Raw genomic sequence first — 288,358 nt, 5'->3', positions numbered from 1 at the left:
AAGGACAGTAGCAGGAAGAAGAAGATGTACTAAAGGAGTGTGAAAAACAAGTTAAAGAGCAGTAGTCCAGTAGGAAAACTGCACCCTCAGGCAGCATCAAAGTCCAAGAGGGAAGACAGACACAACGTGCCATCCAAAGGGAACAGAGTTTAGTAGTAGTATAGGCGGACATCTCAGGTGAGGACTGGTCCCTGACTTGTGCCTCTTGGGTCACATTCCTAATGCATCCTCCTTTGCCACAATCCCCAGGGGCTGAACTCAACATGCACCAACTTGACATTGGCAACATCCGGCCCCCTCCCACCATCAGTGTGACTCTGACAGACAAAGGGTGCAGGCTACTGTCTACAGCATGAAGGGCATCAAGCACATCTACTGGCAAGAAAATAACATACATCACAATCAACATCAATAAATGGACATTTCAATAATGTACTCACAAAAATTGATTGCAGACATGCTGTGGAGAAAAAATCCATAATCCCCACTAGGGGGGTTAGCACAAGTAGTACAGCAGCAGACAGGCCACAGATATGACGAAAGTCTAATGCCTTGTGTAAATGGTTGTAACACCAAACCATCCTTGCGAGCCCATGGACAGGGGAAGCAGGAGTGGCATATGTGAGTCAGGACCCCAAGCTGCAAACACATACAAGAGACAAGCTTGAAGAGCCCAGATGGAACAGACAGTGGATGCTTTCAAAAGCCACAAAGCACCACACCGTCACATGAATGCACAATAGACAAGCAATTTTAAACTATATTAACTAATTAAACTAACTATAAAAGTCAACACATACGACCTGGGTGGGGGGAGGCACCCAGGAGGGGGGAGGTACAGGGTGCACCTCAACACCCACATGCGATGATGTTGAGATTAAAAAATGCCTGCACGGCCTGACATGTGTGCGAGATAAGTCATCGTCCTCCTCAACCTCTGACTCAAAAGGGTGATGTGGCACAGTACCCTGATCACGCCTATGCGCAGCTTTGCCCCTCGTCAGCAGCAAGTGTGCGGGACCAGTGAGCCTAGTTCTGTGCAGAGATGACACATAGGTCAGCATGCAGAACCTTGCGTGATACGCGTGCTTCCTCTTGCAAGGTAACATGTGTAACACAGAGTTCTTCCTGCATGGCCTGGCATGACATCTGGAACACCTCCCGGCAAGCACGTAGCTCAGCTGAGATGGTATTCTCAAGCTGTTCCAACCTCTCCTCTGTCCGCTGCCTCTGGGACATCAAGAGCACACCCAGAGTAGATCGGAGGGAATCATGGTCTACCCTCAGGGCCTCCATGTGTGCCTCTGCGTGAGCAGCAATTGCTTGATGCAGAGACACCATTTCAGCCTGGCGTGCCCTGTCTGAGGCCGCCATGCCCAGCCTGAGCGAGCAGGCCGTGGACTGTGCCGCCCACTGCTGGAGATCCACCTGCCTAGCAGGGGGGAGCACAGATTGGGCCACACGTTCCATGCACTGAGCGATATTATCATTTGCTGCTCCCTGTTGTTCGGAATTGGCAACCATGGCTTTCTCCCACTCAGTATAGCCCGGTGGCGCACGGCCACTACGTTGCTGGGCTTGAAACCCGTGGGGTCCAAGGAGCTGCGGTCCATGTTTGTTTGGCTCCGCCTGCGGCTGCAGGACCACATTCCTCCGTTGACGTGATGCCCCAGGCACATCAGCAACTGGTGTGGAGTTTGACCGTGCATCCCGATCTACCACAGGCGGAGGTCCCACCACCGTCTGGGCCCTCAGTGCAGGTGTCGTGGACAGAGGATTGTCCACATCAGAATCACTCACCATTGACGAATGGACATGACGCGGATCTAACTCAACATTGTTGTCAGAGTGATCATCCGGGCTAGACTCATTGCCAGCCCTAGACACAATGGTCTTGAGCACAAGTGGATTCTCGTGGCCTACCACCCCACGATCCCCACTTGTGTTGGGTTGCTGGTATGATAGCAACCGTGTGTCCGGAATGACATCACCATCCTCTTCCTTCATTGCATCCTCATCTGAAAAGTTGAAAAAACAAACATGAGTACACATGTCAGAAGCACATAACCCACACACACATAGACATCACATGGACAGCCAAAACATAAAGCAGACAGGTCACACACAAATGAGAATCTGGTATGCATCCAGTGGCACTGATATTCAAACACATCACAAAAGCAGAAATAGATATGTCTAAATAGCAAAGCCTACAGAAGTACAACATGTAGTATATCACCTCCATCACACTCCACCTCTGTCAGGCACATGTCACAGGCAGAAATGACAGATGGCAACAAAGAGATGGCACATACTATAAGCCTGTCTGAACTGCTAAATGCCCACACCTGCAAGTGAATCCAAACACAGAATGACACACATAATATGCATGTGCACATGCATCACTAAAACATCATCACCAATATAGCTTCATGCATCTGCAGATCAGCCCGTACCGGGCGTCATGGGCCATGTAGACATAGTGAATGTCCCGAGCAAAGCGAGGGCCTGCAACCAGGCATGAGGGACCATAACGCCCAGTACGGTCTGAGCTGCTGGCCATGAAGCCTCCAGAACACCCCTCAGGGCCTGATTGAGCACATTGTTCTATGAATGTGCCCTATTCCATTATTCCGTGTGTAAATTCATCACGGCCAGGCACCACCATATTAGCTAAGTGGGCCTGGGCGTACACATACTGCACAACAGTTAATCTTCAGGATTATGCCAGTTGAACATAATGGGCGCAATGCTATAATTAACCAGCATTAACATCAATCAACTACATATTAGTCAACCAAAAAGCTGTGGAAGACACATGAGCAAATGAACACTTTCACATACACATAGTGAGTAGCCGCAATTTTGCACTACACAACCTAGAAGCTGCTTGCATATGTACATGTGAAAGTGTGCAAAAACACCCCTTTCCCTATACACCTGTATTGTGAACCTGAACAGCATCCACTACAGCAAAGCAAGCAGCTACAACGCTGCTTGCTTTGATGTATCTGAAAGTGTACACATACACAGGTGAAGGCAGCTCCACAGTCATTACAACCCGATTGGCAGGCTACAATCAATCTGTGCCCTAAACCCGTTGGTATAGGCTGCAGATTGACCAATCAACTTTACTAAACACCCGCTAGGGTGTTCCAATACGGAGTACATGTGTCACAGGATGCACCTGTGCCCGTGGCATTCCTGACAGTGAAGGTATGAAAATCTGACCATACATGCCAGGTCACATGACATTGCAGCAGTGATTAGGAATGTAGAACGGTGTAACACGGCTCAGAAGTGGGTTGATGCAGTGCAGAACATGTGTACGTTACCCACTATCTACATGAACAAGTACATTATGATGCCAATCAATAAACATGAAGGTAATGTAAGGGCAAGTTCAGGCATCACTTGCAATGTGCATGTAATGGGTTGCATGGCAACAGGAAACTCCCCACCCCCTTTGTGAAAATGCATGAAGGCATTGCATGGCAGTGAAAGGGTGATCAGAGAACTTTGTTTTGGCAGACAGTGTTGACTAGCGTCAATTGCATCATCTGAGTCAACTGACAACACAGCAGATGAGAATGGGACAGTAAGCAGGACACCCATGTAGTACACCCATGTGTGCAGAAGCCACTACATCAGATGAACAGAGTCAGGGGGGTCTGAAACAGAGGGAGACCTGTGCCCACACAGACTGTGACACCCTAAACATGTGTGTGATGCAGGACTGAGCCAGAGTGGGCATGGAATGGATGAGCAAATGCCATTAAATATATGTCATCCTGTACACGTACTACAATGATCATCCGGGCAAGGACACATAGGGGCATGCATGGAATGCACATGAAGCATGAATGGGCACTCATGTTCCTGCAGAGCATCTGCCATTTGCACAGTCCAAGTGAGACACCCTGCATCAAGGACAAAGGATGCACCCCACTGTATGTGGCTGGCAGGTTGGCAGGGGAAGTGTGCATGTACACAGGAGCGTTGAACAGGGCATTGCAGTACTCCAACATGATACCCACCAGTGCCATGGTGAAATTGGGGTGCACAGGGGTGGAGGGGCAAGGAAGCATGCCTACGTGGAGTACCCGTATGCAGGCTGAACCCACATGCACATCAGTCATGCGATGACATAGTCCCAGTGCTGAGTGGAAAGACACCCAGGCTACATGCAGAAGGGCCAGTGAGCTGGTACATGGACCGGAGGTGCTGCTGGGTGACTAGCATGTGAGCAGGATGCAGGTGTGGTGATGAGGACAGTCCCCGTCTGCTCAACATGTCCAGCATGCTGCACAGCAGGCAGGCATCAGTGAAGCAATGCATGACTCGCACATGAGAACTATGTACACATAGCATGTAGTGGCAGTCAAGCACAACACATCACTCAAGCAAACCACACATGGTCTGTACAAACACGCAACAACACTGGGGCATCAAAGTCCAGCATCTCTCCCACTCCTTCGTACAATTCTGGTGGTATGAACTCTGCATCGACTGACTCGTGCGGAGTGAGATCTTCCTCTTCAGGTGGTTACCCACTGCCTGTCACTGCCTGTTACCAGAGTCATGTTGTAATTAGAGGCACCCTTTTGCTTAGCAGAGCGTCAGAGGTCATCTCAATGCTTTTTGCACTCCTGAGCTGCGCGCACCTCATGGCCAATTGCACTCACACCCTCCGCAACATGCTTCCAGTGGGACAAATGCTGGACAGCCGTAGCGTGACAATTCGGGCCCACTAGTATATCACGATCGTGTCCCAACACGTAGTCCACAAGGAAGTCCAGTTCCTGCTTGCAGAAAGACTTCTTCCTCGACATGCTGGAGGCCGGATCCGTGTCTGAGGTCCCAGCCTCTGCTGCAGATGCAACCTTCCTCCTCTTGGACAGTGGCCCGCACCATGACTGGCAAATGCCGCCCTGATCAGTATGGGCAGTGGCGCTGGTGGATTGAACATAGGGAGTGACAGGTGGAACAAGGACGGAAGCCCTGACTTCCGTCAGTGGCTGCTGGGTGCCCTTGACTTGACCCTGCGCAGCAACATGTGCTGTGCCAAGGTCATTGACCAGGACTGTCCTGGATGGTAGACTCAAAGCCGGGGTGGTGTCGGCTGCATCTGCCCATGCACTTGCCAGCTGTATGCCTACTGACCTCCTGGAAATCATCCTGGGACTCTTCAGGTGCTAACGCAACATGTGCTCGCCAACCCTGAGCCTGGGTGGTGGTTTCCACAGCTGCACCTGCAGCTACCACTACCCTTGGGCCCATGGCAGTCGATGAAATGGACTGCTGGGTCACATGGGTGCCAGTGCCAGATGCAAGAGCTGCATCTCCCGGAACCACAGGGGGTGGTGGAATGACTGCACCAACACGTGGCACAACATCGTGCCGAAGTGGCGCACCCCTGGCTGTTCCCACTCTGCAGCCACCCTCGACACCCTGGAGTCCCCCTACTCGCTGGTCACCCCAGCCATGTCCCTAACCACACCTGCCATGTGGAGTACGCCCAGCTGAGGCGCACCTCATCTTTCGTGGTCCCCCAACCATGGCACAGATGTAGTAGTGCTGGCACAGATGTAGTAGTGCCAATGGGAGGTGTACACAACAATTGACCTGGGCATTTGGGGTGAAGGGGGTGGGATACAAGATGTTAACAGCTCCCCTGTGCACCTGTAGTATTTAGTATTTAGTATTTATTTTATTTCTAAAGCGCACCAGGCCCAGGGGCAACCGGGCGCATAACTTAGATACGGTTTATAGTGATAATGTCGGAAAAAAAATGTCGAAGTACAAAAATGTCGGAAAAAAATGTCGAAAATAGAAATGTCAAAAACATATAGATATCATTAAAAGAGTCAATTTTTCGGAAAAAAAATGTCAAAAAAAAATGTCAAATAATATGACCAATAACCCGAAATAAATAAACAGGATGAGTATCGTTTACTAGGGGGACGGTTCCCGCCCCCAACCCCCCCTCACCTGACGCCCTGAGCCACCCCCCCACCTCTGATCACCCACCTATCCCTCATACTCGAAAGAAGAGGGTAAGAAATGGTTAAACTCTTAGGTGACAACCACGAGTAAAGAACCTTGTTTTGGTACCAAGAAACCAGTAACGGCTGTGGAAAACCGTCATTACCTGACAGAACATCATCTGAGGATGTACTGCAGGAAATCGATTGGATCTGATTGAGACCCAAAACAGGTAAGACAAACAAACATGTAACTAAACATATCATATAACACACAGTAGAATAAAAACACAAATAATAAAGTTAATTTTCTCGTTTATTTTAGGATAGAAAATGGAAAACAAAGTGGAATTCATAACCATGCAAAAGGGAGGAAAGCAGTTAGTTTTGAATGGATACGTATTCTATAAAGAACGCCAAAATAAAGAACGCGTTTACTGGCGATGCACAGAATATACGATAACGAAATGCAACGCACGAGCGATAACAGTGGGCTCAGATGTACAAGGTAAACATGAACACAATCATATGCCAGATCAAACTAATATCATCATCAGAAAAACATTAACCGAACTGAAAAGAAAAGCCATTGAAAGTCAAGGGGAAGCTAGTGGATCTGTGCTTAAAGTGATTTGTGGCAAATTACCAACCCATATAACGGCCCAATTACGGATGAGAAATTAATGCAGCGCACAATAAACCGCACTACACAGCTAAAAGAAAACCTGCCACCGGCACCAATGTTTTATAAGGATATAACAATCCCAGATATTTTCAAACTAACTGACAAAGGCGAACATTTTTACCACGCCACAATGCAGTTAAACAGTGAAAAAATCTTAGTATTATCTACTGCAGCGAACTTTGAACATCTGGCTCGTAGTAAAAAATGGCAAAGTGACGCTACATTTAAGGTGTGCCCGCAACCTTCTTATCAATTTTACACAGTACATGGAACAATAAACGGAAAAATAATACCACTTGTATATATTATAATGCCTAAGAAAAATGAGGAAACATACAGAATCGTGTACAGTAAAATTAAAGACACTGCACCAGAATCAAATCCAGAAACAATAATCATGGACTATGAATCATCACAAATTAAGGGATTTTCTTCGATTTACAAAGAGACAAGGGTTCAGGGATGTTTTTTTCATTTCACGCAGAGTGTTTGGCGAAAGATACAGAAATTGGGATTAGGTACTAAGTATACGGAGGACAGTTGCTATCAATTTAACATAAAAAACTGTTTGCATTGGCATTTGTAGAGGAAAATAATGTTGTTGATTTTTATGAACATTTAATATAGACAGAATACTATAAAAATCATGAAGAAGACAATACTGATTTACTGGACTACTTAGAAAACACATGGATAGGGCAGTTAACTCGCAGTGGAACTAGGCGCAGGCCAAAATACCCAATACAATTATGGAATTGTTACCAGGCAACGTTGGAAAATACACCATGAACCAACACCACACTAGAAGGCTGGCATAGCCACTTAAATAAAAATGTTAACATACACAATCCAAATTTATGGCACTTTTTGTGAGATTTAAAAAAGGAAGAACAGCATCAAGAATTTCGGTTGTCACAAACACTTTCATTGGCTAACCAAGCACCGAAACGCAAAAAATACAGGGATTACAACAGTAAACTGGTAAAACTAGTACAAGATTTTAACGTGGACAATAAGGAAAATTACTTAAATTCTGTGGCTTTTAACTTAAAATGTTAATAATACTTACGATTCGTAGTCATCTGGAATCCAATGTAGGATAGGTGAGGAAAATCCAGAAAAACCAACCAGGAAATCCATAAAACCACATCTGCATCGGCAACCAAACAAAATTCTAAATCCAGTGAGGAACAAAAAAACGAGCAATCCAAGACAAAATTCCCAATAAATCCGAGTTTGAAGCTGCAATCCTTGTGAATGTTCCAAGAAAAAATGCAAGAAAAAAAACATAATCCGGGAAGAAAAATGATGTTGATCCAAGCGAAAACCCGAAACCAAAAAAAAAGGAAATCCAATACATCCAAATGACCCGGTTAATCCAGTGGGGAAAAAACGCTTCATCCAAAAAGAAAACCAAGAAAAATCCCCAAAAATTCATGAACGGAGCAAAGGAAAGGTGACCGCGGGAGAACCGTTTGCTAAATGAACTTTAAAAATGGCGGTCGCGTATACGTAGCAGGACGTAACAAGCGTTAATAACAATAACAAACTTTATATTTTGTTTAATACATATTTAAATAGCAATAGCACCATCTGATGGACGTTAAATATATTGCAAGTTGGAATGTATTTTAAAGTTATCTAAACATATATGAGGCTGAGACAACTCGAAACCAGATTCATCTTGGATCTTGACACTAAATTTCCCAGAGGTCACAATGTAGACGAGGAATTGTATACCTTTCTGGGAACCTAATTTTGTTCCCATGTGTAATTTTCATTTTCATTATTGCTTTTTCCTTGTCATTTATGCTGTGTTTTCCATGGTTGGGGTTATTTTGTCTCTCTGGTTTATCACTTTTGTATTTTTGTATTCCTGCTCTATTTCTGATGGTTTATTCGCAGGTATTGACTGATCTTTTTCTGTTTTTGCACTTATGCTTATCATTTTGTCTTACCTGTCTGTTTTAGCTGATTATTTTGTAATAGGGGGAGCGTTGTCTCAACTATGTTTTGCTTATTTTGGGGACTTATATGTAGTCCTTTGTTTTAGTTATTTGTGTCATTCCATTCATTTCCTGACATTGCTTCTTATTATCTTTCAATGTTTTGAAATTTCTGTTCTAGTCTACTGTATGTTCTGGATCTGTCATATTACGTTTGTGCCTTCAGCTTTAGATATTTTGACATCATGGTTTGCACTTGCACTTTGATGACTTAGCTGCTAATTTTTGCAATTTTGCACAGTTTATCAGATTGATGCACTAGCACCTTATTACATCCTCCATTTCGGAGGTTGGATAGGCATACTGTTGCCTTGCTGCTTTATTTTGCTCATTTGCACTATATAATTGACATTTGATGTTTTAGCTGCTATCTTTGCTGTTTGCACCAAAAAATATTTTGCTGGCTGTATCATCCTGCTGCCAATTTTTAACATTTAGGTCCAGTTCTACTGTTTTTAACCTGATTTTACATCTAATCGTGGTTGACTAGTTTTATTGTCATTGTATTGCATTGTCTATTTTTAGTGTTGGGAATGACTTTTTTCACTGTACTGACTATGCATTTATATGGGGTGTTTCTTCAATGTTGGTTTATTTATTTTCAGTGTGGCTCATTATATCTTTTATGCTATGCGATCATCACACTGTTATTTCATACACTGTGTATTGATGTGTTGTCAAGTCCCCTTATATGTATTTATACATGTTTGAGGCCCTTTCTGCGTAATTCAGAGACTGTGGTGTTGTATTCTTTAATTTGAAACCCGGGTCAGCCTGAGATTTTCTCTACTGATCATTGATAAAAGCATCTGCAAAGCACTGTGCTCTAATCTTTCAAGTTTTAGCATAATTGCACACTCCCTTCCAACATGGCCGCCCCTGTTCCCTTGCAATTGGTAACAGTCATTGCCATCGACATAGTTGAGGGACTATTATTGATGATGTATTTACACTGTCCAACCTTCTCCCCCTTACGTGATCAAGTGCTCAGTATAGCGCGAAACGCGTTGTTTGCAGGCTGCTGCCCCTAGGCGTCCTGTTGTTGTTCTGTCTTCTATGTGCTGCTATGTATCGTGCATTTGTTTTTTGCACGATGCGTTTGTTTTTTAACTTATCAAAACATTAAAGACATCAGTAATTCCTATACTGTGTCTGTTTGTTTTTTCCGAACCTTTTTGAACCTGGCATTCATGCTTGTGCCTGCGGGAGTGCGATTCGTTCTTTCCTCCCTTTTTTCTATATATATTTATATATTTACATGTTAAATGAAAAAATGACATTTACTGTTACAAAAACATACATGTTAAATGAAATACAAAAATATATATATATAGGTTAATTTCGAATAAATATAGAAAAAATTCGACATTATTGTTTTTCTACATTATTGTTTTCTAAAAAAAAATGTCGACATTTTTACTTTCTCATTATTGCATTCTACATTATGACTGACCACCCTTAGATACAACATGATGAAAGCAGACCATGGCATTACTTACAATGTTTACAGGTGAATTACATAATTTACAATCAGAAAAATATCAATAAGAAGACAAGCAGAATGTATATACAAAGGTACTTCATAAGTACAAGTTAGGCAGTGAGCCGGTGTTAGATGTCTTGGGAGGACAGCCAGACTTTGGTAAGGTGTTTGAATCTCAGAAAGGAGGCTTCTGCTCTCAGCTCATTAGGGAGTGAGTTCCATAATTTAGCTGCTAAGATGGGGAAGCTGGTTCGACCTGATCTTTGGAGATTGAATCGTGGGATGACGAGGCAGTTGGCTTGGGCCAATCTGCGAGGTCTAGTGGAGTTATGGAGGGCAAATCTGTTCGCCAGATAACAAGGAGCTTGGTTGTGAAGGCATTTATGGGTAAGAGCCAGAGACTTCAAGGAGATTCGGTGAGGGATTGAGAGCCAGTGAAGGTTACGTCTTGTGTCAGCTATGTGTTGGCACCTGGGAATGTTGAGGGCCGCTCTGATCGCATTGTTTTGGACAATTTGTAACTTGTTTAAGTTACAGCGATTAGTGCCTAGGCAGAGGGCATTGCAGTAATCGACCTTGGAGAGTACGAGTGTCCTAGCCAAGGTCACACAATTAGCTGTAGAGAGGAACGGGCGACATGCAGTAATAAGCTTACAAGTATAAGCCGCTGCTGATGAGACTGACTTGGTTTGTCTAGTCAGGGATAAGGTCGAGTCAATGTAAATCCCTAGAGTTTTTGGGTCCTTAGCAGTAGGAATAGTATTCCCATCAATGGTGAAGGACTTAAAAGCAGGGTCAAGTTTGGTGAGTTTTTGTGGTGAGCCAAGAATGAGGAGCTCTGTCGTTTCATCATTAAGGCAGAGTCCGTGTTGGGCCATCCATGCTTGGATGACCTGGTAGATGGCATTGATGGCGAGGGAGTCAGTAGTGTAGTCACCTGTGATAGGGATTAGTATCTGGGTGTCGTCAGCGTAATTAGTATACGTGGCGCCCAGATGGTCCAGAATATCAAAAAGAGGTTTGGTAAACACGTTATACAACGTGGGCGAGACACAGGAACCTTGAGGCACGCCACAAGAGACAGGAGCAGGTGGGGCGGCTGCTAGTGGAGAGAACACGCGCATTGATCTATTATCTAGGAAGGAACTGATCCAGGTTGAAGCTTTGTCAGAGAAGTGTGCAGCTGATTTGAGGTGGTGACAGAGAATTTTGTGATTGACAAGATCAAAGGCCGCCAAGAGGTCCAGGAGAAGTAATAGCGCAAGTTTGCCTTTGTCTTTTAGATCTTCGATCTGCGTTTTTAAATCGATAAGGGCAGTTTCAGTGCCATGGCGTGGCCGAAACCCCGATTGCCTAAGTCCCAGAAGTTTGTTTGATTCAAGGTATTCTTGAATTTGTAAATACGCAGCTCGGTCGAGGATTTTTAGTAGAAATGGGACAGTAGTGATTGGCCTGTAATTTGTAGGTATGCTGGGATCCAAGGTAGGTTTTTTCAGGAGAGGGATGACCCACGCATCCTTTAGATTGTCAGATACAATCCCAGAGCTAAAGGAGGAGTTGATAAGCGTAGTGATGAATGGTGCTAGGTCGTGAGCTGCTTCCTTAATAATGGGCGCAGGGCAAAGGTCACCATGACAGTTGGAAGGTTTAAGGCTAGCGATGATCTTTTCCACTTCAGAAATGGAGAGTGGAGAGAAGCTAAAAGGAGTCAGAGAATCTGGGATGGAGTGGTTTATGGCAGGTATAAGGTTCGGTTGAGGGTTGGATTGAAGGCTAGTTTGTTTGTTGTTGATTTTAATTTGGAGAGTGGCCATCTTGCCTAGGAGAGCCTCTTGGATTTTGGAACACCAGGTGCTATCTTTGGCGCAGGTGTCAGGTGCAGTAACAGGAGTTTCAAGTTCTTTTAGGATTTTGAACAATTCTTTGGTATTGGATTTAGCTTGTTCGATACGTTTATTGTATGTGTCTTTTTTTACCTGGAGTATGGCTTCCTTGTAATTGTTAGCTGGAGAGTGGTTGTTTTTCCAGTGAGATTCCGTGATTCGGTTTTTTTTGCGCAAAGTTCTAAACTGGGGTGTGAACCAAGAATTCAGGTGGGCTCGAGGTTTGGATTTTCTCAGTTTAGAGGGTGCGATGGTGTCTAAGGCTTTAAGCATAGCCCAATTAAAAGTGTCAACCAAGGCTGTGGGGTCAGAGCATGAGAGAACCTGGTCATTGAGAACAGGGAGGAGGAGAGGGAGGAGTCTGTCGCAGGTGATGTCACGTTTATTGCGAGTGGCCGTAGCAGGTGAAATGCTAGGAGAAGGGCTGACAGGTTTGGACTGGATATTGAACGTAATTAAGTTGTGGTCAGTCCATGAGCACTGTTGGTTGGAGGTGATGTTGATGGGACAATTGTGGGCGGCTATCCAGTCAAGGGTTCTGCCCTTGTTGTGGGTAGGTTGGTTTATGAACTGTGTGAATCCTGCATTAGAAAGGATATTATCAATAGTCGTGGCAGCAGTGTCCTTGGGGTCAGAAAGACCTAGGTTGAAATCCCCCAATATCGTGACTTGGGAATTAGTTTTGGTGTTGTGAGTGATGATGTTAGAGAGGTCCTCAGCGAAGGTGGATAGTGGGTCGGGTGGCCGGTAAAGTAGATGGAAGGTGATAGAGTGGTTAGGGGTAACAGCTAGTTTAGCTGTCAGTGCTTCCAGAGCGGAAAAGTGGTGTGTGGCAGAGAGGTGGAAGTTTAGAGCATTTTTGTAAATAATGGCAATGCCACCACCTTTGGACTGATTAGAATTACCGTCATGTCTGATGATGTTATAGCCGGGAAGGATGGCGAGGGAGAGTAGAGGGCCTGAGGCTGCGTGAAGCCAAGTTTCGGTAATTGCTATGAAGTCTAGGTCAAGGTTGAGGATAAGGTCGGCTATTTCAAGGGCGTGAGCCGAGAGTGATCTGGCATTGATTAACGCACCTTTGATATCGCTCTAGTTAGGGAAATTAGAAAGGGATGGTGAAAGTTTTGGCGTAGGTGTGGCCGGAATGGGGGTCCGTGGCAGTTTGTTACAATGCGCTGAGTGATGGGAAGCGTGGGCGAGTCGTGAGCCGAGTCTGGCATTTCTCAAGGTGATGGAGCATGGTATGTTTGGTAAAGGTCTAGAGGCAAAATGTTGGATCCATAAGGGTGGGTTGTTGAGGTAAGGGTTGGTGTGGAGAGCAAAGGAGGGCATAGTTGTGGTGTGGTGCTGGTGTAGGTGGCAGACGGGGACGGTGGTGTGGTTGAGTATGGTCCAACCAGAGTGCAGTATAAGGAGGAGAAGGGTGGGCAGTAATCTAGTGAGTAGGACATTGAGAGTGTACATAGGTGAATCTATAGCTATTAGACTGTAGGTGAAGGGCATGTTGACCTGGTATAGTCTAAGAGCAAGTGGTCAGATAGAGACCAAGAGGGCTGTTGGCAACCGTAAAGGACAGAACATGCAGGGTGGACTGTGGGTGACTGTGAGTCATAACACAATCAGTGTAGTTTGTTAGCGACCTTACGGCGCAATTCAATCTGGGTGGTCCGTTAGTGATCAAAAGGCACAGCACAATCACAATGGTCCGTTGGCGACCAAAAGGCACAAGACAGTTACAGTGGTTCGTTAGCGACCAGAAGGCACAACACAGTTACAATGGTCTGATGGCGACCAAAAGGCACAGTACAATCACAATTGTCCGTTAGCGACCATAAGGCACAACGCAGTTACAATGGTCCGTTGACGACCAAAAGGCACAAGACAGTTACAGTGGTTCATTAGCGACCATAAGGCACAACGCAGTTACAATGGTCCGATAAGGCTGTAAGTGACCCCGGTGATAATGTGATGGGTCATGCAAAGCTCAGGCACCCCAAAACTGCGGTAAAACCGTGCAGACAACCCCCGGTAGCCCACGTGTGTGGAATTAACCTCCCGCAGTATGTGGTGGCACCCAGGGACATGAAAAACACGTATGTGTGGGACACGCAGGCTACTATGACCTCGAAAATGGGTACGCGATACACAGGGGGACCCACAGTGGGAAAAATAGCATGCGCGACTCACCGTCTGACTAGTGTGATAATGAAAAACATGCATAGCCAATACCCCCGCCAAAAGAAGAGATACCCCCTTGATCCGCTGTGAAGTTGTGATGGCACGTGAATCAACCAGAAGTAGCAACACACGTCAGTCTCCACGAAAGGCACGTACAGCGAACTGCTGGCCCCGCTCACCTTTAAACCGTGCTGAGGGAAATGCCTGCGCGTGTCACATCACTTACCCGCTTAGTCTCTTTCCTCGAATTACACGCATTAACACGCGGACGTGCTGATTTTTCACGTGCAGAATCACCATGCACCTGTGACGAGGGAAACGCCCGTGTGTATCACGTCACATATGTGCGTACGCGCTAAGGGCCTTTCCTCGAATTACACGCTGATGTGCTGTTTTTTCACGTGCCAAATCACTACGTATCAAGCTGGCCATGTGACAACACATGGAAGACCACGCTCCTGCCCAGAAGGCCATTTTCCTGCCCCCCAGAGCCCTGAGTAGACTCCCACCTGCCATCTTCTGCTGCCTGCCTGCCTGCTGGCCACGTGCCCTGCCTTTGGTGCCTGTATGTCAGCCATCTGCAGGGGTCCAGTTGCTGTAACCGCCCCTGCTGGAACAAAAGACTCCCGACTGAAGTTCTATCGCTCCACAGCCCATCCCCAGGACCCAGTTGCCCACCCACACCTGCCTCAGGGGTTGCCATGTCGGGGGAAACACCATCAGGCACTACTGGCAACCCACAGCCAGAGAGGCAGAGGGCTACCAGCTTCAGTGCCGCAGAAATTGGTATCCTGGTTGAGCAAGTTTCTGGGGCATTATGATTCCCTCTATGGAAGAAGACGCGCCGACAAGCATGGACGTGAGGGGATCTAGAAGGACATTGTGGCTGCCATCAACGTGGAGGGGGTGGCAGTCCGCAACATACAACACATTCGGAAGGACTGGGAGGACTTCAGGTCGAGGACCCTCAGGAAGGCCCAGCGCCTCTTGGCAGCAGCAGGTGCAGTGAGGCGCCGGGTCCAGCTTACCACTGACAACATGAGGGTCCTGGAATGCATTAACCCAGCACTTCACCGCCAGATGCTCGAGAGGCAGAGCAGTCCGGCGTCGAGCGGTAAGTGTCCATGCGTACTTATTGGACGCAGTGCATGTTGAGGTGTGCCATGAGTGTGCAGCTTGGACATATGTCTGAAAAGGCCCATGTATGGATGTGTATCTGCAGTGACATGACCGTGCTGCATGTGAGTCCTGTCATGTGTGATGCACATCAATGGTCTATGTGTTTGAAAGCATGATGCACAACTGCATGTGAAGATGCACACATGTTTGCATTTCTGTGTATGTACTATGGCATGGTTGGGGTGTGACACATTGTCATTATGCCCCCGGAAGACCAGACCAGGCCCAGCTGCCCCAGAAGCAGGCATCATGCCACTTGGAGCATGCCCAAAAGCCCCAGTTAGGGGCTGTTTGGGTGCAGTCCTGGCGCCTATGGCGCCAGGCTCATAAAGATAAAGTCAGTCCTGGCGCCATGGGCGCCAGGCTCATTATTGATAACTTACCTGAAGCAGACCATGCTGCATACTCACCTGAGGCAGACCATGCTGCATGAAGACTCAAGCCAAATGAGGCTTAGGAGGGACTATTTTACTGAAGGGACTATTTTGTTACTTGGGTGGGGCTGTGGAAGAATACTTACCTGGATCTTCTTCCAAGGCTATTTAAACCACGCCCGGACAGCCACACGTGCTTCGCGTTATTCTGCTTGCTGCAGCGTAACGCTCACCGTGTTTTCAGGAGCTCCAGTCTTCAGCCACGCCCGCTTCAGTCCTGGGACTCCTGAAACAAGAAGAAAAGAAGGATAAAGGTTAGAACAGGAGTTTTAACTTTAATCCTTACCTAAATCCTGATCCATTTTGCCACGGAGCTGAAAGACAGAAGTCTTTGAAGCATCGCTTCCCATTCCTACGGCGCCGCGCTGAACTCACCAGCTTGGCGGTACTTCAGCATTCCATCACGCTCTCTCCATCTCGCGGCCGCCCTCCGACACCTAAGGAGACAAAGACAGCAAGGTGAGCAAGGGGACTCTCTAAGGCTTTACAAGCTACCCCCAAGGACTTACCTGATTTACCACGGAGGGTACTCACCTCATCTCGGGTCGGCGCAGTCAACTCTGCTTCATCACCGTACCCCGGCCCCTAAGGGGAAAACCACAATAGACTTACCTGAATCTTACCAATTGCCATTTGGAAATCTTCGAGTGGATTTATCGGCAACCTGCAAGGAATCGGACAGAGTGAAGATCAGACATTTGAACTCTTATGAACAATTGGATTTTAGAGTCAATACTGGAACTCACCAATTCCTCTACGCCAGTGAAGTAACTGGTCATCAACGCGCCCCTGCGGTCGACGCAGGATGGAGAGCTCATCCTTCCAAACCATCAGGTGAGACTAAGGAGGGGACATCAAGAGTGATCTGTGGGAAGACAACGGGAGTGGGGAAGGTGGGTTGACACTCAATTCCACGGGTGGTTAATTCCTCTTCTCCTTTGCAAAAGAATATTCCTGCGAGCCAGACAAACTAGGCTGAGCGGGCCAGTCCAGTCAGTCATCTCAGCGCTACACGTCACGCTGGTGGAAACAACAGCGGCCCAGTTCCGGTCGACACCCCCGTGGGAACCAGGTGAGCGTAACACACATGGATGTTGGTTCTACCTTCATGTACGTGCACGGCATACTTGTGCGTGTGTGTGTTCGACATGTGTGTGACTGTGAAATGCCATGGATGCATGTGACACAGACATGTAGGAACACAATTGGCAGATGTGATATAGTTGCCGATGTTTGCACTAAGACAGGTGGTGGATATGTACAGATGCATGTCTGTCTGTTGGCATGTTGGCACATATGCATGAGTTTGGCACTCCCCATGTTGCTTCTGATGTTATGCCAACCTTCAGATGTTCATACTGTTGTGTGTGTATGGATGCTGCTGCCTGCTGCACGATTCCTGTCAAATTCTGCATGTGTGTGGGTTCAATTGATATGAGTGTTAGGGAGTGTGATGGCACCTGTGAAGTTTGACACTGCCACTCATGTGCAACTTTGACATGTGTATCCAACCATTGTACAGTGCCCTGATGCCTGTGGTCTGTCTCTCCCTGTCTGCAGCGTCAACCGATGAAGAGGGCAGAGATGGTGCTGTGGAGCACAGAGGCAGGGATCCCACTGCCAGCCACAGACACAAGACCCAGCTCTCCTCCCACGTTGTCATCTCTTCTGGGAGTGAGGAGTCTGGTGCCACGTCCCTGGCCGCTGGTGCCGAGGGAAGGTCCAAGAGGCGGAGGTTGGAGGTGGACTCCTCGGCAGCAGTAGGGGCAGCTGAGCCCCCACAGGGGCCTATGGAGGAAGATGGCACAGAGTCATCCAGGTTGGTGGGGAGTTTGGTTGAGGAGGGGGCCATGGAAGGCCCACGCACAGGGCCTGGAGGGGGGCATTCCACTGGTGCTAGTGGTGCAGTCGAGGGGCAGGGACAGAAGGCAGCACAGGTGCATGGGTGTAATATTGTACCCAATCCTGTGACTGCATCATCCTGCACCAGCGGGGATGCCTTCTCCAGACCCGTTTTCAGGGAGGGGATGCGCGAACAACAACTGGCCTTCCTCTCCCTGCAGACGTGGCAATCCGGGACCGTCCTAGCTGGGGTGGTGTTGCATCATCATGGTATTCGGGATGAAATGCAGGGTTCTCGTGAGGACAATGCACGTTATTTTGAATACCTCATTGACCACGTCAGCCTACTAGGACGGGTCACCCAGGCTGGGTTCCTCCGTGTGCTGGATCTTCTAGTGACCCCCTCCTCAACTGAACCCCCTATACGCCAGTCGTCCTCTGTGCCATCATCCTGCCCAAGTATCACCTGGGCACCCTGTGGAGCTGCCCCTGAACCAGCGGCCAGGCTGGTGGAGGACACATCCCTGCCACAGCCGTAAGTTGGAGGTCCAGCAGGGGTCGCCACCCCAACAACTGGACCCCAGCAAGAGGAGGACATGCAGGCATCGACCAGCAGGGCACATGCATGGCAGCATCAGGCTCAGGGTGGGAGCCATGATTGGCTCAAGGCCTTCAACATCACAGGGGCAGGCATCGGCCAGAGGGCAGGAGGTCCCTAGATTGGGAGTATCTTCCGTGTGGCAGCGGTTGGGCCAGCGGATAGATGTGAAGCGGCGGCGGGCGGAGGAGACACGGCTCACTATGGTCATGGCGGAGAACTCCATAGGGCATTGAGGCGGGCTGAGAGCCTCGAGGCAACTCGCAGGAAGTTGGAATAGGCCATGACTGCATCCCTGCGAGACCTTGAGTCCAGGGAAGAGGCCAGCCTCCGGGACATCGACATGGAGTTCGATGATGCCCTTGCCCGGAACATCAACAAGTGAGCCGCTGAACTTGCCCGCCGCCATTGTACATAGTTCATTAGTGTTAGGTTCCATTTGTTATTTTCTTTTATTTTGGAGTTCATGGACGTTGCTTCACTTCGTGTATATAGTTTTTTATTCATAGGACTTTTTTGTAGGTTTCCTTTTGTTTGTGGATCATGGACCATTTGGACTTCCATTGTATATAGTTGCAAACTTGTACATACATTCTTTTTCAATTTTCCCATGGATCAATGGTTTTCTTTTATTTGGATTATTTATTTCCTATTGACATTGGCAATGGACCACTTTTTTACTCAACATGACGTTTATGACTTCATGACTTCATGATTGGTGTTGTGTTCTATCATTGGTTTTGCGCATGTCACAATGAACATTGCCTCAGTCATGTGTTGCCACTGTGTGGCTCTGTTGTGCATTTATGCATGGGCATGGTGGTACTTTTAAGACTGTCATGGCATGGGTAATTTGGTAGTGGGTGCTGTGGATGGTTGCATGCTTCTACTGGGGAGCAAAGGGGATTTTGGTTGGCATTAGGGCCATGGGTCTGTTTTGTTAGGACATGTTGTTTGGTGGGCCATGTGTCGGGCCTGCTGGCAGGTGCCCGTCACTGTTGGGTGGGTGGGGATGTGGGCAGACATATGTCGGGGCCTGCTGGCAGGTGCCTGTCACTGGTGAGTGGTGGGGGTGTGGGGGGACATAAGTCAGGGCATGCTGGCAGGTGCCCGTCACTGGTGGGTGGAAATAAGTCCGGCCTGCTGGCAGGTTCCCGTCACTGGTGGGTGGGTGGGTGGGGGACATGTGTCAGTGCTCCCTAGAGCATGGTGCCATGTGGGCTGCCTGTGGGGCATGGTGTGGGGTGATGGGCTGCCTGCGGGGCATGGGGAGGGGGGGCACACCCAGGAGGGCACACACTGCCAAATCATGTGTGAAAGTCCACGTGCACTTCTGGAATACACGTATCCCGCCCGCGCTATCGAAAACTTGTGTGAAAGTCCACGCGCACCCCCAGAATACACATACCCTGCTTGCATCAGGTAAAATGCGTGGAATAAAGTCCCCCCTGTGGTGTGGGCTGCCTGTGGGGCATAGGGAGTGTGGATGGGCTGCCTATGCATATTTTGTGGGTGCGCGTGGACTTTTACACATGTTTTCGCTAGCGCAAGCGGGGTACGCGTATTCCGAGGGGTGCACGTGGACTTTTACACGCGGTTTCGATAGCGCTAGCGGGGTATGCGTATTCTGAGGGGTGCGCATGGACTTTTACACACGTTTTCGATAGCGCGAGCGGGGTACATGTAATCCGGTGCTGCGCATGGACTTTACACGCGTTTTCGCTAGCGCGAGCGGGTACATGTATTCCGAGGGGTGCGTGTGGACTTTTACATGCGTTTTTGCTAACGCGAGCGGGGTACGTGTATTCCGAGGGGTGCGTGTGGACTTTTACACGCGTTTTCGATAGCGCAAGCGTGGTATGCGTATTCCGAGGGGTGCGCATGGACTTTTACACACGCTTTCGATAGCGCAAGCGTGGTACGCGTATTCCGAGGGGTGTGTGTGGACTTTTACACATGTTTTTGCTAGCGCGAGCAGGGTACACATATTCCGAGGGGTGCGGGGGGAGTTTTCCACGCATTTTCTTGGTTGGGGGCTGTATGCTGGTCCACTGGCATTTGCGCCATGTAGGGTTTTTGTGCAATGGTTTTGGCACACGGGCGGGGTTGGGGGCGTTACTGGCACTGCTGCAGGGTCGCTGCGTCACTCTTCGGCACACGGCTGGTTATGGATGTTGAAACCCTGAATACGCTGTGCGCTGAAATGGGTTTTGGCACATGCGGCTGGTGCAAACTGCCGCACGCGCACTCCGTGCACCAGCTGCGTGCGCCTCTTGTGCGCTGAATTCTATGAATTACCCCCTATGCCGGATACTCCATGCAGGTTGTTATTTAAGATTGGCCCCGAAATCTGGCATAGCCTGGAAGTTTGGTCTGTATGTCCTTGCAGGTGTCATAGATCCAGACCTTCGGAGAGACATAAAGGTTCTCCTATAGAACCATGGTGAAACTCCATTTGAAACACTGTGGGGATACATTTGCACAGTGAATTCTTGGGAAGGCTCTATTTCCCCATTTTAAGGAAGAAGGTGAACCAGATGAAGGACTGAGAGAGGTAGATTAGGCTACTGGAGAGGCTGATGAAACACCTATAGCTAAGGAAAAAGGGAAGAAGAACTTAGCATCTTTCCCGATCTAGCCTTCACCCAGCAAAAGGACCCAGCACTCACAGAGGCATTCTTATAAGTGATTCTGGAGGGAGTAGGACCAGAAAAAAGGGGGCCCCTTTTTCTTGCCGAAACAAGGATTGCTATATAGAAAGGAAACCACCAGACACAGGGGGACATTTAGGGCAGTCTATAACCCAAGCTCACATCAGTGGGAAATTCTATTAGCCAGGTATCCATGCTGACATAAAAAACTTCATTCAGGCATGTGCAATATGCCTGCAAACCAGGGCACATATTCCATTACCTGCCCCTCTAAACCCCTTACTGATAATAGAAGTCCCTTTCTCCTGAATTGGGATGGATATTATTGGACTGTTGGAAACATCTCGACTAGGTTGTAAATATGTTCTCATAATTGTTGATTACACTACCCGATATCAAGGGGTATTCCCTATGTGCAACAACACAAGCAGCAAATTCTAAAACACCTTCTGCCATTCTTTTCTAGCGTCTGCGCGCTTCGAGCAAGTTGCTTTTCAAGTCGCTGTAACGCTGCGACCACATTGCCCGATTCCAACTGAACTGTTGAAGTAAAGAAGAACTTTGGATTCTTTGAATTCTGCTACGCGGTATAAAGATACTTTTATTTCCCCACTTTTATATTTTGCAAAAAGGAAGAACACAAGCGTTAAATACATATTTTTGTTACTCTTGTAGGTTACTCTGCCCTAATTATCCACAAGTCCTATAAAAGAGACGCTTCGAGCTAGTCACTTTTCAAGTCGCTGTTACGCTGTTAAGCTGGTCAGCTGATAGCATAACGCGGCTTTCAGAAATATAGATATCTGTTTTCTTTATTATTTTTCCTTTTCATTACGTTTCTTATAACCCCAAAAGTGTCCTCAATTTTTTTTTTCTTCGCCTGTGTAGTGTCTCGCCATTCAGTCTAATCCCTGTCATTCTAAATGTCACGAAATAATCTGGTTACACACTGAAATCTGGAATGCCATTTGGTCTCATGACATCGAGTGCCTCCCTCCAACTGAAAGCCTCACCCATGAGGCCTTCACCAACCATCGCAACAAAAAGGAAAATTTGTGGTCAACCTCCAAGCACTCTGGAAAAAAAAGACTGTTACAACGGACATTTGTGAGTTCTATCTCCATGTATTTCTATTAATTCCACCTCTGAAGAAAACTGTGTCACTAATGTACCTGTAAATGCAATAGTAACAAATAATATCTCTGTTCAAGAACCTCCGGCTCAAACAATTGAGTTAACCATTTCAGATACACAAATCGTGGCTGCTATCTCAAATGCAAATGTACTTCCTATTATTGTTGATTTAACTACCCAAAATAACATACATAATGTTGAAAAAAGTTCTGATACAGATTCTACATCTGTATGTAACACAAAAAAAGATAATAACTGAAAGTAACATTTCAGTGACTAGTGCACATATGAGTAACAGTCGTACTGATGAGATACCATCGTGTGCTATTACCAATTCACCCATGCTAACCTCCTCAAAAAATGCTGACTCCCACGCTGATGAAATAAGCTTATATCAGTCCCCAAGCTTATTTAATAATTCTAATGAGTCTATGCCTGAGAGCCCAATTTCATTTGTTCAGCCTACCCCGAGGAAAAAACATGCAAGTAGTAGTATTCACTCACCTGTCAAGCAGACCGACATATCTGAAAAGCAAAATCCGTTGTTAGAAATTACTTTCAACGCCATGAGCACCACCATTATGTCCTTAGTAAAACTATTTGAATCTTTAGACATTAAGATTATGCAACAATCTAGAAAAATAGACACAATTGTCAAAGGGATGAATGAATGGGAGAAAAAACTCAATGAAAGAAACAAAGTAGAAGCTGCTGACAATATTGAATGCAACTCCTTGACTGATAGAAATGTTGAGAGAATGGTGACCCAATGTGTAAAACTCGCTAATAAACATCTGAGTCTACCACAGCACCACATGATTGCCCACTTCCAGCCTTTGACAAAATCATAGACCATAATGATTGTGAACAATCCACTCAGGAAGATTCCATTAAGAGATATCTTCCCCCTTTTGCCCTTCCCTCAACGATAAAATCTGCTGTGAAGTCAGGCTTAGTCTACAATTTGTTTGACGCGATGAAAAACGATAAGGAATTGGCTCAAAAGATTATCATTGATAATCCTTTAAAAAAATCTAAAAACCTAAAGATTCAGCGCTTCTTTGGCACTTCAAATGTCAAACAATTTGTTCAACGCCTGGCTTCGGTCAAAAGTTCAAAACTTATTGTAAGAAAAGCATTACAAAATAAATACAAAATACTAAAAAATAAAGAATCATTTGACAAAAACCAACCCTCTACCAAGGATTATACCCCCTTGAATGATTTAGTATCAATGATTACGCCCTCTACTACCTTGCAAGATCCCAAATTGAAAAAAGATAATGTCAATAGCAATCATATAACAGCCTTTAATGCTACTGCTGAAAATTGCATTGCTGTATACATAATTCCGCCTACCCTAGTCACAAGTGATAGTACTCCCTTGCAACCTTCTGAGGAAGCTAATAAAAACAAGGGAATTACCAACAATAGACAATCACCTCAACTGAGTACTGCGAACGAGTCTCAACTGTGTACTAACAAATCTCTTTTTTCTAATGAAATCCTGAAAGACATCCAAGCTGAAATTCGTAGAACGTTAGAAGAATTTAAACAATTTAAACAAGCCAACTCTATACCCAGTCAACCTAATTCTGCATTGCCTCCCAAACAAAACATGCAACCTAATGCAGTCTTATTGGGAACAGAAGGATGTACTAAAGGTGTAGATGATGTCTCACAACCATGTCCCTCCACTAACTCTGATTTATTAACAACCGAGTCGATCCGTCACTCAGCTATGCTGGATGAGAGGACATACAATGATAATGGTAACCCATGCCTCAATATTAGGACAGAAATTTGTGACGCAATGAACGAATATTTAAAAAAAAAGAGATCTCACCTAATATTACTGAATTTAGATCTGATTCGATCAGCACACAAATAATGAAAAATTCAAATAATCATCTACCAGAGTACTCCTCGGAACGTAAAAAGTTATCACATCCAAATATTCCTATTCCGTTGAACAAACTGTCAAAACACAAGCTCGACCAAAGTGATAACCGCTGCTTTATATTAAAATGTCGAGATGCCCCATTTAGAGTATACGATTTGTGCTGTGCAAGCGTATTGGCAATTTTTGAAGATATTTCAGCCTTGAGTGACATTACCGCAAAAGATATCGTTGAAGTCGAATTTATAAGTGATGTAACTTTAACCATAGCTAGACTCTGGTTGAGCTTGAATGTGGTACGTAATGTGTTATGGCAGGCACGCATGGATTTGTTTGTGAGTGCCTTTATTTTAGCAATTGACCCAACTCCTAATTTTATGGACAAACCTCAAGATGCCCAAAACATTCCTTTTATACCTACCTGAGAGTTCAACCTCTATAATGCAAATGAAAAACTCACTCATAATGAATTGGTTCAAAGAAACACACAATTAAGTCACCTGAGTTCAAACATTCGTGACTACCATTCATAACTATTTATAGGAAAAAATGATACTAATTTATCGATTGTAAACTGGAATACTTGTGGTCACACACACCTGCTGGAAGATAGTTTACATCTCCTATCATTTAAAATAATAGCCCTCCAGGAAACGTGGTTTACATCTGCCCCAGTCTGGAATGTGGGTGACTTGAACCTGCCGTGAAATACTACTCCTGTATCAAATGGGAAGAGATAATGCAAAGCCATAAAGTTGTGATGTTAAATGGTTCAATGGTAAATGACATTCCAGCACATTTCACTTGGCAGCGGGGTCTAAATACTACAATCATTGACTATATCTACGTTGATAGTGTTACATTCAGTTTGGTTTCTAAATTTGAAGTGATCCTTTCCATTCACAGTGATCATGAAATGCTGACCGCAGTTTGTTATCTCAATAGAACTGCCCCTGAATCATGTAGCATGCGTTATAGTCCTCAACTTTCTGTAAATAACAGCAGAATTAGATTTTGCTGGAACAGAAAAATATTAGAAAATCTACACAAGGACCTTGTGAAAATAAAAGCGAGTTCAACTTGGGAAGACCAAACGTACATCTTAGCACTTCACTACTATAAGTTAAATTCCAGTTATGCTGTTCACGGACACTGCTATGACAGAGAGATGCAACAGCAAAAGACTCAATTTCGTAAAGAAAAAAGACTAGCTCTACAACTTCCTATCTCTGAAAGACATGAGGTCCTCAAAGCTTTCAAGAACAAATATAGAAATTGGACTAGAAGTTATAAAACCTGGTTATACCAACACAATGGAGAAACCATGTTAGCTGCAATAAGTTCTAAAAATTCAGCTCAAATTTGGGGCCTCTTGAATGTGACAAACAACACAACACAGTATCCAATCCAAATCAATGGAGTGCTTGAAACAGATTGGATATTTTATACTTTATTAATCTATCAAGTAACTCTAGGGCCCCAGGGCCTGATGGCCTTAGCAACGATACTCTTAAACAACATTTGTTGTTATGGGCAAAGATCTTATATAACATCTTCTCCCAGGTACTTACCACTAACATCATCCCTGACTCCTGGCGCAGATCGGTAATTGTGCCGATCTTCAAAAAGGGCGAACGGTCCAATCCAGCTAATTACAGACCGATCGCCCTTTTGGACGTACCGGGAAAAGTATTTGCTTGTTTTATTTTACGTGATCTCAATGATTGGTTTAACGCAAGTTCCCTGCGGGATTCATGCCAAACAGGGTTTATTGCAGGGTTAGGAACATCGATTAATCTAACTACTCTGACGGCTTTTATAAATCACCATCAGGAGATGAAACAACCATTATACCTTGTATTTGTTGATTTACAAGCCGCCTTGACTCTGTATCGCGAAAACTTCTCATAAACAAAATTAACTGATGTAAACTGCCCAAACCATATTATTACACTCATTTATGCTCCCCATACCAAAACAAATATTAGCATGAGACTAAATCTGGAAGGCCTTCTGTCTAGATCAATTAAAACCTACAGAGGGTTAGGTCAAGGCTGCTTTTTAGCCGGAGCTTTATTTAGTTCCTTCATAGCAGACATATGCAAAGCCTTCAACGGGATCGAAACAGATGCTCCTAAACTTGGATACCAAAAAATTCCAGCTCTACTTTATCCAGATGATCTGGTTCTGATCTCAAAAACCCCATGTGGGCTGCAAAAACTTCTTAATGCCTTGTCTGCATACGTTGACAAAAAACATCTAACAATCAGCCTTGAAAAAATTAAAGTATTGTTGTGTAATTTACCCATGATTTCCAAATGTAGAAACTACAAATGGTCCCTACAGGGAAAACATCTAGAAAGTGTTAATGAATATATTTATCTGGGTGTAGTTGTTTCCAGCGTTGCGGTCGGGGCACAGATGTGCAGATGGAAGACAAAGCTGGATACAATGATCTCACAATCTATTATAATTCATGCCAAATTTGGGAAATTTTCAATTACACCAGTCCTGACATATTACAGACAAAAAGTTACACCAATCTTGTTATACGGTTCCGAAACCCTACCTATTATATTACAATCCACCTGGGAAAAATTTGAAGCTAAATTCTGGAGACGTATTCTAAACCTTCCATGTTGCACTCCAATTGCGCTCATTCGCAATGAACTGGGATTAACATCATTGTACAGTCGCTATTTATGGGAAATAATACGTTTGTTTTGCAAGTGTATCCTAGCGTACGATTCAAACATGTTATTAGGGAACCTGGGCCGTTACCTTCTGCAATCTAAAGACACGTTTGCAAAAAACTGGCGCGAGGAAGTTGTTAACGCTATTTCTTACGCTGATGCCTCGATCGAACTGTTATTACAAAATCCTATTCGAGTAAAGACTAAGTTATTCCAATGGGGCCAACTCAAGAGGAGCAAAAGCGTAAAATCATTCTACTCAAGAAAAATTCTGCCGATTATGCAAAAGCGATAGACAAGTTGAAACTTTAAAAAACATATTGGTAGAATGCAATGCTGCATGTGACAGAAGATGACTTCACTTAAAACCTCTGCTAAAAGAACATAGCGATGTAAATTAGCATACCTTGCGGCTTATGATCATGTTGGGTCTGTCTGTATCTTTGAGAATTGGTACTATTCGATTTTTGAGAAGTATACCAGAGTTAAAAAGATATATGGAAGAATGAAAATGAAAGGACCTTTGCTGTTTTACTTTCTTTAATTGTATATGGTGACTAAGGTTTATTAATTTGTATTGTTTTATTATGATGTAATTAATCTAGTTCATTTTAAGCTTTCTCTTAAGGTTCATCAATTTTATGTATTTCGCTTTTTCTATTTTGTAACCATTGTATAAAAAAATTGTAAAGTTGACTTGTTTCAGCTAATACAATAAAAAAAAAAGAAGTTCTAATGGACCAGGGATCCAATTTCATAAGCAAACTTATGGGTGAAGTCAAGGAACGACTGCACATTATCACCTTAAGAACCTCAGTTTACCACCCCCAAATGGACGGTTGGTAGAGAGATTTAACAAACCCCTTAAAATCATTTTGAGGAAATTGGTAGATGAAGATGGGAAGGACTGAGATTGAATGATCCTATGGGACCTATTTGTAGTAAGATAGACCCCTCAGGCATTCACTGGATTCTCTGCTTTTGAATTGCTTTACGGTACAGAACCAAGAGATGTCTTAGACATGCTCGGGAGACCTGGGAAGAGAGAGAAGAGGCACCTATTCTCCTCTCACAGACAGCTACCCAATTGTGAGAGCACATGAAACTCGTCCGAATTCTAGTCACACTCACATGGAGAAAGCACAAGCCCAACAGAAGTCCACCTATGACAAGAGGGTGAATTTGAGATTGTTTTCAGTGGGTCAGAAGTTATTAGTTCTTTAATTACCTCAGAAAATAAACTTGTATCAAAGTGTATCAAAGTGGCATGGGCCATATGGAGTATTAGAGCAAACTGGAACCTGTACCTATAAAATAGCAGAATTTGATAGAAAACAAAAGACCCACCTTTACCACGTAAATCTCCTAAAGGAGTGAAAAGAAAATGCTTCGCCACCACCTCCGGGGTAAGGAAGTAGCTCATTCATAGGTCTATGTGAAAGGTACATTGTTTGAAGCTAAAAAGTGAACAAACAGCAAAAGTGAATTAAGCGAGAGTAAACGTGAACATTGAGTCAAAGTGGTCCTGCAGTGATCTGTAAAAAGAACCATGCACATTCGAAAGTCTTTGACATCTGGAAGGGATCTGAGCATTTTTGAGGGAGACCTGAAGAACAAGACACTTCAGGAAAGGAGCCCCCTTGCAAGTTTGTGTTGAACTGTGATGTGAGAATTCTGAGGCCGACAGAGGGGGACCTTTGTGAACAGTGTGCTGTAAGGTCTGAGCCCGGCAGAGCGGTTGCTTTTGTAAACTTAACATTGGAAAACAATTTTGAAATTAAGTGATAATACATATTTACATATTTGAAGGTTTATTTCAAACCTTTTGCAGTTTTGTGTGTGTTAGTTATATTAACCACTGCTATCACATGGTGTGCATTGTCATTGTTGTCATCTGCTCTGATTGTGTGGCAATTTTTTTAATGTATTTATTAACTTTCATTTAAATGAACCTACACAATTAGATTTGTCAGTCAATGGCATTTGTATGCAGGTATTGATTTTTAGTATCCATGTTGGTGAGGTTATTTGATTGTATTTGTTGTAATTTTAATGCACTTTCACTAAGCAGTACTTTTAGTTGTTTTCAGATTACTGTGAGGTAGTACAATTAATGGTGTTATGCAAGTTCATTCTAGTCATTTTTTAGTTGTGTATTTTCTTGTGGCTGCATCGTTCTCATCATCTCAGTGGACGTGCACCAGATTTTGTACAGTTAACTCCTGTGAAAGGCCAACCCAAATTCAAAACATAAGAGTGGATGGAGGTGGTGGTGGAGGAGGTATTGCTTTTCTACATTCATTGTCGTAGTGCACCTGTAATAGATGGTTGATCACTACTGATATTCCTAAGTTTTGGGATGGAACATTGTTCACTAAAAAGGATTGTTTGTTTGTTTGTTTGTTCTATTTATTTATAGTGCGCGCCAGATCCTAGGGCTTCTGGGCGCAAGACATAAGACTACGTTAAGCTTAGTTACATGGGTATATGATATACATCAAGGATCATATAAGACAGCACAATTTACATGAAGGTTTAAATACAAAGTAATAGGCATAATATACAGACTATACCGAATAAGCATCCGGTGAGGAGTAATTACACAGTAATAGAATCAATATACAAGGAGAGGAGAAAAAGTACAGAGAGAAAGAAGAATATGAGCAGTTGGGTTCACAGAGTAGCAAAATACTTAGGCTGGTATCTGCATAGTAGAGGCAGCTGTGGTAAGGCTATGGCATGTCAATTTACTTGTCATTTTCTTTCAGCCAGTCAGTCATGTTCTGTCTAAATTTGGCGAAGGTTTGGTGTTCTCTTAGGCAAGGAGGCAGGGAGTTCCACAGTTGAGCTGCCTTAACTGGGAAGCTAGATCCCCCAATGGTGGATAGTTTAAAGCGTGGTACACGGAGGGAGTTAGAATTGGCTGACCTGGTCGGTCTGTGGGATGTTTTTCTGATAATCCTATCAGTTAAATATGGTGGTGCTTTATTGTTTAAGCATTTGTGAGTAAGGGTAGTAATTTTGAGTCGAATTTTGTTGAAAGTAGATAGCCATTTGTATTTTCTCCTAGTGGAGGAAATGTGTTCCTTTCTATTTATATTGAGTGCTTCTCTCAGAGCTTTATTCTGGAGTACCTGTATTTTTTGGATGATGTGTTTGCTCGCACCAATGTACAGGGCATTACAATAATCCAATTTGGAAAGTATGAGGGTTCTGGAGAGAATTAGACAGCTGTTTGTGGAGAGAAATTGTTTACCTGCTCTGATTAGTTTACAAGTATATGCAGTAGCAGATGCCAGGGAGTTAACTTGTTTTGTAAAGTTAAGGGTGGCATCTAAGTAGAAGCCTAGGGTCTTCACCTCCTTGGCTACTTTGATGTCATTGCCATCAATGGTAAAGTATGCATAGTCCGGACCTAATTTAGATAAGTGGGCCGTAGTACCTAGGATGGTAAGCTCTGTTTTATCATTGTTCAGGCATAGTCCATGGGTGGCCATCCATGCCTGAACGATGCCATAAAATATATTCACCAAAGCCAGGTCCAAGGAGTAATCTCCGGTAAGAGGTGGGTATCATCTGCATAGTTTGTGTATGCGATACCCAAATGGTCCATTTTGTCAAAGAGGGGCTTGGTGAATACATTATAGAGAGTCAGCGACATGCAGGATCCCTGGGGTACACCACAGGTTATAGGTATAGGTTCTGCTGATACCGAGGGTGAGAAAACTCATAGTCCTACTGCTCAGGAATGACTCAATTCATATCATAGCTTCCTTAGACAAGTGTGCTGCAGAGTCTAGGTGGCTGCATAGGACTTTATGGTGAACCAGGTCGAATGCAGCCGATAGGCCGAGGAGGAGGGCTGATTGGCCCTTGTATCTGGATTCATCTATTTGGGCCTCAAGATCAATTAGAGATGTTTCTGTGCCATGTTGTGTGCGGAAACCAGATTGGCAAGATCCTAGTAAGAGGTTAGATTCCAGGAAGTTCTGGATTTGAATGTATGCCACTTTATCTAACATTTTTAAGAGAAATGGCACAGTCATTATGTGGGTATGGTTTAGTCAAGGGTTTGCTTTTTAAGGAGAGGTAGTACCCAAGATTATTTCAGATTATTAGGGACAGTACCAGATGTGAATGAGGAATTAATAAATTTAGAGATAAAGGGCGCAAGTTCTCTAGCAGCGTCCTTAATAGACAGTGTCAGTAAATATTTGGAGCTTTATTTGCAGTGGAAACAGTGACACAGCTAGAAACCGTACCCATGACCAATCAGAACACACCAGACTCCATATCCATAAGTTATCACCATACACAAAGCAAATAACAGTATATTGATTATTGTTATCAGTCCTAATAGTAAACCAACTGTTATGGATTCAAAGGAACAATGTACATGATGACAACCGAAAAATAATGTTTTGTGGCATTGGCCCTCACTACAACTCTGGCGGTAGCTGTGCCCTTACTAAGGGCACGGCTGATGCCAGAGTTGTTTTTTTTCTGGCACCCGCGAATGGGCAATAACCAGGTCATGCCGAGTTCGGCAGACCCAGTAATTGCCCATTTGCGGGTGCCGTTATTGTCAAAAGAGAAATCATATCATGCCTCCTATTGCAATAAATATATGAATATTGGCCTATGCCAAGCTGCTCGAAAGTCGCTTGCGAAAGAATCCGTGTTGCAAGGTCCTGACCTTAAATCAATGTCAGCTGCCATTTTAGGTCAAACCGCCATTTTAGGATTCGCTTTGTAAAAGTCACCCTGTGAGTTAAAATGGTGGACGATGTCATTCCAGAATACAACATGGCCGTCTTGATCTCTGTACATAGCTAATATGTAACTTGCCTGCAGGCCACTTGTTGAGGTCGTGAACTGAGACCTTGTCCTTCGTTGACCTGTGTGTAAAAGGATTACTCGTGCAATGAAACTAATCCACGAGCATATGTTGAAACAATGTATTCAAATACTGAACGTAGAACATCTGTTTAACTACATTGTATTAATGTTTGAGAAGGCCTGCATGGAAAATCTTAGAATACACAGTTATTGCATAGGCTTGTTGATACCTGTATTAAAGGCAAACCAGTTATATGCGGTTGTTCGAGACTTGGCACGAACCCTAGATCGGTGATGTATTAAATGGAATATTAACCCGAAGTGGGGCTTGACATCGTGCTCACCAAGTGTATAAAAAGCGAATGTATTCTAATGTACAAAGTCTCTCACTGAACACACTGAACCACGCTGGAGTTCGTTGTGTTGTACTGAGGGCCGATAGCTATCTGATTTTGCTCTGTTTTTGTAACTGGATTCAGTATAAAATAAAGTACTTTGTATGTTCCTTTGTAACCCGTGTTCGGTGTATTTCCTTTTGGGGTACTCAGCCTCGATTTTGTTTACACATTATGGCTGACCTCCCGATCCCCATTCTGCCCTTTAGGGCAGAATGCATTTTGGGAGCATGGTTGCACCGGCACCATTAATAACGGTGTTGGTGCAATCATGAGTTCTGCTCGCGGGTGCCGGTCAGACCAGGCGTGCAGTCTGGCAACCGCAAGCAGAACTCGTAGTGTGGTGGAGTGGTAACAACGGCGCCGGTAGCACTACCGGCGCCGTTGTTGCCATTCCGCCACACTCATAATGAGGCCCATTGTCTTTTTAGTCTTGCAATTTTTTTTGTTTAATATTTTCCTCCCATGTTAGACATTTAAACATGTCTGACAATCATAGCAGCAGTGATGATGATGTTGTGTCAATCCATCCCCACCCAGTAGGCAGCCAGGCTCTCAATCTACTTACCCCTGTTATGAGGATCTGCATGAAGCCTAAAGTCAAGTGCAACTCCTGGTATGATTCAGACCTTATCACCCTTAAACGCAAGCGTAGGGTGGCCGAGAGGAAATGGCTGGCATTCTGTACATCCTCTGACAAACTGGCTTGCCACCTGCTCTAAAGGCAATACTGACCCTCCATCCTCACTAAGAAGAGAGCTTTTTGATTGATTGATTGATTGATATTTTATTTCTATCGCGCTCGTACACAAGTGTTTCAGAGCTCACATCCAAGCCCCCGTTTCTGCAGCATCTAACAAGTCATCTGAACTCTTTCAAATCTGCAAGGAGCTGGCCAATCATGCTGCAGTCTCTACCTCTCCTGTCCCCTCCCAGGCCCTCTGTACGGCCCTTGCCTCTCACTTCATCTCTAAAACTCCGGATCCTGTCCACCCTCTCGGCCTCTCCTGCTTCTCCCCCATGCTCTCACCCCCAGTACAGCCCTCCGGCCCCCCTGCGGCCACCCCTCCTCCCTTCTCTGATTTTCCTCTCTTCTCCCCTGTTAAGGTTTCATTACAAGTCTGATCTATGAAAATCTCATCTAAACAGGTTCTCCACTGCTCTTCCAAAACCATCATTGACACCCTCGTCCCAGCCTTGGCGGACTTCTGCAATCACTCCTTCACCCCAGCACCTTCCCCTCCCCCTGAAGCAATCTCTTGTGCACCCCCTTCTTAAGAAGCCCTAAGCCGACCCCTCCATTCTGGCTAATTATCACCCTATCTCTATCATACTTTTCTGGGCAAACTCCTAGAAAAGATGGCCATCTCCCAGCTTAATCTTTACACTGAATATGTTTGCTGTCTCCATTACAATCAGTCTGGTTTCAGAGCAGCCAGAAGCACATAACTGCTCTCCTGAACATCCATGAAGATCTAGTCTCTAACCTTGATGCTAATCACCCCTCTGTCCTCATCCTACTTGATCTGTCCTCTGCATTTGACATGGTTAACCATGCCATCCTGCTGAATCGTCTCAGTGATAATCTGGTATCCGTGATCAGGCTCTGCCTGGTTAACTTCTTTTTTCTTGGACCGACTCTCCCAGGTCCAACTTGGATCCTTTCTCTACGATATCTCTCTCTCCACCTGTGGTGTTCCCCAGGGGTCTAACCTTTCTCCCTGGTTGTTAACCAATACCTGGCACATTTCACCTACTGGTTTGCTGCTTTCTGCTCCAACTTCCAGTGCTATACGGATGACACCCGCTTGATTTGCGGCTTCCCACACCCACCTCCTCTCCATATCTCTTCCCTGACTGTCTCTCTGTAATCCAATAGTGGTGTGCCGACAACGATCTCTGCCTGAATGCCAGTAAGCCTCCGTATTAGCACCCACTATATTCCTCTTTCCACCATCTCTCTGGCTGCCTCCCTTGGGCCTCCTCCTGCACCCACTTGAGAGGCTATGAAACTTGGGGTTATTTTCGACTCCACCCTCTCCTTCTCTCCTCAAATCTCCAATGTCTGTAAGAAGTAAAACTACCAACTGCACCTCCTCAGAGTTACTCTCCCTTTCCTCTACTTCCCCCAGAAGCTCACTGACTCTAGAGCTCTGGTTTTCTCTAGGCTTTACTACTGCAACAGCCTCTTCTTAAAATGGCCTGCCTCTACTCTGTGTCCTTTGCAACTGATTCAGAACAAGACTGCACGATTTGTCCTTGGCCTCAGCCTCGGGATCGTATCTCTCCAGCACTGAAATCCCTCCATTGGCTCCCAGTGGCTGCAAGGATCAAATTCAAGACCCTCTGCATTGTCCACAAGGCCTTCTGGGGTCTGGGACCAAAATATCTCCAGCTTTCCCTCTTGAAGTATCTGCCTACTCAAGCCCTTCGCTCCCTCACCTCCAACTCCTTGAAAGTCAGCCATTTTTCCAAGAAATGAGCTGGGGCAGATCTCTCTTCTTGGTAGGCACCTCCCTCTGGAACAGCCTCCCTGCCTCTCTGAAACTTGAGCAGAACCACCTAAGGTTCCAGAAACAGCTCAAGAGTTTCCTCTTTGCTTCAGCCTTCTCTCTTCCTGTTCCCTGCTGATCTCCTTCCCAATACTGAACTGGTTACCTGGCCACCCTCTGTACCATAGGCCCAGTTATCTGCCCTCCCAGTTGCACAATTGCACTACCTCCAGGCAACTCCACACTTGGGACTGTATCTGTAACACTACAGCCTCCCTACCTGCACTTTTCCCCATTCCTCTGTCCTGCACTTGCGCAATCTCAATGCCACTGGGCCTAGTAAGATTGTTGTCTCGTCCCGCCTTGTTTCCCTACCCTGCCTCGTAGCGCTTTGAAACACTTGTGTACGGGCATGCTATGAATAAAATATTATTTCATATCCCAGAAGAACGCAACTGCAATGAAGTCCATCACATACAGTTGGAGCTACTTCAAAGTAACAGAACGCTCTTTAAAAAAGAAGCAGAGTATATTTAATGCACATTGTGCAAAAAAACACTGAGACGTGTGCCTTCAAACATTCTCTTTGAAAGCCTGAGAACGTCAGTCCAAATAAACCATCTGGTGCGGATCCACTGGGATGATGTGGATGAGGAGAACTATAAATAAAGAGAGCACATATTAAAAATGCACAGGACTCATGCATTACGTTGCAGAGAATAAGCACCACTTCCAAAATCTTCATCCTACAGTGGGACACCACCAGCAGACAGTCAACCCCCCATTTCTGCAGCTGCTGCTTCCACCTGTTGTTATATTACCCGCCCCCAATATATCTGTTATGAAGGTAATGTGCTGAATAAGCAACAATTGGGTTGCCATTAAAAAGATACAAACAAGTAAATGGCTGCGATAGAAAGGAAGAAAAGTCCCTTCTCCCTTGATATGGCAGCCGCTTGCTGAAGGAACACTGAGGGACTTGGCTGCTAGCTTGTCAGGCTGCTAAGGACCCGTTGAGGCCCAATCAGATCATTTGTAACAATTTGATTGTCCCATGTCAGGTTCTAAATGTACTGTAAAATTTAAACTTAAAATTAGGAAAATTAACACACTCAAGATATAGTGGAAAAGAAAAACTGTTACATACAATGTAATTACTATTGTCACCAGTGACGGCATGAGTGATGCGATCCGTGATGTGAACTGTGTGTTAGGCAGAATCACCTGCAGCACCCTTTGGGAACACTACAGGTAATTATGACTACAAGTGTAAGCACAATTTCACCTTTGGTACAAGCCCGTATTACACAGTAAAGTGATAGCGATGGCTGAGCAGCCAGACTTATCTCAAGAGTTTAAGTGAGCAGTAGACCAAGTTACACAAAGGACCAACTAATACAGTGATTCAAGTAAACACTTACTCAAGGTTTCTTGGTTAAATAATATACATTTATTTTCTCAGTCATTTAGAAAACATCACTCTAGCAGAAGCAGCTCAATATCACACACTAATACACCACAAAAATACAACCGGTAAGTAAATGAACAAGTTTAGCTTCAAAATGAAGTGGGAGCAAAATGGTACTTTAGAAACTTAATAAAGTAGGAAAAAGACAAGGTTATAAGAATAGACAGCCCAAATAGATTCATAGGCAGGGCAAAGGGTTTCAGTTAAATACAACCATCAATTCTTCTCAACAGGCCTGTGCCAAGGTCTATGGTTCAGAGTCTTTTGTATAGGATAGCACAGTTCTGGTAAATAACGGTTACATCTTTGCCACAGATTTTTTAAAGAATTTGGCTAGGCGAAAAGCTTGACGAATGTTTAGGGAAGGACAAGCCTTCGTAGTTCAGGAAAGTTTCATGCACTTTTTCGATGGTCGAAAAGATTTCCGAACCGCGTTTACACAGTACCTTGTCAATGAAGAAAGCTGTAGCTGAGGCAGTGGTTCCTGGCAGTTCGAGCAGATCTCGCTGTTCCTGAGCTTCAGTCGTGGGGACAAGAAGGAGTATGTCGGGAGGTTCCTGCACTGCCCAGGGGAAGAGGCCAAAAGCTGTAGCAAGATGTCGGCTTAAGGTGTGAGTGCCTTAACATCCGCAAGCTGGTTTCCTTCCCTTTGGCTATCCGGTTTTCAACAGCACTCTGATGAAAATTCGACCAGAATAGAATGGTGTCCAGGTGGCTTGGAGTTGGTTGTTCCCACCAAACTCAATGGAAGAAGTTAACCTTGAAGGGCTTCTCTGTCGTCGGAGTTTCAGGCAATTCAGACCTGCAGCAGGGCTTCACCGGTCCTCCAGGAGTTGCAGCAGTCCTCTTCCTTCCTCTCCTCTTCGGCTCTTCGGTTCAATCGTTCCAGTGGTCAAGTCTGCTTTCCAAGTCCCAGAGACCTGTTTTTAAACAGTTTTCCCCCATTCATTGCAGCCTGGCTGTCAATCACACAGTAGGGTGGCTGTCCATGCTGGACAGCCAGCCAGCCAATCACGCCAAAATGCATTCAGGTCTCCTAGGAGAATAAACACAAAAGGTTTTGGGCATCTCCCTCACATCCTGTCCACCCCAGACACCCTGGCACCAGAGGAGGGCTTCAGCACTGAAGCCCGCCAAAGGCTAACAGTCAAAGGGACCAAACCTGGTTTGACGCGCAGAGACAAACACAAGAAGGACCTTTCCTAAAAGAAATGGCGAAAAAAAATGACCGGAGTGTGTTTTTACAGATAGGTCTTGGGCGCCATATTGAAAAAAATGGCTGATCCGATTTTTAGCTACCGTTGTTAGCGGTCGGGAAAAATCACGTTAGTTGATCTAAACCACTGACGCAAGCCATTTAAAGTAGGGAAGGGTAACAGTTTAGTGACACACAGAAAAAGATGATGCCACTGGAGTTGTTTTAAAACTCCATAACCAAAGAACACAAAAGTAAAGCCCCAAAATATAGCAAAAGAGCTGGAGGGCTCTAAGCTTAAGGGAATTAAGCACTTGTGTGAGAAATCTCCCTAACACTGTGATCTGATAGAACATGTCATTAGTGATGCCATCTGTTATGTCATTGTGGTCATAGGCTGCACAATAGGGGGTGCAAAGTTAAGGTGGCGTCAGTTGAATATGTGGTACGAATGACACATGGTTGGACCATTCATTGACGTGGATAGAAGTCATGTGTAGGCATGCAGCTGGATTGCATCATATGCTGGCTGGCATATCAGGTACAAAGATGTGTAACTGCGTTGAAGAAGCTGGATATCCTATTGGGTCATTTCGCACACATGGATTTTGTCACGTGGCATGGGTGTAACCACGTCAATGCATCACAATGTGTGAGTGGTCAGTTTGGTGACGCAGCCAGGAGTTATGTGTAGGCGTGCAACCACAGCACGTGATATGATTGGCTGGCACAACAGGCGCAAAGATTCCTAGCAGCATCGAAGAAGCCCGACGACCTAGTCGGTCATTTCTCATGCACGCATTTCATTGAACGGCATGGGCATAGCTGCATCAATAAACTGCATTGTGTGATTGGGTCATTCGTCGAGGCAGGTAGGCAGGTGACCGCAGCTGTTAAATTATTGGCTGTTAAAAACAGGCACGAAGCCATGTAGCCATGTCAATGCAGCTTTCAAAGTGATTGGACCTTTCCTCGACTTGACTACGGCCACGTGTAGACACACCTTCTCATTCTTTCAGGAAATTGGTCAATAATTTAGGTGCAAACACGTCATTGTGCTTGGGCATAAATGTACGTACCGAAAACACATACCGGTTTGCATAACCGTGGTTATAACCCACTCCCAAGCACCTCTTTTCCTTTTCTGTCATTGCTTTTTGTCTCTTGGTGGTTCAACGTCTTTGTAAACCTTCAGGGAATTTTAAAAAGCATTACCTTGATTCATCCATTGCTTTTTTACATTTCTTCTCCCTACAGCTTTGTTGTTTGTGTTGTGATTTGTAGTTTGTAATTTTTTATTTTAGCTTGTTATTTTTAAAAAGAATGTTTTGATATTAAGTGGCAGAGTCCTTTTTGTGTTGTGTATTTTTACCATTTTCATTACTCCCCACGGTCCTGCATTTTAAAATTACTATGACCAGCAGTGAGGATGAGATGGTGTAGGTTGCCTTGGCTTAACCTCCACGGAAGAAGCAATGTGCACAAAAAACATTTGTTGACAGTTGGCAATATTTCCAGGTAAAGGACCAACACAGCAAGAAAGAGATTAAGTAAGTCATGTGCAGTTTCTGTGCTAAGGTTTTGCGGAAGGGACCTTCGTACAAGCCGTTGCAAAGTTTGGGAATATCAACGTTAATTCAACATCTTTTCCGCATACATTGGGATGAAGGGGACAAATCGTATAGGAAGGCTCAGGTATAACATATAGTGAAAGTGCATGGAGCAAGATCTGCACACCGGTATTTATCATCTGCACCACATAGTTCCAATACGATCACTAGTTATTTTCCACCAACTAACACCCAACCTCAGTTCATCCTGCCAGTACCCGATCTTTCAAAATTTGCGTAGCTGTGCAAAACCTGTCATAGCTTGATCGAGGTGGGAGGTGGCACACTAGACACTTTGAGCAAGGCTCTTTCAGAACATACAGCCAATTGACAATGCTAGGAATATTTTTAAGTGTAAATTGTTTTACCCCTTTCTTTAGGAGATAAAAAAACACACAAAATGTGCAAAATATAAAAATGCCGAATTTTTTCCCCTTATTTTAATCCTTTGTTATATGTATGAATCCTAATGTTTTTCTCTTTGCAATTCCTACCTCTTTTTTCCTTATCCCCCAAAATGCTCCTTTTCAGGGACAAGTTTTCAGTTATAAAAATAGACAATAAAACAAATACTGTATATATCGATCAAAGACACATGTGTGTTAAAAAAATGACATACCCTTATGAATTTTATTATAGCCACGGTTATACCCTGTGGAAGCCGTGGGTAAGCCCCCACCTCCCCAGTCGTTGCCGCATTTAGCCACGCATACATTTCTGGTAGCAGCGGCTATAAAACGGTTTAAAAAAAAGAAAAAACACATGTGTATGATATGATATGGCATTTATAATGCGCTCACACACAAGTGTTTGAAGGTGCAACGAGGCAAGGCAGGGGGAACAGAGGGAAGACATAGGAAACAATCTTACTAGGCCAAGAGGTTGCACAACTGCAGGGGAGGGGAGAAAGGTAAAAGTGCGAGGGGGAGGGGCATTGCAATACATAGGAACAACAGTAAAATAAATAAAATAAATAAGAACAATAGGTAAAAAGTGCAGCCAGCAAGTGGCAAGTGAAGGGGTAAGTGCAGACATCCAGTGTCAACAGCTGATAGGGGACTGTAGGGATACAGAAACAGTGCAGAAGTGCAGGTGTTGCCTGGGAGGCAGTGCAGGTGTGCAACTGGCAGGGAGGGACCTGGTCTCAAGATCAGAGGGTGGCCAGGTGATCAGTGCAGTTACAATCAGGAATTCAGCAGGGGAGAGGAGGAGCAAAAGGGAAGCAAAGAGGAAAGACTTGAGGTGCTTCTGGAACCAGAGATGGTTCTCCTCAGGCAGGTAGGGAGGCTGGTATATGTACATATATATATGTGAGCAGTTGTCTTGTAAAGATTTATTTTAATATATATTGAGTGTAGTCTTTGTACACAGTTACTGTAACACTTTAATAACTTTCTATTCATCAATAGTACATATATATGTTAACACTTAAAAAAGTTAAGTTAATAAGTTAAGAAAATATGCAAACAATTTTTTTAAGACAAGTTTATTTGGGGGGAATGTGGTTGCGCAATTTCTTTTTATTGTACTTTCTACACATGATACATCATCTGCACTAGCTGAATTATCCATGTTATTACTGTTAATTATCAATGGAATAACAGAACCTCTGAAATTCTAGGAAAAATAGTCAGTTGCAGGGACGTTAAGGTGAGTAATATATTCTATAAAAAAAACTTGAAATTCAAGGAAAAAACTCTGTGGTTGGTGGCCTGTTAATATTTTTCAAAATAAGCAGTGCACATGGCTTAAGACCGTGGCTGGTGTCCATGACTGAAGGCCATGATTAGTGCGCATTAATGTGTTAAAATGTATTTGGTCATGCACACTGACCACGGCTGAAGGGCATTCTTAATGCCAGTTACGGTTGTAATGTAATTAGTGATGTCATCAGTGAAGTCATCTGTGATGTCATGATTGTGTTCAAAGGCTGTGCAAAAGGGGACGCAAAGTTAAGGGGGCTTTAGCTGAATTTCCAGGGTTTAGTTGAATTAAGTTCTCACCCTAAAGATTTTTCCTTGAATTTCACAATTGTTTTTTAGAATATATTACTCCCTTCAACTAAAGTTTGTTCCTTGAATATTTATACCACAGCCTGCGTCATCAGCTGTGTAGTTAAGGTTAAGTTGTTCAACCCATAGGAAGAGCACTTTTTAGGCGTCTTATAATGTTGCCCCCACCCACCCTGGACGAATCCTCACTAAACCTTTCAAAAAAGGTATGTGCCCTCTTGGATTTATTCTGCAAGGTTTGGTGAGGTTTCGGCCAGAGGGGACACAGTTACAGGGGGTTCCTAAAATGTGTGGTTTTCCTCATAGACACGATGGGAAAAAAAAGTTGCTCATGCCTAGAGCTCAAACTGGACATATTTTCACCAAATGTGCGGCAGTAGTGGCGACTTGATCACAAAAGCATGCTTTTGTAAATTTGGTGTAAATCCGTCCAGTAATTTTGTAAAAAAAGGCAAAAAGTAGGTCCAAATAATCTCGCCATTTCTGGGTTCAGTCCGTGAACTCACTTCCATATTCGGTTTGCGGACACCCTCCTGGACCAATCAGGCTCTGTGTGATGTCCGTGAACATCATATGCACCAATTGTTTGGTCAATTAAAAACAAGAGATGCATCATATTTTTTTAAATGGTCACCAATTCACGACATGCTGCCGTTGTCCGTGAACATCACAGTTAAAACATATTGAAAAACACAACATTGCACTTGTCAAACTAATGAAATAATCTCTGGGGAGGTGAGGCATGAGGAGGATGGGATGGGATATGACCATAAAAAGTAAAAACAAAGCGGGTATTTTTACGTATTTGAAGTCCGCAAACAGCTCGGGGGCAGCCCTCTGAAGTTCGCAAACATCACAGATGCTCGGGGGCATCCATACATATTTTTGCATTACAGGGTTGGTGAAAAGCAGTTTTTGGGTGGCTTATAACTTTGGCTCCACTCAATAAAACTGCATGACAATTTTGTCATATCATTCTAGATCGGACCTTGAATGGTTCTACAGAGTTTGGTGCTGTATTGCCAAGAGGGAACAAAATTAGAGGGGGAGTCCCACATTATTTGAAAGGCTAATACATTTGGTGCCGTTTTATGAATCTGCACAAAAGTTTGCAAAATGTTTTAAGACCCAGATTTGAAAGTTTCTGCAAGGTTTGGTGGGATTTTGTGAAGAGGGGTCAAAATTAGAGGGGGGGTGAACATTTTTAGATGGTTTATAACTTAGTTGCCATTTGACAAATGTGCACAAAAGATGTTAGAACAATTATAGACCCAACCTTGAATGTTTATGGAAAGTCTGAATGGAATTTGTACAGTGTAAGCTAAGTTATTGGACTATTTTATGTACGTACATGTTGACACTTTTCAAAAAATATAACATGGACAAATTTGCAGCAAAGTCATGGAAGGAGCATTGCCAAGGAACTGAAAGCATGGTTTTGCAAATGTGTCTGTGCTTCATTTTTTTTAAATAGAGCCATAATGTAGGTACAAAAAATAGTCATATATTTTTGATGACTGAGGTGAAGCCTGTCGCCATGGGCAGTGGCCAGATTGACTGAGTAATGGCATTTGGCCATAGGCAGTGGTCAGATTGTCCGATTCATGGTCAGAGGAAATCTGGCAACTGGCCATGACCACAAGAGACTGGCAGTGGACATAGCCACCAGGGACTGACTATCTGGTAAAGGCTTTGAACATTGGGATAGGCTTGCACAGGATAGATAATTCTGCCTGTGTCTAAAATTCAGCCTGTGGCCTCAGCCCAAAGTGTATCATTGTATCAACAGATTGCCATGAATACAGCTGCATATACTCAGAAACAATGCTAAGCAGCAGATGTTTACTGAGCACACCGAACAAGGTGCCCATGTGGTCACCAGGCCATCCCTTTGAATCATTAGCCACCCTTATTTGCGACAATACCGGGACAAGATATTAGGATAGCATGCTAGACTCATTTCCACAACTTTGCTGCAATGACAGGTCCACAAACCATACACCTTGAGAAAGACCCTAGAGGGTCAAAACATGTCTTGGCTTACTTCTAACAATAAATATAGCACCAACAAATGTTTTGAATTCTGTTTTATTGTGACAGCAGTTACTTATTGAATAACCCAGCACTCAGGTGAACAGGGCTCACTCTCCTATTTGAAACCAAACATTTAAAGAAGGAAGGGCACCTTCACAAAAGAACTGCATCACTAGCAGCAGGGTAATCCATTTAAAGTAATAGATGAAGCACAGCGATCTACCAATCCCTCCGCCCTGTACTCTGATTTGATTATTGGGGCATGCAGCATGGCTGAGGCACTATGTTTGAATGGGAACACATATTTTGCTTGCGGCTACAGCCTGAAGTACTGTACTGAATTACATAAGACCTGTGCGAGGAGCATCAGCAAGGACCCAAAAGCAAACTATTTCAAATCTGTTTTGTGTTTTATTTTTCCAAAGTGTCAAAACGTAAGTACAAAAAATAGTGCTATAACTTTTCCACCGTGGGCAGTGGGCCTGGCCCTCGGCATGGAGAAATGTCTACTCTATTGGGGTATGAGGCATGCCCCATGAATTGTGGAGACTGGCCAACCAAGCCATGAACATTGGCCATTGGTTACATTATGAAGGTATAGTGGACAGTGAACTAGGATGTTGGGTAGGTGCAGTGGATAACATTTGTGATGTCATCTTTGATGTCATGGATGTTAGTCTTAGCAGTGCACGGTGGTGGCGTGAGTTATGGTTGCTTAGCTTACTGTAACTGGTGAATTTCTGGGGGTTTCTGATTTTACTTGTGACCATAATATCCTTTTACTACACTTCTTCCACTAGTTTTGATTGGGTTTTGATTAGTGCAAAGTAACCATGATATCCCTTTAACAACATTTTGTTCACTTAATTTGATAGGTTATTATTAGCGCAACTTAACCATAACGTCCGTTTAACAAAGTTTTTTCACTGAATTTCATAGGTTTCTCTTAGCGCAACCTAACCATAACATCCCTTTAGCAAAGTTTATTCACTGACTGATAGGTTTTTACTGGGATAGCATTAATTAGAGTACATGTACCATACAACGTACTGACCCCCCTTGCCAATGCTGATAGCTACAGAGTCCGCAGAGTATGAGACTGTCCCTTGACATCGGGCAGCATCCACACTGCTAAAAAGCTCAGGGGTTGTTTTACAGTGTTGTAGCGTGCAGCAAAGAAAAAAAACTGAAGATGTTTAAAGAGCAACACATAAGTGTATTATAAGGAAAGATTAAGTAGATGTACAAACACTGTACTTATAAAGGCAGCAGTGCAATTACATAGGGTGTGCAGCATAATGGAATGCACCAAGCAAAGAAATAACCTATGCATCCGACAGTATTACCTCAGTGCTGCTTTGGATACACACTGAGAAGCAACTGTCACAGAGAAGTGCAAAGTAGTAACAGAAGAACCATACAAGAAAAAGGTAAGTACACTATATTTCTTCCTGTAAACTTGCAGTTTGTTCTGTGTTCATGACTAATAAGAAGCATTTTCTTGTTTTGTTTTTACACAGAAATGGCAAGCACCCTGGAGTGGCTTGATGAAATTAGTGGCAATAGCAACTCTAATGGTACACAGTGCAAGTTGAAAAGTAGGAAAATGAATTCACATTGCTTCACATGTAATTGAAACATGTTTTTTTTTTTCAACAGTACATACTGCAAATGAAGGGAATGGCCCAGAATCACCAGCTGCTCTATAGTGGATGGGCACATACAGACCCAAACTGACAGTGTGGGAAATGAACTAATGAGCATGGGGGAAAAAAATGGACCAATTGAACAACAGTTTTGCCGACTTAAAGGTATTTGTAGAAAGGCATATGTTAGGAAATATTATGTACCCCTGCCGAACTTGTACCGGTACACTTTCCCCCAGTCCCAGCCAATCATCCCCACAAATTCCCTGTAAACAGAGATGCTATGATGAAATATTCATCCCTTTCTACCCTGATAACCAGCCTCTGCAATACCCCAATTCCCCTGTGTATGTTTCCCATTCTGCCACCCCTTCCCTTTCCAAAATTAACGTTTTTGATCTGTCTTGATACATGTTTATGTGTTTACTGTTGCTGTGTGTGTTTTTATTTTTTTAAAAGCCCAGCTATGAGGCCGTTGAGCGGGCAACTGTCCGGGCTGTACATAATCAAAATGGAGGCTTCCTCCGGACACCACATCTGTCCGGGATGTCCGCAACCAAGATGGAGGTGTCGTGCAGACACTGCACCTGTCCAGATATGTCTGCAAATTCTTGGCCTACCTTTATCTGATTCGGGGACCCACACTCTGTCCTGCGGACACCTGGGTGCAAAGTGCATCTAACCCCATGTGCCCACTGAACACCGTGATTGTCCGCAAGGTCTGTAGAATTGTGTTGCAATTTTAATTAGTTTGGGGGTCCCACCCCTATCCTACAAACACCTGGGCGCATGCGCATCTGATCCTGTGTGCCCTCTGAACAGTGTGCCTGCCCACAAGGTCTGTAAAGTTGTGGCATACTTTTAATTAGTTTGGGGATGCTGCCCCTGTCCTACGGAAACCTAGGCGCAATCGCATTTGATCTCATGTGCCCTGTCCGCAAGGTCCGCTGCATGTGTTGCACTTTTAATTAGTTCGGCTATCGATAGCCACCCCATTCGCGAACATTCGCAACATCACCATGTGACCCCACGCTCAGTGTCAGTCCTTATTTGCAAACACTGTCCGGGCCCCGGACACCTATAAAATGCTTTTCTAAGCAGTCCAGGGTGTTTTACGGTGAAACTTCACCCTAGCAGAGGTCCTAGACCATGCTCCTGGTGATCTAGAGACTTTTTGCAACTTCTTGAGCTCACTTTGGGGTTCCAAGTGTCCGCAGAGCACGCAACTGTTTGCGGAGTGCTACCCTGCACCCCTATTAAAGTTCTGTTTTTGGATACCCAGGACCGAGCACTGAGCCAGATTGCTGCTTGCTGGTTTCCTGGTTTGTTGAATTGCCAAATGTACTCAATAATGGCATCCATTGCTGCTTCTGCTGCTGCTGGCTCCTCAGCACCACCCCACAACCACCACCACCATCTTCTGGAAGGGCCTGTGCAGGGGAACAAGCATGGTGATGTAGAGCGGGAACAAGAAGAGTAAGAGCATGAGGTAGTGGAAGTCCCCACTAACAGCTGCCAACGTGACTCTTGGGTGTGGAGACTGGTTACCACCATTGGGGGGGTACCCAAGGCGCGTGCGGCCAAGGTTCACTGCACTCAGTACAGCAAGCCTGGGCTGTACAGCTACAGGACCACCTCCATGTGGCGACACCTGAGGTCGAGACACAAGGAAGCAGTTCGGAGGGTCATCCCCTTCGAACAGGGTAGCAGGTTGAGTTCCTATACAGCATTCTCTGCATCTGCTCCTGTCACCACAAGGGACACTCCTGTGGGGCAGAAGATTCCTGAACTGGCCTCGCAGGCCATATGCTCTGCAGAAGACCCTTACCTTTCAAAGGTCACTGTACTGTGTATGTCCTGCGATGCGGAAGTTGGCGGGGGTAAGCAATTCTGGAGTGCATTCGAAGCTACAGTCCGGAAGTAAGAGGGAAAGTGCCCCCTACCTCCATTAGGCAGACCCAACATCTTCCTCTGTCCACCTGCCCCTTTGTCCCTGTGGTTGGTGCCCCTTCCCTACCCCCATTCCCTCCCCTTCCTTGTATGTCATGTTACAAAACACCCAGAAAAATATAAAACAACAAGAACCTAAAACACAGCTCTTTTCAGAGCCCCCTTTCACAGTTCAAAAACAGAAATACCAAAAAAAGATGCAGGCCCTGCGCAGTCCATGAAGTCTGCAGACAGCGTGGTAGTCTGGGGACTTCTAACAAATGTAGGTGGTGGCACCATCAAAAACATTACACTCTTTTCCGGGAGAAAGTGGTGTCTCTGAAAACAGGCTTTTTGTGTTTTTTGTTTGGTTTTTGGAAGGTTTGAAGTGGCCAAAACTTACTGCACAAATGCTTGCTATACTTGCAAAAAGGGCTGCAGCACATTTTTGATATTTCGCAAAAAAAGCTGTTTGCCCGCATCAGTGAGATGGACTCGATCTCGGTGAAAAATGTTGGTGCTACTAAATGTAATGTTTTCTCTTCGTGGAAGGAGGACATGCCAACATCTTGCAACAATGTGCAAACACCCTTGTTGACATTGTGCCTCACTTTCTCCATTTGCAGACCAAATGAAGAAGAGCGCAGCCACATCTGTCCTGGGCAATGCGAGAAAGAATTACTCAGGAATTTGGAAACATGTCCATAACTTTCCCAAGTGCCTCCTTCATTGCAAACTGCAGTGAGATTCCGGTAACGTGTCCTAAACTGCTCCCTCCACAATGAACAATAATATTGGCTGTATGATGCTGCATCACCAAAGTAGCACAAAGGGAAACCAAATCTAGCCACTTCATTCCATGCACTCCATACCAGTGCATATCCACATGATCGAATCCAAGATGTGCAGCCACTCCACAGTGCAACCAATGTATCCAAGAGTCCCCCAAAATCCAGACACTCTGCCTCCTAAAAGACACAGCCATAGCCATAGCCATCTGCTCTCCTCTCAGCAAATAGACGCCTCTGCCACACTCTCTACTTGCACATCACACCCAAAAAACCTTATTGGCCAATCCCCTGACCTCCACAGTCCCATTTCCATGTCTGCCATCCTCAAAAGTCCCGGGTTTGTAGCACGTGCGATCTGAGGACTACTGTGGTGTCTGCGGATAAATCGGCCAATGCAAGGGGGTGGGCAGAGGAATTTAACCCATGGTAGGAGATTTCCTCTTTAGTGGTGGCTCTGAAAAGAGCCTTCTTTGTTTTTGTTTTAGGTGCTAGTAAACAAACACCTTTGTTTTGTATTTTTGGAAGTTTTTCTCTTCTTTTCCTGATTATTTCCTTACATCAACCTCTGCAAAGCATCCCTTAGATTACGAAAGAGCATAGTATTTCCACGGGTGGACAACAAAATGCCATCTGTAGAGAAATAGTGCAGGCTAAGGGAATCAATGTTATGATTCAGGAAATGGAACATCTCAGCACGTCGCATATATACACCCATGCCTCTGTTAACGAGGCTCCTTCCAGCATTTTGCTGCAGACACAGAACATTGGGGTTGTTCCATAGTGCTCTATGTGGTATTTCTGAAGGAAAAAACACCTTTGCACTAGGAAAAAGCAGCATGAGTTCTTGCACCAGTACACTAGGCAAGGTTGGAGCACTAATGTAACCCAAAGGCCTTCCTCCCCAGTGCACCACCAGAACGTCAGGAGTACAAAAAGTAGCCATGGCTTTGCAAAGTGCAAACACTCCCTGCAAATTTCAGCCAGGTACACTGTACTACAAAGCCTGCTGGCCTTGAAAAAAAAGATCAGCATAAACTCCTCTTCGCTCTGCATACCTCTCCAGCTCACATACAAAGGAATCTCCCACTATCCATACAGTATCTATATGCATCTCTTGACCACCAGCCATCCTCACTACACAACCAACACAGCAATGAAAACAAGTATTACCTTCTATTCCTGTAAAGCACAAAATGAACACCTGATTGGCTAATCCCCACAATCTCCTTTCCATGCCAGGCATGCTGAGAAGCCCCAGATGTTGGCTTCCCTATCCGTGGACTACTACAGTGTCTGTGGACCCTGTAGCACAGGGTCAGCCCTTCTCCCCTTTCCACTTTGCTCTTTCTAGCACTCCGTCATTGGCTACTGTTAAGCAGTCACACACCCATCCACCAATCACAGCCAAGAACATCTAACTCAGTCATCACAGCGCAACACTTTAGATGTACTGTTGAGCACTCAGAATATAGCTCTCCAGTAATTCCAAAACACCTCCATCAAAAAGTACTGTGAAACTCTCCAAGATTTCTGCCTCAAGATTGATCCACCTCTGCATCCATCAACACAAACTACAGGTATGCATATATTGTGTAGAGTACATTTGCAACTCTTTTACAAATGCAGCTGAACAGGGGGCCTGCCACTTACCCTGCATATCCTACTCAATAAGCATATTGTAATTTGTCACATCTCCTGTCATCAAGTGGCAGTTAGTTACAATGCTGTGTGCTTTCAAAGTTTCCTTAACATAACATAATAGTTGCAAACCACATATTTCACTTTTAGCAGCACTCTCTGTGATTCTTTTGTTAAAAAAAGCACATTGAGAACATTTGCACATCAACTGTAAGTGCCAGATCCTATGTGAAACTTCAATACATTACCACAACATGCAGGCTTGCCCATGTCACCCATTCTAATGTGCAAAATGTTATTTTCTTCTAACATGCTGTTTCTTTTACAATCACTTCTCCCACTAACACACCTGCTGTAAAATGCCCAGAATGCACACAGAAAACGAAATCGGCATGTATGTTACAAAAGCATGGCAAGTACATAGACAACCTTTTTCTCACCCTACTAGGACTTGCACTACTCCATTTCCAATGCAAGTAGTGCAACAACAACTCACACACTTGAAAAAGTGCAGCCCCATAGGGCATACTTATCACTGCACCACTGGCCCCCATACCAACAATGCTAATGCTCACAAGTCCCCATTTCTATGCAGTGAAGTTCAATTGCACACACCTACTGACTAACATTTGCCAAAACCTGACTTTCCTGGCAACATGGCCTGTAATATCCTAGTGACGCTGTGAAGATTTCTGCCAAACAAGTTTTAGGAATATAGTGCCAACCTATCTGGACCAACAGCACTGTTACAACCGTATTCGTGATCACGTGCAATATTACTAACTCTTCCTCACAACCAATCCTCCTACAATGTGTAATAATATGTTCTCCTACTGCAATTATTGTGCCATTAACACACATACCCACTAACTTCCTTCTTTCACAATTGTAGAACAGCCTCCTGAAACACAGAAACATATCTACTTGAAGATGAAACCCAAAAGAAACATACTCTTCACATTGAGCAAAGTAACTGCATTGCTGTAGTAGTATTCTTCCTGTTACTCAGACAGTGCAGTGTTGCTGTATTGTAGCCTACCAAAGTCTATGCAACCCAACATCATGTGCTTCACTCTTACTCATTGCACCTCAGCAGGTCCTCTCTTTATATGCTCATGTGAACAGCAGTCTCGTAACACCCACTAGTTTTGTGAAAACATCATAATGGCCTTACTTAATCATGCACAGTACACTGTCATACACGCTGAACCAAATCTTTCACACATCAACACACAAACAACCAGAGTTATAACCAATCACATAATCACGCATCCATCTACGTATGCCTATGCTGATATTCATACTCTCATACACAGTGCAGGCAAATACATTGCACAACTTTGAAACCCACACTTTCCTTTTTTTCACACAGACACAAGAGAATGCCTACCAAAAAGCAACTCCATAGAAAACAATGGAAAAATAGAGCAGATAAAACTAGAAGCATGCAAAATAGTAATTCGCCTCTACCACAGTTTGTATGAAATGTTCAAAACGGAACAGCTAATACAGTCACTGAGCAAAACTGAAACCGCTTTCAGGAAAAAATGTGGGGTCCCTCTTCCAAAATGTAAAACTACAAAGACATGTGTTAAGAAGAATACAACTATCAGTAGGCCTAGCACTGCAATTACCAATGTAAACGTAACCATAGCTAAGCATTCCAAAAAATACATTTAACAAAAAAAATGCCACCATAGAGTCCATCACAACCTTATAAAAACAGCAGAGAAAACACGCTCAACCCTTAAAACCTACTGCAGAAAACTGAGCCTGGAAGCTCTCATAGAAATTGCAATGCTCCTCAAAAGGGATTTATTTATATTAATTTTAAACAGAATGAAACCACTAACATAAAGAATTAGTAAACTACAAGAAGTACTTCGCAACATGAGCAATATCAACATAGATACCTTAGTCAACTTCTGTGCAGGTGAGTGGATTTACACAACCAGCACAGAACCATAATTCAATGAAGAGGCATACAAACAAGAGCAGGGAAACCCAATTGCCATAGATAGCAGTGGTCGTGTGTATGAAATGGTAGACAACACCATTATATCAAAAGAAATGCTCATTGAAAGAATATCCCCAACCAACTTACAATCAACTCTCCATTCACTGAACAAATCTTTCCTGTCTACAAATAGCCCTGAACCTCAATGTGTAACGTACAAACACAATCCTTTAAATCTTTATGGCAATTCCTCAATCACTATGTGAAAGCGAAAGAGAAAATTAAAATGAAAATGTTGCCAACCATGCAAACTTGTCCAGAGCGCAAATACACAGGACTGCAAGGACATTCAATAGCTTGCATTTCTGGGCCTGCTTGCAGCAGCACCTTCCACCACATCAAAATGTTAGCAACACACCATTCCACTATACAGAATCTCGTTCAGAGACTGTACTATGCAGAAAATCCTGCTTTAGAACAGGAACATTTAAATCACATTCTCTTACATGGCACAGCCAAATAACTCCTGCAAGAAATAGACCACATCCAAAGCAAATATTTTGGATGCACACATACACATTTTTTTTTTAAATTTAAGTTTAAAAGCACATCTGCTGGAGTACGTGTGTGTTGTCGCAGAATTTTTTATTCAAAAAGCACCAAAACTGTAGATATAGTGTGCAAAATAGAAGATAATGAGGAATCACAAGGGTTCCAATTAGCTCTCTACCTTATAGCAGAAAAGGTGTGCAGTCATAATGTCGACAGTCAAAATGTCGACAGTCAAAATTTCGAAAAATAAATGTCGAAAAAAATAATGTCGACAAACAATAATGTCGAAATCTTTCGATATTTTTTCGAAATTTTGAATTTATTGTATGAATAAATAAATAAATATATATATATAAGATGTGTTGAGTATGAGGGGTGGTTGGAGGGGTGTGGGGGGGTGGCAGGGGGGTGTTGGGTGAGGGGGGGTTGGGGGGATCCCCCCATAGTAAATGATACTATTTTTATTTATTTAATTATTGACTAAATAAATAAATAAATATATAATTGTTATGTGTTGAGTATGAGGGGTGAAAGGGTGGTTGGGGGGGTGTGGGGGGGTGGCAGGGGGGTGTTGGGTGAGGGGGGGGGTTGGGGGGGACCCCCCATAGTAAATGATCCTTTTTTTGGTTATTTATTTATTGAATAAATAAATAAATAAATAAATATATAATTGGTATGTGTTGAGTATGAGGGGTGAAAGGGTGGGTGGGGGGGTGTGGGGGGGTGGCAGGGGGGTGTTGGGTGAGGGGGGTTTGGGGGGACCCCCTCCATAGTAAATGATCCTTTTTTTGGTTATTTATTTATTGAATAAATAAATAAATAAATAAATATATAAATAGAATGTGTTGCATATGAGGGGTGGGAGGGTGGTGGTGGGGGGTGTGGGGGGGTTGCAGGAGGGTGTTGGGTGAGGTGTTGATAGTTTTAAGGGTTTATAGTCATAATGTCAAAAAAAAAATGTCGACTTTTTTTTCGAAAAAATGACTTTTTACATTATAAGTATAGGATGTGGACATTATTATTTTCGACATTTTTTTTTCGACATTTTTGTCTGTCGACATTTTTTTTCGACATTATGACTATAAACCGCAGAAAACAAATACGAAATTACTAACCCCTCAATACTTTGCACATACTGCACTGCAAAGCTTGATAATAACCAAATGCCTTCACGTGCTATTACTAATAACTTTTAAATATTCCCACTTCCAAAACCACTGCAACAGCTCAATTCGTATGAAAGCATTATAATCCAAACAGTACACCCATTTCAAGCGATAACACACCTTCAACCGAAAACAGCCAAGTTGCCTCCTTCTTAATTACTGAAAGTCATTTGTGGCAAAGTAGTTTATTTGTCATTAGGTCTTAAAGAAAATGTAGACGCTCTAGGAGTGCAGCGGCCAATAGATCAATCTTTGATTATCCTAGTGAATCGTGCACTTACAATAAATTTGCAGCAACTGGTAGACATAAACAAAGTTAGAGAAGCCCTACAATACCTTAAAGAGAACAATGAGTACTACAAAGAAATACACATTGAAGAAAACATGAGAGAAACCACTGAAATAATTCAGGATTCCTCATCAGCTGGCCAATTTGAACTTGTAGATCCTATTACAGCATTCAATATTTTGGACCAGTATACTATTCACCCACTGCAATCCAAAGACAGCATACACGATGCACTAGAAACATAACAAATTTGGCAAGCCAAAGGATTTCCAATCAGCATATGGGAAAAAAGTGTAGAAGCATAAGCCTTTCCTCGACTCTTTCCTACTGGAAAAAGGGGAAGGTAGGATGAAATATGCACACAAATAACAGCATCAGAATACCGCTCTTTACTAATGTATTCTGAAAACCCCAGATCCAGTTAATACATATTCCACCTCCTGTTTGATAGTGAACTAGAAACTCTATGTTACGGAGTTGCCCACACATTGAAAACAGGTTCAATTTTTTTTAAACATGTCTGCTACCCAACTACTTCAAAAGGTGCAAGACAAAGATGAGGTTTTGCAGTCAAGTATCACAAATCCCTTGGCAAACATGTGTGGTACAAAACAATACTGGTTCCGACATCACACAGATGTACGGTGTGTGCTACACAACCTTGGCCCACCCACATGATTTGTCACTTTGAGTTGTGCAGTATCCATGGGAATACTTACACAATTTCCTATGCAGCACAAACGAAAACAAAACAGGGACAGACATGAAAACACCAGGAGAACTCTGCTCTCTTGACCCTGTGAATGTGTCAAGGTACTTACATCACTGCTTTATTGCACTGCTGCACTTCATCTGCAATGAAACAATTCCTCCCCTCAGAGAAGTGCAACACTCTTTTGGAGAAAAGAATATCAATCCAGAGGAGCACCACACATCCATGGATAAACGATGTTCCTAAATTTCGTCTGAACAGTGATGCCACTTTTTTGCAGTTCACTCACAAATATGCCACTTGTGAAATCCCTTCAGAAGGCGCACATAATGAGTTACATGCACACATTTTGCGGTTTCAAAGACATGAATGTGGCAAGTATGCACAATAATGCACAAGAACTGGTAAGCTGGTAAGCTGGCCGCTCCCCTAGTGCCACATTTTGTGGCTGAATGGCACACTGCAGATCAATTCAAGTGGACTATCATCGAAAAAGATATACCACCCAAGGGAGATGGAAACCTCCACAAACTCCTGTTCAGGCATGAACAGATGTGGATTTTCAGACTTAAAACATGCTTACAGGGACTGAATGAGAACATCCAATGGCAGGAGCTAGCCGTTATGACATAGTAACGTTGCCTTCCCCCTGTGCCGTGCCCCCTGTAGCGCATGGCTCACCAAGCATCAGACATTTTCATGTCATTTACCCTGAATCATGCACTAACGCAGAATTCTGCTTGCCTCCGACACCATAGACAGTGTTTGACCGTATGTGCCCTGGCATTAGCAAACAGACTTCCCTTTGTTGCCTCCAGTGCCAGGACAGTAGATTGTATGCAGCTCCTATATACCTCCTGCAGCCAGCCCAACACTCCATTAGTAGGCTCTTTATTTGTAGGTTTTTCAGTGTTTTCCAGTCTTAGTACGATTTCCAGGCTCACCAGTGCAGCAGGCACTACATCCAGACAGCCTGCTTCCTCTTTCTTCCATGTTTTTTGGCTTTTGTATCCTTTTGAGTCTTGAGTTTTGGAGGATCCAAACACACAGATTGGTATCTCCTGCCGGGTACACCCATTTATCCATGACATAGGCGGTAATGCACTATGCAGATCTCATCCGGAGGCACCCCGGAGGTAGCCCTGCACTTGATGCTCTCTGTAGATTGTGAGTTCTGGCACCTACTTTGCACGTAGTTCGCCATTTGCCAGCAACTCCTCCAAGCACTCTTCTTCTTTTTTCCTGGCTGATTTTAGCATGTTCAAAGAGACGCCGCCTGACAGCTTCATTTGCATTTGTAATTTTACACATAACAGCTCCTGTAGCTGCCCTCCCGCGGCGTTACACTATCCTTCGTCCCGCCTACCCCAACCCACGCCTCCACATCTTTCCCATTATTGGTTTACCCATCTCCATGCCAATGGGATATGTTACGCAGCCGGCAGCGCGGCCACGTTCTCTTTTCTTTTTATGGGCTATTGAGCTTTTCCACCCTCTATCAGTCTCTGCCCGGCATTGCAGCACACAACACTCCGACGTTTGAGGTAAGCTTAACAATCCTGGCCTCATGCTCCCATCTTGACACACCCAGGTCTCCCTGACCCTTCACTTCCTGTGCCCCCATTTTGCCTTTGCAGTGACTACTGTATGATGCCTTGTTCTGCGCGAGCAAGTCCACGAGTTTCCCTGGATTCCTCCTGGAGGTGAGGCCAGAGGGGTTGAGTGAGGTTACATTGTTGTACCAGCTTACCCCATACCCACTCACACCATCACCACTCCCACCCCCACCCATTTCCACCAGTGGGATTTTGTTGGGAGTAGATGCACATGGATTACACCATTGGGATCTAAGGTTTAGGATAGCACGCTGCTGCTAGAGCCTCACCCATTTAACCCATGTGATTTTGTTGTGAGTAGATGCACATGGAGCTCGCCATTGGATCTAAGGTTTAAGATATCATTCTGCTGCTTTAGCCTCACCCATTCCACCACCACCCACTTTTCCCCTACACACAAGACCATGAGTGTCATATTCCACTTTTAAGGTGACCAGGCACCGAAGTAGCCTGCAATCAGTTAGGAATCACTCCAACTGTTTTCTACTTGAAAGGATGCAACTCGCTCAACTGCCCATAACCTAGGGAGACTCAGGTTGCGGTTTTGTTTCTAAGCCCCCTGTTTCTCGCTCTCTTTTTTGACTCCTCACAGGGGACGCATGTACCCACCATTGGTACCTCCAGTACAGATATGCTGGATAAGTAAAATTATTTTTTCTCTTAAACCATGGTCCTGATGAAGATGGCTTATTTCTCCAACACCATCGAAACTGGTCGACCCTTCAGTTCATGAGGGCTCTCATGACCTCCCTGATATCCCCTACAAGAATTGCGAGATACTAGTTGGACACGTTAGATTGTACACTCACATAGATGGAGTGAGAGTTTTTATAAGAGCCGTTTTATCTAGTTCTCCTTTAGCGGACATTACAACTGTACTTGTTGAACTCCAGCACCTAATACCCACGGGCAGAATTAAAGATTGTACTTGGTTTGGAATCCAATTAGTTAACCTGTTTACAGGTTGCCAACACTCAGAGCTGGTTTCGACAGAATCTAATGCACAGTTCTGTCGTCTTTTGCATCAGCCAGTAGGAAATGTTCTTAATGTATGTCAATGTGTTCTCTTAGGTATATGCCACTATTGTAGAAGTTTAGGGACATCTTCCTTCTCTATATCTTTTAGATAGGCGTTATGCAACATGCAACCTAGGGTGAGGCACCCCCGTTAGGGTTAGGGTGTCCTTCTCCAGGGCCGGCTTGTAGCTGGGTTGTCTCCTCTTTCTTCAGACTGTGTGTCCATGTAAGATTATTAGGTTCACTGTATTTGTGAATAACTTCTCTCCTGCTGAACCATTTTTTTGTGTTACCATATCATCTGTCACAAAAATGATACAGCTTTGGCATACAAATGCTCTCCCATAGAGAATGTAGTTGCTACGCAGCTGCAGACCGTTTAACAGGCACAGCATTATATGGGAAATCTGAAAACATAGTCTGGCTAGGGATTAGTCCTGATGCATCCAGAAAAAGAGTGCTCAAATGATACCAAGACATAGAAAGAATATCCAAAAACGATCCCAACAACCAGGACATTTTGAAAAACAAGTTATTGGGCACATACTACCCAAACAGGGGTACTGCTTTGGAAACCATGTGTCTATACCATATAGCCCAAAATGTCTCATACAAGAATAATATTAAACCAGATGAGAAATAAGGTTAATAAATAGTCAAAAGTTGTGAAGGCAGCCTGGTTAAACTTACCAAACCCAGCCTGAATAATCATATGACGCTATCATTTAAAACTCCTCAACATAAAGAACTTTACTACATGTCCCTGCTGCAACTTTTTAAAACATGCAGAAAACAAGAAGATTTATTGAACACCCATGACTCATATGAAGATGCTTTCAATGCAAGTGAAATCAGTATAACAGATATACATTTTAAGCAGTACACAACTATGTTGAACAATGAAAGCCAACAAGAGGAAGAACTTCAAGCACAACTATGTTTATGCTACTGAGGACAGTCAACCTTCTGTTACAGGAAGCCAAGAACCACTTGGAGAGCCAATCATAGTATGGTGAAGCAGAATTAGCCATGACTGAAGTAGAAAACACCATGGGCCTCATTACAATTTTGGCAGTAGCCATTGGCGGCATGGCTGCCGCCAAAATCGGGTCAGGGTTTCCAGAAAGGGAAATTACCGGGCCATTCCGAGTTCAGAGGGCCCAGTAATTCCTCCCTCCAGGAACCCAGGCCTGGATCTTGCCCATTGCCATTTCAGCCCTCATGGAGCTGAATGGGAAAAGGGGAGGGAGCAAACAAGGGGCCGATTACGAGCGGCCCGTTGTTTGCTGCCTCTTTCCCTCGCAGGACCCAGTAAGCATGCCTGGTTTGACCAGGCGTTACTTACCGGGTAACGCGAGGGGAGCTTGTAATGCGGCAGAACGGGTTTAACGGGTCCGCCTCCTTTAGCGAATCTCCTTTAGCGAATCCCGTTAACCCGTTCCCCCCATGTGTCAGTATGAAGAATCTAAAGGAAACCTTGCTCTATGTTAAGCTCACCTGGCTCCCACAGGGGCGTCGGTTGGACCCGGATAGCTGCGGTCTCCACCCACGTGATGCGTAATGCAGCGATGACTGACTGGATCTGCCCTCCTAATCTTGTCTGCTTAACCCGTAGAAATATTCTCCTGCAAGTGGAGAGATGGATTTAGCCACTTGTGGATTCAAGTGATGGCACCCCCACAGTCCTCCCCAACTAATCACCTCCGAAATGCCCTCACAGCAATCTCACCTTATATTCTTGAAAGATGAGCTCTCCATCCTGCGTGGATTTGCAGGGGCGCGTCTATTCCAGTTACTTCACTGGTTTGAAGGCTCAGGAGAGTTCCGGAGAGTATTGACTCTGAGGTTCCTGGTGAGGACCAGTAAGTATTAAGTTCATAGAGTTTAATATGTCTGATGTTCACTCTTGTTCCCCCCTTCCTTTCTTGTCTTGCAGCTGGCTCGTGAAAAGATGCTCTTGTGGCAGCTGGTGGCGCTCAGGTAAGAGTCTGTATTACCCGGCGCTGTCCGGTAAATTTTGCACATGGAAAACGTGTTGTTTTGTCTCTCTTTACAGATGCGGCACGTGAAAATATGGAGAGTCACAAAAGGATGCCTCCGGTGGTAAATCAGGTAAGTCTATGGTGGTAAGAATTATATTTTTTGGTTCCCTCGGCTCACCTTGTGGTTTTCTTTTGTCTCCTAGGTGCCGAAGTTCGGCGAAGAAATGATAAATGCAGCGCCGACCCGAAGGATGCTGTGAAGACTGGTGAGTATGGCGCGGCGCTGCAGCTGGAGGTGCGGCGCGTGCCAAAATGATGTTCTTTACAGGTCCGGAGACGAGATGGATCCAGAATCAGGCGTGGTATAGAAATAAGTTTGTTTTCTAACCTTGTCCCTTTCTTTCCTCTTTGTTTTAGGAGCTCCGGATTCGAGGCGGGCGTGGCAGAAGACTGGATGCAGGCTGCAGGCACGGTGAGCGTTACGCTGCTGGATGCAGAATAACGCGAAGCGTGTGTTGCTGGTCGGGCGTGGTTTAAATAGCCTCAAAAGTAGTCCCAGGTAAGAAGTCCCTAGAACCACACCCGAGTAAAAAATAGTCCCTGTAGAAAAATAGTCCCTTTCAGGCTTCAGGTTGGATTGGAGTCATTTGCAGCATGGTCTGCCTGAGGTAAGTAATGACTATGAGCCTGGCGCCTTAGGCGCCAGGACTGATTTCTACTATGAGCCTGGCGCCTAAGGCACCAGGACTGAACCCAGATAGCCCCTAGCCGGGGCTGCTGAGGTTTTACTAAATGTCTAGATGCCTGCTCCCGGGGCTGATGGGCTTGGTCCGGATGCCTGGGGGTAGGCATCATGACACGCTACTGAAATCACAACTGAATGATGAACAACAAAGCATTTTCCTGGAAGTAAAAAAAAGAAAATGATCATGGTGTGCAGCATGAAAACTAAAACTTGTAGCTGTCAACATTATAAACCTGTACTCCTTTATGTAAGTGGTGAAGCTGGTTCAAGCAAAACATTCTTAACAGAAAATCATCAGTAAATTCCTCCATAAATTGAGAATAACAAGCTTTGAGCTTTTGTAACAGCCCCCACAGGTTTAGCTGCCGACAACATAGGTGGTGTTACTTTGCACCGATTGCTGCTCATTCCAGTAGAACACCAAAACAAATTAGAGTACTACAAACCTTCAGTAGAAGCTGCTATGGAGCTATGCCGAATTCTGAAACAAATGAAAATGCTCCTAATAGATGAGGTGAGCATGATCTCCAACCTAATGTTGATTCACCTCAGATTGCAAGTGTCCTTAAAATGAACAATGAAGAACTCTTTGGAGGAAAACACATTATTGTTTTCAGAGATCTTCAATTAACGCCAGTCAAAGTTGAACCTATTTTTAAAACCTTAGGACACAAACTGTGCCGTAAAACACTTGGCAGCATAGGAAATTTAAATATCTGGCAACATTTCCAACACAGAGAACTAACTCAAAACATGTGTCAGTCTGCAGATCTCACCTATGATAACATTTTGAAAAACATTCAGATAGTAGGGCTGATCCATGAGCTATACGGGCATAACACATCTGCTACTGCTGTCATGGAACAATTAGCCCACAAAAATGTAAAATGTATGGCATTAATGCCAACCCTAGCAAGATGTGCACAATTCAAATGAAACAATGTTGAAAAAGAAATGCAAGCAATAGTGTAAACTAACTCCACAGACAAACTGGAAGGGCACGGTATGAGTCAACAAGCCACAGCACGATTAAATAGCTTATCCCCTAACACAACTGGTTTGGAAAAAATGTTAACATTGTGTTTAAACTGTAGAGTAATACTAAAGCGTAACCTTGACATGGAGCAGGATGTAGTTAATGAAGCACTTGGTACAGTTGTTGGCTTCCAGACATATCCACGTGACAACAACATTCCGTTTGTCAACATGTAGAAGTTAAAAGGATGGATCGCTCAACAGCCTGATTCCTTCTTTTCAAAGACATGTATGTATGCAGAGAACAGTTTAATCTGTCTCTTGAATATGCAGTCACTATTCATAAATTGCAAGGTCTAACCATAGATCAGGCATTGATTGACATTGGCATCACAGTTTTTAAAGAAGGTATGAGTTACATAGCACTGTCACAGCTACGGACACTTAAATCTTCCTGGATTTATTCACGGGGCTTTGGGACCAGCCTTCCGGGTTGATACAACGGTAATTACCATTTCTCCCCATCAATGCCTCATGACTTATTTGAACTTAGAGTTTGAGAGAAGTTCCCCCAGTTTTTACCTGCAGATCGGTAATTTTTAACTTGTCATTGATTGTGTTTGTGTTTTTGTTTTTTTTTTGTTTTTTCTTTGTTGTATTTGTTGTAGCTGCAAATATTGCTTTTATAATATACAAATTGGTACTGCTAGTTTTATTATTCTCGCAACAAAGACACAGATGAAATCTCAAGGGACTATGATCGTTAAGGGAATGCTTTGTCCTGAAGAAGGTGGGCATCAACTACAATAAAGTTAGATGCACACGGCCATCAAAACTACTATTAGCTATTTGTGTCAGGCTTATTGTATGTATTGTATTGCCTTGATACCTTAGTAGATGACGCACGGCATCCCATGGTTAGCTTTTGTGTGTTTTTGATTTGTGTTTGTTTCGTTTAATTTTTGTTTTCACTAAATATTTTGCAGGTAACTGCTGGCTTTCCCCTTTTAAGTGATCCCCTTCACTCACTCGGGGCTTCTGCCATTGTACCCGCGAATTAGCAATTTGGATTAATTAGATGACTTTACATTTTTGCTTCTTTTTCAAATTAGCATTTTATGATTAATGCACTTTATTTATTTTTGCTCCATTAAGTTTATATTTAATATGAGCTCATGACAGTTTAATATATATTTTAACATTGATCAAAAATTTTAAAAATGCAGTTTTTTACAAATGAATTTTTGCCTTATGTAGGGTTGATCTGCAATGTGGACTTGGGGGTCCTTCTCATCATCTTTTGTCGGTAATGTTCTGATTGATTGAGCATAGTTGTATTCCACTGACACAATTCGTATTTTATATATTGTTTGTTGTTTCCCCCCTGTCAGCGAGGAAGGGGTAACCCATCCGTTGTGTTATTGATTGACATTGGCAGCACAGTTTGTAAAGAAGGTGTGAGTTACGTAGCACTGTCATGGCTACAGACTCTTAAAGGACTATTTCTAGTCAATTTTGATGCAAAAAATGTCAAGGCTGACATTCCTTGCATCATAGAGTACAACAGAATACGTGCACTCTACACACCCCATCGCAATATGTACCCTGTTCCTCAAAAAGGAAAGCTTGGTAAAAGAAAATGAGTGCAAACACAATTTATAAGAGATCTCCCAACAGTACCACCAGAGAAATTGAAAGCGGCTGTTATTCCATAAATTAGCACAACCACAGAAGGATGTAGTGAAAAGGCAAATGCACATCCAACTGCACAAATAGAAGTTTGCCTTCAAAAAAAGCAAGTGGAGTTCCATCAAATGACTCAGACACAGAACTGTCTGGTCCATTCAAATTTCCCAACACAAATGGTGTAAATTGCTATGCAAATGTAGCAATCAATGTTCTATTCCAATTGCCACCAATTGTTGAAAACATTTACTTGAACGGCGCAGACCAGTTGTGTTTGCAAATGCTACTGCTTCATAGAAATGCAACAAACAAACCTGACAACACTTACAGTGTCTCAGGAATATGGCAGGAATTGGACTACTGTGTGGGAATGTTCAGATTTACCATAAACACACAAGGAGATTGTTAATAGGTAAATGACCACGCTTCACGCTGATGCTTGTCTTTATAGAGAGGCTTTATTTCTTTAGTTCATCCAAGAGAAAGGCCCCCAGCTGTGGCTGTCCTCCTGCTTTCAATCCTCTCTCTCTCTGCTGCTAGAATGTGGAACCTTTGCTTAATCATAACAACAAAGGTTCCTTGGTAACTAGGATACATGGCAGCAGCTGAATTGATGTGATTGTAAACTCAATGAAGTAAATGTAAACACCTCCTAACACCTCCCTTCCTTTTACCAAAATATAAGAATTTGCCTAAACTAGATAATAGATTTCATTGAACATAAGTAGTTCATTATTTACATAGTATCTGATACACCTCTATATGAAGAAATAATTAAATTGCTTTAAATACCTTGCAGTGCAGTTACAAGTTGTTGTTTACCTTTTTGCAAATTGCTATCCTCTCCTTGTTCCAGACCCCACTCCCTTTAACAAGCACCGAAGATCCCAAATCTTTAACAACTTGTTTGGGCTGTGAAAATATGGATGCACCTTTGCGCACCTTGGTGGGAAGTTTGATCTTGATCCAATCACCTTCCTCAAGACTGAATTCTCTACAAGCATTCTTCCTGTCATATTGCTCCTTGGATCTGACCCCAGATTCAAATATCTTCTCTCTCACTCCCTCCAGATCTATTCCTACGAATTTTGACCTTCCCATCCAGCCTGGACACATGTGTGAGTTAGGTTTCCTCCCTCTTAATAGTTCAAATGGGGATACACCCGTAACACTGTGTGCTGCTAGTCTATATTGGAATGTTCTCTCCATTATGGTCCTGTTCCAGTCACCTCCTGTTGCTACCGCAATTCTAATTGCATCCATGAGAGTGCGGTTGAAGCGTTCTACACACCCATTGGTCTGGGGATGATATAATGAAGTGGTTACTTGTTCTATTCCATGGTTACTCAAGAACTATCTAAATTCCTTGGAAACCAATTGGGTCCCATTATCTGATAAACACTTTCTGGGGAATCCCTCTCTCCAAAATAATTGCTCCAAACATTTAATGATGCTACTGCTGGATATGTCTCTTAGTGTAAATATTTCGGGCCACTTGGATAATAAATCTATGACAACCAGTACATAGGTGTCTCTCCCACCCTTGATATTGAAAGGCCCTAGTAAGTCTAAAGCAACCTCATCCCATGGAACTGTGGATGGCTTTCTAACAGTCATGGGTACTTTTTGAATCCTGAGACCCTTATTACCTTCAATGCAATCACAACAATTGTTGACCACTTCTTCAGTGTCTTTGTCAAGATTAGGCCACCAAAATTCTGCTCTAACCAAGCCTTTGGTTCTAGGCAGTCCCAAATGCCCAACATGAGCTAGCTCAATTATTAATTTTCTCATTTTAATAGGTACAACCATCTGATGTCCTCTATGTAAGTATCCTTTATCAATCCAGAGTTCTTCCTTAACTTTGGCAAACCCGCCTAAATCACCAATATAGTTTCTTATTCTGTTCTGCGTCACCAATGTTAAAACTCTCTGGTACAATTCATCCTCTGAACATGCATTGTCCCACTCCTCTTTCTTTACTGACTCATGAACCTGAAATATTTCAACACCTTTCTCACGAGTCAGAGGAGACTCCTCAGACACTGTTTCTCTCACTACTGATCTGGATAAGGCATCAGCAACTACGTTGGTTTCACCACTAATGTGAAGCATATCATATTGCAGGCCTTGTAGGGATGTCACCCACTTCATGATGCGTCTGGAGACTCCCTCCAGACCACCTTTGGTAAATATTCCTATTAGGGGTTTATGGTCTGTACATACTGTGAATTCTCTGCCCCACAAATATCTTTTGAACTTTTCCACTCCCCAGACACAAGCCAATGCTTCCTTTTCTACCACTGAATATCTGTTCTCAGGTCCTTTGAGAGATCTAGAGGCAAATGCTATGGTGTGTAAGCCCTCCTGATCTTCCTGCATTAGGACTGCCCCAATACCATAGTCACTTGCATCCACAAATAGTAATGAATGTCTACTTTCTTCAAACGTTTTCAAGATGGGTGCATTGACTATAGCATCTTTAATCTTACCAAACTCTTCCTCACAAGATTCATTCCACTTGAACGTAACACCTTTACGAGTCAACATCCTCATGTTCCTTGACAAATTTGCCAACCCTCTAACAAACTTGCCATAAAATTCAACCAGACCTAGAAAAGATAGTATATCTGCTTTGGATTTTGGTGCTTCCATCTTGCGAATAGCTTCTATGGCCTTTTCTTTGGGTTTGATCCCTTCACCTGTAATTTCATGACCTAGATATTCAACTTTGTCAGTTTTGAATATGCATTTCTCTAACGATACTGTAAGGCCAGCCTCTTTGAATATGTTCAACACTCTCTCTAACCTTTTATCATGTTCTGCTTCATTTTTCCCACATACTAGCACATCATCCTGGTAACACATGACACCTCTCTCTCCTCCCAGTAATCTGTACATGACGTTCTGAAATACACTAGCTGCTGAAATCAATCCAAATGGCATTCATATACATCTGAAAAGGCCAATAGGGGTAATGAAAGCTGTGAGATCTCTCGAATCAGGGTGTAATTCTACTTGGTGATACGCAGATTTGAGGTCAATAAGAGAAAATACTTTGGAATCAGACACCCCTGCCAATAAATCATCTATTCTGGGTAAAGGAAATTTGTCAGCCACTACATTTTTATTCAGGTGTCTAAGGTCTATGCATATCCGCAGAGATCCACTGCTCTTTCTCACTATTACAATAGGACTAACCCACTCTGAGGAATCAATTCTCTCTATCACCCCTTCACTTTCCATTTTATTCAATTCACTCTCTACATCTTTTCTCAGGGCCAAGGGAATGGTCCGTAATTTGGCAACTTTGGGAATGGCATCCCTTTCCAAACGAATTTTGTGCACAAATCCCTTCAAGCACCCTAACTTAGTGCCACTCATATGCCCTCTGGCCCCTTCCATAACAATGCTCGAGACCGATTTTCCACCGGATTTTCCACCTTCAACAGTCAAAACCTGTTCTGGGTGGCTTGCTTCAAGTCTTATCTTGAGCTCTGCCTGATCGCTCCAGGACAACAGCTCTCCACCTCTGTTGGCTACATGGATAGTCCCTAACGCCTTCCTGTCTTTGAATTGGAGCTCAGCTTCAAAGCACCCTAAAATTTCTATGGGCACATCTCCATAAGCATTTGCTCTGACTACATTCTCCCACAATGTACAACATCCAAATTTCTCCTTCCACACTTGCACACTTATCAAAGTATAATCTGCTCCACTGTCCATGAGCATTGATACTGGCACCCCTCCAACTAACACAGTTGCATATGGTTTCTTTTTCTTGACCTTCCCATCAATGGCATTGACTGAAAATATAACTTCTCTACCAGCATCATCAATTGATATAAATTCTTGATCTGCATTGACTTCATGTATTTGACTTGGGGCGGTATAAAAATTCCTACAGCATCTAGCCATGTGTCCTCTGACCCCACATTCATTACATATAATGTTTGATGCATAACATTCTTTGTCAGATGCTTTGTGATATAGACTCCCACATCTGAAACACCTCCTAGTTGATGCACCTCTAGGATAACCAGAGTCCCTGCCACCCCTGAATGTAACATTCTCACTGGGCGACCCTCTGGTAGATGATCCTTGTCCCCATGCTCTGGTAAAGGGACCTTGGCGACCCTCAGGTCTCCTACCCATTTGCCAAGTGCGACGCGCAGTTGCCGCACCTCTCTGCATCACTCTCGAAACCTTATGTATGGCAGCTTCATTGTCATCAGTTTTGGGCTTATCTTGAGATGTATTATCCACTTGAAGCATTTGTATACATTTGTCTGTGTGTTCTATCATTTTCGCTATCTCAATTGCTCTATCAAGAGAAGGATTTCTTTCCTTCCATAACTCCTTCCTGATGTTATCATTAGAACACTTAATCATGAGTTGGTCCCTGACATGCTCATCTCGACAATGGTCAAATCTACATTTGATGGCTAAACCTCTAAGAGCAGTTACAAATTCCTCAATACTCTCTCCAGTTTTTTGAGTTCTCGTGGCAAATTTATACCTTTCAAGAATTATATTTTCTTCAACACAGTAGTGTTTGTCTAATTTTGCTAATGTTTTCTCATATAGACCCCCATCAGGAATGTCTGGAGGTTCTGGTAGTTTTTTGACCACTTCCTGTCCTGCGGCACCTAAACAGTGAAATAGGAGCGCCTCTTTGCGCTCATTGGAGAAATTGGGTCCAAATGCTGCCAGTGCATATTTTTGAAAACCCTCTTTCCAGTCTATCCAACGCACTCTGGGCTCACCTGGTGTAGGCAGGAAGAAAATTGGGGCTGGGACGTTTGCCATGTTGTGAATTAATTAATGTCACCCCCAGGTAGGAAACCTTACACAGCCACACTGTCACTTACTTGTACATAAATTTTATAAGGTGTGATTTCAGGTGGAACCTGTGCTGATATTGTCAGCGCTGTCTGTGGTAGTTGCAATTTGTGATCCACAGGTCAGCCTCCTCCGTAATCCACAGGTGATCCAATTTGTGATCCACAGGTCATCCATCCTCCTCAATATTCGTGCTCAGCTCCAGTATGCTTTTATGGTTCTCTCCACTGCCAGGCACTGACTTCTTTCTTGGTGCTCCGCTCCAAAATGCGCTTTGCTGGTTTACTCCGCTCCAGGAGGATGGCCGTGTTTCTCGCCTGCTATTACACAACACATCTAGTGTAACACTCCGTCCATTTGCATCCAAACTGTAATCAATATTGCTGCAGTGTTGCTGCTGCTGGGGGCCTTTTCTCCTTGGCCCAATCCTCGTCGCCAATGTTAATAGGTAAATGACCACGCTTCACGCTGATGCTTGTCTTTATAGAGAGGCTTTATTTCTTTAGTTCATCCAAGAGAAAGGCCCCCAGCTGTGGCTGTCCTCCTGCTCTCAATCCTCTCTCTCTCTGCTGCTAGAATGTGGAACCTTTGCTTAATCATAACAACAAAGGTTCCTTGGTAACTAGGTTACATGGCAGCAGCTGAATTGATGTGATTGTAAACTCAATGAAGTAAATGTAACCACCTCCTAACAGAGATCCACAAGAATGCCAATTGTACTTACTGTAAGTGCTTGAAAGCAAAAGAAAACCTATAAATGAAATCGTCCAGATTTCATACATGTGGAAACATACATGCACTCTCTGCAGTCATGTGTCGCAGGAGCAAGTCCATAATGAGAACTTTGTGTATGTATCTATACCTAAATGTGGATCCATTCCATTTCAGCAGCTGGTGCAAAATGCAAATTATATTATGCACCACTTGCAATTCAGACAATCATTCCACCTTACACATAAACTCACATAGCCAATACATAATAGTAATGCTTTTATGATACAACACAGATGGTACCAAAAAGAACTGCAAGCTTACTTGCTTCACACATGGGCAAGTATTGCTTGGCAAGAAAAGCTTCACAACAGTAGACATAATCTACCACATGTTGCCACAACCAGTGCAGGTCTCTATACAGCATACATTAAAAAGAAATGTGGGAGGTTTGAATGCAATGATACTTCCATTACTCTGAAGCAGAGATTACCAGCAAATCTTGAAAATGCCTACTTAACATTCCTAAAACCAAAATGCACTCTCTGACCTACAAAAGTAGCATAGCCTACCGCCCTATAGCCACCAACAGGTATGTAACCACAAACGAAAAATAACCTTCTGCCCTGTGAAATTGTACAAACTTAGCATACACCAACTGGCCTGTGAGTACATCAGTTGTGCTGCTATATAGTTTCCCCCCCAGTGACTCAATGATTATAAGCACAGAAACAACAACTGTGGAAAACACACACTAATATTGTTTCACCCATAGTACTTAAAAGAAAAGTACTGCGTATGAGGGTCTACAAACTGTCCTCACTAACATGTAGAAGTACCACCTTTTAGAATAAGCCAACAGCTGTCTAACTATGCCCATACCACTGCAATGAGTACAGCAAATGGAATCTAACTGCACCCATAATACTACATTGGCACTTGGCAATAGTGGAAAATGGAAATACACCAACAACAATGAAGGGACTTGAAAACATACCCTGTGAAACTGTGAACAGTTAGAATACGCCAACTGGTTTCTAACTGCAACCATAATACTGCAATATTACTTCCCATTATTGAAAAAGTTAAAATACATCAGCAAAAATGAAAGTTCTTCTGAAGAAGCCCTTCAAGACCTATTAAGTATCAACAGCCAGAATATGCCAACTGGTATCTCAGTACACCCACAGTACTACAATGTTACTTCCAGCGGTCAAACTGCTAAAATCCACCTTCAACAATGAAACTGCTACAAAACATACGGTCCAGAACTGGCCATGCACCCAAGAGTATATGGGCTGTACAGAACTACCAAAGCATTATACAGCCTATACAAACATTGTAAAATCATCTACATTCCACTCCCCTACCCTATGAAGCCTTCCTGCAGTCACCAGATAAGCCGCCCAGACTGCCCGGTGTCCTTGGACTGCTGCGGACACCACATGTCTTTTTCCACCTAAACAAATACATCATATCAACCATCTTTCACTCCCCCACCCTTTCCAGCTCGTCTTCCCAACACCACATGCCCCAAAACATGTTTCCCAGCCCTGTTTGCCACCGCTTCTGCAGATATCCGCGGATACAACATGGAGGGCGTTTCGGGAGAATATGATGCACACCGCACTTTTCACCAACCAATCAGCAGGCACATCGTATGTCTCCGGACATCAAGCAGCCCTCTGGACTAATCGGAGTCCTGTTTGCTTCGCGAACAGGGAAATGGGTCCGCAAAGCAGACGCATATATCACACATTTTTTGGGACATACATTTTGCCTGTTTTAAACAAACTACTGGATGGATTTCCACCAAATGTACAAAAGCACACTTTAGGAACCACGCCACTGCTCCTGCCGCAAATTTGGTGAAAATCCGTCCAGTAGTTTTTTTTTTAAATGGCCCAAAAGTAGGTCAAAACAAATTAGTGATATCTGGGTTTGGTCCGCGCACCCACTTCCCTGTTCACTCAGCGGATATGCCCTCGATTGCTCCAGGGAGCAACGTGATGTCCGCGGACATCTCATGTGCCTGCTGATAGGATGGTAAAAAGCATGTTATTTTCTGAAACGCCCACCATGTCGGATCCGAGGACGGATCGGTGGGGGATAAGTCTGGAAAACACATTTTAGGTCATTTGGTGTTGGAAAGAGGGGCTAGAAAGGGTTGGGGAGTGGAAAAATGATGATTGGGGACACTTTGTTTAGGTGGAAGAAGAGCTTACGGGTGGCGCGGTAGTCCACAGACACCGCAGTAGTCTGCGGACACCGCAGTAGTGCACGGACAACACAGTAGCACATGGGCAAAGTCTTGGCTGGGACAGCTCGAGACACACATTTGGGTCATTTGGTGACTGAAATAGGGTTTAGGCGGACACCTTGGGTTATTTGGTGACTGAAACAAGGCGTGTGCGGACAGCATGGATTTTTTGGGGGCTGAACGAGGGCTTGGGTGGAAAGCTTGAGACACACAATTGGGGTTATTCTGTGACTGCAAGAGGGCTTGGTCAGGGTAGGGGAGTGGAATCTAGATGATATGGGGATATTTTCATAGGTGAAAAATAGGGTTGGCTGTCCATTTAGATGTCTGCAGGCGTCATTTGAATTGGGAGGTTCAGGGCAAGTTGTGGTGTGGTGGTTGTGGCCAGTGGCCAGATTCTTGGGTGCATGGCCGTATTATGCTGTGGTGGTTGGCCATGCACCCAAGAATCTAGGCACTGGTCACAACCATTATAATAATATGTCTATAAAAATTGAATCCTCACATTGGATACAGCCATTATAATAACGTGTATAGTCATTATAGATAGTGTGTGGCCAGTATATTGTATTTATAACATTGTGACAAAATACATTTGAAGTGAAAATAATACTTAGGTTTGCTATACCATTGGGGTCCAGGTTGAGTTTGTTGTACATGGTAATGAAAGAGAACTCTTTGCTTCTTTTTCTGTGAAAGAAACGCAGCATAATATGTTAGGTAGGATAGTTTACAATGGCCCTCATTACGACCCTGGCGGAATACGAAAAACGATGGCGGAAATGTAATACCGCCATCGAATACCGCCCGTTGCGATCATGACCCGTCACCGTAAAGTACGATGCGATTAGCGACACCGTAGTGAACGCCAACGCTAACTGCACCAAGTACGCGCACGCGCGCCGTGCAAAACCGCAATATCCGCCATGGCGCAACGGTACGCGAATGCTGACCCCAGCGGACATTCACTTAACGCCATCAAGCATGGCGGAAAGTACCATTCCGCCATGGCAAGAATTACGGCATCGCGAACCAACCGTAATGGCCCTACTGAGTGCCTGCACTCCACTCCCTGGCCACATTGCACAACTCCTCGTAGGCGCAATGCAGTCACACCATGCAACCAGTGAAATGTACAAGTCACCCATGCATGCCAACGAACAAATGCATGCAGGGGCCCCAAGTGCCCTGTGAGTGGCCATCCACAATTGGCAACACACCATTGCCGTACTGATGCAGCACAGGCATCTGAAGGTGCAAGTACACCAAAATGAACTGAAAATTCCATGACACAATACAACAACAGTCCCCCATCGCTTGCCACCAGTGTAAATCAACATTCAAAGCAGTAACCTGAGGGAGACTGCACCAGCCCTGTACACATGCCAGTAGTCAAACCAACCATCAGCATAAGCACGTACCACACAACTGTACCCAGAAGCCGGAACCCAATGCAGAACACCTCACAATACATCGCGCCACAAATCGGAATATGCCACAATACTAGCAAAGAATAACGCTACACGGTTAATATATGAATATAAATTTAATGCACATCAAAATCACCAAGCCCATACAGCCATTTGAACATAAACTCACAAATGATCAGCATTACTGTGGGCTGCATCCGCAATAAATGACCAGCTTCCCCATGTGTGACGCCCTGTACCTTCATGGCACACAGGGGCTACATCAATGTCCAAAAAGGCAACATGGAAGCGCCTAGGACCGCAGGGCCGTCCCATGAAGTAGGCACTAGTCCAGCTGGAAGCTAGGTATGCTGCACCTAGCCACTAGTACTGCGTAAGGGCATGTGGGCCATTGGCGATCGTCCCATAAGATCGTAATGGTGCTCCACTGATTAACTCGAAGCTGCAGGTGTCGACTGTAGAAGCCATCTGCAGGAGTGGCGTACAGATGGCAGCGGCAGAAGGGGAGGAGATACCTGTCACCCAAATGAAAAAAATGATAGTATGGGCATCCGAACTTCATATGTATTACTCACTTCATTCAACACACCAAACCCACAACCATATGCATGCTAGCCCACTCATAAGGATCAATTGCACCCAAAAATCACTTGCGAATTATTACGACACAAATCTATTTCAAACGAGTGTCTGTGTGCATGCGCCTGTCAGAACAGGATCCATCAGATGGGATCATCAACGTGCATAGACACAAGTGATTGAAGGCGCGTCGAGACAGGGAGGGTTCAACAAGGGCAGACAGACGATGGTCCCACTATGGCAGCCTTGCATCACATAGCGCAGGGGAAGGGGATAGATTCCAAATAGCCATGTACATGGCAGACTCCCAATTAAATCATCTTTCCATGCATCCATTCATCATTCCCTCATCCCGTTATGAAAACGCCTGAATATTCACTCACATAACATTCAAAATTTCCATTGAGTCTGTGCGTAATGCAGCCTTCAAAATCCACTGTGCTCCTGCCCGGATTCCTTGTGTAGTGAAGTCACATGTATTTGGGAACGTCCTGCCTTATCGTCCACTACGCTATAGCGCATCCCATTCAAATCATATCAATCATTGCATTCCCGTCATGGGCCCTGTCCCAAGGACATTCAACAATAGAACGTTACATTTCCAGTCAGACCTGTGGGCGTCTCCACGCCGCTAGTTGAAAACCGAAAGCGCTGTCCTTCGAATTCCTAATTTGCAACATCACGTCGAAAAGGCATCTGTGAACGCTTGTATTCACAAATACATCTATGCAGTGCGGCTGTGTGTGAAAATGGTAACTGGCCTCAATCACTGATGGGACTCCCCGCCGTCGGTGAACGTCGGTAGAGTGCTGCATGAGGGTCCACCGTTGATCGAGTACTACATTCCACTGACCCTTCACAAGTCTGCTCGCGAATGCAAATATAGTATGTGAAACAATGGGACCATAGCAGAATTAACATATAAACCAATATTTCACTGCCATCGGGATTAAAAACATGAATGTAAATGCAAGATGCCATGCATCGAATTGCAGCGTTGTGTGCGGGACGTGCTCGCACGAAAGGCATTGCAGCTGACACAGGTGGAATGAATCACCACAGGTGAAGGCTATACAGCCTGAAAACACATAATTTGCACACCCAACCCCCTCCCCCAACCACACCCACTCCAGAATGCTACCGGCAGGACTAGCGATGTTGGGCCTGGGGGACCTGATTGCACTGCAAGTACTCCAACTTCAAGAAGAAGACGAACGCCAACTACTACAACAACCGGCCGCACAGAAGAGACGCAGGAGGAGGAGGAGGAGGAGGAGGGCAAGGCATGGCCAGCAAGCCCCACCAGCACAGCCACTACCACCACGCAGGCAGCCCGCAATCCCACGCCTCCGAGCTAATCCGTTCAACCTCACAGCTGAGCAGATCCACACCCTCTACCGTTTGGACCGGGACACCATAACCGCCATTGTCGACATGACACACGCTGACCTTGTCAGCATGATAGATAGCCCAACCGCCATCCCACCCCTACTGAAGGTGGTGTCTGTACTCCACTTCCTGGCCACAGGCACCTACCAGCACACAGTCGGACAGTTGCATGGCATTTCACAGCCACTATTCTCACGGACACTATTCCAAGTGCTTGATGCACTCCTGAAGCACTCAGACGACTACATCACTTTACCACGCTCGGAGCAGGAGCTTACAAACACAAAAGTGGGATTCCATGCACTTGGCGGCATACCGGGTTGCATTGGTGCCATCGACTGCACCCATGTGGAATTGGTTGTCCCACATGCCATGGAGGCCCAGTACCGCAACCGGAAACAATATCATTCTATCAATGTACAAATGGTGTGTGACTCCAACAGGATCTTTACACATTGTTCTGCCCGATTTCCAGGATCAACACATGATTCTATGGTCATGCGGAACTCTAGAATACCACGCTACATGGAGCGACACGCAGGGCGCCGATCCTGGCTACTCGGTGAGTCTCATTTAATGCATGTGAATGTGGGGTAGGTGATGCGTCAATGACGTGTCAGGAAGGGGGGGGTGCGTACGTAGCAATGACATTCCACAAACATCCTTTCTTGTCCACATACAGGTGATGCCGGGTATCCACTGAAGAGATGGCTCCTTACACCAATCCGGAACCCACAGGACCAGCATGAGGAGGACTACAACCATGCCCACTCACGTACCCGTGTGGTCATAGAACAGGCATTCGGCCTACTGAAGGCTCATTTCCGCTGCCTCAGCAGGTCTGGCGGGGCACTCCTGTACCGCCATGAGAAGGTGGCAAAGATGGTCATGGCATGTGTCATGCTACACAACATGTGCGTACGTAGGAATGTGGCCATGCCCCCCGACGCAGAACTGCTAGCACCTGAAGATGGTCATGATGAGGGTGGGGATGTGGCAGCACCTCAAGGGGTCCGCGAGGCACAGGAGGCCCGTGAATTACGTCAGAATCTCATAGATGCATGCTTCTAGCACTCACGCCTGGTGGCTGTTACATGGACACGGGACTTGTGGCACTGTGTGTGTCTGGAACATGCACAATGTGGACTGTACGCCAAGATAGGCCTCGTACACAGAGATCAATGTCCACACATCTCATTGGATGAATATGAAGAATTGTATTGCAGATGTGAAATGACATTACACACCCAATCGACCCGCCACCCAAAGAAGCACAACACACCCCCTCCACCCTCCTACCCCCCCCGAACACCAGTGTCCAATGACGCTCATTGTCAGTGGGCAGACGCTATTTCAAGCCCCCTCTCCGGGTATCAGGGGCACCCCTTCCTGTGGAGCGCCGGGTCCTCCCATATCTACGTTGGGGGCTGCCCTGGACGGAACTTGCAACGGATGATGTCTCTGCCTGCTCACGTCCATGCATGTCCCTAAGGGTTTGTGAGAGCTCAGTGAGCACACGGCGCACAGCGGCAAGTTCACCACATACGTCTTTGGACGTCGCATGAGTTCCCCCCTCAGGCTCTCGGTGCTTCTCTCCATTTGTCCCCTCAGGCTCTCGGTGCTTCTCTCCATTTGTCCCCTCAGGCTCTCGGTACTTCTCTCCATTTCTGCCCTAAGTGTCTCAGTAGATGTTTCAATGGCTGCCTTAGAACCCCCACATTCATCAGCATGCTCCTTGAGGAGCGTGGCCAGTTGCTGCTGTTGCACTATCATCTGCTCGAGGGACTGTTGCCTCTGCTGGGCCATGCCCATTTGTGGTGGTGTCACAGAGGGGCTGGACGCCTCATGTTGCCTTGCAACAGGCCTTGTGGGGGTTGGCCAGTCGTCGTCTTGTGGGTGCCCCTGCGTGGTTTCCTCATGGTGTACGGGATGATACAAACAGGGGGATTGAGACAGGTCATGGATGTGTTCTGCTTCGGCAGCACCGTTTTCTGTGTCGGAGCATGCTGGCATGAATGCAGTGTCACCTAGGGTGCTGCTGCCACCAGAAGCAGTGCCTTCTGTGGCATCCATTGGGGGGACCTGTGGTGCTGCTGTTGTGGACAAGCTGGCTGCTGGGGTGCCTGTTGGAGTCCCCTCCAGTGTGCTGCCACTCGATTTGTGCAGCTGCCGTGCAGCTGAGGTGGAGGGTCTTTGGCCGTTGGTCTTGGCCCTCTTTTCAGGTGTGCTGGTAGGGGTGTCCTGAAGCTCGTCGTTGGAATCGGACCCTGTGGTGGAGTAAAGGAGGGCGAGCGTTATTCATGGGTCTGTGGTAATTGTAATGGCAATTGTATCACATGCATTGGGGTGGTACCTGGGGGTGATTTGGGTCAGGGCCTTGGAGGTGGTCTCATTTTTGTGTGCATTGGGGATGCAGTTATTTTGCAGTCTGCAGTTAGGGTGTGCATGCTGCACATGTAGAGTGTGTTTTTGGGATTTTTAAATATTTATTTATTTAATCTGACTTTTAAGGGGCGCTGTCATGGCAATGTATGTGGTCGTTCTCCTGGACATGTGTTTCTATTGCACTATGGGGACACATGGTACTTCACATGGTTGGTAATTGTGGATTTGGCATAGTTTTATTTGGGCCACCTACCTGATTCTTCTGATGTCTGCACTCCTTTCTCCATCCCTCCGACTCCCTCTATGCTCTCCATTCCAATGGTGGAGGCACAGATTTCTTCCCAGGGGGTCAACTTGATGGGTGATTCCGATCCTCCCCCGGTAGCTGTGGCAATGTTCCGGTTGGCAGAGAGTATGCTCCGGACGCGTATCCGTAGGTCGTCCCATCGCTTTCAGCATTGCTGTGGGTTGCGGGGTGCGGTCCCCACCGCACTTACCCGCTGTGCCACCAGCGCCCATATGGCCTTCTTGTTCGCAAGTGCCGTCCTGGTCATTTGCGTAGAGAAGACGACGGCAGCATTCTCCTGGAGGGTTTCTGTGAGCACGGTGAGTTCCTCGTGGGAGAAGTGGACCTGCCGCTTGCGGTCGCACGCTTTTTTAGCAACTTTTCCCATATTTATTTTTTTAAATGGGGTGGCTAACGGGTTGGGATGTGTCTCAGGCTCGGATTTTTTATGGTTGTGTTGGGATTCTGATTTTATAGGTGTACGGCGTGCTGTTTCCCGTTCCGGCCCCATGTTTTTACTTCCGTTTCCGTATATTTACGGTGACCGTATTTTGCGCTGACCGCTCATTACGGTGACCGCTAAGATGGGTGGCGGAATTGCACCTAGGGCGACGTACGACGGCGGTAAGGGGCGTTTTGGGGTCTTTTCCGCCATCGCGGACTTTGCACTTCCGCCATGGCGTAATGCTCGTGCCCGATGGGTCAGAATTAGCCGCACTTTCCTCCATCGTGCAGTGGCGGAAACGCTATTTACGCTATGGCGGTCATGTCAGTTACTTTCCGCCAGGGTCGTAATGAGGGCCAATGTCTCATTGCATACAATCACACGTATTTATGTACTTTTTAGATCCTAATAATCAGTACATTCTCAGTAATATGTTTGAAACAACATTTCCGTGTTTTCTGCACAGTTGCTGTTTCTGTTTGCATAATCATTGGGTCATTGGGAAAAGAATCCATACAGGATTTAAAAAAACCTACAACATTTATTTGACTTTAAGCGTCACGGTATGTTTCTTTGAAGTGTGCATTACTTAAGGAAATGTTTAAGGCGCACAAATAAGTGTATTTGTTGTTACAAGCAATGTTGCAGTAGGAAGAATTGTAATGGTGTATTTGCAATGAAGTGCAATGAAGGGTGCTTTTGAAGTAGTTAGATACCTGTTATTGCATTCTAACTGTTTTGCATTTCACAAGAAGAATTGTAGTACTATAGATGCAGTTAGATACCAGTTGGCATATTCTAACTGTTGATAGTTTTAGAGTTTTGAAGGGTATTTTTTTAAGCAGTTGCATACCTCTGGGTGTATTCTAACTATTTTGCTATTTAAAAGTAACATTGCAGTATTATGGATGCAGTTAGATACTAGTTGACATATTCTAACTGTTGATAGTTTTATAGTTCTGATGGGTATTTTTTTAAAGCAGTTTGATACCTGTTGGTGTATTCGAACTATTTTGCTATTCAAAAGTAGCATTGCAATACTATGGATGCAGTTAGATACCAGTTGGCATATTCTTACTGTTGATAGTTTCTCAGGACATTCTTGTGGATCATCCTGTGTGTTTATGGTGATTTTTTCCAATTCCTGCACAGTAGTCCAATTCTTACCTTATACCTGAGACACTGTAAGTTTTGTCCAGATCATTTGAGGCATTTTTATGAAGTACAATCATTTGTAAACACAACTAGTCTGAGCCGTTCAAGTAAATGTTTTGAACAATTGGTGGCAATTGACACAGAAAATTGTGTGCTACATTTGCATAGCAGTTTACACTGGTTGTGTTGGAAAATGTAAATGGACCAGAGGGCCAATTGTGGGTCCTCCACTTGTTTTTTAGAATAAATATTTATCTATATAACTGCTGATGGATGTGCAGTTGTGTTTGCACTAGATAGTTTTGAGGTTGTACTACTTCATGGAGTAGCAGTTGTTTTTAGTTTCTTTGGTGGTGTTGTTGGGAGATCTCTTAGAAGTTTTGTTTGCATTCATTTTCTTTTCAAAACATTACCTTTTACAGGAACACGGTACATATTTAGATGGGATGTGTAGAGTGCACGCAGTCTATTGTACTCTAGGATGCAAGGAATGTCAGCCTTGACTTTGTTTGCATCAAAATTGACTAGAAATCGTCCTTCAAGTGTAGGTAGATGTGAAAGTGCTACATAACACATACCTTCTGTAAAGACTGTGCTGCCAATGTCAATCAATGCCTGATCTAGGGTTAGACCTTGCGATTTGTGAATAGCAACGGCATATGCAAGAGACAGAGAGAATTGATCTGTGTGTACATACATGTCTTTATAAAGAAGGAATGCTAAATGCAATTAAACACAAAGTAAATAAATAAAATAACAAAAAATAAATAAAGAAGGAATCGTGCTGTTGAGCATCCTATCCTTTTACCTTCTGAAAGTTTGTCAAAGTGGATGTTGACAAACTAAATGTTGTCATGTGGATATGTTTGGAAGCCAACAACTGTACCAATTGCTGCATTGACTAAAAATTGCTCCATATCAAGGTTATGTTTTAGAATTACTGTGCAGTTTAAACACATTACATTTTCTCCAAACCAGATTTGTTGGACATACATTTTTCTAAGCTATTTAGTCATGCTGTTGCTTGTTGACACATAGGGAGTGTCATGCTGTGCACTTCCAGTTTGTTTGTGGAGCTAATATGCACTATTGGTTGCATTTCTTTTTTTAACATTGGCTCATTGAATTGAGTACAGCTTGCTAGAGTTGGCATTACGGACCTACAATTTACAATTCTTTTGTGCTAATTGTTCCATGACATCAGGAGCAGATGTATCTTGCCCATATAGTCTACTATTTAAGATGGATTGTGCATCTTTAGAAAGAAGACCAGATGTAATGCTTTTTAAAATGTTAGCATAGGCGAGGTCTGCAGACTGACGCATGTTTTGAGTTAGTTCTCTGTATTGGACATGTTTCCATAGATTTACATTTCCTATTCTGCCAAGTGTGTTGTAGCACTGTTTGTGTCATAAGGTTTTATAAATAGGTTCACCTTTCACTGGTGTTAATTGTAGGAGATTTCAAAAACAAATTCGTGTTTTCCTCCAATGAGTTCTTCCTAGTCTGTTTTAAGGACTTCTTGTCTTGCACTATGAGGTGAATTAAAGCCAATATTAGGTTGGAAACCATGCTTACCTCATCTACTAGGAGCATTTTCATTTGTTTCAGAATTCTGCCTACTTCAGTAGCAGCTTATGTTGATAGTGTGTGGTACTCTAATTTTTTTTGGTGTTCTTCTGGAAGGAGTAGTAGGCGGTGTAAAGTAACACCACCTATGTTGTAAGCAGCTAAACCTGTGGGGGATGTTACAACAGCTGAAAGGTTGTTATTTGTTAACTTTTGTAGGAATATGCTGATGATTTTTATTAAGAATGTTTTTCTAGAACCAGCTTCATCACTTACATAGAGGAGTAGAGGTTTATAATTTTGACAACTGCACGTTTTACTTTCATGCTTCAAACCCCATGTTCAATTTCTTTAGCCACTTCTAGGTAAATGCTAAGTTGCTCATCATTTAGCTGTGATTTCAGCACTGACAAGTTTTCTTCTGATTGTTCATATTGATACACACTGTTCGCTACTGCTTCATTTGCAATTAGTGGCTCTCCAAGCAGTTCTTGGCTTCCTGTAACAGAAGGGTGACTGCCTCAGGAGTGTCTTCATTTAGTTGTTCTTGAACTTCTTCCTCTTGTTGGTGTTCATTGTCCAACTTGTTTTTGTACTGCTTGAAATGTACATTTATTATATTACTTTCATTTGCATTGAATGCAGCTTCCAATTGGTCATGGTTGCCTAATAAATCCTCTTCTTTTCTCCATGGTTTAAAAGGTTGCAGTAGTGCCATGTAGTAATGTTCTTTATATTGACCAGTTTTAAATGATAATTTTATATGATTAATTAGGCTGGGTTTGGTAAGTTTGACAAGGCTTCTTTCACAAGCTGAGACCATGTATTTTCCACATTTTCATCTGGTTTCACACTATTTTTGTAGGAGAAATTTTGCGCTATGTGGTACAGGCACATATTTTCCAAAGTAGTACTTCTGTTTTCAGCACTCTTTTTCTGGATGTAGCTGGACCAAGGCTTAGCCAGACTATGGGCCTGATTATTGGTAATTCCCATTTGCGGGACCCGGACCCGGTACGTCCCCATTCCCATTTGAGTCCCTATAGGGCTCAATGGGAATGGGGAGGATGCTAACAACGGCCCCGTTAATGACAGCACCCTTGTTAGCATCCTGTTCTGCTAGCGGGTGTCGCTCTGCACATCTGGTCTGACCAGGCGTACAGGACGGCCCCATGAGCAGAACTCGTAATGAGGAGGTGAGGCAACAACAACGCCGGCAGCACTAACGGCGCTGTTGTTGCCTTACCAACAGGGTCGTAATGAGGCCCTATGTGTTCAGATCTTCCATAAAAGGCTATGCCTATTAAACGGTCTGAAGCTTCATTAAATCTACATTCTCTAGGGGACAGCAATGTTATGCCAAAGCTGTACAATTTTTGTGACAGTGTTTTGTCAGATAATATGTCATCCCAGAGGTTAATTTAGCTCTGTTTTCTCAGCTTTGGTTAGGTAGGCTGTGACATATCTTTGCAACAGCAGTGGAATTATCTGCAATATATTGTATATCTATGTTTGCATTCCCCAAGAGGGCAAATACTGCATTGTAATCATTGATGTACTTTGAAGCTTTGTTTTTTTAATGCTGTATGTGTTTTAAGTGATTTGCCTTTCACACTGTGTCTGATAGAAGACATGAAGCTGTTTACTTGTCCTTTTGCTGAAACTGGTCTAGGAAAACCAAAGTGGCATTCGGTGTAGTATTTACTTTTGTTTTTATATCTGGGTTGGCAGTATTTGCCACACTTATGTTTATGGAAGCGTAACATTTGTTTATGTAGCTCAGTATTTATGGTTTCTGAAGGGATGTTGCAGGGTATGTATTTGTGAATAAACTACAAAACAGTGGCATCACTGTCATGACCAATTTTAAGAGCATCTTTTATCCACAAAAGCATGTGGATGTCTGGTGCTCCTCTGGTGGTGCTCCTCTGGATTCATATACTTTTCTCCAAAAAGAAGTGTCCACTTCTCCGATGGGGGGGAGGGGATTTTTATTACAGATGAAGTGCAGCATGGCAATAAAGCGGTGTGGAAAGTATCTTGATACATTTACAGGGTCAAGAGAACAGGGGTCTCCTTGTGTTTTTATGTCTGTAACTTCTTTGTTTTGGTTTGCTATGCTTAAGAAGTCATGTAAGTGATCCCATGCATATTCTGCACAACTTAAAGTAACAAACCATGTGGGTGGGCTGAGGTTCCTTAGCATACACCGTACATCAGCGTGACGTCGGAACCAGTATTCGTTTGTACCACGCATGTTTGCCAAGAGACTTGTGATTCTTGTCTGCAAAACTTCATCTTTGTCTTTTATCTTTTTAAGTAGTTGTGTAGCAGACATGTTTAAACAATTGGAGCCTGTTTTTAATGTATGTGCACCTCCGTAACAAAGAGTTGCTATTTCACTTTCGAACAGGAGGTCGAATATGTATTCCATTTTTTTTCTGAATCTCGGGTCTTCAGAATACATTCGTAAAGAGCGATATTCTGATGCTGTTATTTGTCTGGATCTTTCATCATATCTTGCCCCTTTTCCTGTAGGAAGGAGTAGAAGAAAGGCCCGTGCTGCAACACTTTTCTCCCATATGCTGATTGGAGATCCTTTGGCTTGACGCACATGATTTGTTTCTAATACATTCTGTAAGGTGTATTTGAGTGTAGTGGGTGAATTGTATACGGGTGTAACATATTGGATCCAGTAATCTACAAAGTTCAAATTGGCCAGTGGTTGATTAATCCTGAATTATTTGGGTGGTTTCTCTTACGTTCTGTTCAATTTTTATATCCTTGAAGTACTCATTGTTTTCTTTTAGATACTGTAGGGCTTTTCTAACTTTGTTTAAGTATGTTAGTTGTTGCCAGATTTGTTTGTCTTTTGTTGCTACACCATTGACTAGGTTAATCAAAGATTGGTCTATTGGCCGTTGCAATCCTATAGTTTCTACATTTTTGTCAAGATCTAATGGCAAATAAACTGCTTTGCCACAAATGCCTTTTAATCATTCAGAGGGATGCAATTTGTCTGTTTTGGGTTGAAGGCATATTCTAGCTTGAAATGGGTGTATTGTTTGGATTGTAATGGTCTCATATAAATGAAGCAGTTGGAGAGGTTTTGGAAGTGAATAGTTCCAAGTTATTAGTGACAGCATGTGATGGCATTTGGTTATTATCAATGTTTGTATTGTAGTATGTGCAAAATATTAAGGGGTCACTTATTTTGTATTTATTTTTTATTATAAGACATACAGCTAAATGAAACCATTGGGATTCCTCATTGTCCTCTATTTTGTAAGTCATATCAACAATTTGTGTGCTCTGCGACAACACACACACATACATGGTTTGGTACTTCAGCAGATGCGCTTTTAAACTTTGCTATTTCTTTTTTGCATGTGTTTATTAGAAGATTGGTGTTTGTAAGGATTTCGCTAATGTTGCTTTAAGCTTCAGAATGTTCCAAGTGATCTTCACTTCCAAAATATTTACTTTCGATGTATTCTATTTGTTGAAGGAGTTCTTTGGTTGTTGCATGTAGGAGAATGTTAATAAAATGTTGCAGTTGTAAAGCAGGACTTTTTGCATAGTACAGTCCCTGCAGAAGATTCCTTATAGTGGAATGGTGTTCCTAACATTTTGATGTGGTGGAAGGTGCTTTTGCAGGCAGTTCCCGAAATGCAGGCTAATTAATGTCCTTGCAGTCGAGTGTAGTTGCGCACTGGACAGGAGTCCATGGTTTGTAAAGTTTTTGATTCAAATTTTGTATTTTACTTTCACATAGTGATTGAGGAATTGTCGTAAAGATTTGAAGGATTGTTGCCTTACGTTACACATTGAGCTGCATAGCCATTTTTATACTGGACATATTGGTTGGGTGACAGGAACAGTTGATTGAAAGTTTGTTGGGGATGTTTTTTCGATAAGAGTTTCTTGTGCCATAATGGAATTTTCTAGCATTTCATACCTTCGGCCATTATGATGTATGGCAATTGTGTTTTTCTGTTCTTGTTTATAAGCCTCTTCATTGAAATATGGTTCTGTGCTGCTTGTGTGAATCCATTCACCTTCACAGAAGTTTGAAAAGGTATCTATGTTGACATTGCGCATGTCTAGTAGTACTTTTTGTAATTTACTGATTCATTTTTTTAGTGGTTTCATTCTGTTTAAAATTAATATGAACAATTTTCTTTTGAGCAGAATTGAGCTGTGAATTACAGCTTCCAGGATTAGTCTTCTGCAGTAATTTTTAAGGATAGAGTGTGACTTTTCAGGTGTTTTCATAAGATTGTGAGGTACTCTACGGTGGAACATTGTTTGTAAAATCATTTTTTGGGAATGCTTAACTGTGGCTATGTTAACATTGTTAGATATAGTGGTAGGGTCATTAGCAGTTTTCTTCTCCTTAATACATTTAAAAAAAAAAAGATTTGCAAGAGGGTCCCTAGTTTTTTGAGTGGTTGCTGTTTTAGTTTTGTTGACTGACTGTATTAGCACTTTTGTTTGAACATTTGCTATACATTCTGCTAGAGGTGCATAAGTATTTGGCATGCTTTTATTTTTGTCTGCTCTATTTTTTCTTTGTTTTGTACAGAGTTGCTTTTTAGTAGGCATTCTGTTCTGTCTGTTGGAGAAAACAGGACACTGTGGGTTTGAAAGTTGCGTTTGTTGTGAATGAGTATGTGAACATGATGACAGACATAAATAGAGGACTGTGTGATTGTGCAATGGGATGCTAGTTGTGGTTGGGAAGGTTGCAAGAGTATCTGTGAGTGTAGATATGTGAAGGGCTCGGGTAAGTGCGTAAGAGAGTGGTAGTGTCAATGAATAAGTAAGGACATTAGGATGTTTTCAGGATAATAGTGGGTGTTATAATAATAGTGTTTAGATGAAAATACAAAGAGTGTACATGTTGAGGTGTAATACATATGAGTTAAATATATGTTGATTTCAATGAAATTGGGTACGCTACTATGAAGCTAAACTATACTGTACAAGTAACAGAAAGCATACTACTAAACTACTGCACTTACTTTGTATGATCTGAAGATTAGTTTTCTTCAGGTTGTTGTCTTCCAGGAGGTTGTTGTTCACTGCAATTGTGAAAGAAGTAAATTAGTGGGCATGTATGGTAATGGCAAAGTAGAAGAAGACAATGGCCCTCATTTTGAGGTTGGTGGTAATCATGGCGCTATTTGCATCATGACTTCCACCAATAACGGTACCGTGTCTGGTTTGGTGCAATGGGGATTTACCGGTCTAGTCAGACCTTGGTGGGACCGGTAAATCCCCATTCACCAAACCATTCCCCATTCCCATTTGATCCCACATAGGGCTCAATGGGAATGGGGAGGGCGCAAACAACGGGCCGGCGTATGCCAAGCCCGTTATTTGCGCCCAGGTCCCTTAACGGGTCCCGTCCTTAACACCTGGTCAGACCAGGCGTTAAGGAAGGGATCCGCTAAGGGACCTCGTAGTAGGGCGGTAAGGGATTACCGGCACCGGTCTCCTCAACGGTGCCCGGAATCCCTTGCCGCCCTACTCAGAATGAGGGCCATTATTCATGAATGTAGGAGGAGTTGTTGGGAAGAAGAGTTAATTCCATTGGGCATCATTACGAGTATGGTGGTAACCCTGCCGGTGCTGCAGATGGGTTGCCATCAGATTCCTAATAACTTTATGGCACCTAGCTTCCCAGTGCCACCAGGACATTACAAGTCCTATTTGGCTGGAAAGTCAGGAGTCGGATAATGGTAGTCCCTATTCCCGTGGAGTCGCATTGGATTTTATGGGAATGGGGACACTGGAGCACTGGCATCATTACTAATGGGGCTGGTGGTCCCGTGATAAGTATGCCTAATGGGGCCGCAGCAAGAAAGTGTGACATTTTTATACAATACACAATGGAAAATGCTGACCGTTTAAAAAGCTGTCCTTTTTGGGAGGCTGTACATGGAAGTTAAAAAATGGTTTTGTGGATTTATAGCAGGACTGTGAGTAAATTTCTTTTACAAAAAAAAGAAGTGGAGATGGAAACTGTTAGTAGAACACTTTAAAGTGGCACTTGTGTGAAGGATTATTATGTTGTCAGTGCATGCATACTTACGAATGTGATGCATTCTAGCGTGTAGTTGCTTATTAAATGGTGGTCCTTTTGTTTGTATTGTGAGAGTTGTGGTTGCACTATTTTCATTAGAAAAGGTGCACTACAAGTCCCAGAATACAGATAAAAATTGAGAAGCCAATAAGCACATACAAAATGTTGGAGAAATCGTTTCTAATTTCTTTCATTTGTTTTTTTAAAAATTACACACAGTACTGTTGTAAATGTTTACATCCATTTATTTGTTTGGCTTGAAATGGTGCTGAAGTACATATTTTCAAATGCATTGCATTTTGCCATTTTTCATTCCATGTACATGCCATGCTTTAGTAACAGATTCAAAAAGCGTGAGCAAAGGTTTTTCCTCTTTTTTTATATAGGGGGTTGTGGTGGATGAGGAAAGACATACATAAAAAACAGAAGATTCCACCACTAGCTACCCTGCTTCCCAGCACCCGGGTTGTAGGTAATGGAGTCCCCAGGTGTCTACAAAAGGCTATTCACAAAGCATATATATGGCCAAAAACCAGATATAGTCGAACAGCATATTTTAATAAGTATACATATTCTTATCATAAAATATTAAACACATTTTTCAAAATAAAACCATTTGCAAAAACAATTTTTGGTTGTGTTTTGAAGAAAGAAAAAGACAATGCATCAACATGTATCACACATATACAGAAATGCAACTGTTGATTCAGGCCAGTGTGATGTTAGTAACACAGGTGACTGTTTGAATCCATGAATAGATTGCTATTCAACATGGAGCATCAACACTAGTTTGTGTTTCTGGGAGTCGAAGCAAAACACCGGAAAGGAGTAACTCTTGGTGTTGGTGTGTCTTCGAAAACCGTCTTCAGGACACTTTGTACAATGGATAACAAGGCAAATACGGCTTCATGCACAGTGCCCTGTGCATCAAATGTTAAAACCTTCTTTTTAATTTCACGGAGTGTAGGGAGTTGTTTTCTTCAAAGATTATTTTGGCTCATCGGTCGTATGGCAACCTTGGAGTTATTCCATTGCTGTGTCTTGTTTCAGAGAAGGTGTGCTTCCAATCACAGAAATTATTGTGTGCATGGACGTATAATGCCCAGATCTCGATGGCTCAATGTTCAACTGAAGTGTACCTTCCACAAGCGATCGTTTAAATCGGATTTGATTCCCTTGAGAAAGATTCTACATGCCGCAGATGTTGCATGTGTCATCGGCAGCTATGCACTGTGCTGTGTGTGTCATCGTGTCTCCAACGATTACAGTATTCGGACCAGATAATCTAATGACCAAGATGAAAAAGCTCTAGTTACCAGAATGCCCGTAGTTTAGGCATAGAAATAATGGCTGTTTGTCATGAGAAAATGTGCCTTTTGCCTGTCTCCTGGTCTATGGTTACTGAACCATCCACAAAGAGTACTCTCCCCTCCTCAATAGGTAACACAGTCATCCACTTCATCCCCCATATTAATTGTTTCAGTAAGAAAAGAAGCTCGATTGACAGTTCTGCATCTAACAATGTGAATGGATGGACTTGATAAAATAATGTTATATGTTGAAGCTCTCTGTGTAGTCATTGTGGATATGGACCTCGAAAGAATTGCAAATACTGTATGTTCCACATATAAAGTTACTGAGCACCCCATCGTAATCGTGGCAGATATTTCAATGGTGAAAGCTGCCACTACCAAAGCCTGCTCACATGGGAACTGATCTTGCATCAATGAGTCCAAAATCCCACTATAATAGGCTGTGGGCTTGTAACTGATGGTACTTTTTCTGCATCAACACTTCTATCATCATCTGTCCATTTGAATGGAAAAACAAATAAAACTCCTTTGTGTAGTCAGTGGTTGCTTAAATGGGGGATTACTGAGGATGTCTTTGAGCTCTTGGCAACATCTTTTGTTTATTTCATGGGGGTTTTTCCCTTTTGGGCCTCCTTCCGTCCTTGTAATAATGGCCTTGTGTATGTGGTGTAGTCAAAGATCCGTGATCTGCACTAATGGCACAACCCCAGGAAATTCTGTATGTCTTTAGCTGTGACTGGCTGTGAGGCTCTGCACACTGCAGCTATGCGCTCAGACGTCACTCTGTTACCATCAACAGAAAAATGCTGTCCTTAATAAAACACTTCTTTAAAAGTATTGCATTTTGGCCCTGTCCACCTTGTATCCTTTGTCTGCTTACAATGTCAACAGTGTAATGTAGTCCTCTCTGCAATGTTGTTCACTTGCACTGCATGCCAACACATCCTCAACATATTGGATTATGACAATGGGCATGTGTATGTTCACTAAGTCAGCATTGAGTACTCTTTAGATACTGGGGGACTGACAGTACTTCTGTGGGAGCTGAGTATGCTGGAATCTCATTGCACAATAGGTAAATGCAGTGAGGTTTTGGGAATTGTGATGCGATGGAGAAAAATGCATTCTTTAAGTCAGTGACAGTGACATGAGTTGCTGTGGTAGGTGTGTTACAAAGGATAGTTGCTGGGTTCGGTACAACTGGGAATTCATCTTGTACCACACTGATTAAGGGGTCTAGGTCCTGAATCATCCTCCAACTAGACCCCTTTGACCTAACAGAGTATATAGCCATTTTACAGGGGGACTCTGATGGCACCATAATGCCCTGGTGCAGTAGGGCTGTAATGGTGTGATATGTTCCCTTAACTGCCTCCTTTGACAATGGATACGGCTTTACTTTGGGTAATGTTGCTCCTGGTATTAATGTAATGTGCACTGCCGCCACACTCTTTAACAGTCCTTTAACAGTCCTACATCATGGGGATTTCTCATCCATATACCATCTGATACTTGGGCTAAGTCATCCTGGGCAAGCAGTTACATACTTTTTGCTTCCATGATGGGACATGGGACATTGCAATATTGGATCATTATTTCACATGGGACGCATATTTTCAATATTACTTCCACGTCATTGTCAGAGTCCTCAAACAGTTGCCCATCTGACACTCCAATTAATGGGTGTGTTGGGTCAAGACATAGGGCCTCATTACACGGTAGGCGGTGAGCCATGGCGCTATTAGCGCCATGGCTCATGCCGGTAAAATACCGGCACCGCCTTGGCGGAAAGGGGATTTACTGCCCCATTCCAAGGTTGGAGGGGCGGTAAATCCCCCTTCCGCCATTGCCCTTCCCCATTCCCATTTCTGCCCCATAGGGCTTTATGGGAATGGGGAAGGCGCTAATTACGGCACTGCAATTTTGCGGTGCCGTAATTAGCTCCGAGGTCCCTTAGCGGGTTGGATTTTAACGCCTGCAAAAAGCAGGCGTTAAATCCCCCAACCCGCAAAGGGACCTCGTAGTAAGGCGGTAGGGATTTACCGGTACCGGTATTTTACCGGTACCGGTAAATCCCTACCGCCATCCGTGTAATGAGGCCCATAGTACCTTGCCCCTATCTCCTCCCTCTGCATCGGTCCCTATCAACACAATTTTGTCTCATGCAACCACCACCCCTTCCAGATCTAATGTAAGGATTGTCCCTGCTTCATGTTCTTGAGGCATTGCTGGACGAAATAAGAATTTAGATGGTACCATCCACGGTTTACTGGCCATACCTGCCACTCCATAAAGCAAAACTGTAAACCCGTATGTAAACAAATCTGGGTGTACAGGTACTCCTCAGGTTTCTCCTTGCTTTCCGAGTGCATTCACAATAACCATGGTCATCACACAATATATTCCTGGAGTCAAACACACTATACCTTCCTCCGTGAATGATATTGTCATGCTGAGTTTGCTTAGTATATCCCTCCCTAAAATATTCACAGGGGATGTGGTTGAAAGCAACAAAGGGGCTCGTACCTCTCTGTTACTTACCTTCATGGGTAATGTGTCTGTGAATGATACTGATTGTATTGCCCCAGAGAACCTCCATGTGTCCATGACTTCATCCGATAAGGGGAAATGCCCCTCCCTGATACATGACTTTGTTGCTCCAGTGTATACAAGAAAACTAATTATTTGTTTGCTATCTTCACGCACACCAGTGGTTCCTCTTCTAGGTTGGCAGTGACTGACAGAACTGGACACACTAAAGCTCTCTGTGGGCTGTCCATATCTGGGTAGATGTCCATTCCTGTTAATTTAAATGGGTTCTCACCCACCACACTGGCTCCCTGGTTAGTGTCCGTGCCAAGTGGTACTGAATCGTTGATTGGCACCTGAGAGACCTGTGTTGGTGGCTGATGGATGGCATAAACTAACATGCTGTTGGGCATTTGTAGGGGTATCTGCAGATACTGGGGTGGGGCATTAGAGGGGAGCATGAGCGGTACACCCTACAGAGAATTTGAAGGCACCATGGCATATGGCTGTGGATATGGAGCTGGTCCACCTTGTACATATGGGGGCATGCATGGGTCAAATGCTGCTGATTGTCTGCTCCTACATTGCCATGCGAAATCGCTCATTCTTCTGCATTTCCAACACTCTCCAGCACTCCCAGAAGTTGTGCCCATTCCTCCAAATACTCCTCTGCCCCCTCTGAATCCCTCAAACCCCCCTTCCTCAGGAGTACCGCCCTTGGGGCCCTCCTTGGAAATGGTCCCTAATACTCAAAATTCCAGTTATACCCACCTCCCCAAGTGGGAGCTGATCATACCTCTCCCGGTATTGCCCTCGGCTCCATCTGCCCTCCTTGTGGCATGGTTACTACCGCTCCCTCGACTGTCAACTTTGCTAACTTCTTCTGTACAAGTTTTGTTCTGCTTTCTGTGCCATCTCTGCCACTTCCCTTTCGTTCTCCCTCACCCTTTTACAATGGTGCACAATAATTGATGGTATCTCCACCCACCCCTTTGCTTCAACCCCTACCACTGTGTCTAAAGCTTCCTGTTCCTCTTTGGGGAGACCTTGCTTCAGCATATAGTAAAAGAATGCTATTGACCTGTCCAGTGGCTCCCCTGTCTCTGCCCTCCACATCTCCTGTGTTTTCAATATACACTGCACTGGGTCCTCATCACTCGCATAGTTCGCACCATTATCAAATGGAGATCTGGGGTTTCAGGGTATGTGCACTGCAGCGCTGCCCACACTCGGACACTACAGTCATTAAAATGGGCCTGTCATGGCTGTTGTCCCCTATCAGTACTCCAGGATATCCTGCCTCGGCCAAAATGTCATCTTCCTGTTCTCCTAATACAGCTGTGTACAAGGTTTTCATATCACCCACAGCTAGTGTAATTCCAGCAGTCAGTTTTTCAAAGGCATATATCCATTTACCTGCACCTGCAGTAAGGCATGGTAGCGTCTTAATCAAATCGTTCCTGTCCATGTGTAGCCAGGGTACGTATTGTGCCCTCCAAGGACCTTTGTGTAATAATGGGAACTGTGCCCCTTCCAGCCTCCCTGTTGTCTTCTTCCCCCATTGTTTCCCTTTTACAGCCACCATGCACCCATGTCTCAATCTCAATCTGGGCCCCCACAATCATTCTACTTCCTGCAATATAATGGGTGGGGCCTCGTCCTCCCCCTGCTCCTCCTTCGTGCTCCACTCTTCCTTTTCCGCAACTGTGCCAATATCGGTATCAGACTGAACCGTCCCGTAATAAATGCTCCCAGCCACTGGCTTTCCTATACGATGACCTTTAGAATACTGATCTTTACCTTCTGTCTTCACGTGCACATCCCGAAACGCAGTACTATCAATTCTAAATAGGATGTCCCCTGCTCGCCACTCACCCGTCCCAACAGGGGCACTCTTCCCATATACTCTGCCAAACTTCACCCTAACCAAATCTTATTCTGTCTCCCTTAAGGTCGCCTCTAAATCCCTCTGTGACCTCTGCTCTGGTTCCCTGTACACCCGAGCTCAAGCAGCTGCAAATGCTGTAGGTTTTGGGATATTCTCATACTGTGCGGGTGCTGGAGGAGGAGGGGTAGGTGTGGGCAGGGATTTGTAGGCTGCACTGCGGGTACTGTGTTCGGAGGGACAGGGCCCCCCCAGGATGCTCAGGACAGTAAGAGTGGAAATGATCTGCCCTTTAGATACACACATTCAAGTGGGAGGGCTGGTAGTTAGTAGTTGGAACATTTTCCCACCTGTTGGTTGCATTCTTTGCATTTGTTTAGCAATGCTTGATAATATCAATGTATGTGACCTTTTTAATTTCCTGCCTACCATTATTTTCTTTGCTGCACACTAATGTTGTGGCTAGCACTCCCTCAGTTCTACTGAGCAAAATCATTGTGATTGGGTGATGAACAGTGTAGTTTGAAACACCTCACTTCCCTTATGTTGCATTTTTTTCATATGTTTAGTAATAACTGACTTCATCTATTTTAATGTTTCTGTGTGTGCCCGTGCCAGACACATTCTTCTAAAAGATGCCAGTATTTAGCTAGCACTCTCATAAACTCTGCCTGGCAAATTCAAAGGTGAAAGCCGATGGAAATTGCAGAACAAAACATCTTGGTCACAGTGATTGTAGCATATTTAAAACGTGGTTCCCATGCTACAGCATGCGTTCAATGTGCCAGCATATGGTAATAATGTAATGTGTTTAGTAATGTTTACTAATGTCAATGGGCATGACCTTTTTTAATTTTCTATTTCTTCCGAGGCACAAGAATTCAGATAAGTCATGTCCTTATTCTTTGCAACCCATCACCAAATGTTTTCGATTATGACTCCTGTCTGCCCTACTCAGGAAATTTTGTGCGGATGGCTGATGGGCTAAAAATGTGCACGTAGTGATGCAAGTAGCAGAGGTGTGATTTTACAAATTCAAGCAGCAGAGCGTAATACAGAGGCCTACAGTCTGGAGCTCTCCAGATGTTATGGACTACAGCTCCTATTAGCCCTAGTCAGAATAGTCAGTGGTGAAGGATCTTGGGAGTCGTAGACAAAAACATCTCGAGAGCTACCGGTTGCAGACCTCTGGGAGGGAGGGTACAAATATCAGCACTCTACTGTACAAAAGTGATCTAGTCCTCTTTTCATTAACAGAACTAGCCCCTTAAAAAGCCTGGAAACACTTTAAAGCTCCTGCAAACTATGTTTGTGGCGATGAATTGTGAGATAATGGAATACACATTCAAATACATCTACTTGGGAATAATATTCATTGGCTATGGAAACTTCAACACAGCCAGCATGTATCTCAGGCAAAGGCCATGTGAGCATTATATACCGTAATTACCAACTTCCAAGTCCTGAAACCCCAGATTAAACTGTAAATTAAGTGTACTGTGAGATCAGACCTACACCACAATACAACTGTGAAGACTGAGACCTGATCTCTTACAAAGACTACACCAATTTGGCCACTAGAAATAACAAATGAAAACACCTGTTGTTCATCAGAAAAGTGCCTAGAGTCCCCAGAAACGGCACCCATCAAAGCTGAATATAGAGCAACACAGGCCTCAAATTTAGAGGTACATACCACGAAAAGTAAAAACAAATGCATTAAAGCCAGAGCTCTTCAAACCGAGCAGAAACATACAACTAATCCCCTAGCACTGACTAAACCGCACGAGAGCATGAATTGGAGGCCCAAACCTCACTGAGTAAGACAGATACTCGGAACAACAGTACCTTTTCGTTTATTTATTATTGTTTGGCTGTTAATTTACAGCCTTTCCATATACATTACAAAACTTTAAGAAATATATGAAATTTGGCAATAACATACATACATACATGATTTGGAAGGGCAAAATAGGAGAAGTATGAAAAGAAGCAGATATTAAGAGATAACATTGAAAGATCCGAAGAGGAGAAGTGCAAAGTACAACTATTAGCAGCATTTAACAAAGGACTAACATCCTTTAAAAACCAGATAGCATATCATTGAAACATTAAGAGTTAGGCATGTAAAATGGGCGTATCCAATTTGCTTCTTTCAAGATAAAAGTTTCAGATTAACATGTGCAAAGTGCAAATTTAAGACCAAGGTCATTGCCTTCGCAACGAACTACATATACATCCAATTTCAGTTTTGACGTATATAAAGTGCAGATTTACAACAAAAGCAATAGCTTCCCAGCTTCCCAACGTTACAGAATCTACATGCTCTATCGTCCACTCACAGCTATAGATCCCAGCAATTTCTCTTGTGAGCCATATGTTTAGACAGAGTCTCAAAACAGATTTCTGTATCTTGCGCAAGGGAATTTTTGCAGGTAAGTATGGAGTTGGTTGAGTGATTTAGGCAAGAAACTACCAGAGTTAAATGCTTTGAAAGTAGTGCATGCTTCCCAGGTTCCTGTCCAATAATTAAGGAAGTGTTTTTTTTCACACGTTCGGAGTCATTTAATAATAAATCAATGGTCATATCAGCCCTTTGCATCAACTCCTGGCTTTCGATCTCACAGGAGTTAAATGAGGTATCCATTTCTGGGGTTAGAAGCTGCACTAGCACTGGAAAAAGGGAAGATTTAGAGAGGCGATTGATACAGCATTTTCTATAGAGTGCTAATGTTCGCCATTCCACCATTCCTCTTAGCAATGGAAGGCCATGTTCAAAGCGAATTAGATGGATAGGACAGCTCTGGGGCAGTGATAATATTATCTTCCAGTACAGGCCTTCCAGCTTCTCCCAATTAGGTCTATTCAGCATTAATTCTGTCTTCGCTGCATAAACTACTACAGAGTTCACTTTCTGTTTATAGAAAGTAATCACCAGCACGACTGAATAAACACAATACTTTTTGTAGACTATGGAGGCTTGAGCTGTCATTGTCTGCATCTTTTGTTTCACAGTTGATTTATAAGGTATTTCTGAGAGGTTACTATTTATGTTTAGTCCTAGATAAGTATATTCTTTAAGTATATCAAGGGTCTGATCACAGATTCTCCCACTAAAGGCAGGTTTCTTTAAGGATTCCTTAGGTGTACAGATCAATATTTTGGACTTCTTTACGTTGATGTTTAAGCTATTTCTGGCTGCATAACATTCTAGCATCTGCAGTTTCCACTGAAGCCCTATGGGTGTTTTGTCCAGCTGGACTGAAACACCCGTGTAAAGGAGCCAAGATATTGTCACCGATCCCAGTTTTGGTGGGAAGGAGATGGTTTTAGAGAGACGAGGTTCCAGATCCTTTATACATAAATTAAAGTGGGTAGGAGTCAGTATGCAGCCCTGTTTTAGGTCCTGATAGGTCAAAATTGGGGCAGTTAAAAGGCTGTCTTTAGTTTAACTTGGATATAGGTTTCTGTGTATAAAGGTCTAATTAAGTTCAGGAAGTAATCTGGACATCCTGCCTCCTTCAGCTTAGTCCACAGTAGCTCTCTTGAGATTGAGTCAAACGCCATCCCGAAATCGATATATGACACTTAAACCTGCTGCCCTGTTTGAATAACTCTCTTCTTTATAGATGATAGTATTAAAAGATTGTGAGTTGTGCCTACCCCAGCTATAAAACCCGATTGGCAGATATCAAACTGTGATGTTTCAATTACCCACTTAGAAAACATTTGTAGTATCAGGCGGGCAACCAATTTGCCTGGGACATACACCAGGGCTATTGGGTGATAGTTTAGGGGATTGGATCATTCTCCCTTTTAAACAATTGGAATTATGATGGAAATACAGTACTAGAAAACGCAGGACCTGCACATGCTGTGGACGGGGATAAGCAACGATGCTAAATCCCCTTAGATACACAAATACAGACGAAAAGCAGAATGAAATATTACAGACTGCTAGACATGTGCAACATATGTGCTACATCTGATCACAGTAAGAATCCCAAGCACAGGCAGCCAACCAGCAACCGCAGTTACAAGGGAAATGATGACTGGGCAGCAGAGACAGAAATGTGTAATCTGAGCGAGGCCCTGCGTTGTGGAAATTGAGATGCACTTCCTCCAGTACCGCAAGTATGAAAAAACAAGAAACCACTATCATGCAAGGCTCTGAGGCAAGATCAGAGGCTTGGCAAAGCTTGAAGAATAGCAAAGCATCCGAATCCTGTCAAAGCAACCGAATGCCTAGCATCAACCGAAATTCAATGTCTCGCTTGTTAATTATTGTGTGTATGCTTGCCAGCGACTGTGCGCTTTACAATTCCATACACATACCTATAGCATCTATTTGATAGACGTTGGGTTAGTGATTCGGGTTTGGCTATGATTTTTGACCAGGATGGCGATGCTGATATGGTTCATTTGCATGCGTCCTGCTTTGATTTGCCTATATTTTCCCCATTGCATTTCACTGGCACCACTGATATGAACTTGTTATTTTCTGATCCATCAGCAACTGCTGGGGCGTGAAATAGGCATCATAACTTATTCAGGCAATCATTACTAAACCTACTGCGCATCTGGCTGTCCTGCCACTCACTGTGTCTTATTCCAAATACGGGGCACTTCTACAATGTCGCAGAGGGCAAACTGTAATTCTCCATGCACTAACACATTGTAAGTGTTTACAGAGGCGGACAACCGCAGTGTTTCTGTAAACCTTTCCGAGAGCAGGTGGAGCTTGCCCGAAAGTAAACCAACACAAGCACGTGCAGAGAACACAGCCTTGCAGACATCTTCCTCCATATGCACTTCTCTTAAAAGGGGGCCTCATTACTGAGAATCTTCTGCAGCACAAATGCAGTTTCATTAGCGCTATGAACTGCATTTGCAATGTCACTATGCAATTTCACATGCGTATGTGGATTTGACCTGTATCAGGAGCGCATTAACGAAGAAGATAAAACTGATCCTTACCAATAGTTCATTGTAAGGCGAAGTGTCACTCGGATTCGCTTCGTTTGAGCTTAACTTCGAAAAACAATGTGAGAACCTTTGACCCTGATTCTTCCACTAATGCAAGGAAGATTAAAGCATATGCAAATATGCTGTAAAGCCCGCAGGTCGGTGTAGTTATGATGTATGAACGTGAGAGCATGTGTGTGTGCCTGTACTAGTGTGGGTGACACTTCTGCGGAAGGTAAAGGGCCTTTGGGTTACGAGGACACTTGAGGGTTAAAGACTGAGTGGGGCCGGAGGAAGAGGAGGAGTCTCACGTATGAAGAGGCATGGACTAGTTAGTCCGTAGTAAAGAGTTAATGAGATCAGATGTGTCCTGACGTCCTTCTGCGCGGGCATGCCATGGTATGATGTACAGATAACAACTGGCGATGAGGATCAACTCCCATTTTCAAGCACGACTTCCAGGTTGAATTGCAGCTGTTTTTTACCGCAAGCCGCCCTGGAGCCCACCCGCCACCATCCAGGTGTCCTTGTTGGCCTTCAAACACCCGTCCTACGTGCCACGAGGGAGTACCTCACAGAACCGGTCCACAACAGAAGGAGCCCGTGCTGACTCTGCTGACTCAAGGTGAGAAGCACGGTGGAGGAGCCCACCCACAGCCTGGGGAGGCCCGCATATCACACCCCACGGGGGAGCCAATATCAACCCAGGAAGGGCAAGAGGCCTGTTTAAGCCCCGCCCAATGCACAGAAAAAAAAACATCGTAACTAAACCGCAAAAATAAGTGGACATACAAAAGAAGGTGCCACACCAATGGCAGCCGCACCATTGTAAGTAACATCGACACTGTGCACCACAGTTAGCGTCATCGGAAGCCTGCAACACCGGCCGCCATCCCAGTGGTGCTACCATCCACCAGCAGCATTGCTTTCCTGAGAAAGCCTAGCCCATTCAGCCTACAACCACAGCCTGACAGAGTCCCCAGATGGACTGCCTGGGTCAAAGACTTTGTTGGATTCATCATGGCGGCACATTAGAAGTCACCAGTGTTGAAGGACATCTTTATCAATCTGGCAGGGACGGAAGTCAAATGCATCATCAAGACAATCCCAGCTGAAGAGAGAAACACCTACAATGACCTAGTAGCAGCTTTGAACAAGAAACTTGTGATCCAGCCAAACACAGGCTACGAATGATATGTATTTAACCTGTGCCAACAGATGTCACACGAGATGCTGGAAGAGTACATCACACGTCGCCACCAAAAGTTGGTGCACTGCAGATTCTCAGGATAATCAGATGATGAGGCAATCTGACTCCGGGTCATTGAAGGATGCACATTGTCAGTACTGCGTAAGCAGCTCCTAACGAAACCCCTGTTGATCGGCGAAGTAATAGAGATGGCGAGAGTACATGAGAAAGTGAAGATCCAAGAGTCTGCCATAGAGTCTCCGAAGAAGAAACCAGAGAGAGATGAAACAGTGGCGAACATCACCAACACCAAAGAAAAACGAAGGACTACCGCGGACCACCAGCCCTTCCAAGAGGACCAAAAAGGGAAGGATACTCGCAGATGAGAGCAGGACCACGTCAGCAGAGGTTGTGCTATTGATGCAGCCAGATCTTCCAGCATGCAGCTCCCTGCCTGGCGATGAACCAGCAATGCACCAGATGCAGCAGAGAGGGACACTACCAGGTCATCTGTCAGGAAGGGAGATCATTTCCACCAACCCACCAAGCCCAAACAACATCGAACAACTGGAGACAACCTTTCAGACCGGGCCCGCTGATGGGGCAGTGGAGACAGCCGCAGTTCTCGCCACAACAGCCGAGGAGGATGGTGAGAGCAATGGAACAAGGCACTGACTATGGGGACATGCCCACAAACTATCAACTGTCACAAGCTGAGTACTACACCAAATGGAACGGTTACCCCGATGACCCATACACCAACTCGGAAGAATTCTCATATGGATAAGACCCAGAATTTCCTGACAAATTCATTAACCTCATACAAGGGGAACAAGACTGTAGTGAAGCACCTAAAGTGCTTGTGACAATGGAGAAGGTTGCCCAACAATTCCTCATAGACAAGGGAGCCACCGTCAATATTATGGGAGAGCAGGAATTCCTTCTATCAGGAACACCTCACGAGCTAACACCGTCAAAGGCAAGAATATTTCAATGGGGAGCCAGTGTCCCATTCTCATCGTTGGGACAAGTTAGGAAGGCATTCTCGTTCAGAGGAAAAAAAATAGACACCATCATTCATGTACTGAGAAGCCCAGTTCAGGGAAAGTGCATGCTCAGCTACCGCACAGCAAAAGGGCTCGGCCTGAAAGACATTGCATTTCAGGACACACAGGTAGTGGTGTGGAGCGCGGACCAATGTGGTAATGAAGCCATTTGTAACCTAAAGGCAGTGGTCTAAGTGGGTGGGAGCATTTGGGAACGGTGCTCCTCTACTTTTTGAAATTAAGTGTTATTGTTCCTATACTTTTATTTTAAAAAGAAACCATCTGGAATATTTTCATTTTAAAATCAAAGTGTAGGAAGAAGTTGAAACTTGCACTTTCAGTGCACTGCACTGAACGTTCCCTTAAACAGCAAGTGTGTTTGTTTGGGGGTTTGAATTGCACATGGAAGGGGTCAAGGCAGTGGGGTTTGTGGAGAGCGGGAGCAGGCCTGAAGGGAACATAGTTTCACTACTTCTTTTTGTACACTTCGACCCCTGCCTGAAGGGCTCACAGGCCAACAAGGAGATGATCAAGGAAATATTCCTTGAGCTCTTCCGCAGTTTAGGAAAACTGAGAGACACGTTCATACGCCTAGACATTGACGAGCGAGTCAAGCCAGTCCCACAACATCCAAGGCAGGTCGGGTTCCACCTGCAAGAAATCCAGGGAGCTGAAACAGCTGTTGGACAATGACATTATGGAACATGTGACAGGCCCCACACCATGGATCATGCCCCTATTCAAGGTGCCCAAGGATGGAAACTGACTTTGACTCTGTGTCGACATGAGAGTAGCAAACACTGCAATTGAAAGAGAATGGCACTGTGGTCCAAAAATGGAAAACATGATTCTGAACCTAAACTGTGCCACAACATTTTCAAAACTTGACCTCAACCAGGGGTCCCACAAACTGGAAATACATCTTGACTCCAGAGGGATAGCTAAGTTCGATACACACTATGGACTTATTCAATACAAGCGGTTGAATTTTAGTATCTTGGCGGCCGCACAGATCTTCCAGGAGACCACTAGACACCTGCTTCTCCCAGTCAAGCAAGCTTCCAACTACACAGACAACATCTTGGTGTATGGAACCTCTCAAAAGGAGCATGATCAGGCACTTATGGAATTGTGCACCATCATGAAAGAAGCAGGGCTCACCCTGAACCATGAAAAATGCAATATCAGCAAGGAAAAATTAAGATTTTATGGACACATCTTAACAGGGAAAGGGATGCAACCGGACCTGGACAAAGTGTGCGCCATCAACGATCTGCATGCTCCCACCCATGTGGAGGAATTAAGATCCTTTCTGGGAATGGCCAGGTACTGTGCCAGATATCTACTGATATCTATTGGCCTCATGTCCAAGGCCCTCAGGCCAATCTGCTCCTCTTTGATAGGCGCTTCCCTCACCTCATCAATTTCCTCTCATCTCCTGCTGTCCCCACCTCTCCCCGCTTGGCTACCTTGCCCTCTCTCTCCTCCTCCTTCGCTGCCCCTCCTAGGTCTCTTTCTTCTCCACAGGGCGTACCTCTGATCTGTACCCTTTCCCGGAAGGTCTTTAAGGCTGGCAACCTTCTTCATATTGCCACTCTCAACTCTCGCTCTGCTGTTAAACACTCCTCTGAAATCTGCCACCTCCTTGAAGAACTAGACCTTGATGTCCTTATTCTTACTGAGACATGGTTCACGGCCAGCTCTGTCCCGAGTTTTGACACTCTCCTCCCTGATGGCTACAAGATGCTCTCAGAACCCAGATCCTCCTGGTCCGGTGTGGGGCGGGGGGTAGCCCTGATATTTCCTGAGTGGATTCCTGCCTCGATCATTCCCAATCAGACCTACTCCTCTTTTGAATGTCTTGTCTGTAGGCTTTCTTTCTCACCTACCCATTCTCTTAGTGTGGTTACCATCTACCGGCCTCCTGGTCAAATCACCTTGTTTCTCTCTGAGTACGCAGACCTCTCCTCCTCTCTCCTGGCCTCTACCACTGAACTCCTCCTCCTCGGTGACCTCAATATACATTTTGACTCTCCTTGCTCCTCCTCTGTACTCTTCTGTGACCTATGCGACTCCCTCTCCCTGTCCATCCTCCCCTCTGGCTCGACACACTCTGCAGGGCACACACTCGATTTCTTGGTCTCCTCTGACCTCACCCTCTCCATCCCTCTGACCACTCCTCTCTCCTGGAGCAACCACTCCCTCCTCTCCTCTCATCTTTCCCTCTCTTCCCCCCAAGTCAAGCCTACCCCAACACTGCCACCTACCTTCTCGGACATCCAGCCCATGAAGCTTGTGTCAGTTGATGCTTTTGCTGCCACTTTCTCTCCCCCCTCCACCTTTGGCTGTCTCACATCCTGACAGAGCCCTGTCTCTGCTCTACCCTTCAATTTCTGATATGCTTGATGCTCTTGCCCGTGTCATGAGGATCCGTTTGAAGTCCAAAGGCAAGTGCAATTCCTGGTATGACTCTGACCTAGCTACACTTAAACCTAAGTGTAGGGTGGCTGAGGGGAAATGGAGGACTTCCTGTTCATCCTCTGACAAACTGGCCTGTTGCCTGCTACAAAGGCTATACTGACTCTCTGTCCTCACCAAGAAGAGAGTCCACATTCAAGCTTGTGTATCTGCAGCATCTAACAACTCGGCCGAACTCTTTAAAATCTGCAAGGAGCTGGCCTACCCTGCCACAGTCTCTACCCCTCCTGTTGCCTCCCAGGCTCTTTGCAATGCCATTGCCTCTCACTTCATTTAAAAAACCCAGGACATCCTGTCCACCCTTTCCACCCACACCCCTCCTCTCCCTTCCCCATCAGTGCTTGCTGACCCTCCTTTAGCCACCTCCCCACTATCCTTATCATCCTTTCCTCTTTTCTCCCCTGAGGAGATCGCTTGACAAGTCCGATCTATGAAAGCCCTGTCAAAAGAGGTTCATCCCTGTTCCTCTAAAACCATCAAGGACCACATTGACACCCTTGCTCCGGCCCTTGCTGATTTTTGCAACCACTCCTTTGCCTTGGGATCCTTCCCCTCCCCTCTAAAGCACTCCTTTGTGCATCCTCTTCTCAAGAAACCCACAGCTGATCCTTCTTGTCCAGCTAACTATCGCCCAATTTCCATTACACCCTTTCTTTGCAAACTCCTGGAAAAGTTGGCCATCTCTCACGTTAACCTTCATTCCAATTCTGTTGGCTGTCTCCATGACCACCAGTTTGGCTTCAGAGCTGCCAGAAGCATGGAAACTGTTCTCCTGAACATCCATGAAGATATGCTCTCCAACCTTGACTCTAACATTCCCTCTGTCCTCATCCTCCTTGATCTCTCTTCTGCCTTCGACACGGTCAACCATACCATCCTGCTCAACTGTCTCCGTGAAAACCTGGGTATCACTGATCAGGCTCTGGCCTGGCTGACCTCTTTCCTCTCAGATCAACCCTCCCAGGTCCAACTTGGGTCCTTCCTTTCATCTATCTTCCTCACTACCTGTGGTGTTCCCCAGGGGTCTAACCTCTCACCCTGGCTTTTCAACCAATACCTGCCAACTCTCGCCCACTGCATTGTCACTTTCTGCTCAAATTTCCAGTGCTACGCTGATGACACTAAACTCATTTTCAGGCTGCCCTCTGCCACCTCCTCTCTCTCTCTTATCTCTAATTGCCTAACTGCCATTCAAGATTGGTGTGCCGCCAATGATCTTTGTCTGAATGCCAGCAAGATGGAGATCCTCCTCATCCGCACACCTTCACTATCCTTTCTCCTCACTCTCTGGCTGGCCTCCCTTGGCCCTCCTCGTACCACCACCTGCGAGGCTAAGAACCTCTGGGTCACCTTTGACTCCACCCTTTCCTTCTCCGCCCACATCTCTGAGGTCTCTAAAAAGTCAAATTTCTGACTGCACCTCCTCAGAGGTACTCTGCCTTTCCCCTCCTTCCCCCAGAAGCTCATGGTATCCCAAGCTCTGGTTCTCTCTAGCTTGGACAATTGTAACAGCCTCTTTCTAAATCTACCTGCCTCTACTCTCCGCCCTCTGCAACTAATCCAGAACAGGAATGCAAGACTTGTCCTTAGCCTCAAGCCCTGGGATCGTATCTCTCCAGCTCTGAAATCTCTCAATTGGCTCCCAGTGGATGCAAGGATTACATTCAAAACCCTCTGCATTGTCCACAAGGCTTTCTGAGGCCTGGGTCCAAAATACCTCCAGCTATACCTCCCTCTCAAGCTCTTTGCTCCTCTACCTCCAACTCCCTCATGCTCAGTCGTTTTTCAAAGAAACAAACTGGGGGTAGATCTCTGTCTTCGGCTGGGGCCTCCCTCTGGAACAGCCTCCCTACCACTCTAAAACTTGAGGAGAAGCATCTCTGGTTCCGGAAGCACCTCAAGACCTGCCTATTTTCTTCTGCCTTCGCTCCCCCTCTCCCCTGCTGATCTGTTCTCTCTTGGCACCATGCACCAGGCCACCCTCTGTCCACCGGTCCCAGGTACCTGCTCACCCTGCCACCCTCCCACACTGCCTCCGGGCCACCCCTTGCACTGGGTTTTATATCTGTACACATAGAGCCCCCCTTTTTATTCCTGCACTTATCAGATCTACCCTGTCTGCTGCCTTAAACCTAGCACTTGCAAATTGTTGGCTGCACTAAAACTGTTTGTTGCCTTTATTATTTATTTATTGTTATTGAACTATTTCCCCTCTGCTTCTCACTTTCCACTTCTCCCCCCTTCCATGCACTTTTCCCTTCCCCCTCTCCCATGCACTTGCACGTTCTCAATGTCACTGGGCCTAGTAAGATCGCTGTTTTGTTCTCCCCTGTTCCCCTCCCTTGCCTTGTCGCGCTCTGAAACACTTGTGTACGAGCGCAATAGAAATAAAATATCAATATCAATATCAATACGCTGTCACCACTGAACCATAGCGATGGCTGTTGAGGAAGGACAAAGCTTTCCGGAGGTCCCGCGACTGCCAATCAGCGTTTGACAGGATCAAGTCGGAGCTGGCAAGCACCACTGACTTTGTATATTTCAACCCTTTATGGAATACGTAACTGGTGGTTGATGCCAGCCCGGTGGGTTTAGGGTCATTCTGGCACAACTGGAAAGATTGGAGGACCCTGCGATCTGTGTTGTGGCGTATCTGAGCAGATCCCTCTCCCCAACTTAGAGTGCATACTCCCAGGAGAAGAAAGAGAGCTTGGCTACGGTGTGGGCCTGCAAATACTTCCACCACATTGGGATCGGGAAGAGGTTCACCCTTGTGACAGATCACTCGGACTGATATTACTGTTTGGGACTCCAAGGACCAAAATGCCACCCAGGATCGAGAGATGGGGCACCCACCTCCAAGAATACATTTATTTCATTTTGCGCAGACCAGGGGGGGACAGCAACTTGACTGACTACATGTCAAAGCACCTGACGACTGCTGCATCACCGCCTAGGGAAGGGGACACTGAGTATCTGTGTTATGGTATGGAACAAGCCCTGCCAGAAGCCATTACCACCATGGACCTTGCAAGGGCTACACAGGCTAACCGGTCCACCAGATGGGCCGTGGAACTCACCAAATCAAACAAATGGAGAGACCACAAAAGGCTATCTCGTCACCAGGAAGGTGTGAACAGACCGGAGTTGGAACGCATGGTGAAGGTCAGTGCAGAACTGGCTGTGTCAGAACAGGGGATACTGTTAAGAGTTTGCCATATTGTCATCCGATCATCCTTGCAGAGAGTCGTGGTGAAGCTAGCACATGAGGGCCACAGTCTGTTCCAACAGTCGGCGTAATTTCCATTAATGGACAAAATGATAGAGGAAATAGTAAGGACTTTGCCTCCCATGTCAGTGTGCGATGAGAAGCGTCACGCCACTCCACATGCAGCCGACACAGATACCTGGAGGAGTGTGGCAAGTAATCGCAATGGACTTTTATGGACCACTCAAGAGCAGCAATTAACTACTAGTAATTGTGGACGAGTTCTCAAGGTTCCCCATTGTCAAGCACACTTTGCCCACCTCATTTGCCCAGATCACCAGTGTCAGAGATGAAGTGTAAGTGATTGGTGCGTTCCCGATACAGTCAAGAAGGACAATGAACCAGCATTCAATGGACAGGATTTCTATAGGTTTGCAAAACACAGCGGGTTTACCCACGTAATGCGATGGCGAAAGATCCATTTCTCACGTTCCTTCTGCGCGCGTTCTTGTTGTTCTGTGTCAGTGCTGCCGCAGGTATGTTTTCACTTCTGTATCTGCAGCTGACACGTTGCAACTGCAGTTCTTCCGTTCCTGCTACCGTGACGCTAAGTGTTTTCTCTTGTTCTCGTCCACTCACGTGGTCTTTCCTCCCTTTCCTTTTTCCCTTGTTTTTGTTTGAAGCCAACTTTCTGCCTGCTTCTGCTTTCCCATCTCCGCTTTCCACTTTCGCTGAGTTCTTTGCTTCTTTCCCCTCTCTGCTTTTTTTCCTCCCATTCCGACTTGCCTGACTTTGTTTCTCCTTGCGTGGCATCCTTTTGTCCTGCTTTCTTCTATTTTTGGGCAGTTCTTTTTTGGACCTTAAAATCTCAGTGACCGTTGCTTTACTGCTCCTCTCTGTATACTCACCCTGGTTTCTCCTTCTCTGGTCACCTGGAACCCATCCTGAGGTTGTGCACCGAGGCTCTTGGACTCCATCTCTACTTACCAACAGGGTTTTTTTATGGCAATCGGCTTTTTCCCCTACCGGCTGTTCCAGAAGGGGGCCACATTACCTTACTCTGCCGACAGACAGTGACGGTGGCTTCCTCTCGAGGCAGACCATTGGCCTTAAAAAAAAGACGAGATTTCAGTACTTGGAGGAGAACCCTAAAGGAAACCTACAGTACAGACTCAATGGACACAGGTGAGGAGGAGGAGGAGCAGGTTGGGAAATTAGGGGAAGAAAGACCATCGGTTGACACCATGGCCCTCATTACGACCCTGGCGGAAAGGGTTCTACGCCAGCGTAATGCATGGCGTACCTTTCCGCCAGACTACGAGTTCCCGTAGCGCCATGGCGATTTATACGCCTGGTTTTTCCGGGCGGAAAAATCCATGGCGCTACGGGACCTGTTGTTAATTACGCCACCGTAATTTACGGTGGCGTAATTAACGCCTTCCCCACTCCCATTATACCCTATGGGGCAAAAATGGGAATGGGGAAGGGTAAATGGGGATTGGGGACTTACCGCCCCGCCAAGGTCGGAATGGGGCGGTAAGTCCGCCAACCCCCATGGCGGAGTTGGCAGCTCTGCGCCATGGACCATGGTGCAAATTGCACCATGGTCCTCCGCCAGGGTCGTAGTGAGGGCCCATGTCTTCAATCAAGAGGACCATCCAAAAGGCAACCGTCAAAGGCATGTCAATTCAACAAGACCTATGCCGCATGCTGCGTCACTACAGGAATGCACTGCATTCATTGACAGGGGTGCCACCGGGAGACCTCATGAGAGTGTACTAGGCCAAGACATGTCTACCACAAGGGGCTCAATGGCCCACACAGCCCCAGTAGGAACAAGACCTTTTAGAGGACGATGTGAGAGACAGAGATGCAAAGGCAAAAGAGGTCACATAGGAAAGAATGAACCAAACTCAAAGAGCGAAGGAGAAAGAGTTTGACGAAGGAGAAGAACTACTCGTGAAGCAGCAGACACAAAGGAAGACCAATGCAAACTATGACAGCATACCCTCTCAGGTAACGGATGTGCAAGGGAGGATGGTGATGGTCAAAAAACCCCAGAGGGCAGTCACGAGGAATGCATCCTTTTTCAAGCACTTCAAGCCAGACCCAGATACAGGGCAAGACAAGAGGACAGGGGAAGATGAAGGAAGAGAGGTCAGGAGTCGTGATTTGCCACCAGCAGAAAGTGGAGAAGAGACAGACCAGGGGGATGGCTGAGATGGATCATCAGAAGGCTGTGCCGACTTATTGTAGAGGTGTAACAGAGACATAAGGTGATATGTGAAGAGGAGGTGTTACGAGGACACTTGAGGGTTAACCACTCAGCAGGGCAGGAGGGAGAGGAGGAGATGCAGGGAGTAAGAGGCATGGGGTAGTTAGTCCATAGTAAAGAGTTAATGAGATCAGATGTGTCCTGACTTCCTTCTGCGCGTGCATGCCATGGTATGATGTAGAGATAACACTTTGTACAATTCTTTAATGCCAAATACAGCCAACCTCTGATTCGTGCCACTAGTGAGTGGAGGGTTGACAATGATCCAGATTAAATCTATCACTATCAATACTCATGTATCTCAAATGTCACTAGAGGTCTCAGAGGAGGTTCTTGTTCACCTGCAGGCTAGTAAAGCAATTCCCTCATGGGTGCCATTACTGGAGATACCCCTCTGATGATGCCAAAGGTCCATACCAAGCTCCTCCTCATCCTGATGATGATTGCAACCTTACCATTGCCATTGTTATGCCAGGAGATGGTGGCAAGGGTGAATTAGAGAGGAACCTACTCACAACCTCTGCTGGTGCAAATCAAGGCATGATACATGGTATGCAGGCACCCAGAAAGTGTATAAATACCTGGCAAGACAAGCAATTAATGTTGCCATGCCATAGACAGTGTGGAAAGTGACACCATTTAGATAGGAAGGGGGGACTCCAGGCCATCTTCAAGGCTATCGACCAGCTTGCTGACTCATCTGACATGGGGATGTGATATGTAATATGTATTTACAAAATGCACACTCCCTCTCCTCCTCAGTTACCCTTCATCCCCATACCCATACACTCTGCTGTCTACTTAACACTGTTACCCCATCCCTAACCACATAACCATGCCTCTTCCCCTCCCTAAACCTAAGCCCACACAACTCACCCCTCAGAGGTCTTTTTCTGCATCCACTTGGAATTTCAATGGCTAGTCCTGCCACCCTGGCAGAACATCTCCTGGTCCTTTCCTCAACAGATGACATGATCAGGGTCATTGAGAAGGACTTTATAATGGGAGTACGAGGGTCCCTAGTCAAACTGCGAGTCACTTGGGTACTAGGATGTTTCAGGTACTCCAAAGTCTCTAATGTAATAGACAGAGTCCTGTTTCCCTCCTCTGTGGCATCACACATGCATTCACTCTCAACTGCATTAATTGATTGCCCTGTAGATGCTATGGTATGGCATTCTACCCTTCCTCTTTAAACCTGAGCGTGTCATTTACCACATCCTCCATTGTCTGCATGTGGTGCATGGTAGCCTGCCATGCCTCAGCAGGCATGCTGGGTAGGTCTCTTGCTACATGGCCCTACCCACCATCTTCTAGGATTGGCTTTGCCATTACAATGTCAATTACCATGACCAGGGGAGAGTTCCCACATCACCAACAACATGATGATGACCAGGGTTCTAGCCCCTTGTGTCTTCATGCCCCATTTTGGAACATGGTGGTGGCTCATGCCACTGGTACACAAAATAAATGATGACTATGCCACATGAGTACAACAACTTCCTCCAAGACATGCAGTTCAACCCAGATTGCACATGTGTTCTTCTTTTCAACAAGTGGAGTAACACTTGCATCAGTGTGACCAAGGAAGCAAGAAGTAAGGAGGTGGTACTGTGACCAGCTGTGATAAGGAATAATGTACCCCTACTATGCGTAAAGGGACGTTTCAAGTCTCCTTACAGTACTTTAATCATGTAAAGGAACTTGCCATTCAGCTCTGTTTCACTGTTTGGTCATAGAACAGCATGGTGGCTTGGCTTGCAATAGCTCTATTACTCATAGTATGTGGTTATTTATGCAATGTATAACTATTCTGTTGCGATGTGCCACCTTATTTACATGCAATATTGATGTCTCTTCTATCCACAGTGCTAGTCAGAGTACTAAAGTTAAGGAACACAGGGAACATCTTAATAAAGAATGTATATTTTAAGGCGAGATATACAAACAAAAAGAGATGGTGTCAGAAAAAAGAAAGTGACAGTGTCCGCTATTTGTGCTACAAAAAAAAGGTGTGAAACCTTGATATAGCACAAGGTAGTGGTGAAGATACCAACAGTCCCGCTGAAACTGAAATAAGTGTGCGGGAAGGCCAATATAGTGAAATAAGAAGAGAAACATAGGGGGTAAGAATATATGTACATTTAAATAAATTACACAGACATTGAAGATAAAAATGATAGTGAATTAGAAGCCAACGCCAAGGGGCCAAATATGGAAAATTGTGAGGAGAGTAGGAGAGGTCATACGAAATTTTACTCAGGAATGCAGAATGGATTAGAATATGAGAAGTGAATACTCAGAGAGCCCTACATAATGAGAATCACAAACGTGATGGTATTGAACCAAAGTCCATAACAAAAACTTGCTAAACTAGAAATTGACGAATGGTATGATTTTCTTAATATGGAACTGGTGGCTACAATAAGATATTGTAGCAGTTTTGATTGTATTATGAAAATGAAATGTGAGAATGAAATGATAAACCAAGGTGAGCCACAGGAGAAAGAGGCAGAAATACATTTATACACTTTCTTGGATTCATGTCTCAATAGCACATTTTGATCATTGTTACCTTCCACCACAACCATATGCCCACAAGCAGACACATGTACACACACATAGCTTCCCTCATCGAAATACATGCAAACATTCAACATACATGTAGTGTAATGAAACTAGGTTTTGTGCAGTGGGACCTCTGGATTATTTGGTGTATCTTTGACCTGGTCTGGGAATTGGGGAGGGATATGGAGTTAGAGAGGAGGGAGGATAAGTAATATGCCAAACAGGTGTTGATGGAAGTAGATTGGAAGCACATTTAATCTGTTCACCATTGTGATTCTTAGTGAATTGAGTAGAGCATGTTCGTGCTAGCTTTGCCATTGTGGAGTACCAGGTGTTTCTCCTCTTCTGCAATATGCTAACAACTGCTGCGCTGAGAGCGTATATGTTTTGAGAGAGGGGTGTATGTACTGTAATGGGATCGCTGGCAAAGTGGGGGATTTTAGTTTGTGCTTTGTGGTGGGTGTGAAAGTGACCAGAAACATTCTGTATGTATATATGTTGCTTGGTGTATGTAGTTTGAGATGGAATGATGGAGGATTGAGAATGACCAGATAGGGGGTTAGTTGAGACCATGTCTGTGAATGATTGGTTAGTTTTGTTCTTTTTGATTGGACAGTATTAAGGAGATATCCTGATTCTCCGTTGTTATCTGAGATGGTTTGTCTGAGGAGGCATTCTCTCTCTAGCATATTCATCTGGATTTCTTTTTTGGATATTGAGCAAGCAGCAACTGATGCACTGCTCTGCTAATGTAGTGATCATGACAAGAGATGGGGCCTCATTACACGGTAGGCGGTAAGGGTTTACCGGTACCAGTATTTTACCGGTACCGGTAAACCCTTACCGTCTTACTACGAGGTCCCTTTGCGGGTCGGAGAATTTAACGCCTGCTTTTTGCAGGCGTTAAAAGCCAACCCGCAAAGGGACCAGGGAGCTAACTACGGTACCGCAATTTGCGGCACTGTAATTAGCGCCTTCCCCATTCCCATAGAGCCCTATGGGGCAAAATTGGGAATGGGGAAGGGCAATGGGGAATTACCGCCCTGCCAACCTTGGAATAGGGCGGTAATTCCCCTTTCCACCAAGGCGGTGCCGGTATTTTACCGGCATGGACCAAGGTGCTAAAAGCACCTTGGTCCACCGCCATCCGTGTAATGAGGCCCATAGTGTCTAAACTTAAGACACTCTCGTCCTCTGCACACCGTAAATTCTGAATGACAGCCAAAACTTTTCCTTTAGATACCAAACATAGTTTAATGCTGTTCAAACAAAAATTGCACGTCAATAAATTCCAAAATAAAGCTTCTAATCGTCTTAAAATAATGTTCTATCCTTTCATACAGTCCTTCAAGCTCTGCACATTGCTGGGTAATAGACCCCTTCTTCAGGAGCGGACTTCTGTAGATACAAAACATAAACGAGGACCGGTTTCCAAATGTTTACAGCTAAATATTTCAACAACCATGGTTTAGATAGTCCAGAGTCCATTTCTTAATTGCACTCGCCCCATAATTCATAGTGTACAGTTACATACTTTTACAATAATAATTAGCTTTTTCTAGTGCCCATCACCAAGTCTATATGCCGCTAGCGTTAGAGTACACATATCAGCCATTTCATTCATATACAATGACAAAGTGGGTATTGACAATTCAAACTGTGGCACCTCTACTGAACATTTCAACTCTTCCCTTGTGTGTCTCATCATGCGTGTGCATGGAGTGTCTATTACAAGGTGAATTCCCTCACGTATCTAAGCAACCAGGTGTCATTAGTTAATTTACAGACCTAATATTGTTGTGATCCAAGCTGTATCCATGACTCCCTGTACTGAAAAAAAGTGGTACTTGTATGTGGACAATGTTTTCCCTGCTAATAAATAGATGGTACACACGCTTCTTTCCCTCCTATGGTGATATGTTATGTCAAGTAGCAACTTCCAATCACACCGTGCAGTGCTAAAATGGAGAGAGATGTATATTTCATCTACCGCTAAATTTTATTATTAGGGATACGATTCATGTGCCTAACCAGTTTACCTCCCATCTCAACTAATATTACCTAATCTCTTACCGCTGCTAAATCTCTGTGTGGTTTTCAAGCAGATTTGGATCGCCTATGCCTTCCCTTGCATGCAAACACCTGTCAGCGCCGCAATGAGCCTCAGTCTCTTATTGTACATGTGATCAAACACGGGATATGGATAGTGTGGGTCACATGCAACTGCTCGAATGAGCACTAACGTGATCCAGATGGATAAACTCTAGCGCCATATTGGAAGGGGCATGTGCATAATGTAGTTCATAATGCCGTGTGACATGGCTGAAACTGACAAATAAAGCATTGTTGAGAACTCTGGTATAATATTTTCCACATAAAGCGAAATACGTGCACGGCTACTGGTGGAAAAGTGTAACTAGTTAACCCTTGAAGAGGGGGACTGCAGAGGTAACCTATATGTGTATCCAATCCCATATCATAAAAAGGTGTGTCAAATGAGCCCCTATAGGCAATGGAGCAAGATTAAGGGCAATGGTGAAAATATGAGCCTAATGTAGAGGTTTGATACCAATGGGTGTGTCCAATGTGCCCCTAAGGGGATTGGACAAAGTCAAGTACAGATGATTTTAAATAATGCTTAGTATGTTGAAAAGCTTCCCAATGAGTCTCGATTACAAATCGACTTGTACATTCTCCCACAAGAACTGCGAACAATCATGGGGCTGGTGCTATCCGTCCTTTGAGAGTGTATGTCGACCTGGGAGGTATGTGCACGTTGTTCCCACCCAAGTTAGATAAAACCATTCAGACTGAATTATTTGTTCATCCCCTGAGGTTGATTGAGTCAAGGAAATGTATCCAGAACGTTTCTCTTTGAGATAATAAAGTATTATAATCTCCCCCTCTGTATGGACGTTTCACCACCTCCAGTATGGTAAATTGTAGTTGTGCATGGAATGTCTGTGCTCCTTATAAGGTTTCACCACAGGTAATTTCATATTCATGCAGCTCTGTCCATTTTTCTCGTGCAGTTCTTGACGTTTGTTCCATATATAGGAGGCCACATGCGCATGTTATGCTCTGTATTACCCCTGTTGTCCTACATGTGGCAAAGTTTCAAAGAAGGATCTTCTTCCCTGTATGGGGATGTGTGATACTTTTCCCTTTGGATATATTGTTACAATGCTTGCATGCAAGACAGGTGAATGTCCCCTTCTTTTATGTTCTCAACACCAATTGCTTGTCTCTTTTTGGTGTAGTCTCTCTGCCTGTACTAGTTTGTCCCGTAGATTACTCCCACATTTGTAGGCCATCATCAATGGTGTGTGAAACATTGTAAGAAGTGTTGGTCATGCTGTAAAATAGTCCAATTCTTTTTTTATAATGTTCTTAATGTGAAAACTCTGTCTAGAGTATTTAGAGATATATAACATGGGTGGTGTGGTTTGCTTGTGCTTAGATATGAATAGTTGTTCTTTAGGCATTGTTGCTGCTCTAACTTCTTGCTCACTCAGTACCTCCTCAGGATACCCACTTCGAGCACATATTTTGCTCAGTTCTGAGCTTTCTTTCTTGTAGGATTCTGAGTCTGAGATGATCCTGTTAAGTCTCAACATCTGACTGTAGGATAAACTCTTAGTCATGGCCTTGGGATGAAAACTCACAAAATGTAGCAGGTTATTTACATCTGTAGGTTTGGTTATACACCGTAGTGATTATATTATTCTCTACAATTGATAGTTGTACATCCCAAAAATTTAAAGTAGGGTTCCCCACCTCCAAGGTAAACTTACTGTGTGTGTGTGCTTGATTCAGGTACTCGAAGAAAAAGACACGTACTTGTCTAGATCCATACCAAATTCCAAATATATCATCTATGTACCTCTTCGAGATTTGTATCTTAGATCACCATTCTGGTTTCTCTAGCATATGTGTTTTCTCAAAAAAGTACATAAATATGTTTGTGTATGCAGGGGCCATAGATGGTCCCATGGATGTACCATAGGCTTGTGCATAGAATTTCCCTTGATTATGGAATAAATTGTTGAATAGAATAATATTGACCAGTTCTATCACAAATACCTTTTCACATCCTACATTCCCGGAGTGTAACAATAACCATTCTATGTCCTCAATTCCCTCGTTGTCAAACTCACAAAGGGAAGATAGGGTATTTGACCCCCTCTCCCGAACCACAGAAGCCGAATAGATTGACCCTCCCACCGTGGTTGGCATGGGCGCATGATAGTGGATAACACAGGAAGCCACGTGGCAGCCAATGGGGGGAAGAAGGAGTTAGGGAAAGGGTGTGGAATGACATAGGGAAGAAGGGGAAAACATAATAAGCAAGCACATGATAATTACTACAATATGGGACAAAACTCCTATACCTGTACTCTACTCATGAACCCTAAACCTGTCCTCCTAATACCTGAAAATAACCTCCTGCATACAAGAATAGAAAACCATAGAGCACCTAGCATAGCATATTCTTAGTACTGGTCATATAAGACATCAGTTTCTAGACAAAGAACATGGGGTTAAATACTCAGACATGACATAATACTGAAGCAAACAGTGGAATATTACACCTGATACTGGCACACAGGCGAAATGCACAAACACAGGGATATCCCTTGCATGAAGAGACAAGACTCATGGCCCATGGGTCACAGTGAAGCGACAAACAATGAGTCACAACAACTACACCAAATACATGCCCTCTTGCTGTGGGACACTTTGTAATGTTTCATAAATGAAAGGAACTCGAGATGATTCTCTACTGGAAATTGCATGTTGGGTTATGAATAATGTAAATCAGTTCATCTCTGCGTGGCGTGATTCCTCTAACCCACTCAACACGGTAAAAAACATATAAGCAGCAAAAAGAACACAGATTTCAGAAACAAGCCAATGAAGAAATGCACTTAACTGGTGGTCCGGATGCCTCACGAGGACATCCGGACCCTTGAGTCAGTTGCCCATCAAGTAAAGTAAAGCTGATTCACCGCCGAGGCCCAGCTCCTGCTCTCTCCTGCAGATAATCACTGCTGTGGCCCGGGGAGAAGCTTCACAGTCCTTCGGCGTCCCAGCGTTGTTTCATCTGCTCGCGTCCTCAGCTGCCGCCAGTGTTGATAAACTGTAATTACCTGCACTGAGGCACGGGCGGCGGCGAACTTTAAGCAGTTCCTAATTAATCCCAGCTGGAGGGCCGCAGGAAACCTCTGAACTACGCACTCTCAAAGCATGCTGCGAAATGTCGTTTTTTCCATATGTAACATCTTTTTGGATACCAGAAGCGTCGTCCCCTACTCCAAACCTTATCTCTGACACTCGTCATGGGGAACCGACGTGTACAGACTACTCACATCAAGGGAAAATAGTATACATTCAGAAGATAGTTTGTCAATATCGTGTATACATTTCAGGAAGTCTGTTGTGTCCCTCAAGTAGGTGGGGATCTTTTGGACCAGAGGTTGTAGGATGTTATCTACATATATAGCCAGTGGGTCGAAAATACTATCATTGCCTGCCACAATGGGTCTCAATGGTGGTCTTGTGCGATCTTTATGAATTTTCGGCAATCATTAGAAAACAGGTGTAATGGGAAACCGGTTTATTAAACAATTCTTAGTCTTTTCAGTGATACAATCATGAAAGTTGTATCACTTTACTTAATGATGAATCTACATATATACCATTGGATCAGGATCCTACCATAGAGATAAAAACACTGATTAACACCACTGTAGAGAAAGCATATAATCATGATTGGATCACTGAAAAGACTAAGAATGTTTTAATTAAACCTACAGATGTAAATAATCTACTACATTTTGCAAGTTTTCATCCCATGACCAAGAGTTTACCCTGCAGTCATATGTTGAGATTTAGGAGGATCATCTCAGACTTAGAATCGTACAAGAAAGAAAACTCAGAACTGATTTGATAAAGAGGGTATCTTGAGGAGGTAGTGCGTGAGGCAGTAGTTAGAGCAGCAGCAATGGCTAAAAACAACAATCAAATCTAAGCACAAGCAAACCACACCACCCATTTTATATATCTATAAATACTCTAGTCAGAGCTTTCAGATTAGGAACATTATTTTAAAAAATGGGGCTATTTTACAGCATGACCCGACACTTCTTACATTATCCAAAAATGTTCAGTTGATTTCTCTGGTATCCAGTGTGAAACCTGTCCATTTTAATGTCACTGCACTGTTCAGCCGGACATGTGTTATCCATGGTATGTGGTGATCTTTTTTACTGAAGGTTTTGTGTGTCACAGGTCCTGGTGTGTCTGTTTCATGACTAAGTCGTGTCCTTGCTTAGGGTGACTTTATTGCCATTATCTTCCTCCCAACGGCCTAGTTTGTCAAGGTCATGTGGTCTTTCTTTCGGCAAAGTAATTTGGACATTTTATTTCAGAGACTGTGGTATATAATAGCAATGTAAGACTCTTTGGTATTTCCTGTTGTACCATGCAGCCATCACTAAGGCTGCAAAACAGCAGCTTGTCTCGGAAGTAAGTGATTAACTTCTCCAAGGTTACTTCTAGACTCCTGATGTGGAAGTGTCAGGGGTGATGAAGGACAGCTTGACATGAATCCTGCATTCAACTAGAAACCAGTGTCATGAATGACCATACTTGTATCCTCAGCAGGCTCTTGTCAACTGCACTTTGTGCACCTTAGGTGCATTTCACTGGGTAGTTTGAATGACCTGTCTAGAAGCTTTTGGCATTTCCTAAGCTTGAGAATACAAAATGTAAAACTGAAAGTTTTCTGTTAGATAAGAGTAATGGCATGATACTTGTGATCAAATTTAGATGGACATGGCCCCTTTTTATTTTTATTTTATTTTGATGCATGTGTACATCTAAGCTCAGATGATAGAGAGATTTGTCAACCACTACCCAATATTAGTGTCCATTGCCAGTAGACCAGAGATCAGTGACTAATTGAACAAATATGTATTTACAGCTTTACAGAATATCGTTGAAATAATACATCGGATGCAGAGTGGTAACAGGTTCCACGGTTTTGGGCTAGATAGAAAAACACCTATTACCCCTGTGAACAAACCTTGAGGCTGAAATCACCAAAAACTGTTTGTCTAGTGATGGTAGATGATGCATGGGCTATCACGTGACCAGCTTTCTGGATCGGTAACTAGGCACTAAATTATCGAGGCACTTGAATACCAAACATAGTGTTTTAAACTCAATTCTTTATTTAATTGGGAGCCAGTGCAGAGTGCAGAGAATGGGCCAATGGTGATGCGTGGGTTGATTTTGACGTTGGTGGATTTGTTTGTCTTGGATTCCCATGAGAAGAATATTTCCGTAATCTAGTTTAGAATTGACCAATGCTCCCAACACTACTGCATGGTCTTTCTGATGAATGAACTGAAGGACGTGATGTAATAGGTGAAGGGTGAAAAGAATAAATTGAGTCTTCACAGTTATCCATTGGTTGCAGCCTAAATTAGACTGCCACAAATATCCCATATTCTTTATCTTGGCAGCAAAGGACAAGGGTAGTCCAAACTAAGAGGTGGTGGTGGACCTCCAATACGTGTTTTGGCCCCTTAGTGGAGCAGGTAGATGCCATCCTGTCAATCCCTGCCACCTGCCACTGTCACAGTGGAACAGTCAAACAAAAGCTATGGATGGGACCCCCTGGATGGCCCTGAATAATGCTGTTCCCATCTTCATCTTGTATCCAGACTTGCAATATTATGTGTTACTACTGACTTCTGCAATTGTATTCGCTCTCCCCTCCTGCTTTTCCACTCTTTTTGACTGCTTACTTTCTGTTCTCTCCTCCCCTCTCCTCCCCCTTTTCCTATCTCCTCCCCTCCTCCCCTTACTTTCTTCCATGCACTTACTCTATCAGAATTGTCCTTGGACCTAGTATGATAGCAACCTTGTCTGTCGCTCTCCCATCCCCTTACTGTCCCCCCCCTCCCTCATGCTCTAGCTGAAAAGTTGTCAGGCCAAGTACGATAGTCGGTTGTTTTGTTCCTCCTCACCCTTTCTGCACCCCTCTCCCTCACCTTTTGTTTTCCTCCGGCTCTACCAGAAATATTGTCAGGCCTAGTACAGTAGTCACCTGTCTGCTCCCATTTTCTTCACACTCTCACCCTCCATTCCTTATCTATGTCTTAGCACTTACACTATCTGAAATGTCGTCAGGCTGAGTACGATAGTTATTTTCACATCCTTACTGTTCATGGCCTGTAAGAATCTTGCTGTATTTTCCATTGTTACCTCCATTGCCTTGAAGTGCTTTCAAACACATTGTGTATAGGCGCTATATAAATAAACTATCATATCATATAATATCATACCACATTGAGTGTATGAAAGATGTAATGCATTCAGATAGCCATACAGAATGTACGCTTGCACTAAAAGCTTGCAAGGATATTGTATGGAAGAAAGTTTCATGGGAGGATGTCGCCTGCCAAGATGTCAGAATGCATCAATGAATATTGTGGAAGGACGTTATAGTGAAATCCGTGATGTCATAAAGACAAGATATGAAACTATGCTGAAACGATATGAAAAGTATCAAAGTAATTGAAGAGTAACAGGAACTTGAAGTTGAAGTGATCATGGATCTAAAAAAAGATCAAGTAACTGACTGATCAATAGCTGTAAGTACACAGTAACACAGGGTAGAAAGAAAATGTATAGAAGCGTGCAATAGAGGAATAAATAATGTGGCAAAGACGGCCATATCAGCTAAATGTACAACAGTTCACGTGAATTTAACTCAACTACCTCAGAAAAAGGACGAAGTTGCACAAATCAGAAGATGTGGAAAACCAGCCCCATGAGCATTGTCAAGGTTCACCCAGAATGAAGATGCTATTTCAAGGGATAAGCGCAGAGCACAAACAGAGTACATGGATAAGCTTTGAATGTAGAACATTCTTCATAGATGAACAAAGATGAAACTATCTGGGAGACCAAACCTGCTGGTCAATTAAAAGCATACAAAGTTCATGTGAGATACAGTGAGCAAGTCTCTAGAGGGCAGAAGGAGTCACAGCACCCTGCATAATTAAATCAAATAGCAGTAAATGGAAGGTTGAAATTGACAAAAGTGTGGTCCATTCACATATGACCCAGAAGTCAAAAACAAAGTTTATTCATTAAAGCCTCAAGTAAGATAGCGATGTGCTCACACTCCCTTGAATGTTCCTTGACAGTGAGCAGCAACAAGGTCAAACTGCAAAAGAGAGACTTTGGTTTGTGGCATACACATGAGAGGTGATGGACTAATTTGGAAAATGGGGAGTAGACTGATGGGATTAAGCACCTAAATTTAGTTTCACGTACGTGCTGCTAAGGAGCTAAAAGTCCACGGTTGGGACAGTATGCCAACCAATCAGTGGGGGTGAGGGACAGCATAACATACAATGTTGTAAGAGCCACTCCCTGATGTCTTCATCAGCTATAATCAGTACTGTATGCATTTAGAGGTAGTAAAAGGTGTTCCCTACAGACATGGGGTAGCTAATGAAGCAGTAGAATTTATATACTCTATAAGTAGATATGTTCCTTTCACCAATCTCTACCCTTTGTTGGTTTTGTATTTTGCCACATAGAAGGACATCATAGATGATGCATATTGGGGTATAAGATCTCGACGCAATCAAACTTTGTTGTTTGGGTACATGCATCAGTCCGATGTTTGTCAGGTCTCCCTGCTTTATTTAACTGAAAATAAAGTAGTACTTTGCCATAGTCCTTGAGTCTGTCCAGTTAATGGGTTGTGACCATTATTGTAATTCCATCTTGTGCAAGAGATGCTTCAAGATGCTACAGCACAATTTGGTAGCAGTGCAGATGGTTACGGTCTAGCCGACCTAGGCCTCATCCAGCCAGAAGACCACAGAGCTTCCTGTGGAGAGCAGTATATAGAGTCACGTGTGAAGACGATTTGGTCGGCACGTCCCTCTTTAATGAAATTCCTGTCTGGTCCATGAAAATGCCCCGTGGATGGAAGGCCAAGTGGTCGGTTGAGGGGAGAGTCGATGCCGGAGGACTAGAATTCAGTCACAGATGTAAGTAAAACAATGAGCATGGCAAACATGGGGGAGGGATTATTTTGTAAATAATAAGTATACAAAGTAACAGGATTTTTGGGAATATTAAAATGAGAAAAGGTACCTTGATACCTGGTCCCAAGCGGACAGAAGGGAACGCACTAAGGTATTAAAGGTCCTAAGACAAGGCCCACAGAAGGGTGCGAAGCAAATTCCAAAACGGAGTGAAACATAGACAGGATACATTTACTAAAATAGTAAAGGAAGGCATAAGCAGTAAAATATTATTTAAAGTGCACATATGTGGGGTTATAAAACTGCTAAAATAAATGTTGTGTTGTGTCTAGATTGATGAATATATGATATGGCATTTATAATGCGGTTATACGCACGTGTTTCAAGGCGCGACAAGGAAAGGGGAGGAAACAAAGTGAGGACAAAAACAACGATCTTACTAGGCCTAGTGACATTCAGATCGCGAAAGTGCAGAGGATATAAAATTATAATAAAAAATTTAAGAGATTGGTGAAAATTGTGACCAAGAGATTGACGTCAATGAGGAAGGGAAAAGTCAAAGGAAGGTAATATATAAGTAAAGAAGATACTCTCAATATATTAATAATCCAAGAACAATATAACACAAATCGATAGAAAGTGCAAACGAAGGAGGAACCAAAATACCATTCAATACATTTTTCATTAGATAAAAATAGATCAAATATATATTTTGATTGGTATTATAAACATTGATTGATGGTGCCTGCGCTAATTGATCAGCATGGTATATTTGATAAAATAAAGAATCAAATAAAACAACGGGTAAGTATCGACGATCGAAACCCATCTGTCATCATGGGGGAGGGGTTAGACTTATATAGGAAATTACCACCGATATATACAGCGAAAATAAGGAAATATCATTCGGAATGGGCTTGAGGCATGACCAATAAGACACTTATGCCTTTGCCTGAGGAGGGTCCACTGTCAAATGATCTATTGCAACATGTGACATCATATCTGCATGCAATATATAAGGAGAAAAAGCAGCAGAAAAGCTATCAGAGTGAGAAGGAAGATCCAGCTCATAGGGAGTGGATGCTCAATCAGCATAAGGGGGAGGATAAAACGCCTTTGGCTCCCCTTCCCTCCCCTGAAGAGAATAGCGCAGATACAGGGGAGAAGGGATTTTATCCTCTAAAGGAATTAAAAGCAGCAGCAGGGTTAATCCATCGTTTGCGCACCCCGCTTATAGCACAGAGGGTAATGCAGAAGAGAGCAAGAGCAGAGAACGCAAAAATATATTAGCTCTCAGTGAAAGTAAACAGCATGATGAAAGGAAGAACTGACAAGACAGACAAATAGAGATAGAGGAAGAATCACAGAAACAGGAAGACGTAAAGGACAAAGCTAAGGTAATAACAATAGTACAGAATGAATGGATGGGAGGACAAATATTGCTTAAGGCAAATGATAAGGATGTTGATGGGGTTTGAGAAATAGAGGAGAGAGAAGAGAGAGAATACAAGGAAGAGATGGATAAAGAGTGCACGCGAAAGGAAGAACGGAGGAGATATGATGCAAGAAAAGAAAAGGAGAGACTAGAAGAGGAGAAACAAGAAGAGATAGAAGCTCAAAGAATGAAAGTACATAGGTTGCATCGATGGCGAGAGGAAGATGAATTAAGGGATAAGAGGAGAAGAGAAGAAGAAATGAACAAGAGTAGGGGATTAAAAGATGATGAAATTGAATATTTATGCCATAAGAGCAAAGTGCCGATTGAGGCACAAGAACGATTGGAATTAGAGAGAGGGTCACAACAGCCCTGAAGGGAGCTGCAAGCAATTTCACGATCATTATGGGCTGGTGGGCAGGATACAGAAGACATAGAGGCTTGGGAAACTATATAGGCAAATCAGGGACATAGCAAGGGACCAAACTCAAGAAAATACTGAAAACTCCCTATTAAATGGAACTGAAGGTACATCAGGGGGAATCATAACAAACGAGTATGGAACATTGTCTTTAACTAGGTTAGATCTTGATGACGCAAAAGAGGATAACAGTCACACGAGCTGGGGCATAATGATGTTGGACGAAGAAAGGGAGGAAAATGAGAGGGTGCATGCAGGGTTTCAAAAGAATCGAGCATAGAGAAAAGGGTAAAATGGTCAGATCTAGAGGACCCTAAAGAGAGGACACCAGTACCAACACCATATACTGAGTGACCACCAGCACGATCACGTATTACAATGTATATATCCCCGCCATATGTAAGCAGGTTAAGACCAATCCCAGAAAGTAAACAAATGGGCGAAGCTAGCTCTTCCTCGACAAGGAGCGTAGGTAAATATGATTTTGAATTAGGGCTTTCACAATTCCCAATATTGGAGAAAGGGGGAGGATGACCACAATATATACCATGGCCACAGATGTATAAGGATAGTTTGAGGTGTAAATTGCTGAGTTTAACATCTGGTGCTGGGCGATGGATTTATTCATTAGAGAGCATGACATAAGGAATGACATTAGCACTAGGTGACATAAAAGGGCTGCTTGCTGCTATTGTAGGAGAGAGATCTCATGACATTTGAAAACGAGCAGGATATGCAGGTGTGACTGCACAGAACACGACACACGATGGAGCCCCATTTAATAATTGCAATGCAGACACAAGGCGTGCGCTCAGAGTACAATATCCTGATACATCAGGCATGGTTGCGATTATGACTAGGAAAATGGGAGAGGATGAAGATCCTATTGTTTACATTCAAGATATTTAAGACAGATGGAGGCAGGAGACTCAAGCACTGTGGGATAAAACAGTAGCATTATTTTACCATATTTTATGTCAGGGGCTGCCCGAGCCAGTGCAGCAGCAATTGAAAAAACAGGTGGGAAGGGAAGAAAAGCCATGGCCAGAGATGAAATTGACAATCGTGCATTATTGCCAATTAATGCAGGAGAAAAATAAGAAGAAAGATGAGAACAGGAAGCAGGAGGAAACCAAGTTAGTTCAGAAGAAGTTGTCTAAAATAGCCATCAAGGGAGTGGTATTGACAAGTAATGAAGGAGGAGTGACACAAGGGACACAGCTAGGGCAGCAGAATAACACAGGATATTCTGCAGATCATAGTGAGTATACTTCTTGGCCTAAAGGAATGGGTCTAGAGAAGGAGGATGAGGTGGAGATCAAAACTTTCAAGGGAGTGGAGGATTTAATGCTGACACCCACAACGATGTTGGAATTGTGGAAGAATGGGACACATAGCTAGGACATGCAGAAGCAGAGGAGGCATGCAACAGAATTGGCAAGCTCCAAGAGGGAGAATGGGTTATGCTTCACATTGTAATGCAGAACCACAGAAATATTATGCCCAAGATCACACGTATGCTCAGACATATGCGTCGCAACCCCAACAAATGCAGCAAGCACTGCTGCAAGTGCAATCACTGCAAGGCCAACCACAGCAGGCACCCATGTGAAAGATGCAGCATGCACAGACATAGCAGGCTATGGTACCACAATGTAGCATGACCACAGGAACACAACAGGAACCCACACCCAAAATGGGGAGCATGACTGTGATAAGAGGAAATCCTTTCACAGGTACGGGGTGCATTTATATCCACAATATGACAGCGCACAGAGTGACTTGATGTGTTCAGTACTATCAGTGACACCAGACCCCCAAGAGGAACCAAGGTTCAAGGTGACGATAGGAGGCAAGACATTTTCATTTATAGTAGACACTAGTGCCACTTGTTCCTGTGTCCACGAGGGAAAATACACATTGCCAGGTAATGCCATGAATGCTCAAGGATTCTTCGGGGTGATGGATTTAGTTCCTTTTACAGACAAAGTACCACTTTATATAGGAGAACATGACATGTCAATGCCATTATTATATTCTAAGCAGATTCCAGTCAACATATTGGGACGAGACTTAATGATGAAATCTAACATGAATATATCTTTTACTGATGAAGAAATAATGGGCTCTACTCCAGGGATACAATATATGAATGCGGGAGAGTTTATATTAGCTTTTACAAGCAAGAAGACATTACAAGGCAAACATTTAGATCAGAAGTATGTTTGTATTGAGTGACTATTTTATTATCCTAGTTACCAAAGTTGGTAGGTTAAATATTGAGAATACCTGATTAATTTTTGTTCAGACCAGAAATCACCATGGACGATTAGGAAGGGCAGATCATTCGCTTAGAACTAGAAGCAGCAGTGGTCAGAGTAGAAAGGTTGATGCTGCATGGATCAGACGATGAAGGAAGCGGTTGGAGATAGTGATACCCCTCAGTGAAGGATAGTGCATGACAGATCTGACAGACAAAGAACTGTTTAGAGATGACTATTCTGACGATGAACTGGTGTTTCTGTACAAGAATCACTTATTGAATTAAAGTGAAGAATATAGAATATTGAAGAAAATGGCATTAGTAAACAGAATGCTGCAATTTATTTTTTCAGGAAGACTTAGAGAAAGTGCCACAGATTTTATGGGCCAAGAGCCCATATGATTTGTGGCTATTCAAAGGGATAAGTGCAGTAGATTAAAACCAGGAACGCGTTTACCAAGAGCAAAGCAGTACCCATGGCCAGAGAGGCAGATAAAGGTATATTTGATCACCTCTCCACATTAATGAAGGAAGGCATATTAGTACCATCAGTCTCATCACGTAAGACGGCTCTGTAACCTGTCAAAAATTCAAAGAGTGGGTCTTTGAGATTTATCCAGGACCTTCGCCCTCTAAACAATATAGTCGAAGCTGAGTTTCCTTTAGTTCCAAACCCTGTGACAATATTATGTGATATCCCATCCTCAGACAAGTATTTTACAGTTGCCAATTTAAAAAAATGCATTTTTCTTGATTTCCCTTCATGAAGACTCACAGGATTTGACGTCGTTTTCCTATAGAAATAGATGACTGAAACATACTAGGCTGCCTCAAGGGTAATGTGTGTCCCCTTCAATCTTTAACAGAGTCCACCAGATGGATTTGGATAATGTCTAACTCGAAAGTGCAATGATTCAGTATGTAGATTACATTTTGGTGTGTAGTGAGACAGAGTAAAGGTGCAGAGAAGACTCTGTTAAACACATGACCATACTCTCAGAGAAAGGATATAAGGTAGACAAGGAGAAACTTCAATATTGTCAGGAAGAAGTACTGTACATAGGACAGTTGATCTTTCATGACGGGAGAAACGTTATACCTGAAAGATGACTGAGGGGTTTGGAGAATTAAAACGAGCAATCAATAAAGACCCTGTGTTGGGAATCCCAGATTACAATGAAGAGTTTTATTTATTCTCCCATTAAAATGGGGAAGTCATGACTGTAGTTCTTACACCGAAGATCACATTAGGGTATGGACATAAACCATGCCATGTTACAGTGGGATTATGGATCCAGTAATGAAGGGACAATATCCACGTGAGAAATATTTAGCTGCTGCTGCATTTGCTATTAAAAAAGCTTTAAGTATAATGATGGGGTGCTCTTCTTTAAAATTGCTTGTAGAGTATTCATTACAATTTTAGAGAAGCCAAATGTATATTGACCGCACAAAGAGCATCATCATACAAAGTGATTATTTCCAATCCCTCAATTAAAATTGTTAGAGGCAAGACAGTGAATCCAGCAATGTTTATAGCAGACCCAGTAGGAGAGGATGATTATGTACAAGATTGCACAATGTATGTTGAGAATTATAATAATGAAATCCCCCAAGCTAGAGAGAATCCCATTGGGAGGGGAGTAGTCATTTACATTGAAGGTTCTTAGAAAATTGACTAGACGACTGAGGAAAGGAATACAGGATCAGCGGTAGTAAAACTGAATAGAGAAGGTGAATTTGATGTTGTAAAGAGTATGAGATTGACTTTGAGTTATTCAGCACAGGCTGCAGAATTAGTGGTGCTCATCAAAGCCCTGCAAAGCTTTGAGGTGTACTTTGACTTCACCTATGTAACATCAACTGTGCATGCAGGCCTGTCATGCTGGAAAAAGGAGGGGCTTCCTCCACGCAGACGGCACTCCAGTGCAACATGCAGCCTATAGTATATGCTTATTGAAGCATTGAGTCTCCCGTTATCCCTAGCAGTGGGAAAATGCTCAGCACATTCTAAACAAGCAGATTTATTTTCCTGCTGAAACAAAGCTGCAGACATCGAGGTCAATAAATGCAGCCTAATATCTATTCAGAACCAGTTTATAGAAAGAAGATGTTAAACAAATGCATGATATGATATGATAGGTTATTTATAACACGCTAATACCCAGAGGTTTCTAAGCGTGGACCTGGGGATCGAACCTGTGGTGCTCTGTGTTGTCTTGCTTCCAAGGCAAGCACATTCCCCCTGAGCTATCTCCCAAGCCTTTGTAAAGGAGGGCTTTAACATGCTGTCTACTGCTCAGTTAATTGAAATACAAGGTTGAGTGTCACAAGAAGAACAGGATTTATAGAGGAAGTGGGGGTGTTCTTTATCCCCCACTGAGGAAATTTAGAGGCAGGATAGTACTGGAAAGCCATTATGCCTCTCACATTATTGAGAGAAACGCTGGAGCAGCTTCACTACCTAAAACATATGACTCAAGAGGCTTTAGCTGCAACAATTGCAGAAGAATGGTTCTAATCCAATCTCCTGGAACATGTGGCACAGTTCATTGTAAACTGCATAGTGTACCAGAAATGTACCGCATGGGACACTTTGCGAATAGTGAGAGAAGTAATCTCGAGAGCCAATTGCCCATTTCAGCATCTGCATATAGATTATGTAGATATGTTACAGATATGTAACAGCTACAGATATATGTTGGCCGAAGTATGTCCTTTTTTGAGGCAAGACCATGCACACACCCTGATGCCTTGTGTGCTGCCAGGTTCCTGGTACATGAGGTGTTCCCCAGGTGTGGGGAGTGAAAAATCTTGCATTCTGACAATGGACCATATTTTGTAAATGAACTCTTTGAACAGACAACTCTTCTATTAGGTGTACAACACACATTTCTGTCTGCTTATCATGCACAGGCAATAGTATATGTGAGAAACTAAACAAACTTCTTAAGGAGAGAATAGCCAAGATTAAGATTACTTTAAAGATGGGGTCGCTGCATTGTCTGCCCCTTGCGTTGTATGCCCTGAGAAACCAGCCTGGTTCAGATCACAATTTGACTGCTCATGAGTTGGCGACTGGATGCTGTATGAGAACCCCATTGATGCCGACAGTGTAGCAAAGGCATTAAGTGATGAGATGAATGATTATTTAACAACAATGGTTTCAAGTGTTTATTTTATGTCTCAACAGATCAAAAACAGAGGGGCAGGTGAGAAAGAAGCAATAAATACAATCAATTTCATGAAACAGAAGATCAGCAAAAAAAAGTTATCCAGGAGACCAGGTGGTAGTGCAAAAATTAATATGCACCTGGGGCAAACCTTGTTTTGAGGGTCCACATGAGGTCGAGATAGCTAGCCCCACTGCAGTGAAATTGCACGATGTTAAACTGAATAAAGGTAAAATATCTGCTCCTCCCGAAGACATCCTAAGAGAAGAAAGAGAAGTAGTTCTGCAAGTGCCGATTCATCCAAATGAAGCAAAAGAAGTAGTTCCACGCAGACAGTCCTGCCGAATGGCTAATAATGAGAACTAGGAGAATGAAGTGCACACAAGCACTATAGATTAGGATTTAACATCTTTTCGAATCAATTGAAGATTGTTAGTTTTCAAATTTCACAAGGAGAAAATAGACTTGCAGTGACTTTGGAACACTCCATTTACACTAGTTTCAAGGGATGATGTGAGAAGAGCCTGGACTCTGAAGAAGAAAGAAGAGTATTGAATGTTGTTTATGATACATATAATCACACTGGTATACATATTCTTTTTTTTAAAACCTTTTTGATGGTATTTTTAATACAAAACATAACATGTAACAACCATAAAGAACAACAAACATCACACCACTACTGGCACATTCAAGTTGGAGTTTGCACTGCTTTACCATGATCTCTATTTTTTGGCGAGGCCTCCTCTTACACTGTCCACAACGTTCATATGCTACTCAGTATATTTCACCAGGGTGCGACTGTGTCCAGGCTGCCCCTCCTTGACTTGTTTTGTCTCTTGTTTGCCGAGCTTTCCCCCACTGCAGTCTAGTTAGTCCTCATCCGGATCCCTAGGATCATCCGTACTATCTCCTTCTTCACTTCTGAACAGGTCTTGCACAAGGGTGTTCCATGCCAGTATCTTGGCCCGACTTTCACCCTCTCCCCTTTGCAGCGCCCTTGCCCACACTGATGTTTCGGCTACTGTCAATTTCTTCAGGTCCAGCCACCACATCTCTATTGATGGTCCCATGTTTGTGTTCCACGCCATTGCTATGCGGCGCTTTGCCAGTACGGTCATCAAGTCTTTCATTTTTGCCAAGTGCGTCCTCTGCTTACCTCCTCTCTGGAACAGGCCCAGCAGATAAGACTCCGGTGACCATGCTTGCATTTGTATTCCCCCCCTCAACGCCCTTTCCCTGATAGAGTCCCAGAAGTTTGTTATCACCGGGCATGACCAGAACATATGCAGCATATCCGCCAATTCTGCCACGCAGTGGGGGTAACTCCAGGTCTGCCTACTCCCCATGACTGGCATTCTTTTAGGCGTGAGGTATGTTCTGTATATGAGATAGAGCTACATCTGTCTGAACCTTGCATTCCTGGAGACTTTCTTTGCGTATCGGAGGGCCCGGCTCCATTCCTCGTCCTTAAAGGATTTCTGGAGCTCTTCCTCCTATCTGGCATATGCTTGTAACTCTCTTGTGTTGTTGACACCCCATAGCTGTTCATAGAGTCTGGATTATGTGTGTCCCCCCTCCGAGATATCATACCATGCATCCAGTGCCCCTGGTATACACATTCTTATCTGTTTTTTTTCCTACATACTGAAGACTTATCCAGCTTTAATACCAAGAGGAATACATATCATCACGTTCTTGGAAGACCCCAAAAAACTGTATTGTCTAGAGAGTGATAATTGCATTAATACTCCAGTTTTTAATATATAATTGATTAAAAAAGGAGATATTAAATGTACATATTAAAGTGAAAATAAAAATGAGAGAGTTCAACATTTTAGAGGTTCATTGTCATCCAGCAAGGGACTCAATACGAGTCTGGCAGTAACCGTGCCGGTAAAACCGCCAAGCTTCCGCCCAGCCTCGTGAATTTTTCTGGCACTTGGATTGCTGGTAACACAGGGTCCCTGGAAGTCAGGCGCCAGAAAAATGGTATTCCCCATTCCTATTTGAGGAACTCAATGGGAATGGGGAACACAGAGGAACTGCCACCGTAAATAACGGAGCCGGTGCCTCCGTGAAACTCTGAAAGTCTGCGAGCAGCTTCCGTTCCACCCGCCAGGTCAGATATGGTGGGCTGTTTGGCGTGACAGCAGCCGCACACAGACTCAGAGTGTGCTGGTCCTGTAACAACGGTGGTGGTAGGCTTACCACTACCGTTATTACCGGACCAGCATGCTCGTAATGAGGCCCATCGGCTTTCACAGAATATTGATGATGATTTCAATTGGTCTTATGATTTGTATTTTTCTCCTTATTATTATGGCAATCCGAAATGTGGCAAAAGGTAGTACTGATATCGAGGCTATTAATGAAACAACCATTATTTTCCCTACTAGAAGCACAGACAGATTATTTTCCAATATAATTAGGAGTGTTTTTTTATTTAAAAGAGATATTGAGGAAGATTGTGAAGATATAAATAAATACCTCTCGGGAGGATAGCTCAGCGGCAAAGTGCTCGCCTTGGAAGCAAGTCGACACGGAGCAAAACAAGTTCGATCTCCGGGTCCACGCTTAGAAACCTCTGGGTATTAAGTGCGTTATAAATAACCTATCATATCATACCTTGCTAATTCTGCTCATTTAAAAAATATTTGATGGTACCAGCACATAAAGGAGGCTGGCGAGAGAACGTCCGATGAAAGCAGCTATGTCTGCTCCTCAATAAAGTATGCTATGAATACAGCCAGGACATGCATTGCAAAATAAATACTTACACATGAGAGGACCATTTTAAGGAAAATGGGCAACCATTTGGTGGCGATCAAAGAATTCATTTCCATATGAAGATGTATATGTAAAAACACAGAAGATGGAGAACGGTTTAGGCTGGTTGAGCAACACACTCTTATATTCATCCTTGACTGGAGAACCAGTAAAGATTGCAGAAATGAAGAGGCTGGAATTTGCAGATACATAAAAAAACAACAGGATTGCCAGGATGCTGGGAAAGACCTCAGATATTAGTATATGGACAAGTAGCAACCAGCACAGGATGGAAAGATGGAGCTGCTGGCCTTTAGTGCACATCACTTGATGACAGCCCCAGTACAGATAATACAAGTGGTGAATGACGAATGTCTGAAATCATGGGCCAAGTTTGCAAAACTACTAATGTGGGTCAAGAATGAAGCAGGACCTGTGTCCATATTGCCAATGAAGAATACCACATTGTGCTTCAGAAATACAGGACCGATTAAAGTGGGAGAAATCAAGAAAAATCAAACAGATAATCGAGGTCCCAGGAATGAGTGGAGGAACTGCTTTGCTGATGGATCAATATTAGGCTTGTGGATACAAAGCTTACATGCAGCTGCCTAAAAGTTTGGGAGGAATATGCTCAATCGTGGTCATACATTTTCTAGCGTTAGTGATTCCCTGAAGTTATCTCCATATCGATGATTGTCAAAAATGAGAAAATTACTTTTCAGCAAAATCAGAAGACACATACTATGACATTAAAGATGAACATAAACTGCTTAGTGAAACAGCAGTGATATTTACATCCATCTTCCTGCCAGGACACCAGGCTGCAACAATTGCCAAGCAGTTGCAGATTACAAAATGGCAGCTGCTGAAAATGATAAACACAAAAAGAAAAGGATGTAATGCAATTCAAGAAGAAATTAGGGCAATCAGGCTGATGACCCTCTAGAACAGATACATTCTGGACTTGATTACAGCAAACTAAGGAGGTGTGTGCGCCAAGATCGGGCCTTCTTGCTGCACATCTACACCATCCCATGATGAAGACAATGGAACCCTGACAGAAGCAATAACCTTGTTGTCAACTTTGCACACAAAGATGGTAGGGGAAGTAGGCAAAATTGAAGATTACAGTTGGTTCACATCTCTGTTTTCATGGATTCCAACCTGGCTAGCAAATACTTTCAAAATGCTTGGAGCAATGCTAGTGTTCATGTTGCTAGGATTCTGTATTATAAGGATCATTGTGGGGCAATGCAAGAAGAGAACCAAGAAAGCTATTGGAATAAAGATAATTATTGGCATTGATGCTGGGTTGGGTGAGCAAATGGAAAATGAAAACAGCACCTGTGAGAATATAAAGAAGAGTAGCCTTGCACCTCCAGGAATCAAGTTCCATTACCCTAAGGATCGGAAAAGATATGTAGGATGATGGATATTCTGTTGACCATATGGAGAGTGCTGTCGAGTGACCTGGAGTATGGATGAACACATGAAGAATGTCGGGCACCTGGGGTGGTGACAAAGATTTGGATCCCAAAAAAGAAGCAGGATGAAGAGAAGATGCTGACAAATGATGAAGAAGAGATAAGGATCATGGAAGAAGAGAATTTGGTCAAAAAGTAGACCAGATGAGGGAATGCAGAGGAGCAGGTAGACGCCATCCTGACAATCCCTGCCCCGTCTCCACCATCATATTGAAACATTCGACCCCCTGCATCATTCCTATACCGTATTGAGTGTATCAGAGATATTATAAACTCAGACAGTCATACTGAATGTGCGCTTGCACTGAAAGTGTGGAAGGATATCGTATGGAAGAAAGTTTCATGGAAGGATGTTGCCTGCCAAGATTTCAGAATGCATCAATGACTATTGTGGATGGACGTTAAAGTGAATTCTGACAAAGACAAAGTGATGTCATAATGAAGATATATGAACCTATGCTGAAACGATATGAAAATACCAAGTAGTGAAATAACTGAAACACTAAGAATAACAGGAATTTGAAGTTGGAGTAATCATGGATCTAAAAAGAAGATGAAGTAACTTACTGATCAATAACTGTAAATACGCAGTAACTCAAAGTAGAAGGAAGACGCATAGAAGCTTGCTATAGAGGAATATATAATGTGTCAAGGACAGCAAAATCAGAAAAATGGACGACGGTTCACGTGAATGTAACTAAGCTACCTCAGAAACAGGCCGGAGTTGCAAGAATCAGGAGATGTGGAAAACCAGCCCTGTGAGCAGAGCCGGCAATGAATGAAGGTTGGGTCAGAACAAAGATGCTGTTTCGAGGGATAAGCACAGAGTACAAAGGGAGTACATGGATAAACTTTGAATGTAGAACATTCTTCATAGATGAAGGAAGACGAAAACATCTGGGAGAGCGAAACTGCTGGTCAATTAAAAGCATACAAAGTTCATGTGAGATAAAGTGAGCAAGTATCTAGAGGCCAGAAGGACCAACAGCACCCTGCAAAATTAAATCAAAATGCATTAAATGGAAGGATGAAATGGATGCATTTGTGGTCCATTAACACGCGATGCAGAAGTAAAAAAACAAAGACTATTCATTGAAGCCTCAAGTAAGATAGTGGTGTGCTCACAGTCCCTTGAATGTCCCAGTGCAGTGAGCTGCAACAAGGTCAAACTACATACGAGAGATTAACCCCGCTTCAACAACATCCCACGTCACCCTATGGCAGCACGGCCAACTACATTCCCAAATTAGTCAGAGGACTATCTAACAACAAATTCACTCCTACTGCTTCGATCCAAAGAATACTCCAACAATGTCTCCAGAAAGAGGATTTAACTATAAAGATGCCAGTGCCCATCATGAGCTGTGTTGACCATGTCTTTTCTCAGACTCCTTGAAGCAAAAATCAAAAACCCTAGAAGTAAGAATACTTGGTTTGATACCGCCAGTTCAGTATGTATAACCGTCAAATGGTCAAGTTCCTTCATATATTCTTCTGGGTACAACAATTATTTTGCTTTGTTTCCATTCTATTTACTTTATTTCATTAGATATAAAACAGATCATCAAATCCTCTGTCAAATGTAGCCAAATAACTACTACTGCAGGTATAATCTTGCTCTTCAAGGGTTCACTGTTCCCATCAATGTGTAGTTTCAAGAGAGTGTCTTTAAGATTATGAAGGTCTATAAATAGTTTGAAAAAAAAATGTGACAATGTCTTTGGATACTGGAATCATTGAACTTGGTGCTTCTGCCATATCAGCCTTTGTGGACCACACCACATCCTCAGAGATGTGGTAATTCAAGTCAATGAGACCCAGTTCAAGGTCAACATTAAAAGTGAGTAGAGGTTGTCCTGTAGTCGAGTTTTTGGGCACATGAATGGTGATAATAATTTATCTATGTCAATGGGCCTCATTATGAGGCAGGCGCTCGCGGAATTTAGGGGGCTGGTCTGGGACCGGCCCCCTTCATTCCATCAGGGCCGATTACAAGGTTCCCATTGCGGGACCCCGATCGGACGCTTGGTAAAACCAGACGTCCTTTCCGGGTCCCACGAGGGGAAGGAGGTAACAATGGGACACTATGTGCCCATTGTTACCTCCATCCCCATTCCCAATGAGCCCTATGGGGGCTCAAATGGGAATGGGGAATGGTTCCTGCAAGGAGGACTTACCGGGTCCTCCTATGTCAGAATGACCCGGTAAATCCCCATTGCAGGAACCCGGAAAAAGATCCCGGTTTGGAGGCAGCCATGGAACTATTAGCTCCATGGCTACCTCCAAACTCGTAATGAGGCCCAATGTCAAAGAGCACTCACATTCACCCAAATATGGTAAATGACACCCCATTGCTATAGGCGTGCCTCTGTGGGCCGTAAAATGCGCATGGTCATTATTGGTTGAAAGTAATGTCTACTCATATTGTTTACTTTAGGACATGTATCAATGATGAATGACTAGGTGTGCAATACAATGACCATTCTAACTCCAGGCCTTTTTGTGTCCGCATGCATATTGCTGGGATGCATGTCCAATGCCCCAAACATGAGAGAAAGTACAAACTTAGAAAGATCCTGTAGCATTGAGAAATATCAATTTTAGTGCCAACATTTTTTGTCATTGTGTGCAACATTTGTGCCACGTGTAAACCACATTTAGTTCAGAAACACTGTAGCACATATTTTGGGGTGTAGGCTGAGTTTCATAATGGGCGTTTGCTAGTGAGCAGTTGCTGAATTGGATCATGGCACATTTATATTTAGGAAAATTTGTGGCAGGTACTCTCTTGTATTGAAGAAATAGTTTTTATTTAGTTACATGAAGTCAGTCAATGAAAGTATTTTGGAAGATGCATGTAGGATTTATTAGCAGAACCTTGGTTATATTAGCTAGATGTGTGCCAGGTTGAAGTGGGCCACGTTAGAAGTGGTAGCTTATGGTCAACCCAGATGACTAGGCTACTGCTTTAACTTTGGGTTTCATTAGTGAGTTTGTTTGTTTGTTTGTTTTATTTATTTCTATAGCGCACCTTAACCCGGAGGTATCTTGGTGCATTCAACTTGTTAGATTTCATTTCTGCTCCATCCAGCTACAGCATAGACGGTCTGAACGTCCTTGTGTTCCAGACATTGGCTCAGCACCTTAGTGTCAAAGGACATATCTTGGTGAGAACATGGTAGGGCTGGGCTGTGGCCAGAGGGATCTGATCAGGTTGTGGTTATTCTGCCCCCAGTTAAAAATGATCACTCAATTGGAACTGCTGTTAGCAGAATGATGAAACCCATAAATCAGAGAAATTAATTTCCAAAGAGTAGTGTCTTAGTGGTATTTTTTATAAGGCTACCCGTTCTCATAGGAGATAGAGAAGGATATGTACTAGAACGGAAACATGTTTCCAAACGGAAGTTGCAATATGAGCTGTAAATTGTACATCCACAAGAGTGAGAACCGTCAGGGGTGCCACGTTTTCTGCTTGCATGGGAAAATGATGTATTTTAACAGTTTATCTTGCATAGCATCACCTCTCCTCCAGCAGCAAGCCTCCACTCACAGGTGGCAGTGAAGAGTTTCATTGAGGTTACACCTGATAGAGAAATCAGCATTTTGATCATTTGACTGATTCTTTCAGCAAGCAATAACGATAACCTATTGGTTTGCAGGTTGCCCTACTACAGAAAGTTACAAAACATAACTATCATATATATTTATTTACTGGAAAGGATGTGGCCAACGATTATGTCTTCCTCCAGATTGTAAGTGGTGCTGCCATCTTAGTGCTGATGCTGAATATGACCCACTTGATAATCTCTTGATAAATTACCTTCCCACCTGTCGGCTATTTAAATGATAGTGGTTCCCAGGAGAGGAGTATAATAGCCAATTATCCCTAGAGACACTTTTAATGCATGTAGGACTGTCTAGAGTGCGGTTCCAGAATGCCTCCAAGGCAGAATGTGTTCACAGCAGCACTGCGTTCATATGCTTTTTTTCGCCTCAGTGGATTTTGCAAGATGGTAAATTCATCAACGTGCTCCAACAAATGTCTTTATAGTGGTCCATTTAAAAGACATTCAAAGGACACATTCTACTTCCCGAGGGCAGTTCACTTCGTATTCCTTTGTTACATATTTGTTATACTTTTTTTTTCTACCAATACCAATTTTACGTTTTGAATATGAAGGTTTTCAAAAATGAAAAGATTTGAGGTTATATCTTCAAGTATGGCTTATATATCATGCCAAAGCATGCAATATTTAAAAAAATTACGTTGTATGTGGCTTATTTTTCTTTTTGTAAATGAAGGAATTCACCAATAAGCAACACAAAGGGCCTCATTATAAGGCTGGCGCTCCCGGAATGAAGGGGGCCGGTACAGCACCGGCCCCCTTCATTCTGGGAGCGCTGATTACAAGCTTCCCATCGCAGGACCCGGATTGCACGGCTGGTAGAACCAGGCGTGCTTTCCGGGTCCCGCGAGGGGAAGAGGGAGGCAATAAGGGCCAGATGTAATCTGCCCGTTATTACCTCCCTCCCCATTCCCATTGAGCCCTATGGGGGCTCATATGGGAATGGGTATGGGTTCCTGCAAGGAGGAATTACTGGGTCCTCCTATGTCAGAGTAACCCGGTAAGTCGCCATTGCAGGAACCCGGTAATGGAGCCCGGAACGGTGGCAGCCATGGAGCTAATAGCTCCATGGCTACCTCCATTCTCGTAATGAGGCCCAAAGACTCTAGTAAATCCAATTATTAGGCCTGACTCACAAAAAATGTTTCACTGGGATTGTAAAATGCCTTATGAATCAGACCCAATATGTTTTGGCTGTCATTTCTAAACTGCAGCCTCACATTCTCAAATAAGTCTCATGCCATGAATAAAGGGCACTCATCCATTTCATACCAATTATTGATAACAATCAGCACCCTAGAAAGGGGCGATGGCCAATCAGCATGCTCGGCACAATCTCCTTGATACCCTTAACACTGCCTCAGCGACCCTGTCTCACTTGCTTTCAACGAGTGATTTGTTGCACAATTAAAAAACACTGCTGGTCTGAAATAAAACACTGGTTTCTGCCGTGAATGTGTTTAGTCCCATTCACCTGATGGCTGCTTATACAGTGGAAGACATCATCACATCCTGATGGATTGTACGCTTTGACCATTTGCATAAGGAATCTAAACATTTCCCACAATAGTCTTTGCCATTGAATCAGAGTTACTATTGTGTGGGATGTATTTTTGTGTGTACAGTGTGTGTGCGTGTGTGCGTGCACCATCTCTGTGTTTGCAAATTGCTTACATATGATTTCTTATTTCTTATGTGTGATATTTAATTCTAAAATGTGCATCTAAAATGTGCAAATAAGTTATTTCTATGCACTTTGTACATTTAGGAAATTAACTTTACAGGAATAATGTAGAAATAGATAGGTATAGCTCACTATGAGGGAACACTTCGTTAAGAAAGCAGTGCTTTTGGCCTACAATGAATTGCCCACGGCATATCATAATGGCAACCATTGCATATTGGTATAGCACCGAAGTTAATATATGATTTAAAACTAAATTGCCATTGTCGACTTCAGTTAGTTAATTAATTGTGCACTTATTGTAGGATTTAGTTGTACTTTTACGATGAAACTTCTTTTGATCACATCAGGGAAAAAGGTTGCATGACATCCCTTCCTGTGAGGTAATCAGTGTCAAAGATCATGTTATATCACTTCCTTTGATGTCAATTATATGTAATGTCACTACCCATGACATTTTGGTGAATTGACTGCCCTGTGTTTGTGCAGTTGAGCTCCAGTGTCACTTTCCACGCTCTATGGTGAAAGCAACAGAGCCCAGCTGGACATCAGAATGTGTTGACCCTCTGGTCTATATCCTCAGTTTGACGTGATGGACCAAAATCCCCATGAAAGTGCTTGACCACTTGGTTAAAATATCTAGAAATGGTTAATTATGCACTCATATTCTAACTGCCGAATATAGCCCAAAAGTAGCCTTTCCTTTTGAGTCTATTGTGGTAAGAAAAACATGTGGCAAAAATGCCATAATATTTGTATTTGTATTTATTAGACTTATATAGCGCTTTTCACCAAGGCGCTGCATGACTGATACTATTAAGAATGTAGGTTTTCAGTGGGACAAATCAATGTATAATATTCCAGTGAAAGTGTGACTTGGTTCCTATCAACTTTAGGTTGTTCCAGCAGAACAGATTGACATGGTTGTCTCTTCTTGTCTGCTAGGATACCCAGAACAAGGCTCAGGAACTAGCCTAGCAATTCTTGTCGCTGGAAGCTGAGGGACCAGGGCCTAAGAGCTTCTGACAGGGTGACTAGGTTCTCTTTTACCCACTGGAGGCCTGGCAGGCAAAGAGGCAACGCACATGGCACTGAATCCTTCTGGTAGAACAACGTTGCAGTGGCTAGGTATGGGTCAAAACCAGTTGGTATGGTGCTCAGCATTCTAAGTCCACATTTTATTTTCAATAAGGGTCCTGATGTTGAGATGTTTTATACTCTTATGAAGATAATGCACAAGTCAATAGCCAAAAAATGTAAAATGCATTCGGGATAAACCTATGTTTATATCATGGTTGTACGTGTGTCCTACTGATACATTCATGCAAAACCTCTTCTGGAATCCTGAAGACTGTTTTCTCCTTTCCTGCTTGGGGGAAAATGAAAACAAAGCAGGACTCAAGTCGAGGGTACACGCGGGTGAACGGAGTCTGCCCACTTTTTTCATAGGGTGGACTCAGTCCCCCCAACTAAAATGAGAAACATTGAATGTCCTCTTGCCGTCAGGCTTGCAGGCCGGACACTTCACCACTGCACTATTTAATCTGATGAAATTAACAAACTAAAGGTGAAATGTCCCATGTTGGTACTGCAAGTTCCAGGCAAAACATTTGTAAGGGCTCTTGGAGTTTAAAACATGTGCACCTATTAACGTTTTCAAAAACACTATAAGAATAAAATATCCTCTCCTGGTTTTATGTGTGTGTTCATTTTATGAAAGGCAATTGCCATTCGTCCTGTGAAATCTGTGTGTTTATGCAAAGCCAATGTAATGAAATGTGCATATTTCACCTTCATATGCTAATTTCTGGTGACGTCACATCCCATTGCGTTTGTTGATGAGTCCCACCCACTTTCATTTTTTGGACTTGACCCCTGAAACAAAGGGACGTTAGTGTGGAGTGCTAATTTCGCGAGACCACAGTTCCCAATGAGATCTCGCAAGAGTGAGCAAGGCTTGAGCAGCAGCATGGCAGAACGACCGGAGCGAGCATGGAGCAGGATTCTCGTGCTGCTGGTGATTCACATGGGCACCTTGAGGACAATCAGTGCAAAATAAAAATGTGTGTAATTATTCTATGCTAACCATAATCTCCAGAAGCAAATACAACACAGCAACAGGTGGTAGGCTGTCTAAACATGTATCGTTTGATGTAATTGAGCAACAACAAAAAAAACACAGCTATGTCATCCAAGTCCTTTATTGAGGAACAAGTAAACAACATAATTGACAGTGAGGGACGGGATACAGACAACCTGCAGAAGAGTAATCGCAGACAGCATGATGCAGGGAGCGCCACCACCGCCATCATTTCTACCGAAACCATGTAGGCCATTATTCGTCACATATGTGGATGCCTTGCGTGGGCGGACTACACCCCAGGGAGAAGGATGACCATGCTATTGAAGGCAATAGGCGTGGAAGGGCAAAGGATATGTGTGGGTCTAATTGCAGAACCTGTGGAAGATGCCGATGATGATGTGTATTTAAGGATGCAATCAGAAGAAATGGAGAGAGATTCAAATAAGGACGCTGTGCTGCTCAGTATGCAGGAGGCAAGAGAATGCATAGCCGATAGGAGATTATGTCACTAGGTTGTGAGAGATGGTGGTGCTATGTGACTTTGGGAAAAACATGGAAAATATGATATGAGACATGCTCACTGAGCATGTGAACAGAAAAAGACGTAACACAAGTACATATTGGAGAAGGAGCTGAAGCTGGACAAGGCAATTTTAGTAGCCAGAGTGGCAGATGAAACAGCGGAAGGTGCAAGGAAATTGCAGGAAATGTGCTAAGCACCGGGGCTGCACATGCTCTAATACGGAAACAGTTGAGACATGACCAGACCAATGAACTATACCAAGGATGAGAGCAATAAAGTAAGGGAGATATTTAGGATCGACAGGTGTGGCAGCATGAGTCACCTAGCAAATGAGCGGCAATGTCCAGCGAGAGGCACTGAGTGGGCCAATTGCAAGAAGGTAGGAACTTTTTTGACAGTGTGGAGATGGAGAAGAAGGGAAGTGATGATGTGTGAACTGAGGGATGAAAGGGCAGAGGAAGATTCATCAGAAAAAAAACAACCCACAGTCCTAATGTTAAACCATGGAAGAAACAGGAAAGGGAAACCCCATTGCATCATAAAGGTGAATGGTAAAGAGAAAAAAGTACTTGCAAAGACCAAGGTGTACCTCTCAAAGAAAAGATCAGCTGTGCTAGGATGGGACGATCAAGCTAAACAACTCAATATCAAATTGGATAATTGGATGCCAACACATCGATTCAAGTTCCATCCCTAAGGTCAGAAGGAACACCACTGTCCAAAGAGTAGTTCCTGAAACGATTATCGGAGGACCTATACCGAATAAGGAACTTTGTACACAAGATACGCCTGGGGTATGGAGCGTTTCCCATCAAGCGCAATGTTCGACCCGTGCTGGTTACATTGGGTGTTTTGTGGTGAGATGAGAAGATGTGAAAGTGGTCACCATAGAACCAGTATAATCCTCAGAATGGGTGAGCTCGGTAGTTCTCATTAAGAAACCACAGCCAAAAGCCTTAAGGATATGAATAGGCCTGCTCAGCTTAAATCAAGAAGTGATTACAGATAGTTATCCTCTACCAAGTATCAACAAACCTATCTTAATGATGAATTAAGAAAAGCAATCCTCTAAACTAGACATGAGAGATTCATACCACCAGTTTAGTCTGTGTAAGGGATTGAGACAACTCAAGTTGTTTATCACTTAATTTGGCACTTATTCACATGCTTCCCAGATGATATCCTCATCTACGCAGAGCTTGAGGTTAGATATACACAGTGATGAGAAAAGTATTAAGAACATTGCAGGATGTGGGAGTAAAACTGAGGTATGAAAAATGCAAAATCAAGGTGCAGGAGGTCGAAAACCAAGGTTAGAAGATATCGCTGGATGGTGTCAGACCCAAGAGGAATCTTCTACAGCCATAGTGACTGCCATGGCTCCCAACAATAAGGACAAATTGCATTCCTTCTTAGGCCTCATTGCATATTATACAAAGTTTGTGCCGTGGTTCTCCAAGATGACAGCACAAATGAAAGAGCTTCTAAAAGTAGACTATGGGCCCGATTCATGGAATTATCCGTGCGGAATAGAGGGTACTTGTGCACAAAACTGAGTGGAAATCCACCTTCGTTGATTCATGCAATCGAATGCGCGGTACTTTCCATGGACCTGTTTGGAGTTTTCACTGGCTGGGCATGTATGTGCAAGCCGTCAAGGGCCTTGTGTCTCTGGGCAGCGCATGGGCGTGGCCTGCGCATAGGGCTGGGAAGGGGATGGAACACCAAATATGCGGAAGAGCTTGTGTGAAAAAGTGGGCATTCTGAGGGACGGCCTGCAGGCAGTCCCTTGTATGCCCACTATTGCATGCACAAGACGTATTCTTGGATTCGATCGCACAAAGTCTCGGCTGGTAAATGGCAACAGAAGTCTTTCATACAATCTGCCACCCAAAGGCAGGCGTAAGTACACTTGCATTTCAGATTTCCAGTGCCCAGGGGGGGTCACATGTCAGATTTCGAGGTGCGTGCACTCTATTGGGGTTCTGATGTAATTTAGGGGTAATTTAGGGGTGCAGGAGCTTTTTACAAGGGTTTGCATGTAGATTTCCCTACACATTGCTGAGTTATGATTTTTTATACACATGTTGTAGGGGTGCTGGATTCAGTAACGGGGGGCCCAGCGCAGAGTCCCAGAGTCACAGGTCTGCTTATGGGGGACCCCACATGCTGTTTGAAGGGTGCGTGCACTCGCGTCCATGGGAGCGCATAAAGGTAGCTGTTCTGGCTGTTCATAATTTGCGTGTGGGCGAGTCAGGAGCGTTCCGGGCGCGCCTTGCGAATACAGTTACTTTGAGCTGTCAATTCCATGAATATGCGCGGCGCACAATTTTCTTTCTGCAGGCAGGCTCGCACAGTGTCCTTCTCGGCAGGCTTTCTGCACTGCACCCATTTCCACGAATCGGGCCTTATGTCTTGACAGCCTCCCAAACGCAAGAGTTCAAAGAAGTAGAAAGGATGAATGTAGAAGCAAAGTGTTTGAGCCTTTCAACTCACTTTGAAAAACGTAGATCACCACAGAGGCCAGTGCGTATGGTGGTGGGGCAACACTGAAATGTAAAAGAGGTGATGTCGAGGAACTTGAGGCATTTGCATCAAAGGCTCTATCATAGGCAGATAGTAACTATTCCCCTGTTGACAATCAAATGCTGGCATGTTGTGTGGACAGTAGGATATTTCCATACATATATGTGGGGAACAGAGTTTTATTTAGTGATAGACTATAAACCATCTATACACATGTTGAGACCCGGAGGCATGAAAGCCTCCTTGCCATGGCAGGCATGCATAGCAACAAAACTACAAGAGTGCAGTTACAAGATGCTACACATGCCTGGATAGAGGAAATTCCAAACAGACTACATGTCTAGGATACTGGGATTGGGAGGAGGGATTCAGATATTCCTACATGAGGAATGCTTAGTTGCCTCTGTAGAACACTTAGGAAGTGTGGAATTCCTCCAGATAAGTAATCTACATTGGTCAACAGAGGCTCCCTGGGATGAGAGTATACCCAAAATGATAACATGGATAAAAGATGGTTGGTCGAAAGAAAAAGTGGTCCTGGAAAGCCTATGACCATTCTGGAAAGTGGCAGATGAGCTGAATGAGGAAACAATAGGGTGATACCCCCACAACATTGAGACATGCTCATTCAGACCACTTGGGATAAGGCATAACAAGAAAAAGAATCTTATTGGTGGCAAGCGTGCACAATAAAATAAAGGATGTGTTGGAACAATGCCATGAATATTTAAACAGCAACAAGTGCCTGAAGGTGAGACCAACCCCTCTCTTGCCAAAGGAAATACCTAAAGGAGTATGGCAGAAGTTAGGACTCGAATTATATACATTATATAGGTTCATTAGAAATCACGAACCTGGGACACAGATATGGCATCGTGATAGTGGCCAACCTGTCCAAATGGATTGACACTGCATTCGTGCAAGACATCACTATGAAAACCGTAATCAAAGTACTAAGGTCACTGTTCCAAAAGGAAGTTTTGCCCAAAGAGTTGTTAGGCAATACCCGGTTTCAGCAGACAGCTCTAGAGGCGACGAGATAGCTAGAAAAGCACAATACAAAGCAAATCAATGCAGTCCACTACCATCCACAAGGTAATGCCCAAACATTTCGAATTCCAAAATAACATAGCTGAAAATGCTAAATATGTTTTAAAAAGAGTGTGAAAAGTAAAAAAATTCAATTAACAAAACTCTGCCTTCTCAGCCTTAGTATTTTCTATTTAAAATGTTCACGTAGATCCAATCGGCAAACAAGTGGATTCATTGAGAGAGCCAATCATTTAATAAATGGAGTGTCAACCCACCATCCCATGGTCATTCCAGAACAATGCTCATTACAGGCATCATAAGGCCACTATCCCATATGCAAACATATGTTGCATTGGTACAGGCAAGGTGAAAGGGGAGATCAAGACTTCAGTTCCCAGAAAACCTGTAATCCTGCGAGAAGAGAAAAGCATGGTGGCCATGACACCTGATGGGTATATAAACCACACCCAGAGCCGCACCAGTGTTTAGTTTTGTAGGGTTTCTAGCACCTTACCTCTTGTTGTCAGCTCATCTTGTCTTTCCCCAGCAACTCTTGATTTGGACCTGTAAAGAAAAGAAAGAACAAAACAACATATAGCTGTGCTCACTGTGCATTCCTCTATGTTGCCAGTTTGCCATGCCTTCCTGTCCAAGCTTCTGTTTTTCAGTTTGGGTTCTTCTCCATGACACCGGCTTGGACCTGCAAGAGAAAAGGAGACACACAAAAAAGGGTTAGTACTTACCCGGATTGGAATGATCTCCCTGATCAGTATTGTGCTTACTCACACAATTTTGATGCAGACTCAGTCCCCCTTTCAGCTCTATCTTGCCAGGGACACCAAATTACGTGTGCGTTCTTACCTGATTCACTTTTCTTCCATGGCAAGATGTTTGCTCCCCTCTTCTCACTGCACTCTCTTTGCCACAGTGCTGCTGGTGGATGGACATCTGTAATGAGAAAAGACAGAACAGGATAAACGTCAAGTGAATAACTGGAGGATTGTACTAACATTTCAAACTCCAAAGAACACCAATGAAGCAACTGAGCCTTTGCTACTCCTTTTGAACTCAGAATGAGACAGTAGGTCCATTAAGTATCAGCCTTTGATGAAACTGGCACAGTTTAGCTGAAGGACAATCTCCCATGTGGTCCAGGTACGGGACGATGTTCCAGGGCCACATCTAGGTATGTGGGGATAGAGACTTTATGTGGAATAAGGTGCTAATCAAGTAACACTCATTTGCAGAAACACTGAAAGTGCACTGAAGACAGCACAGCTAGCTAATCCATTCAAGCTACCATGGGGAATCTAGGTAAAGGAATAATATACTCCCTATTCCCTTAATTGGGTCACCCATGTCTTGTGCTATCTAGGATTTGAGCAAGATCAGGCAGATCTATCTGCTGTAGAGCGACCACTGCTACATCCCTGGGTGGGTCACCCCATGCGTGGGTTGACACAGACTTATCACAAAATGTGTTTACTGCAATAAAATTTTATTTTAAGTGCAGTTGGTGTGGTAATACACTGCTGTTTTCACAAAGCATAGAACATTCAACATTGAGGACGTACAGAGTATAGTACCTGATTTGGGACAATCAAGTAGTTAGTATTCGAGATGATCTAATTTTACAGTGTGTTCATTCTCTATGGGCTCCTTGGGAAGGAGGCTAGAGAATTTATTAGAATCATCAACCGATGCGTGGCCCATTTGGGTGAGGGCATTTAAAAATAGTTGAACAACAAACATATACAACATGTCAACACGACAGTGTTTCTGCCATTTTGTGTGGAGCTGGGTGAGCTCTAATGGTGTAGGCCTTCATCAGGACAGGAGTGTCTTGGGAAGAGGAATATCCTATGCAGTCTGTTGAAATGATTTTGCACTCCTGCTAAAATATCTATAAAGAGTGTCCAAACTGAGCCACAGTCCAATTGCACGCATTTATTTAATCAGCAAACTTAGCATTCTTCTTCCTTGTCATCAACCGAGTCTGCACGTGCAGAACAACTTCTTCTTGTCTTGCTTCTGAATCATCAGCTGGGGGTGTATCGGTCTCACCAGCATACGGCTTCACATCGCCCCAGTGTATCCAGGTGCACCTTTATTGGACTTTTAATGCTGAGGGAGTGACATTTCGACTATAAAGGGTCCACTACAATGGAGCTTGTACACTTCCTTGTGAAGTTGCACACTAGGATTGAATCTACGATAATAATTTCTTAAATCTGGTTGCTGGACCAGATTTAAGATGGGTTGCTGAATGATCTTCACCTGTGTCCTGAGACCGATACCCCTTGCACCTGAGTTGATCTGAAATGACAGAGATAGTAGCGTTCATACATGTCAAATATTTACTCAGGCTCAAGTAGTATAGCTGTCATGATGGCTGCTCCCGGGGAGCCAGGCCAGGCCCAGCGTCCCCGGAAGCAGACCTATCACCCACATCACCGGATCCAGCAGACCGCTACTGGGGCCCTTTGGACCACGTCCTGGCGCCTTTGGCGCCAGGCTCATAAAAGGCTTCAGTCCTGGCGCCATAGGCGCCAGGCTCATTTGGTCAAAACATGTCATAATGCTTGGGTGGACTTACCTGAGGCAGACCATGCTGCTTACTCACCCAGAGCAATCCAGTCTGGCTGAGGTCTCCAGCCATTTAGGCTGGGAGGAACTATTTTTCCTCTTCAGGAACTCTTTTTCTTACCTGGGTGGGGCCGGAGGAAGGATACTCACCTGAAGCACTCCTCTGCTATTTAAACCACGCCCGAAGGAATTCACGTGCTTCGCGTTATTCTGCATCAGCAGCAGGATGCTCACCGAGTCGGCTCCTGCATCCTGGCTCCTGACACGCCCGCAGCTCCTGGAACACCTGAAAGACAAAAGGAGAGAAAAGACAAGCATCCAAAGCTTTACTCACCGGAATCCTGCACTCGGGACACCTTCTTCCGACAATCCTGCAAAAGAAAAACACAAGGTTAGCAGCGCACCACAACGCTCGCCGCAGCATTGCTTTCTCTTACCTTATCGTGGCCGCGCCACGTGCAGAAATGGCTACAAAGCTTGCAGCACCTCGGCACCTGCAAAAAGGGGAAAGACACGATTAGAAGCGCTCCGCTTCACCCGGTGCCACACCTATTCCACTTACCTTTACGAGGCCTTACCACGAACAACAGCGGTTTCGACGCCGGCAGCTAATTGACTCCTGCAAAAGGGGAGAAGGTGAGCATCGAACTTGATACAGGAGGGAATACTCACCTAAGGACTTACCAGATTTTGGTTGAACTCAATCCTCCATTCGGGTCAGAAGGGCCTTTCTGCCTTTTCTAGACCCCGGCCCCGAAGGGGAAAAGACATTTAATATAATCTAAAGACTACATACTTACGGCAATCCCGAAGTGGGATCGAACAGCCAGAGGAATCGCGCCCACTAAATACCCCAGTGAAGTAACTGGAATCAACGCGCCCCTGCACCAGAAGCAGGATGGAGGGCTCATCCTTACAGAAAATAAGGTGAGAGCCCACAAAAACCGAACTAGCGACAAGGGGATTTAGAAGGGGGAGATAGGGGGGAGCAGATACTCTTTCCAGCAGATATTAACTCCCTCTTTCCCACCTACAGAAAAATTATCCTACGAGCCAGACAGACGAGATTCGGGGGAGGGCTAGTCCAGTCCATCTTCCGGGCCCTGCGTTTTACTGTAGAAGAATTGGTAGCAGTCCAGAACGGGTCAGCGCCTCTGTGGGAATCAGGTGAGCGTTACAGAACGCAAAGCCTACCAATAACCTCCTACCCAGGCGCTATGGAAACTTCTGAGACAGACCAACTGGCTCAGCTATTAGGGGAGCTACGGGCCGAAGTTCATGCTGCCCGCCAGGAGACAAACGCCCTCAGGAGGGAATTGATAGTGTCCAAGGAACGAACTGATGATCTTGCCAGACAGCTGTTACAGAGTCAAGCGGGGCAGACACCTTTACCCAATTCAGGGGGGAATTTCACCCCTGTGCCTGCAACTAATCCAGTTCAAATCAACCTACCCGGAAATGTGCCATTGGCACCACCTGAACGTTTTGCAGGAGATCCCAAACGATTTGCAGTATTTATGAATCAATGTCGATTGCACTTTCTCTGCAGGCCTGGGGCCTTCCCGAATGACCAGACCAAGGTAGCTTTTGTACTTTCGTACCTCAGTGGCAGTGCAGCTTACTGGTCTATTCCATTGGTTACCCAAGATGATCCAATCCTTCGGAATTTTCAAGCCTTCCAGACTAGTATGGAAAGACTGTTTGCAAGACACTCCCAGGGGCAGGCCCTGGACAATGAACTCCTATCCCTATGACAAGGTAATCTGGACCTTTTGGCCTACATTGCAACCTTCAATAGGCTAGTTGTAGAAACAAGATGGCCCGAGGACAAAAGAATCACGCTATTCCATCGAGGTCTTCGTGGTGAACTTAAAGACGTCCTTGCCCAGGTTGTAAATCCACCCCAGGACTGTCAGAATATATTGACTTGGTGGTCCAATTGGATCACAGGCTTCAAAATAGGAAAGCAGATCGATCCAGGTTTGAAACTCGGGTTTTCGCGAAAATCCAGAGTAACTCCAAAGGCCTCGACGCCACTGAACCTATGCAAATTGGGGTGGTAAAAGGCCCCTTGACCCAAAAGGAGCGTGACAGAAGACGGCAAATGCAACTGTGTCTCTACTGTGGGTCGTCGGGGCATTTTCTTCGAGATTGTCCGGTGAAACCTCCCAAGAAGACAGTAGGCGCCTCTGATAAAAATCCTGTAGAGTCTGAGCCGGGAAACGACCTCGCCCAACAAGCGTAGAGGTCCGCTTGCCGAGCTTGAAAACCAATTCTTTGACCTCGCACTTCATTAAGCCAATGGTTCTCGTAAATCCGAAGCAGCCAGAACGATTGCATGCAATTCAGGCGTACATCGACAGTGGGGCTATAGGAAACTGCGTGGATCACGAGTTGGCTTCCAGGATGAATCTGCCTCTTTGCCCAAAAACCATCAAGGATGTCATCACCACAGTGGATGGAACCGAGATCGCCTCTGGGCCGGTAACCCACTGAACTACCGAAGTGACATTGTTAGGTCAAGATGGGCATCGGGAGGCAATAGTGTTTGACGTGATCAAGGCCCCGCAATTTCAAGTAATTCTGGGAATTCCTTGGCTGGAAACACACAATCCTCAAATTGATTGGCGAGCAAAGACGATAACTTTTCCAGAGTGTGCCCAAACCTGCTACCTACGAGCTTCGGGCACTGGTCTAGCTACAGTAACGGCTGACTGCTTGCAATTACCGCTGGAATACTGAGAATTTCAGGACGTTTTTCAAAAGGAGCAAGCCAATACCCTACCGCCCCACAGGTCATATGATTGTCAGATAGATTTAATACCCGGAGCAACTCCTCCCTGCAGCAGGATTTATGCCCTCACCGAGCCCGAGAATCTTCATTTACGTCAGTATCTGGACCAGTACCTGGCCAATGGTTTTATTCGCCAGTCAAAGTCCCCTGCATCCTCGGCATTATTCTTTGTACCAAAAAAAGAAGGTGACCTCAGAACCTGCATAGATTACCGTGCTTTGAATCAGATAAGAGTCAAAAACAGATATCCACTACCTCTGATCCCAGAGCTTCTTGACCAGGTGAAGGACGCCTGCATATACACCAAGTTAGATCTCCGAGGGGATTACCATTTGGTGCGGGTCAAGGAAGGCAACGAATGGAAGACGGCGTTCCGCACCAAATATGGGTTGTTTGAGTACCAAGTGATGCCTTTCGGACTGTGCAATGCACCGGCTGCCTTCCAATATTTTATGAATGATGTCCTCAGGGAGCTCATTGACGTTTGTGTTGTCGTGTACATAGATGACATTCTCGTATACTCCTCTTCGGAAGCTGATCATCGAAATCATGTCAGAGCAGTACTTAAAAAATTACGTCAACACAAATTATTTGCAAAACTTGAAAAATGTGTTTTCCATGCCACCGAAGTCGAATTTCTGGGTTTTATTCTGACACCTAAAGGAGTCCAAATGGACTCGCGAAAAGTGGAAGCTATCCTCAAATGGCCATCACCCAGTTCCGTAAAAGGTGTTCAGAGCATGTTAGGTTTCGCCAATTTTTATCGCCGATTCATTCCGGAGTTTTCACGAGTGGTGCAACCCATCACGGCACTCTTAAGAAAGAATACACGTTTTGAATGGTCCAAAGAAGCTGAGCAAGCCTTTCAAGAACTAAAAGAGAAGTTTACTTCTGCACCTATATTGAAACACCCACGTCCGGACCTCCCTTACATCGTCGAAACTGACGCGTCCAGCTTAGCTATGGGAGCCGTTCTCTCTCAAAGAGACCCAGAAACCAACCAATTACATCCCGTTGCGTTCTGGTCCCGGAAATTCTCGGCTCCCGAGATAAACTACGCCATCACTGACAAGGAACTGCTGGCAATTAAATCTGCCTTTAAGGCCTGGCGTCATTATCTCCTTGGAGCAAGACACACCATCACGGTGATTACTGATCACAGGAATTTACAGTATCTGAAAACCGCCAGGGCACAATCATCTCAACAGCTCCGTTGGGCCCTGTTCTTTGCCGAATTCGACTTTGTAATCACTTACCGCCCTGGCTGTAAGAATGGTAAAGCAGATGCCCTTTCTCGAATTGGAATGGGGGACGTTATCGGTAACACTGAACCGGTACCAATAATTCCTGAGCAAAGAATCCTAGGCATGACTTCTTCGCAATCACTTGAAGACATTCAGGACAGAGTTAAACAACTCTTAAATTCAACTGATTTGCATAACTGGATACAAAAAGGAACTGATTTTACCTTAACCAATGGCCTACCTTATTTCCAAGGTCGACTGTTTCTTCCACACTCTGAACTCCAAAAGCAAGTTATTACCTGCTATCACGACTCATTGATAGAAGGACATCCTGGCATAGCCAAAACAGAAGAAAAAGTGAAAAGACAATTCTGGTGGCCTTCGTGGAGAAAAGATATAAAAGAATTTGTGATGTCCTGTGGTGTGTGCGCACAAAACAAGGGTCAAAAGAAAAGACCGGCTGGTCTTCTTCAACCGTTAGGCATTCCACCATCTCCCTGGCACACCCTTTCTATGGATTTTATCACTGACTTACCCCCCTGCTCCGGGTACAACACCATCCTCGTTATTGTAGATCTATTTTCCAAAATGGCACATTTCATTCCGTTAAAAGGTTTACCTTCAGCTTCAGTACTAGCCAGAGAATTCCTTGAAAATATTGTCCGGTTACACGGATTCCCGTCAGTGCTCATCTCCGACAGAGGGAGTCAATTTATTTCCCATTTCTGGCGTAGTTGCTGTCAGTTGGCCCAAATTGATGTAAGACTCTCAACCAGCCACCACCCCCAAACCGATGGTCAAACTGAGAGAACGAACCAAACTCTCGAACAATATTTACGATGCATGCTACAACAGTCAGAAAGCAACTGGAAAGACATTCTTTGGATAGCTGAATATGCATACAACAATTTAGTTCACTCAGGAACAGGGCAGAGTCCCTTCTACACCATATATGGAACCCACCCTCGAACCTCCAACCTCGATCCTCCTCAAGATCTCGGAACACCCGCCGTGGATCAGTTGCACACTACTATTACCCAAGCCTTCAAGGAAGCAACGGCACACTTACAGCAAGCCAAGGAAAGATACAAGAGAGGTGCAGATCAACACCGGAGCGAGACACCTCAATACCAGGTTGGGGACCAAGTCTGGTTGTCCACCAAACACTTATCACTCAAAGGACCTCACACTTTTAATCCGAAGAATTTGGGGCCATATCCTATTACTGCTATAATTAATCCGGTGGCTGTTAAACTAGAATTACCAACTCATATGCGAATACATCCAGTGTTTCATGTATCACTTTTAAAACCTATGCAACCTGGAACCAGACCAACTAAACCTCTGGGACCCATTCAAGTGGATGGAGAACCTGAATTCGAAGTAAAGAACATTTTGGACTCTAAGGTCATTAGGTCAAAGCTGTTCTACCTAATTGACTGGAAAGGTTATGGTCCTCAGGAGAGATCATGGGAACCCTGTGACCACGTCCATGCTCCTCGGCTGATTAAGAAATGTCATCAGACCTTTCCAAATAAACCAAAACCCCCTGGAAAGACAGTCTTGGGAGGGGCCTTGAGGGGGGGTGCTGTCATGATGGCTGCTCCCGGGGAGCCAGGCCAGGCCCAGCGTCCCCGGAAGCAGACCTATCACCCACATCACCGGATCCAGCAGACCGCTACTGGGGCCCTTTGGACCACGTCCTGGCGCCTTTGGCGCCAGGCTCATAAAAGGCTTCAGTTCTGGCGCCATAGGCGCCAGGCTCATTTGGTCAAAACATGTCATAATGCTTGGGTGGACTTACGTGGGCATCCGGGATGTACTGAAGCTTGTTAGAAATATGTTTGCTAAATGTGTAGCGACAACGCCGAGCGCGTGTCGCACTAGACAGGAAAACTACTCAATTTGGTTAGAAGAATAAGTAACGTTTTGTACTGACTTTTTTCCGATCCGATGTACTCAGACATCAAACTAGACAATAATAATTGTTGTCCTTTGGCCCCCAGGTATCGGGCCGTCTCACCGTTCTTGATTAAGCCACCAGATCACACGGAGCGGGTAAGCCTTCTTTTCCCCCTCCTGACACACCAGTGCAATGTCTTCTAATAGCTTGAATTGACAGCATGTGATATTTACCGCTGCTCTCCCTTTCTCTCTCCCCCTCCCCTCCTGTCACCCCTACAGGGAGAGGACGTTAAGATACGCAGACAGTGCTGCCCCATGAGACTAACAGCAGGCACACATGCAGATGCCCTGCACAAGCCCTGATGAATGTGGCCCACTTATTTGCACCACAGAAACCGGTCGGCTAAGAGAACGACTCTAACCTAGTGCATAACACGTACCGCACAGTTCTAGTTCGTTCAATTTGAGGCTACCCTGTTAAAAGCATTCAGGGACCCCTTCTCAATCCGAGGTGACCTACCTCAAGAGAGACTGTCGTTGAAGAAAACTCTTCACAATTTTAACTAACTTGTATTTGCACCTGCCTACCCAGAGAAAATCCAATAAAATTAATGTTTATCTTCATCTGGGGGGCAGCCAACACATGCCAAAGCCAAAGCGGTGGAGCATGTGTCTTTTAGCACAACACAAGTGCATTAAGAGACTATTCGGAAAGCGCAATTAGGCATATTGGCTTTTCTTTGTCAAACCCTCTACAATCGATAGGACTGTGTTGTTATTATTAGTGTGAAAACGAAATTGGGCAACACACAGTTGCATTACCCTAAAAATAGTCCTCCTTTTGATTTGGTTTATCCCTTACATGAGGCAGACCATGCTGCTTACTCACCCAGAGCAATCCAGTCTGGCTGAGGTCTCCAGCCATTTAGGCTGGGAGGAACTATTTTTCCTCTTCAGGAACTCTTTTTCTTACCTGGGTGGGGCCGGAGGAAGGATACTCACCTGAAGCACTCCTCTGCTATTTAAACCACGCCCGAAGGAATTCACGTGCTTTGCGTTATTCTGCATCAGCAGCAGGACGCTCACCGAGTCGGCTCCTGCATCCTGGCTCCTGACACGCCCGCAGCTCCTGGAACACCTGAAAGACAAAAGGAGAGAAAAGACAAGCATCCAAAGCTTTACTCACCGGAATCCTGCACTCGGGAAACCTTCTTCCGACAATCCTACAAAAGAAAAGCACAAGGTTAGCAGCGCACCACAACGCTCGCCGCAGCGCCGCTTTCTCTTACCTTATCGTGGCCGCGCCACGTGCAGAAATGGCTACAAAGCTTGCAGCACCTCGGCACCTGCAAAAAGGGGAAAGACACGATTAGAAGCGCTTCGCTTCGCTTCACCCGGTGCCACACCTATTCCACTTACCTTTACGAGGCCTTACCACAAACAACAGCGGTTTCGACGCCGGCAGCTAATCGGCTCCTGCAAAAGGGGAGAAGGTGAGCATCGGACTTGATACAGGAGGGAATACTCACCTAAGGACTTACCAGATTTTGGTTGAACTCAATCCTCCATTCGGGTCAGAAGGGCCTTTCTGCCTTTTCTAGACCCCGGCCCCAAAGGGGAAAAAACATTTAATATAATCTAAAGACTACATACTTACGGCAATCCCGAAGTGGGATCGAACAGCCAGAGGAATCGCGCCCACTAAATACCCCAGTGAAGTAACTGGAATCAACGCGCCCCTGCACCAGAAGCAGGATGGAGGGCTCATCCTTACAGAAAATAAGGTGAGAGCCCACAAAAACCGAACTAGCGACAAGGGGATTTAGAAGGGGGACATAGGGGGGAGCAGATACTCTTTCCAGCAGATATTAACTCCCTCTTTCCCACCTACAGAAAATTATCCTAAAAGCCAGACAGACGAGATTCGGGGGAGGGCCAGTCCAGTCCATCTTCCGGGCCCTGCGCTTTACTGTAGAAGAATTGGTAGCAGTCCAGAACGGGTCAGCGCCTCTGTGGGAATCAGGTGAGCGTTACAATAGCTAAGTGGCTATGCGCTCGTCTTGGAAGCAAGAAGACGTAGAGCAACTTAGGTTTGAGTCCTGGGTCCGCGCTTAGAAACATCTTTGGTATTAAGCGTGTTATAAATAACCAGTTATACAATTATACAATATACACTACGTAACTCATTTCCTAACAGTTCTGCAGTTGTCTGTGCATCACTTCGGCTCCTTGATGGAGGATACAAGGGCATTATCATTTGCCTCCCTGTCATTAGCTTGTGGGGTGTGAGGTGGCGATCCGACCCAGGCTGATTCCTTAATGCATATAATGCAAGGGACCGGCAATATAGCCATACCTTCTTCAATGTTAGCTTTAATTTAGCAATTCTCTCTTTCAGAAGACCGTTGAGTCTCTCACATATCCAGTTTACTTGCGGGTGATAATCAGAAGAAAATGTGTTTTTATGCCAAGCAATAAGCTAATCTGTTCAAATACTTCATTAACAAAATGAGGACCATTGTCAGATCTCAGCATCTCACATACTCCCTATCTGGGAAATACTTCCCGGACTTAAAACTTAATTGAACATGTGGCATCAGGGTGTGTATATGTACCTGCTTCAATCCATAATGAAACGTGACACACCACCACTATCATATACCTGTATCCACTACATACGTGCATCATATCAACATAGTCAACATGTAAATGCTGAAAATGACCCTTTGGTCAAGGAATCAACCCTCTGTTTGTTCACAATGTATGCCCACTGGTAATCCTTTGACATACGATGAAATTTACTACATAAAATGCAACATGTTCTAACAGGTTCGGTACAAACCAGTCCTCTGCAATAGTTGCTGCAAGGCTTTCCCTACTTACATGCGCAGGGTAGTGCAGCTGTTCAAGTGCAACCCTTAAAAAGACTACAGGCATCAGCGGTTTTCCAGTGCTGTCCTGTCACCACAATGCTTCAGAGGGGGATAAAATTGCCCCCTTCCTGTTGAGCACTGCCCTAAACCTGCTTCAACTGTTTTCTTGACAAATGACTGAACCCTTAATTTACAATCATAATTGTGACTACTTTCTCTTTTACATTTGGAGTATCAAAACTTGAAGTATCTGATGAATATGCAACCCTTTTGGCCTTTTTGTCTGCAGCTTCGTTCCCGCAGGAGAAAAAGTCAGTTTGCTTAGTATGTTCTGCACACTTAACTATTGCAATGGCTACTGGGAGTTGTAGTGCTTTGATAAGCCTGTCCAATAATGCTGCATGATGCACTGGAGTGGTGTCCGCTCTGAGGTAGCCCCTCCTTTTCCAATGTGCTAGCCCTGCATGCACGGTTGACGTCATATAGGCGGTGTCACTGTACACCATCACTTCCTGCTCTGTGTGTTTCTGAAGCGTGACAATAAGCAACACCAATTCTGCTGCCGAAAAGTGAGACGGTATTCTTTCACTTGATATCACTTCAAATTCCTCATTAGCTCTGTGCCTCACCATAGCTGAACCTGAATGCCTTTCCCCATTAATTTGATCAATTTTTCAAGACTTGTCAATAAAGAGAACCTCCCCTCCCGCTAGCGCATTCTCCTTTACTCTTGGGATTTCATCATAGAACTCCTTGTAGTTTGAGCAATCATGCACCTGCTCGCCCTCCGTCCCAGGCTTGGCTATAAATGTGGCAGGATTCACAATTTTACACCTGACTCTTTTTGCTGATGGATTCGATATAACTACCCTCCATGCGGAAGCCATCTGAGATGTCAATGTACCCTCAGGTTTCTCCAAAATGGCAAACAATGCATGCTCAACAAACAACGTCATAGAGCACCCAATCACAATGCTGGTAGTCCTCTCAATGGTGAACGCTGTGGCTGCCAGTGATTGTTTGCAAGAAAAGTGTCCTCTCATGACTGGATATACACTCCCACTATAACATGCCAGTGGTTTGTACCCTAGTGTAGTCCTCTGTGTGAGCACTGCTGTCATAACTGTCCCACTTGTGTGCAAAAATAAAAATAACTATTTTTTCCTTGTTCACTTGTGCTTTCTTCAGAGCCTGCAAAAGTGGTCTTGTATGCAAACTATAATCAAATACCAATGCTCTAACATAGTTGCACAATCCCAATAACTGCTGCATGTATTTTATCATGTGCGGTTTTGCTGTTTTCATAATTGCCTCAGCCCTTTCAGGTGTAACTTTCTTCCCTTCATGTGAGATTAACTGACTGATATACAAAATTTCTTCTTGACAATATTGCAACTTCTCCTGGTCCACTTTATATCCGTTATCTGCTAGAATTATCATTAACTGAATTGAATCTTGCCTGCACTCATCTTTCATTGTGCTATAAACCAGAATGTCATCTATGTACTGCAGCACAACAAATCCTTATTGCTTAGGTCCATCTGCAGGACCCTATTAAAGATCGATATATTTATGTTTTCAGTGTATATTTAAATGACTGTACCATGTGGATTTGTTTATTAGAAATGTGATAGAACGCCAAGATTCCAGGTGAATCTTTAATGTTAAAGGAAATCACCTTGTAATTTCTTCTTGCAATTTGGTCATATTTCAATATCTAGATGTAAAACAGTGTTTTGTGAAGTTCATTTTACTATGTCCTTCTTGTACAAATGTTATACTTTCAATTACATTTTTTGTAAAGGTTTTCTGATGTAAAAACCAAAAAATAATAATAAAAAAATGTAAGATTGATAGAGACTCACAGTACCCTTGGGGCAAACAAGTGCTCTTCAGCTTACTCTTATGAAACATAAATGATGTAAGGTTTTGAGAGCCCTTATGCAATGGAACTGAGAAAAACAAATTTTTCAAGTCAATCACCATGAAATATCGTGACCTCTGTGTAGATATTACATAGTATTGTCACAGGATTTGGAACTAAAGTAAACTGTGCCTCTACAATCTGATTAATTGGTCTCATGTCCTAAATTAGTCTCCATGACCTCCCTTTTGATTATTTCACAGGGTACACTGCGGTACTGCACAGTGACTTCGACGTCACTAAGATACCCTGTTCCATTAGTGTTGATATAGTGCCTCATTACGAGTATGGAGGCAGCCATGCCCATAATAAGGGCATGGCTGCCTCCATACTGGGTTCCAGTACTGGGTTCTGTGAATGAGAAATTACCGGGACCCAGTAATTCCTCATGCACAAAACCATTACCCATTCCCATTTGAGCCCCCATAGGGCATAGGGAATGGGGATGGAGCTAATAACGGGCCTGTAAATAACGGCCCGTTATTAGTTCCTTGATCCCCTCGTGGGACCGGGAAAGGACCTCTGGTTTTACCAGACGTCTGTTCCGGGTCTCGCTAGGGGACCTCGTATCAGGCATCCCATAATGAACGGTGCAAGGCCCATAGTCTTGAAAATAACCTCATTTGCCTCTCAAGACATTGGGTACTGTCTTGCTTGAGGTAAAATTGCTTCAGGCTTCAGCTTAACCATAACCTCCCCTTCACCCTTCAATAAGCCTACGTTATAGGGGTCTGTAGTCCATAAAGAATTTGGCATTTTCCAAATCTTGATTAAAAAATGCTGGGCGCTGCCACACTATCATCATTCGCAGTGGGATTTCCCTTTTCTCTATTCTGATCCAATATGTAATACTCATCTCGAATATTACTTTGTCATCTGAGGAATCATCTCTGAACATGTCCTTGTCAGTGACATCAGTCAATCTATACCCTTTCCTGATGACAATCACTGTTCTCCATGGCCTGCCCTTGTCATTGGTTCCTTTGAACATGGCCTTTTCCCCTCACGCTATGGCTGCAGTTAACCCTAGGGGAATAGTATGTCCCCCCTCTTTGTCCATAGGTATCTGTGGCCTGAACAAAAACGAATCAGGTATTATCATAATCTTCACCACAAAGCCATGTCAACAAAATGCATACCCCATAAAGAAAAACTGCTGGCTTTAATGTCATTCCTCACAGAGCCATTTGCCCTGTATACACCAATATAAATGCACTCACATTCAGATAATGTATCCCCGGAGTGGAACACACTATGCCTTCATCAGTGAAAGAAATTGTCATATTTTACTTTGTCATTAAATCTCGGCCCAGAATATTAACCGGTGTCTGCAGTGAATATAATAATGGAAAGACATATCACACTCTGCTATGGAGACTGGTAATTCATCAATAAAAGGAACTCTGCTTGTAGCTCCTGAGAAACATTGCACATTCATGGCATTTCCCAATAATGGATATTTCCCTCTCATATACATGAGCGAGATGCACCTGTGTCTACTAAAAAAGAAAAATATGTGCCTCCTATGGTAACATCAAACCTTGGTTCCTCTTGGGGATCTGGTGTCACTGATGGTACTGTACACATTAAGTCACCCTGCGTGCTGTCCTATTGTGGATACACACGTATCCCCGTACCTATAAAAGGACTCCTACCCACCATAGTGACACCCCCTACTCTAGGTGTCAATAAACACATGTTCTGTGTTTGCATTCTGCTGTATCTGCATGGGTGTGTGCTGTGACTGCCCTTGCGGCAGATTCAATGGTGCTTGCTGTGGGTTTAATGCCTGTTGCATTTGCAGCGCTTGTGCTTGATACACTGTCTGATCTTGGGCAAACCCATCCCTAATTGTCTGACCTATATGCTGGACGATAAGCTGTCCCCCCACTTGAGAATTTCCCATTTTGAAAATACCCTTGGCTTCCACATGTTCACGCGATGTGACCTGTCATTCCGCATGTCCAACATATAAGTAGCCCACTTGCTTAAAATCTTCTTGCACATTTTGATTATTATTCTGCACATTCTCTAACCCGCGTTGGTCATTTTTAAAACCACACCTTCCTCTGTAGCCCATTCCTCTGCCTCTCGGCGTAAACCCATTCCCTCCTTAATCAATCTAGCGTTGATCATTCGCCTGCGATGTACCCACTGCTTGTTGCATTCCAAGTCCCTCACCCCTTTTCAATACTGCCCCTTCTATGGCATGTTTTGACAATTATTTCTGAACTAGCTTGGCTTCATCAAGTTTTATAGCATCTTCCTTCTTCTTATTTTTCTCTTGCAACAGCCGGCAATGATGTGCTATATTCAACTGCATCTCTGCGCATGGCTTCACTTCGATTCCCACTAATTTCTTGAGCTGCCTCTATACCTGCTCTGGCAATCCCTGACATAAAACTTGGTAAAATACAGGCACAAATTTCCCCCACGGCTCCCTTGTTTCCAAAGTCCAGCAATCCTGAATACTTTGAATGAAAGCAAGCAGATCTTTGTCATCTTTCATCTTATGTGCCATAATTGCACCCATATCTGACGTATCAGGATACTGTACACTGAGCTCTCTCGCGACATCGGCTCTACAATTATTAAATGGCGCTCCATCATGAGCTGTGTTTTGTGCTGTGACACTCGAGTAGTCTGCTTGTATCCAAATGTCTTCAGCTCTTTCCCCAAGAATGGCTGCTAGTAGAACCTTAATGTCCCGTATAGCCAGAGTATTTCCTCCGGTCATCTTTTCCAGCTCGTAAATCCATTTCCCTGCACCAGCTGTCAAACTGGGGAGTTTGCACCTTAAACTATCCTTATCCATGGCATATAGTGAGGTCTGGCCCCTCCTTTCTCCAATAAAGGAAACTGTGTGAACCCAAATCCACAATCGGCTCCAATTATCTGCCTATCTATACTGGGGACAATGGTTCCTGTTCACCGTTGAACCATTTTAAATCCTTTAAGACAAGGTAACACTCTACAGGGTGGATGGGGAAGGAGACATTACTCATACATCAATAATTATACCAACTCAGGAAGTTGGCAAACATTTTTGTTCTGTTTTAACATCAATTGTATAAAAAAGGGAGTACAAAACGCATCATCCGACATCCGGCAGTAAGGTCTCTCCTTCACATTTAACGGGAAACGTCTAGGTATATTTTCTATGAGGGTTGGGGTTGTGATGGGTTCTCTGCTGTCAGGTGGACAACTCTGCCATTGGGTCTCATTATGACCCTGGCAGTAGAGTGATAATGGCGCTGGTAGTGCTGCCGCCGCCATTATCACTCTACCGTCACATTACGAGTTCTGCTTATGGGCCGACCTATGCGCCTGGTCAGACCAGACGTGCAGAGCGGCACCCTCTAGCAGAACAGGATGCTAACGACGGTCCCATTATTAATGAGACCGTTGTTAGCATCCTCCCCATTTCCATTGAACCCTATGGGAATGGAATGGGGATGTACCAGGTCCAGGTCTCGCGAATGGGATTTACCGGGCCCACAAAAATCGGAATAGGCCGGTTATTCCCATTTTTCGGGACACGGACCCGAGTTTGTGGGTAGCCATGCCGGTAGGAATGGCATGGCTACCTCCAAACTCGTAATGAGGCCCATTGTGAGCATCATAAAATACACAACAGGGCTCATTACGAGTTTGGCGGCAGCCATGGAGCTAATAGCTCCATGGCTGCCGCTAAACCGGACTCCTTTACCGGGTTCCCAGAATGGGGAATTACCGGGCCATTCCGAATACAGAGGGCCTGGTAATTCCTCCCTCTGGGAACCCGGGCCTGGGCCTTCCCCATTCCCATCTGAGCCCCCATAGGGCTCAATGGGAATGGGAGAGGGAGCTAACAACGGGCCGATTACGAGCGGCCCGTTGTTTGCTCCCTCTTCCCCTCGCGGTACCCGGTAACGACGCCTGGTTTTGCCAGGCATCCTTACCGGGTCCAATGAGGGGACATCGTGATTTTGCGGCACGGGTTTAACGGGTCCGCCTCCAATAGCGGAGCCCGTTAACCCGTTCCGCGGACCTCATAATGAAGCCCAACGTCTTATTGGGTCTCTGAACTATAGGGCTCTTTGGTATGTGGCCCTTTATAATTGGTTGGCATGCATGTGCCCTTCTGGAATATTCCACTCATTAGCAGCACACAAGCTGGTACTCCAGGTGCTTTGAATGTAAGCAAGCAGATCTTTGTCATCTTTCATCTTATGTGCCATAATTGCACCCATATCTGACGTATCAGGATACTGTACACTGAGCTCTCTCGCGACATCGGCTCTACAATTATTAAATGGCGCTCCATCATGAGCTGTGTTTTGTGCTGTGACACTCGAGTAGTCTGCTTGTATCCAAATGTCTTCAGCTCTTTCCCCAAGAATGGCTGCTAGTAGAACCTTAATGTCCCGTATAGCCAGAGTATTTCCTCCGGTCATCTTTTCCAGCTCGTAAATCCATTTCCCTGCACCAGCTGTCAAACTGGGGAGTTTGCACCTTAAATTATCCTTATCCATGGCATATAGTGAGGTCTGGCCCCTCCTTTCTCCAATAAAGGAAACTGTGTGAACCCAAATCCACAATCGGCTCCAATTATCTGCCTATCTATACTGGGGACAATGGTTCCTGTTCACCGTTGAACCATTTTAAATCCTTTAAGACAAGGTAACACTCTACAGGGTGGATGGGGAAGGAGACATTACTCATACATCAATAATTATACCAACTCAGGAAGTTGGCAAACATTTTTGTTCTGTTTTAACATCAATTATATAAAAAAGGGAGTACAAAACGCATCATCCGACATCCGGCAGTAAGGTCTCTCCTTCACATTTAACGGGAAACGTCTAGGTATATTTTCTATGAGGGTTGGGGTTGTGATGGGTTCTCTGCTGTCAGGTGGACAACTCTGCCATTGAGTCTCATTATGACCCTGGCAGTAGAGTGATAATGGCGCTGGTAGTGCTGCCGCCGCCATTATCACTCTACCGTCACATTACGAGTTCTGCTTACGGGCCGACCTATGCGCCTGGTCAGACCAGACGTGCAGAGCGGCACCCTCTAGCAGAACAGGATGCTAACGACGGTCCCATTATTAATGAGACCGTTGTTAGCATCCTCCCCATTTCCATTGAACCCTATGGGAATGGAATGGGGGATGTACCAGGTCCAGGTCTCGCGAATGGGATTTACCGGGCCCACAAAAATCGGAATAGGCCGGTTATTCCCATTTTTCGGGACACGGACCCGAGTTTGGGGGTAGCCATGCCGGTAGGAATGGCATGGCTACCTCCAAACTCGTAATGAGGCCCATTGTGAGCATCATAAAATACACAACAGGCCTCATTACGAGTTTGGCGGCAGCCATGGAGCTAATAGCTCCATGGCTGCCGCTAAACCGGACTCCTTTACCGGGTCCCCAGAATGGGGAATTACCGGGCCATTCCGAGTACAGAGGGCCTGGTAATTCCTCCCTCTGGGAACCCGGGCCTGGGCCTTCCCCATTCCCGTCTGAGCCCCCATAGGGCTCAATGGGAATGGGAGAGGGAGCTAACAACGGGCCGATTACGAGCGGCCCGTTGTTTGCTCCCTCTTCCCCTCGCGGTACCCGGTAACGACGCCTGGTTTTGCCAGGCATCCTTACCGGGTCCAATGAGGGGACATCGTGATTTTGCGGCACGGGTTTAACGGGTCCGCCTCCAATAGCGGAGCCCGTTAACCCGTTCCGCGGACCTCATAATGAAGCCCAACGTCTTATTGGGTCTCTGAACTATAGGGCTCTTTGGTATGTGGCCCTTTATAATTGGTTGGCATGCATGTGCCCTTCTGGAATATTCCACTCATTAGCAGCACACAAGCTGGTACTCCAGGTGCTTTTGGGTCGGGCTTGACCATGGCTCCCCACCCAATTAGCCCATCATCCATCATCACTCAAGCTGTCTGCCATGAGAATTTTCTTTGTATTCGGCACTCTAAAGTAGAACTGCTCCTGGAAATAAAAGGGAGTATGGCTATAACTTTATCTTCTGGTCTCGGTGTAGCCTGCCCAAGTCTATTTCCATCGAGGTCATTTGACTGGAGACTTTGCATCGAGCTTCTTCTCTGTATTTAATAGTATTAAATGAATAAAATCTGGCATCCAATGTCCTTCCGCCACAATTTAACAGGCTTTCAGCTTCTTGCCTTCTCCTATATTGTATCATTCCATTATAACTAACTTGTTTATTGGCTGCTTCACCTCTTGACACTTAGCCAAGCAGGCCTCTTGATGCTCCTTCTATTCTCAGCTGAGTTCATCTTGCTGTGCCACACTTCTCCAGCCCTTCTATTCACGGGGTCCATTTTGCTCAAAATACGATGTAGAACTTCCAGATTCCTATGCATATACATACCTGGCGTATCACCACAATCTATTTACTATGTATAGCCAGCCGTATGATTACTTCATCTACTTGCGTTACTACATCTATACATTTATAAAATGGTTGCCATTTTCTTCTGTGCTTTTCCACGTGTGATCTTCACTCCGCTATGAATGTTTACTCGGTTCTTACTACATCATCATATTCTATAGGTTCTATTCATCTTTTCTTTTGTCATCTCTTCTGAGTTGTGCCACTTTCTTCATGGGACGTCACCAGTCTCTTCTTTCATCCATCTTCATGTGCTATTCAGGGATCTTTCGCAAGAGGCTGCCAGTTCTTCATGGGTACATAAAAAATGGATACTTTGCTTCAAAGGCTGCTCGTGTTATAGGCATCATTACAGGTGTCTTGCTTTTCACTATTTCCGGTTCCCAACATATAGGCAATTTAGGGGCAGGACTTCTGGTAGATGCTTTTGGATCCTCCTCTACACTCCCCCCTCTTGTTGATTCATCAACCACTCTCTCACCAATATCTGCATCTAGACATCCTCTCTTGAAGAAATGTTTCTTAGGAGTCCATATCTTCATCTCATTTTTCAAAGATCCTGCTGATTTTACATGATCATCGCTCCAGGTCATCATCCTTCTTTGTCCACTTGGGCTGCAGTAGATCCATCTTCCCAAATACTTCCTGTGGTCTCTCGGATACAGGAACATTGTTCCTTCAGGTGCATGGATTCTGGCCTTTATAAAGTCTCTGATTTCCTCATAAGTCAGTTCTTTGGGTTCCAACCCAGATTCAACATCGATTAGGATCTTCATTCCTACTGCCTTCTTTGCTGTCTTCTTGCATTGTTTGATCATTATCTTGATCACACAAAATCCAAACATTATCATCACCAGTAATGCTTCAAGGAACTTGAAGATGTTTTCCATCCATTGTGATACTCATGAGAAGATCGTTGTAAACCAGCTGTCATCTGCAGTATCTTCTACTTCTGTAAGTCCATCAACAACGTCATAGCTTCCGAGACAGTTTGAATGTGCAACATGATTCTCTGATTTTGGCACAAACACCTCCATCCCTAGCTGAAATCAAGTCCAAAGCATATCTATTCTGGAGAGTCATCAGTCTAATGGCTCGCAGCTCTTCTTTGATAGCATTGAATCCCTTTATGATTGTATTGATTGTCTGCAGGAGCTCCCATCTGGTTATCTGTAACCATTTGGCATTTACCATTGTCTGGATCCATGGCATGGCGATAGTTGTAAATACTGATCAAGTCTTGCTGAACAACCTGTGTTCATATGGAATAGCATTGAAAGCTTCTATTGATTTAGCTGAGAAGTAGTTCTCCCTATTCGTTCGATTGAGAAATCCAAGTGACCTCCTCTTCCTTCCTTCCAGGTGAGCATCAGCTTTTGGAAATTCTCCAATGTTTAAGTCACTTCTTGAGATCACTAATGCTGGAACATGAATAATCACCATGGAACACATTCCTCCCATCCGGGTAGCTTCATATTTTACTTATCTCCCATTTGAATCCTGCTCCCTTCATTTCAGGCTGTTCGCATCTTATCACATGATCCTTTGTGTTTGGTCTTGCTCTTGTTTTCAAATCTTGAACATAATCATCATCTTCTGGTGCTGTACATTCTGTCTCCCATATCAAGGATGCCGTTGGACCCTGGAATTGACCTCTTGTATGGCAAAGTGCAAGGTGCATCAGGCAATCTGCAGTTTGGATGTCTATTTCTATAGCTATGAATATTTTAGAATTCCCCAATGCATAGGGTATGAGAGCACAAACATAGCAGCTCTCCTCAGGGGCCTCTTTCCTACTTCTTTCATGTGTTGATACCACATCTTATTCCCCAAATGTGCTGTACTGTCTAGATATTTTTTTTAATTTCATAATCATCCTCTCCTGTACTTCTCTTAGGTCTCTTCGGTCTCTTTCTTGTATAGTGAGTGTACACAATGATCATGGAGCAAATCAAAAACAGACCTTCCTTCGGGGGAACCATAGGAACACTTGTCAGAGAGGTAGGTGACTTTGCACGTGTCATTGTTGTAGGTATAATCACATATGGTCTTGAACTTCATGTAACTGATATGTCTGTAAGGGTCACTTGTGTGGGAAGGATCAATGGGATTGCTGTTTGCTTTGCACCGGCAAGATAAGCAGAATGCATTATTAGAAACAGGAAAACAATAATAGATGCAGTGAAAACATCTATCATGCACCAATACATCAGTCCCCACCAATGGTGATTTCTAATACCTCACTGAGCTTGCTCGTTTCCCACCACTGCTTCATTTTCAGGATCCCACATTATGCCTGTGTACTATTTCTTAAGGAAGGAAACAACATTTTTAATCAGGCAATTCATCAAGTGCTCCGGTAGTTGCAAAATCTGTTCAATGATTGCTAAGAGCAGTCTCCTTATCATTGGACCATTTTTAGGATTGTGCAAGAAGACACAAATGATAGTACTTCTCCCCAAAATTACAGGATATGTCAGACGAATAAAAACAAAGACAGTAAGCAAGAGCCGGTGAATGTCGACATCAGACAGGACCATTGGTGTGTCCAAAGAGAAATTCAGTAAGGAGGGAATAGGGAAATGTTCCCTCTTCCAATCACTGAACAGGAAATCCAAATTTGGCATACTTTGCAATGTTCCAACATGTTCCTTTTAGTTCAGGTCAGAGATTTCTGTGGCTCAAGCAACAAGTTTGCACACCTGCTATAATATCTATAAGGAGTGCCCACGGTAAGCCACAGTCCAAATGCACACTTGCATTTATTTACTGAGCACTTTCTACATCCTTCTTCCTCTTCATCGAGTGAGTCTGCACTTGTTGAACTACTTCGTGTTGACTTGCTTCCGAATGAACGGGTGGTGGTGGATCGGTCTCGCCAGCATACGGTTTACCGTCACTGAGGTGAATCAATGCATGATGTTCTTGGACTTTCACAGCTGAGGGGATAATGTTCTCAATGATGTAGGGACCAGTAAAACGGGGCTCATGCCACTTCCTAGTGAAGTTGTGAATTAGGATTGGGTCTCCAACAAATAGTTTTGGTACAGGTAATGATTGCTGTAATACGGTTGCTGAATGGTCTTCATCTGTGTCCTGAGACCAACAGCCCTGGCTTATGTGTTCATCTGAAGTGAAAGAGATACTGGCGGTCATTCATGTCGAATAATCACGTATCTCATTTCCTAACATTTCTGCTGCCTTCTGGGCATCACTTCTATTCTAGCCGGGTGTGTACATGGACTGCTTTAATCCATCTTGAAAAGGGACACACCACCACTATCATATACCTCTATCCACTACATACCTGCAGTATATCAACATAATCGATATGTAAATGCTGAGAAGGACCATTAGGTCTTGAGTTCACTCCCCTGATTGTTCGCAATGTGTGCCCAGCAGTAACCTTTTGACACACAATGCAATTTACTACATACAATGCAACATGTTCTAACAAGTTTGGTACAAACCAATCCTCTGCAATAGCTGCTACGAGGCATTCCCTAGTTACAGGCGTGGTGTAGTACAGCTGTTCAAATACTACCCTTCATAATGCTCCCGGCATTACTGGCTTCCCAGTGCTATCTTGCCACCATAATGCTTTGGAAGGGGATAAGGAACAACCCCTCATTTCCCATAACTCCTTCTCATCTTGTGGAGCATTACCTTGAATTTCCATCAACTGTGTTTTCGGCAAATGATTAAAACCTTCCTGCATTATTACAGCCATAATTTTTCCCTTTCATATGTAAGGAGTATCAAAACTTGAAACGTCAGAAGAAGTTGTGACCCTCTTGGCTTCTTCGTCCATGGCTTTGTTTCTGCGTGAAATAAAATCAGCTATTTTAGTGTGAGCTGCGCATTTGACTATTGCAATAGCTGCTGGGAGATGTAGTGTCTTAATAAAACTGTCCAATAATGCTGCATGTTGTACAGGAGTTCTGTCTGCTCGGAGGTATCCACTCCTTTTCCAATTTGCGAGCCCTGCATGTACAGTTGACGTCACATAGGCAGAGTCACTGTACACCATCACTTCTCCTTTGTATTTCTCAAGCGCGATATTAAGCGCCACCAATTCTGATGCTTATGCCGAAAAGTGAGATGGCAGCCTTATGCTTTCCACAATTTAAAATTCCCCATTCTCTCTATGTCTCACCACAGCTGACCCAGTCAATCGTTCGCCATTTATTTGATACATTTTCGATGACCCATCAATAAAGAAAATCTCCCCTCCTGATAGCGTGTTTTCTTTTGTACGCGGTATGTCGTCATATGACTCCTCATAAATGGCACAGTCATACACATGCTCACCCTCTGTCACAGGTTCAGTGATAAAAGTGGCAGGGTTCACTATTCTACACCTGACTATCTTAATCGCATGATTAGATATGACAAATTCATATGCAGATGCTCTCTGAGATGTCAGCGTATCCTTAGGTTTTTCCAAAATGGCAAACAAAGCATGTTCAACAAACAACGTCATGGAACACCCCATCATTATGGCCATACACTTTTCAATAGAAAACACGGCTGCAGTCAGTGATTGTTCGCAAGGAAAGTGTCCTCTCATAACTGGATCAAGAATCTCACTATAATATGCCAAAGGTGTGTACCCCAGTGTGGACCTCTCTGTAAGCACTGCTGTCATAACTGTCACATTTTTGTGCAAAAATAAATACAACTCCTCAGAATAATTGGGAATTCCTGAAACTGGAGCTGTACAAATTGCTTTCTTTAATTCTTCAAATCCTCCCTCCATTTTCTCAGTCCATTCTATTTTCTCATTATTCACTTGTGCCTTTTTTAATGCCTGCAAACGTGGTCTTGTGTATGAACTATAATCAAATACCCATGCTTTAACATAAATGCATAGTCCCAGAAACTGCTGCATTTGATTTACCGTATGCGGTTTTGCTGTTTTCGTAATTGCCTCAGCCCTTTCAGGTGTGACCTTTTTCCCTCATGAGAAATGAACTGGCCTACATGCAACACCTCTTCTTGGCAATACTGAAACTTCTCTTTGTCCACTTTATATCCCTTGTCTGCTAGGATAATCATTAACTGAATCAAGTCTTCCCTACACTCATCTTCTGTTGTGATACAAACCAAAATGTCATCCATGTACTGCAACAGAGTGCTTTTCAATTCAATATTGCCTAGGTCCATCTGGAGGACCCTATTAAAGATCGATGGAGACTCGCAGTACCCTTGAGGTAAGCGAGTGCTTTTCAGCTTTGTCTGACGGAACGTAAATGACATCAGATCTACAGAGTCCTCATGCAACGGGATTGAGGAAAAGACATTTTTCAAATCAATCACTGTGAAATATCGTGCCTTAACAGGGATACTACATAGTATTGTCGCAGGATTTGGAACTAAAGGAAATTCTGCCTCTACAATCTGGTTAATTGACCTCATGTCCTGGATTAAACACCATGACCCTTCTTTCTGTTTCTTCACAGGGTATACAGCAGTATTGCACAGTGACTCTGACATTGCTAAAATACCCTGCTCCATTAGTGTGGAAAGAGTTTTGAAAATACCCTCATCCGCCTCTCGAGACATAGGATACTGTCTTGCTCAAGGTACAATTGCTCCTGGCTTCAGTTTAATCTTAACTTCTCCTACCCCCATTCAATAGGCCTATGTCATAGGGGCCTGTAGTCCATAACAAGGCTGGCACTTTTTCTAAATCCTCAGCAAAATATTCTGGACGCTGTCCCACTATCATCATTCACTGTGAAACCTCTCTTTTCTCTATTTTAATCCAATCAGTAATATTAATTTCAAATACTACTTCATTATCTGCTGGATCATCTCTAAACAAATCCTCATCTGTGACATCAGTCAATCTGTACCCTTCCCCAATAGCAATCACTGTTCTCCATGGTCTGCCCCTGTCCCATCCTTTGAGCATGGCCGGTTCTCCTCATACTATAGCTGCAACAAGTAGAGGAATCATTCATCCATCCTCTTCGTCCATAGGTATCTGAGGCCTGAATAGCAACTCATCAGGTATTCCCATAGTCTTTCTGACAAAACCAGGCAACCATGTTAACAAAATGCATACCGCATATTGGAAGACTTCAGGTTTTATAGGCACTCCTGGTGTCCGGTCAAAGGATCGAATTCAAAGGATCGACAGGTCAAAAGATCGACACAAAAGGATGGACGGGTCAAAGGATCGAATTTTTTTTAAATTATATATTTTTTTGGGTGTTTTCGTTTAGGGAAAAAAGTGGTTTTTACCACAAAAATGGGGTTTGGGGGGGACCCTCCCAAAAAAAGAAAAAAATGTGGAAAAAAAAAGGAAAAAGAAATTCGATCCTTTGACCCGTCGATCCTTTTGTGTGGATCCTTTGACCCATCGATCCTTTTGTTGTCGATCCTATGACCTACAACCGGCACTCCTCACAGAACCATATGCCCTGTCAACGCCTTAATAAATGTGCCCACGTTTAAATAGTGTATTCTTGGAGTACAACACAATATGCCATCATCAGTGAAAGAAATCGTCATGTTCAACTTCGTCATTAAATCTTGTCCCAGAATAGTAACTGGTGTCTGCCATGAATACAATAATGGAACAGACATGTCACACTCTTCTATTGAGACTGGTAATTCATCAGTAAAAGGAACTCTGCTAGTAACTCCAGAGAAGCTTGAGCATTCATGGCATTTCCCGATGACGGAAATGTTCTCTCCCGTATACATGAGCGAGTTGCACCTGTGTCAACTAAGAAAGAAAAAAGATTTCCCTCCTATTAATACATCGACCCTTGCTTCCTCTTGAGAGTCTGGTGTTATCGATAGTACTGAACACATCAAGTTGCCCTGTGAGCTGTCCTATTGTGGGTATATACTCATCCCTCTACCCATGAAAGGACCCCATCCCATGACAGAAACTCCTATTCCAGGAGTTAATAACTGTCCTGTGTTTGCATTCTGTTATATCTGCAAAGGTGCATGCTGCGACTGTCCTTGTGGGGTATTCAATGGTGCTTATTGTGGCTGTTGTACTTGCTGTATCTCTGGCGCTTGCTGCATTTGTGGCACTTGTTTTTGATACACTGTCTGATCTTGGGCAAATCCATCCCTCGCCTGTCGGCTATAGTCAGGAGGATAAGCTGTCCCCCCTCATGAGAATTGGCCATTTTGCACATACCCTTAGTTTCCACACATGCGTGCAACATGCCCTACCATACCACATATCCAACATGTAGCAGTTGGTCTTCTAACTTGCCCTCCTTGCATATTCTGGTTATGATTCTGCATATTCTGAAAGCCACTCTGATTGTGGTTAAGAAGTTACCTCTCCCTCTTAAGCACATTCTGCGGCCTCGCAGCATGAACCTACTTCCTCCTTGGTCCACCTTGCATTGATTATTTGCCTGTGATGCACCTGCTATTTGTTGCTGCATTCCCAACCCTTCGCCGGTTGTCAATACAGTGCCTTCTATTGCATATTTTGACAGTTCCTTCTGAACTAACTTAGCTTCCTCTAGCTTCCTAGTCTCTTCCTTTTTCTTGTTTTTCTCTTGCAATTGTTGACAGTGGTGCACTATTCTCAACAGTATATCCGCCCAAGGCCTTGCCTCCATTTCCCACTAATTTCTAAGGTTGTCTCTGTGCTTTCTCTGGTAGTCCCTGACATAAAACGTGGTAAAATACTGCCACTGATTTCCCTCCAGGCTTGCGAGTTTTCAAAGTCCACCGTTCCTGAATACTTGGAATGTAAGCAAGCATATCTTTACCTTCTAACATCTTATGTGCCATAATTGCACTCATATCTGATGTGTCAGTATACTGTACTCTAAGAGCTCTCCGTACGTCTGCCCTACAATTATTGAATGGTGCTACATCATAGGCTGTATTCTGCACCGTGAGACTTGAGTAACCTGCTCGTGTCCAAATATTGTCAACCCTCTTCCCAAGAATGGCTGCTAGGAGACCCTCAATGTCCCCTATGGCTAGGGTATTTCCTCCTGTAATGTGGGGGCGGGTTGGGGGATTAAAATAGGGCAGTTTTGGCGACTGCAAAATTGACTTCACAGCTGAATTGACCACAGTCAATTCGGCCACGACCAATTGTGCCATGGCCAACACGTATACATCCTTCATTTTCGCTCCATTTCTTCATCTATTTCGCTTTGTTTCTTCACTTCCCATATAACCCTTTCCTCCTCTTTTCATTTATCTTCCCTTCTTTTTTTGCTCTACTCACTTCCTCATCCCTTTGTCTTTGCATTCTTTTATCTTGTAATTTCTGTTCTTCTTCCACTTCTCTCTTCTTTTCTAACCTATCTTCTTCTTCGTTGAGTGCTCTATGTCTGTTGTCATACTTTCTTTATTGCTTTGCCCTTTATTCCTTTTTTTAGCTGTTCTTCTTGGTACATCTGCTCTCGTCTTTCTCTATTCTTTCTCTTGTTCTCATGTTCCTTTAATCTCCTTTTCTTGTTCCCTGCCTTTTTTATCTTGCTTGTTTTGGTCTTCCCTTTGTCTAACCTCCTCAAGGCTTTTCCCATCAAGCTTTAATAATATCTGTCCACCCATCCATTTGTTCTGTACGAGCTTAGTCTCATCAGCTTTATCCTTTTCTCCTTCACATCTTTTAATCTCTCATTCTATATCTAAAGGCACACTTGGTAGCTTGTTTTTCTCTTCCTTACCCTGTAAGTCCTTAAAGATCTCTTCCTTTCTTCTAGTCTCTTTTTAACTGTCATTACTACCACAAGCGGGTGGTTCATATTTATTTATTTGCATTTAAAAAAACACACAAAGGGGCCCTTGGGAATCGTAGCGCTTTTACAGTAGGCTTACTTGCATAAGGGGTACAGAGTAATGACATTGAAGACAGAAAGGGCCTATAAATACAAGACGTTTACAAGCTACTTACAAGTGTTAGCCAGGTGTTCCTTGGTTATAGTGGAACAAGAAGTCTACCATGAGTGACAAATAGAGACAAGATATTAGACTTACAGAAACAGTAGAATGTGTAGGGTGTGATGGGTCTGTGGTTACAGGGGACCCACATCAGCCACACATGCAGTTCTAAGAGATAAGATGACAGTCACAGGGGTCAATCGCACATGTATTAGTTGAAGAGTTTGGTTTTAAGCGCTTTACGGAAGATTGTGTATGAGGCTTAATTTCTGAGTGCTGTATGCAAGGCATTCCAATTTATGGGTGCTAGATGTTGGCATTAACACTATTACCCTTTTCCATATCATAAACTTGTTTGTCAGGGTCCAGTTACTACACCCTATACTATACTATACTATACCCATATAACAAAATGTCGTGTTACTATACCCTGCCGCTGCTTTTAGTTCTTTTAACGGATACAGTCCTGCACCTTCTGTACTATCGCCATTTACTTCCAGCAGAGTAAGGGGAGCGGAAGGATCAACACCTTCCTCCCTGCTCTGGTTAAGCATCCATTCCTCAGGGGTGGATCTTCCAGCTCCTCCTGGCACATGTTCCAGAGCTCTAAAATAGCTAACCTATTCTCTAATTTCTTTTCCGTGTATACTGCATGCAAGTATGGGGTCATGTGTTGCAATACTGCCTTTGCTAGTGATCCCCCTTGTGGCCATGCCATGAACATTTTGTCTGCTGTTCCCTTTACCCATTCTGCACTGTACTGTTTAATCTTGGGCATATGTTTCAGTAGTGTCTGTGCATCAGTGGTGTTACCGCTCCCATTGTGACAAGTCTCAATTGACTGTCTTTAGTTACCAGTGAGTTTGCAGGAAATATGTTTCAGAAAAATAATAAATATGATTGTACACCAACAGTCACCACTCAAAGCCTCTACTTCGCAATAATCCCAATCTATATGGTCAGCACTGACAATGACCTAAGATAGATAATGACCTTTTTCTCTACGTGAGACAGCCTATCTTTGTCACTCTTCGACACTCTTTAAATACTACAAATATAAAGACAAACAAACAAACCAGTCGACTCTTTACATGCACACCATGGTATATACTTCTCTTCTCTTAGCCCCTAAAATACTCTGATAGCAGTTTGAATTATGTTCCCTCACAGGTCTATCTGTGTGCAGCCCGGTTTTACCCCTTTGGGTTTTAAGACAACTCCTTCTAGAATTCCTTGAATTCAGGACTCTGAGCTTTTCTTATGGAACACTCCTTGTCCAACACACCTTTTCCCCTTGATGCTCTTCATCATATATCCACCACTTGGTTACTTGTTTATGTGTTGTACCACAACCCCGCTCCCACAATTTGCCAATTTCCTCAATCAACTCACCATTCACCTTTCGGCTCCGGACTCTCGGGATCACCCCCTCCTCGATTGGCCAGCATCGCCTATGGTCCGCTCAGTGCTTGTGGAAACCAGGAGGGATTCTGTGAAAGAAGGGTCTGTCCCACCTGTATCTTCTTTACTTGCAGGTTGACTGTATCAGCCGTTCTCCACAGGAAACCTTCCGATCCTCCTACTGGATGGCAGGGGGTGCCCGATGCTCCGACTAACCCAGAGACCTACTTATTAATGGGTCTTATCAACCATCACCTTTCTGCTACCAAGTGAACCATTTTAGGTCCTTAAAGAGGAGGTAACACTCTACAGGGTGGATGGGGATTCAGAAATTACTCAAACATTAATAATTAAACCGACTCAGGAAGTCAGCAAAATACTTTTTTCTGTTTTAATATCAATAATCTAAAACAGGGAGTACAACGGACATCATCCAACATCCGGCAATAAGGTCTCTCCTTCGCATTTTATAAAAAACATGATTATATAGCAAATATTCATCATTAGTAAAGTCATCCTATGTGGCAAACTATGATACCTATGGAAGGTTGTAGTTGGATAATGGGAAACATCTAGGTATATTTTCTATAAGGGTTGGTGTTGTGATTGGATCTCTTCTGTCAGGTAGACAACTCTGCCCACCCCTAGTGAAAGTCATTGTGAGCATCATACAATACACATCATCGTATTGTGTCTCTAAACTATAGGGCTCTTCAGTACATGGCCCTTTATAATTGGTTGGCACGCATGTGCCCTTCTGGAATATTCCACTCATTAGCGGCACACAAGATGGTACCCAAGCTGCCTGTGGGTCGGGCTTGACCATGCCTCACCACCCAATAAGCCCATCATCCATCATCACTCAAGCTGTCTGTCATGAGAATAGTATTAGTACTCGGCCTTGTAAAGTAGCACTGCTCCTGGGAATAAAAGGGAGTGTGGGTATGACTTTATATTCTGGTCTCAGTGTCAAATCACATTACATATCAATCTACAAAATCCAATACTAAAAATATAAGACAGAGAACAGAATGAACAATTTTCGAGAAATGGGCTTTCATAGTAGTATCACCCGGCCATACAGAAAAGAGCAGACAAATACTCAAATATCTTAATTATTGGAGGGTTATACAATATCTAAACAGGTAAAACAAACTAGACATTTAGATTAATTCATTTAGCAGCCCCTCCCTGTAGTACATGGCTATTTTCAAGAAAGATGACAATGCCCACACTGTCAGACAGAATAAGCACTCAAAAGAAACGAAATTGCTGGCCTGTAGGTGCGGATGTTAACTTCCCTTACGACCGGCAATAAAGTGGACCGTCTTATCTAGCTATATGCAGGGCAGAACAATAACAGGTGAGTCATGTCCTCGTTTGTGTGGCTGCATACCGGCACCAAGCCCAATCAGGCTATTCGCTCCAATTTGCTGTGGTTCCCCGCAAGAGGAGACAGTCAAATCTCACACGGGTGATCAGCCAGCTATCTTTCCTAGTGGTGACCCTAATTAAATAAGGCTGTATCTCCTTTGTCCGGCTAATCACTGCGTGCTATTTGTCTGAGTTGGTTACGTGCTCCAAAAAGTTCCTTTTCATTGCAAATACATTCCCCAGAATGCATTTTGTAGCTCCTCATCTGGGGTTTGGTCAGAAGTTCATCTGGGAGGAAAGCCCCTTTATATTGCCCTCGGACAGAGCTATTTCAATATATTCAAGCCAAGGGATTCTTCTCCAGCCTTCCCTGGACATTAGAGACCTGATTATAAAATGGCAGATTGAGGCACGTTCATTTGCCCAGATTCATATCCAAAAAGTTATTGGAGCCAACGCCCACTGGTCCTCCCAAATTTCCATACCCAATTGCCTATGAAGGGAAATATGAATGGTCTTCTCAATGGATACTTTGCTTCAAAGGCTGCTCGTATTATAGGCATCATTACAGGTGTCTTGCTTGTCACTATTTCTGGTTACCAACATATAGGCAATTTAGGGTCGGAACTTCCGATAGAGGCTTTTGGCTCCTCCTCTACACCATCTACTTGGCAAAGAAGGTATCCAGTTAAAATGTCAACAAAAAAAATGTAATGCAAAAATGTCGAAAAAAATAATGCAGAAAAAAAAACATTTGAATGTTTTTTTATTTATGTTTTTCTAGGGTTTAGCTAATAAAAATACATTGTACATTTTTTTTTAAAACGGGGTGTTGGGGGGGCCCAGTTAAAAAAAAAAAGAAAAAAAATCTTTTTTTTGGGCATTTTTTTCAGCATTATTGCATTTGAAAATATGTAATTCGACATATTAACTATAAACCGGCAAAGACCACAGTCTGCTCACATATCATGGTGACGCTTCCTTCTCACTATGCAATCATCCTTTAGGGTGCTCTGGATATGCTATAGGATCTGGTGTCCTATCCTTAGGCTGCTCTGAATCAGACCATCGTTCTGCAGACATCCCTCGGGACCACATGCACTTTCTCCCTGCTCCCCAGAGAAGCTTTCTCTCTCTTCATCTGACATATCTAGTCCCCAACTAATACGGCTTTTGTCCCCATCACCCTTATTTAAAGTCAGCCTTTCTAAAGACAAGGCTGTATGCTCAAGACTAAATGGGTGTCTTTCTTCGATTTGTGATTGTGGGACCAGGGATAGTTCTCCCTTCCGTCAGCTTCCCAATTTGCTGCTTTCTCTTAAATCTTGATAGGCTCTATCAATCCTCTCCCCAATGCTCCATATGTCAAAATTCTCCTGTAGGGTTATTCTAGATGGTCCTGCCATTGCTCCCTGTCATGGGAGGAACTTCTCTATATGGCCCCATGGTATAACTGGACTTGTTTCCATCAACTCTTTCTGAATGCAATCAATCTCATGTTCGTTTTGGCTTCTTTTTCGCTCCATTTCTTTGTCTAATTGTCATTGCTTTCTTGCTTCCTGTTTAACCCTTTCCTCTTCTTGTCTTTTCTCTTCCCTTCTTTCATTCTCTGCACGCTCTTATTCTTTCCCTTGTCTTTGCATTCTTTCATCCCTCAATTTCTGTGCTTCCTCTGTTAAACTGTAGTCGTATAATACCGCCTTGTTTATAAATATTGGCCTAAGCCCATTCAAGTTGCACAGAAAACCGTGGTTGAAATGCTCCGATTTCTGATCAACTTCACCGCCATTTTAAGAATCAACCACCATTTTGATTTTAACTCATGCTTGTATCCTAAAATGGTAGACTGTGTTTTCAACTAAAGCCAAGCAGAATGACCTTTGAGTTGTGTCAACATTTAAGCTGACCAGGAGCAGACTGTTTGTTCTATGCAAAGAAACATTGTGACTCGTATGAACTGTAATCCAAGTGTTGTCTGAGCTCACAAGCCTCATAAAAACAGCAGAACAATGTAGGGCAAATTCAAACCGTTTGCTTTGGTTGTAACATATTGTTTTCTCTCTTGAAACTAGGCTTACTATGAGCCAGAGACCCAATACTGCCATTGTAACTTCATGGACATGCAAACTTGTTAAATCCGTTGTACAATATTGTAATATTTGTCATGTGAAATGGGCACGAACCCTAGCATATAAATTATTATTTTGGAGAGGGGCTGGACAATGATCTTAAAATGTATAAAAGAACCCACGTTAAGAAGTCCTGCACTCTCACCCCTCACTGTGTCTGCTGGTACACACTGTGAGATGTCGGGAGCCAGATAGCTATCTGTTTTGCTTTGAATTCTGTGCAGAAATAAAGATACTTGTATCTTTCGACCCTTGATTGGAGTATTTCATTTTGTGGTAATAAGCCTCGATATTTCTTTGGTCTTTCAGATGGCGCCCGAATGGGGACCCTCAAGATGGATGTCTCCTCGCTGAAAAGAAGACGAGGCCATTGGACTGGGATCAGAGAGTGAGAAAAAGGGGGTCCCTTTGTATGAGATGCAACACCTCGACAGTACTGCACGATCCGATCCCTGAACGGTGACCACGCTGTACGAGAGGGCATCTTGTGGAGGGTTCCCATATCGAGGTGGGCTCTTTGCCAAAATCGCTAACCACGAGGATCCTTTGTAATCTGATCGGACCTCCTTTGTATTTGAAATCAGGTGAGTCGTGCCCCGATTCCTAAGAATCCTGATATTGGTTGCAGGTTTGCACTTGCGAGTACAAATGACACCAGGTAACACCAGTGATCTGACTGGCCTGGGAAATTTTCTGCCTGTTTCAGTGGTTTATTCCTCAGAGACAGACAATCTTTGAGACGAGGTCAATCGGCGCCACCTGTTGGCTCACCGGCCTGTTTAATGTACTGTAAGTACGGCCTTAACAGTATTGTATTTAATGATATTTGGCACAGACAAACTAGACAAAGCTTCCGAATTTCAGTGGCCAGTTCATGGTAGTTTTGAAATTCCCCGTATAGAATATTTAGTGTCTATGTTGTTGAAGAAAAAGGCTAGGCCTGCAGCGTTTGATGTAATTAAGAAATCGAGAAAGGAAGCTATACAGCAACTTAAGAGTAAAGAGAAACATGCACGTCGACATATGTCTAACACTGAAAAAGCATTATTGTATGATCAGCAGAAACAGTCAGAATCTATTAAATGTATGGATATGGCTTTTCAACTTGGAGTACAGAAAATATATCCATCTCAGGATTTTCATACCTCAGACGAGTTAATCGATAAGCTATTGAATGAGACTAGGACTTTTGCCACTGCACCTCCTCCTTATGTGACTCTCCATGTTTTTTACCTCTTCCCTCTGTTGCACCTCCTCCTGTTGTTGTTCCTTTTCCTCCTGTTGTTGCTCCTCCTCCAGTTGTTGCTCCTCTTCCTCTTGTTGTTTCCCCATATGCATCCTCGCCCTTACCAACAGTTGCAGTTCCTTTAATTCCGTTTTTACTGCCAGCGGTAATGTCTCCACTGCCGATTCAACAAGATTTGTCTGAACCTTCTTTTCCAAGTGGTTCTGCTCCACTTGTAGCGAATGAATGGGTGAGTGCTGATTCAAGAATAGTGACTCATAGTACAGTATCTAAAGCTAGAATAAGAGAATTGTATGCATGGGCTAAGGAATATATAGAAGAAGGTGAAAAATCAGCTGTCTTAACTGTGATTTCTGAATGAGAAAGTATTCCCGAACAGCATATTTTGATAGGGGGGATGGGAGTGCATTTGGCTGATATTTGGAGGGATTTTCTTTTTTTTACCTTTATTTAATTCTGACATGGCATTTAGGCAATAGACAGACGAGATATAGTTACACATTTGGATAAACAATACTAACATAAATGGCTTTGGTAATGAAAGACTTTCACAACTGTCCGTTGTCTTCTTCATCTGAGCTTGATGCCTGGGCTTGTAAATATGATCTCAGTGGGGCCCATATGTCCTTGGGTCTGGAGTGGGTTTGTACTCCTTGCACATACATCTCCTCGCTTTCTTGCGTGATGGCCAGCTGTCTAAGCCATGTTTGGGGCGTGGGGGAGGAGGTAGATTTCCATTTCAGGAATATTTGTTTTTTGGCTACAGCTCCTGCCACTGCGAACAGTCTGCGTGTCTTAGTTGAATGTCTCCAAATAGGTATTTTTGTGGGGTCGCCGGTATGTGGATCTGCAATATGTCACTTATCTTCTCTGCCACCTCAATCCAGAACTGGTGAATCGGAGGGCAGTTCCAGTACATGTGCATTGCGTCCGCTTCAATTGCCCCGCATGTGGGGTATCCTGGTTGTTTGGTGATGTCGAATTTGGCAATTTTTTTGGGGGTTATGTGCAGTTGATTCAGGATTTTGTATTGAATTAGGTGGAAGTTAGTGCTGATAGAGATGGCTTTAGTATATCTACAGTAATGTGTGCATTTTTGGTCATTGATTTGAATGTTAAGGTCTTCCTCTCACTTGGTTCGCATTGTGTTGACTGAGGGGTATGCGCTTGTACCTTTTTGTATATTTCAGAGACGCCGCTTTTGAACCCTTCTGTTGTAAGCATGTCTGCAAGGAACTTGTGTACCGGGGGTTCTGTCGGAAATGATGGCCAGATTGCTTTGAATGCCGCTTTTAGACGATGATACTGCAATGTTGGGATCAGGCCTTTACCTGTTCTTTCCTGTAGTTCTGCCATCGTGATGAATTGTCCCTCGGGGAAAAGGTCCCCCAGTCTGGCTCCACGTTCCGGATCACAGCGGTTCTGTATAGTGTGGTCTAGGGTCAGTTCGAGATCGGGGTATGACCATAACGGGGTGTTCAGCCAGTAGGGCGTGTCACATTGGACTCTTCTTAGGGTCCGCACCCACCCTATCTTCTTTGACTTTTGTAAATAGCATACCCCGTAGGTCATTTGGGGCAGCAGCGAACTCCTCGGCGTGCATATGAGCATGTTGTTCAGTGCCTTGGAACCAGAATCTGGCAAACTGGGCTTGTGCCGCGTAATAGTAAAGCAAGTAGTCCGGTGCCGCCAGGCCCCCTGTGTCATAATGCTCGCACAACTTGGTCCAACTGGCCCTGGTTGTGCTTCCACCCCTTATAAAGTGCGTGCTGCTCCTCTGTAGGTTCTCGAAGAATTTACGGCCTGGCCATATGGGTATACCACTAAACAGATATAACAATTTGGGGACGATCACCATTTTTAGTAAGGATATCCGGCCGTACATGGATAGCGGAAGTTTCGCCTACAGAGGTTAAGCTTGGTTTATATTATCAATAGTGGACCATAGTTATTTGAATATAGTGTGCTTTTATCCATTGCCATAATAATTCCCAGATATCTGGCAGTGGTTGGTGACCAGCGGAACCGGGTCATTGATTCTGTTTGTGAGACGGCTTTGGTTAAGGGTATTATTTTGGATTTGCTTTGATTTATCTTGTATGCAGAGTATTTCGTGAATTCCGCAATGTCTTGCATGATCGGGGGAAGATTCTGGGTCTCTGATATATAGCATGGTGTCATCTGCATATAGTGAGATGAATTGAGGTCTCCCCATGATGCGTATCCCCCTCCAGGCGTCTTTGGTTCGTAAAAATGCTGCCATTCCCTCTATTGTGAGTGCAAATATTAGCAGGGACAGGAGGCACCCTTGTCTCGTTTAGTCTCGGGAGGATAGCTCAGCGGCAACCTGCTCTCCTTGGAAGCAGGACGACATGAAGCAACACAGGTTTGATCCCCGGGTCCGCGCTTAGAAACCTCTGGGTATTAAGCGCGTAATAAATAACTTATATATAATGTTTCTCTCTGCAGTTCGAAGGTATCGCAGATGGCCGTGTTGGTTCTGACTTTGGCGATGGGATTACAATATAGCGTATGTATGTTTCTGATGAATCCTGGACCAAATCCCATTTTTTGTAGGATGGCATACATGAATCTCAAAGAGATGGAGTCAAACGCCATTTCGGCATCTAGGGTTACTGCAATAGTTTTCTTTTCCAGATCCATTTGTGATGAAATTGCAAAGAATCTACGGAGATTCAGGGCTGTGGAGCGAGATGGGATGAAACCGGATTGGTCCGGGTGGATCAATTTATTCATTTATGGATTCAGTTTGTTGGCAATGGCTTTGGCTATAATTTTTGCATCCACGTTAATGAGGGATAGGCGCCTGTAGGAGGAGGGATCGTGGGGTGGTTTGTGTGGTATCAGCAGAACCGAAATGATGGCCTCTCGCAAAGTCGGTGGTAGTGTTCCCTTCTCCAGCGATTCTTCCCATACTTTCAGGAGTCGTGGCGCTAGTTCCGGGATAAATGCTTTGTAAAAGTATATCATGATGCCGTCTGCACCTGGTGCTTTGCCCATCTTTAAGTCTTTAATAGCTTGTGTTATGTCCTCTTCAGAGAGCGGTGTGTCTAGGGCTAATTTGTCTCCTTCCGTGAGCTGTGGGAGTGGTTAGGAGTCCAGGTGTTGCTGTAGTTCATCTAGTGTTTTCTGGTCTCTGTTACGGTATAGTTCCTTGTAGTATCTGAGAAACACTGGATTCATGTCCTTCTGGTTCGTGAGGGTTACTCCCTGTTCGTCTATGATGCTGGTTATTTGCCCTTGGCCTATTTCCGACCTGATTAGACTGTCCAGGAGTTTTCCTGATTTATTACCTTCACCATACCTCTTGGCTCTGACTGGACGTATCATCTAATATACCTCTTGGTCCGCTAGCGTATTGTACATTTCTGTGGCTTCATGTAGGGGGTTCAGCGTGTTTTGCCCCAGGGTTCTGGTATATGCTTCTTCTGCCTCCTTTATGAGAGTTTCATTGTGTTGGTCAAATTTGAGCGGATCTCTTGCAGTTTACCATGTACTGTGGCGATCAGTAGCCCTCTCAGCCATGACTTAAACGTTTCCCATACTGTGGTGTATGACGATACGGAACCTTCATTGCGTTCGAAAAAGACTGCTATTTCCGTGCGGAGTGTTTCCACCAGTTCTTCGTCTTGTAGGATTTGCGGCGGCATCCTCCACATTCGAGGGGCTCGTGGTGCAGAGTCAAGTAGAATATCTAGGATGACTGGGGAATGGTCTGAGAGGGTACGGGGCAATATAGTACATACCTTAGTATTTTAGATACAATCTGTGGAACATAGCCAGTAGTCTATGGTGGAGCTCGACCCATGCACGTATGAGTGGAATGTAAACTCCTGTTTGTGTGGGTCCAGTGCTCTCCAGGTATCAGATAGTGGCAGTAGGTGCATGGAATGCTTGATGGTTGCTGCTGCCTTCGTCTCTTTCCGGTTACCAGTGGTAGTTCTGTCTATCTCGGGGTCTAGGATGGTATTGAAGTCCCCACCTCAGATCACTTTCTCCTCTCCCACAGGTAATATCAACGCCACAATCTGATGGTAGAGCTCCGGGTTGTCTACGTTGGGGCCATAGGTATTGAGGAGTATCATGTCCTGTCCGTGGAGTGTTCCCCAGACAATCACATATCTGCCTTCGGGATCGCATTTAGTTTTGGTTATTGTGAAGCCTATCCTTCGGTGAATAATTATCACTGTTCCTCTGGATTGTGAAGAACAGTCAGTAGTGGCCACCTGTTGACCCCATGTGCGGCTGAGGGATGTTACCACGTTTTCCGTTGCGTGAGTTTCCTGTAGGAAGAGGATGCCAATACGATGTCTAGCGGCATAGGTCATGACTTTGCTGGTTTTGATTGGATTGGACAGGCCTCTTATGTTCCAGGACATAAGCCTAGTGCTCTTTATTTTATCTTGAGTAGCCATTTATTCTGGTCTTCGGGGTGTGTTCATCGTCTGCGTAGTTCAGGTGTAAATCTTCCAGGTTTTGCCTTGCCAGGTTTTTATAGTCCGCTTGAAGTAAACTTGTTTTTTTTTATTTTGTAACAAACAATTATAACTGTGAACCCAACTCTTGAACCGGATCTTTTATTTTAATGCCTTCGTGTGGGTGTGCTTTGTAATATAGAATCAGCCTTAACTAGGCAACAGGCCTGTAACACTTCCCACCCTCCTCCCTCACCATCCTCCCAATCGGGCGGTGTATCCCTATGAACCGATTGCAACATTGCAGGGTGTGTGGGCCTGTATGGCCCGCTTTCTTCTCTGGAGTCATGGCTAGTACTTGCTTATTGCTGGTGCGTTAACATTCAATATTTGTTTCTGTATCTGGACGTGTGGGTTTGGAATCTCAGGGGCCGTTCTGGGCTGCCGGAATGTGCTGTCACATTTATGCCCTAGCATCCTCAGGTGTTTCAAAGAATTGTGTTTTGCCATTGTATTGTACTCGTAGTTTGGCCGGATACAGCATTGCATAAACTATCTTCCTTTCTCTGAGTGCTTTTTTATTGAGTCAAAGGAATGCCTCGAGGCCTGGACTCCTGATGAGAAATCTGGGTAAATGTGGATGATATTGGAGTCGTAGGACAGGGGTGCTTGTTCACGCGCCATTCTGAGTATGAGATCTCGGTCCCAGTAATTTAGTATTCTTGCTATAATTGTTCGGGGTGGTGCCCTGGTTTAAGCGAGGGAGCAAGGGTTCTGTGCGCTCTTTCGACTAAGAACTGCTTCGAAAATTGTGTTTCGGGGAACAAAGAGTGCAGCATGTCTTCAAGAAAGTGCTCCATGGGAATGTTGAGTTTGTGTTCTGCCACTCCAACCACCCTTATGTTATTTCGGCATGAGAAGGATTCTAGGTCTTTGCATTTATTTTGGATGGTTTTAATATCTTCCTGGATTTGTCCTATAGATTTGTTCTGCACGACAGATGTGTTTTCAAGGGTTGATACTCTTTCTTCGGCTTCAGCAACTCTAGAGTTGACTTTTCTGATATCAGCTTGGATGGACGTAATGTTCTTGTATATGTAATCAAGTTTGGAGTTGATCACCAAGAAGCCTTTCTCCATCACTGCCATATATGGGGTCATGTTTTGTTCAGATGGGTTTAGAGCGGGATCCCCCTGGGTAGGTGCCTGGACAAATTCCGGCGCCGATGGTGAGGTGTTCGCAAACGCATCCATGGGGCCTCGCTTTTTGTTTTTTGTACCTCTCTATTTTATGTGTTGGCCCTGGTTCCTCCTTGTGTCCCAATGTTGTGGGGTGGTATGGAGAGCAGTGTGAAGGTTCTTTAAGGATGGCCCGCATCTGGGAGCTGTCTCTTTCGTTGGGTTGGTGTATTTGCTCCTGATCCTGCCGGTGGGAATCTGGGTTTATGGCGCACAGCGTTGTGTGTGGTGGACTGCGGTGGCAGATGGAGCGCTGATCCGCCCCCTGTCGCTGCAGCAGACGCCCCCCCAGAATATCTAGTGCTGTGTCACTGTCCCTTGGACTCTTTTCCAAAAATGCTGGCGGTGTTTACTCTGTAAAACACTTAATTGACTATATGGTCCTGCATGGATTAATGGGGGGTGGGGTGAATCACCTTCTCCTCACGTACCTTTTTAGCTGCCGAGTCTGGTATGCTTTTGTCCCTCGCTACTGGGGGAGCACCAAGATTCCGTTGTCGTGCCGCGTCTCAACCCCAGGTGTTGAAGTCTCGCTGAAGGGGGGGGGGGCGACGCATTTTGCCTCAGACCCCTCGTGTTCCACCACAAGTGTTTTGTGGGAGGGGCGGTCCTCCACCGCGGGCGGGATCGTCCTGCCTCCTCGAGCGGATGCCGGTCTGAGCCATGGGGGCCTCGCAGGCCTCACCGCGTCTCACCCGTAATCCGGGAATCCGGCATTCGTGCTCTTCCTTCCGGGATTACACTCCCAGGCTGTGCAGGTACGGATGTCTGTCCGCCATCAGGTCTTCTAGGGATTAGTGGGCTGTTTCTCTGGACATGGTCTGGGCTGACTTTCTCCCCCCTCCGCTCGGTGCGCAGTTATCGGTGCAGGGTTTGTTGTTTTTGGCGCGCAGCGTCCCAGCCATTGATGAAGGGCTGCGGCTATGTGAACTTTTGTTTTCAGGGTTCCTGGCACCGTTTTTTCACCTGATTTGGACTTGGTGGTCCCTGAGTCATCTTCTGCAGAATCACTTCGGTTGAGTCTTCCGTGATAGCGCACCAATGCAGGATTTTTGATTCAGGGTTCTGTCAGCCATGGAGCTCACAGATTAAGCGTCCATCTTGTTCGGTGCACAACAGCGCCCCCTGATATTTGGAGTGATTTCCCACAGGGGTTGAGGAATGTCCCACAGGGGTTGAGGAATTTATGTCTTAGCTTGCTCAAGGGATACGGCAGAGAAAGTACATGAGCATGTTGAGAGGGTATTTGAGTTTAAGAGGGAGTTAGCACGGTTACAGCATGATGAAATAGATGGTAATAGAGTGGAAGCATCAAATGTGCAGAAACAATTTCTTCCTTCGTGTAAACCAATGAGTGAAGAGACGCGTATTTGCACAAGAGACGCGCTTAGATGGATTTCAAATGTTTCAATTTCTCCCATTGAAGTATATGACACGTTTAGTCAGTATGCTCCAGCAATGCAACGGAAAGTGTAACAGGTAATGGTAGAGTACCTACAGGATGAGTTTATGAAGAAAACGGTTTGTTGTCCCGCAGATTTGATGGTCATTTATAAGAGAGCATTTTCACCCGATACCGATTTGGCTACTTTGTCACTTGATTTAGCCTTGTTGCTTAATGAACGTTCAGAATTGCCTACTTCTCAATTGCCAATGAGGGAGGTGCCTCTGACATTTGTTCCCAAAGTAGAAGTTCCAGCTAATGGCGCAACAGGCACAGCAGCCACTACTATTGAAGCTCATTATGTCTCACAGTTGGTTCATGTCCCATTTTCTAGACATGCAGTGAATACTATTATACAAACCATTCCAGATATAAGGAAAAATCCAACAGGATTTTATAAAGAAATTGAATCTGTCTTGCATTCGTCAGTTTTCACGGTGGGTGATATATACTTGTGTTCATGGGCAGTTGATAATAATGACGTTGGTATTTTACACATTGAGTCTGTTAAAATTGTGTTGAAACCAGGTGTTCAACTACCACGTATTCCACAGTATAAGATTTCAGTTGACGGTGAACAAGCATTAAGGAGTACAGTATTATTGATTTACGCACTATCAATAAGATTGTTGCTCCACAATTCCCGATTGTGCCTAATGTGACTACTATGTTGACAATGATTCCAGCTTCAGCTACTCATTTCAGTGTTGTGGATTTAAAGAAGACAGTAGATATTTGTTTGCGTTCACCCTAGGGGGACACTCGATACATTTACTTGTGTGCCACAAGGGGACACTGAGAGTCCAAGCATTTATAGTAGAGCTTTGAAAGAACAGCTTGATACACTTGAGTTGCATTCCACTTGTACGTTATTGCAGTATGTTGACGATCTTCTTTTAGCTACAGATTCAGAGGTTGCTTGCAAAGAAGGCACTGTGTTTCTGCTTATCCATCTAGCAGAACATGGGCATATGGCTTCATTAAATAAAGTTTCAATATTGTCAACAGGAGGTCGCCTATTTAGGCTATTTCCTGTCAAAGGAGGGGAGAAGACTGACACCTGTATGGATACAAAGTATCTCTAGAATGTCTGTCCCAAATACACAGAGGTCAGAGCCTTGATAGGCATGGCTTCATACTGTAGACAGTGGATCCCTAACTTTTCATTAATGATAAAACCAATGTTGGCATTGACAAGAAAGGGCATTTCTTTGCCTTTACCGTGAAACATGGATTGCCAGAAAGCTTTTGATCTTCTCAAGGCTGCGTTGCGTTCAGCACCAGTTTTGGGCACACCAAATTACGACAAGGCCTTTGTGTTGTAAGTGCATGAATGTGATGGATGCGCTTTGGCTGTGTTAACGTAGGAACATGGGGGAAAGAATAGACCGTGCAGTTATTTTTCCTCCACCCTTGAGCCTGTTGCATGTGCTTTGCTGAGAGGTTTGAGAGCTCTTGCTGCTGCTGCTGCATCTGTAAAACAAAGTGAGGGTATGGCTCTGGGTCACTCCTTAACTGTGATGGTACCCCACTCTGTATACGTTCTATTAAACAGAACACAACATTTCACATCAGCACGATTAACAAGATACAAGCTGATTTTATTTGCACATTATATACAAATTATGAGATGTTGCTCATTAAATCAGGCTGAACTATTGCATCTTCCTCTAGAAATTGCTTGCAGTGACGAGATGTCACATGACTGCCTCATTACCACAGAACAAGAGACTAAAGGCAGAATTGATTTAAATGATACACCATTAAAAAGATCCACAAGGGGAGCTGTTTTGCGATGGCTCCTGCTTCAAACTTACAGATGGTACATCCACTGCTGCTTACACAATCACTATATTAAGCACTATTTTGGAAACCAAAAGAATTCCGCATTACTCTGTGCAGGGATTATTGCAATGACTCCAGCTTATGAACTTTCTGGAGAGCTTAGTGTGAATATATTTACGGACAGTCAGTATGACTTTGGGGTGGTTCACAACTTTGGTCGATTATGGGCACAGAGAGGTTTCTTGACCTCACATGGAACTAAGATACAACATGGTACTTTGATAGTTCAGCTACATTCAGCACTTGCGCTTCCTACCCAGTTAGCGATATTGAAGTGCGAAGCACACCAGAAAGTAACAGATGATGTGGGGAAAGGAATCGCTTTTGCTGACAGAATAGCCACACAGTCTGACACCGATTTGCATTCCAAAATGTATATAACGAAAGAGGTCACCAACACTTGTGTAATAGACGTAGGAATTGGTTGTATAAAAGACATTCAGGCTGATGCCACTCCAGATGAACTTAAACAGTGGGCTGAGGGTTCAGCAAGTTAAGACGATGAAGGTTATTGGGTAGATAATAAAAGACAAAAATGGATGCTGCCGATGCTTACGTTAACGCCTTGGTTACGATGGCTTATGGTCCAACTCACATATGTGCCAAAAAGATTTGTAAATTGTTAGAACCTATCTGGGTTAATGCAAATATTTCAAAAACTGCTGAGCATTTTGTTAAAAATTGCATGATATGCTTGCAGCGTAATGTTGGGAAAGGTACATTGACACGAGGGGTAGTTTTGCCCCCCCCCTATGCCTTTTGAGGTTATTCACTTTGATTTAATTGAGATGGAGCATTGGCAGAACTACAAATATTTTCTAGTAGTTATTTGCACTTTCAGTAAATGGGTCGAAGCTTTCCCTTTAAAAGATGCCCCAGCAATTACGACGACAAAAACCATGCTGAAGGAATATTTTCCTGGGTTTGGTTTGCCAAGAGTCATTTGGTCGGACAATGGTCCACATTGTATCGCACCTGTTATCCTGCAAGTTTGCGCGGGATTACAGTTTGATAAATGGTTCCATTCGGCCAGACACGCTCAGAGTGCCGGACTTGAAGAACGCCACAACGCTATATTTAAGAACAAGATGGTGACGATCTGTGCAGATAGCAATTTGAAATGGCCAGATGCCTTACCGATAGCTCTATTGTCCATGCAGACGACTGCACAGTCTAAAATAGGGCTCTCTCCCTATGAGATGATCATGGGGAGACCAGCCAATATTTGAAATGTGCCCAATCCCAAGTGGCTAAAAGATGTAGAGAATTTGCTCCTTCCTGAATACTGTGACCAGTTAACTCAAAACTTGTATTTGATTTATCAACAGGTGCAAGAAGCCCTCCCAGTAAAATACAAGGGTCCAGGTCATTGACTCTGACCTGGCAACTGGGTGCTCGTTAAATCGTTTGAAAGAGCCTCCTATCTCACACCTCGCTGGAGAGGACCGTACCAAGTTCTCTTGGACACACAGACCAATGTACAAGTGGAAGGGAAATGACACTGGATCCACGCAACACACAACAAGAAGATACCTTTTCCTCTGTCCCACGACAAAGGGGAAGAGAAGGAAATTGTTCACATTGATACTGATCACAAGCCTGTTTTGCCTACGGAAATTCTTCCTAAGCCCGTGGGGCCTGGGAAGACTGCTGCTTTACCTTCAAGTTCTTCTTTGGATCTTTCTGCACCATTGAGCAACCATGCTCCTGCTTCATCACTTCCTTCAAGAAGCAACAACACTCTGTTTGCAGATCACACCGTACCTGGAGTCTTGAGGTGCGATCTGAGTCTGAGACACCAGACTTACAGCACAGCATTGGCTGTGCCCACAAGGAATCATCATTGAGCCAGTCCCTTGTCACTCTTTTGCTGAAAAATAAATAAGAGGCAGGGACCGGCAAAGTTACCTTCAAGCAAGATAGGCCACATGGTCAGGAGCCACTGACGGATGAACTAAAAGAGCCTATACGGAGAAGCCTCTAAATGGACTCTGAGAAACAATGTCCCTTCCGAAATCCACTCGTGCAGAACAAGCTATTGATCTTGTGGCTGACAAAGACTCTGTTCATCAAAGATCATGGTCCTTGAGGACCCATTGTTTTGTAATCATAGTACTTGTCTGTTTTATAGTTATATTTACACTGAGGTTCTGGTACATAGAAACGGTGCATCCACTTGAGACTTTGTTACCCACTGAAATTATCTCCACTGTGTCTCCATCTTTCGTGCATCTGCACACTCTTCCTTCTCGAGACTTCCAACATAGACAGGGTTATCATGATAACACTCTCCTACTGATCATGAATGCGACCCATGCGATTCTAAACAGAACAAATTGCTGGGTGTGTTCTCACTTGCCACAACACAGGGAAAAGTGGTTGGGCTGGTAAATTCATCCTCTTCCTCTAACTACTGCATGCTATGCCTCACTCAGGCCACTATTCTTTTCCCGTTGGAATGATAGTATTTCTGGGAACTTCGATGGGACTAATCTGAATGAATTTGAAAAACAAGTCCTAACACCTCTGGGATGTTCTTTCTTTGCGAATAGAAGCACACTCAATGTTGCATCTATTAGGCCTTCTGATAGACTCTCCAGACCTTTTCAATCACTGATTTCTTTCAAGATGGTTCCCGTAGGCCACCGGGATGCCAAGCTTCCTTCCTATACTATTAATCAGAGCCCCCACTCTGTTTCTTTCTGTATACAACGGGAAGGTTATCAGCCAATGGGTACATTCCAGGGTTGTACTAATATTGTGAATCTAACCATTGAGGACAGACATCTCTATGTAGGAGATCCCATTTACTTTATTTGTGGCAATGAAGCTTATCCTTGGTTACCCAGAGATTGGCAGGGTACTTGTTATTTGGGTATCCTGTTACCAGGGGTATATGTGGCTACTACTACTGAAGTTTCTAGAGCCTGCCCAAGGCGGAATGAGAATGGTGATACTCCTTCACAAGTCATGGGTGATGTAGCAAAATCCTTTGTGCCATTTTGGGGACAGATAATGAATTCGGAGGATATCAGAAGACTACCAAGGGTATTGGAAAAAACTATTAAATAGGACCACTTATATTCTGTACCATATGACACTTGAGCAAAAGGCATTTAGATTAGTGGCCCCCCAAAATAGGATGGTGTTAGACTTCATCCTAGCTGAGCCTGGTGGGGTTTGTAAATTAGTGGGATACGCTTGCTGTGTGTTTGTACCTGACTCCTCCCCTACCATAATCAAGGCAATATGATAGCTGCATACCTTGAGTACTTAAGTACATGTCCCTGAGGTGAACTAGATCTTAGTTCTTGGTTCTGGGACTTACCACGATCATGGGGTTAGAAACTCTTTGCAGTTCTAATAATAGTTCTTGGTGTTCTATTGTTTTGTTGTTCCTGTGTTCAATGTCTCCCTGCCATATGTTCGATGTTAGGAGGATGTTGTGCACAAACGGTAGGTACACTGGGACCTAAGGTACATATGCCCAAGATAACTACTAATGCTTTTGTAATGAAGGATATTACTAGCCATGAACTCATGGTGTTCGATATTTCTGAAGAATGTGATTCAGGATGTACGGACATTAAGCGTGGGTTTTTGAATAAAGCGAATGTTTGAGTAATGTTCTTGGTTTAAGCCAAAAGAAGGGTTTGTTAAACTGTATTGATATTATACTGCCTTGCTATGAATATTGGCCTAAGCCCATTTGTGTTGCATAGAAAACCGTGGTTGAAATGCTCCGATTTCTGATCAAATTCGCTGCCATTTTAAGAATCATCTGCCATTTTGATTTTAACACATGCTTGTGTCCTAAAATGGTGGACTGTGTTTTCAACTACAGCCGAGCCGAACGACCTTTGAGTTGTGTCAACATTTAGGCTGACCAAGAACAGACTGTTTGTTCTATGCAAAGAAACCTTGTGACTCATATGAACTATAATCCAAGTGTTTTCAAGTCTCATCCTCATATGAACAGTGGAACAATGTAGGGAAAACTCAAACCGTGTGCCTTGGTTGTAATATATTGTGTTCTCTCTTGAAACTAGGCTTACTATGAGCCGGAGACCCAATAATGACATTGTAACTTCAAGGACATGCAAACTTGTTAAATCCGTTGTACAATATTGTAATATTTGTCATGTGAACTGGGCACAAACCCTAGCATGTAAATTATTAGTTTGGAGAGGGGCTGGACAATGATTGGAACATGTATTAAAGAACCTGCGTTAAGATGTCCAGCACTCTCACCTCTCACTGTGTCTGCTGGTACACACTGCAAAGTGTTGGGAGCCAGATAGCTATCTGTTTTGCTTTGAATTCTGCCCAGAAATAAACATACTTATATCTTTTGACCCTGTGATTGGCGTATTTTATTTTGTGGTACTACGCCTCGATATTTTTTTGGTCTTTCACCTCCTTTTCTCTCTTCTTCTCTTGCCTGTCTCGCTCTTCAATTGCTATCTGTCTGTTGTCATACCTCCTTTGCTCCTCTGCCCTTTCTTCCTTCTTTTGCTGTTCCTTTTGATACAGCTGCTCTCGTTTCTGCCTATTCTTACTCTTATACTCATCTTCTTTCAATCTTTTGTATCCTTTTTGTCTTAATCTTCCTTTTGTTTAACTTCCTTGATGCTTTTCCCATCGAGCTTGAGCAATATCTATCCGCCCATCTATTCGTTCTGCATGAGCGTTACCTCATTAGCTTTATCCTTCTCTCCTTTCCATCTCTTAATCTCTCGCTCTATGTCTGTGGTTATATTCAGTCATTCACTTTTTCCCTCCTTGTCCTGTGAGACCTTAAAGATCTCCTTATTTCTTTTAGTCCCTTCTGGACTATCATCACTGCTATAGGTGGGCGGTTTGTATATTGGATTACTATATCCTGGCGCTGGCTTCAATTCTCTTAACGTATATAATTCTATATCTCCTGTACGATCGCCATTTACTTCGGGCGAGGTAGGGGTAGCAGAAGGCTCTAAAATAGCTAACCTCTTTTCCAATTTCTTCCCTCTGTATGCAGCGTGCAAGTATGTGGTCATATGTTGCAAAACCACCTTTGACAGCGATCCCCCTTTTGGCTATGGCAGGAACATTTTATATGCCGCACCCTTTAGCCAATACGCACTATATTGTTTGAGCTTGGGTGCGTGTTTTGGCAGTGTCTTGCACAGGTGCATCAGTGGAGTAACACCCCCCATTGCGACAAGATTAAATTGACTGTCAATACTTACTGTTTAGTTACACAGATACATATCAGAAAAACAATAAATATGAGTGTGCTCCTACCTTGCCGCTCAAATTCTCTACTTCTCAGTTGTCTCAACCTATCTGTTCAGCCGGTACCGACAATGACTAAAAGATAGATAACTTTTTATCTCTTCTTTACCCTCACAATTTTCTTTTGTCATTCTTCGACACCTCTTTTCAATTTCAAAATAAACAAACAGACAGACTAGTCGACTTTACATATATCTCACTGTGGTGCTTCTTTTCTATTAGCCCCTAAAATTCTCTGATTGGAGTTTGAGTAATTCCCAATCATAAACCTGTTGATGTGCCACCTAAGTACCCAATAGGGTTTTGAAATGACTCCTTCTAAAGCTCCTTGAGCTAGGAAACTGGGCTCTATAGAACACTCTTCGTTCACACACTTCTCATCATATACAAAACACACCCCCATTACCTTTCTCTATCACCACAACTCCATTCCCTTATTTTTCCAGTCCCATCAATCTAATCACCATTTGTTTTCCATCTGAAGATCTTTGGGATCGTTCACCTCCTCTAACCGGTCACTATCACCTTCAGGCCGCTCAGCGCCTGTGGAAACCAGGAAAGATGTTGTCAAAGAGGGACCCGTCCCACCTGTATCGATATTCTTGCAAGAGTTCTATATCAGCCGTTCTCCACAGGAAACCTTGTGATCCTCCGGTAGATGGCGGAGGGTGTCTGATTTTCTGAAAATTCTAAAGACCTACTAACTGATAGGCCTGAACCATCCACCTTCTGCTACCAAGTGAACCAGTAGGCCCTTTAAAACGAGGATGGATGGGGATGCCGATCTTACTCTTGCATCAATAATCAGACCGACTCAGGAAGTTGGCAAAACTGTTGCTGTTTAATTAACAATTATCTAAAACAGGAAGTACAGTGGACATCAACGGACACTGCACAGTATCAATGCTTTTCATAAAAAACAGTTTTTATATAGCAAAAATTCATCATAACTGACGTCATAGTATGTGGCAAAGTAAGAAAACCTAGGGGTGTTGGGATAGGCTTAAAGGGAACATCTAGGTATACTTTCTATATAGGGACAGGTTGTGATTGGGTCTCTACAGTCAGGTGGACACCTATGCCCACCCCTAGTGCAAGTCATCTTCCGTGTCATGAACAAACAGAATGTTTAATTGGCTTTCAAACTATAGAGCTCTTTTCTACGTGGCCCTCTACAATTGGTTGGCATGCTTGTGCCCTTCTGGAATACTCCACTCGCTAGCAGCACGCAAGCTGGTACCCCAGGTACTGGAGTGTTGGACTTCACCATGCTTCCCCACCCAATTAGCCCAACATCCATCATCACTCCTACTGTCTGCCATTCAATTAGTCCTTTGAATTCAGACTTGCAAAGGATCACTGTGCCTGTGAATAAAAGGGAGTGTGAGCATGGCCTTATCTTCTCGTCTCGGTGTAGCTTGCCCAAAGTCTATTTTCATCTGACCATGTGACAGGAGACCACATGTTGAGCTCCTTCTTTGCATTTATCACTACTAAATTAATAAAACCCGGGGCTTCTAGTGTTTTTCCATTACACCTCAACAGGAGCCCATCTTGCTTCTCACGTTCATTGAATCGCCTCCATAGATAACCAGTTTCTTGTCTGCCCCAACCCTTGACAATGGGCCAGACAAGCCTTCTTGAATCTTCATTTCGCCGTCAGCTGTTTTCTTCAACTGCGCCACACTTTCAGCCCTTCTATTCACGGGGTCCAAGTTTGCTACAATGTGTTGTGGAACATCCAGATTCTATACACACTTATATTTATATATTGGCGGCACAGCCTGCAGTCTATTCACTACGTATACCAGTCTTATGATTACCTACACTACTTGCGTTACTGCATCTGTACAATTATGAAACGGCTTTGAAGTTTTCTTTAGTGCTCTTCTTCAGGGCAATCTTCATTTTGCTCATGAAATGTTGCTTGATTCTTTACTTCGCCATCAGATTCTATAAGGTCTATGTGCTCTCTTCATTGGCATCTCTTCTGGGTGCGTGATTTCTGCTTCATGTGATGTCACCAGTCTCCTCTTTTCATTCATCTTCACACTTCTTCCAGAATGTCTTTCAGAAGACTGTTTGTTTGTTTGTTTTGTTTTATTCACTTATAATGCGCACCAAACCCGAAGGTAGCCGGGCGCTGCAGTACAGGTTATGCAAGTCTTGAGTTACAGAAAAACAGATGCCAGGCAGGTCAAAATATGTACAGGGCCTAGACAATCAAAATATGTACATGGCATAGACAATCTAATACACAAAACATATAGGCAAAATATGAACAGAATACACAGGGACAATAACTGTGCACATGTGCCGGAGCTATTAAAGAGTGAATCCCTAGCAGGGGAGGAGGGTGCCAATATATACAAGGGCAACAAATAGGCGGGTCAATAGCGTTTCTCTGGGGTCTAGGCAGTAGGGTAGTGGCCAAAGGGTTAGACATTAGCAGCTTTCAGATAGTTGATGTAATTGTGTCTGAATTTCAGAAAGGGCTGCTTCTCGCGTAAGTGCTGAGGCAGAGAGTTCCATAATTGGGCTGCTCGGACCTGTAAGCTGCCTCCCCCAGTTTTTGTAAGTCTGTATCTAGGTATGATGAGGCTATTGGCATTAGCGGTTCTTGCTGGCCGGGTAGAGCTTCTTATTAGAAATCTGCCTATGAGATAGCTCGGTGCGGAATTATTCAGAGCTTTGTGAGTAAGGGATGCTACTTTTAGATGAATTTTGTTTAGGGTGGACATCTAGTTGTTTTTACGCCTGATCTTGGATATGTGTGATCTTTTGGGCACACTAAGGGCTGCTCGCAGGGTGTTGTTTTGTAGGACTTGAATTCTTTGGATGGTAGATTTATTAGAGCTAATGTAGAGGGCATTACAACAGTCGAGCCTAGATAGGATCAAAGCTCTAGCAAGAATAATGCAATTGTTGTCTGAGAGGAAGTGTTTGGCTGCTCTGATAAGCTTACAGGTGTAAGCTGTGGTAGATGCCAAGGACTTCACCTGTTTGTCAAATGAGAGTGTGGAGTCCAGATAAAAGCCGAGTGTCTTCAGATCCCTGGAGACCTTGATAATATTACCATCAATCTCAAAAGAGGTGTAGTCTTCATTTAGTTTTTAATGTTGAAATGGGTACCTAAAATGATGAGCTCTGTCTTATCATCATTCAGGCATAGACCATAGGTTGCCATCCATGCCTGAATGATGGTATACACCCTATTCACCAAGGCCAGATCCTAGTTGTAATCCCTCGAAAGTGGGAGGAGAATCTGGGTATCATCTGCATTGTTGGTGTAGGTGATAGCAAGATGGTCGAGATCATCAAAAAGGGGCTTGGTAAATATGTTGTATAGGGTAGGGGAAACACAGGAGCCTTGAGGATCTCTGCACAGGATAAGAATCGGGTCGGCCAGTGCCGATGGGGAGAACACCCTCATGGTCCTGTCACTAAGGAAAGACTCGATCCATGTGATGGCCTATTTAGAAAAGTGTGCAGCGAAGTCAAGGTGGCTGCAAAGGACCCCATGGTCCACGAGGTCAAATGCAGCCGAGAGGTCCAGCAACAAGAGCAGAGCCATTTTTCCTTTATCGCGTAATTCATCTATTTACGCCTTTAGGTCAATGAGGGTGGTCTCTGTGCCATGTTGGGGTCGGAATCCCAACTGGCGTTCTCCTAGTAGTTTATGTTGTTCCAAATATTTTTGGATTTGGTTATATGCGTTCTTGTCCAAGATTTTAAGCAGAAAAGATACAGTGGTGGTAGGACGGTAGTTTGTGGGAATAAGTGGGTCTAGGGTTTGTTTTTTAAGCAAGGGTAGTACCCAGGATTGTTTCAGATTATTCGGCAAAGAGCCGAACATGAATGAAGCATTAACAAGTTTTGAGATGAATGGCGAGAGATCCCTGGCAGTGTCTTTTATAAGCTGGGCAGGGCAGGGGTTGCCCTGGCAGTTTGATGGCTTGAGAGAGAGGATAACTTTCTCCACCTCAAGGATAAACGTTTTGGAGAACATGAATCACGCTTCTGGGTTCTGTAATTTCTTCGCGGGTACATCATATAGGGATTTCTCAATGGATACCTTGTTGCAAGGACGCTTTGCGGTATAGGTACCATTATTGGCTTTGCACATGTCGCAATGTCCGGTTGCCACCAAATAGGCAAAATGGGGGCGGGTCTCCCGGTAGAGGCACTTGGCTCCTACTCTACAGAACATGTGGGTACAGAATTAGGCAAACTAATAGCAGTATTATGAAAAATATTCTCCATTGTTTGAAAGCAAGCCAGATCTGAGATGACCTACAAACTAGCTCCATACTTCACTATTGCTTTTATTTATTTATAAAAATCACAGGAAAAAGCAATGCATTTTTGTCACAAAAACGCCTACAAAATGTACCATTGATGACAGAGTGGAGAACATTGGTTCTTTACAAAGCGGCGAGAGAATGTGACTTGAAGACCAGATGTTGCAGCGGGAGGTGGAAACGTAAGCCAGGGACAAGAATAGGAAAAAATGACATAAGAATGGGATAGTGGAGTAAGTGCTGTTTAAGGAAGGAGGGGTGATGGAAAAGTTCTGTAGGGTTATCCATGAAGGGTAGGGAGAAAGAAAAATGGGTGAGGCAGTAGCGTGGAGTGCTAGGAAACAGGTTCTTTACAAAAAAGGTGAACCTTAAGGTTGAATTTAAATAGTGGAAGAGTTGTAGTAGTACAGAGAGGGAGAGGAAGAGCATTCCAGAGTAGGAGAGCGAGAAGAGAGAGAGAAGTGGAAATGACAGGGAGCACAGTGGGCTCTGAGGTGAACTGAGCATGAACGTAACAAACAAAGAGGAGAGGAGGGAGTGAGATTAACAGGTAGGTAGGGTGGAGTGAGTCAACGGATTGTTTTGAAGATAATGAGATGTTTATTGTTATCCCTTTGTTTTATAGATATCCAGTCAATCTGATGACGCGCAGAGGAGGTTGAGGAAGGTTGAAAAGTGTGCAGACCGCAAAGTTCATGACTTTGTCCAGAGGTCAAAAAGCAAAGTTGGCAAGGCCACAGAGGAGACTGGCACAGTCATCAGATCTGGAAAGGACAAAGGAGGAGATTGGCTGTTTAGCAGTATTAAAAGAAAGGAGATGACAGATTATTCTGGTATTGAGGGCAATGAGTCTGGGTGCAGTGGCAGATTTGGAGACAGAACGAGAAATTGAGTGATGGGTTGAAGATGTGTCCAAGATTTGATCACCCTTGTTGCTATGGGTACGCATATGGTTGGGCGAAGGTCAAATGGAATTTCACAATGCAGTGAAGGACCTGCTATCATACAATAATGTGTGTGTGCTTGGTTGGTTTAGAGACATAAAGGCTTATGCCATCAAGTTTGGCCTGGAAGCACTCACCAGAGTATATTAGAGAATCAGATAAGGTGACCAGCATGGATACTCAATCCCAGTTATTTTGTGGAGAACATGTCACCGACTGTTTGAACAGTGCCATGGATTATGAATACCTGATGTGTCAAGGCACGCACATGATGGAGGAGTATTTAATCTTGATAGATGATCCTCTAAAATGCTCTCTGTTTGCAAAAATGCACCATGGCAATTTACCACATGCACCTCTTACAACCAGGTGGTCTGTATGATCCTCCTCTTTGTGTCCTTTATGCTTAACTGTTAAAGAATCCTTTCACATTTCTTCTTCACCTGTCCTACATAAGATGTTATAAGGAAAAGGACTTTGAAACTAGGCATCAACAACTTGGGGTGAGGATGATGATTGCTGCTGAATATCTTTCAAAACATACTACTGATGTCATATTTGCGGTTTCAACTTATTTGGCATGTGCTTGGAGGAAAAGAGCAGGCTTGTTGAAAATCATGCATTAACATCTGGTAGGACCTTTATTTGTATATTTAACACTGTTGGATTTTTTACTGTTTTAATGTAATTGTATCTGTTTGGATTGTGTTTCAATATTGTGTAATTTTATGGAATATTTTTCCAAAATAAAGTCAGTCTGACTGAAACCAAGATTAAGAGCAGAAGTAGAGTAAGGAAGCTAGTCCAGAGAGAAGAGAAGAAGAAGGTGAGGGGAAGAGATAGCCTGTTTGGCTCGGAAGTACAGAACTTCAGTCTTAGTGCACTGGAGGTTGAGCGAGTGACACGTTATCCAATATTTGATGGTGGAGAGAGTTTGACATTTTTGACAATAGCTCGTCAGATAAGGAGTGAAAGGTGAAGAAGATCTGAGTGTCATCAGCAAAGAGTTGATAGGAGAAGTTGTACAAGGAGATCAGGGCACCAAGAGATGACATATAGAGAGTGAAGAGAAGTGAGAAAAGGACAGACCCATGGGTAACTCCAACATTAAGGGTATGAGTGGGGAGGTAATGCTGTTTCAGGACAACTGAAAGTGTGTGGGGCCAAGGTATTAAGCAAACCAAGTGAGGTTCTTATCTCTGATACCAAGGAGAGAAAATGTAGACAGAAAATGTAGACAGAAGATCAGAATGTTCAACAGTATCAAAGGCAGCAGAAAGGTCAAGAAGAATAAGAATACATGAACGGTTTACATGACGAGCAGAAGAAATGACATTGAGGAGAGCTGTCTCAGTAAAATGCAGAGGTTGGAAGCCAGATTGAAGTATCAAGGAATACTATTCTCTTTAGGATTTTGGAATAGTGTGGTAGAAGAGAGACACAGTGAAAGTTGGCAGGACAGTTACGATCTAAACCATGTTTCTTAGGGAGAGGGATGACAGTAGCTGTCTTATAGGATGAGGGACAAGTGGCATTGTAAAGAGAAGTCCTTAGAATCAAAATAAATTGCAGTGACAAGAAGGAATATCAACAACTTGTTGACAATACAGTGAAAACTTTCAAAGCAAAGTGTGCCAACAAACAATTATGCAACACGCACAATTAAGAGCAATGGCAAACAAAAGATTGGAACTCTTCAAAAATAAAGACTCTGATAAAGAAAGCATTGGATAAAAATACTACATCTGGATAAAGTTAGCAGCACATTTTTAGATTGTCAACCTTCGATAATAAATCAAAAAGCACCAATGATAAAAATTAAATCAGTCCCTGCTACATGACACCCAATAAAGTGAAGAAAAAAACCATCTTGGAATTAATGTGGATTCTGCCTGAAATCATAGGGAACAACAAATGTGGCAATTGCAAAATTTGTCCTCAAATCATGGATTGGAAAAATATCAATGATTTACCAAACAGAATGACCAAACGAATTGGACAATTCATCAACCGGAACAACAAATAAGTTGTTTATGGAATCCCATGCCATTGCACGAAATGGTACATAGACAGCACAGTGCGTAATCTTACAGGAAGCATAATTAAGCATTTGAGAGCAATCGAAAAACAAGACACTAGATATCCAATGGCAGTTCACTGGAACCAAGAACATGCAGCTAAAATAGCTGATCAAATAAAATTGTGGGATTGGACAAACTTGTCTTACCACCCAGGAGGCAAGGAGGCAATAAAGAGGCCAGATGGATAAGCCTTATGGACACATGCCAATGTGGTCTTAATCAGGACAATTAACTTTATACTTTTCTCTGAGATAATTGTATTGTCTAAATATATCTAAATATCTGAATATGTTTATTTTTATTGAACTATTTGACACAAGTTTATAGTGCATGAATTGGGTGTATTAAAATATCATTTATGTAAATAATAAGGACAAGAATGAAAGCAACACCTTTAGTCCAGTTATAACGCCTTTTACAATAAACATAACTGCACATAATATTTGGATTCAAATCTGTTGTAGAAATGGGCACAAACAACTGACCAGCAGTGTTTTCAAAATTGCTGTGATCGCGTGCCGATGTGATAACGTTATTGCAGTGCAATGTGCACACAGTGACATCATGTGCATCGATATACAATGGTCGGGCATTTTATAACACCAAATCAACGCGGATCAGCATTTTGGATCGCGACATAGGAGGACTAACATATCCAGTACCTTGCCTTTAAGGTAAAACTACAATTTATATTCAAGCACCCCTTTTTTATGCAAACACCAAGAAATTAACTTAGTTTAAAGAAAATCTGATAACCAGGTATATGGTATTATTGGAGGAAGAAAAATCCACACCATTAAGGAGGGATTTTTAATATCACAAGAAACCCAAACAAAAACATTGGATGAGCAGATCAGCAGATTATGGTTACTCAGCTACCAAGCTCCTAATATATTTCCAAATGAGTGAAAAATGCACAAAACATCATTTATTTTCATTTTTTGGCATGTTTCCGTGTTATTCAGATACAATTATAAAAAGTGTCAAACTATTAGACACACAATACACATTACACCCTCCTAATGATCCACAAGAAGGATGTGCTGAAACACATGAATAGGTGTATCCATTGCTCCACTTAAAGGGACATTTTGATAAAGAACCAATGAATTAATTGTGTATTTGATACATATCATGAATTTATGTCACTGGAAAGCCTGGATAATTGTGGCAAGGAGGAATCCTTTTGCAGTTGCTTAACAAAATGAGCTACACACCAATTTGAAGTAACTTGCCAGGTGCAGAAGCAAGTCCCCACAACCATCTGTATAAGGTATGAAGTGTCTGTGACTGCTGCATCCTCCACAGAAGAGGAACTCCCATCTTGGCCCAATGTACTCCATTCCAGATGGATCGGTGCTTTAGGGACAGGCCACTTCTTCTCTTTGAATCTACCCTCACAGTGAGATTGAAATACATGATTTCGTTGTAAATATTTATTTTCCATTCATCCACTCTGAGTTTTTGCTGCTCCAGAGTGCCGCTGTTTGTACAGGCTTTGGTTTCCTCCTTTGATCTCAGCATTCATCAAAGTACGGATGTTACAGGGCCTCACTAGCCGTGTGGCACATGTCCGCATCCAGCTCCAAAACCTTCTCCAGCAGGCCAATGGCCAAAGGACTATATGCTTTTGCATATTGTGCTAACAGACCTATGCTTTTGCCAACTTAGACTTCAAATGCCACACAAATGGTTAAGCATATCAGTGATGTACTATTGATCTGGTCGGGCACATTGAAACAGCTCGCTGACTTGGAAGAATACCTTTTTTAGCAACTCCCTTGGTATCCAATTTACAGGGAGTCACATTTACTATGCCATAGACGTTTTTGACATCAGAATCTCGATTAACGCTGGTGGGCTGCATACCACAATGTACAGAAAACCAACAGAGATCAACTCTGTCCTGTTCGCCACCAGCTGCCACAGAAAGTCAGTTTTACAGAGCATTTCCAAAGATAAATTGCAGCAACGGCCCAGCTTTCCAGGCAGAGTACCAACTTTTGGGAGATAGATTCAGAGACAGAGGTTACCACAACAACACAATCCGAAGTGCTATCAAGGCAGCAACGTCAATTACCAGGGATACACTTCTAACCCCAAAAGCCATGTCCAAAAGCAAAGAAGGAACAATAAGATACATCAATCAGTTCCACCAGCACAGTTAAAAACTGCAGAACATTCTAAATAAACATTGGCACTTACTAGCCATTGATCAAAACATCCACACCTGCATCCCAGCAAAACCCCAATTTTCCTGCACAAAGGCACCCACACTAAGAACAATACTAAGTCCATCATACATGGCACTATTACAACCAACTAGCTTAAATTGGCTCACAACCTACAAAATATCTGGATTCCACAAATCCGGCACGTGCTACATGTGTCCGCACACACTTAAAGCCATCTGTCATCTTCAATCACTCCCACTGTCACAAGATTGAACAATGTATAAACTGTAAATCAAAATGTGTGATCTATGTCATTATATGGGTTTCTAAATTGAAATACATTGGAAGTACCATCAGGGAGCTCAAACTAGAATTAGAGAGCATCTAAGCCACTTAGCTACCAGGACAGTCGATACCACTGGCTGCACGCTGGCGAGAATCACCAGCAGGATAACAAGAGGGACATTCAATTCATTGGGTTGGATATAGTCAATTGTGACACAAGAGGAGGGGATTGGGAGCTCACACTATGACAGAGAGAACCTACGCTGATACAAATATAAATGTGTCAGCAAAGTTCTTAATACTGAACATGTGCTCATGTGAACTTCCAACGCTATGACGACCTGTCCTCGATCTTACTAATAATTGACATAATTGCATGCTAACCTGTATCAACCTTCTTACCTCACAATCACCATCGCACACCTTCACTCCATGCACTCCCATATCCAACTAACTTTCCATTTAATTGCCAACCATCTGGCTTGCTTCAACAGGTTCCACAACCATACCATTTGTATCCTTTACCTAAATGGTTACGCCTTCCATCACCAACACTGCCACCCGAATCCTGATCATTCCATACACACTTCAGAGATTATGCCCCTTCTCCAACCAAGGGATAACCCCCTCCAACCAGAGATTGCCATACAGCTCTGTCACCTAACCAACTGTTACCCCCCATTCTCCATCGATGTTTACTTTGTTTCCATTCCTCATTGCCACTCCTGCAAGCCTCTTGCTACTCCAATCTCCATACAATTGTGCCTCTATTCTAACCAGGCGACACCCTCAAACAATATAAGAGCACCAACCTGGACTACGAGGATTTGCCCTGCCGCCAAACAACCATGGCAGCACTATGCTTTACACCATCCTAGACAACCACAGCCACATGCATGCCCAATCGTGTTTAAGTATGGCACGTTCCTTTGTTTAAACACTCTAATACATCAGGACATCACTCGTTATACACTCCTCAGTGAGTATTACCATCATGCAAAGCCGCGTCATGGCCTCTTTGAACCATTCACCCTGCTGATAGGCCAATCAGATGAACCCATACACCTTATAACCTTATACACCTTATAACCATTCAGAAAGATGGTGGCCGGCATCACAGCATTGACGTGATTGCTCATCTTTTTTTCAGAGGACCCCCTGGCTTCACAGGTAATACCCGTAGGACCATGGACAACAACTGCCCATTTACATCCTAACCCCCCTCAAACCTCCAGTAAGAGAAACTCACACTGTGCACTCTAGCATCTACATTAATTAAATCAATCAAACCCGGCTATTTTGCCCTCTCCCACTTAACCCCTAGGACTGAACAGCTATTCTGAACCATTCTTCATTACCTGGATGGCCCATCCCCATTCAGGACACAACAGTAGTGTCAGCCCTACACTGCCTCCCATTACGCGACTGCATATAACTTGCACCCCTTATTTTCTTATTTGTGTACAGCTAGCATGCATCGATAGGGGCACGCAATTAAATAGAACTCGAGCCAGACGAGGCTCCATGAACAATATCAGCCAGCCACAACTCGTGAATATCATGATAACTTGTGTAGGCTACATGCAGCGGCTCCTAGCTACCCAACCTCCCTACTATATATTACTCCTCTCCACAGGTTGTTACCCTGATCTTACTAGTGACTTAAATTAAAGCTATCAATATATTATATAATTCAGTTAGCCAGCTACTTATCGCTTTTGCCTACCAACCATCATCCCCTCCTAACACCGTTTGTGCTTCCCCATGGTCTCCTAACCATGGATTATATATGCTTAGCCGCAGGTTAAACAGACAGACCCTTATTCAAGACCTCCATTCAAGAGCTCCTCTCAGCTATCAGCCATCCACCATTCATTCACGCACAGTAGGCAACGTCAACATTCTGAACTACAACCTGAACTACAACCTGTCAGGTCAACACAGGGCATTTAATCCAAATTACAATAACAAACACCAGTTTCCTTTCTCTCCGTTTCCCTGGTGCCATCTACCAATTTGAACCTTTTACCTTGCTACATACATATTTATGTTGCCAAATAACTAATTTGAACCTTTCACCTTTCTACATTGTTTTTAACCAATCATATCACAATTGTTACCACTCATGGTACTGAATATGTCACCATTTCCATGCTTGCAACCTGTACTAAACATGCATATGCCAACAAATTGTTACCCATGTAAACATGCTCACTTTAATATCACGATATCAATCAAACCAACAACACTCCTCTGCTCACAAACACCTCACTTTGATTGTCACTAAATGGCTGTAGTGCTTGCACATTTAAACCTTCTATTTTTTACTTTAATTTGTATAATATTTTCACACCATGTATGCTTACCATAGCCTTGAAAAAGACCCCTCTTGGGTCGAAACACATGTCAGCTTCAAGTGTGCCAATACATCACTTCTCCACTTATAAGGAAAAAAACAAATGCCAAATACTTCTCATTTTTCGTGTTAATACTTTAACCAAATAGAGTTACTACATTATCAGGAATCCTATTTGGTCAGTGTTAAGGGTAGCTGTTGACAGCAGCAGGTGGTGGGGCTATGAAGGGTGGAAAGGAAACTACTGTGCCTAAGTATGAGGAAGGGAAGGGATGGTCGACGTCAAGCTGGGGTTAAAGGATAGTTCCCGGACTTTTTTTTTATTGTTCCTATGGTTCGGCCATGTGTTTTTAAGCATAAATCGGTAGATCGTAGAAAACTTTCCTATGGACCTTACCCGACTTTTCGTCCATTAACGCACTCGAAATCAGCCGCCATTTTCTGATAATCCTATCATTTCCCCCCATCGCCCTGGCTCACCTGCTTTTGCGGCACTAAATCAAATCCCCCGCCCCTGAGCCTGACATCAGCAGACGCGTACCGCCCATTTCCCAAAGCCAAAGCACGTTTCGTGTCAACAATCGCTGCGCCTCAGCTAATGACGTGTCGCCATGGAAATGGCAGGACGCCTCTTTCCTCAATAAGTATAAACATACCGTTTCACAACACACAGCAGCAGATTTTCGATTCCATTTTTCTCTCTGTGTTACTTTGAGTATTCTGTGACTCGTTTCTGTGCTCTGGTCAGCTACCTTCGCCGCTTCTAGGCCTTGTGAACACCTGTACAATCTCTGTAAATTATTTTACTTTCTGGCTACAATAATGCCGTATATGTACGAGCCCGAGTACACCGAGGAAGAACTACTGGAAAGGCAAGCACGCGGAAACGATGGGGATTCGGACGGCAGTTGGGAGGACCAGTCAACGGATGAAGAGCCTGGACCATGTCGCATGGACGGCGTCTCCACCTGGTGCACGTGCAATCGGTGCGAGCTAATGCCAACTGAGGAGGAGAACTGGTGCTGCCGTGAAAATTCCGGGTGCTTGGCCTACATTTCGGAAGGCGAGCCAAGTCCGCAATGCATCACCGAGCTGCCAGAGTTCAGGGAAGCCTGCCTCTCACGGACCGTGTTGAGGATGATGATGGTGCTTATGCACGAACTTCGCGGCACTGTTTGTCCGCGTAATCCGAGTAACAAGTAAGTATACTATGGTTGTGATGTCAGTGATGCCACTACTATGTCATGGTCGTCTCCCACATATAAAATTACATCTACATATCATTCGAATGCATGTAAATTGGTTCCATATTGTGCATTTTCTAGATAGAATTTTTTTCAAAGCAGAATGACATTTTTTACCTGAATCAACAGTGATAAGAAAGTTTTGTCATTTTAATACAGTTTGCATCTTTCATTTTCACAGGTGGTACAGGCTGGTGGCCTATCGTTGCTTCACTTGGTGGCTTCACGGGAGGCTAAGACGGGTTAAGTTGTACTTGTTCGTTCTATGTGGCATATTGTTTTGTACCGCGCACTATCTTGAGGAGAACCATCTCCTTTTACGGAAGCACCTCAAAACCTTCCTCTTTACTTCTGCTTTCTCTCTCCCTCTCCCCTGCTACAACTGGTCCACTGTCTGCGACCTCGGTCCTGGGCCCTTCCACTCTCCACCTGCACTGCCTCCCTGTCAACCCCTGCACTGGGGGACTGTCTCAGTATCCTACAGCCCCCCCTTGACGTATAATACCCAGTTGCACTGTCCTAGGTATGAAATAATTTCCCGACCTAATATATAAAATGAATAATTTTAATAAAGATCTGATGGTGAGACTAATTTCATTTTTTATGTTTGTCAAACAGGTACATCATCCATTATTGTCTGTGTCACGAGTACCAGACACCGGCGGATGGGTTTTTCAACCGCCAGTTGCTTCTCCGCGTGAACAACGTTACCACCCTGACCATTTTATGGGATGATCGCCAAGTACAAGTATGCCCTTACGCGGTACTAATGGCTAGATGCAACATACAGACCGTTGTGGTGGCCTAGTGCCTCGTTGTTGGAACAGCCATGCGATTATCAGTGCGACCGCTGAATATTCAAATCGCTGAATATTCTCAAAACATTTGATGTCAAATAAATGTACTTTGCCAAATGTACAATCTTGCCGTTTGCTTTTAAACCACAGTTTCATATTCCGAATTGTGGCGCTGTATTGTGAGATGATCTAAGACCCTGTGTACAGCAAAGGAACATCGTGTGCCTCAAAACAAACTTTTTGGAACGTGAGCAAATAAAAATGCAAATCGCTGAATATTCTCAAAACATTTGATGTCAAATAAATGTACTTTACCAAATTTACAATCTTGCGGTTTAATTTAAAAGTACAGTTTCATATTCCCCATTGTGGCGCGCTGTGTTGTGTGAGCTCATCTGTGTTGATTTCCTGGTTCTGTGTGGAGTCGCGTAGAAGACGCCTGGGCGCCGTTTGCCTACGCAGCTCAGTCACGTCACAGATAGAGGCGGGGAATATGAATGTTTTGATCAAGTCTGTTTCAGGGGCGGGGGATTTGATTTAGTGCCGCAAAAGCAGGTGAGCCAGGGCGATGGGGGGAAATGATAGGATTATCAGAAAATGGCGGCTGATTTCGAGTGCGTTAATGGACGAAAAGTCGGGTAAGGTCCATAGGAAAGTTTTCTACGATCTACCGATTTATGCTTAAAAACACATGGCCGAACCATAGGAACAATAAAAAAAAAGTCCCGGAACTATCCTTTAATTCCCTTCCGATAAAATCCTGCATGGTGACAAGGCATTGCAAACTGCTTTTGGGCGATCAACAATCTGGGACTGGGCGTGGTGCAGGCTTGCCTCCAAGGTCTGGTGGCAGAGAGCTGCCGGACAAATATGGACTACAGAAGAGGAACAATGGGCAGCATGTCAAGCAGATTGTCTAAGCTTTGTTTTGCCCTGAGGCCTGTTCTTGTGCAATATTAGCATATTCCTTAGCATGAGCACAGGTCACTCCTGCTGCAGTTGCACTTACAGCTGTAGTATCAACGGCCTACTCCCAGTCCTGTCAGGCATCCTCCCTAATTCGAGCATCAGCCTCAGCAGAAGCATCAGTCTACTTTCAGGCCACCCTAGCCTGAGCATGGGACTCTACTACGGCAGCTTTGAGTGCTGCTTCATCAGCAGTGGCCTGCTTACAGGCATCTTCCCTAGCCTAAGCACAGGACACTGTTGATACAGCTGCACCCTGATCCCATCCAAGCCAGGCATCCTCTCTTGTCTGAATTCAGGCCTCTTCTGATGCAGCTCTAGTCCACTGCCGGCCAAGATGGGCCAAGGCGAGCCTCACCCTTCCCTCTTGTTTATCTTACTGCATCTCCACCAGCAATCCAGAGCTTGTTGGTTAGCCCAAACACTTGCAGAGTCTTCTACAGGGATGTGTTGCCATCTGCCAGGATTAGTTCCAACAAAAGGGAGGCATTAACCAATTCCCTCACATTGGCCTCATCCTGTGCCTCAGAGGCCACCATGGCTTAAACTCTATCCGGGATGCCTGATAAGAAAATGTCAACCACAGGTACCGGAGGTACTAGTTAAGAAGAATGGAGGGATACAGTTGATGCGTGTTCCTGGTGCAGGACAAATCCCTGTGTCCCGGGGGAAGGTGCGGCAAACAACTACCTGCCTGGGGAAAATAGTGCTCCAACGGAGGGATGATACCCTCCAACTGCACCATGCTGTCCCCAGGCCTCAGCTGTGGTTTCTCAGGTTCAGTCGTGCTGACAATGTTGATGTTATAGAGTTGTCCTGGGCACCGTTGCTTTAAAGATACTATCTCTTAATGGCTAAGGACTGGATGTGGGATTGTGTCCCATAAAGCATCTGTATATTAACACAAATCTGTCCCATAAAGCATCTGTATATTAACACAAATCTCATTCAGAAGTGATTAGCACCTTGATGGGTACACTGCTGTCATTGGTGTCTCCATCCCCATCATCTCCCTTCTAGGTAATGTCCTCATCATCACCTGTGGATAGGAACAGGAAATCAGTGGCCAGATTACTTGAGACAACTTTAATATGTCACACAGAAATGGCCTATCTCTGGTGTGGTCTTCATGTTGCAATTCATATATCCTATTTCATGTAATGTTGCAGGAGTGACAGCTATCCACAGAATCGGTGATGCCATTATGTGGGGGGTGGGATTTATTATCTGCAAAGCTAATGGACTGTGATCTTGCATGGATGTGCCCTGCTTTCTATACATTGTTAGCATGCAGGTAATGGGTGGATTGTATATATGTGAGGGCAGAGGGATGCCATATAATAACTCCAAGATGTACATTTGTAATTGAGTTTGGGGAGTAACACCAGTGGTTGCCATTGTCCCAGCAGCTACACGTACACATTGTGAATGAGAAAACAGCACACACATAACACCCACAGCGTTCCTCAGTTCCTATGATCACTCCAGGGTACTTGCCATAATAGCATTGTGGGGCTTCTGACATCATGCATTCCAGGCACCTGGGCAGGCCATGGTTGGTATGCCCTGCAACACATGTACCCTCTTACATACCTATATATAAACAATTGGTCAGTGCAACCCTGGACAGAACCACAGTAAAAAACAAACGGGCAATTCAGTAGTCTTTTTCAAACACAAAAAGCCATTTCTGTGTGTTTCTACAAATATATTCATGAACATAACATACCATAAAAACATAGTGAACCGTACATATTCATAACAAAGGATAAACTGCTAAAACAATTGGTATACTTTTCAATCATCTGGTGATTTGCTACATACACAACGTTGTGTATTTCAAGGGGTTACAGTGAAACAATACAGAGATAAAGATTTAACTGTTACATATCATGAATTTATGTCAGATATGTTTTCTGCGTAATTGGAATACTAAGACAAAAAAAGATTTGACACAATGGTGTTTCAGCCTATTGCATTTGGGCAGCTCCAAGTATAACAGCCTTCATCAGGACATGAATTGTGGTATAGGTTCCTCACAGCTTGTGGTATGTATCTACAAAAAATTGAATACGTGCTTTTTAGTATTCTGTTGCAGGGACATAGATAAAGAAAAGCTTGTAAAGTAGTTAAAGGTCCCATCCCCCAGGGTATAGGAAAGAACTTACTGTGCTGTAATCATGTTGCACAGAAAGCTAGGATGATCGCACCAAACAGATGGTGTTTCCGTAGCACAGTCAATATCCGTGCATGAGTTGCAGCAACATGAATGTGCATCTATGAATGAATACACAAGGTGAGTCAATTGTAATGGCTGTCTAACTAGCAAACCTAAGGAGGCTCAATAAAACGAGTGTCACCACATACAGTCCCATCAGCAACATCTTGAAAAGGACCATTAATAAACATTGGCATCTTATTAAGAACACAGGCACACTTGCAAAGAAACCGCTGTTGCATTCAGAAAAAAACAGGAACTTGAGAGAGCATTTGGTGCAAGCATACAGAGAAATAAGACCACAAGTGACCATAGAGAGATCATGGAACCTGTGAAAGGACACACCACAATTGTGGTATATGTGTAGCATGCCAATTCACTGATAAAAAAAACTCAGGTTTGATCATGGAAACGCCTACTGGAATATGTGAGGCTGCTTGGGACAAAGGAGAGAATAACATTAATGGCAACACTCTAAGAGGGCCACTGTCCATCATAAGGCCACTATGTAGAGCTTGTCTGGCACCTTAGGCACAAGCTGTCAGACCTCGCTGCACTGATAGGTATATAAAAGTAAGACCAAATGGAGCTGGAGAACAAAGACTCTTCAAGCCCTGAATGTCCATGAATGACCTGGAGTTAAGTACTTGAAGCTGGTCAGAATCACTGACACACCTTAATAAGGGGATATTTTGCCTGTGGCTTGACTGGAAGCAAGTTCCTAGATAAGGTTGTGCCAAAGTTAATTCGACCTACTAGGAGATATATGGGGATGTAATAGTAGAGTGGGTGGTTGGATTCCTCTTGGCATGAGGCTGTGATCTTCTGGGAGTTTATTTACTGTATTTTATTTATATAGCGCTTTTACTTACAAAGGTTGGTTACATTGGTTTCTTACACATTTTACATACAATTCATATACTGGAGCAGCCTCGCCTCGTGTTGTGGGGGCTGAGACCATTAGCATGCAAGTCCGAATGGGTAGTGTTACATATACTGGTGCTGCCTCGCCTCCTGTTGCAGGGGGGCTGAAACTGTTAGCATACAGGGCAAAATAAGTTACATATACTGGCGTAGCCTTGCCTCATGTTGCGGGGGGCTGAAACCATTAGCATACATGTCAAAATAAGTTACATATACTAGCGGAGCCTCACTTCATGTTGCAGGGGCAACCCGTTAGCATCCAGGTCAAAATAGGTTACAAGTACTGGTGCAGCTTCGCCTCCTTTTGCAGGGGTGCTGAATCCGTCAGATTGGATATTTGAGTATGCCGTTCTTAACACAATAGAAGCGCATGATGGCATATGACTGACATCATCAGAAAACATTATTTTTAAAGCATAATGATGAGTGCAGCTAAGGTCTGATCTATTAGGTAGAGCATTCATTAGGTGGTGGGTGAGCGTTGCTCCATCTAAATACAATGACGGTCGGCGGTGCAAGGTGATGTAGTTAAAATAGTGGAGGTTGAAGAGCTTTAGAAATGTATATAATGGGCTACAGGCATTAACAGGCAGAATAAAGAATAATGTGGAAGACTAATGAACAGTGAGAAGCTGGTGTAAACTTGTCATAAGTTCATCCCAACTACAGAAACACATGATTATGAATTGTTGTTTGGGCATACCTGCATGGCAAAGCTTTGAAGTAGTAGGCCTGGCATGGAATTAAACCAGGTCAAAGTTGATGAAGTGCTATAAAGTTGTGCTGACAAAGACAAATTATGTGGGTTGTGGTGCTGGAGAAAGAACAATATAAAACTGCTGCAGAGGAGTTACATTTCTTCAGTTGTGGCAAAACATCCCGACAAAGACAATTTATGATTATGTTATTTGTTTTTCTGAAAAACGAACTGTATACAACTCTTCAGTTGTGGAAAAATCATCCTGTCAAACACACTTATTACTCTTGTTCAAGGAAGAGAATGAGCTTTATGTTTTCTTTGTTGAATCACTGGAGTGTTGGAACTTTCTGTAATAAAGTTGGAGTAACAAAGAACTGTGTTGGAACGTTGTTACAAAACAGGAGTTCCTTATTTATTTTTGAACTGTAGAACAGAATCCTTCTTGAATCTGGGGAAGGGAAATTCAACAAGATTATTAGGAAAAACCATGGTTATATTACGAATTCAATTGTTATAATTGTGTTGCCTTTGAACTGCCATGCATTACATTATTGTATGTGTAAGTGTGCGAGACAGAGATTCTTTGTTAGAGTGTTTCCTTTAGTTAATTTTAGGCAGGGAAATTCTCTGCAGGGTAGGGATACTGAAGCATTTATCCAATCTTTTGCTATAATAAAATGGCATATTCTGAAAAATCTTCACAAAGTTGTCTGCCTCACATTTCTGACCCCTCACACAGTACACACCTGTATTTACTATATGTTCACTAAAAATGAAAATCTGGGTAAATTTGTTAGGGCGGAGTATAAGGCTAGAGTCCTTTTGGACCATGCACCACTCTTGGTTACATGGCAAAGAATGGTCAACATCCCACCAATTCCCACGTCTAGATTAAGAGCTGAGTTAATCTGCATAGTTGAAGGGTAGGTTATTGATGCACCAGTTGATACGTGGCTCGGTTAGAGTTTACTGGAGTCATTCTTGGGTTGACCCCTCTGATTCCCTCGAGGTCAGTTACATTCATGCCCTGCTCCTTGCCATGATCACAGCTCCATCTTCGGTGGAGCTTCACTACCTCCTGTGGCCAGGCTCTTCTTCAATTGGTCTGTGGCCAGCTTCTGCACACACCTCTTTTGGTCCTACCAGTACTTCAAGACCAGGGTCATGGTGCATTGGGTGGGCATGAATGCATTCACTATGTTGCAGATGGTTTCCCAGATTGTGTTGTGCTTGCAGGCAGACATCTACTGGTGGCCAGAACCTGTGAAGCATGCACCATCCTTCATGACACCCATCACCAGGACTGTCAGCTCTTCCTTGTAAACTTGAGGTGCAGAGGCTGTGTCATAGTCATGGCAGGTGCCCAATGGGGTTCTGAAGGAGGCAAGATTGTCAAATTCGGAGTGGGCCTCAGATTATGCTCAGAGGATCCGGGAATTGATGGTCTTGCTGGTGATGTGGAAAGGAGAATGGGGAGGAAGGGGCCACTGTGGCAAGGGATTAACAGAAGTAAAGCTGCAGGGTGACACCCACAAAGGCAGGCAGGAACAGTGAGGACCAACCACAGCTGGTGGGGTGGGGGGATTCTCAGGGTTGGCAGGAAGAGTTAGTGGACATAGAACTCAGTCAAGGAAGGTCTGAGGGGTAGTAACAGTCAGTGGTCAGAACACAATTTAAGAGGGTCCTATGGGTGCAGAACCAGTCAGTGAGGGGCAAACACAGTCAAGGGTTGGCCTAGGAGACAGGAGCAGTAAGTGGGGTCCAAGCTCAGTCAAGTTGAGCATAGGAGGGCAGGTATCATTAGTAGTGGGTAAACACAGTTTAGAGGCCCCTAGGTAGGTAGGAATCATTAGTGTTGGACAAGCATAGTCGCTGAGGAACTGGGTGAGGTAGAATCAGGCTAGAGGGGGCACTGCAGGATAAATAGGCTGGCAAGGGGTTGCAAGAGGGCGACGCGGGTGTCAGGGTACTATGGGGTTCAAGAGGTGTTTGCTCTTCTTTTACATGTTTTTTTTATTGCTGTGAGGCAGAAGTGTGCCCAAGGTCTGTGTGTCATGTGGTGGGCGTTTGTGGAGAGTCATGCCTTCCTCGGGCTCTCACAATAATATGTGCGGTTCCAACTGTGTTTTGACATGGACTTGGAACCGGAAGTGACATATGCCGCTCCATTATCCGGTGTAAATGCTAGGCGTATATGTGTCACTTTGCGCCTTATGGGGCTATGCAAGGAGAAACAAGCATTCTGCCTCACACTACCACGCGAGGTGTGATTGACCCACAATTAGGCATATATGCTGTGTCCTTGATGCTGTATTAACTGAGGAATTTTACAGAGTGAAGTTCAGGGACGTCATTTAGGGGTCACCAGAGGTCGCAACTGCGACCTCTGAGGTCTCCCTTTGCAACCTCTGTGGTCTCCCTTGCGACCTCTAAAGGTGGCCAGCGCCATTTGCCTCTTTACTTCTGGAGTTACTGGCTTTCTTCCCTTAAAAAAAGAAGAAAAATAAGAACAGAAGTGCCACAAGTCTAACACTGAACCTAAATAAGAAAGAATGGGAATGCTCTTTCTGGAATTCTATACAATAATTGCTAGACTCATTAAAGGTTTATTTCTGGCACACTTCAGGGGGTGAGCCACTGATTTAGTCTGTTCTTAAACGCCTCAACTCAGCCTTCCATCCTTCTGAGGTCGATAAATGAGTACCAACACAGGTTGAGTGTATATGTTTTCTATATAAAGCGCTTTAGCGTAAGTGCTATATAATAACACATCATTATCATTTGATGATGGACGTCTGCTTGCATTCACAGTAATTTGGTTATATGCGCCTATACACACTGATCTTAAGGATACATATGGGATACATTCTTGTATGAAATTTACATCACGTTATAGTGATATCATAACCATATTTTTCGTAGTGTACAATGCTATGTAAGGCCACTTCCTGTTTTGTCAACGGGTGAAAGGTTGTGTTCCATTGCTTCCTGTAATATATCACCTTGGGGTGGGATCAAATGACATCACTTCTTGTGATGTCATCAGGGGTCAAGGGTTGTGTGATGTCACTTCCACTACCCCTGGCATTTTGGTGAAATGACGTCCCTAGTGAGGTTTGCCCTGCAAAATGACCGTAGTTCTATGAAAATGACGAGGTCAGACCAGATCCATATGCTTGGTTGTGTGCATGTTTGAGTCTACAACCTGACTAACCCGAGTCCCTTGTGTAAGGATTAAACAGTGAACAGCATGTCATTATATTTTTACAACTACAAATATTCTTCGTAAACTATTTTTGATTTAAATATTGCATTGTGTATATATTGTTTATTAGCAAGCATAATGTTTCAAATGGATAATACAATTGGATACGTTGTGTGGTTTAATATTAGCAAACGTATCGGTATTTATAATGTAACTATGTAATCCTAATGGGCGTGAATTAAAAAAAATGTGCCAACCAACCTGTTTTCAATAAACTGCTCAGATATAGGCCAGTGTTTCAAATAATTGAAGTCGATGTGATTGTGCAAACAAAAAAAAACACTCTTCATATGATATGGGAAAAAATCCTTTCCTCAATCGCACTCATGAGAACTCCCAGTGACATGAATTCAACAATCTGAGTTACCCCTTCAAGGTTCAATTAATTGTATTACATTACATGCATGTTCTATTGGAAAGAAAATGCCTTCAGAGGAGCCGAAAATAGAACATGACAGAGCCCGGAAGTAAAGAGTCAAGAATAGGGACGAGGAGGGGGCGAGCTGAAGAGAGGGAGAGAGAGGTGCATGTGCGCGAGAGAGTGCGGTGGGCGGTGCGGGAGTTGATATAATCCCAGAGCTAGTTCAGCCCAAATGGCAAGGCACAGAGAAAACAACAATGAATCACGAGCCTGTCTTATTGAAGGTAATTTATTGTTGGTAACTGAATACGGGATGTCTTATACATACTAATTCAATGCGCCCATAAAAAATGTATTAGCTCTTTATGCAATAAAACACACCTCCTGCAGCCCTCAGCATTCGGGAATGCTGCGCTACCATGGAGGTTAATAGAGTCACGTCTCAGTGCTGCAATTTGTCTGGATGCTCTGCTGTAATACAGCTCAGTGTAACTGACATAACACAATCATGTAATGGAACTGTCAATTAGATTCTGTAGTTTAATACAGTAGACATGCCTCGGTAGCAAAGGTTCCTGAACGCACTGCACTAATATGTCCATATGCCCCGGGTGTATTCACTTCTAGGCGAGGTGGTGCATTTACTGTTACCCAACGGCCCCACTGCGTTCATACATCAGGGCTAATGCTTAGCTGTTCTTTAACATATTTACACATTTTTGTGTGCAAATCGGCCTGTGCCTACGATCATGTTAACCTTGTTTGGAGTCACAACAAATGAATAAAAGAAAAAAGCCACACATGTTGTGGAGCTGCTTTTCCAAAATACCTTTCACCTTGACATGTTGATGCAGACAACTGGAAAAGGTTGTATTTCTGCCCTCAACCAAGTAAGATGTCACGATACAAGAGTTAACCACATGCCTGTTTCGTATGACAATTTCCATTGTTCCGAGTCCCACCCCTCATCACAATGCTTGCAATAGGAGGACTTTTAACTCTGACAGAATAATAGCCACAAAACAATGTTTGTATATCAGGCATGATCTCTAGCCCATCTTGGATTGTGCCTTACCTGGGCAGGGTGGTTGAAATGTCCCTGTAGCACCCAAGCTGCCATAATGTTGTGAAACCTCGATTGGCTGGGTGGGTTGCATGTCATGTGTACTGTGGAGGGAGATTCACAAGGAAGGGGACGCCTGCACCTAATCTAGGCATTATCCCTGAGTCCCTCCCTTGTCACTTTCCTCACCTGCTGAAAATATTCCAAAGTCTGATCTGTGAAAGTCTCATCAAAACAGGTTCACCCATGTTCCTCCAAAACCATCAAGGACCACATTGACATCCTGGCTCCTGTTCTGGCTGATTTCTGCAACCACTTCTTCGCCACTGGAGTCTTCCCCTCCCCCTGAAGCACTCCCTTGTGCACCCTCTTCTTAAGAAACCCTCTGCCAACTCATCCTGCTCTGCTAACTATCATCCAATCTCCACCACTCCCTTCCTAGGCAAACTCCTGGAAAAGCTGGCCATCTCCCAGCTTCATCTTCACTCTGAAACTGTTGGTTGTCTCCATGACCATCAGGCTGGCTTCAGAGCTGCCAGAAGCATGGAAACTGCTCTCCTGAACATCTGTGAAAACCTGCTCTTCAACTTTGACTCCAACACCCCCTGTGTCCTCATCTTACTCGATCTCTCCTCTGCCTTGACACGGTCAACCATGCCATCTTGCTCAACCGTCTCCACAATAACTTGGGTATCACTGATCAGGCCTTCGATTGTCAACCCTCCTTCCTCTCCGATCGACTGTCCCAGGTCCAATTTGGGTGCTTCCTTTCCTCTATCTCTATCTCTACTTGTGGTGCTCCCCAGGCGTCCGACCTCTCTCCCTGGTTGTTTAACCAATACCTGGCCCTTCTTGCCCACCTCATTGCTGCTCTCTGCTCCAATTATCAGTGCTATGGGGATGACACTCAACTAATTTTCAGTCTCCCTTCCGCCACCTCTTCTCCTTCTCTCATCTCTGACTGTCTTTCTGCCATCCAGGAGTGGTGTGCCGCCAATGATCTCTGCCTTAATACCAGTTAGACTGAGATTCTTCTCATCGGCACACCTGCCCCCTCCTTTCCTGTCATTCACTGGCCCTCTTCCTGCTCCCACCTCTGAGGCTAAAAACCTTGGTGTCATCTTCGACTCCACCCTTTCCTTCTCTCCTCATATCTCTGACGTCTTTAAGAAGTCACACTACCAGTTGCACCTCCTCAGAGGTAATCTTCCTTTACTGTCCTTCCCCCAGAAGCTTACTGTCTCCAGAGCTCTGGTTTTCTCCAGGTTGGACTACTGCAATAGCCTCTTTCTATATCTGCCTGCCTCTACTCTCCCACCTCTGCAACTCATCCAAAAAAGGACTGTGAGACTTGTCCTTGGCCTCAAGTCCAGGGATCGTATCTCTCCAGGACTGAAATCTCTGCACTGGCTCCCAGTGGGGGCGAGGATTAAGTTTGAAACCCTATGCATTATCCACAACGCCTTCTGGGGCCTGGGGCCTCAATAACTACTACTCTCTCTTCCTAAATATATTCCTTCTTGAGCTCTTCGCTCATCCGTCTCCAACCCCCTAAGGGTTAGTCACTTCTTTAAGCAGCCAGTTGGTATCATATCTCTTTCTTCTGCTGGGGCCTCCCTCAGGAACAGCCTCCCTGCCTCACTAAAACTTGAGGAGAACCATATCTGGTTCCGGAAGCACATCAAGACCTTCCTCTTTGCTTCTGCTTTCTCTCTTCCTCTCCCTGCTATTCTCCTGGCTGAAACTGAAACTGGACTTACCTGGCTACCCTCTGATCTCAGGCCCAGGTAACCTCCCCTGCAGTTGCACACCTGCACTGCCCTCCTAGCAACCTTTGCACTCTGGGACTGTTCTGTATCCTTACAGCCCCTACCAGCACCGGACACCTGATGCCTGCACTTACCCCTGCACTTGCCACCAGGTAGACATACTTTTATCTATTATTTATTGTCTTTTTTCTACTGTTGTCCTATGTACTGCACTTCCCCTCCCCTTTACCCCACACTATTCCCCTTCCCCCCTCCCCTGCACTTGTGCGATCTCAATGTCACCTGGCATAGTAGGATCGCTAACTCTGGCTGCCCTCTTTCCCCTCCCATGCCTCGTCGCACCTTGAAACACTTATGTATAGGCGCGTTATGAATGCCATATCATATCATATCATCAGGTGCAATATAATATCCACTAAAAAAAAATGTCAATTAAAAACCCAATTCATTATGTAAACATCACTCATGTTTATTATATATAATTTATATTAAAAAGAACAGGTCATGTAAGTGTTATGGATATGAATTAAAACTAGTAAACTGCGCTCACCATGAATTTGAAAGTATCAACAAAGGACACCTTCACTGTTCGTACATTAATACTCAAGATTGAGTATGCGGTTGCTTATATCTTCATACAGTCCTATGTCTCCTCAAATATATAATCATACAGTCCTCTGTCTCCTCAGATATAATGGTCCAGCAATAATACAGTATAGTTAGTAGGTCTCAAAAAGGCACATTTTATTATCGTAGCCACAGGCCAGCCGACACGTATGCATGTAATATTAATGGTTTGTAAAACTAAATAATCCACCCTAGTCTTCTGCATGAAATCAACCTGAACTGGCTAATGCCCAATACTTGTAGAAGAAGCAGTTGCTGTACCCGCTAAACACATATCCTCCAGCGGAACCCAGAGCAAGAAACTGCTTCTCCTCTATTAGGACACACCCAACAAATGGGCGGTGAAAGAGATTGGTTAGTTCAGAACCTTTCCAGATGCACATCGGTATCCAGTTGCTGAAAGTGGCAATTTAAGGTTTCAAACCTTTGAACCCTATCCCATGGCTGATAAAAACATGATCACATTTGCTCATTAATTCTGTTCTTTGAATGTAACTCTACAGTCTCCCTTATCTCCACCAAGTAAACACTGTCCTCTCTTTCTAAAACAGAATCCACCAAAGAAGGGAAAACAACCGCTTGAACTTGGCCGATCTTTGAAGCAATCTTATGCAAAAACTCCTGACCAAGATGACAGCTAGCTGAATCCCCTAAGTATCCTAATCTACTGTTGAGGGAGAATGACATAAAAAAAACAGCAGTTTATGGGGCAGCCATCTCAAGTTTGCCTGGCCAGTGGGTCAAAAGGAACACCCTAGAAGCTTCTCGGCCCAAAGCCAGACCCCAAACCAAGCTACACACTTTACAAAGAGGTTTAGGGAGTAGAAAGCTTCCCAAAGTGTTAGTAATAAGAGAGTCAGCAACTTCAAATGTGCCCAACCTGGAAGCTGAGGTGGAAGCAGTCTGGTGCAGTCTCCCTGTGCTGTGAAATCTGTTACCCATTTCTATTGCTGCCTGTGGGAGGAGACTATCTTTACAAAAACCACCAAACACCGCAGAGCGGCCGCGGAGCTGGAAGCTGAGGTGGAAGCATTCTGGTGCAGTCTCCCTGTGCTGTGAAGTCTGTTACCCATTTCTATTGGTGCCTGTGGGAGGAGACTATCTTTACGAAAACCACCAAACACTGCAGAGCAGCCGCGGAGCTGGAAACTGAGGTGGAAGCAGTCTGGTGCAGTCTCCCTATGCTGTGAAGTCTGTTACCCATTTCTATTGGTGCCTTTGGGAGGAGACTATCTTTACAAAAACCACCAAACACCGCGGAGCAGCCGCGGAGCTGGAAGCTGAGGTGGAAGCAGTCTGTTGCAGTCTCCCTGTGCTGTGAAGTCTGTTACCCATTTCTATTGGTGCCTGTGGGAGGAGACTATCTTTACAAAAACCACCAAACACCGCGGAGCGGCCGCGGAGCTGGAAGCTGCGGTGGAAGCAGTCTGGTGCAGTCCGGGGCGGCACAGTGCGGTTTGCTCGCCCCCACTAATGGAGGGCGCTGGGTGCCGCCTACGGAGCAAACGACCAAGCCGTGAGGAATCTGGCTTGGACATGAGGAGCCCTCTTTAGCAGCTCCCCAGACAGCGCCAACAATGCCCTGGACCTGTGTCATCAACTGTGCTATCAACTAACATTTTGTCTGAGACAGGTACGCAACAAACTGCCTTTCCTTTTCCAACAGTTATTCCCACCTGTACTTTTAACTCAAGTTGTTCTGTACCCTTGACACATTGGGGCAAAGAAAGTGAAAGCTTATTAAAGGATCCCCTGACTTTGATGGGGGCTGAGAACCCAGAGATTGGTGATATTGATTATGATCCAGGCTACGACCTAGCCTCTCACTCGGACTTGGATAAACAAATATCCCCACAGCCTCCTCACCCCTTGCCCCCCGTCTGTCCTGGTGCCCCTCTTACCTGGTGATGTACTCGATGAGGAGGGGGTGGGGGGCGTGGAGTCTGTCTCTCTCCCTGCCGTGGCCAGAGCCGTGCCGCGCGATGTGAATGGGTGTGAGGGCGTGCAGCTGTCCCTCCCGGGAGCATCACCGCCGTAACCGCGGGACTCTCCGTGGTCCGGGGCTGAGGAGGCTCCCTGTCGGGAGGAGCTGGGAGAGCTGCAGAATCTTCTTGCGGTTGTGGGGACAGCGGGACGAAGGGAGGGGGAAGTGGGCCTGCCAGTCGAGCAGGAGGGGCGGAGACCCCAGGTCGGACATCGGCAGAGGCAGCCGGGGGAGGGGCTAAGGCAACAAGCCCCAAGGACTTATCTGTAGAGCTGGAAAAGGATCCATCTACGAACGTGTCTCAGGCAGCTCAAATAGTGCCTGACGCCAAGAGTAATTTAAAAAAACCTGACAAATGTCAGTGTGCAGATCCACCCAGCAACGTCAGGGCAAGACCTGATCAGCCCCTGTGAAGAAACCTGGACGGGGAACCTTACGTTATTAAATGACCCACATGCTTTAGAAGCCACGGAAATAAATGTTTTAAATACTGACAAAAAAAACGGGGACGACAAATGCAATATGGATGGGACTGGGGAAGCTTGGGAGATTAATATCTCTTCTTCAGGAGAGGGAGAATCCACGATTGCGACCTCTTTAGACAAACATACCCGGAAAATTTTGTCAGAAAAGCCTGTATAAAAAGATTAACGACGCGGCCGCACAAAGTACATCAGTATGAAAATTCAAAACTAATAAACAAGATAGCAATATGCAAGAATATTGCAGGCCGAAGGTCAAAGCTTGTGGCCACAAATCCTGTGGCATGACTTTTCCAAAAATCGCTAACAAGACATCAAATACAGACGGAGGAAGTGTCTGATGCTGATCTACTAGATGGGGCAAACATGCCCCCGAATGAAAAATTATTCAGAAAAGACTGTGCATGGCCAGGAACAAGAGAGAACTCGCCTCTCACAGTTTTAAGAACAGAGATTCGTTATTTTAAGGATCCTGAACTAAAACTCAATAGGGGCCTCCTGACCCTATCTATGGTAAACAAGCAACCACAGGAGGAATTCTTGAACCCGCAGACATTTAGTTCAGTGGGCAGTATCAACAACATGGAAAACAGCCGTGATATGGTCCTGTATGAAAATACCATGACAAACACAGACAAGAAGCTGGACCCAAACCCCATCCAGGAAGTATTTGAGTCTTCAGTATGCGGTAACGACTTCCCTCGAAGTGAAACAAACTCGACACCTACTCCAAACGAATCATCGATCACAAATGAACTACAATGGAAGACACCGATTAGAGCTTCACGGGAAGAGGGTAGCTGTGTGGAAAAGCACACAAAAAATAAAGAGCAGGGAGTGAACAACACAACCGGTATTCAGTTGCCTTCCCCGTTGCGAAGCAGAAGATCTTCAATTATGACTTCTGGCAATGAGAAAGAAACTCCCACAAAAAAAGTGGATATGTTCTCAGTGATGTCAGCTATAACCATTGCACTCGCTCCCTTTTGCAAACTATATGAATCGATTCACGACACCTTAAAGGATCAAACAACTCTGACAGCAATGCTCCATACAAAAATGATTTACATTGAAGGGTATATTACAGCTTTGGAAGCCAGGGCAGGGGGGCCTGATTTAAACAACAAATCACAGAGTGAGAATACAGGAAGTTCAGAAAAACAAGTGCCGGGAGAGGGGAATAAACTGACCTCACAGAACCCCCCGATTGCTGTTCAGACAGAGGAGCTATTTAAAACAGCTTCAACCAGCAGTGCTGTAGAGGGCGGTCAACCATCGATAGAACATCGGAATAAAACAGTTCAACTGCCTCCCCTAGGGGAAACCGGGGAAGCCTCCAAATCAGTCCTTACAACAAAAGTATGGAAAGAACAGAGGGCCTCCCACCCACCCCGCCTCTTGACCTCTATCAAGAAACAACAACCTAACGGATGTGTAATTATGCCCGTGGAAATCAGCACATTTGCCACGGTAGAAATTGATGATGAACCGGAAACTGAGTCGCAAATCAAACACCGAGTGGCTAATCCCTCTGGGCTCTCCAACCAAAGAGACTCTTACAATCGACGGCTGACCTCGAAACTATACCCGCTCTTTGCAAAGGGTAAAAGATCTACTATAAACCAAGGAGATCATGTGGTAACAGCAGAAGATCAGCCCTCACAATCGGCCCAAAACAAAGGGCCAAACAGACACCCAGAGAATTAAAGCTGGTAAAGGAAAAGAGGTAAGAAACAGATCAGTGGTCTTTCAGGCCACAGATCCACCTAGTCAAGGAGACCAGAGACTGGCTAACAGACCAGTAAGGAAACATCAGGAGTTTGATGACTCTGAAGAGAGTATTGATCTACTAGACCTGTCGGTATACTTGGTAGAGAGCTCAGAGCCTGATTCCCCACGAGAGATCCAAAAAGCAAAGGTCTGGGGCAAAGACTGTGGAAATGAAGTAAACCGAGATATTCAACAACTAAGTCTATACCACACTTTGGCAGAAAGACGGGAAAAAGTAATAAAACCTGATGGTGGAAAGAAAGCTTCGAGCCCGCACCCATTGGAAAGTGAGAACTTAGAGAATGATTACAAAAGGAGCAGACGGATCACTTCGGTAATAAAACTAAGGCCCTCATCTCCACCCACTAATAGAGAGATCAATAACCAGAGCAGAGAGAAGGCCCGCCTACCAACCTACAACAAAAAAGAGGAAGAGAGAAGATCTATACCAGATCAAATCAGAGGACAAACCGTAAGAGATGACAGAAAACAATTTACAACTAAAGAAAAATCACCCATATCCCGTACAGTAAAAAATTAGGATGTGAAAGGACCTTTAAGCTGGAACGGGTAGGGCAGATTCGAGATAACTTGATCCTGAACCGAAAAACATTATGGCATTAATCAACTGTATTCCAAAACTGAGACAGATCAATACGGATGACATCAAGATTGTGGAGTTCAGCTCCACTGACAAAAGAGATTGTGTCTACTTGCACATTCCATCACCTATAATCAGACTAATACTGATTTCGGAACAAGAAAGTTTCCATATGCTAGGTTGTGACCTATGGGACTGTCGAACAAGCGGTGTCAACTTAGAACAAGAACAGCGAATATCGACACAAATTGCAACCTGTGATCAACACAAAGGGACCGGCGACTGGACAGGATGATACTGCACCACGACCAACTAAAAGGCTGACTCCAAGAAAGGAAGTCAATATGAAAGAGAACCACCGTAGCTCCCTAGAAAGGGTCGTCCAAAGAGGGAAATCAAACAAACTGATTGATGATGGAAACATCCACCATGACAAAGTGATCAATGATAGATATCCAAAAGGCCCCCTGAGGAGGATAAGAATCACATTCGCTCAAGAAGCCATTGAAACAGAGAACGATGGAACAGCCAGTAACATAAATCTCGGAGAAGGAGAAGAAGCTGTGCAAGCAAGAGGGGCTGGGACTTTGAAAGCCTTAGAATAAAGAAGCTAGCCATGCAAGGCACAGAAGGATACCATGAGGGACGCCGGGGCTGAAGGCTCGAAGGCCTCGGAAAGCGACTATATTACCATGGCATGTTGGAATACTCGAGGGTTTAGCCACCTTAAGGAAAAAAGTGATGTCAACTTGGGAGAGCTTGACATCATTTGCCTCCAGGAGACGTGGCTTACGAAGAAGCCTTACCTGGAGGGATACAAAACCTACCTGGTTCCAGATGTCTGTTCAGGAAAAGGACGACCTTCCTCAGGTTTGCTGACCGCTATTAGATCGGGATCAGGAATACAATATGTAGAATCAGTAATTACAAACATCCATTTCCAAGTGTCTTGTCTGAACTGGTCAAGACAGTTGCTAGAAACAAGCCAACATAAACCAAAGGACAAACTAATAATTGTACTGAACACATATTGGAACCCTGCAGTGATTAAAAATTAGGACTACCTGGACATGGCAGTTAACATCTTGGAAAGAATACACATGGAGTGGGCGCCGAAATATATCATCCTGTGTGGAGACCTCAACGCGGTCTGCCCTAAATCAAAACAGACGCACAAGACCGACAAAAAGGTGCCACTGAACATGGTACGTGGCCATCTCTGGATTAAGATAATGGGCCTCATTACAGGTCGGGCGGTCCGGAAATAGCAGTGGCGGTAAACCCGCGTCCTGCAGGCGGGAGGTGATCTTCCCGCCAGGTCTGACCTGGCGGGTTGAACACCTCCCGCCTGCAAGCGGACGTGGAAACACCAGCACCATCACGAGATGGTGCCGGTGTTTCCACTTCCCCATTCCCATTGAGTCCTATGGGACTCAATGGGAATGGGGATTTACCGAATTCCGCCTCCGGAATTCCTGGGACACCAGCGCTGTAATGCCCTGGTAATTCCGGGAGTCGCGGAGGCGGAATGATAATACGAGTCCGGCGGTAACCAGGCGGTTTTACCGCTGCGGTTACTGCCGGACTCGTAATGAGGCCCAATGTCCTCTTGGGACCTTCAGAGCCTAGAAACATCAATATACAAGAACACACCGAGAACACCGACATGGGAAAGAAATAACTTGACAGCAAACTTAGACCACATGTTTGTTTCCAACAAGCTGCTTAAGATCATCAAGGTGGTGAGAACGGTCATTAGTGTCCACAACCTATTAAAGGTAAGATGGACTACCACAAGAAAAGTCTGATCGATAATGGCAGCGGAGATCGAGACTTGTAAGGGTGGCACAAAGTTAAGACTATCGGCCAATGCAGTCATAGAACTTACAGACTCATACATAAACATCTGCAGAATAAATCGGCAAGTAGGCTTGAAAAATAATATCGACTACCAAACTCTGCTAGAAGTCTACGAAGTTAAAAGAAAGACTTGGCCAAATAACAAGCTAAAAACCCACCTACACGAATTCAACAGAAGTGTTGTTGAGGAGAGAAAAAAATTAAGGAAACTAAAGTGTCAAGTAAACAAAACATCTACCCCTGAATTGATAAACGAATTAAAAGTAGCAACTAGGAATTACAAAAGCTGGCTAAGACAGCACAAAGAGAATATGAATAAAGCTGATGCTGCAGGCATGCTGAAGACTGTCTGTAGTAAGAAAACTAGAGATTTCTGGACTCTAATCAGAACTACCTCAGACTCACAAAATACTTTAATAAACAATTTTGTGGGAGAAGAAGCATGGACGGCCCACTTTACAAAGTTATTCCAGAAAGTGGGATATCCCTATGTGCCCAAACAAGAATGGGTAAATGTACCCCAAAACCAAGATCTGTCAAAACCATCATGGTATAACACCTGGGATTTGGAGGACATAAAAAGAAAACTCGTCCGACTGAACAACTCAAGGTCCCCGGGGCCTGACGGGATTACCAATGCAGATTTGAAGGAACACCTCCCACCATGGACAACCTTCATCCATGAGGTAATTAAAAATTGTATCAATACAAGATCGATACCTGCTTCATGGACTACAGCAACGATAGTGCCGATTTATAAACTGGGGCCCAGAGATCAACCTAAGAACTACCGCCCAATTGCACTATTAGATGTAGTTGGGAAAGTGTTTGGATCACTGTTGCTGGAAAATGTCCAAAAATGGTCGAGGACTATGGGACAGGAGGACCCTCTACAATCAGACTTCGTAAAAGATGGGGGAACTGCACCAAATATTCTCCGACTAACCACTCTAAAAAGTAAGATCCAAAAAAGCAGCCCAAAGATTTATCTTGCTTTCATTGACCTGGTCCAGGCTTTCGACCAGGTCAATCGTGAAATTTTTTGGGAAAAACTAATAATAAGAAATTGCCTGGAAAGCATGTTAGGGCCTATTAGAGAACTTCATTAAGACACTTCCATCAGAGTGCGTTTAAATCAAGGGGGGTATTGTCTGAGTCAATTCCAACGGCAAGAGGAGTGAAACAGGGCTGCCCTCTTGCACCAACTCTGTTTAACTCATATATCTGAGACATTGAAGAAACTGACCAGAAGATTCAGACTTTTCCACCTACAGTAGGGAAGGTTAAGATCCCAAGACTGCTCTACGCGGATGACCTCATTCTGATGGACTACACCCCGATTGGTCTTCAACACCAATTAAACGAGCTGGCGTTATACATAAAGATGAACAACTTGGAGATCAATAAGGCCAAAACCAAAGTCATGGTCATGGAGAAACAAAATACCCGTAACGATAACTTTAGTTGGACCTTGGAAGGGGAGAAAATAGAACAAGTGGTGAATTTCAAATATCTGGGGGTAATCCTGAGTGATAACAAAAAGGAGCGACCAATGCAAGTCCATCTATTGGAAAAGGGAAGAAAACTGGCAAGTCAAGCGAAAGTAATCAACAGAAGATTTGGCCGATTCACAGCAATCCCCTTGATTCAATTCAACAAGGGTAAGGTAGTTCCCTCTTTGATTTATGGAGCGGAAGCAATGCCAACTATACTGCAAGACTTCTGGAAACATCTAGAAGGTGTGTTCTGGAAACACACATTGAATTTATGGTTCTATGTGATTTCATCGACAGACTTTTCATCGCAGGGTTTTTTGCTGCAGATTTTTTTTTGTTTAAAAAAACATTGTTTTTTTTTGGGGGGGTTTAGCACCCAAACCCCCCAATCCGTTGAATTATTTTAATATTCGCCTAGACACACACCAAATTTATTTAATTTTTAACCCCCAAAAAAATTTCGAAAACAAAATCGCGGCAAAAAACCCTGCGATGAAAATCCCGTCGATGAAATGACGGTATACCAAATTTACCGCAGTCAACACCAACAAAGACCATACGCCATGAACTTTGTCTACAATCACTGTAATCAATGGTAGTCAGAAATTCATTAATGTTAAACAGGAAGTCTTTGATCACCACCTGCTTAAATGTAATGTCTATCATTCGCACGGAAACGAAAGAACAGAAAAGTAAAATTCTGACGTGTTGGATCAAAGAACACCAAAAAACCTTAGTAAAACTAAATAGTTCTGAAGAAGAACTCATTCAAAACCGAACAAAGTAAAACAAAAACTGCAGGAACAAGACTGGATACAGACGACATCTCTGGACCAGAGAAGCAAATTGATAAGCCATTTGCCACCAACAACAAGAGGCTTAAATGACTTACCAAATTACCTAAAAATATTCCCAAGTAAGATACTTCGAGACACCTTCTTACGAGTGCAAATGAATCTCCTGTCCATGAATGAGATCAGAACTATAAGGAAACTAACCCACAACACTAGCTGTCGGTTCTGTAAAATCAAGACCCATACAGAGTCATTTCGACATCTACTACTGACTTGTCCTTCTTTGTCAAGTTTGAGAACGGCACACTTGGGACATTTATTCAAGGAGTCAAGAATCTGCGATGAAGAGGATTGGTGGAACCGCTTAATAGAGGGGGACAACGTCTCCAACGTAATAGCGGTCTCGCAGTTCTTCATGAACCTGAACCTCCAAGACCATAATTGGGAATCAGGCCGGGGGCTGCAAAAGATGTAAAAAAACCTTGAAAGATCGGCTTACCCGTTCTTCATATACAACTATCAGATGAGAAACCTGGAGGGAGGGAGCGGAGCTGAGAACAGTACTCTCTTCATTTTTTTCTTTTCTTGTAAAAATTATTTGTAAATTGTAACAAGTAAAATAAAAAAATAAAATAAAATGTGTCCAACGCAACCTGAAAGTTTTGATAACTGTGCAAAATCAAAATTAGAAGAGCCTCACAACATAAAGGATGATAACTCAGACAAAATCCACTGTGGAAAGGGCACACAGTGCTGTGTGTGTACATGCGTATGCTAGTGGTTTTCCACAAAAGTTTTAATGTTCTAGCTGCTTCCTCTCTGGAAATCCTTCCACTCAACATCCGAACGAAAAGATTCAGCAGACACTACTTCTGAATTGAAAGCATTCAAAAGCTGAGTGGAAATGGAACTACATTATTTGTTTTTATGCTTTCCCCCCTTGAAGGTAATGCTCCCCTTAAGGCTATAAGGCAGACATATTTTTTGGCAGGTAGATTTTGAGAGTACATTCGTAGGCTGGTAGATGTCATGTGATACCATGAGAACTTGTAAAAACTTATAAATGCAACAGATTTCGGGGACTGATTAGGAGATGATCTGGGATACTTCGACAGCAGGAACACATCTGGAGCTGAGCTGTGAAGGATGGGTCAAGATGAGCTGCTGCTCACAAGATGACCAGCTAACAGATGAGCCAGGTGGGCTGCATTTCTTCATAAAGCAAAATGATGGTTATGATGTTGGCAGATATTGTTCTTCACAGTGGGTCAATGTGAAAATTTAGAATTGCATATTTTTAAGAATCCTGTTTATGAAACAAATTGAACAAAGGATGTGTTCCCTAAATAGGTATCTTACTCCATGAATGGATGTGATTTTTGATGAATGTGCATATTATTATATTTCAAGATAGAATTGAATATTAATATTAAAACTCGAAGATTAAATTACTGAAAACATGTGTGCAGTTTGGTTTAACAAGTGGACACCAGCATCTGAATTTAAACATATCAAGACAGGCTTTCATATGCACATAATATATTAGAGACCAGGTATACATGACTTCTTGTATTTCCTAACCCGGGGTTCTCGGCTATTTTATTGAAAGGAAGGGATAACCATGCCAACACTAAAGGGATAATTTGACAGGATACAGGTCTGTAAGAGACAATTACCCAATCAGCAGAAAATTATTACTCTGTTTGGTGTCATAATGTCAGCCACATTTTTAATTTGTAGACAGAGATCACCTAGATAGATATTCAGGAGAAGAAGCTAGAAAAGAAGCAACAATGGAAAGGCAGAATGGAGGGTTAACATCCCATGAGAAACATGAAAGGAGCAGAATCACCTTCCAGTCTTCAGCAAGAGGGGGGTGGAGGTGCTATGCAATCCCTTCCAACATAGTAAAGGACGTTTATGAAACGCATGACACTAATCATGACAAAGCAGCCCGTTGTGTTAGGGGGATGTGGGGCTGGACTAACAGTGAAATTCCTCAGCATTTTAGGAACAGAACAAAGCTTAGAAGACCACAAAAGTACAAATGTGGAAACTATACTTTATCTAATCCTCAGAAAGGAGAGAAACAGGCCATCCACGGCTGGTCAGTAGTGTGAGGAAGGAACAAAAGAAGGAAGATTCAATGCAGGATTCAGTTCTAGAAACTACCACTAGTACAGCTCCAGACCCACAGGATAACACCAATAACTAAGTAAACATGCAACGGGTTTGAGGTTATTTTGGATACTGGTTCAAACATGTCCATAGGTGTAAACGTTACAAATGATGTTTTAAAAACCCACTTTTACAGCAGAGATTTGATAAAAACAATAGCTTCAAATAGAAAAAGATAGAAAAAAATGGTTTTGTTCGTGCTAGACCACTCAACGTTCACATCAACTCATATGTGCAATATCTCTACACACAGTGTGTGCTTACCTGCTCTCCGTGCTGTATGGGTGCCGTTGGTTGGTGCTCGCACGCGCTGTAGATTATCACAGCGTTGGACTGTTTGTCTGATGTATAACCCGCTTCTGTATACATCACGGTGGGCGGCACTGATGTATCGTCACAGACGTATTCACCATTTTGGAATGGTCGGGCGTCCCATAATTTGCAGCGCGTGCGCAATCTTTCAGAGTGGTCAATGTTAGTGATAAACTTAAAGTGTGTTTATATACGTAAGTTTATAAACAGGTAACCATCAGCATCATAATGCATGGCTGGGGCAACCCGGGTCATGGAACCCATGTATCTGCACGTGAAAAGGAACTCATTGATGCCGCACTGTTGGTTGCCAATTTTACCCCTCAGTGCTATAGTTAATATGGTTAATATCTAGTGCAGTGAAGGGCAACTCTTTAAATCAAATATAAATTAGATGGTTTGTGAGTTATGGCAATGTAGTACATAAACTGGGGCTGTCAGTCCAGAAAAACCAAACACCCCTTGAGGGCCCGGAAATTAATGATAATTGATTGGCCGAAGACAAACCGCCTCATTTACAGTGTTAAGAATATATATTCATTACTTATTACGTAGCTATTAGTTCAACTAGTTCAACTAGAGTGAGGCCATTTTGTTTTCTCTCTCTGCTCTCTCTAACGTTGCCACTTTGCCTCATGTAAAACTGCTTTGCTGTAGATATTATTTCGCTTCAATGGTCCAAGTCTAAGAAACATGTTGAAACATTACACTGGAGAGCCAGACAGAAATGCCTGATTCCCTCCCTCACATATCCTTGAAGACAGGGAGCAAGGCATTTAATAAGTACACGAATGCCAGCAAGTCTCCTGAAAGAATAGCAATGTACGAAACTAGCATTTAAAGAGTTGAATTATGATCTTCTTTATGGCCCCCCTTTCTGAGCCCAGTGAGGTCCCGGAGAGCGGGCTGTCCTCTAGAGCGAGAATCGAAACTAAGAGATGGTGAGGTCTGGTGTGTGCCAGTCTCCTACGCGCAGCTTGCCCATGAAAAACAGAAACGCTCTGTTCTCGCAAATAAAGAATGATGTCTGTTAAATTGAAGATTGCAAACCGTTACTAAATATGGTGGTCTAGGGTGTCATATTTGTCATACTGGTCAATCATCGCCTCTAATTCAAAGGGAATTTAATTGAAGGCGGCATCCAATGTGTCATACTGTGTCATTGCTGATTGTAAGGTGCTCGATTTGTATATATGTAACTGATGTACGTTTCACTCTCTCTTGTGTCCCCCGAGGTCTGTTAGACACACGTCGCGGGGCGTGGGACCATTTGGCCAACTGGGACTTCTTTGTATTGCAATAAACCCTAGATTTTGGGAATGGAACCTCGTGTCTGGCGTATCTGTTTGAGTGTGGTGACTGTGTCTTGTTTCCACATCTGAGGGTCCCTCAGGGCAATGCAGAATCCTGACCATACACAACCCACTCTGTGGAACAGCGAGACAGCCACAGGACATGTGCCGTGTGGCAATTGCTCTATGTGTACACAAACACGACGCAGTATTGTAATAGACATTGGGTTAAAAATACCATGGTTACAGAGATCCTTTACAAATTGCAATACGTCAGGTGTCATATACCTCATCACATGTCCGTACAATTAGCAGTACGTGGGCATGACCAACAGGGCAGTAAAAAAGAGAATGAGTGAGCATTAATCATGTTTGAGAACGAAGAAATTGACTGCCCGACTCGTGACACACTTTGTTTCAGCAAGACATGGGCCGGGCAAATTTCGCTGGACCATGATAGAGAAAATACATCCACCTAGAAGAGGTGAGAATTTTCATAATGTATTACTTTAGAGGGAACATAACTGGATTTTCAGGCTAGATACCCACAATACTGGCCTGAATGAACAAATTCAGTGGAATGAATTGGCAGTACTGTAGAAACAACAATCACTGACAAGCAAGTCTAGTGTATGAGATCTCCTGGAAGCCCGCATTAGGCTTATTCTCGGGATGAGTGCCAGTGAGAGAAATGTATAATAGCCTCAGCTACAGTTGGCCAAGCTTCAAACATACTCTCCAGTACTTGACATCATCAACATTGTGACATTCAGAGGCATTACTCCATCTACATATAGATATAGGGGTCATTACGACCCTGGAGGTAGCCATGCTGCTATTTGCGGCATGGCTACCCCCATTCCGGTTTTACCAGGCTTTCTTACTGGGTCCCGCGAGCAAACCTCATAATGCAGCGGTGTGGGGTTAACAGGGCCGGCAGCTCTACCAGCCCCATTAACCCCCTACCGCCAGGGTTATAATGACACCCATAAACATATAGACAGATAAATTCTGTACCTGTTTCTGCCCCAGATACTTATCACATCACAGATGGGTATAATTGGTCATCAATAATGTGGCATCAATAGTATGACTTCATGTGTCGACACACTTATATGTTCAATTTACAGTAGTTCTATGCCTTGTGTTGCCCCCGTTTATGTACCACATTGCCATAACTCAGGTACCATCTCATTTATAGTTGATCTAAAGAGTTGCCCTTCGTTGCACTAGATATTAAACAAATTAACTATAGCACTGAGGGGTCCAATTGGTCACTATCAGTGCGGTATCAATGAGTTCCTTTTCAGGTGTGGTTGTGCATGTATGTGCAAACACATGTGTTCCATGCCCCGGGTTGCCCCGGCCATGCATTGCAATGCTGATGGTTACACATTGATAAACTTACGTTCAAACACACTTCAAGTTTATCACTAACAGTGAGCACTCTGATAGTTTTGCACACATGCCTGTGCAGATTATGGGACGCACAACCATTCCAAAATGGTGGATACGGCTGTGACGATATGTCAGTTCCGCCCACCGTGACGTATACAGAAGCTGGTTATACATCGGACGAATGGTCCGACGCTGTGATAATCCACAGTGAGTACGAGCACCCACCAACGGCACCCGTAGAGCAGGGAGAGCAGGTAAGCACACACTGTGTGTTAGAGATCTCGCGCTATGAGTTGATGCAAACGCTTAGTGGTCTGGCATGAACAAAAAAAATGTGGTTTGTTTGTAGGTAGACTTACGACAGGGATCCCAGTGCTCTGACACGTACAGGCACATATGAGCAACCAATGGCAGTCTACTGCTGCAATTATACAAAGCAGCCAGCCTCAATTGAGGTAAGCTGCAGGCTCAATATACCTTGATGCATATTTGATGGTTAATGCGATGTTTTGACGTAAGGTTTTCTGCACACAGACACTGTGATAGTAAGGCACTGTAACAGGACGTATCTGTACATTCAGCAGCTGATGCCGCACAGCTCACTGACGGAGCAGGATAATACATGCTTGTGATTGGGTATATGTTCTTAGATAGATGAAATCACATGCATACTGTGTACCACATCATGGAGGTGATTCTGACCATTTGCACTGATGGAAGAAACTGCAATCGAAGCTTAGGCATCACCAACCCACCGGCCCTTATTTTTTACGATGGTGTTGTAACAAGGATATCAAATGTACTCCTCCCATTAAAAACACCCCCAATAGCTATGGGATTTCAATTGAACACACGCATGCATAGCACTGAGTTACCAACATGTAAGAGTGCTTTACAGGGAAACCGTATTCCTCTGTTCACCTTATGTCTCCCACTTGGGAACAGAGGTGCCGCCGGGATCTGATTGATGATCCACAGAAGGAGTGAAGCCTCTCATAAGAAATTTAAGTCCTGAAGAAGATGACCAAAGCAACTGTGGTTATCGAAATCAGTCACCAATATGCCCATGATCTTTCTCATGAGCACAATGTTCAACTGACGAAATATGAACACGACATAAACTACTTCTGCTACTAGATTGGCTTGTGCCACTAGGTTATCCCCTTCTTTTATTGGTTTGATGGTTTAATAGTTCAGAACCCGTTCTAATACGACAAGGGCATCTGCACAAATGGTGATTAAAACATAAAGAGAAATTCCAGGCAGCAGATAGTCCCCTATTGCATGCGAAGGAGACAAGATCTAATGTACATTGTCTCGATACAGCTCCTATATACTTGCGTCTGGCCTTTTTAAACTCATATATTTAGGTATATGTGAATACTTGTTGATCAGGGAGAGTTTTCTCACTATCCCTTTTAGATAGGCGGTGCACCACCTAATATCTAGTGTGAGATACCCCAAACAGGGTTAGGGTGTTCCTCTGAGTAGCGACAATCTGCATGTTTGTTTTGGCATGAAGAGGAGAGCATTGCCCACTTTCCTTTGTAATTACTCCAAGTACCGTTTGTTTTGTGATAAACTTTAAACAGATAGTCAGTGTAGAACTCCTTGTTCCCCACAGATGACTATGACCTCAGGTGAAGTTCCAGTAACTTCTTTATTAGTTCCAGTACATTATGATAGTCATGTAATGTCAGGTACATCTGGGTTCAGGGCAACATACACCTGCATCCTCCCAGGTAGGCTTACATCTCCCAACTGACTCACATAGAACCCCAGTCACACATAAACATTCTAACCCTTAACACTCCATTGTCAATCAATACACTGACCAAAGGTTCCATTAGAATGCAGGATAATACCAAATCCCTACATATCTCCCTTCCTTAGGGACATAAAAACACAAGTAGATAACTTAACCATAATGGCTAATAACAACACGCACACAAACAACCCCACGTTCAATGCACTTGCCTCATCACTCCTAACTGAGAACATTCTGCTAGTCTAATTACATATTCCAAAATAGTCCACACAGCCGTGGGACACAATTACAATCAATGCCCCTTCCTCTTTCTACCAAGTGAGGAAAAGGCACCCAACTGCACAAACATCCTTACTAAAACTTTTACACATAGAGGCACCCATACCTCTCTTCCTAAACTTGACTTCATCGTCCCACAAAAGAACACACACACATCTCCCTCACACCGAACAATGCAAACCGGTATGTACCTAAATACACACCACCTCCAACTAGACTGAGTATCCCAGATACCCGGGTAACTACTTCACTTCTTGTGACACCATTACCCCTAAATTGCCCATGTTGAAAGTATTCCTAAATACAACACAGCTCCTATTAGGGTAAACCACACTTCATTCACACCAGCATCATACCAACATCAATGACTCTACTATAGTCTTTGCTGTATCATCATGAAACTCTGAATGGTTTCTAAACAAAACAACCAAACAAAAACTTTGTTTGACACTTAGCACTCTAAACTTTAGCATTAAATAATGTCTTAATACATCTGCATTACAAAAGTCCCACCTGTGGAAATAAAACATTAGTGCACATAACTATACTTCAGATTCCACATACCAAACTCTAGCAATGTTGTCAATGCAACCTATATTTCATTAAATGTCTATCTGTGGAAGGAAAAGCGTTTTAGTTAAACATGACCGTACCACAATTTTTGCCTTTGCATCATAACATTACCAAGTATTTGTTGACAGAGGTAACAGAGGCCACGACTTTTGCACACCATCCGTGCACACCTATCAAACATGCTAACTACCACTTGCAAGATACCTCTCATACCAATGTACCTACAACATAAATACCAAATAGCATTTCAGAAAACACTATTACTACACATATCTCAATCTTTTCCTACTAATATGCAACTTTAACCTACTTAATAAAACCTCACATTTGGATCACTTAATCCCTTGGTTGACTAATTACAAACACCCTTGAGACCTAAATCCAATCTAAAAAACTATAAACTTTGTTCTCTGCTCTTAAGCTTCAACAACTTCCATGAAGTACCCCTATTACAGGACAACCTATCCCACAAGAAACTACACCTGACAACATACAGGTTCACACTCTCATGCACTCACGCTGTCCAAATGCCATTCAGGCCTCACATGACAACAGATTCTGAATCAATAACTAATTATAACTACTTAACCAATTCAATAAAGGCAAGACCAAATTGCTTCCTTTACTTATGCTCGTGAAAGCATCATCTCTTAACTTAAAAGTACCTCTGTTATTCATTCCGGCAATTAAGATCATTCACAACTTAAGCTTTTTGAAAAAAAAATTCCAACGGGCGGAAATGCAGCCGCCTGCAACAGAAATGGATTTACCAATCCATCTGCCACACTTCCTTTTGTAAATATCACCTCCTGAAGCGTTCCTTTCCTGGTATGTTCATAATGCTGCTTTTCATTGCTGCCAGCCGCCTGCTATAAAAATTGTACTCCCTTTGCCTCGTACCGCATCTCTCAGTTCTTAAGTAGGCTCCAAGCCCCTCAGGAACTACTGACAACATGCCCTCAAAGATCCTCATCACCTCATATAAGTGATAGCTCCTACAGCACCTCCTTAGCGCTGCTGCAAATGGGCCCTTGCCCCTCCAGGCACTACACATGTTGTCTTGGGCAATATTCTTTCCTCTCTGCCCATGGGCTCTAAGCCCCTAAGGTGCAGCCACGGGCTACAAGTCTCTTAGGTACAGGTATGGGCTCCAAGCCCCCTCAAACGCTGGAATGGCCCCCCAGGACCCTCCTCTGCTCCAGGCGCTTTTCACATTCGCCACCAATCTTCTATTTAACATATAGGCGCAGCTTAGGTTCCCAACCTCTTCTATTGCTGCTGCCCCAACTCCAGGCCTCAGACTGTACAACATAACTCCTCATTGTTTCTTTTCCCGGCGCAGCTTAGGCTCCAAGCCTCTCCTGTTGCTACTGCCTTGGGCTTATAGTCCTCAGTTGCACAGCATGCCTCCTCATTGCTTAATTTCCAGGCGCAGCTTAGGCTCCAAGCCTCTCCTGTTGCTACTGCCTTGGCTATATCCCTCAGCTGCCCAGCATGGCTTCCTCATAATTTCCAGGCGTAACTAGACCCCAGGCCTCTTCAAATTGCTACTGCCATAGGCACCAAGCCCTCCATGCTGCAGCTAGTGGTCCCAGACCCCTTAAGCAATCAGTCTCTGGGCCCTCAGCCCCTCCTCAGTCTCTTGCTTTCCTCTTTCCCTGACCTGTCCTTCTAGTGACAGGCCAGCTGGCCCCTGGCTCTGGCGCAGCCCCTTACTTTCTGCCCCTGAGCTCCATGCGCTGGGCCCTTCTGCGCCTACAGTTTTAAGCGCTCGCCCTACCTGGGAGGTCTTCTTCTTGGGTTGGGGGGAGGTGTATGTGCCATCTTCAATGCTGTCCCCCCAGCACAGCCAGCATCCTCGTCGCCAATGTAGAACTCCTTGTTCCCCACAGATGACCATGACCTCAGGTGAAGTTCCAGTAACTTCTTTATTAGTTCCAGTACATTATGATAGTCATGTAATGTCAGGTACATCTGGGTTCAGGGCAACATACACCTGCATCCTCCCAGGTAGGCTTACATCTCCCAACTGACTCACATAGAACCCCAGTCACACATAAACATTCGAACCCTTAACACTCCATTGTCAATCAATACACTGACCAAAGGTTCTATTAGGATGCAGGATAATACCAAATCCCTACAGTCAGCTATTACAGCCAGTGGGCACACTCTAAATAGTCTTGTGATTGTACCTCTGTGATAGTCAAACCACAATAATGTCTTTGAACATTTGAATACTCAAACAAAAAGGTTTCTTATAAATCAGCAGAGACTGCAGAGTTAGAGAGTCTTCCACTTGCACTGTTCAGTTTGCTCTACATAAGCACACACATACAGATTCAGAATCAGACTACTTTGACAGGGTGTTTGCATTGTGAAAAAGGGTGGATCAGTAGAAGCACTCCCTAATATTGTATATTTAGAAATTAATTTAATCAATGGTGTAAAGTAATGTCAATACTTTTTTGAGGTGCGGGGGAGGAAACGTGAACCTGGCACAGGATCACTGCAACAGTATATGTAGAGGAGAAACGAGGATCCAAAGGTAGGAACCCTCCCGTCCCCTGCACTCTATCATAAATCCATCAAAGGATGGTTCAACAACTTTCAATAGCGTTAGTAATAGTTAAACAATAGTTTTCAGATTAGGTAAATAATACAGATAAATATTCAGTGATTTCATAAAGGCACCAAAAAGTGGTTTTAATTATAGTCACAATTAGTTAACCATAAAGCCTTAGAGTAAAAAAGCCAAAATGACTGTCTACAAAATACCATAAAAACAATAAGCAATGAAGTCCATGTATACAATTTATGGCTGACGCGTTTCGGGATACACATCCCTTCTTCTTGAGCCTAGTAGATTTGGACTGTGGAACCTAAATAAACATAAAGAGCTGTTTCAATAGACAACATATTCATATGTTAGAAATTAAACAAAGTGATTATTATTAATCTCACATAGACATTACATGTATTGGTCTATCCAATTGGGTGCAGTTCAAAGACATCTGTAAAGGATATTCATCCGAGTCATCCCAGCTAGGAGGGTCCCACCCGAGGCCAGTGCGCCAGAGAGTGTACATTAATTACATCAGAAGTAATCAAACAGAGTTGCTATTGGTTGCCTATCCGTGACAACGGCCTCCATTGCATATATCAAAGCCATTCAAATAATGGCATGCCTATCAGTTACATCAGCCTCCATTAAATACATCCAAGCAATTCAAATGATGGCATACCTTAAGTTTTAATCAAGGTGGAGTATATGTTTTCACTTAGAGCATGGTAAACCCGTATGTTCCAATTCTTTCCGCCGGTCAGTGAAAGAAAATGCTCTTTTCAAAAGTGCATAGTGCCTAAGGGTCAAACAAGAACAAAGCGATTCTAAAGATTGAATACTAACTTCCCACATAAGAGGTCAACACAATTGTGTGGTTTTTATATAGTTAGCGCTAAAAAGCAGGGCCAATTATAAAGCCACGGCTTACCTCTAAAGTTGCAAGATATGACGGGAGAAAACGAGTGTGTTCTCTGCTAGCACGGTGATCTTAAAGTGTCCCAAATTTTTTTCCGCAAACAAAACTGAATGTTCTGTATGGAGAAATAAGGAGACAAGAGAGCTCAATCAGCTCCACAAAGCGGAACTACGGGATCTGTGTCTGCACTATGTTGGCCCTCTGTGAACACATATTATATTTACCTCTGCAATGGAATCCAAAGGGATACCCGGAAACGTGTAGATAAACAGCCGTATTTACAGACGAACGCTTCCCGAATGCGAGCGCCTACGAGCAAAAGGATGCGTCCCCCGTGCAGGCTGAGGTGGGTCTACTGGTTACCCTGACAACCCTCGACACAAACAGTAAACCACAGGGTGTTTGCATTGTAAGGGAGGGAAGGATGGGTACCACAGCCTGTGAGACAACCTCATGTGCTGTACATGTGGATACTGGCACCGACCTTTGTCGCAAAATGCCTCCCAAAACTTTTTCGGTCCAGTGTTCTCGCTTTTCCATTTCAGAACGTCAACTCCCACAGTGCACTAGGGAGAAACTGAGAAGTCCCGGGCAGGAGTCAAGAGGGCAGAATCAAGAACAGTCAGGAAAAGGACCTTGAATTTCCTTGTCAAACACATTTAGACATCCAACACCAACCTGACAACCCCAGATGAACCCCAGTCTAATGGGTGCCATCAGATAATGAACTGGGAGTGAAGAGAGCCTACAGAGAGACAGGAGAGAAACAGTATTCACAGTAGACACAGGCAATCTCACCAACACTTGAGGAAAGCCACAGGAAAAATGAACAGCCGGCCCTCCTGGCTGCTTCCCCACCAGAGACTGTTTCCAAAACAATAATGGAAAATGGGAAGGGTCTTAGATAGGTTTGTATAACCTCTCATCTGTGTAATACAGTTCCTGAGGAAAATACAGGCACTGATTGGTGCATAGAGTCAGATGCGAGCTGGTGCCAATAGAAGGGGAGGAGGAGACAGAACCAGCAGGACTTCAGTATAAAAGGAGACAGAAGGAAAGGCAGAGTGTGGGTTGTTCGTGGGAGATTAGATGAAGTGGAAGAATACCATGATACCAGGCTGAGGAAGGACGCTACAGAGGATAATGGAGGTGGATTACTCAGGCAGTGTGCATGGTGAGGATTTGTGAGGGGGAGTGCTAACAGATGGTGAGAGTGAGGCAGCGAGTGGGAGAAAGTTTGTGAAGGTGGGCGTAGGAATGAGGGAATAGTGGAGATAATAGTATAATAGTGAGGTTAGTACGTATAGTGAACGAGAGTGGATGTTGAGAGAGAGTGACAATAGTATATTGGGGAGCAGGAGTGGGGAGTGAAGAGAAGGGTGCATCAGAAAAGTGGGGGTGGGAATAACAAGTGTGTGTTTTTTGAGAGTGTACAGGGTACTTTATCCCTATAAGGTTGAGCAGGGCACTATGGGGTCTATCAGGAGATGGGTGGTATCCCGGAGCTAAATGCGCCGGGATACCATCCAACGCAATGTGCGCCAGATCACGAGTAGTGGTGAACAAAATTCTCCACTGCTAATAGCACTGAAAATGCCCTCACCACTGATCAGCCCAAGGCTGGAGGTGAATGCGTCCAGGTAGGGCCATACTCATGATTGGGTGAAGTGATAAATACCGCTGCATTTTAGTGCTCGGTCCAACTGATGATGAGGCCCTAAATCCTGTATTGTAGGTGAGAATAGGGCCATTGAGAGAGGTGAGAACTTTAAGGATATTATGGTGTACTAGTCTGCTGTTATGTCTAAAAACCCCATAGGTTATTTGCATTCTATTCATACTTGATTTTTATTCTAGGATCACACAGCTGGAAACATAGGTCTTAAACTCCCCAGAATGTTTTGTATTACCGTTTAAATCAAAGCTCAAGTAATTATATAGGTTGAAATGTACACCAACTAATTCTATTAAACATAACTTTTTACTGCTTCATCTTCATTTATTAGTTTATAATGTCAGACATCCTTGGAATTGGAACACAGGGTATCCAAATAACATGCAGTCTGCACTCACTGTTTCAAATGGCCGATAATGCTCTGATTAAGAAATGTCTTTTGCTTGACGCGATTTTACTTACAACTGACTGGGCCTAGTGGTTCTCTTGTCTGTCCCAGAGGTGCTTTATTGTCCATCTCGATAACAGCGAGGATTTCCAGTTTCAAGGTATCTCCTTTTGCACTCTCGGTTTGCGGTTCAAAGTGTGAACTTGTTCCGCTCACCTGCAATCCTCTGCATTTGTCTTCAGGGCCCCTGTAATACTTCTCCCGGGAATTTCCAATACGGCCGGGTTTCTCTGACAGAGTCCAGCGATCTTGCCAGCAGGTGCCAGTTTCTCATATATGCCCGGACCATATCTTATAGAAAAGACCTTATTTTGAACACAGCCACTTCACAATCTGACTGATCTGGTCTGACTGTCAGAGGCAGCCAGTATTGAGAGACAGGGAGAGGCTGGTGCGGCTTGACAGGCTTCACGCAGTTGGTGGGTCCTTTCCTCTAGCCGGGACGTGCTTGGTGTGCTGTGTGCTGCGGCCGAGCTGGGACTGGATATGGAGCACAGTGTGCTGAGCTGCCAACTGGCTGGAGTGGCAAGCGAACTGCGGGTAAGTGTGGGTAATCCCATTGCAAAAGTGGCCTGGTCTGGTAATTGGTCAGTTAACTGGGAAAGAGGTGAGCGGTCGAGAGGCGAGAGGTGAGAGGAGCGGCGGAGGTGAAGTTACGAACTCGGAATAAGCCGGTCCTCAAGCCCGCTCATTGAAGATATTCCTGACAGTTTGGGTCAAACTGTCTCAGCTCTACCTCTCTCACTCACTGGCTGGGAAACGCAGGTGTTTTGAGGTGATTACACCAACTTGAAATCAAGAGAGAAATTCTCATTCACGCTGTGACATCGCTGTTTGAAGTGTGTAAAACGGATTAACCGCATGATTTGGGTAATTGTGAAGTGAGAAGCAGGACCAGGAAACTGCGGGAGAAAACTCCTTTGATCCCGGTAAAGCATCCCAGGAGTGCTCTAAATTGCTAGTGTACAATAACACAGGCTATTTACTGTGGAATACTGTGCCTTAACAACAAAGCATTGATCCTGCAAGGCTGAACAATTAACATCCCCTTTAAGGGATCTGGCAAAAGAGAAAAGTGGTCAACCCACAAAACGGTTACCCCAACTAATTATAATTGCAAGGAAAAATATTAAAGCACCTGGGGAAAGGGCTGAGAAAGGGGGGAGCAAAAGTAAACTGCATAAACAAGCACCAGTTAGTAAGGGTGCCATTTCATCGTTTTTTGCCCCTTATGCCCCTAACGTTGAAATGACAAAAACCTCGACCGTGCAGGTGGAAGGTGATATTGCTAATTCTAATGGCATTATTCCCCACGACAAGACGAACGAGGCAGAGATAGATAACAACTCTCTTTTAGAGATGTGTCTATCGATGCAAAGAGCGATGACCCCTGCATTAGTTAGACCTTCGATGGTGGGAGACCAAGAAGTGACTTCGAATGAGAGCTTGCAGTCTACTATAACAACGGATAGACTATCAGGAACTCCTAATTTGGCTATATGCGCAGAAAATTCAGAAACAGAGATAAATAATGACTCTTTTTCATGCCCTAACTCATTGGCAGGGATACAATCATCAGTAGCATCCTTACAATTTGCACTTAACATATTATTAAAAATGTGTGGACGGATTTTAGAGAACACTATAAATCTAGTCCCCTGAAATGTCATAAGTGAAAATCTTATCCAGGAGACTGAGAATAACCTATCTGAAGTAATACAGGTGACTAATGAGCTAATCGAGAACCCAAGAACCAACTCTAATGTGTCATATAATTCAGAGATATATTTTTCCCGAAAACAACGGAGATTAGCAATGAAGAAACAGCCATGTACTATTGTATGACCACTACATGAAACTGCGCCGGCAGCCAAAAATACAAAAAAAAACAGGAAGAAACCGACCAGAGCAAAAAGGAGAAATTCTGATCAGGTTGGGCGTCTTACTAGGTGGTTGATCCCTGAGAAGGATAAGGAATTATCAGAAGGTGAGGAATAAATATCTGAACTTAAATCAGCACACCCTGAGCTAGAAGTGAAGAAAATTTCTTCCATATCTAAGACTATAAGGTTATCTCCTCACTCGAGGGAAACTGTAAATCCCATTGAAAGGGTGCTGGAGTCTGGATTAATTAATAATCATATTTGTATCATAAAGAACTTGTATTATAATAGCAACCAGGACTGGCTCCCGAGAACTGAATTATTGACCAGACTGCATTCCATTCCACAGTTGAGAGTCCTGAGATCTGAGGACTTACATTAGTGTTAAGACCATTGAGTGGCTCAATATATATTCAATCAGCTATTCCTTGTAAATTCTTGGCAATGGCCAAGTTGATGCGTATGTATAAAGAGAATTTGTTAGAGGTTGATATTGAAATTGACGCTGGCCCAGAGAAAATAGATCCTAAATGTCCAAGGAAACTGTGGATATAGCCTAAAAAGAGCCCGAAGGTGCCTCAACTGCCAACAGGAAATGAGGCTCAGCTGGCTGATATTCAAAATATCTTAAAATGGCTGGTTGAGTCACTGTCATTGGTACTGCATAAGGAATGAGGTTGTTCGATATTTTCTTGGAATTGCAGGGGCTTCAATCATTTATTATCACCTGAAGGCTTGTTGCCGTATATAACTAAGCATACTTGTATATGTTTACTGGAGACATGCCTCACTTCCCTGATTGTGCTGAATGGATACTCAGTGTACCACTCCCCTGCTAGGAAGGGTTTGCGGGGAAGACCATATGGGGGAATGATGATTGGGGTCAGACATAATGTGAAATTGCATCGTAGAAGACAAAACAAGATGAGTTTGTGATTTCTGTTGAGTTGGAAATCCCATTTGATCGCATAACAAAAAACATTTTGTTGCTAAGTCTATACAGCCCACCGGGTACAATACAGAGTGAAAATATTTAGGACATATTCCATGAAGTTCTGATAAAATGGACGCTGAGTCAGGAAAATAAATCTGTTATTGTGGTGGGGGACTTCAATTGTCATTTGAGAGCGGGAGCAAGGACCACGAGTAATCCCCTCATAAGATCTAAGTACAATGACTTGTATTGGGCTTTATTGGTTACGTTTTTTTGACATGTGGGATATGGAAATGATTAACGGTAGAACTGTAAGTGACCGGCCAGGATGAGTAACCTGGAAAAAAAAGGAAAATCTAAGAGCATATTATTTTATATCTTTGCTACTTCTGAAATTGTGGTGTGTGTAAAGGACATTGAGGTGTCCAAGAAAGTATGAAGTGATCATGCATCACTCAGGTTAACAATAATTTCAGATGAAGCGAACCACATAGTGAAACCTTTGGGGAACATGAGGGTAAATCACGCCGCTACACATATCTGCTGGTCAGAAAAAAATATCTTAAAAGCGCCACATGCTTTGTCAGTTGAGTGTTATCTTGACACTAGCTCTTTCCAGGCGGTGTCAATTGATAATATAGTGCGCATTCGAAGTGGGCTTTACAAGTGGCTGTTGGGCTGTCGTTGGGCTGCTGACTGCTGATTTAAGACTTTGAAGGAAAATCCTGCGTGGACCGAGCCGTATGCAAGAGGAATCACAGGCGTGCCGTAACGTGGTTACCGTTACTACCCTCTTGAACAAGTAATTAAGGAACTGGACTCTATCTGCTCTTTGTTTACTATTTCAAAGAACCGCGGCTTTGCCGCGGCTCACTGTGGTTTCACATAGTAATATTACTTACTCGAGTTCACCCCCTCTCTTTTCCTCTCTCCTTACAGTCTCCAAGGCTCTTTTTGTCCCCGCCTCCCGCCCGTGACCCTTCCGCCCAGCCAAGCCTCACTTTCAATATCTAGGGATCACGCGCGCATTCGAAGTGGGCTTTACAAGTGGCTGTTGGGCTGTTTGGATGTGCGGAGGTGTGGGAGTGTGAGTACTTGCAAGCAAAATATCATTCTTTATTTCCTTCTGGTGGGTGTAATTATTTCATTGCAAAGTCTAGATTGCAACAAACACAGAAATAGAGAAAAGTTGCAAGTTCTATTGCTTTTCTTTCTGATTATTTTCTCTGTAGTCTTGTGTGATTACACTGCTTACGTAGGAGTGCACGAGAAATCACGTTAAGTTTAACCAATTGTGTGGTACGACTTGGATAAATAGTCAACCATGGTAAAAAACCTGCATAGTGGGAAACGGTGTCTGAATAATTCATCAGCCGCCACAAATGAGGGAAATGTCTCAGAGGATGAGCACTGTGAAGAATCCGTGAATCAAATAAAAAAAAAAGGACGCAATATAGGAAATACCAATGCGGATATGACACAACCTGGGTATGTGAAATCACAAGATGGGATTGATTTGGGTGTTCCCATTCCTCATAGAGGTACAGTGATGACAGATGAACCATTAGTAATACCGGTTACATCAAAGACTATCTGTGCTGAGGCACTTGATGTTAACATCCATCCAAAGAACCTGATTTGTAACATACCCATTAATGACAACTCGCTTTTGGGTGCGGTTGGCGATGTGTCTACTTTGCCGGCATCAGACACATCGTTGGTAGCCCCGGCAGTACTGGCAGAATTACACAGCCGCATGAGACTGTCTAATGGGCCGTCTACACCCGCAGCGAGCTCTCATGGCTTTAGGGATCAGGTTCATTTTCATGCTGCAATTGCAGTAAACTTGAAAGAGCTAAAAGAGAATCTAAAAAAGGATGAGAAGATACTAAAAAAAAATACAACACACAAGGCTAGCTCACCTGCTTATGAGTCTGGAAACAACCATGAGGAGATCAGTTATGCCCATTCTCCGGTTTTGGGTGGGGACACCAATCAGCAAAAGGGAAGAAATGACCCATCACGTCTTCCAAACTCATCTCTCCCATTTTTTCCACTTGAGGATACTCTAGTGGTCCTAAATAATCAAGAGCTTCAGAATTTTCCGGTTTTAACGAGAATTCTGAACTTTCTCGATAAAGGACACGAGTACACTCATGGAGCAATACACGCGTTGAGTACATCTAATGCAGAAATTATGAACACACTATGTAGAATAGAAGGGTTCATGATATCCCAAGAAAAGTGTAACAACTTTTGGGCATCTCAATTGTTGATTGTAAAACAGCTGGGGTACAAGGAAGCTGAGAAGATCCATCCCACTCAGCATGACCAATCTTCTCAAACAGATATGATTATAGATTCAACTGTGAACTGTGAAAAGCTGCAGAAACCATTAGGTGCCACACAAAACTTACTTGCTGCTACCGAGTATCTTTAGATTGCAAAACTCCAACATGACCGCATACTAGTCCTTGAAAACATCATAGTAGCAGCAAACTTAGTACCCTCAGAGTTAATGAGGAATGATGGTGGAACCCCACTGATAACAGGAGAAGAACTTCCGGAACGACCTGATAGTCCCACAGTATTGACAGACTTGATTGTAGTGAATCAAGTACCAACAGGGGATAAGTCAATTAGTGACGTTGAAAAAGGTGACTCACAACAATCCACATTCTCTATGTCCAGAAAGCAAAAAACGCCTTTGCAAGAGCTCAGAAAAGGAAGGGAGTGGCTACCACTCCACTAGTGCCGATAGGAAAAACAAACAAAAAAACTCTAAAAAAACAAAAAATATAAAATCATGCAGCCCTAGTTCCTCTATTATATGTCTTGGTCAAAGGCAACTAGATGATATGGGCATCCAGATAAAAGAATTGGGCAAAGAAAGTCAGCTACATTTGGAAGAGAAAAAAACACAGGCTGTCGAAGCCGATACCATATCACCCCCTTTGACTCAGGCACCCGAAACGTCATATGATGTAAGATCTGGCTCAAAGGTGTCTGATATGGGTGGGTTGCAGGATAACTCTCCTCTGTTAATTCAAACACAATTACAAAGATTCTTTGAGAAAATGGACAAGAAATTCACCTCCATTTCTGTCCAGGTTTCCAATGAATCAAAGGGTATAGCACAGAAGGAGGCTTTTAACACAAAGAATAAAGAGAGGTGTGCCCAAGACAAAAATGACAATGGCAACTCTTTGCCAACTTTGGAGAAAGATGTTCAAATCATGAAAGAGGCCCAAGAGGCACCCCTCTCATTACCACCAGAAAACGAGAAAAAAGGTAATGAGATAGAAAAGCTGGCAAATGCAGTTCCCCCAAAAGATATTCCCTTGGAAATGAAATCTGTGCTAGGTTGGTGGGCTGATAAAGCAGTGCTTGACAATCCTAGTTTAAATCGTGGTGCAGTAATAAAGGTTTTTTGCCAAATCCCGGCCCTTCGTAATTTGGTATCAAATGATATCGACTGGATAAAATTACCATCTTCATGTAATCATCGAATGATTTGTAAGTTTAAATCACCCATAATTGCTTCCCTGATTCGGACCCACTATGGGGACTTGGAGTTTTTGGGATACAAGTTATTTGATTTCCATTCAATGGATGATGCAATCAAGTTCATCGAATTTCAAGAAATAGAAATCCAGCAAAATACAAAAAGTGAATATAATGAGAATCAAATCACAAAGTTGCATGCAAAGGTAAACTTACAAGCACAGTCTGTGGAACAAATCATAAAAAGTTTAGCATGGCTAGAACCTCTGATGAAATCAATCCTCAAAGAGACCCCGGGAGAAGCTAAATCATAAAACAACTCTTTTCTAGTAAAATCATGGAATTGTTGTGGGTTCAAAAACTTAAAGCCGTAGTTTTGTATGTTAGATTGTGAGAATCGCCCAGCAATCATTATCCTACAAGAAACCATGGCTACTATGGATATTCCTATGGAGGGTTTTGAAAGTTTTTTTAGTCATGCTCAAAAGGGCCAACTAGGATGACCAAAGGGCGGCCTTGCCATTTATGTTTCCTTGGTATATAAAGTGGAAATAAGTAAGCTATATTCCTCCGAGGAGATGCTAGCAATTATCTTAATGTCAAGGAGTAGCCAGAATGCTCCATTGTTGATAATAGAATGGAGCATATATTGATGGTATTATTGAAAGACTGAATGTTATATTGTTAGAGGTGGTGGATGAAATGCCCAACATCGAAATTATTGTGGGTGGGGATTTTAATTCCACTCTCATACAAAAATATCTGCAAGATGAAGGTCAAAACGATCAGTATGTAAATTCGTTGTGTGAGAGGGGCCAGCTGTGGGCAGACATTTTTGAAGAATGGGATATGCAAGTTATTCCTTTTGCAAGTTACGGGTCAAAAGTGACTTGGAGTAGGGGATTATATAATTCCTCCATTGATTACATTGCTACCTCAAAAACCCTAGCCAGGATGGCTTTGCCCTGTACAATAGAAAAATCTGCCCTGAGTGACCACTCTATCTTGGCATGTACTGTGAGTTGTAAACTTCGTACTTATCCTATGTATAAACCATTGGTGTTACCTGAATCCGACAGACGGATGCTATCAATAAGGTGGAATTTGAAAACATGTAGGTTATTGAACAGTTTAGTTAGTCGTGACATATTAAAATATAACCCTAAGCAGTTGTCAATGGTAGAGTGTAGATCATTAGACCTCATGAACGAGAACATGATTCGTTATCACCTCAATCAGATAGTTAGTGGAAACAAGCAAGAAACATCTACAGACCTAGTTGGCGGTTTTAACTTGGGGATAGCGAAAAGAAAACGAGAGAAAAATGCTGAAATTAGAACACTGGCAAGGGATTACACCTATCCCTTTGACCAAGTAATGCATAGGAAAAAAACAATTCTGCTCAAATATAAACATGACATCAGAATTATTAAATTCAATGTCTATCTGAAAAAAAATCAAAAAATGATCAACCTTATGATAGGCAGGAAAACACGTAAATCTGGGCTATATTAAGAGATCCTATCGAAAGAAGCCAGGCAGAGAAATGCTCCACAGTGAGTGGCGATTTATGGACTGAATTGTACAGTAACAAATATGTATTACCTGAAAAGTTCAGGTCACTTAACTACGTGGTAAAGGTAGCAGTATTACCCGACAGTTGTCCATGGGATGTGGAAACAATTGAGTCAGTGATTATGAGCCTAAAGTATTCAAAAGCAGCGGGCCCGGATGGAATTCCTCCATGTTTGTTGAAGGATGACCCAAAATTTTGGGCAGCTCATCTAATGCGCAGCTTCAATACCATCTTTAAAACAAAAAAACTACCAGTTTCCTGGACATCTGCTCTAATTATTCCCTTACACAAAAAAGGAGGAACAGCTGATCCAAAAAATTTTAGACCAATTGCCATTGATAGATATTCCTGCAAAAGTTTTCGCTGGTTTAATCCTCAGTGAATTGAATGCATCCATATCGTCTTTATGTATCCTCTCACGCTTTCAAACAGGCTTTAGAAAGCGTATGGGAACACAATTGAATGCAACTATTCTTGCGCACCTATTAAAGAGCTCAAGAGGAGATCTAAATGGTCCAATATACATGGCATTTGTGGACCTGTCCTCAGCGTTTGACTGTGTGATTAGAGAAATCCTGTGGGTAAAGATGCACAAATGGCAGATACCATTGCATATAATAACAATGATAGCCATGCTCCATACTAACACCAGTTATAGCGTAAGAATTGATGGTATGGGTCGGCTGACTGAGCCAATAAATACATTAATTGGGGTGAAACAAGGGTGTAACCTGGCGGCTACTCTTTTTAATTTGTATTTAGCAGATATAGACAAGTTGTGGGAACACTCGAATAGCTTTGCTGCAAAACTGGGAGATTTATGCATAAATTGGTTGGCATTTGCCGACGATATCATCCTATTGGATCGTACGCCATTTGGACTACAAAACAAAATACATCTGTTCTATGGCTACTGCGATAAACACAACTTGGCAGTTAACCCTGGAAAATCAAATATAATGATTTTCTCTAACAAAAGGAAAACAGTTTCATTTAAATGGTTAATTAATGGAAACATGATTCCTCGATCACTACGGTTGATTTATTTGGGATACAATCTAACGAATTCTGATTCGGTGAAAAAATGGCAATATCAATCAAAGCATTGCCACTTATAGCACAAATGAAGATCATTCATCGCAAGCTCTGTAGATTTTCTCTCATCCCACTAATAGAGTTTTACCTGCTTAAAGCAGAGGCAATCATACTATATGGTTTAGATTGATGTACCCTAGCGATCGGGCATATTTTAAACTCCTCACAGGGAATGATTTGGAAAAAGGTATTACATTTGCCCCTCTCGATGCCCAATTCCATAATAATTCATGAATTGGGGCTTACATCTTTGGCGTCAAAAATGACATGGTGTAGATTAACAAACTTTGCAAAAATTCTCCAACCGATGGAAAACTCGCTATATGAAGACTTGGCAGATATGATTAAGAGGGGAAAATCAGATTCATTACAGAAGTCTTATAAGGAGATACAACAAGTATTAGATTTGATTGCGCAGAGTACAACAGACCTGGATACCCTGCCTCACATAGTAAAAAAAAACTATATATTTATGATTGGGCGAATACATCTGATTTAATTGGACAATATAAAATGTATGAAGAATACTCAAAATTTAGACATAACCAAAATCCAACACTATTATATATTAGGCAGGTACTCAGTAATTTGATAAGAGCAACGTACATGCGATTCAAATTTAATTTACTGTTAACCAAAGACTGCATGAAATTTTGGAAACTCAACAAAACTGAGCGGTATAACATGAATTGAAGATTTTGTATGATCGATGTAAATGAATCCCTGAAACATCTGTTATTATACTGTGCTTCTTTTGAGGAAGACAGACAAAAATACCTGGGCAAATTCCTATTCGGTACCATGGGAATCACCCTAGAAACTCTATGGGTAGAATGCATGTGGGGAAACCGGATTTCACTTATATTCGCACTGGTTATTTATTTTATTTTATTTTGTATATTTGTTACACGCCCAGACCCTCAGGTGTCACGGCGAGGTTATAAGATAGCTTAGGAATTAGTCACAATCAAAACATTACAGAGGGTTCAATACAAGATATAGGTTACAACATATTCACAAAAATATACAGTGGCCTAAGTATTTACAACAGTGTCCGATGGAGGGGTCCTATCTTAGGGTGCTAATATTGGTTGAATAACCAGGTGTTTAGCTGTTTCTTAAAGAGCTTAAAGGAGGATGCTGTTTTGATGGTGATGGGTAGGGTGTTCCAGTGTTTGGGGGCTAAAGTGGTGAAGCTGCTGCCCCCTGCTCTAGTGGTTTTGAATCGAGGGGGGTCCAGGAGGAGTTTGTCGTTGGATCTCAGTAATCTTATGTTAGTTTTAAGATGCAGAGTGTTATTAAGGTAGGTAGGTCCTTTTTTAGTAATGCATTTGTGGGTGATGCATAGTGTTTTAAAAATGATGCGGGCTTTGATGGGGAGCCAGTGGGCATCTTTCCTGGTCTTGGATATGTGGTCTGATTTTTTTATGCCTAGTGCTGCCCTCAGGACTTTGTTTTGCAAAAGTTGCATTTTGGCTAGGTTAGTGTTGGATGTGCCCAGTAGTAATACGTTGCAGTAGTCCAATTTCGATAGGACCAGTGCTCTGGCCAGGGTGAGGCAATTTGCTGGGGTCAGAAATTGTCGGCTGAGTGCGATTAATTTGGAAGTGTAGGCCGTGGAGGAGGAAAGTGCATTGATCTGTTTGGTCATGGTCAGGCTAGCATCGAAGTACACGCCCAGTGTTTTTACTTGTTTTGACACTGGGATATTGGTGCCGTCGATGTTGATAGTTGAATATTCTGGCTGAAGGGTTGCTAACTTGGCTGGAGCTCCTACGATGAGGACTTCCGTCTTCTCATCGTTAAGACATAGGCTGTTCAAGGCCATCCAGTTTTGTATGATGACATACATTTTATTGATAGCTAAAGTGTCCTGGTCATAGTTGCCTGTAAGAGGTATGAGGATCTGGGTGTCATCCGCAAAATTAGTGTAAATGACACCCATATCGTCAAGTGCAGAGAACAGGAGCTTGGTATATGCGTTATACAGCGTGGGAGAAAGGCAAGAGCCTTGGGGCACTCCTATGGGGACTGGAATGGGGTTGGCTGCTTCTTTGCCTATGGACACTCTGGAGGTGCGGCCCGTTAAGAAAGATTTCACCCAAGCAGTGGCAGCCCCAGAGAAGTTGAATTCACGGGCAAGTGAGTTGCAGAGTTTGTCGTGGTCCACCAGGTCGAACGCTGCTGAAAGGTCCAACAACAGGAGAATGCAAAGTTTCCCTGAGTCTCTGATGGCATCCATCTGGATTTTGAGGTCCAAGAGTGCTGTTTCAGTGCTGTGGTTGGGCCTGAAGCCTGATTGTCTGGTGCCAAGGAGCTGGTTAGATTCTAAATGGGTTTGAATTTGGTTGTAGGCCAGTTTGTCGATGATTTTGAGTAAGAATGGGACCGTGGTTATGGGGCGATAGTTAGTTGGAATGGTGGGGTCTAGATTTGATTTTTTTAGAAGTGGTGTAACCCAAGCTTCTTTGATGCAAGTCGGAACTGTATTGGAGTTGAATGAGGCATTGACAAATTTGGTGATGAGGGGGGTCAGGGTGGGTGCACAGGCTTTGACTAGTTTGGCTGGGACAGTATCTCCTTTGCAGTTGGATGCTTTTAGTTTGGAGATAGTATCGAGTACGAGATAAAGTTAAAGTTCTACAAATTATTGAAAACAAACTCGATCTGGTAGAGAATTGTAGTAAAGACTAGAAAAAGGTGTGAAATTTGTAAACTTGTTATCTAAGTGAAACCGAGCGTATTGACAGTTTTTCCCGATACTGCCTGGATCTGAAGAGTTTGGATTTTGACTTTTAAATGTTGTTTTATTAAGTTGGTCGAAATATTTTATATTTTTAGCATAACTATTGTAATCCATTGAAGAAATATGCTGTCTTCTATATATTTTGAAATCTGAATTTTATGTTTGAAGATAAATTATATGTTCTAAAGATGTTTCGTCAAAAACAACAATAAAAAAAAATAATATTGAAAATTGGATTTATTTATTCTCTTATACCCATGCCACGATTGGGATTGGGATAGCGATTGATGGTCCCTCGAAAAGAAATCCGTATGACAGAGAAATTAGAGATGCCAAAAGAACTCTCAGAGCGGATATTCGAAGGGCTAAGAAAATATACCCGACGATTGGAGCCTACTTCTCTGCCTGTAAACTACTCAAGACGAAGTTTAAAGCCTGGATGAAACAAACAAAAAAAGATCTTAAGAAATTAAGACAATGGCAGGAAACTATTCAACTCTTATGCATGAAAAACACCAGAACTATCTGGGTGCAACTGGGAGATGCGAGGGGTAACAGGAAAAGTCCTCTAATTAACCTGATTAGTGCCCAGATATGGGAAAGGTTTCTGAAGGACCAAAACATTTGTACAAATGAAGAGGGAAAAATACTGCACCTCCCTGCCCTCCTTTTAAAGTTACGGTTGATCAACTTCTTATTAAGATTAAAAAGTTAAAATCTTCACATGCTCTGGGACCTAATGGTCTTGTTAACATTGTGTTAAAAAGTCAGCCGAAATTTTGGGCAGAGCTTTTGAAAGTATTGTTTGAAAAAGTTCTGCTCGAGGGAAGAACACCTAACTCTTGGCAGAGGGCAACATTAATACCAGTGTATAAAAAGGGTGAGAAGAACGACCCAGGTAACTATAGATTGCTATCCATGATGGATTGCACTCGCAAACTATTTTACAAACTTGTTACTCGATGCACTCCAAGTATGGGCAGACAAGGAGGGACTGTTTAACCGTTTCCAATGATGTGGATTTAGACAGGGTTATTCCACTACACATAATCTGGTCATCCTGGATACTTTGCGTAACAAAGCCAGGAAAAATAGGCAATCCCCCTATCTATGCTCTCTATGTTGATTTTAAGGCTGCCTTTGACCTAGTTTGCAGAGTGATACTGTGGTAAAAACTAGATTCATTAGGCTGCTCTCCAGGCCTAGTATATTATCTGGGGCTCCTCCATCAGAATAATACAGTTTCCCTCTAATTAGATTCTCAGGGGAATATGACTGGGCAAATTGTGCAAAACAGAGGAGTAAAACAGGGCTGTGTTACGACTCCTACATTATACAATCTTTTTGTGTATGACCTCCCCGCTGTGATTGGTGTGGAACACAATGTCCACCATTATTTGGTCAAGAACACTGCCCTGTTCTCGCATACGCGGATTACTTGGTCATCCGGCACCATACTATCAGCAGCTTACGTAGATCAGCAGAAGCACTATGATTGTATGCAAAAAGGAATGGCCTTGTAATCAATTTGGAGAAAACACAAATGATGCTGTTTTCGAGTAGAAGGTTTGCACGCACCAGGTTAATAATACAGGAGGCAGAGATTCTCTATACCCCTTATTATAAATATCTGGACATTGAATTTGAAATGAAGAGGAACTAACTGCAATGTAAACAAGCAAGAATGATTAGAGCTGCCCAGATCACGGCCCTGATTCACCATTTTATTATCAAATATTCACTATTTGGGCTGTCCATTTGTTATACCAGCAAGTTCTAGCCCCAATGATTACGTATGGTCTCGAAGCCCTGCTGCCGATTGACCTCAAATGGTTGCAGGTAGTTGAAGGCAAATATTGGAAAAAGATCTTAGGCCTACCTACCTGCATACCTATGAACATTATCAGACTTGAATAGGGGCTCCGCTCCCTAAAATGATTAGTACTTAAGAACAGGGCTGAACTGTACTTGAAGGTGCTGAATTCTCAGGGCAACTAGCTATTGAAATCTATGCAACAGCAAATCTTAAAGGGATCTGGGATGTCTCTCCTAAAAAATCAAATGGATAAATATCTCAGTGAGATTAGGTGGAGCACACGATCTGGGGGTTTCTTCAAAACAACAAAAAGTGCTCTATCTAAGAAAGTTGATTTATGGGACTGGATAAAAAATTATCCCGATTTGGAAGGCTTAAAGAATTACAATATTATGACATATATATTATATACTTTCAAAAAACCACAGCAGTACTTAAACCTATGTCTGTCAATTAGATTAAGACGTTTTATACTTTTAACTAGGCTTAATCACCTACCGATTTTAGCAACCACTGGAAGACTAGATAAGCTATCACTGGTTTAGCGGTCATGCCGATTGTGTAAGAATAAGGAACTTGAGGAAACAGAGATACATGTATTGACTAAGTGTCTGTGTATGCTAACAACCTGTAATGCTCCGTATGGTAAATATGTACATGATTTAGATTATATAGCTGAGACTACTTTCTGGTGGCGGAACATCAATACAACAAACATCAAGGTCTTTAATGCAATGTATAATGTACGGTTGACTGTTGAGAGCCTCTTAGGGATCTCTATATGAAGAGAGCTGATGAAGACTTGTAACTAGTAATACTGTGCAATTCGGTGGCGGCCATTGATTAATTGGGTTCTGTGAAATTTATTTGATGTGAAGCTCTACTCCACTCTATATTTTAGTAATTAGTTGATACGGTTATGTTTGTTTGATTTTAATTAAATTTATGTTAATTAATACTGTATATAATTTTAGACTATTATATGCTGTTATTGTATTTATATTGGTTTTGTATTATATGTGTAAAGTTTATTTATAAACTGTATCACATTAATAAAAAAGTTTACAAGTTTACAATCTTACCAACGCACATCCCACATCTGAAATGTAGGCCTATTTTACCCTCTAAGGGCTTCTTCAATTGATCTTCTTTTTTAATTTTCTGCTCAGTACATCTGTTTCATCTTCCTTTAAGCCATGCACATATTATACAGAATTGACATTTGCTATTTATTAGATCCATCGTTTCTGTGCTTTCGGACATTGCCATCTGACATCTTGTTTGTTCACTTGCTCCAATCACCACAATGAGCCTTAATAACTCAAGACATGAACTTCCTATCCTTTACAAACATTGCATCCTTAGTTCATCCTCACTCTGCACGAAGACATTCTCTTACTTTGCAACATCAGTACTTGAACTTCTGCTCCTAAACTGCTTGTTGTAAAATGACTGTCTTATTTGCTTACAATTTAATCTTTACCATAGCTCAGTCATCTCTATTCGCCAGTTTTAGTATTTTAAAACCTTGCTTTTTACTCTATTTCTAGAAAATACATCTTTTGAAGCAATTAATGACCCCCACACGCATAGCCCAACTGTTATTATTAGGTTCGGTATAAGGTTAGCATCACAGATAGATTTCCTTGTTCATCTTTTTGTATTTCCAATACAGTGGTCCTCCTTACAAGTCCAGCTGTAACCCTGCCGGTGCTACCGGTGAGTTGCCGCCGGACTTGCAAGATTTACCGGTGCCTGGTTTGCTGGTAACACAGAAGGAATGCAAATCCGGCGTTCCGGAAAGTCAAGCACCAGGAAAGTGTAAATCCCCATTCCCATAGGACTTAATGGGAATGGAGAACACAGAAGCACCGGCACCGTTAATAATTTTGCCGGAGCTTCAGTATAACTCTGCGGGTGGATGTCGTCCGCCCTCCAGTTCTGACCCTGGCGGGCGGGACGACACCCGCCCACAGAGTCATACTGTGCTGTGCCGGTCCAGTCATGAGGCCCAGTGTCTTAATTACTAAAACCATGCATTTTACACATTATCCTGACAGAAGCGGGGATGTAATGAGATGTGAGGAGATGTGAGGAGAGGCGAGGCAGTAGTAGTGCAGAGAAAGAGGAGAGTAGTAGTAGTGTGGAGAGGGAATGTAGTGCAGAGAGGGGAGTGTAGCAGTAATGTGGTGAAGGAAGAGTATTAGTAGTGTGGAGAGGGGAGAATAGTAGTGGCGTGGAGAGGAAAGAATAGCAGTGATACACAGGGAGAGGAACATCAGGGCATAAGAGGTAGAAAGCAAATTGGGGCTTGAGCACAACACTACATTTAATTTATAACTAACATCATTGCTAGTGTGGGGTCAGCCTAGGATGTCCCTGAAGGATATTACACAGATATGGTTTAGCCTGTATGCCCTTACTATTAGAGAAATAAGACCTTAGACAGTAGGGAGAAACTATCAGTATATAATTACCTTGGGAGGAGGGAGGTCTTGGTAAGGGAGAGACTGGTGTATTCAAGTGAGCCCACTCTACCACTCCCCTTGTCAATACCAGTGCATACAGCGAAAAATCTGCCTGTCTTAATATAGGGCAACCAGCACATTAAACATCTCAAGTTGTTTGAAAATAAAAATCCTTGAACTTTCAGTGGGACTGTGAGTTATTAAGGCCATCTATGACACTTGGATCATCATGGGATTGCACACAGAGCCCAGAGAAGCTGAGAGTAATTGATCAGATGGCAGTCCTTAATACTTACATCAGCAGGGTACTCTCAGGACAGAACAGATCTGATGGTCCATTCTTCCATGCATTAAATATTCAGACATTCCAACTTATTTGAAGATCCCCCTGTGAAAGTATGTCTGTGGTGTGCAGCACATGCAAATGAAGAGGTCATGGTGGAGACAGATCTAATGGCAAACCTGCTGATGAACGGCTTCAGGTGTTACATGCAAACTCTAAGAGACCAGACCAGTCCAGCACTCCATTTGTTTGATGTGGTCAATCCGGTCGAGCACCACAGCAATGTTTGGGCTTTGCTGGCCAACATCTATTCTACCCCAGTCAATCTGTAGAGTGGGGAAATAGATGGTCAACTCCGGTGGGATACCCGTTGGATCACTGAGTAGGGCCAAGAAGAGGAAAGCCAGAATACCAGGGTCAGGCCCAGAGAGCCCTACATCCATTGGAGGAACTCAGGCATACGTCACAGAATAAAGAATTTGAGGGCTTGCCCCTCATCCTACCTGATCCATCAGTACAGTCTGGAACATGTAACTTACCTGGAATATATAACTTGGTTTCCCAGGAAAGGGTGCACAGGAAAGGGGGCACCCATGTCAGGACAGTATGAAGAAGAAAGTAAAGGTAGACGCTACACCAATGGAATCTTGGAATGGAGGCACTGATGGCCAAAATGACAGAGTTGGAGATCAAACTGAGGAGTCACCCTAGGACAACCTGAGGGAATGACCTAGCATGTGGCCACCAATAGATGATCCATTTGAAACCCAAAAAGACACAATGAATTTGGGAAAGAGTTCTCCAAGGGAAATACTACCTGGGGCACTCTACCTGCCACCGGAATAACTCCATGGCGGATGAAGGGCCTATCCAGGAGGACATAGAATAATGTAGGGCAATCTTACAGCAATAACTCAAAGAAGAGTATGTGGCCACCCTGAGGAAAGTCATGGCAAAAGTGTTGTGCCTAATCTGTGGGGAGAGTGGGCCCATTGACAATCTATGCTTGCTACATGGCACAAGGCATCATACCTTTCCCCTGTACTTAAGCCAATACTGCAGTGGAGTGGTAAAAGAATCACTGCCAAGTTGCACAATCATCAACCATACAACTGGGGTGAACTGCTGAGTGCCAGTCCAAATCCATGGGGAATCAGTCTGGCCCTTGCAATGCCCAGCCAGCACTCACAACACCATACACCCAGAACCTTTATCTCTGTACAACACCCAGGCAAGGAACCCAGGGCCACCTTTTGTATCCTCTGGGATTGGGTGACATATACAATGACAAAGGTTCCAATCCAAGAGAGGGATACAATTTGAAATCCCTAAATCCTCATAATACCACATTTTCCAGAGGGTCTCTTGCTGAACTTTAGGATCCCCAGATTCAGGGAATGGATGGAATGTTTGTGCCACTGGGATCAAGGCGTTTAAACATTGGTCATAACTCTGAGGGTGAACCAAGCAATCAAGGGATATATCTTTGGGGAAAAAGGGCATATCTCCAATCCTTGTCCAAAATGCCCTCCAAGTCAAGTTTCACGAGGTAGCCAAAAGCAGAAAAGTAGGTGGTGAGGAGAGAAAACCCAAAGCATCTGTTACGCTCACCTGGTCTCTGCTGGGGTGTTGGGGCATGGTTGGAGCCCTCCCTCGACTTGGCTCCCCTGTGTCTGCTATCTTCCCCAGCTGCTGCGGTGTAGGCTGTTCTGGATGCTGGGCCTGCCCCTGGGAGAAGATGAGAGGCAAAGAGAATGGCGTGGGTGTGTCGTGAATTCCCTCGACCCTTTTGTGCCAAAATGTAGTGCGCAAGAGTTTTCCCATGCAAGCTCACCGGTTGTTTACTAATGCTGAGCTCTCCGTCCTGCTTCCTTCAGCAGGGGCACGTAGAGTGGACCTAGTTGCTTCACTGGCCCAAAGAAGTGGTGATCCAGACCGGCTGCGACCAATCCACTTGGAAGGTAAGGCTTTTGTTATGATTATTGTTTGTTTATTATAATGTCTTTGGCAGTGAGTCTTTTGCCTTGATTGTAAAATAATAAAATAATTCTTGCAATGTCTCTTCTCTTCCCAATAGGTGTGAAGATGGTAGATTGGAATTGTGGAGTTGTTGCGGGGATTCCCTAGGATGATGGAGCTCTCAAATCGGCAGGTAAGTTCGCCGTTATAATGGAGTTCTAAACTCAGGTATGGAGCGGTCAAGTGTTCGTTATTTATAAGATTTCTAACCTGTTGTGTTCTTTTCCCTTGCAGGAGCAGTCTGGCGGCGTGGAGAAGAGTGTGGATGCTCGAAGGCCATTCTGCGGCCCCGGATGAAGATACCGCAAAGATGAAGAAAAGAGAGGAGCTCCCGTATCGCTGGACGTCCGGAGCGGGTGAGGAAAGACTCTGACTCCGATGGCGATGGAAAGCAGGTAGGGTGCATGCACAGCGATGGAGCGGCTGGAATCAGGTAAGGTGCGCCTTCAGCGATGGAGAGGCTGGGATAAGATAAGATGCACCTTCAGCGATGGAGCGGCTGAAATCAGGTAAGGTGCACCTTCAGCTATGGAGCGGCTGGAATAAGGTAAGATGAGCCTTCAGCGATGGAGCGGCTGATATCTGGAAAGTTGCACCTTCCTTAATGGAGTTGCAGGCTTCAGGTAAGATGGTCTTCAGAGGTGGAGTAACAGGAATCGAGCTGAGCAACAGAGGTAAGCGTCACAGTGCAAAGCAGAATAACGTGAAACAGGGGCAGGAGGTTGGGCTGGCCTTAAATAGGTGGGCTGGTCCCTCCCTTTGGCCCCGCCTTTTGGCTCCACCTTGCCCCTCCCAGGGATTCTTCACGTGCCTCCCAATGATGTTCTATGGCCACGCCCAGCCCTGATGCACGTGCCTTAGGCATTTGGACCCTGAGGGTGAGGAAGGCCTGGGCCCTTGCCCAATGGCCATGACAGCATCATATGTGAAAATGAAGCTGGCGGAAAGTGGTGAGGGGCTTTGGAGAAAGGGTGTAGGTATGTGACAGGGTCATGACCCTGTCATGGGGAATGCCATGATGGCTGTATCAACCTCTGAAAGCTCTTCATGTGCCATGCATGTAGATAATGGTGCCGCCCTCTGTCACAATATGTCACAGAGAACCTTTTCTAGCCAATATTCTCACTTTTCTATTTCAGAACTGCAACTCCCACAGTACTGTGACTGTGAGGGTAGTAGTGAGGGAAGAGCGGGAGATAGGAGTAAGGGAGTGAGACTCATTCATGGAGTGAGCGGGAGAGGGTGTTATGAGAGAGTAGTAGAGAAGAGTGTAGGAGTGGGGTGCGAGGAGAAAGGGACAGTAGATTAGTGGAGAGCATTTGAAAATAGTGACAGTGAGTATATTGGGAAAGCGATGAGGGAACAGTAATCCAGAAAGGGTGAGCAGGGCACCATAATCCTGAGAAGCGGGTGAGAAGGAGGGCATAAAGAGAGGTAAGAAGTCGGGTGTATTGAGAGGTGATGAGAGTGGAGATTAGTAGTAGTGCAGAAAGTGGAGATTAGTAATAGTGTAAAGAGTGGAGACTAGTAGCGTGATGAGGTGAGAGTAGGCATGGTGTGAAGAAGGGAGACTAGTCAAGAGGTGGTGAGGAGAGAATGGCAGTGGTGCAGAGAAGGGAGAGTAGCAGGGAGTACGATTAAATGATAGAGGTAAGCAGTAGCGAGAGCGAGATACAATCAGAGAGAGCGAGAGAGCGAGAGAAACATCAGAGGGCTAGATAAGGAAGTTTCAGGTAATGTTAGGAGAAATGGTGGGAGGAGTAGGATGGAGGATAGCAGGTGTCCAGAAGGCACTACTTTTAACTGTGGATGATCCCTCCCTATCAACGTCACATGCTTGTGACAACTGGAAGATTTTTATCTCGAGTAGCAAAATATCAATATTCTGGTAAATTTCACATAACTATTTCTTTGACATACACTCTACAAGAGAAAGTGTGGTTGAGTGGTACGGTATGGTACTGCACAAATCACCAACATCGTAGTCTAAAAGTGCTGAAACCTTGTCCGAATGGGTGAACTATGACCCCACCCATGGTGCAAGCCAGACAGTGGTCTGTGGGGTGAAAAAGATACAGAGACATTGTAAACAGTGAAAGGCAAAGAGAGAGAAAATAAGAAAACAAAACAGACAGAGATAGGTCACAACAGAAAGGGAAAGTTAACAAAAGGTTGAGTGATAGTGATTGCCTTCGATGCAGGTATGGGTTTATACCAAAAAAGGGCCATGAAAAGAATCAAGAAATGTCCATATTTGACAATTTGATTACCTTATCAGTTAGCAAAGCAATATGTTGATGGTGTTATTTAAAATTGAGTTATGGATGTGTGGTGGTTTTTAGGCATGCTCGAGAGTTCCTTTGAGTTGTGGGAGCCTAAACATGAGACATGCATAATGAGCTCCCTTATGAGGAGTATTCAAGAGACCTGGACTTGCTGAGCCCAATGAGTTGAATGTGTGCTAAATAAAAGTTGGGGAAACAAAATGGCAATAAGACAAAGAATCTCCCCACCCAGACCTATATTGGGATAGCTTCCAGTGGAGGGGAGAAGGCGAGTCTGACAATTATATACTAGAATTGACTGACCTTTTCCTAAATTATAGAGGCCCGTAGGACATTACAATGAACATGTTCCTTCACAGTGTAGTGTTCTGGCTGCATGCGGTGGTTGATTACCTGAGAAAACCTTGTGTTCATATATCTGCCTGCCGAATTAAGTGACTGGTGGAGGGCCAGTGCATCAAAAATGCAATTCAAGGTAATGACATCGGGGGCTCCCAACATAGGTACAGTAGGGTACACCATTATTCTCTCGACAAAAATGAGTAGCATGTTTTCTTGGCAACTGAATGACCTTTTTGTAGTGGAACATGAACTCTTATTGGCTTGTTTTGTTGTTGCACTCCTGTTGGTTCCTAATCCACCAAGCAAATAATGTTGTGTCTGTTATGTTTTGTGTGTCACTTCAACTATATGTTTTGACCCATTTGCGTGAGGTTAGTTCTTGACACAAAAATACAGAACATATAATGGATCTACCAGGTAATTTCAGTTAGAAACATTATCAATAATAGATGATTCAACATTACATTCCCTTTTTATACTTGTTTCCAATCCATATAAGGATATTTTATTGGCTAGCTATAAGGTAATTACCCAAAGCGATTTCTTAAATCTTTAAGAAGACATGACAGATTTACATTACATGGATGATTATGTTTCATTGATTAGATATTTTGACACATTTTTCTTTCATGGACACAACCCATAACATTGGTTGAACAGAATTCGCTTGGAACTCTGTGCAGGTTCTTTTCCAAACTCATCTACTGCATTTAAAGCACAGATGTCCTATTTAATGCTGAGGGTACATACATATATGGGCGAACACAAATATGAAAACAGATAAGGTTGCCTTAGGGTTGCCATAGGGATGTCATCATGGGTATGATTTGAACCTCACCATTGGTGTGCATACTAGGCCAACAAAGGTTTATCAAGCACTGCAATCTTGGGGTATCTTTCTCCAGGTACAATAATACTGGATAAATATCTCCAGTACGGACAGGTGTCTGTGATGCATGGCACCTTAATATTCAGTAGACGGCTCTTATATTCGTTGTTGGCACCTTTTAAGTAAAGTTCAAGAGATTACATGAAGGAAGATCTGTGAACTGTCTCAACATCTAGAGTCTGCACTATGAGTCATGTAAGCATTAAGAATTGTATGAGCAGATTGTACCTGAATGGCATGACTGCTCCATTGTATAGTTTAATAATACATGCTGTGGTCTTCCCATGGTCACTGGTCACTGTTACCAAAGTAGTTACATGCTGTTGAATCCTTTTCAGAACTGTACATGTTGAGCCACTACAATTCCAATGGCCTGAAATGAAGAGCAGGAATCTTCAGTTCCTGCTGTTGTCTCTGACATAGCTACAGATTTTGAAAATTGAAATGTCAACACATATGAGACTTTCCAAGATGCATCAGAATTTAAGAGCACACATCACTTGGTCGGATGGTGTTAAAACACACCTTAGAAGATCTATCTTGCCAAAAATCACTTCTTTTGTAGGGATAGCTGCCAATTGGATAATGTACTCTCTTTATTACAGGCTGTAGCAAACTCGACTTTCATGATTGGGCACTGGAATTTCACACTTGCATTACAGAATTTCAGATGAAGTAATGCTGAATGTAATCATCTTTCTCCTCAGATGCTGAAAGAAATGCACAATTCTATGGAGAAATGACTGTGATTTGGAAGGGAAGATGCAATTCTTTAAATGGTTGGGATACCATGTCTACATTTATCTTCGCCTTACATTCTTTATACTGTGCTCACAAGAGAGGTTACAATGAGATCAGTCGGAAGACTCTTCAACTCATCCGTTTTAGGAAAGCCCACTGCTGGATATTTAAGTAAAGATACATGTGTGGCAAAATAACTACTTAACCTTTGAAGTTCAACTGTCCGATTGTGCATTTCATGCAGACCACAAAACCAGAGGTGCCATCACTAATCAAAGGATTGAAATGTGGCAAAATAGAGATACATGCACAGACAACAGAGGGGAAGATCTACATGCAAATGGCATCAGTCTTTCACTGGGCATGCAAGAGGGATGTCTTGTTGATGAACAATCACAGTTAACCTCATCAGTAGGCCACTCCTAGATGGATTTCCACTAAAAGCCATTATTACGCAAATCAAAGTTTTCCTGAAATTGCTAAGTCGTTGAGAACAATGTTGCTTGGCCACTTTGACTATACTAAAAACAATCACTTAGACAATTATCTAAATCATCTCTACCAGAGACACATGATGGCCTCAGCATGAGTTTTACGCATGAGTAAGATAGCTCAGTGGCAATGTGCTTGTCTCGGAAGCAAGACGATGTAGGGCAACACAGGTTTGAATCCTGGGTCGCGCTCAGAAACCTCTTTGGTATTAGGAGCGTTATGAAAAAACAATTATAATTCTAACCCCCCAATTGAAACTACAAACTTTAGTGTTCTTGACTTTAAGGATAGTAACAAAGGGCCCTCCTGAATGTGTTCCTGTGTGATGGAAGACACTGAACAGTTTTTTATACACTGAAGCAACATCTTTTTCTCTCGTAAGCTTTCATGCCTTAATAGGTGTTACTGCCATATAGACTCTGCTGCTGCTCATGGGGGCATGGTGTACATTTTTTCGAAAGCTATGCTGGAAACAGTTAGTGAAGGGCTCACATGCTATGTTACTGTGATGTTACTGTACTGCAATTATTTTAGAGTTGTTTCCATAAGCACACACATGCAAATACAAGCAGCTCATGCGTAGCTCATGAAGTTGTAATGTGACCGTTTTAATTTTGGATATTACAAAGCAAAAACGTCCCATTTGATGACTGACTCACGTGAGTTATTTAAATGTTTATTAGACAAAATAAAATTGAATCATGAACATTCCAGCACTAGGGATAGAAAAAGATTTTTTGTATTGCTATCTCTCATTGAATGCAAGACTCCATTTGAAGCCTATTGGGTGGAAATAAATTTGTGTTGATTTGTTGCTATCTCCAATTGAAGTGAAAATCTCCCATTGATCTCTATAAAGTGGAAATGAAATGTTGTTGCCTCTCGGTCATCCCCCATTAAAATCTATGTTCCCATTGAAACGTTTTAGCTGGATATTGTTTTGGGTGGTTGGAGATTTGATACTTGTAAAGCGATGTGATGAATAAAAACTGATCAAAACCTATAAATTAGACAAATTTGAAGGCAGAGTTAGTTTAATGGTCTGGGACACTTAGAGATCAGGACTAAATCCCAGGCAGAGCTGGAGTGGATGGTGTCAGAATACTAGAACTGCTAACCTGATGACCAGATAAGCCAGTACGATGAAAAAGTTCAGCTCATTTGCTTAGTATTTTTGGAATTTATTTTGTTTAATTTCTTACACTTAGAGTTGTGCAGCTTGACTGTCTGCATTCAGACTTTGAAACGTGGTTTTCCTTGTTTTCATTTCTTTCAACAATAATTTTATTAGGCATTTCAACATAAGTGTACACTGACATCAACATAGCATTCATCAATACCACCAGTTGTTAACCAGATCCAATAACACAGGTTTCCTCTGCAGGGGACTTTAGGGAGTGGGCCCAACTCTGCCATCCTCCTCAGTGAATACCAATACAGGTTTTGATTACACCCTCCACAATCCGATACATTTTTTATTCGGTCCACCCTGAAGCCAGCATGTTAGTGGGGACCTTCTGGAGAGTCTAGGGTACCCCTGAAGGGTGCTCCCTTATTCAGAAAAACGTTCAGATTCCCAGAGCGAATCGCTGTTATCTTCTAAAACCACTACAATTTCCCAGCATTTTGACCACCATAGCGGAATTGAGGGGCCATCTGCGTTCTTCCATAGCGGGCCATTGCAATTTTCGCTGCTAGTAGGAGGTGTGTGCACAGGCATGCTATCTGCCCCGAGAGTGGGAATTCCCCCCTACCCCCAGTTTCTCCCAGGAGTATTATTCTAGGATCCCACAGAATTGTTAGCCCAGTGATTGCTTAAAGATGGTCCAGCACATCTTTCCAATAACCCTCTGCTTTTGGACAGGACCACACTAGGTGAAACGGTGCCCCTCACAGTGACCCCCTCCAGCAGTTTGGGGGGGATGTCTGGGTTAGATCTATTTAATTGGTCTGGGGTCACATAGTATCTATAACTTAGTTTAAATACCCCTTCCCTGTTCGAGATGCACTGGGTGCTTTTGTGTAGTCTGGTCCAGATCTTTCCCCATTCTCCTATATCTATTGCTCGGCCTACTATTTTACAGGTTATTATAGTGATCTTTGTTATGTTAGCCTTTTTTTATGTTGTGTTATATTTAAGGTACACTTAGACAAGTTGTAGTACTAATATTGGCACCATGAATTTCAAAGCCTTTGCCCCCACCACTTCACTCTAGCCTGGACAAAGGTTTAATAAATTAATCTGGCAAATGGGAAAGAAAAGTCCTGCCAGCTGATTGCTATTATCTTTAATCTATATTTTCTTTCCGTCAAACATATTTTCTTAACTTATTTCTTAATTGTTATTAGGCATGCTATTTGGTTTTAGGTTCACTTTTGGATAGGTATACAGTTTCTGGAGTATCATTATTTCAACTTTCTAAACAGTACTAATGTGAGTACATATTTTCAGTTTTACAACATAGTCTAAATGGCTGAATACCTGGGTGTGAGGCTTTAGAATTTTAGAAGAAAATTGGTGAACAAGATTTCGACAGCATTGTATTCATGAATAATTTTGCTTAATTGTATACAGCTTGTTGTTTGTGTTCCACAATTTAAAACTCATATATTATATTTACATGACAAAACATATGCAAATATGCTAAGAAGCGTGGAAGGATTTTCAATGTGTCCCTAAATGTGTATGCAATTTGACGGCACAATAGTGCATGTGTGAATGCTTTGTCTTTCAATGAGAAATCTTTGTAGGGGTATTTAACAATATGTATTGTTGATCATTTATATAAGGGCAAACAAAGTTTGCAGGAGTTCTGTTGGAAGATCCATGACAATTTTGTTCTATGATGTTAAACTTATTGTGCTCAAGGGTAAGGTTTTTCTGTTGAGTACTGCAGATACACCCTACTTAAGGTATATCATCTGCCACAGCCACAGATGATTTTGGTAAATTGCTTCATGTGTTAAGGTTGGGCTCTGGCAAGCAGGGTATAATGAAAATCATGTGAGCCCCAGTGAACTTAATGAAGATCCTTGTAGAAGATGTCAATCAGAATGGCAGAAATTTGTAGTGCAAATGTTGTCCTAATGTGGCAAACTGGAGAGTCAGTTGAAATGAAACATGATGATGAGCAACCTGGAGGTCTATTCATGTTAAGAACTCTGGCTCTGCATCACATGCATCAGTACACCCATCTTGACATGCACTGTGGGAACCATTTTTAATAAATCTCTTGAATAAAAGCCACACACTCTCTCCTCTTGATAAAGAGAACAAATGTCTCATTCTAATTAACTGCCAAATATTGAGACCTAGTGCTTTCTTCGGATGCTGCTTTTGAGGCATCAGAGTCGCTATTAACCCTGGTGGAATGGAGGAAAAATGAGTAATTTATTTTTTATCTATTTATGTATTTCTTTTTGAAAATTTTATTTTGGTTTAAACTATACAAGTACTGTGTGTATAATGTACAAACATATGTTTTGAACATAGCCTATAACGGTCATACAATAAAAAACAAATCCTATCCCCTCTCCAAGTTCAAGATTCACATTTGTATTTGTATACTGTAAGAAATTGCCCCCAAATCAAACAATGCAAATTTCTTTTCTCTGTGGTAAATAACTCTTTCAATCGCCGCCAGATTATGCATCTCTGCAAGCCACACTGCGATCTGCACAGATTCTGCTGTCTTCCATCCTCTCAGTATTGTTTCTTTTCCCACCATAGCACTTCTGAAAATCCTTTTTTTTTTACATGTAGTCAGATCTTCTAACATCAAATCACTACCCAATATCAGAGTCTTAAATTCATATTTTAGTCTTTCACCTATAACCTTCTCACAAATATTATCAAACTCTAACCAAAAACCTCTCACTCGCGTGCAATTACATAACATATGTTCTAGCGTACCGGACTCCTGTATGCAAGCCCACCCATCTGAATTATCACTCATACCTCTTCTTTGCAATCATTCTGATGTTCAAAAGACCCAGTTCAAGATCTTGATCTGACGTGATCTCTCTGTTAACCCCAAAGAGCAGAATTTGATGTTTTCACACATACAAGACCATTCACTCTCATCAATCTCACTTCCAATTCTCCTTCTCCACTCCTCTCTCAATAAACCCTTTCCTTTGTATGCAGCCACAATCATTCCATATACACGGCTAGTTAACCCACTCTCTCCTGATTTCGGAGTTTTTCTGAATAGGTCCAAATCCAATCCATCTTTCACCTCAATCTCCCCAACAGCCTTACTTAATTTTCCGATAGTCTGCTCCACTGAAATTTGGATTATTAAAGATACCTAGAATTTCTTTCCCCGTCATCCATCTCCCATTCTTGTAAAAGTCTCCAAGCCATTTCACACCATGAAGGAACCACTCATGCCAGAAAATAACTCTTCCCTATATTTTTTTAGATTCATCCAGATTGAGGCCTCTGGATCTTTCATGGCATCAATTCCAAGTTAACTATTCAATTTCTCCCAAGCGTTCCTTATATTCTTAGTTATAGGATCCTTTATAACACCTGTTCTAGACACTGTCATCAACATTGCTTTTGGTGTGAGTGGCCCGTGAAAACTAGTCTCAGCAAGTTCAGGTTCTAAAAATTGAACTAGGAATTATGAAACAAAAGCCAAATAGTATGTTTTAAAATGTGGTACTCCCACACCACTTTTTGATACAGGCAATTGCAAATTACTTAGCTTCAAACGTGGTGGCTTTTAGTCCCAAAGGAAGCTCTGAATTATACTTTCCAGCTCCATCCAATATTTTCTTTCAATATCTAGTGGTATCATGCCTAAAACATAGTTTATCTTTGGGGCCGAAAACATTTTCAAGGCATTCACCTTCCCCGAAAGTGACAGGTGAAGTTGTCTCCATCTCTCTATGTCTAATTTAAATGCCGAACAGACCATGTCCATATTCTCCTTAAAGAAATCCTTAATTCCTGGTGTTATCCATACTCCCAAGTATAAGAGCCCTTCAGCACACCATTTAAACCCCAACTGTGTGATTACATTTTTGTTGCAAGTGTGTGCTAGGGGTAAGACCTCTGATTTGGCCCATTTTATTTTGAAACTTGAATACCGGTTGAAAGCCAACAAGACTTTCATCACTTTTGGAAGAGATTGTTTTAAATTACTTAACACAAGGAGCAAATCATTTTTCTGCTGTAAAGCCCAACAACTTACACCCTGCATTTCTGTGTCTGGCCGCATTGCTATGGCCAGTGGTTCAATCACAATAACAAATAATAACGGTGAGAGTGGGCACCCTTGTCTTGTGCCCCGCCCTAAATTTAAAGGTTTTGACCTCTGCCCATTTGTATTGACATCTGCAGTCGGACAAGTGTAAAGCAATTTATTCCAGGACCTAAATTGGACGCCAAAACTCATTTTCTCTAAGATCTTAAATAGAAATTCCCAATTGACCCGGTGAAGGCTTTTTCGGCGTCCATTGATAGGACCGCCAAATCTTCATGATAATCTGTTTCTTTTGATATAGTGTGCAGTAATTTCCTGATATTACTTGAAGTTTTCCTTTCTCTCACAAACCCTGGCTGATCCCTGTGTATTAGCTTTGATAGTAATGACTCCAATCTCATTGCCAAAACTTTGGCCAGCATTTTATTGTCCACATTAATTAAACTTATTGGCCTATAGCTTGATGCTAGATTCTCATCTTTACCTTTCTTTAGCAGGACTGAAATCATAGCATGCCTTGTGGTAAAACTCTACTGGCAGACCATCTGGGCCAGGAGACTTTCCGGTATTTAGCCTAGCAATTGCTGACCTGACTTCATCTAGCGTAATTTCTCTTTCTAGGACTTTTGCTTTATCCACTGAGATCTTTGGGATCTCTATATCTTTTATGAACTCCTCGTCTGCTCCATTAACATTTGCCTCATTTTTGTATAAATCTGCATAGAACGACTGAAATATCTCATTTATTTCTTTTGGTTTAAAAGTGATACTTCCATCGTTACCTCTGAATGAAGTGATTGGCTGCTCTGACTCTCTCTTTCTTAATCTGAAGGCCAACCAACAATCTAATTTCTCGCCTCTTTCAAAGTAAGTACATTTTTTGTATTACAGTATTTCTTCTCCGTACGTTCTGGCAATAGTGCTTTTAATTCCCCTTTTACCCTCAATAGCTATGAAATCAAATCAACACATTTAGGGTCCGTCATTAACCTCCTTCAAAGTTCTTTAGTACCTGATTCTAGTTCCTGATGCTTCCTTTCAAATTAATTTTTCTGCCCACTATACGGAATCAAATCAACACATTTAGGGTCCGTCATTAACCTCCTTCAAATTTCTTTAATACATGATTCTAGTTCCTGATGCTTCCTTTCAAATTTTATTGTTCTGCCCACTTGCCACTCCAATTAGAATACCTCTCATCGTGCACTTAAAGGCTTCCCACACCACATCAGTCCCAACCTCCCCAGTGCAATTTTCCTGTACAAAAAATTCTGTTTCAATGAGGTATTCAACCGCCAAGTAAATTAATTTTACAAGACTAAATCAGCTTTAAATGCACTCGTGATTTTGTATTGAATGTCGTCCAATACACTCTTCCACTCCAACCTTTCTTCAAACTTTCAAGTTCCCCCTGTACGAGGTGTGTCTCTTGAATGAAACAAACATTGCTCTTTATATCCTATGTAAATATGCCATTATACCATCTGTTTTTTTAATGTTGTTCAAGCCGTTCACATTCCTTGTGACCACTCGCAATTTATTATCCATTTTCAATTCCTCACTCTACCTGCAACCATATACTGACTTTATTTTGTTAAAATAATGTTCAAATGTGAACTCTAAACCACAAACTCTGAAATAGACGCAAGACACAAAGAGCAACACAAAAGATAAAGTTGAACTAATATAACACATTTTAAACTATTAATAAAATAAATATTTTGCAACCTCATAACGGCATGCAGACCCTTCCTAAACCCTGCCAACTGCATTACCCTTGCCAGAACTCTGGTCATGGTGAAAATGTACTATTGTAATGCCTTCTATCTTGGCACTAGCCAAAAGAACATTAATAAGCTTCAAGTCACTCAGAACAGCTCCATGAGGGCGGCCCTCAACATACCTAGAAAATCAAGCATATCTGAGACACGACGTAGTCTACACTGGCTCCCCAGAACGTGTAGAATTTCTCTGAAGACTTTTGCTCTTACTCACAAATCCAGAACTAACCAGGCACCCATCTATCTTGCCAACCGCTTCACGGCCTACACAACAAACAGACAGTGAAGATCTGCACATGACCACTTATTGGTTATACCGAGGTTCAAGCTGCAGAAAGCAGGGGGCTCCAGATTCCCTGTCCTCACTGTTGAACTATGGAACACACTGCCAGCCACATTGAGATCTGAACCCTTTTAGTTGGCTTTTAAGAATAAGGCCAAGTTATGGCTCACCGAGCAGGACCACACCACCTCCAATATGTAACCTATCACATTACTGTTTCCTTCATCTTGTGTATATACATCCACTATTCTGACCTACTGCCTGCTGTATATATGTGTATTTATGTGTAATTGCTTTCTCACTATTGTTGTTTTTATCCTGCCAATGTTGCATTACTGTACTTATCCCCCTTGTTACCCACCCTAAGTAATGCGCCCAGATGCCCCCGGGCTAGGTGCGTAATACAAATAAACAAAATACAAAAATGCAAATAAACTGTCCAGCCCTGGACACCTCTCCCTAAATTTTATAACCCAAATCTTAGTTAATTAGTTCTTGTATATGTTCTAATATTTAAACTCCCATATTGTATCAATGTATAGCCTCCCATTTCCAAGTGTTTGTTTAGCATACTAGCCCCTGTCTACCTAATGTGCTAGGCATTATCAGTCTAGACATCCTACATTTGACTTTAATTTGTCTAATTACACCTTCACAATTTTGGCACCGCATTTAATTAGATCTTACCATAAAATTTGAACAGTTAACAAATAGTAATGGCCCTGATATTATTACCCTAGATATTCTAATTTGAATTCCCCCTACATCCTGTTCCCATCTCTTTTGTTCTACAGCTATCAACTTTCTTTTAATCTTTTATATTCTGGTCATATAACCTCCCCTATGCAACATCAGTAATGTTTAGCTTATTACATTGATATTATGGACCAATAATACTATCCCTCCAACAGCTGATGATACATAGGCCGCAACCATCCCCTGCAATTTCCATCGCTCACTTCAGCAAGATCACTCTACCGTTTGATGAATATCTTATCACACATCTATTTGAACTAATCTGACATAGCACTTGAAAAAATATTTGCACCACCCTAGAGCCCCCATCACAGCTCCCTATTGCCCACCTCCCATTCAACGCATTCCTTTGTATCTTAATTCGGATACACATACTGCTCTTACAACTCAAAGTATATCTGACAGTAGTTTTAATTCGGATCTGTAAGTTCCATAATCCAAACCAGAAAATCGCAAATGGTGTTCTTTCTCCTTCTGACCCAGTTGGAACTACATAATACAGAGCACCTGTAGGGGGGCCGTTGCAGATGCTCAGTAGCGTCGAGCAAAACCATGCAAGATGTTAAGTTGACTTGCTCTTAACCATATCCTCAGACTCATTATAGTTACGCACATGTCTGTTTTATTGACTTTTTCACGTCTGTCAAAATCTGATCTGTTCACCGCACCAGTTGGCAGGATAGTGCGTAGGATACAAAGCTGTTCAAGTGAACCATATGACTACTCTGACACAGGGCACAGTTACTAGCTCAATGCCAATTCACAATCGTTACATCAGACACACCTTACCGGCCATGATAGTATCTGTAGATCTGCTACTGAAGCATCAGAATGTTGAGGCAGAAATGGGCTGTGCCGCTCAAAAGCAAAGAGTGAACGTGCATATAAACTCAACCGATCAAAGCATGCAGCTTCCTTCAGACCGGCGTACGCGGCCCCCTGACGGAACGTCCGTTGTCTATTCGCATCCTTCAACGTGATTACAGCTTTATAGTCAGCTGATCCGGTGCATGTAGGACCACGTTTCTAGGTCCTTTTCTCTGGAATCTTTCCGGAATCCATGTACGACCAAGAGCGGTGAGCGCTCTTCAAAAATAATGTTGTTAAACTGAAAATTTTGTGCGGCGCCATTTTAATCCATATACAAATTATAAACAAAATGTCAATTGTAAAATGAATAAATGTAGAATAAAAACAAAGGGCTGAAATTGTTCTATACCTATTGGGCCATTGGTGAAGTAATGTTCTTGAATACTCCCTCCAGACTGAACACATTCAACTGATCTCCTCAGCACCACACCTACCGCTATGAAGCAGCCATCATGCAACAACCACACCAGCTGCACACATACCCGGTGTGCCCACGCACTTTACGACTCTCTCTCTCTTGACTGACTTGAACTGCGGTTCCCGAGGGCGTTTAACCTACCAGCGCTTTGAGATCATACCAATCATACATAAGGCGCTATACAAATGCCAAGTAACATAACTAATAGCGTCACTGTGTTAAAGCTGTACTTAGAAAGCGTGCCTAATAGCGTCACTGTGTTAATGTTGAATCTACAAAGTGTGCCCATTGGCATCACTGAGTTAAAAGCTGAACCTAGAAAGTGCGCCTTAACAGTGTCAGTGTTTAAAGTTGAACTCAGAAAGTTGTCCCTAATGGCGTCACTGTGCTAAATTTGAACTTAGAAAATATTCCCTAACAGTGTCACTGTGTTAAAGCTGAACTTAGAAAGCTTGCCCTAATAGCATCACTGTACTAATGTTGAATCTAGACGGTATTCCCAACATAATTGAGTGTGCCCAATAGCGTCACTGTGTTAAAGTTGAACTTAGAAATATGCCCTAATAGCATCACTATATTAGAGCTGAATTAAGATGGTATTCCCAACGTCATAGAATGTGCCCTAATAGCGTAACTGTGTTAAAATTGAAATTTAGTAGGTATTCCCAACATTATTGAGTATGCCTGGTCGCATACACTTTACTGATTACCCCAATATCACACTACTATGCTTACTCTCTCCTATACACCACCATTCAACTAGAACACAGCTGTACTATGACCCATTCGGTAAAGCTGTTCTCATACTAACATGACTCATCAAACTACCCATCATCCTAATAAAACACAGCTAGCTAGCACATACCGGCTAACTTAGGTGTCTCCTCAGGCCTAACGCAGCCAGAACTTAGTCTGGATGTCCACCCTCGAGACTGAACACATTAAACTGATCTCCTCAGCACCATACCTACCGCTAAGAAGCAGCTATCATGCAACAACCCCACCAGCTGCACACATACCCAGTGCGCCCACGCACTTTATGACTCTCTCTCTCTCAAGTGACTTGAACTGCGGGCCCGAGGGCGTTCAACCTACCAGCGCCTTGAGATCATCCCAATGATACATAAGGCACTATATAAATGCAAAATAACATAACATAACATAACTTCCAGCCATTTCAAAGCCTCATTAGATGTAGAAGTACGTTTTTCTCTATCAGGAAATATTAGTGTTAACAAATTGAATTTATTCAAAAATGTCTTCACACCCAGGGGCCTTGCCAAGTCCTTTCGCCTGTTTGAAGGATTTCCTGACCATCAAGACTTCTTTTGGCTAGTCTGGGTACACAAACACCCGATTTTCATGGACTATGTCTTATATTTTGTGATCCCCAATCTGCGAAATAATATTTGATCAGACGTTGAACTGGTAGTGTGACCCAAACTCCGGCTGAAAAGTCAGGACTGTCGAATTGTTTATGATATTTATGCTGATTCTCAACAATTTTAAACCCAGCGAAAGAAGCTTATATATGCAGTCTGAAAATGTTGCCTGGCTTCATGAACGGCCCATTGATCAGAAGTCATTTTCTTGTCTTTAAATGTTTTTTTATTATTTTTTTTATTGATTGATTGTGTGAATTAGTTTATGCAAACTCTACACACTTACAAAAAACATACATTTCAAATACATTTGTAATAAGATTATTATAATCTACATATCCTATTTAAAATGCTTAATACTACACACAATATGCAATCAATTCCTATTCCATTAAAATGATATCATCCTATCTAATCCATTTGTAATATACATAATTACTTGTATTTCCCTTTGTCATAGCTCATCATGGTAATTTCATATGTTTCTCATATATTGTTTTCCAAAATCTCAATACTGCTACAATTATTAGGCCTACAGGTCTTCCTGTCAAGCATCCTTGCCAGAGGTCAAAGGTGTTTTGAATTTGGATACCACATATATAATTATGGAGCATATTATGTATTTCCTTTTTTAAAACTTCACATTCTAACCATATGTGATTACATGTATCGTTTACCCATTTTCTACATATCCTGCAATTACGCTTATCAGCAGGAATATTGTACCTAGGACCTAATGTTGAGAGCACAGGAAGTTGATTTAGTCATAATAATACAAATGTCCTTCTATATATCTTAGAAGGAAACTGTATTATTTATGGCTGGCAGCAATCTACTATATATGTCAAAGTTACGTTTTACTGAGAGCATTTCACTGTTGTAATAATAGCATCAGTCTTCGGTATTCTCTCCCATTTTCTGGCTTTCATTACATGACCTTTCCTATGTATATATATATACATTTCTAGATCGTTGGAAAATGGAAGGGCTTTTGGACGATTATATGTGCAGTTTTCTCTTCACCAAGAATTCCATGGTACCAACCATATACGTTCTGCCCAAAGCCTCAAGAAACTACCAGGGAGACTGGTTGTGACTTTGGTGGTTTCCTTGTGTGAGAATGTTTCTAAGCTGGTCGACGAGATACTTTTACCTTTTGTAACCACTTTACCCTCATTCCTGCAGAATACCAAAGACTTTTTCGGGGAAAATAATTAAATTCAATTGGAACAAGGTTTTCTATTTGCCACTATGGATGTAGTATCCTTGTGCACACCTACTCATCGTGACACAAGTTTGAAACCCTGTTAACATTTCCTCATTACAAGATCTGTCAATTTCCTAAAACACAAAGAAATGACATTGGGGATGATTGAACCGAGTTTAACAAACAATGTGTTTGCATTTGATGGAACATTTTATAGGAGGGTGCTGCTATCAGGTCCACATTTGCCCCAGTATATGCTAATTTGGCAGTTGGGTCCTTCAAGAATTGTATAGTGTGGATTGATGGTAGCATTAAATAAACAGATAAGATAATTCTATGGTTACGGTTCATCGATGACCTTTTTATAATTTGGAAGGCGACAGAGAAAGATTGGCTTAAATTTGTTAACATTTTGAATAGTAACACATTACATTTGATGTTCACAAATCTCATAGCTGCAACAGTGTCATCTTTCTAGATGTGGTAGGATTGGAAAATGTAGGCAAGATTGAGGCCGTCCTTCACAGGAAACCTACAGTGTCCAATGCCCCGTTGCATGCTACCAGTAACCATCCGAAGAGTCTCATCTGGAGTATTCTGTATGGGGAGTTCCTAAGGTTACCCCATAACTGTTCCACGTTGGATTTGTTTGGTCATCAGAGTCGCATCACAGCGATGGGATTCAGAAATCAGGCGTAACCCAAAAAAGCCATTGAGAGGGCATATTGGAAAGTGCAGAATAGGCAAAGGAAAGGACTGCTGTTACCCACTGATCAGGTTGATGGAATGAATACAATACATAATGAGACAAGACCTATCATCACTTATGATGAATATTCCAAAAGCATCAGAGACATTATTAACAGACATTGGAATGTGCTAAGGCTTGACAAATGTTTAGTTAAGGTCTTATCTAAACATCAAAGCACAATGTAAAAACAATCTACTTCAGTGAAAGATCTTCTTGTATCAAGTTTTATCCATAAAGATCCTATACTGTCTGTTGCTGGATGGATACAGACACCTGATTTAGGATTTCACAAATGTATGAACTGTAAAGCCTGCCAGTATGATCATAATTGTGATGCTTACATACACTTGTGTCGAAACACACCTTTAAGGTCAGGGATAAGATATTGTTTAGCACTCAATTTGTGGTCTATGTTTTGATGTGCAAAATGGAATGTAGGGAGCCTGGTATGTAGACTCAAATTGCGGGTGTTACAACATATCCGTGCCGTCAACAAGAATGACCAGTCATACCCCATGGCAAAACACTTTAAAGAGGTCCATGATTGTGAGCTAGCAGATTTTTAAGTTTTTAGGTCTGACAAATATACCTCGCCAGGAAGAGGGGAGAATATTGAATTGATGTTAAGACAGCTAGAAATTCGAACTCTATTAGATTTCAAAACCCAATCTCCCCAGGGACATAACATAGATAAAGAGTTATATACTTTTTGATTAATCTTTCCCTTTATGGCCTTGTTTTCTTTTTCTTGCTTTTCTTTTCCTTGTCTTTCTATGTTCTCTTATTTTCAGAAATTGCATTGCAAACAAGATATTGGTTTTTGATATTGTTTTGTCCTGATATGATGTTTCAATGATATGCTTATTGAGTATTAAGAGCGTTTATGATATTAAATAGTTTCACTAACATAAATAGGAGTTTTTAAATTGTGGTGTGTGTAGGTTAAGTTTGTACACTCTCTGTGTTAGTTTTTCGTAGGTTCATTGCTGGCCACCATTGGTGACAAGTACTGCATATTTTATTGGGGGGTCAGAATTAGATGTTATTGTGCCAATCTGGTGTGAATCCGGCTTTAAAGTTGATGAATACACATTAATGTATCATCTAAACACGATGCATGCAAGGGATTTGGAGAATTGTGGCAGCTCCCCTAAAACACAAGGTACTTTACAATGTAATGGCAGCTTCCTACAGCCCTAGGCACCTTATATCATACCTGCACACCTAGTTAGGTGTGGGGTCGACCGTTGGGCAGCTCCAAAAAGCATGAGTCACTTTACAATGTAATGGCAGCCTTTGATTGCACTAGGCAGTTTACAATGTCCCTGCTCACCCATTGAGTGTTGGGTTCAATATCTCAGCAGTTTTTAAAAAAGCACCTGATACTTTGCAATGCATTGGCAGTTTCCATTAGCACTAGGCGCTTTATAACATATGCACTGGACACTTAGGATTCAATGGAAATTCCAAGTGGGCTGTGGCATCATGGGGTCCTCATATATAAAGCGTTGTTTACATTCTAAGGTCACTGTTTACAGATAAGGCTATCATAGATAGTTGTGATGAATGAGATATTTTATATTTATGCACTGTGCACTTTACATGTTTTTGGCACTAACCCAAATCTTTAATAATCAAATATTTAGTTCAGTAAGATTAATCATGTTTGTGAAATACAGTAATATGTCTCAGTGGCACATTTTGTTAGGCCACAATGTAATGTTATTTTTCATTGACACTCTAGAATGTTGATATAACTTACACTCAGGGGCTAGAAGAAACCGAAGATTGTTGGAGATGTGAACTACTAAACTGAAAACCTATTCCCAAAATCCACTCCTTTATTTGACAACATGTTCTTAAATTGTTGAAACATTACAAAATGTCCTTTATGTTGTCATTTGTATGTCTTTTTAGATATAAGCACTTTTGTGAAATGCATCTTTGTATGCAGATGTGTGTATGATAATGTATGTTAATGAATGATTGAATTGTTCAGTGAAGAAATGAGTTTGGTCATCTGTGATGTTTTAAATTTTGCTCTACCTGCAACATAAATGTACATTGGAGAGTTGATTTATACATGAATCATTTATTTTTCCAATTTTGTATCAAGTTAAATCAATATTTTTGATACGCAATAACTGAATAGAGTCCTCTGGATAATTTTTCAGTAAATAATGGAATGCAGCAATCAGAAAGCATACCTGTACACTTCATATAATCTCCACAGTATAACCGTCTACCCTTTCCATTGTGTTGCTTCTAACACTCTCTCATTGGCTGCTTTTAAACAGTCACACATCCATCCACCAATCACATCCAAAAACTCTACACCTAACCCTGTTATCTCAGTTCAACACTTCAGATGTGCACTTCAACTCTGAGAATACATATCTCCGTTTAATAAAAGGCATCTGCATCAAACACTACTGTGGAACATTTCAAGATTTCTATTTCCAGATTCAACAAGCTCTGCATCTAACAAGACATAGTAAAGGTATGCTTATATTTTAAAAAAACATGTATTCATCTTTTTCACAAATCAATATATATATATATAGAGAGAGAGGGTTTGTGCTTTTTACCCTGTAATAAACTTCTCAATAAGCATATTCTCTGTGCTAACCACTCTAGCAAATACCATGCATTGCAGCATTCATCACCTGCTCACAGGAAGTAGCAAACAATTAGAAGGCTCTGTGTTTCAAAACGTTTCTTTTTAGAAGCATTTTGATTAAAGTTAAAACATGCATATATACATTTATAGCAGCACTGTGTCACTTTATCATAAAGGAAAGGAAGAGCAGATACAATAGATGTGTAGACCATTTTTGAGTTGCACTTAGTGTGTGCGAGTATAATTTGTTGGCAGTAAATGCATACATCCCAATCTATAGGCGTTTCTTACGTCTTCCTTTGCATTCTGTTTCGTCTAATTCCATTTTTCCTATTATAAAATACACACTACAAATTCTAAAATGCAAAGAAAAACAAAGGACTGGACTTCAAGATTTGAATCTGTGACATGTATATCAAATAAATATATATAATGCTCAGCATTTCAAAATATTTTTCTTTTTAGGAAGCTTTTTGACGAAAATGGAAAAAAATGCATATGTGAATTTATAACAACACTGTTAGACTTTTTCTCAAAAGAAGGTAAAGCAGATACAATAGATTTGTAGACCATTATCAATTGGCCAGTTTAAATATATTGACAGTACATGTATACTTTCTAACATAATCCATTCCAATCTTTAGTTGCTTATGCAGTCCTAATTCTTTCTCTAAATTCTGGGTCTTGTACTCCAACTTTTATAATGGGAAACGTGGAACTACAAACCCCAGAATGCAGACAAAAAATCTAGGACTACATAAACACCTACCGATTAGAATACATCATGTTGGCAAGTATGCATATACTCCTAACATATTAAACGTCACACACTAAGGGCCATTTAAAAGAATACTACAAATCGTTTCCATCAACTTATCTTCTCTTTTACAAAATGTTACACACAAAGCTACTATAAATGACCATACACATGTCTTAACTTGCATGACAATGCTCCTAAAAACCAAAATATTTAAAAGTCCAGCAATTTCATGAACTGTTTTTCCCAACAACTCCTTCTACCTTCACATATAAGAACCTTGCTTACTAAAAGTACTTCACCATTACCACATATCCCCACTAACTTTCTGTTACAATTACAGGAAAGAACCACATTGCCGAAGACAAGAACTGAAAAAAGAATAGCCTTCACATCCTACAAAGTTTGTACATTCATGTACCATGTACATGTATGTAATTACAACAGCACAATTCTACTATATATTAACTCAGACAACTCGTTTTCAAACCAACATTTCTTTCACTCTAATACATTATATTGCACCATTCACACTCTTCCTATTGCCATCTAAACACCACAGCTGCAACACCCACGGTCTTCCTAAAAACAGCACAATAACCCTACTGATTCAATCACACCACCACTCCCTTATTCACTCACTGAATGCCATCACATCTCTACAGACTCTTACTCTCATAACCTTACCAACCACACCTGATATGTCACCTCACAATCATACAACACTGTTTTAAGCTCTCCAATCACACCCACATACCCATTCACAATACATGCATATACATTGCACAACTTTCAAACCCAAACTTTCCCTTTTCCCAACAGATATGGAGTCCTGGGTACACTATTTTGGGGTAGACTGAGTGTAGTTTTTTAGCACATTTGGAGTACTGCTGTGATGTTATGAAGAAACTTTGCATTACCGTCATTGGTTAGGCACCCACTGTCATCTGCATAGCAATTGGTTATGTAGAACTGTATGTTGTTGTTTGAAATCCAAACTTGGTTGTGGTCTGCAATTAATGCTGAAACGACTTTATTAACATTTCTTTTTGATTTTTGAATGTTATCTCTTTTTGTAGTTTTGATTTTAGAAAGTATAAAAGGCACCATTTCTTGCAGTTTTGTGCTTTAGATTGTGGAAGTCATGTGCCATACTATCATTATTTGTGTCTTACACATCCTTTACCTGTTTTTGAACCAAACCCACACTTCCTAACTCCAATCTTCTGTATCCAAACTACTATGTATACTATCTTTATCATCATCCACTTTAAATAACTCCATGAGTAGTCATATATTCTATTGACACCTTTTAAGTACTATTGTATTGCTACTGTCTCTTACCATTTATATTCCATACTCCAACCAAAAAACAGCAGGCCCGTAATTAGTGCCCTGGTACCTTAGCGGGACCCGTAAAGAACGTGTGGTCCGACCACACGTCCTTTGCAGTTCCCGCTAAGGGACCTCGTAATTGGGCGGTAAGGGATTACCGGCACCGGTCTTCTTACCGGTGCCCAGTATCCCTTACCGCCCAACTCATAATGACCCCCATTAACAAGCTAAGCGGACAAGGGTTAACCCTTCAGAAGCCCGCAAGATAAAGGACAAGAAACAGAGATAATATAAGAGAGAGAGATTTGCCCCTATCAGTGAGGAAAGAAGAAAACAAGGCCAGCACGTGGGGCACCAGTTGGTTCTCATGGGCTGCCACCCCACGACCACCACTGGTGCCTGGTTGTTGATGTGAACTGACCACCATGTCTGGGATGACATCTTCATCCTCTGCCGCCAGTGCATCATCACCTGCAACATAAAGAAAAGAAACATGGACATGCATGTAAGTAGTACATAGCACACACATACAGATCACACCATTGACAGCCAACTAATGAAACAGCCATGTCACAGGCAACTCAAACCCCAACATGCATCCAGTGGCATTGCAATGGAAGGGTATCCCAAAAGCAGAAAAGGATGTGTGCAAAATGTGAAAGCAACACATGTATTGCATGTTGCACATCACCTGCATCACACACAACCTCTAACAGGCACATATCCAAAGCAGAAATGAGAGATGGCAACAAAGAGATGGCACCTAGCATAAGCATGGGGGAACACACACATAGCCACAGCTAGAAATCAAACCAAACACACCATGACACATGTAACATGCATGTTCATGTGCAGCCCTCAACTACCATCAACTATGCAGAGAGCATGTGTCACAGGAGGCACCTACGCTAGTGCCTTTCTATACACTGAAAGGAGGGGCATGGGTACATACATGTCAGGTCACCATCACACAGCAGCATTGTGCTTGCATGTTGAAGGGCTGAACTGGGCACAGGAGTGGGTGTGTGCGGTGCAGTGCATGTGTAGCCCCTCAACTTCCAACATAAACACGTACGTAGTGATGACAATCTCCAAACATGATGCAGTGTAAGGGCATTTGCAGCCATCATGTTCAAATGGCATGCACCATGTAGCATGGATACCGTAAAACACCGACCCTCTGGACAGTAGCAGGGAGGCACTGCATGGCAATGAAAGGTTCCCACAGAACTGTGCATTGCCAGACATTGTTGGCATGTGTACGATTGCAATCTTGATGAGATGTCATATCATGTCATATACATCCTTTGTCCTTGGTGCAGTGTGTCTCACTCTGACTGTGCTGATGGCAGTGGCTCCCCATGCTCATGCGTGCACAGTCATTTTGCATGTGCATTACATGTATGCCCCTATGTGTCCTTGACCACCTGCTCATTGTAGTATGTGTCCAGGATGATCCAAGTGTCATCTCATTTGGACAGCCATGCTCACTGTAGGTCTGTGTGTCATCACGCACGGCTTTATGCTGTCCACATCTGTATCCTGCAAACGGCTCCCCCTGTTACAGGCCCACTGCCTCCTTTCAACTGTTGTTGTGTCTTCTACATGCATGGGTGTACTATTGATGGTTCCTCATCTGTCCTCGATCATGTCCATTTCTAATCGGCTGTAGTGACATTTGAATGACGAAATGCAATAGACGCATGACAACAATGCAAGCATTTTGGCCATTAGGCAGGCAAGACCGACTTCCCCTTGCTTACCTTGTTCACAGTCTGTGACCCTTATATCATACTGACCCGGGTTTCAGTTTTTCCACCTAATTCCTGGTGGAGCAGCAACCTTTGGTATTCTGAACTGACAATGGGGTTTCTGTATAGCTAAACCATCATGACCACAATTAGTATTTGTAAGATTTATATACAGTTCAGTGATTGGGTTCTATTATTTTGTCATTCAGGGATGTAATACACCCATGTGGTCCAGCGTGATACGTCTGTTGACGCCAGCACACTCACTCTGTGAGTGGTGCCTTCAACATGACACATTAGGTAAGACCTGATGATGTGTTACCTTAGACCTTGCTGCAGCTTGGATGGGTATAGTATATATCGGTACCCATTTATGTCAATATTTTACAGGGTGAAGCCCTACTGTGAGTTCAGAAATTTCCTGTGCAGGAACCAGTTTCTGGGCGCTGTTAATTGGAACAAAAAGCTGACCCCGTTTATTACAAAAAGGAAGAATGGATTGTCTCCTCTCTCCTTGTTCTATGCCAAGGTCAGTTATACCATTATCTCAGCAACTTTTGGGGTAGTTGAGCAAGCCTGTATAGACAGGAGGGACCACTTGCAGTTTGTCTTCCTTGAATATCTAGTAGCTATGTGGCCTCCATTTTCCGAGTAGACTCTGTACTTATATTGCCAGTGGGGTTGACCAGTCCTTAGGTTCACGCTTATCCATTCCAAACTCGAGAGGGTCTCATGCTTGTGCTATCCAAAATTGTCGGTGTTGTTTCTGTCCATGACCTGATTCCACTGCATTATAGGACATCAATTCATGATGGTTGCACTTTTTCTGTCGGACTCCTACGGGCTACTTCAGAGATATGGACTCTGGGTGACAGCAGGCTGTTGTTCATGTTCACATATTGTTTTTTAATGATATTTTTATTGCATATTTGGTTTTAATATATCTTATCATGTTGTCATCAAAGTTTAGGGGATTCATAAGTTTATGTTTCCCGCTTCTCTTTTAGAATGTATGTCCTGAAGAAGACGTCACAATAAGAAAGTATTACGTCGAAACTGGTAGAGAAAAACTTGTGATGAGGTCGTGGTTGAAGACTCTTGGGACCCATCTCATTTTTTGGCCACCTTTACTATTCATTGTGTCCAAGCATATTGACTTCACATTCTTTCTATAAATAATCCAATTGATGAATTATATGTCATGATTGTTTTATAGATTTTATACTGTACAACCATTGGTGATTTGTATGAGTGGATTGATGGTTGACGGATGCTTGTGGATGAATGTTTGAACGATTGAATAGTATGAATTGTTTTATATAGATGTGTTCTTAAAAGTTTTTTCCTGCTATGTAAATTTTCGCCATAATTGCGGATTAAATCATGATTTAGCTCATATATTTAAATTGTATCAGGTCTAATAAAATCCCTTGATACCTAATTTCAAATTGTATCCTCTGGATGTTTTTCTGTGATCAATTGTCACACCACCTGCAACATGCTGCCAGTGGACCCAACACTGGTGATGCATTGTATGGCACTGTGGGCCCACAAGCATATTGCGTCTGTGTCGACATGGCACCACACTTTACTGAGATGTTACACTCTTTCTTTTGCCAAACAGGTCAGAAGATCGGATGTCACATAAGTGCAAATTAACCAGCACTATCCGGGTAAGACTAAGGAAGAGGCTATTATTCAGACAAACTAGCTGCATTATTACATTTATCTTTATAATTGTGCTAAGCAATACCTTAATTAATGCGGCCGTCACCCATGATACTCCCTTTAGAGTTGGGACGTGACAGTCGCCTGACGTCTGACACATACGAGTTGACCATATGCATCGTGGCCCGAGAACAATCAGTGCCTTACTCTGAAAGCCCGCTATCAACCATCATACAGGTACGGAGTTAGCAACCTCTATTTAGTATTTCTCCATCTTAAGGGGAGCTATAACCCCAATTAGTATAACACCATTTCTAGTGGGGAGGTGACCTTGAAACTTGTTTTATTGACAGGAGCAGCCCGCAGATCGCTTTAGGGATGAATAATCAGGTTTATAAGAGAGCAACTGCCACTTGCTCTGGAAAGCTAATAAGATAATCCTTTGATATGTCTCACTGTGGTTAATCCATCTCCAATTATAACGACTTGTCTTGAATCAACTTAACCCATATTTGGAAGACTTGAATAAGAACCTACAGTAGATTTTGATGTGTCTGGTCAGAGATCTAAAGGATTTTTCTATTCCTATTTCCTGTTCCCAACTTATGGGGTTGCCATCCCTTGACTACTGGGCTGACTTGTGTGTAATATCTCTAGGTCAATCCATGCTATCCCTAGTCAAGATAATTTACCTTCAATCTGACGCTTATGGGTGAAGGGTACTTGAGCCATGGTTGCCATTTGAAACCTTTTTAACTGAGCTAATTGTAAGCTTCGAGTGTCAGTGTACATGTACTACACTGAGGTGTTAAATGGAAATTTATATTCTGTTTTCTATACCGCTTTCTTGCAGGGGAAGCTATCCTTTGAAGTCTTCTATCTAGAGTTCCTTGAAAGTAAAGATTGGAATATCTATGATTTCAACCAAAGCACTTGGGTTTTGAGTAGATTCATTGAATGCAGGAATATCAAGTCACTGCTACTATGCAACGATTCCAACTATAATTCTGCCCCTGATGAATTTCCATGGATTAACCCGCTGAGGAAAGAAACATGTTGGGCTTGTTTTAATTATTGTCTAAATTTATCATGGGTGAATGAATGAATAACAATTCATGATTGTGTGTGTGAGGTACTAATGACAATGAGTGGGATAGTTTTTCCCGTTACCCCAAGAAAGTGGTTATTTTCGGAGTCACAAGCTTTATTGTTGTTGTAACAAGGGTTCTGCCTTTTATGTGAGGGTTTGCTTGTGACTCCATTTCCTCGCTGAAACTCCCTGTGTTTTTGTGTCGTTCCGACATGTAATCCACAAGGAAGTCCAGTTCCTGCTTGCTGAAAGGCTTCTTCCTTGACGTGCCAGAGGCCAGAGACGTGTCTGGGGTCCCAGAATCTTGCACAGGAGCTCGCTTACTCCTTTTGGCCGTTGGTACTTACCCTCAGTGGCCAATGTGGCCCTGATCAGTGGGGGCAGTGGCGCTGGTGGACTGGACCAAGGCAGTGGGTGTTGGTATGAGGACTGAAGGTCTGGCTTGGGTCTGACTCACTGCAAGGGTGGTGTTGGCTGCATCTGAACATGCAGTTACCACCACCCGGCTGCTTGGGGCAGCAGATGTCATAACTGCTGCAGATACGTGTGCCCCAGTCACAGCTACACTGGACCCACGTGACCCACATCTCCAGACATGATGGAAATCATCCTGGGAGTTCTCGTTATGCAACGCAACATGTGCTGCCGGACCCAGAGCCCGGGTGGTGGTGCCCACCGCTGCACCTGCAACTACCACCACTGGTGGGCCCGTGTGACAGCAGACCTAAGTTACTGTTAGGCATTTGGGTGACAGGTTGTGATGCAACAGCTGCATCACCAGGCAAAACAGGGGGTGGTGGTATGTCTGCACCAGCACGTGGCTGGGCATGCTGCCCCAGTGGTGCACCCTTGCCTCTTTCCCCTCTGTAGCCACCCTGGCCACCCTGAACTCCCTGTCCCCCCTGGTCTCTGCGCTCACGTGCCCGACCATGCACAGCCCTGGGAGGACGCCCAACTTTGCCGCCCTTAGCTTTTGGTGGCCTCCCAACCATGGCACAGATGGAAAATAGCCGATGGGAGGTGCACTCAACAATTGTCCTGGGGAATTGGCTAGAAGGGGGCAGGGTACTGGATGGAATAGGTACCCGAGTGCTCCTTCAAGGCGGTCTGTGACCCCTGCGGAAAAATGACGGGTCATGCAATGCTCAGGCACCCCCAAAAATAAATAAATAATTCAAAAATTGACAAAATATAAAAACAGGGAATTGTACATTTACAAAAGAAAAATGTGCACGCGACCCTGGTATCCCACGTGGATTTAACCTCCAGCAGTACGGTATGGCACCCAGGGATACAAAAAACACGTACGTGTGGAACACGCCAGCTACTATGACCTTGAAAACAGTACGCAATGCACAGGGGGAACCACAGTTAGAAAAACAGCCTGCACGACTCACCGCCTGCCTTGCATGGAAAAAAAAGTAAAACAGATGCCCTTGTGCGCCTAGGCAAAACCCCGCCAAAAGAAGAGTGAAGTAATTGCGTGTGATTCTAGAAGAGTAAACACACGCGTCGGTCTCCACGAACAGCATGTACAGTGGACTGCTGGCCCAAGCTCATCTTTAACCCATGCTGAAGGCAACACCCGCGTGCAATGCAACGGCCACATCATTGGCATGCATACGCGCTAAGGCCCTTTCTGTGAATCACACGCATTCCCTTGTGGGTGTGCTGTTTTTGCACGTGCAGATGCACCCGTGCCGAGGGAAATGCCTGCGCGTGTTACATCACATGCACGCTTAGGTGCTAAGAGCCTTTCCCCGAATTACATGCTGACGTGCTGTTTTTTCACATGCAAAATCACTCTGTATCAAGCTGGCCACGCAACAACACACTGAAGACCATGCTCCTGCCCAGAAGGCCTTTTTCCTGCCCCCCAGAGCCCTGAGCCGACTCCCAGCAGCCATCTGCTGCTGCCTGCCTGCCTGCTGGCCACGTGCCCTGCTCTTTGGTGCCTGCACGTCAGCCATCTGCAGGGGTCCAGTTGCTGTGACCACCCCTGCTGGAACAGAAGAGTACCGACTGCAGTTCCATCGCTCCACAGCCCGGCACCAGGACCCAGTTGCCCACCCACACCTGCCTCGGGGGTTGCCATATCGGGGAAAACACCATCAGAGACCACTGGCAACTCCCAGCCAGAGAGGCAGAGGGCTGCCAGCTTCACAGCAGTAGAGGTTGGCATCCTGGTGGAGCAAGTCCTGGTGCATTATGATGCCCTCTTCGGAAGAACATGCGCAGACAAGGATGGACTGAGAAGGATCTGGATGGACATCGTGGTTGCCATCAACGCGGAGGGGGTGGCAACCCGTGACCTACCACACATCCATAAGCACTGGGAGGACTTCAGGTCCAGGACCCTCAGGAAGGCCCAGCGCCTCTTGGACACAGCGGATGCAGAGGGCTGCCAGGTCTGCCTTACCAACGACCAGATGAGGGTCCTGGAATGCATACGCCCAGTGCTTCACCTCCAGGTCCTTGAGAGGCAGACCCATCTGGAGTCGAGCGGTAAGTTTCCATGTGTACTGATTGGACACAGTGCATGTGGAGGTTTGCCAGGAGTGTGCAGCTTGGACATATGTCTGGAAAGGCCCATGTATGTATGTGTATGTGCAGGGAGGGACATGAGTCTGCTGCATGTGAGTCAAGTCATGTGTGATTCACATCAATGGTGTATGTGTTCCAAAGCATGATGCACAAATGCATGTGGAGACGCACACATGTTAGCATTTCTTTGTATGTACTATGCCATGGTTGGGGTGTGACACATGGATTCTGGTTCCACCTTCATGTACGTTCACGCTGTACATGTGCATGTGTGTGTGTTTGACATGTGTGTGACTGTGATACGCCATGGATGCATGTGACACAGACATGTAGGGAGCCGATTCGCAGATGTGACATAGTTGCCGGTGATTGCACTGTGACAGGTGGTGGAAATGTACAGATGCATGCCTGCCTGGTGGCGTGTGTGCATGTGTTTGGCACTTGCCATGTTGCTTGTGACGTCAGCTGACCTTCGGACATTCATGCTGTTGTGTGTGTATGGATGCTGCTGGCTGCTGCACCATTCCTGTTAATTTATGTATGTGTGTGGGTTCAAATGATATGTGTGTTGGAGAGTGTGAAGCCATCTGTGAAGTTTGACACTGCCACTCATGTGCAACTGTCATTTGTGTATACGATCATTGTACAGTGCCCTGATGCCTGTGTTCTATCTCTCCCTGTCTGCAGCGTCGACTGATGAAGAGGGTGGAGACGGTGCTGTGGAGCACAGTGGCAGGGATCCCACCGCCATCTGGAGATGCAAGGCCCAGCTCCCCTCCCAGGTAGTCATCTCTTCGGGGAGTGAGGAGTCTGGTGCCGTGTCCATGGCCGCAGCTGATATGGGAAGGTCCAAGAGGTGGTGTTTGGATGTGGACTCCTCGGCAGCAGTAGGGGTAGCTGAGCCCCCACAGGGGCCTATGGAGGAAGATGGCACAGAGTCATCCAGGTGGGTGGTTGGTTTGGTTGAGGAGGGGGCTGCGGAAGGTCCACGCACAGGCCTGGAGGGGGGGAATCCACTGGTGCTAGTGGTGCAGTCCAGGGACAGGAGGCAGCACAGGGCGCTGCGGAGGTGCCTGTGTGTAATCCTGTTCCCCGATCCTGTGACTGCATCATCCGGCACCAGCAGGGATGCCTCTGTCCAGACCCATTTTCAGGGAGGGGATGTGCATCAACAACTGGCCTTCCTCTCCCTGCGGACGTTGCAATCCGTGACCGGATTGAGCCTGTCCTAGCTGGGGTGGTGTTGCGCCAATGTGGGATTTGGGATGACTTGCAGGGTTTCTCGTCTGGACAATGCACATCATTTAGAATCATTTGCACATCATTTGGCTGCATCGACCTACTAGGACAGGTCATCGGCACTGGGTTCATCCGTGTGCTGGAACTTCTGGCGCCCCCCTCCTCAACTGAACCCCCTATGCATCAGTCATCCTCCGTGGCATCTTCCCACCCAAGTATCAGCTGGGCTCCGTGTGGAGCTGCCCCTGTGCCAGCAGCCAGGCTGGTGGAGGACACATGCCTGCCACAGTCAGGAGTCGGAGGTCAGTCAGGGGTGGCTCCCCACCAACTGGACCCCAGCAAGAGAAGGATGTGCAAGTATCAATAGGCAGGGCACGTGCACGGCAGCAGCAGGCTCAGGGTGGGAGCGATCATGGCTCGGGGCCATCAACATCACAGGGGCAGGCATTGGCCATCGGGCAGGAGGACCCAGGATTGGGAGTGTCTTCCGTGTGGCAACGGTTGGGCCGGCAAATAGATGTGGAGTGGCAGCAGGTGGAGAGGGCACTGCTCACTGTGGTCAGGGCAGAGAACTCCATGTGCCTTCTGTTTGGGGATCATGGACCCTTCGGACTTGCAGTGTAAATAGTTCCAGACTGGTACATACGTTCGTTATTTCAACATCCCATGGATCAATGTTTTTTTGTGCTTTTGGTTTCTATTTACTTTATATGGACTTTGACGATGGACCACTTTTCAGTTTTCGTGTCATGGATTTTTGTTTTTCATTGGATTTTACACATTTTTGTGTATTGCTTTCATTATTTCTTAATATGCAAGTATGATTTTCATTATGTAATTTATTATGTTTTTTAATACATTTCATATATCTTCATTATTGGTGTTGTGTACTCTCATTGGTTTTGTGCATGTCTCTATGAGCATTGCCTCAGTCATGTGTTGCCACTGTGTGGCTCTGTTTTACATTTATGCATGACCATGCTGGTTCTTTTGAGACTCTCCTGGAATGGGCAATTTGGGAGTGGGTGCATTGAATGGGTGCGTGCTTGTAC

Source organism: Ambystoma mexicanum, chromosome 5p (assembly GCF_040938575.1).
Source record: "Ambystoma mexicanum isolate Mex_15411 chromosome 5p, UKY_AmexF1_1, whole genome shotgun sequence".
Taxonomy (NCBI): domain Eukaryota; kingdom Metazoa; phylum Chordata; class Amphibia; order Caudata; family Ambystomatidae; genus Ambystoma; species Ambystoma mexicanum.
This window is presented reverse-complemented; position numbering follows the sequence as displayed.